We start from the raw sequence: 238,578 nt of genomic DNA, 5'->3' as shown, positions 1-238,578 counted from the left end.
CAATACAAAGCAAGTGAGGGTTAAGTAGGTGGAAATATATTTTTTAATAAAGATTGTAAATAATAAAGGATCAAGTATCGATCCTTGGTAAACCCTGGTAGGAATGATTACCAAGCTAGAGGTGTAATTACTGACCACAACAACTTGAGACCTACGGTCAGTATGAGATGCAATCCGAAGATATAAATCACCAAATACGCCAAAAAAGTTGAAACAGAATGCTCATACTTTTTTTCTATTGATTCTGATTTCTTATAATTTTATTTTGATATCAATATATTAAACTAGTTATTAGTTATTAATTAAAAATAGTTTTTTTTTTAAATTAGTGAGCAAATAAATGCATATATCGAAAATCTGTTAGGTTTTTTTAGTTGAGTTCCCGGGGCAGGACATGTCATCCATAGCACTCCTAGTGGCGGCGTCGTGGACACAACTTTCCTTAAGATACGTGCTAATGAAGGCTATGGGTGGTCCATGCGTCATGCTCGTTTTGTTTATTTTTTCACTTTTCTCATAATTGTGCATAAAAGTAAAAATACTCATCTTAACCACTTTATCTGTATTGAGACGTCTTCTGAAATACGGACGCCTCTATGCTTGTTAGCCTACTCGAAGTTGCAAGAGTTTATGGGTAGGAATTAAATTTCATCATGTGGGCCAATTTGCGGGGGTAAGGGGGAGTAATTACCTGCAGACTCACGCGACTCTAGCTGCGGCGGTAACTTCAGGTCTACCGCAGTCCCCCTGCTAGATAACGATCGAGGCACTGGTGACCGAACAGTGGCAGTACACCTGATTGGGTTACGGATCAGATGAGGCTTCAGCAGCCTTGGGGCTTAAATATATCTAGAACAGTCTGGTGCAGAAGGCAAGGGGAAATCACTGCTAGTACCCTTCCCAAGAGATTTGTCATGCAAGTAAATACAAAGGAACCTCTAACAGAGAGAGATGGCGAGAGACGCATTCTGCACCAATTTTAAAGTTTCAATTGACAATCGCGACCACTGTCAAGAGCGTATCGACCGAGAAAAGTGCCATTTGAGTGTTTTTATGAGTGTACCGTACCTATTCATCAGTGTTCGGCGCGCTCCGTCTGAATGCGTAGGTATATTTTATTAATGTAAGGTTTTCAATTCCGGTAGTGAATTTTATGGCGATCATGCAAATAGCTCATAACCAGCTGAAGAGGGAATAAAATTTTGTAATGTGAAAAAGAGTTGACAGGCATATCTACATGAAAGCTGTAATAATCTGAATAGTTAATAATTCCATATCAGCAGTTTGTATACGTGGCGAACGTAACGCAATAGAACAAAAAAAATGTAACATTATAACGTATTTCTATAGCACTTATTGATTGAAAAAAAATGTATTGTTATGGTTTACTATACAAATACAATTTGAAAACAAAATTTTATGAACGATGCGGGACTCGAACCCACGATCTCTCGCGTTCCTAGCTCTGCCAACGGAGCTAACCGTTCGAGTGACGTATCGTCATAAAATCTTATATGCTTTGTTCAACAGCTCTCAAGTTGTGGCTTCATCTACAAGATCTTCTTTACAGTTGATAACCTGCTCAAAACCAATATTTGCATATTAGGAAGTTGACTTGAGATGTCGCTCTTGCAAATCTAAACAATTTGTTATTTTATTAAAGACAACAAATTGTTTATATACGGTTTATTATTAAATTTGGATCGAATTGGGACACTTTTTCTAAAAAGGGAGTTAATAGGTACCGTAACCACCTATTAAATACATTTTTTAAAACAATACAATATACCTAAGTACCTATAGGTTAGATTATCAATGATGAAAAAAAAGCCCGCTGAGTTTGTTGCGCCCATTCTTCTCAGGTCTGAGGCATTCATTTTGGAATGGGTGGTAGTATTTTGACTTTCAATAAGTGATGTCACATCCTATTTTGAATAAAAATATTTGAATTTGAATTTGAATCAAGCCGATGTAATAAGTACATCAATTGTTGTTTCAATTACTTATTGCGTCTTCAAGGCACATTTCATCCATTCGGCGCAATCACAGCGAATGACTGTGGGCAATCAATTTAAATTTGTTACGAGGCTTTAACAACGTTTTGCGGAGTATGCTAAATAACTGGCGTCGTATTATTTGACATCAGTCGAGTGTGTTGCCTAGTGTTGGACTCTAGTGCTCGATTTTTGAATTTAAATTTAAGATTTATAAGTGCATGTTTGGTGCGGTATTTAAACGTCTATTTACAATGACGACTTTTGGAAGATGGACGATGTTTGACGTTGGAATGGAACATATTCAGGTAGGTTTGGATTTTTTTTAAAGACAGTAAGGCAAAGGAACGTGCGTGTTATTCCAGTAATTCTCATGGCATCAACATATTAATGAGAACAAGAGAATGCGTTACCCATGGTATATTAACGAAGAAAGGAGGATTGTCTCCAAGTTTAATTGTACGCTAAAGTTAGGACAAAAGATTTAAGAAATAACATTTTTATTGCTGCATCTTAATATATTCTTGTTAATGTTCTTTATTTGCTAGAAATCATAATGTTAACGCGAGGAACAAACATATACTTCTTATGCCTACTACTCGGTTAAGTCGAGTTAGTAAGTGTTTTATTGAGATAGATGTTTATGCTTTTACAACATGATCCCTTTATGATTACAGAATACAAAACAAATGTGTTACTTACCATTTCAAAAAGAATAGTTAAAAAAGTTGGTGTGGTAAAGGTTACTATAACATAAATGATTTTATTAATGATACTATAGACTCGAAATGGAGCGGGCGCTCTCAGGCTATTTGATAATAAATTTCATAGTAAGATACTATATATATTGTAACTAAATTAAAAAAAAACCTGCTGAGTGTCCTCCGTCCGTTCTTCTCATGTCTGTCGCATACTTTTTCGAATGGGTGGTAGCTTTAGAGGTGTATTAAGTTATTTTAAATCCTATTTTAATAAAAATAACAAGAAGTATTGTTAGATATCTGTCGAAACGATATACGAACATTGTATTTAGTTTGAATTTTTGAAGTTTCTAGAAAATGAATAGCAATTCTTTTTTCTTCAAATTCATGCATGTCAAAGATATAAATTACACTTACGAATTATTAAATCAGTTTTAAAGGCTTTACTCATCTGCAGTTAAGTGGAGTTAGTAAATATTTTGTTGCGATGTAGGTATTGCAACGCTTTTACAACCTGGTGCCGAAAAATGTTCAACAAAGAAAAACAAAGGTATTAAGAAATTTAAAATAATTGTTAAAAAACGTCTATACAATGTAACAAATTAAATTTGATGATTTATTCGCTTTATTAGGTCGCCCTGGCACCACAAGCAGTTCCCGTTCACGAGTTGACGCATGGAACAGCCATCGTTCCCCTCGCATATATTTGAGGGATCTCTTGGGTACCTCTTGGAGGGTTGTCCTCAAGATGCAGAGTTGTCAATTTTTAGGGACTTAATGTTGAGTTTAAAATATTTAATATTATTATTATCAAAGTAAGCCTGTTAAGGAAGACTAGATATACATGATTTCGTTGCTCAAGGCAAGATACATAAAAATGTCGTGTATACAGTTAGCCCAAAAAAAAAATAGGTTTATTTGGTACAATGAATATAGTAGTAATTTGAATAATTGGTATCTCGTATACCGATATTAAGTACACGTAACTAAACTCCCTAACAATCTTTGTTACCGGGTTATACTATCATTACGCACTAGTAGTAGTACACTTCATTCTAACACTAACGGGGCAGTACAGATTAAACAAACACCTTTTAATCTTAGGCCTCAGAGATTGTAGAGCGTGCAGATTCTGTAATAGTGCAGATGAAACCCCGTTACACATTCTCTCTGAATGTGGTCCTTTAATGCGTAAACGTAGCATCTCTGTGGGAAGCCAATTCTTCAACCACATGAGATACATCAGCTCACTGCAAAATATATAATAAGATTCATGAAAAGAATTAATCTCATTAGTGACCTATAGTTAACAGTGACTATCACAATAGATGACATATGGTCATGACATGACAATAGGTCGCAGTGAAACAGGGCTAACTATGGGCCTTATGAGAAAGCTCATGGTCGCTCAGAGCCCAGAGGGCAATGGAGAGGGCTATTCTCGGAGTTTCCCTGCGAGATCGAATCAGAAATGAAGAGATCCGTAATAGAACTAAAGTCACCGACATAGCCCAAACTCATGTGGCAGTTGGTAGGGCACATATTTCGACGGACAGATGGTCGATGAGGCACTAAGTCCTCGAATGGCGACCACGTACCGGAAGACGCAGTGTTGGTAGGCCCCCCACAAGATCGACCGACGATCAGGTCAAGATCTCCGTAGGCAATGGAATACGTTGAATGAGGGCGCAGGACCGATCGTCATGGAAATCTTTGAGGGAGGCTCTTGTCCAGCAGTGGACGTTTTCCGACTGATAAATCAAATCAAATGCCTTTATTCATGTAGGTCACGGAAATGACACTTATGAATGTCAAAAAACAATTTTTCTTATTGAATCTACCGCTATTTCGTAAAGGCTTGAGCTAATGAGAAGAAGTAGCAAGAAACTCATTGCGACTCTTAATAATAATAATGATGAGCACGAACTTGAAATAATTTAAGAAAATCTTTATTTTTACTACTTTTTTCTAACCTTCCTTCTTATAATAATATTTTTGAATAAACTTTTACGTCTTTCTTTCCATTTACTTCGTTACGTGTTCATACGTGCTCGATAAGTAAAGGGGTCAGTGAGACATGATTTTTATTACTAAATATATCTATTGTTTCGCAAACGCTTCACGACTTATGTATATTATTTTCCTTTGCTTATGAAATTAAATAATTATTTATACTATACTAGCTGTCCCAACGGACGTTGTTCTGTAGATAATAAAAAAATACTGTTATATAGGAAATTTTCAATAATATTTCAAAACATCAAGAATTATTTCTGTTGTTATAATGAAATTGTTTCACAGCGGAACTGTCAAACCGTGCGTCACTAAATTCTCTCATAGAAAATATGTCCATACAAAACAAATATTGAATTTAAAAATAATGATGGGTCCCAAATCGAAATAAAAACTATCCTATCTCTCTTGTTGGACCAAACTGCACTCCATGGAGTTATCCCCATTCAAATCCGTTCTTTGGTTTAGGAGTCCATCGAGGACAAACAACGTGTTACGTAATTTATATATATTAAGATTAGTAGGTACGTAAAGCGACAACTTTGTACCCCTTTTTAAAATACTAACGCGAACGGATGTACGTGAATTATATGTAGGAGAAGTGAGTTTTTTTATATATGAAATGCCTTATAATTATTATTATTATTATTTCTGTCGTGAAGCAGTAATGTGTAAGCATTATTGTGTTTCGGTGTGAAGGGCGCCGTAGCTAGTGAAATTACTGGGCAAATGAGACTTAAAATATTATGTCTCAAGGTGACGAGCGCAATTGTAGTGCCGCTCAGAATTTTTAGGTATATCATGAATCCAAAGCGACACTGCATTTTAATGGGCAGGGCGCATCAATTACCATCAGTTGAACATCCTGCTCGTCTTGTCCCTTATTCTCATAAAAAAATAATATATTGAATTAATTAAAATAAATATTACACACCTACTGCTTGGATGACACACAACATACATTATAGAGGTATTTGACAAGTAAACCCTTATGAAGTTCAAACTTAAATTAAATGAATCAAATTAAATTAAACGCAGATTTCCCACGGATAGCTTATATAAGGAAACTAAAATACCTACAATTAGAAAATTATATATTACAAACACTATTACAAGAAAGCATAAATTCATCGCTTATGACTCAAAAATCCTGCAAAAAAAGAAGAAAAGACATTGTGGCAATAGTTCCTAAGTGGGAGGCTCCTGCACAGGAAGCAGGCTAGATTATGGGTACCACAACGGCGCCTATTTCTGCCGTGAAGCAGTAATGTGTAAGCATTACTGTGTTTCGGTCTGAAGGGCGCCGTAGCTAGTGAAATTACTGGGCAAATGAGACTTAACATATTATGTCTCACGGTGACGAGCGCAGCTGTAGTGCCATTCAGAATTTTTGGGGTTTCAAGAATCCTGAGCGGCACTCCATTGTAATGGGCAGGGCGTATTAATTACCATCAGCTGAAAGTCCTGCTCGTCTTGTCCCTTATTTTCATAAAAAAAAAAGTCAAACTCAACTTTTGCTGATAGACAGTTCATTAAGCGCTGCCAAATTATATAATGTAATAAATAAAGAATTACATATCTGTTTAAAAAAACATCTTTTATTTATTATCTTCTTTTTTTATTATGAAAATAAGAGACGAGACGAGCAGGACCTTCAGCTGATGGTACCTAATTGATACAATAACAATGCAGTGCCGCTTAAGATTATAATAATAATAAATAAAACTTTTATATGGAACAATTTAACAAAGATAATACAAACAAGTAAAACGATGATAACTGCAAAAGTATAAACTGCAGCGCAGCTAACAACGACCTTCTTCGAATACAATAAGGAATGATGTTCCATGCACAAAGATCTAAATAGTAAACAGAGTACGGTAATTAATAAAAGATATTCAAAAATAGTACAGGACATGTGATTTGAAATATATACATCATTATTATTTCATTATGTGTTTAGTTTTGAGTGAAGTGTGTGGGTGAGTGTGAAAAAACAGATATGAATGTAAAAAACTTACATTTAACTGGCTAGAACCCAACTCCTATGACTGGGTAGAACAATTGCTGAGTAGATCGTGTATGCTATAAGTATATATATATACACACAAGAGCACACACAAAAATCACACATTTCCCTTCTTTTCCCTTTCTCTGATCATGTCTACTTTATAAATAGTAGTAACGTTAAGTATAATGGTAGAACTTTCATAAATAGCTTTAAAGTACATAATATTATTTCATTTGTGTAATTTTCCGTGTAGTAATTAAAGGTCAAAGTTATATTCTTATTAGTTAACTTTTACATGTATAAACACCTCTTTAAGTATACTATAATTTTGTTTGTTATAAATATAGGTTAAAGAGCGGTCACACTCAACACAGGCGATAAGTTTAACGGAAGACACCTGTACCTAGTGTTTACGTACTTTTTGTTAAAGAAATAAACAAATTTATTATTTAAATGCCTCGCCTAGTATCGGAATACTGGGTCTCGAAATCTCGAACGATTGCCAATTTCGTGGTCATCTGGAAGGCAAAGCCAAATTGGCTTCAAAGAAACTGGGCGTCATTAATAGAGCACGGCAATACTTCAAGCCGGACCACATACTAGCGCTCTACAAAGCGCAGGTCCGGCCACACATGGAGTATTGCTGTCATCTCTGGTCTGGCGCACCAGTATCTGCTCGATCCATTTGACCGCGTGCAACGCAGAGCAGCTCGAATTGTCGGGGACCCAGTGCTCTGTGAACGGCTGGATCACTTGGCGTTGCGTAGAGACGTCGCTTCTCGCGTCGCGTCGTGTCTTCTACCGCATTTATCACGGGGAGTGTTCCGAAGAGCTGTTTAACCTGATTCCTGCCGCCGAATTCCACCTTCGCACGACACGCCACAAGTTAGGATATCATCCTCACCATCTGTATGTGTGGCGGTCCTCCACAGTGCGGTTTTCAAGGAGCTTTCTTCCGCGTACTACAAAGCTATGGAATGAGCTTCCTTGTGCGGTGTTTCAGGGACGATACGACATGGGTGCCTTCAAAAAAAGCGCGTACACCTTCCTTAAAGGCCGGCAACGCTCCTGTGATTCCTCTGGTGTTGCAAGAGATTGTGGGCGGCGGTGATCACTTAACAATAGTACGTAGCACACAACCCGTACGCTCGTTTGTCCTCCTATTCCATAAAAAAAAATATATAATTTAAATGAACTATGGTTAGATTTCGAGGTCCGTGAAATCACTATTTAGTTATACTTCGCTCCTTGGGTTAAACTAAAATCTCAAGTATCCAAATGTTTTGAGTTTTATTTAGTGTTAATTCCGCCAATATTTGTCTTTAAACAGCCTCTACACGAGGCATCCTCAGGAGATGTTGACTCGCCAAACTCTGGCACAAGACTAGACAAATATTGGCGGTATTAACACTAAAGGAAACTCAAAACATTTGGGTAATTATGGATTTTCGCATAGTAACGCCTACTTCAATAAATTTTCTAAAATCTCAAGGGCTAAACTATAACTCAAAATATAGTAAAATGCTAATATAATGAACAGTATAACCTACATTACTAAATTATTTTTCCCGATACCTAAAAGGGGGTTTTTCTTGTAATCGAGTTAATTGGAAGACAAAATTTTATGAACGATGCGGGACTCGAACCCACAACCGCTTAGTTGGTTAGTGCACCGGCACGGGACGCCGGAGCTCGCCGGTATTAATCCTAGAAGTGAGGGTTATCACTTTAAAAACATAACATATTGTTTAATTGGAAGATGATTTAATTATCCTTCTTTGTATTATAGATTGATTTGACGGTCTCGTTGCCAATGAATTACTTAAATCAACAAAATAATACTAAAACTATGCTGCTTGGGTAAAACTTTTAAAAGGTTCTATGTGAGTAAGTAATAGAAAGCCTACGATTAAGACTGAATCTTTTTTTTTCTGGAATAGGAGGACAAACTAGCGTACGGGTCACCTGTTGTTAAGTGATCACCGCCACCCACAATCTCTTGCAACACCAGAGGTATCACAGGAGCGTTGCCGGCCTTTAAATCTGAAAAACTTCAATACTTACTAAATTACTAGTTGAAATTTTGACAGACTATCTATGTATTTCTAGGGCCGCTATAACAATAATATTACTCCGCGGTCTTCAGGAAGGAATTGCAATTTAGCATCCAAGAAGCTATGCGTCATAAATAGAGCACGGCAATACTTCAAGCCGGCCCACATTCTAGCGCTCTATAAAGCGCAGGCCCGGACATATGAAGTACTGCTGTCATCTCTGGTCTGGCGCACCCTAGTATCAACTAGAACCATTTGACCGCAGAGCTGCTCGAATTGTCGAGGATCTAATGTTCTGTGAACGGCTAGATTTGGATGTGTGGCGTTCCTCCACAGTGTGGTTTTCAAGGAACTTCTTACACGTACAACCAAGTGACAGTGGAATAAGCTTCCTTGTGCGGTGATTCCGGGACGATACGACATTGGTACCTTCAAATAAAGCCGCAAACCTTTCTAAAAGGCCGGCAACGCTCCTGTGATTCCTCTGGTGTTGCAAGAGAATGTGGGCGGCGGTGAAAACTAAACGTCCAGTGACCCGTAAGCTCGGTTGTCCTCCTCTCCCATAAAAACACGAATTAAAAAATCCACAATGGCCGCCATGCAAAAATAATTATTCTTTTTTGATTTAGGTATTTTATAGGACATAGTATTTAAATAAATTTAAATAAAACTTTCAACTTTTAAAGGATTAAAACGCGTGTAATTGTAACTGTTTTTAATACTTTAAACAGTCGCGTTAATCAAAGAAAATACTATGGACATAGTGTTGTATGTACCACGCTACGGATGACAACAACGTGATCGAGTCCGACATGCACTCGACCAGTACCACCAGACCAGACCAGACTCTTTAATAAGATGCGTATTTTTTTTATGAAATTAAAGGATGAGACGAGCAGGACGTTCAGTTGATGGTATTTGATACGCCCTGACTATTACAATGCAGTTCCGCTCAGGGTTCTTGAAAAACACAAAAATTCTGAGGAATACAATAGCGCTAGTTACCTTGAGAAATATGATGTAAAGTCTTATTTGCCCAGTAATTTCATTAGCTACGGCGCCCTTCAGAGCGAAACACAATGATGCTTACACATTACTGCATCACGGCAGAAATGGGCACCGTTGTGGTACCCATAATCTAGTTGGCATCGTGTGCTTAAGAGCCTCCAACTGGTAAAATAATGTAAGGTATTGAAACAGTAACATTAACAAAAGTAATATATTTAAAGTATGATATATGTATATGACATTACATCCCTTATTTGGAAGTGTTTTGTCATATTTTCGAATCCTTATAGCTTCGGGTCGGATTTATTTTGGGGGGAGGTGGACGAAAGAGCATACATACCGTGCCCGTACTCTCTCCAAATACCAAAGCAATCAAGAAATTGCCCAACATATAAATAAATATGTAAAGAAACTGTAGTTCTTTAAAGTACATTTTGTATAACGCTCTATGGCCGGTAAGTTGTGATTGTCTGTAATGTCGATACAGACAGATGACAGCCGCCATGTTCTGAGACATTTATTTGAAACTTCAATTCCTGATTAAAAAAAATAGAATAATCTTATAAATATAATTAGTCTGGCCATAAATACTATTACAATTAAAAATAAACAAAATATTACGTTTGAATTTTGAATCTGTCATTTTTATATGATTGTTCATTGAGTTTTCTCATTTTGGCGCCAATACATTGTACAATAATTTGCGATATTAAAATGGAGTGGGGTGAAAGAGAACCGAATCGCTGTGATTGCATTACACGAAGTAGGTATAGAGCCAAATACAAATTTAAGACTCTCCATACGCTTGGTATTAGTAATATGTGTGTGTACCGGGGTATTAATAGGTACAATCCTCTATTTGTGCCAGGAAAATATATGGCTGTCCACGTAGTGTACGTACGAAAAAGGTGGTGAAAGCGGTAAGGGAAAAATTAAAAAATACGCGATATGGTGCTAGGTGCTATCTTTATCCATTGAGATAAATTATTTTGCTTTCGGACAAGATTTCTTCGAATTCTTTCCCTTACTGCTTTGACCACCTTTTTCGTACGAACACTACGTGGATTGCCATATCTTTTTCTGTCACAAACAGAGGAATTCTCATTGCATCTATTAATAGCCCGGTACACAAAGATTTTACTAATACTAAGCGTATGGAGAGTTTTAAAAATTGCATTTAGCTCCATACCTTCTTTGTGTAATACAATCACAGCGATTCGGTTCTCTTTATCACCCCACTCCATTTTAATATCGCAAAATATTGTACAATGTATTGGCGCCAAAATGAGAAAACTCAATGAGCAATGACATAATAATTACAGATTCCAAATTCAAATATAATATTTTGTTTATTTTTATTTGTAACAGTATTTATGGCCAGACTAAGTATTTATTCGATGATAAACATAATCACATTATTAATGAACAAGTTTCGCAGCAGGTTTCCAAATTCCGATGTTTACTAGAACATTAGAAGTAAAGGGTGCATGGAGTGCGCGTGGGTTCATCCGAGGCTATACCCCACAGACCCGCAGGTTCGCCCACTTTTCCTTTCCACGTTCACTCCGAATTACGTCATCAGCCACTATCGCTGCACGAAACTGTTCTATTACTTGTCCTACTGCTACAGCGTGGGTGTGGGTGTTACCACAAACAATCAGATACAATCAAGTCAAATCTTCCATTCATAAAATTGCAAGTCAAACGTACTTACGCGATGTATTCGTTTTCAACATGTTACATGATCTCAGAAAATGTGTAAAAACAATTTTGTTAAAAACGTTTGTGTGGTTAAAATTGTAACTTTTATAATGATGACCGCCCTCAGGCTATTAAATAATACATTTTTTAACCCACTTGCCCGTAAAGTGAGCCCTTATTACATCGTTTTTAGGGCCATAAAGCGAACTATAACACACGCGTGCATTATTATATTAAACACTACTGCGAAAGCAGTGTTCCTGTGGGAGGCTCCTTTGCACAGGATGCCGGCTGGATTACGAGTACGACAACGGCGCCTATTTCTGCCATGAAGCAGTAATGTGTAAACATTACTGTGTGACTGAAGGGCGTCATAGCTAGTAAAATTACTGGGCAAATGAGACTTAACATCTTATGTCTCAAGGTGACGAGCGCAATTGTAGTGCCGCCCAGAATTTTTGGGTTTTTCAAGAATCCTGAGCGGCACTGCATTGTAATGGGCAGGGCGTATCAAATACCATCAGCTGAACGTCCTGCTCGTCTTGTCACTTATTTTCATAAAAAATTATAATTAATAAGAAATAAATAAAATGAAATATTCTAAGCTTATACTCAGCTAAGATTTACGTAAGTAAAGTCTGAGCTAAGTCTTAGTACGACATATAGATCTCAGCTTAAGAGATGCGTTGCCGGCCTTTATAGATATAGAGTATGATGTATTATTGAAGGTCCCTAAGTCGTATCGGTTCGCCAAAAAAGCAATCTAAGTTGTAGGAAATAATCATCCTTGCGAGATTTTTTTAAATGTAAACAAGAAACGAGATGAGCAGGACGTTCAGCTGATAGTAATTGATACGCCCTACACATTACAATGCAGTGTCACTCAGGATTATTGGAAAAACCAAAAAATTCTGATAGGCACTACAACTGCACTCGTCACCTTGAGACATAAGATGTCAAATCTCATTTGCCCAGTAATTTCACTAGCTACCACACCCTTCAGACCGAAACACAGTAATGTTTGTATATTACTGCTTCACGGTAGAAATAGGCGCCGTTGCCCATAATCTAGCTTACTTGATTCGGTGCAAAGGTAACTGGTTGTCACACTAAAAAAATCTCGAACCTTCAATTCGTCTTTCGTACCTAATTGCATAGAACAAGTCGAGCACGAAGAAAAGGACTAGTTAGTTGAAATGATTTTGTACATATTTTGAAGTATTCTTCTTTTGGCGCGCTAGTGGAAACTTATCAGAGTAAATTTTTATGATGCGCGCGCACACTCACAGGCAAATTCGACACCCTGACGTTAGCTGGTCAACTAGACCATTTGTATCATACTTCAGCTACCAGGCTTCTTGTAACTCATATGTCTACTGAACCACAACCAACGGACGAGAGTTAAAAAAATTTAATAAGTTTATGTTGTAGGTTAAATTTAATACAGAAAAATCATTTCTCTCTAATTGTATGAAAATAAATAAATAAACGTTATTTAACTCAATTATGCGGTCATAGGTGATAATATTTTCAAAGGTTGTATTTAATACCTTCTTTATTACAATATTGTTTTATTCTACGACCGCAAAATAGCACGAGGAATAGTTTTATTAAGGATTTTTGTTTTGTTACGCCAAAGAAGTATAACTTCTTGCGTGCGTACATAAGTACACACACGTACTTATTTTTCATATTTAAACGGAGCCTTAGTTACCAGTTTATACCTCATGTTTTTTTTAATTGTTATTTAGTTTTAAGTGTTTCTATTCTATTCTATTCTATTTATTTGAAGGGCACGCACGTTCTGTATCTTATAGAGCAATAATTTTCAATCTTATTTATTTCGCGACAATGGAAATTTACCGACCACCCCCTTGTTAGTAACAGAAATTGTACATAATTTAATTCTAAAAGACTGCCGTAATTATTTTATGCATAAAATGTCGACGTGTTTTGGGTTAAAATAAAACCAGAATATACAGAGCTGGCGAGGGAAACTCTAAAGTTATTAGTACCATTCGCCATTTCATACCTGTGTGAACTGATATTCTCTACAATGGTAGACATTCAAACTAAAAAGAGAAATAAATCAAATCAAAATCGCTTTATTCATGTAGGTCACGGAAATGACACTTATGAATGTCAAAAAAAAATATTTTAATGAATCTACTGCTAATTCGTAAAGGGTTGAGCTAATGAGAAGAGGTAGCAAGAAACTCATTGCCACTCTTCTAAATCAAGATTTACATTTCCATCGTTTTACAAATCATTTCAATTACAAAATAATATGTAAAGTGAAATATACTTTAAGTGAAATAGACTTTAATTAGGAATTAAATTGATTGTTAACATTTCAAAAATAGCACCATGATTGTTTGAAAATATATCAAGGCCATCCTTCTAACTAAAATTGTGAGTCTACCTTGACAGTTTTCTTCTGCCGGCGTCTCCCCAAATTTAGGTTCGCGAACACCCAGGTGTTAATAATAATATTAATAATTCTTTATTTGTATCATGTGTGTATACAATTTAACAAAAAAAATCGTATACGAATCAACACATAAGCCAAAAAGGGGCATGCAAATTACATTACCTCCACGTGATTATATAATAATAAATAATAAACAATGTGCGACCGACAGATTGAAAGACGCTATATAGAGCTAACAACGCGTTTAAAATGCAACTTTTATATTATTAAAAAATGTAGAGTTCTTTTGAGCAAATTGAAATTATTGGTATAAAATATTTAATTTATGAGTTCCTACTAAGTATCTATAAATTTACCAACGAAATGGTAGGTAAACTTGAAATTTATAATAGTACTAAATAGATTGATACTTATGAGTGCAGATTTGTTTAATTTTACGAAAACTTGAAACTTTTAGAGACTTTTGAATAATTTTCTGATAAGAAATTAACGTTCTTAACAGAGCGGAAACTCTTAAGAATGTTCAGGAATTCAGAGCGGTCGTGTTACCTCACAGTGAACGATGCACTAACAGTCTTATTGTGTAGTTTCAAAACAATGAGATTGTTGTCGGTCATATTATTTGTTCAGGTGTGTGTTATGATTTGAAATGAATGAGCCCGCTGGTTACGCTGAGAGTCATAGAGCGCATGTGTACGAGCGCTCGATAAGTGCGTAGCAAGTAACACGTGGTTTTGGTGATCTGTGGGTGAATTTGAGGCTGTATAATCTGCGTACAGTGCCACTACAGATGGAGGGAAAGAGAAGGGTGAAGTTGCGCGCGAACGGCGAACGCTAGAGAATACAATAAACGCGAGACCGCCTCGAGCGTTGCTGTCAAACGCACGTCGCGTGAGTTTGAGTCCACTCACGGCTGTCGATCGTGTAGCGTAGTGCACGCGCGCCAGATTATAGTGTTTCTAATTCTTACGCGTTGATTAGATCGCGTATTAGTGGTGCGTTGAATGAAATATTGTTGAATTATAATTCTATTGTTCGGTGATAGTGATTTTGTATTTGTGTTGTGAACCGCCCCCGGTCGAAGTTGGGGTTCTAGTGTTGGATGTTGCGACGACAGCGGGTGCCGGGGCGCGGCCGGCGCCGTCGCTAGGAAAATGTCGATACCCCTTGGCCGGGAGACACTGCTCCCCACGCAGGTAACTACGATTTTCTCGCTTTTCCGGACGTAGTAAGTCCTGCTGCGTCCTAGTAATCGTAACGTGACCATTATACCGGGAGTGTACGATTAATACGTTCCTAATTCGTTAAAGTGACGATACGATTGGTAAGAATAACTTAATATATACTTATGTAGTACTTAAGCTTATTACACTGAAAATTGTTGATATCAATAATTACGTAAATTTCGATTATATCGACAATCGACGCCTGAGAACAGAAAGTAGTCATAATGTCTGCTTTTTATATTAAAACATTATTAATAAAATAAACACGACATGATATTATAATGTTGGAAACTCTAAAAATCTTTTGTTAAATATTTTCTTGGATACCTTATCTCAAAATTACAACATATAAAACTCGATATAAAATGTTATATAGTTCCCAGTATAAAAGTGTTTGTTTATCATTATTAGATAATAAACTACATTAATTAATTAATTCTTAAGATTATTGATTGTCTTATGTAAGATTACTATAACAAATACAAAAACAGAAGGAGTATTAACATATAATCTATATTAATGTCGTTAATATTAACATAATATTATCAAAATAAAATTCGTTTTTATCAAAATATCAAGGCCAATATGATTAATAAGATAGCAAATAATAAAATCACATGCAGGTTAATGTTGCCAGCGTGATTAATTACAGTCCCCATTACTCACATGATTTTTAGGGAGAAATATATAAAGCCATCAACATTTCCGGGTAAGTGGAGCGTGGAGGAAGTGCGATTGATTGCGGCAATTATTTAAAACGTGCGATGTTTTTACGATACACAAAGTTCAGTTCTTTTCTTATTTACGGCTTATTGAAAACACCTAGCTTTGAATACTTTGGCGCTGTTTACGTGCCTTGTTTTAGGGTATTCTGGTTGCTTAGTTATTAAAGGGAGTTTAGTTTTAGGATTATTGAAAAACCCAAAAATTCTGAGCGGCACTACAGTTGCGCTCGTCACCTTGAGACATGTTAAGTCTCATTTGCCCAGTAATTTTTCTAGCTATGGCGCCCTTCAGACTGAAACCCAGAAATGTTTACACATGACTGCTTCACGGCAGAAATAGGCGCCGTTGTGGTGCTCATAATCTAGCCGGCTTCCAGTGCATAGGAGCCATCTTATTTTAGAAGCAAAACACAAAGATAGAAATTAGTTGGTAATAGTATAATCCGCTGGCAAAAGTACCGAAATAACCTTAGCTTATTACAGTCCAACCAACGGAGGATATTCCGTAAGTTTCTATTTCGGAGTATTATAGGCTGTGGTCGATTAACGGCCGTTCCCAATATTTAGTCTACCCCTTACTTGAGATCAAAATCGTAACTATTGTTGACTTTTCTGTCCCAATCGACGGCAACTCACCTTATCCGAACACGCTGTCTGCCAATGGGACGACGTATAGCTTACCAGCGATAGACGTTTGTATGGAAATTGCAAATCACGCGTCCCAATATAAGGCGATAAGAATGATTATGTATATTGGGATAGCTTCAGATTATTGACAGCTAATACCTGACAGTAGAAGGTAGTAATTTATCTCTATCTGTAGATGGTATATTGGGAACGGCCGTTAAAGAGCTTTTGTAGATAATTCATAACGCAAGCTTATATATTAACTTAAAGCGTTTACTTCTATAATGATGGTCTAATTTAATAACATTGATTTTGCAAGAGACTCCACATACCTTATATAGAACATATACCTTTTGACCAACAAAATTAAAACAAAGAACGCTTGTTATATAAAAGGCATTTAGAATTCATTTTGATGTCATTTCTAATATACTAGATACTACTACCGCTTCGGAAACAAATGGCGATATGAGAGAAGAAGCGGCACAAGAAACTCTCCCAGCATTCTTTTTTTGCGCTTTTTTTTAATAAAATATTCAATATTGTACTGTCATTGCTATTGCAATAACCATAATATAGTCCCAAGCTGTCCGATCACTTAGATATTCAGCAGTGGAGTAATAGGATATACGACAGAGCCATTTTTAAAATAACATTTAAATTTATTTATAGGTAATGCCTGAACAGTGGCCGGGACTTTATTATAAAAGTGTATACATTTACCCTTAAAGCTATTATGTATCCTATATATTGGTTCACAAATAATAAATATTTATATAGAGTCCACGTACACGAATATGGGGGTAAAAGCCAATATGTAATGGAGTGTAACGATATGATTATGATTATTTTATAGCTATAATAATGTAATTACATATAATAATGTATATTTTAATAAACAGAGCGACAAAAAAAGTATGCTGGGAGAGTTTCTTGCGCCGTTTCTTCTCTCTCAGAGCGCCATTTGTTTCCGAAGCCGTGGTAGTGTTTGAATGGTATCAAAAAGATATCTAAAGGAATAATTTTAAGAAAATAAACGCCTTTTAATGCCTATTATTGTGGTAGTTTATGCCTCGAAAAACTCCGTTTATCCGACAGCTTCAAGATTGCTCGAATTTAATTTATTCCAAGTTAAAGTTTTAGAAACTATGCCTATTAGAGATTTTCTGTGGTAATAAATATGAATGTAAATGATATTTTTGTTCCTTAAAGCATACATTTGTTATGTGTAACATTATGGGTACCACAACGGCGTCTATTTCTGCTGTGAAGTAGTAATGTGTAAGCATTACTGTGTTTCAGTCTGAAGGGCGCCGTAGCTAGTGAAATTACTGGGCAAATGAGACTTAACATCTTATGTCTCAAGGTGACGAGCGCAATTGTAGTGCCGCTCAGAATTTTTGGGTTTCTCAAGAATCCTGAGCGGCAGTGCATTGTAATGGGTAGGGCGTTTCAATTACCATCAGCTGAACGTCCTGCTCGTCTCGTCCCATATTTCCATACAAAAAAAAGTAATTTTCTTTATTAATTACAATATTAGTGAATAACATTTCTATCAATTCGTTGACGTTTCATTTACATTGTATTCTCAAGTTTCAAGTGATTTCTTAGTACATAATCGGTGTTATCAGTTACAATGAAACATATTGAATACATACATATTTATCGATTTGTTTTCGATAACAGAGAAGTTTTTAGAAATATAATATCTACTAGCTGACCAGACAGACGTTGTTCTGTACATAATAAATAAAATACCGTTTTTGATGAATGATTTGTCAATAATTTTTCATTGTAACATAATAATATGCTCCTTGTTGTTATAATGAAATTGTTTCACAGCAGAACTGTCAAACCGCGCGTCAAAAATACTCTCACAGAAAATATGTCCAAACAAAACAAATATTGGAAATAAAAATAATTATGGATCCCAAATCGAAATAAAAACTATCCTATCTCTTAAGTTGGACAAAACTGCACTCCATGAAGTAATCCCCATTGAAATCCGTTCATTAGTTTTGGAGTCCATTGAGGACAAACATTGTGACACGAGATTTATATATATTAAGATTTTCGTATATATATATATATCAACGTGTTTTATATTGTATTAATATTAAAGTCAAATATCTTGGTTTTTATTACTGAATGATGTCGAATTTATTTTAAGGCTTTCATATCGTTGGAGTAAGTATCAATAAATAAACGACATCGCCTTATCCAATAATGTTTTGTGCAATAAAATTAACTGTCAATACTGGGAATGATTTACTAACTTGAAAAAGAAAATAATAATATCATGTTCCAAATTTGAATTTCGAATTCCTATCTAAGTATCTTATGAGACAACGTTCGATGTGATACATCGATTGAAATCCTGCTATTTCATACAAAAAACGAACAATTCTACATGAAATTGTAAATATTGTACGTTTTGAATGCGATCTCGCGGTAGATTTGGAAGAGTAAAATATGAATTTTAATAAGCCAATTTTTAGCCTATTTCAGCTGTGAAGCAGTAATGTGTAAACATTGCTGTATTTTGGTCTGAAGGGCTCCGTAGCTAGTGAAATTATTGGGCAAATAAGACTTCATCTTACGTCTCAAGGTGACGAGAGCAATTGTTGTGCCGCTCAGAATTTTTGGGTTTTTCAAGAATGGCAGTAATGGGCAGGGCGCACCAATTACCATCAGCCGAACGTCCTACTCGTCTCGTCATTTATTTTCATAAAAAAAAAAGAAAAAGGAAAGAAATTTCTCGTGTAAAATTTTAGGAAAAGACCGCTTCTAATTAAAGAAACTTTGAAAAATATTAGCAGCTAGTTCACTAGTAATTCATTCCTAAATTGGGAATCGGAATTTCGAAGTAATTCGTTAGCGTCCGTTGCGAAAGACGGAAAACGCTACTGAGTTCAAGGCTCTATCGATCGAAAAAGGCGGGTGCAAGGTTGGCAGCCTTTTGTAACATTACTAGCTCTCTACTAATTCAAGATCTGAGGGATTTGAAAGAAATTGTGCGGTTGGGAATTGCCGTCAGGAATGAAATTCTTAATACCTTATCTTCAACTTCGAATGTGATTTAAAATATGTAGCTATTTTGATTGTTTATATCTATACATGTGTACGCAGACGTTGCCTCACCTATGGGCCTTATGAGGAAGCTCACTGTCGCTCAGAGGGCAATGGAGAAGGCTATGCTCAAAGTTTCCCTGCGAGATCGAATCAGAAATGAGGAGATCTGCAGGAGAACCCAAGTCTGACATAGCCCAAGTGATTGCGAAACTCAAGTGGCAGTGGGCAGGGCACATAGTCCAACGGATAGGTGGCCAAGGGGGCAGAAAGGTCCTCGAATGGCGACCACGTTAAGAAAGACGCAGTGTTGGTAGGCCCCCCACAAGATGGACCGATGATCTGGTCAAGGTCGCTGGAATACGTTGGACGAGGGCAGCGAAGGTTCGATCCTCGTGAAGATCTTTGGGGGAGGCCTTTGTCCAGCAGTGGACGTCTTCCGGCTGATGATCATGATCATATTAATACTTATAAATATTTATGACATAAAGAAACAGTCATACTCAAATAAACTTTATTCAATGATGCTTAAACTAAGCGCTTTTAAATCGTTATTATGTAAAATACTGAATCTACTAAAGAAAAAGTAGAGCTCGTTAGAAGAACATACGAGAAACTCAACTCACAGTATTTTATCCGTAGAGTATTATTACAATGGCTGTAATATTCAAACCAAATTAGTTTGTAAGGTGCTGCATCCATATGAGTCGTGTTCATAGTGTTTTAAAATAGCAAATATTTCATAAAAAGTAATAAAGAATAAATTGTATAAATATCATATATTGGATGCATCAACCTTTAGAGCTTGAATTTATTGTTTGTGATCATAATTACTGTGATAATTAGTAATTGCATGCAACAAATACAATGGTTTATTAACTATAACAGGTCGACATGGCACCACAAGCCGCACCCGTTCACGAGTTGACGCACGGACCAACCATCGTTCCAGCGTTATCAAATCTTTGCAACTTTATATATATCTCTCTCTCACTGTCTCTCTATGTAATCAGTATTTTGTTTTCAATTTCTTTAGTAGAAATATAGTTTGTCAAACCGAATTGAGATATTAAATGGATGAGAACCATCTTCATACCAGTTACTATGAATGACTCTTTTCCACTCCAATAAAAACAACCAAGTAATATATACATTATTTCCCTTCATGTCCCAAAGTTATGGGACATGAAGGGAAAGTACCTTAAATATCGAATTGGTATCATAAAAGTAGGGGTGTTTTTTTTTACATTTAAGTCGGTTCGATTCCCAGACGAGGCAAGTAATTTTTATTCAAACTATTGGATATTTTTTAATAATTATGTCTTCTAAGTTTTGTACCTTAGACACTTGGCCCTTATCTAGAAAATAAATATTGCCATATCTTCATTTAATACAAAATTAATAAAGTTTTAAGAAACAAAGATTTTTATAAGTAGGTACTACGTGCTTAGTCATGTGTATACGCGGACGAAGTCGCGGGTATCAGCTAGTATAGTATAAGATCAAAGAGTTTAATTTAATATTTTTTGTATACCTACAAAAAAATTGAGCTTTGACCACTACTCCTTACGAATAATTACTATGTTATATACTTTTATTTAATTCGAGAGTTCGATGATCCCAAATTCATTATTTTGTCACCCAGAGAACTTTGAAAACGACATCCTGTTGCAATGATAACTATAATCGGTGGCCATCTTGGATTTCAACAATATAATATAATCTATGCATCACTTAAAAAAAACTGTTTTACAATTGAGACACTCTTCCATTCAAAAAATTATTATTTTAATTAGTGATTAAATAGGTTTCTGAAACAGTTAAAATTTAGTAGTTTATTTAATTAACTCGTCTTTGCTTTGATCTTTACGATCTATGACATGACAAGAACGTAGGTATGACAAGAATCTTGTTATAAAATGGAAATATATTCTTAATTCAGATCTCTCGGTTGTTATTTAAAGATATTTATTTGAACATAAATTTAAATTTATATTATCTTTGCGCTTTTGAACTTTATATTCACATTTAAGTAGGTTGCAAATAGTCTGGGAATTTTAAATTTGAGTTATAGAAACGCACAGATAGAGTTCAAATTCCAGTCATCCAAATGTGCTGTTGCAATTAATTTAAGAACCGTCTAATCTTGATTCTTATTTTTCAAACATAAATTAAAATATTCTTTATTCAAATAATTCTTCATAATCTTTGAATCATATTTTTTTCAACTCTACCGCTGGCTGAAAGACGATATTACGGCGTTCCTTTTGTAAAACGTATTGGGTTGTTTTTGTTCTAATCTTTTTTGTTATGGGAGCACCGTGGTACAGTCTCTACCTATAGGGGGCACCGCTTTACAGCGCTTTAACATTTGTTGTGAGAAATTCAGTTTGAATTAGTGATAGAGCTGCAATATGTTATAACCAAAAAGCGCTACAATTGTTTTTTTTTTTGTAAGAAAATAAGGGACGAGACGAGAAGGAAATTCATCTGATGGCCTTGCCCATTACAATGCAGTGCCGCTCACGATTATTGAAAAACCCAAAAATTCTGAGCGGCATTACAACGGCGCTTGTCACTTTGAGTCATAAGATGTCAAGTCTCATTTGCCAAGTAATTTCACTAGTTACGCTTCCCTTCAGAATGAAACACAATAATGCTTTCACATTACTGCTTCACGGTAGAAATAGGCGCCGTTATGGTATCCGTAATATAACTGGCATCCGGTGCAAAGGAGCTTCTGGTAAATAATTGTGATTTTAAATTGACTTTATTCTTGAATTTTATCAAACAAAATCATTGGTTGTACAAATATGTTCTCGTCTTTATTGTCAAATTTCGCACATTGAATATCTAGTACACCTGTCAAACAAGTCTAGTGATATTCAGTAGATAATCCCACATTCTTATTTGTATGACCCGGTAAGATTAGAGACAAGTTAACTGTTTTGGTCCAGACGGTTGATGTGAGATATGTGCGTCATAGAGTATTGACTGACGTTAAGACTGGAGATGACGGCGTGAATCTCGATATGCGCGGGAGTTTTCTACCATTCTGTCGCTACTTAGATAATTTATACGTCTAGATAGAGTCTCTTGCTGTAAGACAACTGATAAAACAGGCCAGGAATATTAGTTTAGTATGTGTGACAAGCTACGTTTTACACTCGCGATTTGTGTGACACTTTGAGTTAGTGTGCGTGAATTGCTCAAAAAGAAAGTTAGTTCTAAAGTTTATTTTTTTCGACGTTTTCACAACTGTCATAGTCTATCTAGACGTATAAATGATCTAAGCCGTCGCTAAATGTGTTGAAAATTTATGGTTTTTTAAGTTTTGGATGTAACTGGAAAGAGTAGAGTTTTTCCCGCGCCAAATCGCATTTAGAACAATCTACCAATCAGTGGTCAGAATTCAAAATTAGCAAGCCAGTCAGGCACGTCGTGTTTTCGAGACTGAGATTAATAAAAATAATAATCATTTATTCAAGTCTAATAATATACGGTACAGAGAGTTTTGTGCCGTACCCTCTGCGGTAGGATACCCTGAGTTGCAGAGGATAGGTCCTTGCGAAAGCTTATAGGTACATAGTTATACATAATTAACAAACCCATTAAAAAAAGTTTGTGTGTGTGTGAATTATTTGTAAAATACAGTAAGCTGCTAAATGTCTAACTGTCGTTACACTTGCCGTCTCGGTGGGTCCAGTACTCTAAGGCACCCGCACATGAGTGTGTCCGGCCATTCGATGTGCCACTTGCATTGCTCCAGAATGAGTCATGTTTGTCGACGGCTGCATAAGGATGCTAAGTGTTCTCTTTTCAAACAAGTATAGCGTTCGAATTATTCCACATCTACCATCTTTATACCAATTCCCAAAGTTATTTTTAACACTATCTCGTGTCAATAGAAACTAAAATTCAATATCTGTATCGTCTACTAAATAGATCAGTAAGTCATTAACAGATACATCAGCTCAGTCCTCTTGAAAACGAGACCTGGAAAGGTCTTGAAACGTCGGGTTAACTAAAATAAAAATGTAACTTTTACGCATAAATCTAATGTAAAAACACAGTTACAATTACACGCGTTTTAATCCTTTTAAGTGTTTTATTTATATGTCTACAAACTTTATTTTAACAATTTTAAACTATTTCTTGCAGAATAACTTATATTCGCTATATTTGCCGAAACCCCATCTGCCGTACGTGAGATTGGGTGAGATTCGGCTTAACATCCTCGCCACCTGATCACTGAGAATAAAATTCTTTACGAAGCCGATTATTTTCTAGTTATCCCAAAGACGCATGGGTCTAATCTAGATAAATCTTTTTTCACCCCATTAAAATCGTCCGCTTAGTAAATTTCATCAAAATCGTTAGAGCGATTATTGAGATGTATAAATAATAGAGCCGAATACTAGAGTATGGAATATCTAGTCTTATAATCAATTTGTCAGCAATACAATGGTCTTAAAATCATATTAACCCCCATTTGTCTCAGTACTAAATAATATCCTGAGATAAGCATAAGTTTAAACTAAAGTTACACCAACTAGGTTATCCCGAAGCTAAATCCTTATCTTGGTAACGTTCTCTCTATCTGGTGACCTCAAAACCGTAATGGAAATACATAAGTATTAATAATCGTAGTAGTTATAAGCGATAGTTACTGTTTCTGTTATAGTTTACTTGAGAAAAGAGGTAAATAATAGCCTAACTAACCTCTTTTAACGCGTATGCTAATCTATACTCTATTATTATTATTGTCGACCCCTAAGGCTCAGTGGTTAGTGACTCTGCCTACTGAGCTAGAGGTCCCGCGCTCGAATCCCGGTAGGTGTTATTATTTATATGATGAATATGAATATTTGTTTCCGAATCATGGACGTTTATTTGTATTTATGTATGTTTAATTAAAAATCAAATTCAAAATCACTTTATTCTTGTAGGTCACGGAAATGACACTTATGAATGTCAAAAAAAAAAATATTTTCTTATTGAATCTACCGCTACTTCGTAAAGGATTGAGCTAATGAAAAGAAGTAGCAAGAAACTCAACTTTAAGTATCGTATTAAATATATCGTTGTCTTGCACCCATAGTACAGGTGCAGTTTGCCTAGTTTAGGGCAAGATAATTTGTTTTAGAGTGTGTCAATACTATTTCATTGATTTTCCGAATCAACTCAAAAATACATAGACTTATTAATGATTACATTATTATTATATATATTATTAACTATATCATATATTTTTATGTATCGTATTATTTCACGTATGATTTTCTGTATATTTTATAAATTATATTTTCAAATCGAAGTTAATAAGCAGATTAATATTATTTTAATTTTATGTAAACAACAGTTCTTATTAACAATGCTATGTAGGTATTTATTATTATTGTTTATTTATTTAACTTTCTACATATATTATCTACATCTATCGGACAGCCTGGGACTAGATTGTGATTATTTTATAGCGATAGAAATGACTGTACAATATTGTATATTTTTATTGAAAAGAGCGAAAAAAAAATAATGCTGTGAGTTTGATTGAGATTAATTGAGTTTCTTGCGCCGCTTCTTCTTTCTCAGAGCGACATTTGTTTCCGAAGCGGTAGTAGTATCTACTATATTAGAAATGACATCAAAAAGAATTCTAAAGGAATCAATTTTGAGAAAATAAATGCCTTTTATGCCTTTATGTCTTTTATTATTTCAATTTTATGCAACATTTTCTATATGGTAATTATTTTTACAAATCAAATAGATTATATTTACAAAAAATTTGGGATTCTTACTAAAACTACAAAAATGTAACCCAAGTTATAAAAAAAATACTTAAAATATTCTTAACATCGCGTGCGCTGCAAAAAGTATTGATGATAGAATAAATGCACTACGGCTATGCAGAACACATCATTATTTACAAAAAGAGCCCAAATGTTTTGAGTTTTTCTTAGTGTTAATTCCGCCAATAATTGTCTTAAAACGATTCGACACGTGTTCCGCCTCTACACGAGGAAACCTCAGGACATGTTGACTAGTCTCCTGCCAGAGTTTGGCGAGTCAACATGTCAACGTGTCGAATTGTTTTAAGACAAATATTGGCGGATTGAACACTAAAGAAAACTCAAATCATTTGGATAATTATGGATTTCCGCATAGTAACGCCTATTTCAATAATTTTTTTACAAAAAGAGTCGCAAAAGCATAATTTGTCTGTGTCAGGATATCTAGATGTGATACTTATCTAAGATCATCTTTAAATTATCCACAGACGTTATCAGTATAGAAATGTTTATATAGTGCTGTACGAAATTAACACTGAGTTAGTTGTGGGCAGATGTGGGATCCTTCGCCAGAGGAAGGCTCCTTTGCTCCGGATGCCGGCTAGATTATGGGTACCACAGCGGCGTCTATTTCTGCCGTGAAGTAGTAATGTTTAAGCATTACTGTGTTTCGGTCTGAAGGACGCCGTAGCTTGTGAAATTACTGGTCAAATTTGACTTGACAACTTATGTCTCAAGGTGACGAGCGCAGTTGTAGTACCGCTCAGAATTTTTGGGTTTTTCAAGAAACCTTCCTTAAAGGCCGGCAACGCTCTTGTGATTCCTCTGTTGTTGCAGGAGAATATGGGCGGCGGTGATCACATAACACCAGGTGACCCGTACGCTCGATTGTCCTCCTATTCCATAAAAAGAAACCTGAGTGGCACTGCAGAGTGTATCAATTACCAACCCTTATTTTCATAAAAAAAGATGATTGTATGTTTTAGTTTCAGATTTAATTATCATTTCTTGAAAAACATATCATCCTTGCGCGTACACCTTCCTTAAAGGCCGGCAACGCTCCTGTGATTCCTCTGGTGTTGCAAGAGAGTGTGAGCGGCGGTGATCACTTAACACCAGATGACCCGTACGCTCGTTTGTCCTCCTATTCCATAAAAAAAAAAAAAAAAAAACATATCATCCATAGCATTCCATTGAATTTCCGAGATGACTCCCTAACCCAATTGGCACACCATTTTCTCCCAAATTTCTAATATCTTCTTTCTCATAAAGTAAATAATCCTCTGACATAAATGATTAGTCATGTTAGACGCGCCTAATAAATAAATCCGCTTTCATTTCATTCATCAAAATGTCTATTAACCTCATTTATAATGTTTTTGTAGTTAATTAGACACTTTTAGTTAGTCACGACTTTTAAAGTGTTTTCTCGATGGCGGGTTGAAAACGGTCCGTTATACTTTGCTTCCACTTTGAAAGAAATTATTTCGTGTTTTTTAAATTGTGACCTAAAATATATTTTAAGTTTATTCAAAATTTCTATTTTGATATCAGTTAAAATGAAAGAAATAAAATAAGGTTTTAAAAATTATTTACATAAAAAAATATAGAGCAGAAACAAATCTTATTGGTAAATAAATCACACCATGAAATAGCAAGTTAAGCTGATGGTAATTGATACGCCCTACCCATTACAAATTACAATGCACTGCCGTTCAGGATTCTTGAAAAACCTTGAGACATAAGATGTTAAGTCTCATTTGCCCAGTAATTTCACTAGCTACGGCGCCCTTCAGACCGAAACACAGTAATGTTCACACATGACTGCTTCACGGTACAAATAGGCGCCGTTGTGGTACCCATAATCTAGCCGGCATCCTATGCAAAGGAGCCTGGAGCCTTATCTGTCGTAGAAAGCAAACGTTACAATGTTCCTAAAGCCACAAATACCATTAGTGGTATGTAATACTATTTTGTTTTGGCTAGGTATCGATTGCTAAGCTGATAAACGCGGCGAGTGTTATCGTTCACGTTGCGTCACTGATTAGAAAAGTACATACTATTATTATTCCTCCGTGTTTCTCACGTAGGCAACGATTTTTTTTTATTGAAGAGGAAGGCAAAGGCTTGATTTCCTTACAACATCAGACAATTCGCGTTGTTTTAAACCATCCATGGTTACAATTTGTTATATTTGTAAGATTACTTCAGGGATTTATTACACAAATTATATTTAAAAAATAACAAATAAAAACATTTTTTTTTAATGACAAATTGTTTAGATTTGAACGACCGATATCTTAAGTCAATTTCCTAATATTCAAATATTGGGGTTGAGCAGGTTATCAACTGTAAAGTAGATCCTGTAGATGAAGCCACAATCTCACTCGCTCAGCGGAACGACCGCTCGCAACACAACGACGGAACGCAAGAGGTCGCGAGTTCGAGTTCCGCGAGTTCCGCATCGTTCATAAATTTTGCATCCATCGTTAGATACAACGGGCCAAATTCGATTTTACTACAAACCAATTTTTCCTAGGCCATCCTTTAGGCGATAGGGTAAACCGGTACAAACTAGGTTAAACTAGTTTCTCCTATCGGTCTTTGAGCAAACACATTTAGCCTAAACTGAACTAGTTGAGCCTAATATGAGAAATACACCGCAGGATTATCTGGTTTGAGTCTAGTCTAGTCTATACACTTCCGCCTCGTGAAATATGAGATGTAAAATATAAATATGAGAAGATGTGTGTTTCATATTTTGTGTCTGGTCTGTTTTAAAAATATTATATTGACAATTTTACTCATAATAATGATTTACAATTTTTTTTATGAGAAAGGAGGACAAACGAGCGTACGGGTCGGTACCTGGTGCTTAATGATCACCGCCGCCCACATTCTTTTGCAACACCAGAGGAATGTACAAGAAAGTTCCTTGAAAACCGCACTGTGGAGGATCCCTACACATCCAGATGGTGGGGATGAAATCCTTATTTGTGGCGTGTCGTGCGAAGAAGGAATTCGACGGCAGAAATTAGGTGAAACAGCTCTTCGGAACACTCTCCGTGATAAATGCGGTAGAAGACACACAATGAAGCGACGTCTCTACGCAACGTAAAGTGATCCACCCGTTCAAAGAGCACTGGGTCGCAAACAATTCGAGCTGCTCTGCGTTGCACGCGGTCAAATGGATCGAGCTGATACTGGGGTGCGACAGACCAGAGATGACAGCAATACTCTATATTATGTGGTAGAGCGCTAGAGTGTGGGCCGGCTTGAAGTATTGTCGTGCTCTATTTATAACGCCCAGTTATTTGTCTATTTTACGATTTTTTATAGTGTGGTGTCTTCTAAAAAGTTGGTATGATAATTATTTTATCTTGTACCAAATTATTTATTGTAATCAAAATATTTCATCTCTTCGAATGATTGAAATATAACCTGATTGGTTTTTTGTTGATCGGTATTCGAGCTGGTAGTTTAAAGGCAGATTGAATTATTCCTGCGAGTTGCATTGAACAAATACTTCGAATTGCATTCTCACGACGTTGCCTGACCTTGCCGAAATATCTCAAACGTACCCCCAACTACGTGCAATTAATAAAAACCGGTGCGCATCCGAATTAAAATACGATCGCGCGTCGTTTCGTGGAACTATCAATTCCGTAAATAATCTCGTAAAGCGGTTTCTTGTTTCGTCCTCATCGGCGTCCTTTGGGCCGTTTTTGGAGTATCCCGACGTCCATATTTGGCTACATAATTATCAATAGCTCCCTTATCCTCGTAAGCTTTCGATTGTGTCGCCCAGTTTGGAAATTGACGGAATTTTTGCTCGCCTTCTAATATTTAGATATTTGTCCCCGAGTTTTGAGAATAGATTTTAAGAACAATGCTATATTAACTGTTTATTTCATAAAAATACGTCTGTCAAACTAATACATTCAGAAGCGATCTTCAAGATTTTGTTTCTCTATTTTTAACCGACTTCAAAAAAGGAGGAGGTCCTCAATTCGTTGGTATGTTTTTTTTATTTTTCATTTCGATCATCTGAGAGTTTAGCTTTTGTTGATTTATTATATTTAAGTTTTCTGCTTTTCGTTCAATCTTAGTTGATTTATAAACGAGTTTATATGTCTAGGCAACGCATGAAAACATACCAGGTTTTTTACTTGAATGTGCACGACAAGCTACGCCGTACACTACGCGATACGCCAGTTACTCTGTTTTAGTGTGCGTTCGTTGTTGAAAATAGAGGTTAACAACTGTTAACAGTTCATCTTTGTTTTTTCGATAAGTTCACAGCTGTCACAGTTTATCTAGACTATATATATTATATATAAATTATCTAAGCGTTCAATATATAAAATATATTTGATCGACACTTCTTCTTCTTCTTTGCATAGGATGTATACTAGGTAGGTACCCCAGCTTCGCCTCTTTCTGTCGTTACAGGTTTTCATTTCATAAAAAAATTTCCCAATTTTCGAAACATCAAAAACAATTTTACACAGTTTATTTACAAAATTAGATCATGTCACGTCTAGAATCTAAATAGACTATGACAGCTGTGAAAACATCGAAAAAAAAATAGTTAAGAAATAACCTCTACTTCAAGCAATTCACGCACACAACAGTTTGTGCTACAAAGTCTCATACAAATCGCGAGTGTACGACGTAGCTTATCACGCAAACTAAACTAATATTTTTCTGGCCTGTTTCCATCGGTTGTCTAACAGCAAGAGACTCTATCTAGACGTATAAATTATTTAAGCTGACAATAAATTATTATTACATACGCGGTCTGGCTTGATTTGATATTGTTTACTTCTTCGAACCGAAACAGAGCTTACAGCTTAAGTGGGGTTGTGTAAGTACATCCAGTTGCTGACCATCAAAGCCTTATACGGAGTCATCGAGGCCGGACTCCTCTAGGGTACCAGCTAATGTACACACGAACCAAGTTGGTTTTCAATATTATTGACTAGCTCGTACCCACGACTATGTCTATGCGGAATGGAAATTATTCATTTTGGCTTTTTATAACATGTAAATCAGCCCTTATACTACTTAATTTAGAATCTCTTATCTTCAATCCTATGGTTCTGACTAGTACCACTTTCGTGTTTTCACTAATCCTTTGGTACGATACAGGTCGGTCTGACAGCGTGATAGAGATGGCAGATAGGTGATGTTACATGTGCGAGTGAGAGCGAATCATTAGTGGCAGCCATTTTATGTACGCTTCTTTATTGGCACGTGTTATACCAGATATTCAGACCGGATACTTAATTAATTTTAAAATTTTGAAGTGATAACTTTTTATGGGAGGGTAAACCGCTTCGTAACGTAACGTGTTACGGCGCCAATCTGTGTGGCTTCCCATTCTCTCACACATACGGCAGCGGTAGGCAGGCTCCCCTCTCACTCTAACCAATAGTTACTTTTATAGGATTAAATAATGATAATATACAAAAGTCTAATGTACATATTCAAGAATTAACTAAGACTTACGAACTCGACTTAGCCGAGTAGTAGGCATTATAAGTTTATGTCTGTTCCTGCTGTTAACATAATGTTATGACAGTTTCTATCAAATTCACTTATGTCCCTATGAACATACATTACATTATTAAGAATATATTGAGATGCAACATACACGATGTTTATTTCTTTAAATTATTCTCTCAATGATCTGTCTTCGGAGATTTTTTTATTTCATTATTAATTTATTTTTAAATTTTCTTAGTTGTTAATAATTCAAATTTCATTTAAATATCACGGTCGTGTTTGGGTCACATACATTTACAAATGCACGAAATTTTGACATAATCTGTAATATCGTACAGACGTAGAGACACGAATGATTCTTAAAAGATTCTCTATTGTCGCTAAAATCAGTTGAAAATCAGAACATAGGAAGTTGTTGATCCAACAATATGGCCGTGTCGAGTCAAGAAGTCGCTGTCCCACTGCTTGTTAACCTTTCATGCGCACTTAATTATTCTTAAAGGCCGCCAGTTATCTGTCACGGATTACTGTTGCGACAGTCTCAATATTCACTTTCGACAAAATACCGCCATTGTTTTAAATGCAGACATTTTATATGGTTACATTTGTCATCAATATTGCTTGGTTAATTCATATTAATCGATTTTAAGTTACGAGTTAAAATCGGTCTGTATTTGCTGTGGCTCATCTACAAAGAGATTTTTAAGACCTTTATGTATTTAACTTTGTACAAAACAATCGGTAAAGAACTTTGCGAACTTTTGGAGATTTGAACAAACGAAAATTTAATTCGTATATATAATATTGGGATTAATAAAAACATTCTCCCATATGAATACTAAGTATGTTGTGTAAAGTTTCAAAACGATCGGTAAACAACTTTAGATTTGCGAAATTAGCGAAACATTATATAAATAATTCTATTCTATTCTATTCTATTCTTCCTACTGTGGCTTCTGTGGAAGATATACCACAGATTTGCCAGAATCACGTTAGATTAGACTACCAAGCTTTGAGTATGTGTCTTCTAAGTTTAACGGTAATAATCGGTGTTCAGATTACATAAAGTTTAATTTTCTAATAATATCTGAAACAAATAATATACATGCATATTTTTTTTTATATTGAATTCTGTCACAATGACACACATTTTAACCCAATTTCCCTTTGATTACCCAATGGGTTCGAAACAAAAAAACTGATCAACTTATACGAACTTTAATACCCATACATTGAAAATATCAATGAAATTAGGAATGCCTCCTCAGATTAAGGATTGGTCTCCGCTGCGCTCCAACTAGATACCGCACTACCCAAGAACAATAGCTTTTTTATTACGGCTTATTAGATGCTTGTGTGCGTTGCATCTTGACACTCAATGGCACCTTTTAAATTCTGTAACATACGCTTCGTGTTATTTTACATTGAAATAATTAAAAAATAAAATACTTACTGATGATATGGGATGATCCCTGTGACATTTTATATCTTAGTATTATTTTTACAAAATTTTGCTACGCAACCCGGCATTTTACTTTCAATTACTATAAAAGTATAACAGAACGCCCACTTGGGCGTACTATTAGTTGCCGTACTTTACGATAACGCCTGCGATATCTAGTTGGAGCGCAGCGGACACCAATCCTTAATTTAACAATGCGTCATTATATGCTTGTCATTATTTGCTCATCTGTCATTGAAAATTTCATGTTTCTAAATGTAAAAAAGACAAATACTTTATAAAGAATAATACTTAGAACAAATGATTTCTAAGCATGGCCTAGATATATTTCTTATTTAATTTCATTAGCACAATCGAATTGCTTAAGAAGCAGATTAACCGTCTCATATTTCTCACACGTTTAGTTTTCCAGTGTGTTTTTTTGAAGCTTAAACTTCCTAGAAATGCTTGTATGCAGAATATGATACAATAGTTTATTTAAAATGTTGTCAGTTTCAAATGACATTAACATCACCACATTCCAGTTATTGGGTGATATTATTGGGTGTTTTTTTTATGAAAACAAGTGACGAGATGAGCAGGATGTTTAGCTGATTGTAATTGATACGCCCTGCCCATTACAATGCAGTGTCACTCAGGATTCTTGAAAAACCTAAAACTTCTGAGCGGCACTAAACAAATACGATACGTCACTCGAACGGTTGGCTCAGTTGGGAGAGCGCTCGCACGGAACGCGAGAGGTCGCGGGTTCGAGTCCCGCATTGTTCAAAAAATTTTCTTTTCAAATTTTATTTGTGTAATATAATACAATTTTATGTGGTCTGCGCAGAACGATTCTCCCTTTTACAGAAGGATCTCAATATTATTACGTTATCCCTGATCAAGTGTATTGTTGTCTCTTTTATACACAATAATAAGGACGGACAATAAAGTATACTTGATCAGGCATTACATATTGAATCGCCGTCTATAATACAAACCTTAGAGTACTTGTATGAATTTATGATACCAGTATATTATGTATATACATATTATTATTATTAAAAGGATTTTAAGTTTCAGTTGTCACCTATTAGGAAATTATGTCTCGTTAGAATTCATTAGGGTGCTTGTACATCACACCCGCGCCGCACCGGTAACGCGAAAACGCCTAGTTAAAGAGTAATTCAATTATCATAGTTTGGTAAAGCATTGCCAACGAAACTAATCAGTCGTATGCTTATAATTTTAACATTGTATATTTATGATGTGAGCATTAAAACTAAAACAGTGTTTATTTAATATTTTTAGCGACTAGACGCCAAGACAGTGGTACCAATATTTCAAATACTCATCACAAATGACACATAAGAATCGCTTGTTAAAAGTATTGCCTTGACTGTTAACTTTATCGTTCAGTTAAGTTAATTAATTAAAAACCAATTTAAAGTTAAACCAATATTGTTACTAATTATGGCAGTAAGAATATCTCAAGTATTCTCTAACAGTCTAGGTAGTAAAAAAATGAAAACATGTTTATGTAAACAATTCTACAAATCAACTAGGTACGTCAAGGTCCCTTTGCGCCAATTCGTACCTATCGACTTCTTTAACCCTCGAGAACTCACAGTGTGTACTTCTTAACAGTATTAATTACTCATATAGCATCGTCTAATATACATAATAAAGCGGAACAAAAGCGTACGTTTTGGCGACGACGCGACTGTGCGGTTTTGAACGTACAACGACACCAATGCAATTCCGGTGTAATGTACAAGAAGCTTTACTAATCTTGACATAAATATAATATCAAAATGCACGCTCGCCTTATCGCACCAACTCACTCTAAAGATCATTTCAAAGGAATTATAAAAGCCAACTTAGGCTGCTTCAAGTCAAAGCTGGGATAAGCAGTAACTCAATTAGCTGAGTTCGTTCGCTGCGGAAATTCACTTATTATGAGCAATGTTTTGTGCTCGATCAATGAAAATGTATTTGCGATTTATTCCGATTTCGTTATTCATTATTCGCCTGTTTAACGTTGTGTATCCAAAGGGCTTGACAGAATTATTTTATAAAGACAGTAATGATTCATTTCTTCGTTGAGCCTCACGCTAGTAGTGATGGACATAGTGTGACTAAAATGGGGTTGTGATATGTTTAAGGTCCTTTTGTCGGTAGTATTTAGACCATAATGACCATAATAACTACTACGTCAATTCAAAATACTTACACGAAAGAATGACGTGAGAGAGAAGTATTGCCGATCTCGCGTCTCTCTCATCTCTAGCATTTGTTTCAGATACTTTTACGCATTGTTTTTATATCGTATTCATCCATAGCGATCGTTGATAATAGATAATGATGAGAAAGCGTTTCTTTTGCTGTAGCATGTACATACATTGTACAAAAGATACTCTAAAATGCTGAAACTGTAAATATATATTTAAAAGAGTGCCAATGCTTTTCGTACCATTATCAAAAAGTTCCACTTTTCAAAGTGATGGTAAATGGTAAAACAATCATAAGTTTATTTTTTAAGGTAAATAAGTAAATGATATTTGATTAACTTAACATCAAAATCAGCTCAGCAAGACGTTTTATTACATTTACACATATATTTAAGTAAAAATATAGCAGTGTCGTTTTAGCACTCATTAACTTTATCATAAAGGGGATTAATTTCAAACAATAAGCTTCGAAATGGATCTTTCCTTCCCTTATTAAAAAGATGAGCTTGCTTTATCATAGCGCTATTGTCGGTGAATAAAAGACTGAAAATATATTGAGCGTAAACCTTCCTGCGTTAAATTATTTTTTGCATTTTTTAATATTGTGCGCGAAGAGTATCGATTGTTATGCATTAAATGGGTTAAGAGCTATCAGCAGCCGAGATTTGTTGAAGGGTTTTGTTTTTATCGTGAAACTATTTTTATATCAACACTCGATACGAGAGATGAACATTTTTACTGACTTTTATAACATCTTATGAAGGATTATTTTATAACATCTTTTGTGGTGGCTTTTTCTGCAGTAGAAGGAGTAATAAAGTAAAATTATTATTGTGTTTCGGTTTAAAGGCATACATAAGTAATGCCATTGCGATGCCCCTTAAAATCAATTTTTATTCTTTTTGGAAATTTGGATTCTTCTTAAAGAATCAAATTTTCTTGAATCCTCAGAGGTAATGTAATGTAACATCTTACCATCCCAGTCTTCTTTTTTTTTAAATTTCGTTGCAATAATATTTATTTATTTTAAATTTAAGGATCTATAATAATGTATTAAAATAGACGTTAATATATTATATTTTATTGTTTTATTTTAAAACATTCAACCGATCGCGACGAAAATTGGTATTATGGCTGTAAAATGAAGTAATTTTTCTTGAAGAATAAAATTTTCTTGAATGTAACATCTAACTATCATGCAAATTGAGCACATATTGTTCATCTCGCGACAGGCCCTCTAGAGAATTGTACTGCTTTTCTGCACAAGCCCCTCAATATCCAGGGCGTTGCAAGCATACGTTACAATGTACTTAAAGTGACAGTCGTCCCACAAGCAATGAGTTTTTATAACATTTCTACTAAGGTTACGACCATCACATTTTCTATACTTGAAACTAAAACGAATGTTATACAAGTATTTTCTCGAATCGTGCGGAGATTGAAATCGCAGTCCGCAGTGCACAGGGTCCTTAACATGTAAATCGATATTTATATAAAATGCATTGAAAAACTAATTCCTACGTGTGCGATGACGTGTTTAGTATCGAGTCAACAACCTCAAGCCTCAAGCGATGTAAAAACTGGCAGTCACCCGACTTACTGCAAATTGATTCCATATAGGACGACCGCGACATTAAGGCGACTTACCTTATTCAACCGATTGCTTCTTGATAAACTCACTCATTACTATCGCAGACGTTCCGAATACCAATCCCATAGATTCCGTATTTAAATTACGAAAGCAGAGCCCAACAAACAAAAATAAACTTAATAGCGGCTGTAAAATGCCCAAGTAAGTTCCATACCACCCATGTGTGTATTTTTTTTAATGACATACTAGACATAGCGTAGGTAGCGACGATTTTTTATTCGACAAGTAACATTAAAAATACAATAATTTAAATTTAGAATACGTAATAGTTTTTTTTAATGAAATTTAGGGACAAGACGAGCAGGACGCTTAGGATTCTTGAAAAACCCAAAAATTCTGAGCGGCACGACAATTGCGCTCGTCACCGTGAGTCATAAGATGTCATAAGTCTTATTTGCCCAGTAATTTCACTAGCTTCGGCACCCTTCAGACCGAAATACAGTAATGTTTACACATTACTGCTTCACGGCAGAAATAGGCGCCGTTGTGGTACCCAAAATCTAGCCGGCTTCCTGTGCAAAGTAGCCACTGGTGGTGGTGACTAGTCTAAGATCCGAATAGGAAATGACCTACACTAATTTGCTTAATACATAAAAAGTGTTATTTTAATCAAATAAGCGTAATTCTTAAAAAATCATTCTTGATTTTATATTATAATATAGTCGAGACAGAACTTTTTCAGTAGCGATATAATTTCAGCAATTTAATTAATCTTAATATATATAAATTACGTGACACGTTGTTTGTCCGCGATGGACTCCTAAACTAATGAACGGATTTTAATGGGGATTACTTCATGGAGTGCAGTTTAGTCCAACTTGAGAGATAGGATACTTTTTATTTTGATTTAGGACCCATAATAAATTTATTTCCAATATGGAATGTTTTGTATGGAAATATTTTCTATGAGAGAATTTAGTGACGCACGATTTGACAGTTCCGCTGTGAAACAATTTCATTATAACAACAGGGAACATTTTTTACAATGTAATTCTTGATGTTTTGAAATATTATTGGCAAATTCCTATAAAACAGTATTTACGTCTTTAATCATCGAGATTCAATCTCGTGCCAGATTTTGGCGAGACAACACGTCCTGAGGATGCCTCGTGTAGAGGCGAAGCACGTGTCGAATTGTTTTGAAGACAAATATTGGCGGAATTAACACTAAAGAAAACTTAAATCATTTGTATAATTATGGATTTCCGCAAAGTAACGCCTAATTCAATACATTTTCTAGTATGATATAAAATACTTTTCATCTCTGTCACGGATGGGTGTACGTAGGTTTTTAAACTGAAACTTTTATTACATCGTCTCAAACTTTTTCGTCTGTGTGTTGCATGTCGCGTGACGGTCGGGCGGCGCCTATAGTTCCCAGCAGCTGACCGTGTAGTGTATAGACTATTACTCATTTGTGCCAGTGCTCCACGTTATTTTGTTTGTTTTTTAGTTAAATGTATATAATGTGAAAAAAAGTTTCACTTTTACCGTGGTTTCATAAAACCACATAATCCTTTTTATTCAGATCCTTTGCTATGAGGCATGATAGGTCATACCACTCTTTACTAGTATAATTTTAACATCATTTTCAAGTTCAGTTCGTAACACATTTACGTCTTAACTAATTTTGTTCACACATTGTTAGATATGTAAAAAGGTATATTTCATCCCAAAAGTTTTAAATCGGCGACAGTAATTTATGGAACGAAAGAGATATTCTCTTTCGTTGACAAAGAGAGAGAAGTTTATCTGGTTTAAGTTTTTCGGCAGGAAACCTAGTTTAAACCTATAAATGGAATAAAATTGAAAACAGAGTTAAATAACAAGGTTTATCAAAATGATTTGAGAACAATTCGACACGTGTTTCGCCTCTACACGAGGCATCCTCAGTCAGTCTCGTGCCAGATTTTGGCGAGTTAACACGTCCTGAGTATGCCTCGTGTAGAGGCGAAACACGTGTCGAATTGTTTGAAGAGAAGTATTGGCGGAATTAACACTAAAGAAAACTCAAATCATTTTGATAATTATCGAATTCCGCAAAGTAACGCCTACTTCAATAAATAAACTAGGTTTATGTCCAAAACAGCGTAATAAATCTCATATATTATCGCATTTAAAAACAATTAGCGTCACTATATCTGGACACGTAATTTATAAGCAGCAATTAAGTTATTATGAGGTTTATCATGTCGTTACTTGTAACAAATAATAACTATCGTATCTACGAGACACAACCCTGTTCTGTAGGTACCCTAGTTTCATACTGACCTTAATCCTACCCTTGGCGTTAAGGCGCGGTCATACCTCAATATCAACAAAAATTGGTTTCTTAGGAGCCGATTACAACATAACGCAATGAAAATATTCCGACGCAAAAAATTCAGTGCACAAAGAAGGATTTAATGATAATTTTTAACCGAATAGAATATTTATGTATAATTTGAAATATCCAATAAAAAATTTGGAAGTTGCTTCCCAAAAATAAACATTGGAGTCAAAAATCTCCGAATTTTAAGTGATAATAATATGCTTTTTTTAAATAATTGAATAGAATTAGTACTTTTCTAAAACTTAAACCGAACAATTTTAAATTTAATATGTAAATTTTGAAAAAACAAAAGAAAAACAGTAAAATAAATGCCCATTTGCAGCTTAGCCACATGATCAACACAAATATTGTAGGGTTGATTGTAGCGTTTACAATCCTAGTCAGTCCGCGCCTTAATACACTTTATTTATGACAATTAGGTACGAGACGAGCAGGACGTTCAGGTGATGGTGATTGATACCCTACACATTACAATGCCACTCAGGATTCTTGAAAAACCCAAAAAATTCTGAGTGGCGCTACAACTGCGCTCGTCGCCTTAAAAATAACATGTTAAGTCTCATTTGACCAGTAATTTCACTAACTACGGCGCCCTTCAGACCAAATCACAATAATGCGTACACCTTATTGCTTCACGGCAGAAAAAGGCGCCGTTGTGTTACCCATAATCTAGTCGGAATCCTGTACAAATGAGCCTCCCACTGGTAATGACTTTTCTCATATGGCGAGGACGGATGACCAGGGTGTATGTTATATTTAGTCGTATTAAGAAGTTAAAATAATTATTAATTAATAATAATTGATTACTAAAAAAAATAAGACAACCACCCAATCTAATTTTATTTTTCTGCATTTTAGGGAACAAAAATTAGGTTATTATATATATTACCTTATATTAACCGATCGTTTAGGTTTCAAATGAAAAATCCGAGGCCAATTCATCACGTCTTACCTGTTTAAAAAAACCGACATCATAAACTGAAAAGTAAATAAATAAAAATTTAATTTAATACACCTTTACCTTTAATATTAATAAAATACTATTATTTATATGTGCTACCTATTGATAGTTTTTAAGTCGGTGCCAAGACCATAACAAAATAAAACTTAATATTATAAACAGCTTACTTACTGTAATTATTAAGGTTGTCTTGCCACGCGTGTCTGTCCGCTTGGGCTAAACGAAGCTATCCCGCTCAAAGTCACTCGTGGCGAGTGTAGATACTTATTATTACATTTGGTTTGGCACCGACGTCAGAGCTATCAATATGTAGCACATACGAATAATAGTATTTTATTAATATTAAAGCCGTACACAAAAAACAATTATATCATCGAGGTAAAAAAATTATTTTATAAAAAATGTTCATAAAATAAAAACTACTGGGCCGAACTAGGTAAAATTTTTATGGGACCAAATTATATCAGATATGTATACCACTGTAATATTTGTTTTATTTCAGAACTGCTATTTGTATCCATTCAGAGAATTTTCGGTATTCAAAGTCAATTAAAAGGCCATAAGTTAGTAACAAACAGTAATTATGGTTTCTACGAGACACAGCCCTATTTGCAGCCGCCCTAGTTTCTTACTTGCCCTTAGTTCTAGCAAGTATTATTGACCTCTAGCTGTGTCAAGGCTATTCATAAGGGCTACCTGTTGAAGAATACACGAATGATAAAAGACATGGAAATACATATATACATAATGGCTTCCAGAAAAGAATATTATTAAACTATATCTACTTCTAAACATTAAACCATCCGCGTTTTTTATCCGTTTATCCGCGTAATTTCGGGGAAAAAATACAATTATTTTACGATTAATTATTATATAAAATGTCGGAAAACTACTTAACTTTACAGCTATCATTGATGGCTGCAGTGAAAAAATTTTCTATGCTCAAGATACCAAATTTTCGCCGCGATCAGTTGGGTGGTTTTGAAATGAAACGATAAATTATAATTAATATAGTAACGATATTTTTAACCGACTTATTATTAACCGAATTATTTTTTTGGAGTCGGTGTCATCCAAGATAGGCTTGTAACTACATACATAGTTATAGGTGAGATGTGCTTGACTCGTGAGGAGGCGATAGGCGAGAACGGGTCGCGGCGGAAGGACACCGATTCCAAAAATAACAACAATCGTAACTGGAATTAGATTAATTAATTAGATTGTTTAAAAATACTCAACTAGTTATTTTTTTTTTTTTTTTTAATTAAAACAATTAAGTATTATTGCAACGAAATTTTATTACAAAAAAAAAGAATATCGCCGTATTTCTTGCGCCCGTTTCTTGTCATCTCTGAGGCATGCATTTTCGAATAAGTGGTAGTTTTTGACGTTCAACAAGTGATTTTTAATTCTATTTAGAATTAAAATAGTTGTATATCAATTCCATTAAAATATTTGTTGAATTATTTTTAAAACATAATCTAAAAAGCATTTCCAAACAGTTATTTTAATTGACACCACTATTTAACTTGGACTAAAATCAAATTCGGTAAATTACTTCACATTTCATCGAACGAGGTATAATCAATTTATGCCCAGTTAACTATGGGTGGTCTAATTCCTTCCAAATGGTTAAACATAACGCATTTTACTACGTGGTTTTTTTACGAGCGTATTTATAACAAGTTTAATATTTCAAATGTCGATACATTTATCTTATCTACCTGTAGCAATACCTGGTGGGTACAGATAAACTTGTAATCTTTTGAATAGCGGTTTTATAGTAGCATATAAAACTTGTTTTTTATATGTTTGTTTCGTTTTTAATGAATTATGTCTGTATTATTATGCTCCTATCTTTATATCCCCTGTCAGCACTAACTATAGTCAAAATTCATTCATCGTACGTGTCAGCCACGGACAAGTAAAAAATAAGGACTCCGTGTCACCTTACATAACAGTGTAGCACCAAAACAAGCCGATTAACGTGTAAATACATAGCACCACGCACACACCTACACTACTACAGGCCGATAGGAACCATTATGAGAATTTTCATCGTCTGTGACAGATCAGTTTGCGTCTCAATAAAATATTTTAAAAATGCCGTCGTGCGTTGTGAAAAAGTGTAAAAACGATACTATATAAGTATTTGTGGCCATATATGATTATTTAAGGGAGATAAAATTGTGTAACCAGTATCCCCTATAACCGCACACACACTAGCATAACGGTGCTTCACTTGCTAATATCACGGCGCGGAGTCCTTCTTTTTTTACTCGTCCGTGGTGTCAGCAATAACTTTAACAAATTATCGAAACAGTTCGATCTTGACTTATTCTTTAGCAGCTCTGATTCCATTAAGCGTCAGTTAGGAAATGAGTTCTTTGGTCAATTTTGTGGTCGAGCTGATAATATGTAATTAGATAAGTTATACAATATTGTTAAGCATTTGATTCGTCTCACATTGTTTTTGTTTTATATTTTACCTAACTACTCGTAAGAATCTGTAAATGGCTTTCTATTATTTTATCATGTATCTATTGTAAAGTGTTCAGCTGTGGATTCTCCAATAACATAAGTAAATAAATCATGAACTCCTATGTAAAAGTATGAAAACAGTGGCGAAATACTTTGACGAGCGTTGATACAGCACCTTCAACTGAACTTCTATTCTTATAATTTTATTACAGTTAGTTTTTGAAGTTAATTGATTTTCTGTAATCAAATCATTAATGATCGGGTTAGTGCTAATAATCCTTCATAGTGCGGTCTTCAAGGAACTTTCTTCCACGTAAAACCTAGCTGTTACCTGTGGTACCTTATTGGGGTGCTGTACCTTCAAAAAAAGGCCAGCAACGCTCCTCTAATTCCTCCGGTGTTGCAAGATAGTTGTGGGCGGCGGTGATCACTTAATACCAGGTGACCCGTACGCTCATCTGTCCTCCTTTTCCATGAAAAAAATTCCCTGTAGTCGTGGAAATCGCTTGGTGTGGGATGAGACTTATGAGTCGCAAGCGCCCTCTCATGGGGAAAACACATCTAAGGTTGTAAGAAGAGCAACGGCTGGAACTGTCGAAAATGTCTAAAGCGTGGGAAATATGCATCACTCGGTGATGGATACATATTTATTCACTTTAGGAAGGAGACGATGGATCCTTGGGGTTCATCGGCACAAGAACTCATAACAGAGATATCCAGGTGTCTAACCGATTTGACAGGTGACCCAAGGTATGATATGTTTGACTTTTAGCTAGTCCAGTATTTTTCATTTCATTTTAAAGTCAAATTCAAATAAACTTTATTAAATAAGGCTTAAACTAAGCGCTTTTGAATCGTCTCTATAGATATTTATTTTAAATTACTGAATCTACCATATGTTCGGAAAAAGTAGAGCTCGTGAGAAGAACGAAAGAAAAAATCAACGGCCACTCTTTTCAATCTATGCAGTATTTTACAATGGCTGTAATATACATAACAAATTAGTTTGTAAGGTGCTACATCTAATATATGAACCGGGGTCATAGTTAAAAGCGTTTAAAACATCCTATATTTCATAAAGTAATAAATAATAAACGGTATTAATATAAATTATCGTATATTTGATGCATCGACCTTTAGAGCTTGAAACCATTGTTTGTGTAAGGATGCTTCGTGAACAACATGTACTCAGAATAAATCTAAAAAAAAATTTAACAAAAAAAAACAACGACTTCTAAAACACTTCCTAAACAATAGATATAATATGCACTTGAAAGTATAAGAATAATTGCGTATTTTTATACAATCTAATTAATTAATCTAATTCTAGTTACGATTATTGTTATTTTTGGAATCGGTGTCCTTCCGCTGCGACCCGCTCTCGCCTCCTCATTTTTTTTTATTTTTTGATTTTTAGTGAATTTGAAGTACACTTACCAACAATTTGTCTAAATATGTGTAGATATATTAATTTTATCAATACAGCAATGAAAAATCTAAAAATAAATGTAAATAATAAATTTACATACGTATAGTAAATTTAATTTAAGATTTTTATGGTTTTCTCATGGAAATCTGTGTCAGATCTGGACCAAATACAATGGGACCACACGGGAAGCCCCAGCTTTCAAATAAAAAAAAAGAATTATCAAAACCGGTTCACCCAGTCGAAAGTTTTGAGGTAACAAACATTAAAAAAAATACCGACGAATTGAGAACCTCGTCCTTTTTGAAGTCGGTTAAAAATACATTGATTATTAAGTTTTAGGAGAATACGTAATTGTGTTTTTAGTTCACTATAGTTTTTCTGAAGTCGGTTGTTTTTTTGTTATTTTAGATCTTATTATTAATAATTATTATTAAAAAAACATCGTGTTTCTTTGTCTAACAGGTGTGTTACACATACTTAAATAAAATACTTTTTAAAACATTAAAACGCGTGTAATTGTAGCTGTTTTTTTTTTTTAATTTTATTGAAGTAGGCGTTACTTTGCGGAAATCCATAATTATCGAAATGTTTTGAGTTTTCTTTAGTGTTAAGTCCTGAGGATGCCTCGTGTAGAGGCGAAACATGTGTCGAATTGTTTAAAGACAAATATTGGCGGAATTAACACTAAAGAAAACTTAAATAATTTGACTGTATTTTTACATTAAAGTTTTACTTATAACAGTAATGGTTTATATATTCACTATTTGTTTTGACTAATTTGAATTAATACCGAATTAATTTTAATCCTCACGAGTCTAAGTCACTCGGAGTTTACTTTCACTGATAACATTTTTGCTAAAAGCCGGTCCAGGCATGCGAAAGTGGTTGCTCTGGTGAAGGTTTAACGTTATAAATGCTTAGAGATAGTTGTGAATACAATTATATTTACTTTGAATATACAATCTAATATACCCGGAAGGTCTACGCCACATTAAAATATGTATTTTTTATGTTGTTTTTTAAAGTTATTCTTAAGAGATACGTATATCGCTCACTTATTCATTTACAAACGACGATGAGTTGTCTTCTTACCCCCTGGTGGAGGCGGAAGGTGGGTGTCAGTGCTTCTACCTTGGCACTTCTTCTCCCAATACGTTGGGAAAGATATTGGGTTTCGTTCTTAAGGCTTCGTCATTATTTCGCCGGGGTCACCTTTCGCCCGTCAGTCTGTCCTTTGTCGTTTACGGCTTGTTGTGGGTTTTGAGTAAGCCTTCATTTTACTTTTCCCTCCTGTCGCGTGTATTGGGGCGATACCCATCATATACCTACAAAGCAAAGATGGTTTTTGTATTCCTATTATCATCATGAATCATTTCAGCCGGAAGACGTCCACTGCTGGACAAAGGCCTCCCCCAAAGATCTCCATAACGATCGGTCCTGAGCTGTCCTCATCCAACGTATTCCGGCGATCTTGACCAGATCTTTACCAGTGGGAGGCTCATGGAGGAGGAGCATGAGTAACACAACGGCGCCTATTTCTGCTTTGAAGCACTAATGTGTTTCGGTCTGAAGGGCGCCGTAGCTAGTGAAATTACTGGGCAAATGAGACTTAACATCTTATATATCTCCAGGTGACGAGCGCGGTTGTAGTGCCGCTCAGAATTTTTAAGTTTTTCAATCATCTTGAGCGGCATTGTAATGGGCAGGACGTATCAATTTCCATCAGTTGAACGTCCTGCCGTCTCGTCCTTTCATAAAAAATGTCGGTCCATCTTGAGGTGGGCCTACCAACACTGCATCTTTTGGTACGTGGTTGCCATTCGAGGACTTTACCAACGGCCATCTGCCCGTGGAGCTATGTACCCTGCCCATTGCCACTTCAGTTTCGCAACCATCTAGGCTATGTCGGCATTGGTTCTCCTACGGATCTCCTCATTTCTGTTTCGATCTCGCAGGGAAACTCCGAGCATAGCCCTCTCCATCTTCTATTCTCAATAATATCCAATTACATAAAGTAACACTGCGGTTAATAATCCATTCTTAGCACGTCCGTATATATTGATGTTGGCGCACGAATTTTCCGAGCGACGCATACGATATAACATGTCGGTAATATTTATTAGGCCGATAACGTTGCTGAAATAATAATCAGTTTTATTGCTTATTATAACGCGTATTACAATAATATGGTAATAATAATAAAATATCTGTTTATATCTCCTCGTCAAAATAACTTAATAAATTTACCAGTGAGAGGCACCTATTTATGCCGTGAAGCAGTAGTGTGTAAACATTACTGTGTTTCGGTCTGAAGGTTGCCGTAGGTAGAGAAATCACTGGGCAAAAGAGACTTACCATCTCAAGGTGAAGAGCGCAATTGTAGAGCCGCCCAGAAATTTTTGATTTTTCAAGAATCCTGAGCGGCACTGCATTGTAATGGGCAGGGTGTATCAATTACCATCAGCTGAACGTCATGCTCGTCTCGTCCCATTAAAAAAACTTAATAAATAAAAAACAAAGTCGGACGCGTTTAAGTAAGGCTACGTGTTCGTTTCTCTTCCCTAAGCATATCGTCCTCGACATTATGAGCCCCCAGTACCAAACAGTAGCAATTATATATTAAAACTAATAATAATAATAATAATATTGACACACTTTTTACACAAATTATCTTGCCCCAAATTAAGCATATATAGCCTGTGTTTTGGGTTACAAGACAACGATATATTTAATACAATATACTTACTTAAACATACATACATACAAAGATACACATAAACGTACATAAATACATATAAACATCCATGACTCGGAAACAAACATCCATATTCATCATATAAATGCTTGCACCTACCGGGATTCGAACCCGGGACCTCTAGCATAGTAGGTAGGATCGCTAACCACTCGGCTATACAGGTCGTCTATACTAATAACTTTAAATTGTGTGTTTACAATAAAAAAAAATACCTCTTCAACTCTCACCCCTCGCACATATCTTAGGGAAGGTAACGACCCGCCTCACGACGCCGCCACCAGAAATACAAGCCCTTCCACGGGAACTCAATAAAAACACCTAACAGATGTATATTTTCTCACTATTATATGTTACAAAAAGCTAGGCTAAGTTTTGTCCTATTTTTTCATTTGCTTAAATAATAATAATATTGACACACTTTTTACACAAATTATCTTGCCCCAGGTTAAGCATATATAGCCTGTGTTATTTAATACAATATACTTACTTAAACATACATATGTTCATATAAACATACATAAATACATTTAAACATCCATGACTCGGAAACAAACATCTATATTCATCGTATAAATGCTTACACCTACCGGGATTTGAACCCAGGACTTCTAGCTTAGTAGGTAGGATCGCTGACCACTCGGCTATACAGGTTGTAAATATATCGCTTTCCCACTTCAATACTTTTAAGTAGTAGTTTTGTACCTACTATTTGTTTTCTATGTGTGAAGGTGCTTGAAATAGCTTGGTAGCGTGACAGACAGACAATCTGTGCAACAGTAAGCAGTCACGACAGCTCGTGAGCCTCCGTGAGATAAACTGATTGTATTACTTCACGAACTCTTATTGTCGGGTGTGCCGTTTACGGCTGCTGATAAACCGACATGTCACTGTAAGACTTTTAGAGATCCGTAGGTCAGGTTATCAAACGGATTTTTTTTATGACAATAAGGGACGAGACGAACAGGACGATCAGCTGTTGGTAATTGAAACCCTAGGCCGAAATATTTGAATGTTTAAATGTTTACTAGATTTTGTATTTTTTCAACACCAAATTCAGACATGTGTAGGTTTTTATGTTGAGAGTATGGTCCATGCTCGAAGGTCATGGTCAAGGTCAATGCATGTCTCAAGGTGACGAGAGCAGTTATAGTGCCGCTCGGGTTTTTGGGTTTTTCAAAAATTCTAAGCGGCACTGCATTGTAATGGGCAGGGCATATCGATTACAATCTGCTCGTCCCATACTGTCATAAAAAATATCAATATTTATACTTATTATTCATAATACATTTTTATATAGGCAAATGGCATGGCCCCCTTCGGTTCGGCCTCCAGTCGACTCCATTTTCCTGTATAATTTTAAATATTCATTCCTTTGTGTAGCGGACAAAGGAAAGTTAATCTCCTATAACATATATATTATGTAGGTGACAAACTATAGTCTCTAGAACAAGAGTCCGGGTGTGAATTCATAAGTTAATAGGAATAATGTAATACCAGGAAATACACAAAGCTAAGCGTGCACTGTTTCAAAATTAACTCTTGTTTTAGTTGCTTTCGAAAGGCGAAAGTTTATAATCTTGATAATTATGAGTTATGAGTGTTATACCATTTGATTACTAATGTTTTGTAAATATATAATGCTAGCTGTTACCCGATGCACTTCGCTTCATCGAAAAATACGACGCATACAAACTTTCATATCAATTCGACCTATGGTTCAAAATATAAAAATAATAATTAATGCACCTCTTCTGCAATCCTAATACCTGTAATATTAATGAAATACTATTATTTGCATGTGCTACCAATTGATAGGTTTTAAGTCGGTTTCAAGCCCTAAACAAAATAAAAATAAAAATTATAAGCAGCTTATTTACTGTAATTATCAACGACTTCTGCCCGCTTGGGTTGTCTTGTTTTAGACGAAGCTATCCCGCTCAAAGTCACGCGTGGCGAGTGTAGGTATCGTTATATTTGGGTAAAGAAGAATCACATAAGTCGGATCAAAAATCTCAGCGTAATCGGTGTATCGTTTTTTTTCATTCAATTGACCCTTTTGATTTATTTCACCCTTTCGCATTTTATATAAATATTTATTTTTCCCTATCTCAGAAAAATATGGTTCCTGTGACGTACCACAACCTACTAATATTGTACATATAGGAATGGGACAGCGACTATTCAATTAATTTGTTTAATGTTGTTGATTTAATTATTCTAGGATTCAGAAATATTAAATTTAAAAAAAATTCGTTAATTCTTATCTACCAGTGAGCTATTCGTTCGTCTTTGAATTCAAGCGCGGATTCTTAAAAATCACCCCTCTGATCTTGAGCGGTGTCATCCATCATCATCATCATCATCAGATGGAAGACGTCCACTGCTGGACAAAGGCCTCCCTCAAAGATTTCCATGACTTCTCATCCAATGTATTCCGGCGATCTAGACCAGATCGTCGGTCCATCTTGTGGGGGGCTACCAACACTGCGTCTTCCGGTACGTGGTCGCCATTCGAGGACTTTACTGCCCTAACGGCCATCTGTCCCTCGAACTATGTGCCCTGCTCACTGCCACTTCAGTTGTCATTCAAACATTTGGACTATGTTGTTAACTTTGCTTCTCCTACGGATCTCCTCTCATCTCTGATTCGATCTCGCAGGGAAACTCCGAGCCTAGCCCTCTCCATTACCCTCTGAGCGACCATGAGCTTTCTCATCAGGCCCATAGTTATCGACCACGTCTGCGTACCGTAAGGCAACACATAGGTGTCACCTGCTGTCGGGAAATGCATTCGCAGATTGCACTAAGCTTTTGTTTTTAACAACCATAACTAATTCTTAATCTGCATATTATTTCTGCTCACCACTAAAAATTCATTCTGGATCTGATAACACATGCTGTAAGAATGCCAAATGTCACGCTGTCCAACACTTAAACGATTATTTGTATAACTCTTACAACACAAATTTAATTAAAAATTACTCAATCTGGATCGTACAAGACGTTTTTATAAGAGTTAATGATTTAATAAACATTGTTGTTGATTGGATCTACTTAACATTCACTTGTGAAATATCTTATCTTAACGTTCCCGTTCTCTCGAGGTACCTGACACTTGCATCCTTTATTACTGTTTAATATAATTGGTTTTTATTCGTGCTGTACTCCACATTTAATAGTATTTTCTAATAAAATTATAACATATTAATAATTAAATAAAAAATTTATAATAAAATAAAAAATCAGGATGTGTGGCGGTTCTCCACTGTGCGCTTTTCAAGGAGCTTTCCATGAAAAGCTCCTTGAATTCATAAGCTCATTGAAAACCTTCCATCTACAAAGCTGTGAAATGAGCTTCCTTGTGCGGTGTTTCCGGGACGATAAGACATGGTTAAAAAAGAGCGTACACCTTCCTTAAAGGCCGGTAACGCTCCTGTGATTCCTCTGGTGTTGCAAGGGAAAGTGGGCAGCGGTGATCACTTAACACCAGGTGACCCGTACGCTCGTTTGTCCTCCTTCTACCTAAAAAAAAAACGTAAAAGAGAAAGAACAGGCTTTGCAGGTATTACATAGCATTGGTAAAGGCCTCCGCTAAAGTTTTTCACAACACTCTGTCCCTCGCCATTCTTCTACAACCTGGCCCAGCCGAGTCGCAACTTTCATCCTCCAATCCTTTTTGTTGCCTTCCTCTTCTCCTTTTCCGGAGTAACCACTCGACGTTTGGACGTTTGACCATTTGGCTTACTTTCTTTTTTTTTCTTTCTATATGACCACTTCCAGTTCAGTTTTGTGGAGTTAGAATTGCGATATTAAATGAACGTACGGATAGAACTAATCAACTATAATCATAAAAAACATGATCAACTTAAATAAATAAATTTTCCATAATATCATTTCGGAACAACCTGTAATATAGTAGCCGCGCGCTAGCGAAAGCACTGACACATACTTATCCCACGCTGCGCCGTTGTCATTTAGAACTCATAGATGAGTCCGCCCACAGTGGGGTGATCAAAATTTTGCCAACTGAGCCAACCGCCGGATTGGTAAGAGTCCATAAATTTTGGTAAGTGACGGATATCACTTAAAAATAATAAACTGTTTCAAAATTAAAGTAAGCTAAATGGTAATCACTGTGTGATAGGTTACTCGGAAAAAGTAGAAGAAAAAAGCGAAGAAAATGATTGGAGGATGAAACTTGTAACAAGGCTTGAACAGGTTGTAGAAAAATTGCGAGGGTCAGAGTGTTGTTTAGAAAGTTATTGCAGGCCTTTTACCAAAGGGCAGACTGACGTATTATTGGTTGCCTGTGCTGAATTAGACATTCAAACATATAAATAATTATAGTTAGATATGAAGTCTTAATTTATTCTATTTATATATCATACTAAATATAAACTTAAGCCCATTGCAAACTAGGCTCTTCCCTATTCAGGTAAAAAATAAATACGAAGAAGACTACTGAATAGATTTAATTATGATTTTGCATGAATCATGCAATGCAATTGCATGAAAGCAAGAGGTCAGGAAAATATATAGGCTGTCATATTATCACTAGCTAGGATGTAGGCATAGTATCCTTTCCGTTCCGGGAAACTCAGATCGGCGTCGTCATATTGGCGCTCGCGCAGCGTTCTGTCAATGTGTATTATTTTACGTGTAACAATAGATTGCTTATAATTATGATGTTTTGAGTGAATGTATCTGAAAGCTATTGAAACAAGCTATAAGACCATGCAAAATAAACTATCTTATAAACAATATAAGGGTCAGAACAGAATAAGAAAGGGAGTAGGGTGCCGTATGGCACTATCGATTAAGGTGTATCTGAAAAATCTAGTGCCCTGTGGCACTGCCGATTTCGGTAGGGTATTGTTGCTGCTAGAACATATTATAAAACCGTACCGAAGTATAAAATGTACATGGAAAATTGTGTTAAATGAATACTTGATTTTGGTTGTTGAAAAACAATACCGAAACTAAAAAAGTACTTTATAGAAACTTTGTCTGTTTGTCTGTGTGAAATTCAAAAAATAAATATTATCAAGAGGACGGGGCAATATAAAGGCTACATATTATTACGCTAGGATATAGGCAGTGTTGATACTGCTTTATAGCATCAACGCCGCAAGCAGCAGCTATTTATACATATTATACATATAAATAAAATTGGAGTGTCTGTTTGTAATATTGAAATAACGTTTTTTACTACATGTATATGAATATATTACGGTACATACACCAAAATAACTTTTTTCACAATTTTTCTGTCATGAAATGCCTGGACCGATTTTGACGGGACTTTTATTGGCAGGTAGCTGATTTAATAAGGAGTAACTTAGGCTTACGTTTGTTTTAGAAGAAACTTTAATTTTAGAAAAAAAGGTTAGTTGCAATGTGCATGAAACGGTTTAACTCTAAAAATAATTTATATGACAAAACAACGTTTGCCGGGTCAGCTAGTATCAAATAAAGTGTGCATCACATTTGTCTCCATCTCAAACTTGGCGATCGACGCACGAGTGTAAAAGTAATGAATTATTCATTGAATGTCAATCGAATTTAATTCTGTCTGTTTTGACAACGATCGCTGGCCATTTGCATAATATCAAACACATGCCCTTCGGTATCAGTTAATGTAGGTATTGTCGATCAAATGGCTGTAACAATCGCGCATATTTAAATGTATCTTTAGTATTTATTGTTTTGATTTTGGTACAAAGGTATGTTGTTTTACGTATTATATTAACTTCACTTGTATATATATATATATATATATATATATATATATATATATATGTGTAAAGATATTATTTATTCAAACAAAACAAATCTTATAACAATGTTAACAATACTATGACTACATAAAATTAAAACTATCATTACGTGGAAGCCTACCTAAAATATTGGCGGCATTTCCGCGTTGGATAGCTAGACTGATCCGTTGATCGAGATAGCTGCCAGCGCTTGGGTTTCCGGTAGCCTTATTGAGGCGCGAAGATAGTATTTTGAACATTCTCCGCGCCTCTGGGCGCACCAAAGGGCACAAACATGTATGACTCACTGAGACCAACATATGTGCGACGCTTGTCGTCTTCGGCAGTCGAAGCAGCAGCCCCATCTTGTGTAAAGATTGATTTTATTGTATGTGCTACCTATTGATAGGGTTTAAGTCGATGCCTGTCCGCTTGGTTTTTGTTTTGTTCTACACTAAGCCTTTCCGCTCAAAGTCACGCGTTGCGAGTGTAGGTACCTGTAATTGGCATTTGGCATGGCACCGACTTCAAACCTATCAATAGCGCATACAAATAACAGTATTTTATTCATATTAAAGGTATTATATTTGCATAAGAGGTGTATTAAGTTATTACATACATTTCAGTTTTTTAAATTTAGTTTTTTATTTTTTACTCTTTAGTTTCACTAATTAGGTAAACTATAAGATTTCATTGCTTTTTATTGTCATATATTAGATAGTACTTATTAAGTAGTTCTATGGGTAGCCCCACGAAAGGTTCCGCGTGCCTTAAACAATATAGATCCCCTATTTCAAGATGTTGAACTGAAAAAAAAATTAAATGAAATTAAGCAATGAATGACAGGTAGCCTAAGACCCAATTATCGGCAAACGGGTTAACAACAATCATATATAATCAATCTAAATAAAAACTCCTAAAAAGCCGTACACAAACTATAATAACATCATCCACGTAAACAAAAATATTCATAAAATGACAATGTATATATTCTCACTTGTGCATACTACCGATAGTCTGTGCCGTGTTTGACCATTGCAGTACTGCCACCACACCTCAGTATTTCTGCCACAAAACAGTAGAAACTTGTACCTACTGTTGGGGCTCCGTGGTAAGAGTCAACACAAATTCTGTTCAAAGAAGTCTCCACAGCTTCTTATATATTTACAGCAAACAGCGATTATTATTTTTAGCAGACATTTAGTAAAAACACAGACAGACAAACTGTGAACGATTTGTATCATTCTAATTCGGTGCAGCAAGGGTTAGGCGACCGTATGACCAGACGGATATTTTGTCATAACATTTAATACAACGACACCATATGGCGCCCCGATTTGTCTTCACACAGCTAAGTCAGTATAAATAGCGATTAATTTCACGAAGCTGTTAATAAATTTAGCTAATACTGATGCTCTAAATAATTTTACATATAAGGACTATAGGTTTCGATGACACCAGTAAGTATGGTTCCGCAAATAATTTATAACATGCTCAGTAACAAGTTAAAACTTAGTATCCCGTAGCACGAATTGTGAGGTAAAAATATTGTAGCTAATAGAGTTTTAGTCCACGATTATAATGATACCACTCTTATTACAAGGTAACGCACCGTTCCAGAAAAAAAAGCATTATAACCTAACCTAAAACTATGACATTTTAAAGGGTTGTTAAGGTTCTCCCTCCCCTCCCTAAATTATAAATGGGGAGGAAAGAAAGGGAAAAGAATAAAATTAGAATCTGGCAATCGCCGGCTGCTGCCGCGGCCCGCTACGCTGGGCTCGTGGGTTCGAGTCCCACATCGTTCTAAAAATTTTGTTTTCAAATTTTATTTGATATAAGATAAGATTTAGTGTATGGTGGCAACTCAAGTGACGATCAACTAAATCTATTAAAAGTAGGTTGCTTATGAACCTGTGAACTTTAGAGGAGTTTTTAAAATTACTTTTGAAGGCGACAAACTTTCGTATAACTTAATACTCCTTACTCTGTGGTATAACACAGCTCTTTGAAATTATTTATGGCACGTTTTGTGTGGCACTTTGTATTTTATAACAGGTGCTTAGAGGACAAAAGCCTGTTTAATATTATCGAATAAACCTCGCACGACACAGATAACTAGAGATTACTTTGTTATCTTTATTTCTTGAAGTTATAATTCTTTGGGCACGTTATGAAAAAATGATGAGAGTGAAATTTTAAGATGCGCGCGCATCTTTGTAACACAAAAGTAACAGGGTGAAGTTGGTTCCTAAAATTTTCTGACGTTTGCGACATACGTTATTTTTTTTTGGTTTCTTCGTACATTATTAGGATAGGCAAAGGGTTCAAGCTCATACAGCTGTATTTGTTATTTAATAATTAACTGTCAAAGTCATCTTTGCAAGATTTTTACAATATTGTTCTTTCTACAAACGTAGATTAGCACGAGGAATAAATAATTTTAAGGATTTTTGCTTTGTTAGGCCAAAAAAGTATAACTTCTTGCATACACACACACTTTTTTTTATATATTTATGTGACACTTCCACAGAATAGTACATATTAATAAATAAAGCTTATATTATGTACAGTTCGAATTTTAGCCGACATTAAGCCGACAAACAACGTCAAAAAAAATATTTTTTAACTACTAATTTGATTTAAATTTGTTCTTATATGTTTTTCTTTTTATTTGTGTGTAAAATATGTTTTAGATGTATATAATTTGTTATAACTTTATAGCCGACAAACGTCATAAAATTATTGTTCTTTTTTTTAATTCATTTATATTTTTTTTATTTTATGTACTGTAAACGCAATTATCATTTTTTTAATTATCTTGTAGTTATATTGGAACGTATGTTGTAGTTGCTATAGGTAATCTTAAATAAATAAATTGAAATTAAAATATCTTTATTACAAATAGCATTTTAAATCACTTATTTAACATCAAAAACAACCTGATTTTTTATAATTATTAAAATTAGTAAAATTTATTATTTAATTAGCCTGGGGTAGGTCTCCTTATTCCCAATATGTGGTATGATAAAGAAATTCATTTATGATCAAGCACATTTTGTATTTATGTTTAGAAATTCATGTTAGTTTGCATATTTTTTTTTTTAATTTTAGCATTAATTTAGATACTTACATAATATGTTCAAGATGTCATAGAAATTTAAAACAATGTAATTTGTCTTTATATGAAAATGCTTTGAATAGTTGTAATTGGCAGATATGTTTGTAATTGCTAAGTTACAATATTATATTATTTATGTTCTGATGTGCATTGCTTTAAGTGGACCCAAATAAATATATATATATTTTTTTATTATATTAACGTAATTTCACTTATTGTTTATACATGTGCTATCTGTCATTGAATTTCCCGGCACAGCCGTTTCGGAGTTATGCAAACCATACTGACATACGAAATTTAAAAAATTGGCGTTCCTATTATATATAGCCTGAAAACAGTTATATATGCATTTAGTAAAAGGGGTAATTTGATATTACAAACAAAAAATTCAAATTTATTAAAAATTATGTGTATATTAAAAAAATGTAATCTTTTGATTTTTAAATTCACAACAAGTTAAAATTAGACATTGCAACTCGTAATTAAGTTACATTTAAGCACGGGTTGCTTATGGAAGAATCATGTAGAAATGTTTTCTTAAGTGCCCCAGCATCTGTTGCGGACAGGATAATGTTTAAAGCCTGTGTTGAAGTATTTTAAAGGCACCGCCCCTAGGCCTCCCAAGTTGAAAATCTGATAAGGCAACAACCATTATAAGTCTAAATTTATCAATTCCATTCGCATTTTATGCTCTTACATATACTATGGAAAATGATCCAATACTGCGTTATATGTTTCGTACAAATATGTTAAAAAAAATATACCACTAATTACATACCATATCTTTAAATATTTTCTTTTTTACGATAATATTGTCTTTTATTTACATTACATTACATTTATTCACATACATTTCCTTGCACCGGATGCCAGCTAGATTATGGTAACCACAACGATGCCTTTTTCTGCAGTGAAGCAGTAATGTGTAAGCATTTTTGTGTTTCGTCGGCGCCGTAGCTAGTGAAATTACTGGGCAAATGAGACTTAACATCTTATGTCTCAAGGTGACGAGCGCAATTGTAGTGCCGCTCAGAATTTTTGGGTATTCAAGACTCCTGAGCGGCACTGCATTGTAATGGGCAAGGCGTATCAACAGGGGCGTATACGTAACTACTGGTATTTAGCGTAAGGAAAAATTTTATGAATGGGTGTTTAATAGAAGTTTGGTTATAAAATAACGGAACCAAATTAAACTAAATTAACTTTAACATTAATTATATTTATTTAGGTTTGTAACGAGGTACAGTGCCTACCTCATTGCCATCATGATATGCACACTTCATCAATTACCATCAGCTGAACGTCCTGCTCGTCTAGTACCTTATTTAAAAAAAAATAGTAGATTGTTATCAAGGGTCGAAATAATCAATTCCCGAGGTATTTAGACTATAGTCCGGGTAGGAATAGATTCTTTCGACCCGTGTTAAACACGCTACTTTTCATTTCGAATATGAGGAAAATAAAACTAGTTGTTTATCTAAACTATTTATTGATAATATATAATAATATTAGTAGTACCTATTTAAAATTAATTGTCAAAGTAGGACAATTTATGACGACTTTTTAATTTTTAAATATGGAACTCTCCGCGTAATTGTTGCGGTTTATTCCGCTCAAAGAAGTTTGCGCTAAGTTCACACTGGCTGTTTAGAAAGTCACATGGCCGCAGCTTTTTTTTAATTAGTTTTTTTTTTACATAAAACTCTTCACAGCTGACAGCAGTTCTATTTTTAAAGTTCATTCCGGCCTTTGGGTGGGAAGTAATTTGTATGAATTTTTCCCTCTCTACGGAGGGAAGCAGCATTTTCCACCCAATAATCAGATCAAAACGATATTACTTTCCGTGTATGAGAAATGAAAAAGATATTTTCATATCACGAATATCATATTTATTCGAAACGCGAACCAATTTTGAGGCCGCTTCGCACTCAAACCAGAAAGTTCTTGCGGTATTATTTTACAACACCAAATTCGTTGATATCCTTGTAGACATATCACTGCACGCCAACTAAATGACATGTTTATTTACAGCCGACAGCCTCTTCGGAACAAGTTACTTATTGCAATAATTACTTTGATGTATTACCGTTTCCCTGATTACAGAGTGCCTCTTAATAAATTACATGCAGTCATTTAAGCTGGACTCATAATTTTAAGTCAAAGTCAAATATTTTTATGCAAACCGGTTCGATGAAGTACACTTTTAGTGGCAAATATATTTTTTATTAGCTGATGTCTTTTTTTTTATGAAAATAAAGGACGAGACTAGTATGACGTTCAGCTGATGGTAATTGATATGATCTGCCCATTACAATGCAGTGCCGCTCAGGATTCTTAAAAAACCCCAAAAATTCTGAGCAGCACTACAACTGGGCTGGTTACCTTGATGCATAAGATGTTAAGTCTCATTTGCCCAGTAGCTTCCCTAGCTACGGCGCCGTTTAGACCTAAACACAGTAATGTTTACACATTACTGCTTCACGGCAGATAAAGGCACCGTTGGTGCCCATAATCTATCCGACATCCTGTGCAAAGGAGCCTCCCACTATTATATTGGCACGAATTTAGCCAAATGGTTTTTTATTAAGAAATTATTTCGAGAAATTGAAATTCTATCGCAAATTCAAAATAGCATATAATATCACTTACATATAGTCAAAAACTACCACCCATTCCAAAAAGTATGCCTCAGACCTGAGAAGAACGGGCGCAACAAACTCAGTGAGCTTCTTTTTTCCATAAAAATATGGTTAACAATGTAATATCGTACAATAAAATTTATCTTTAATAGCCTGAGAGTGGTCGCCCCATTTCGAAACTGTGGTATCATAATATATTTTAAGAATATTTAAAGCATCTTTCAATAAACTCATTTAATAACCCCAAAATAGCCATCTATTTTCTTTCTCATTTTACAAGTTAAAACTACTCGTCCATCATAAGTTTTTAATTATAATTTACAGACAGCTTTTCTTAAATCGCTTGTGTCCTATCATTACTAATTAGGTGGCAAGTTCTGTAAATATTATAATGTCATCGTACACTTCGAAAAATGTTGAGCTTTAATGAGAAGAAGTGGCAAGAAACTCATTGGCACTATTTTAAATCAACATTTACATTTTCATTGTTTTACAAATAATTTCAATTACAATATATGTAAAGTGATACAACAGAAAATACTCAAACGTCAAATACTCAACGTCTTACGGCCATTCCCAATATGCAGTCTATTTCTTACTTGAGATAAAAATCGTAACTATCGTTGACTTTTCTGTCCCAATAAACTTATAGATGGTAACTCACCTTATCCGTACACGCTGTCTGTCAATGGGACAACGTATAAGCTTACCAGCGATAAAATTTTGTACAGAAATTGCAATTCACGCGTACCAATAAAGGCGATAAGAATGACTTATTGGGTATCTTGGGACAGCTTCAGATTATTGACAGCTAAATACTGACAGTAGAAGGTAGTAATATATCTCTATCTGTATATAGTATATTGGAAACGCCCGTTATGAATGTTAAAAAAATAAAAATATTGTTTCTTATTGAATTTACCGCTACTTCGTAAAGGGTTGAGCTAATGAGAAGAAGTAGCAAGAAACTCATTGCCATTCTTTTAAGCCAAGACTTACATTTTAATTGTTTTACAAATCATTTCAATAACAATGTTTATACAAAGTGACGCAACAAAAATACTCAAATGTCAAAAACTGAAAGGCTTACACGAATAAGTCAAAAAGAATAAAAAAGTAAATTAATACTTATAATGAGTTATTGAGTATAGTAGATGCATCAATCCACACATACCGTAAATAAATAGAGGCATTATGTGAGCATTTCATAAAATAAAATATATAATTACTTTAACTTTAAAGGAAATAATAATAATAAAAAACACATCAAACAGACCTCCCGGTAACAAGATCATCCAGCCACCACGAGTAGCGTCTGTTCAAGAGCATGACGCATGGACCAGTCATCGCCTCCCTCGATCGTTACATATTAAAAATACAGATAAACCTTAATATAAAAAGAAAGCTTAATATAAAGAAAACATTACATATTTGTAGATAATGCTTTTATTACTGTAGAATAATTATAATTTAAAATACGTTTTTGACGTATTAATACCATAACATGACAAACTATCTTACAACAAAGCATATCGCTTTAAGGATTTAAATATTAGTAAGTTCAACGACCCCCGAATGTAACGTTTCATTTAACATTTTTAATATGATATTCTATACCTAAGTACCTTTACCAGTGGACATGATGCCGGCTAGATTATGGGTACCACAACGGCGCCTATTTCTGCCGCAAAGCAGTAATGTGTAAGCATTACTGTGTTTCGGCCTGAAGGGCGCCGTAGCTAGTGAAATTAGTGGGCAAATGAGACTTAACAACTTATGTCTCAAGAATCCTGAGCGGCACTGCATTTTAAGAGGCAGGGCGTATCAATTACCATCAGCTGAACGTCTGGCTCGTCTCGTCCCTTATTTTCATTAAAAAAAATACCTAAGTACGACTTACGACACATAGCTCAGTGGTTAGTGACTCTGCCAACTAAGCGAGGTTCTGGGCTCCAAACCCGGTAGGTGTACATTTATATGATTAATATGTTTGTTTCCGACTTGTGGATGTTTATGTATATTATGTATTTTTTATGGAAAAGGAGGACAAACGAGCGTAAGGGTGACTTGGTGTTAAGTGATCACCACCGCTCACATTCTCTGGCAACACCAGAGGAATCACAGGAGCATTGCCGGCCTTTGGTATGCGAATGTTTATTAATTAATTTTTGCTCAGATTCATGAGTTTCGTTGAAATCGGTCGAGCCGTTTTGGATATTGGATGGAACAGACAGAAAGACAAGTTTTTATAAAATTGAATTTCTCATCACAGACAGACACTTCACTTATATTTTAAAATTATTCTAACAGCTGTTCGCAACACTCCCCGTGATAAAACTTCATAAATGTTCTACCTTAGATTAAGGATTGGTCTCCGCTGCGCTTCAACTCCAGGAGCATTGCCGGCCTTTGGTACGCGAATATTTATTAATTAATTTGTGCTCAGATTCATGAGTTTCGTTGAAATCGGTCGAGCCGTTTTGGATATTGGATGGAACAGACAGAAAGACAAGTTTTTATAAAATTGAATTTCTCATCACAGACAGACACTTCACTTATATTTTAAAATTATTCTAACAGCTGTTCGCAACACTCCCCGTGATAAAACTTCATAAATGTTCTACCTTAGATTAAGGATTGGTCTCCGCTGCGCTCCAACTAGATACCGCACTACCTACGAACAATAGCTTTTTTATTGCGGCAAATATTAGATGCTTGTGTACGTGGCATCTTGACACTCAATGGCATCTTTCAAATTTTGTAACATACGCTTCGTGTCATTTTACATTGAAATTAATAAAAAGTTTAACAGAACATGCCATTGTGACACGTCAACGTCACACATTCCACACACGTCCTTTGATCGTGTATGGCACAAGGCGCTCCTCCCAAAACTTCCATCATTTGGGCTTCCCGAGAGCTTATGCATGTGGACCTCCAGCTTCCTCACTGGGCGCAGCATACAGGTCGTTGTCGACGGTTATTGCTCGAATCCCAAGCCCGTGAACGCTGGAGTGCCCCAAGGCTGTGTGCTATCTCCCACGATGTTTCTTCTGCATATCAATGATATGTTGGACACCGCTAACATACATTGCTATGCAGACGACAGCACTGGTGATGCCGTATACACGGGCCATGTAGGTCTCTCTCGGGAAAACGTCGACCAGTGCCGGGAGAAACTTGTGTCTTCTATCGAGTCCTCTCTCGAGAAGGTCGCGGAATGGGGTAAGTTGAACCTTGTCCAATTTAACCCCCAGAAGACTCAAGTTTGCGCGTTTACCACTAAAAAAACCCCATTAGCCGTATCACTGCTCTTCGAGAACACTTCCCTTAAAGCCTCGCCTAGTATCGGAATACTGGGTCTCGAGCGATTGCCAATTCCGTGGCCATCTGGAGGGCAAAGCCAAATTGGCTTCGAAGAAACTGGGCGTCATAAATAGAGCACGGCAATACCTCAAGCCGGCCCACATTCTAGCGCTCTATAAAGCGCAGGTCCGGCCTCACATGGAGTATTGCTGTCATCTCTGGTCTGGCGCACCCCAGTATCAGCTCGATCCATTTGACCGCATGCAACGCAGAGCAGCTCGAATTGTCGGGGACCTAGCACTCTGTGAACGGCTGGATCACTTGGCGTTGCGTAGAGACGTCGCTTCACTGTGTCTTCTACCGCATTTATCACGGGGAGTGTTCCGAAGAGCTGTTCAACCTGATTCCTGCCGCCGAATTTCACCTTCGCACGACACGCCACAAGTTACAATATCATCCCCACCATCTGGATGTGTGGCGGTCCTCCACAGTGCGGTTTTCAAGGAGCTTTCTTCCTCGTACTACGAAGCTGTGGAATGAGCTTTCTCGTGCGGTGTTTCCGGGATGAAACGACATGGGTACCTTCAAGAAAAGCGTGTACACCTTCCTTAAAAGCCGGCAACGCTCTTGTTCCTCATTCCTCTGGTGTTGAAGAGAGTGTGGGCGGCGGTGATCACTTAACACCAGGTGACCCGTACGCTCGTTTGTCCTCCTATTCCATAAAAAAATACATTGTTCGCCACTAGACCACACGAGACTGGCTCGAGTACGCCTACGTACGCGTAGTATTAGTTGCCGCACTATACGAATAGCACAGGCATAGGCCTGTGCTATCTAGTTGGAGCACAGTGGAGACCAAACATTAATCTTTGAAACAAAAAAAAAATTATAGCGCCTATTTCTGCCGTGAAGCAATAATGTGTACATTACTGTATTTCGGTCTGAAGGGCGCCGTAGCTAGTGAAATTAGCAAATGAGACTTAACATCTGAATATGTCTCAAGTTGACGAGTGACAATTGTCGTGCCGCTGAAACTTTTTGGGTTTCTCAAGAATCCTGAGTGGCACTGCATTGTAATGGGCAGGGCGTAACAATTACCATCAGCTGAACGACCTGCTCGTCCCGGTCCTTATTTTCATAAAAAAAACAGACATTTAAATTATATTTAAATTTTAAGATGATTGAAGTTCCAAATGCTGTTTTATTGAAGTCGCTTCACGTCCTTTGTCCCCAGTACAATGGTTCATTCACTTTTGGTCGTGTTGTTATATTTATAAGTATATTATTACAATACTTGTATGGCTTATATAAATTAAACAAACTTCTTTGTTTTTGTTTCAGGTGTGTTTTTAAGTTAAATCGTGAACGTGAGTATGAAAAGCTTAAGTTGGAGACGCAATATATATAAGATACATTTAAGGGATTTACGCATCTGCTCTGCAAAAGAGAGCTGTTCGTGCTATATATATAAGCTTGGTTATGGAGAGTCTCTCAAAGAAAAATTTAAAGAAATAAATATTATGACTGTTCATTGTCAGTACATTTATGAAAATTTAATATATTTTCAGAAAAATCGTCACCTTTTTGCTCTTAATAGTGATTTTCATTGGGGATTGATTGTAACTAATTCTAGTAGGCTTCATAAGATACATAATTGTTTTAAGGGTAAATGTATACACTTTTATAAGAAAGTCATAAATATTGTTACCTTTCAAGGTGACGAGCGCAATTGTAGTGTCGCTCAGAATTTTTGGGTTTTTCAATAATCCTGAGCGGCACTGCATTTTCAATAAATAAAATGTTCAAAATACTAAGGAGCACTGCCAGATGTGGCTGACTGGTTACGATTTGTCAATCAAAATCAATTACAGTAACAAAATATTGCCTCTATAACAATAAATATAATAATTACAAAAAAAATTCAAAATGGCCGCCGTAAATTGGAATTAACAAACTGAATGTAAACAAAAACGATTCTTTTACAAAAGTATACAACTACGTTTAATAATAATAATTAAAAATTATAAACATAACTTATCTTTATCTACGTTTCTTCGCCACGATTTCCAAGTTATGTCTTTATTGTCTTTAAGTTGAATGGAGGCGCTGGTAGCAACAGCAAACCGCTCGGTCACGACAGAAATATCTCCGTTAAGTAACAGACAAATTGTCTTTGGGCTGAGTAATGTGTATTAAGATCTGTCGTCGCCTGAGATTCATTTATCATTAAGTCTATTGTTTCTAGCCTTCGTTTTATATTTAACCGACGATTATCTACTTTAGTTTACTATTAGAAACGATTATTATTATTTAAGATTTGTAACTGAAGAGTATCGGGTAGTAGTAAATAAGACACGTCCTTCCGTAACGAGGCTTTTATTGTGACTAACCAAGAGAATACAATCACTACGTTCTGTGAGTAGCGTCAAGTGTGATCTACAATTCTATACATTATGATATACTACCTTTAAGTACATACATCACAGTAACGACTATTATTTTCAATATCTATAGAAAATACCAATGTGGATGTTCGCTATTTAGACTATTTAGATGATATTTTCAGGCATTCATTGAATTAACTTAGCGAGTGCTCCTGATAACTTTGGTGGAGATCTAAATGTGATTTTTAAATAATATTTTATAGAAAACATATTTGTATTAATGCATAGTTGTTTTACTTGCAAAAATATATATATGTAGTCTTAAAATCTGGTGACCGGTGCATTTGATATACAAAATTTCATATCAAAATTTTAAATCTTTCTTTTTTTATTTCACGGAATTTGTAGAGTTTCAATCATTACAGTACTTATTTGATATTTCCCTGTTCTTTTAATGAAATAATGTCTAAAAGTTTATCTCATATAATTAAGAATTAATACTTAATGTAATTTATTAATTAATATTTTATAGAGGTCAGATTTTTATTGATGCATGTAGATACTTAGTTGTATTAATAAGAAACTGACTACCTACTTACAACCAAGAACAAAAACCAACCGGCTAAAAACTATACTATACTACATATTTGCTTTTGACTGATCGCTCTTCCATAGTCTCTTACAACTATTCAATTAACATGGTAATGATAGAAATAGTTCTGCACGCTTGGTCCCTAAAACGCCACAAAGCAACGTACTTAGACTGATAAAACATTACCGTCTGTGGCGTTGCGTAGTCGGGTAAAAATAATATTATTATATCACAAATACATCATGGTACATTCCTTATTTAGTCCTCCATAATAGATCAATAGAAGGTGGTCGCATGATATGGACCATAAAAGCACACTTGACTGTCGAAGGCGAGCATGTGGCCTCGAATATTTGTCCGAACGTCACTCAATGGGGTCACGAGCATTATCCTATTGATTTCGAAAGGTCGCTTCACTGCATAGAGAGGCTACACCCGGATCAATAATCGAATTGGGTCGTGTTGCATGACGTCGGCTTTAAGTTAAAAGCAGGTACAACGTTCCCAGAAAACGAGGACTGGAAGTTATGAGGACGATTTAATGGGTTTATACAGAGAAGTGTATGGTGTGAGATATTTTTGCAAATGTCTTTACGAGTGACCGCCATGGAGCCTTTTTGTGGCACATGTGGATATTTTTGTCACAGTGCTGTTGCTTTAAAGACACCGCCGTTGGTTGGCTTGCAGATTGCAGACTTTACAATTCATTATATTTGAAGTTGTTTAAGAATATTGCTTAAGATAACAAAATGTTTTAAGGACGTATGGTTGTTTTAATTGCTAAAATATAAAGTTTTACTAGCCGGTGACCGGTGCGCTTCGAATAACTTAAACAAATACATATTATATATACAAAATATCATATCAAAATTCAAAATATTTTTGTTGAATACGAATTTTATTATTGCAATCATTGTTATTATAGCTAGGATTTTGGGCCCCTCTAGAAAATCAGATAAGTTTAAAATAGGTCAAAGGTGTGCGAAATTTTATGAAAATCGGTTCAGTAGTTTAGAGCTCATCTCAGACAAACGTGACACGAAATTTATATATTATATATAAAGATAATTACTAACATAATCAATATTGTTCTTTGCACAAGTGCTTTCCTGGAAATCTTAATGACTAAAACTCAGAATGATAGAATTATTTGTAGATCCATGACAAAAAAACGCATAAAATGTTTCCAATCTAATATTGCTCTAATTGCTCAAATTGTAAAACAATCTGACACAAATCAAATTTTCTATACTTTTTTAACTTATGGCATAAAGAATTTAATGATATTTAAAAAAAAAACTGTCATACAGACAGTAATCACGACCATCATGTTCACAAAGCATTCTTACACAAACAATGAATTCAAGCTCTAAAGATTGATGTACTCAATATACGTGAATTTATATTTATATACAGTTTATTCTTTGTTATTTTTTATGAAATAATTTGTATTATTTAAACACGACTCATATATTGGATGCAACACCTTACAAACTAATCTGTTATGTATATTACAGCCATTGTAAAATACTCTATTTGATTGAAAAGAGTAGCCGTTGAGTTTCTTGTATGTTCCTCTCACGAGCTCAACTTTTTACAAACCTATGGTAAATTTAGTAATTTAAAAGATAGAAGAATATTTGTATTTACTATTTAGAAGCGGAATAGTTTAAGCCTAATTGATTTTGAGTTTCATCTGAAAAACTTTGCGGCCATTGTAATACATACTATTCTACAGCGGTGTTTACAGGTGAAACAAAATATAAATAAAGCTCAATTTACTTTTAAGTTTGTTTAAGGTGTTGGGTCAGTTTATATTTTCGTTGTATCGACACACTCTGTGGTAACTGACAGGTTTTTTGTACGAGTTCCTGTGATCCGTGATCGGCTAAAAACGAAAAGTGACCGCCCATGTTCAATGCGCTGTTTTTGTCCAAGTTTTTATTGGACATTTGTCGCTCGAATATTGACATAAGTTAATTAAAACGTGTTGGGAGATTATACACGATTAAACTAATAATTAAGTTTATGTTTTTAATAAGATAACTGTAGTTTATTTAACGGTTAAGTGTAGGTAATGTTATAGTTATTATAAGTTAGGTTATAATACTCGTAATACTATTTTAGAACTTACTTCTAATAATGGATTTACAATATTTATAACGAGACGTGGTATTTGTGTGTGTGGAATGGTTTCATGAAATAGTTTCAAAGTTCCCTGTATCAAAATTATCGTTTTTTTTATACAGCACGTTACATCACTTAATAGCTAAATAATATACCTAATAGGTACTTACAGAACAACAAATAAATGATCCAAAAAGAGCCAAATGTTGGACGAATATGCATGTAATCTAGTAGCCATTGGCATTGACACCTATTTCGTGTTTACTTGCGCGACCACGTAAGGGTGATTATGATTTTGTTGATTGGGGAATGAAATAGGAGATTTAAGTTCGCAGGGAAATACTATTAACGAGACTGTCCACAGTGACAAGTGATATCCGCTGTATCATAGAAGAGCGCTGCCAGCAGCGGAAAGAGCAGTTTGTGAGTGTATTTGAAAAGTCTCCCAAAAAATAAAAACATCTGCCCAAAGTAACTATTCCATGCGCACAAAGTCGACGGTGAATGTTAGTTAATATATAATGTTGTTAGTTTATGTCAAAATTAAATCATTTACATAATTTTTTATCGTAGCTCCACTCTGTATATTTATAACCCATACATGCAATAAAAATACGATGACTTGTGTATCATCCGGCAAAAGGTCAATATTTTTTTTAATGAAAATAAGGGACGAGACGAGCAAGACGTTCAGCTTATGGTAATTGACACGCCCTGCCCAATACAGTGCCGCTCCAGATTCTTGAAAAATCCAAAAATTCACCTTGCGACATAAGATGTTAAGTCTTATTTGCCCAGTAATTTCACTAGCTACGGCGCCCTTCAGACCGAAACACAGTAATGCTTACACATTAATGCTTCACGGCAGAAATAGGCGCCGTTGTTGGTACCCATAATCTAGCCGGCATCCTGTGCAAAGAAGCATCCCACTCAATGAAAAAGTGTAGTTAATCTCAACTTAAGAAAATACGTGTGAATGAAGAAAGAAAAGCTGACGTAATATTTAATATCTGCAATTGTGAATCATTGGCGGCAATGATCAGCATTCGTCATGGAACGTGGAAAGTACTAGAATAAAGAAAGGTCATCCGAGTTACTGGTTGTGACGTTATGCAAGGGTAGCAAAAAGTACAATTATTATGTAACTCAGATCTTCAGATCAGTTTTACACTGCGAGTATTTAACCAATCTGAAATGGTATACGTGTGTAAACTCTTTATATATATATATATATATATCTAATATATAAAATTCTCGTGTCATGGTGTTAAACTTTGAACTCCTCCGAAACGGCTTGACCCGATTCTCATGAAATTTTGAGTGCATATTGGGTAGGTCTGAGAATCATCCCCGTAAATTTTAAGGGTTGTCCACACGATTTTTTTTTAACTTTTTTTTACATTTTTTTTTAATTTGTATCATTATGAGTCAGCATTAAAAAATACATACAACTTCAAATTTTGCACCCATCTACGATCAACAGTTACTTTTGTATCGCGATTTTAATATCGGCAAAACAACGTTTGCTGGGTCAGCTAGTATATATATATATATATATTTATTTATTTCATTTGTTAAGTGTTCATTGTACAAAGTATTGTTAAATAAGAGCGTTATCTCGCTATCAAACGTTAAAGTTTGGCGAGTACAATATGTTTTGTTCTAACTTTGTATACTGTTTTATAAATAAATTAATTAAAAAAAAATACAAAAGGAAAGTGAATTTATTGTTACTGTAACCGATTTTGGGGGCTTTGCTTGGAGTTTCCATGCGAGATCGAATCAGAAATAGGAGATCCGTAGAAGAACCAAAGTTACCGACATAGCTGGGCTATGCTTGCGAAACTGAAGTAGCAGTGGGCAGGGTACATAGTTCGACGGACTGATGTGCGTTGGGGCAGTAAAGTCCTCGAATGGCGACCACGTACCGGAAGACGCAGTGTTGGCAGACCCCCCACAAGATGGACCAACGATCTGGTCAAGATCGCCGGAATACGTTGGATGAGAGCAGCGCTGGATCGTCGTGGAAATCTTTGGGGGAGGCCTTTGTCCAACATTGGACGTCTTCGGGCTGAAAATGAATGAATGAATGAAAAACAATCACGCTTTGAATACAAAATTGGTAAATAGTTTTAAAAATAGACTTGATGGACATAAAAAAGTGTAAACATAAGTGCAGTGATATAAACGCATCAATGATCTGTTAGTACATTATAATATAAATAATAAATTCCCTTCTCTTGATTCATTCTCAAATTTTTTTAAGCTAACAAAATTAATAATAATTATAATATGTAATAATAATATTTTCTGTCTTACCAAATATAAATTCATCCAAAATGTAAAATATATAATATCAAACAATTACGATAGTTATTACATTTCCGTCTATAAAACTCTCATCATTAGAGACCGGATTATATGCAAATGCATATTGCATATGCTTTTGCATATTTTACAAGCAGATACATTTTTCAAGACGTCATTTTGAAACAAATGAGCTATCACTCAAATTTTTGGTCCTCTATTGGATATTTAAGGCGACACTAAATGCCAGCGACCTTGAGCGATATGAGTTCACGGCTGCCGGCCCGACATCTATGTAACAAAGCCAATATTTTCAAAATTCTTGCGTGGAAAACAGTTTATATGCTTACAATCCTCGTTATTCATTACTAATCTGAATAATATACCTACACAAAAAAGTAAAGCTATAAGAATAACTTTTCTGAGAGTTGTACTAAAAAAATGCGTCATATCATGCCAAAAAACTTGTTATACTGCAAGGAAAAGTGGTAGTTCAAAAAGGCTCTGGAGTGCAAACTATAACCAACAGCAAGCATTAGAAACCTACAAATAAGACTTAAGTATATGTGTAACAGTTCATAGCTCGAAATGCTATATTTTCACCAAAAAACATGTCTAAAAACACCTTGTTTGAACTTGTTACCTAGCCTTATTTTATTATTTGCAATTAGCACCCTACCCCTCTTTCGATAAAGACTTTCACTGGAACATTGTCCAGCTCTAATTAATCAATTGTTATAAGTTGTCTTTCCTATGCGATAAAATATAATAATTAATAACAAAGTCATGCTAATACATCACAGATTTACTTTCACTTCAACGAGTTCACAGGCCCGTTGGATTCTATTAGCTATTATTTATAATATACTTAATTAGTAGGCACGTGAAGCCAAGAGACGCAGTGAATGTACACGGTATGTACGAGACAGTTGATGGTATTTGATACTCCCTGCCAATTACAATTCAATGCCGCTCAGGATAAAAATCTAAGCGACAATACAGTTGCGCTCGTCACCTTGAGACATAAGATGTTACGTCTCATTTGCCCAGTAATTTCACTAGCTACGGCGCCCTTCAGACCGAAACACAGTAATGCTTACACATTACTGCTTCACGACAGAAATAGGCGCCGTTGTGGTTCCCATAATCTAGCCACTGGTAAAGTATTGTAACAATCTTCCAGTTTATTGATATGGCTATTGGACTTATCCATAGAATAGTGGTGAACTTAGTATTTTCTTTAATTAACGCGAGTGTTACATATTTAAATAAAAAAAATGCGTAAAAGATACATTTTTATTATTAGTTTAGTTAACCCTACGTTTCAAGACCTTTCCATATCTCGTCAGGTCTTCCAGGTTTAATCTTTTAAAAGTGTTTTATTTAAAATTGGTGAACCTTCAAATTCAAATATTTTTATTCAAAATCGGATGTGACATTACTTATTGAAAGTCAAAAAACTACCACCCATTCCAAAATGAATGCCTCAGACCTGAGAAGAATGGGCGCAACAAACTCAGCGGGCTTTTTTTTTCATCGAATAAATATGTTTACAAAGTAATATTGTACAATTAAACTTATTATATAATAGCCTGAGGGCGGTCACTCCATTCCCAATCTGTGGTATCATTAATCTTAAAATTGCAAGGTATATAACTATTTTATTATTCGAATTGCAAAAGCTCGTTTGGTGACTAAGAAAATAAAAAGTAAGTTGAATATTGTCTAGACGCTTAGATTAAAAGTTTATGTTGTCTGCTATTTAGTAGTGTACTAGACACTGATATAAAACTGAATAATATTATATATTTAGAAATACGTGACGTCTAGACTGGTTTTATGGCCGAAACAAAGAACTATTTATCTGTTTTGAAAACATAACTAAATGTCTAACAGCTCAGTGTCCTTTACGTAGAGGTTATATACATTATTGGCCTGTATAAAAACCACTGGACAGGCTTTTCCATATGTTTGACAGCAAAGTTTTTTGCGCCTATTTGAAGCGCCACTTGCGAGCGTCCAGAGAACTAATTTTGACATATAATACAAATGGCTGCCAACGTACAATAGCTAAAAGTACAAGGCCAACATTTCTTCTGAGATCCAGGTGATCACTTCATATCAAGTAACCTGAATGACCTTATTAAATAATTCTGTCAATATAAAAAAATTATGTATCTTAGTATTCAGGAATAATGTAGTCTAAAGCCATCGGAAATGAATGATTTTATAATATGTAGTAATAAAATTATAAGGATTAATATCGTTTTTGTGTAAACAGCTTTTACATTACCGCTTTATAATTTTCAAAGTATTAAAATGGATATAGTATGATTAATAGATAGACATATGCGATTGCGGACTTTTCTGTAGAACTATTTAAGATAAGATAGATATTTAAGATACATTATTGCGTATACATCTCAAAGAGCTTAGACATCGTTTCCATTGAAAGCTTCCAGACGGCTTATTTTTTCCGACACCTCCAACAAATATTGTTAATGTATAGAAAGTCTGTAAAAATTTGACAAATTATATACTTAAACCTCCCTCGAAAATCACGCTATCCATTGGTGAAAACAGAATGAAAATCGGTCCATTCGTTTTTGAGTTTATCGCGAACAGACAGACAGACGCGGTGGAGGACTTTGTTTTATTATATGTATGTAGTGATAAGATCCTTTAAATTCATACTACAGCAAATCAATTGAAAAAGCAGTCAATTTTTAATAACATTACTAAAGATAATAAAATATTCAAACTTACTCTTTATAAGCGTGTTTGTAATCTTCGCGAATCATGCCTCAATTCGTCGGGGTCGTTCCGGTTTCACACATACAAACTTGCAAAATCAATTTACTCCGGAGACTCTAAGAGAAATAACGGTTAATTGTGATTAAGATATAGAATGATAATTGAGGTTATGTGATATCTATCTATTGACGCCTTAAAGTATGGAACGAAAGGACACGGCTCTCTTGCGTGTGATTTGCAGAGTACAGATATTCTTGTGGATAGTTTTGAAGTTAAACTTCTTTAGAATCGTTGTGATTTCAAACCGGATGCAACGGAAAAAACGACAGGTAAGAGACACAAATACAATAATGTGTAGGATAAAGCCGGCACAGAATGAGACAGAAATATGCATACTATTTTATTTTTATGTGTGACGCGACTAGGTATACCTTAATATATTCTTATGTCATACGCACGACTTATAACTGCATAGACACCAGGAGAACATAAATATGGTAGCGGTGTTAGTAATGTCTTTCATAGCGGCTGAAATCATGTGTCATCCTAGCAACATGTACCAGGACTTCATATTCAGTTTAGAGGTTCATGCACAATGCAGGTTTCACTTCGGATATGTGTACTTTGTACACACGCAATTTTTTTTAAATTCAGAACACTTGATTATTTATAAATGATTAGCGCCGCTCAAAGTCTAGCACATAGTTTTACAAGACGGTTTTTAACGGTTTTTGTTCTTTCATTCCGAAGTTGGGTTGTACGTGGGAATGAGCTTTGAAAATTGCTCGCCGGAGGGATGCCAAACAAGAGGGAAGGGTGGCGTGACCGGGAAATAAATTATAGAATCTATAACTCAATTTGTATTGATATTGAATTCAATTTTTAAATCTCCTCCTTTAGGGCTTACAACTGATCAACTAAATGATACTTTCTGTTTTGCACACAAAAGTCAATGAAAATGAAATGGAAAAGAAACATGCAGGGCTTTTATAGTATAATCAGCCACCTATGGCTGACTTTATGCTCTAAACGCATTATAAATAACGTGTGCTACTGACGCCTATTACTACGCAGTCTGCGGCACACAAAAAATCTGCATTGCGAGCAAAATGTCTTTGGCAGATATTACACACACTCAACGCACACGACGTTCACTTTCGGTCATTTTGTCGGCAGAACTGTAGGGATGTACACGCAATGGAAGTACAGAGATTGCGGTGTCTCATTTCGTACTTGAGATATGAAAAAGAAGAAGACATAGAGAATATTGGGTTCATCCTATTACTTCAGAAAGATTATTAAAGGGACAGTTTCATATTAAACATTCAGTTTTAAAAGTATATCCAAAAAAAAATCATCCCACAATTTTCTATTTAAATTTCTGTCATGATACTCTGCCAAAGATGTATCATACAGTGCTGGTCTGTTTTCTATTTATTGTATCAACATCGATACTTTTATGCTTAGCGCTATGATGGTACACGTCAATCACTAACAAGTGCAGACTACAGACTAAAGTGAGCGTCGTCTGCGTTAGCGCGTGTAGAAGCGAACGGTATATTTTTCTCGCACTTTTTGTACGGCGCGGTGCGGCACGGTCTATCAGATCTACGAGGATATTTAGTGTGTAAGACGTTTTGCGCGTGGCTTGCGGTACTGCATATATTATCACATACTAAGAAGGGCGTCACGGATAGTCTGTCTTCTGAAAGCATATAAACTCTCGATAACTATTTTACAAAGATACCTTCTCTGTTGGGTAAATACTCGAAGATTAACACAAAAGCTTATGCCTCTAGGCGATTGCTCATTGCTAGATCATTTGCTTTGCTTACAAAATGATTATTGTTAAAAGCTAAAGGTTCTAATTGTTACTTGTATCTGCTAATAATTACGCAGCTTATTTCGAATTGCCAATTGTTTATGGCTATACCAGACTGGATATAATGTTTATATAATTATTTTATTGAATATTTTCACTGGCTTAAATATATTATGTTCAGAGAAATTAAAAGGTTTTCATACATCGAAATATAAAAGACATAAAAGGCATTTATTATCAAAAAAATTTATTCCTATAGAATTCTTTTTAATTTCTTTTCTAATGTACTAGATGCTACTACCGCTTTGGAAACAAATGGTGCTCTGCTCTTCTCTCCGAAGAAGCGGCGCAAGAAACTCTCCTAGCATTCTTTTTTGCGCTCTTTAATGAAATAAACAATATTGTACTGTCATTGCTATTGCTATAAAATAATCATAATCTAGACCCAGGCTGTCCAATCACTTAGATATTCAGCTGTGGAATAGCAGGATATACGATAGAGTCATTTCTTATAAAACATTTAAATTTATTTATACTGAACAGTAGCTGAGACTTTATTATAAAAGTGTATACATTTACCCTTAAAGCTATTATGTATCTTACCTTATAAAAAGATATCTCTTCGCGATAGATTTGATAAATAATTAAATATTATAAAATATCTCGGCATAGAGACTATCGCTTCGTTTTTGCAATCTGTATGACGGGAATCGATTATCGGCACGCTGAGTATTATGGTACTAGGGACTTAGCTGTTGACAAGCACGTTCTCATCGAATTTTTAATGCTAAAACATGTGCTTAAAAGCTATTAAAGCTATATTTATGCTGAAACTTTCTTTTCTGTTTTAATATTAAATTGGCATATATTAAAAATATAAATAAACTTACATTAATGAATACGCTTATGGAATATATCATTAATCTCCCACCATTCAAATCAAAGTGATTTCCAGACTTAATAAAAACTGTATTCATATCACAAATGGACAAGAAATCGGCCATTTCAAAAGCTTTCCATTGTTTGCCAAACTCTCCAATCCCTACAAGATTCAGTTATTTGCGAACCGTAAAACCCTTTTATTGCGAAGATTATTGCACAAATCCGGCTTCAGTAATACCGTGAAAGAACATTACCACGAGAAGATTGCTTATGACGTCAGACATATTCACGGATATGTTAATACACAGCTTCTTTTGTTTTTGTCAAATATAATCTTGATTACCAAATGTTTTGAGTGTTAATTAATTTTTTATTTAAATTTAAATTATTCCGCTTTAGAACAATTAGCAATAATAAAACACAAAAATAACATATTGTTTACATTGTTAAATGAACATACAAATTTGAATTCTTCACCATTGTAACGTATCTCTTTCGGGGGTAACACGTCACAACAGCCGACTAATCACAGCGCGCCAACTCATGCGACGAGGGTATCCAGCTCATTCAATTTCCCTCCCGTCGTTGTCCTGGAGGGTAGCCCTATCCCTTAGGTTGGGCGCAAAAAATAAAAAAACTCATTCAATTCAGGCTGGTGCCAGAGTTTGGCGAGTTACCATCTCCTGAGGATGCCTCGTTTAGAGTCGAAACATATGTTGAATAGTTTGAAGACGAAATTTTGGCGGAATTAACACTCAAGGAACTAAACATTTGGATGATTATTGCTTTCCGCAAAGTAACGCCTACTTCGATAAATGTAATACCGATGTTTATACTTAGAAACCTATTTTCGTAGTAGTGAAAGAATAATTTAATTCATAAGGCTTGCATGAATTGGTGTTACTTTGTTATTCTTTAGAATGCTTAATGTTGCCCTCTGTAAACAAGCCCGAATGAAGATATATTATTTTCATATTGACACACTTTTACACAAATAATCTAGCCCCCAATTAGGTATAGCCTGTTAGACAACGATATACTTAACCATATATAAATATAGCACCTACCGAGATAGCCACTGAACTACGGTATAAAGAGATGACTTTTACCTGCTCTGTGGCGATAGCTCATTGAGCAGGGTCACTAACCACTGGGCTACATGGTATATCTTCTTTAAAGGAGCAATTCTTGAATATAAATATATATATATATATATAATCTAAATCGGATACGGCTCCAAAGATGTTAATGAAGTTTAGTACACAGGTAGTTTCGGGGGCGAGAAATCGATCTAGCTAGGTTTCAATTTTAAAAATGTAGTTTTATCCTTGTTTTAATGAGAAACAGCTACAATAACATTAGAATACAAAGGTAAATTTCGCCACTATATACAAGACTATAATAGCACAGATGGGACATTGGGTGATCCGGAAAGCAGAAGAAATAAATACTAACCCCCGGTTCGAATCCAGATTGTCCTATTAGTTTTTTTTTCAAGCAAGGCTCGGTCTTCCAGGTACATATATACATAAATACAGTAATTACGTAATTTATATAAAGAAAACTGGAGTGTGCTTAACAGCATACGACAGTAAAAACAGTAGAGTTTCCTTCGTCAACTCGAGCGGAAGTATCATTAAATATCCACAAAAAAAGCGATCAGCTTCCTAAACAAGTTTTCAATTCAAAATTTGTTCATTACTAGAACTTCATTTAAATAATTATTATAGTCTCCTATTTAATGCCTATTTTGTTCCTCATGACACAATCACACCTATTTTTAACAGACTTCAAAAAAGGAGGAGGTTCTCAATTCGTCAGTATTTTTTTTATGTTTGTTACCTCAAAACTTTTAATTATTAGATTGGAACTTGAACAAGATTGTGGTTATGTTTGATCATGATAAGGAAGTATTGATTAAACAGTACAAGCCAGGGACTATGAAAGGAATTCCCCTTGACACGGGTGTGACATTACGCCACTGAACCCCACTATATACCACTGGACTGGCGGCTGTCAAAGTGCTTTTGTGCCTGTTTGATATTCGCCGTTTTGGCGCTGTTGGCCATGTAGAGAGAGTCTGCGGTAATAAAACTAGTGATGACAACCTCAACTAAACAAACATCGTTAGGAAAACTATTAAAAAAATTGTATACTTTATTACGTTGACTCTTGAAGCATAATAAACACGGAAAACGAACGAAATTAATTCAAAATTTAAAAATACTTCAGAGTTTTGTACGTTCCTTCCCAACCATTTGTGTTATAAGTCAAAATAAGTTCTCTAAGCACTCGCGAGTGGCGCTTCAAATAGGCACAAAAAAATTGCTATTAAACATATGGAACAGCCTGTCCAGTGGTATTTATGTGGTAATAATTTATGCTATTGTACTTTTGGCTATTCTACGTTCCTTCGCAGCCATTTGTATTATACGTCAAAATTAGTACTCTCGAATTAGGACGCTCGAAAGTGGCGCTTCAAATAGGCACAAAAAATTATATGTTTTATCTCTGGTATCGACTTAGATAAGCTTTGTGATAGAAAAAAAGCTTGGTGTACTCAAAGAGGATGTAAATACTACGTAATAAGAGGTGGGACCGCCTAAGTAAAAATTAACTATTAGTTTAGTATGAAGTGATTTGAAATAAGTTTGAAATAGTACCTAAATATAATACGGATTATTCTTCGTAGATAAAGCCACAACCAGAGAGTTGAACAAAGCATACAAGATTTTATGACGATACGTCACTCGAACGATTAGCTCAGTTGGGAGAGCACTGGCACTGAACGCCAGAGGTCGTGGGTTCGAGTCCCGAAGCGATCATAACATTATGTTTTCGAATTTTATTTGTGAATTGAATCAATAATCTACAATTAATAGATCAGAGTTAAGTTGCATCTTATCTTTGCACTTTGACTTGGAACGTGTAAATTCAAAAACTGAACTATTTAAGTGAATTACACGTAAATCCATGTACTTAAGTAAACACACTTCAAGTACAAGATGACTGACCCAGCTTATCTGTAGCTAAATAGAGACACGTTCGAGCATGTGTATTTAAATGTATTGCTTCTAGGAACATTCAACTGTCAATATTTAACTTCCGAAAGGAATTGAGGTGGTTAGGGCGGACTCACATGCTACGATTTTATTTAAACATATATTTATCTCAACAAAAATTTTGCAAAACATTTAAAGTCTATAAAACATTATCAGGCAAGAAGGCGGAAAGTGAAGAATTGTGAAAAATATTTTAATGTAAAAATTGTCGTAAAAAATGCGGGTAACTTAAACAAATAGAAAGAGTCGAATTTCATTAAATGTGTTTATTATTATTAATTCATTATTGAGGTCTCGGGTTCGAATCCCGGTAGGTACAAGCATTTATATGATGAATATGGATGTTTGTTTCCGAGTCATGGATGTTTATATGTATGTAATTTAAGTAAGTATATTGTATTAAATATATCGTTGTCCTGCCATAACACAGGCTATATATGCCTCATTTGGGGCAGGATAATATATATATATATAATAATATAATATATATATATAATTATTATTATTATGAAGCAGTAATGTGTAAGCAGTTTGTGTTTCGGTCTGATGGGCACCGTAGCTAGTGAAATTACTGGGCAAATGAGACTTAACATCTTATGTCTCAAGGTGACGAGCACAATTGTAGTGTCGCTAAGCATTTTTGGGTTTCTCAAGAATTCTGAGTGGCACTGCATTGTAATGAGCAGGCCGTATCAATTACGAGCGTCCTGCTCGTCTCGTCCCAAACTGTCAAAAACAAAAAAGAAAATTAATAAGCGGGAAAATCTAAAACATGTACTGAAATCTTTTATTGAATCGATTGTTATCTATTTGATTGGAAGTCTGTTCAGACAGTTCAAATTGCAAGCGATTTAGCAGTTGATCAATTGAAATTGAATAGTGCGAACCCATACTAAACGAAAGATGGCTATAGCTTCGAGCGATTCCATCTAGAATAATTGCTTTTATATCGGATAATATCATGAACTGGATATTGTTGGTTCTTGTTATATTAATAGTTATTATTGCTTGGAGGATATTAAGTTGCTTAGCGTATTTCGAGGATGTTAACACCAGGAACAGACATAAACTTATAATGCCTACTACTCGGCTAAGTCAAGTTAGTAAGTCTTTTTTGGGGTGATGTATATGCTTTTATAACAAGATCCCAGAAAATGTTTAAAACAAAAGTATTACGTTATTCAAAAGAAATGTTAAAAAACGTTTGTTTGGTAAAGGTTACTATAACATAAATGAATTTCTTAATGATACCACAGATTGGGAATGGAGTGACCGCCCTCATTCTATTAAATTATTAGTTTAATTGTTCAATATTACTTTGTAAACATATTTTTTCGATGCCCGTTCTTCTCAGGTCTGATGGCTGATTTACACGTATTAAGTTGCCAAGTCTTAACTAAATTTTAATAAATTTCAAGCAACTTAATTTTAAGTAACCATTTACACGTAAAAATACAAAATAACTAGTTAAACTCATTTATTCACTCAAGATATGTTGATCTAATACTCTTTATTTTTGTTTCAACTTCTTTAACACCAAAATTTGCAATAGCCATGGCTGACGTTATAGCGGCAAGACAATGTTGTTTTGTTTGCTTATTTCTGTAATTTAAGCTTTTAATATTCCATAAACAATCGTCCTTTATGTATTCTTCAATGAACTTTATTGTCGTGTCTTCCGTCCACTTCGACATTTTCGAAAGATTTTTATTTATAAATTAAGTAGGAACTACGTTGCAATCACTCCGCCAGCTTATGCTTTTCATTTAAATTTAACTAAATTTTGCCTGTCCGAACGTGTCAAGTGATTAGCCACGCCCACCAACTTAACCGAAAAATAGACAAAATTCTATTCTACTTTGTTTACTTGCAACTAAATTTTAACTTGCAACTTCTTACTAAATTCACTGTTTACACGGGTTAAGTCACTTAAAATTAAGTTAAAATTTAGTAAATTTTTAATCAATTTGATACGTGTAAATCAGCCTTGAGGCATTCATTTTGGAATGGGTGGTAGTTTTTTACTTAAAATAAGTGATCCAATCTGAATTTGAATTTGATGGAAATTTTCTTTGTACCTTTTCTTCGTCTTTTGTATACCACCATAGATTAGACCGTGATCTAGAATTTGACAGGTTAGTCAACTAAATATTTTTAAAGGTATCCTATGAATAAGATAATGTAATATCAATAAAATTTGAGATATGATTAACAATTTATACAGCCATGACGTGTTGATAAAACTATATTTGGTATTGTTAATTTATTTGTGCTAGTTTGGTTTTTTTTTATGACAATAAGGGACGAGACGATCAGGACGTTCAGCTGATGCTAATTGAAACGCCCTGCCCATTATAATGCTGTGCCGCTCTGGATGATTGAAAAACCCAAAAATTCTGATCAGCACCACATTTGCGCTCGTCACCTTGAGACATAAGATGCTAAGTCTCATTTGGCCAGTAATTTCTTCTACTTCACTAGCTACGGCGCCCTTCAGACCGAAACACAGTAATGCTTACACATTACTGCTTCACGGCAGAAATAGGCGCCGTTGTGGTACCCATAATCTAGCCGGCATCCTGTGTAAAGGAGCCTCCCACTGGTGCAAAGTAGCCTCCCACTGGTATGTATGCTAGTGGAGTGAAGTGTGGGTGAAGGCCTTCTCCATCTTCTTCAATAGTATACGGTTTTCCCCAACATAAGCCAGTCTATTCCAGCATGTTCCATAACACCACCCTTACCTTGGTCTTCCAACTTATTTTGTGCCTATTGGATCTCTCAATTTCATTGCCTGTATCACCTATCTCTGACTGTAATATATAAGTTTTATTCATTTTAATAAATGTTCACTTTATAGAAACGAATTATTTCTTATTGTATAAATGTATTGGAGTATTAGTTCTTATGTTGCACAATTAAAATTCAAAAATAATGTTTAGGTATGTTATAATTGGATGTGGTAACCACCACAGTGTAGTGCCTGTAAGTGCAATAACACACAGACTTATTCAGAAAAATATTTAATGTAATTAGTGACCCCCTTATTCATAATGGTCCGCTAACTTAAAACAGCCGCTAAGGAGTGTTTTTTCTCATTCTGACTTAGGTCAATAGAAGAAGACAGAGTGAGAGAAGATTAGCAATGCTTCAAGTTAGCAGACTATTATGAATAAGGGGGTATGTGATTATTGTGTTGACGGTGCTAATAAGTAAATAAATATATAAAAATTCAGTTAATAAGACATGAATACTATAAACACAATAGTTCAGCTCACGAGATAGCACTAGTTTTATCTATAGCAAATCAGCTTCGACATTCAAACAAAAAAAAAGAAAATCCTTTATCCATAGAGTAGTTAAATAGCAGCTTGCAGAATGCATTCTGTATTATCATGATTCTTTGTGTTGTCCGCGATCGAACATTTGTGAGCAAATAAAGTATTAGAATAGGCCGGCAACGATTGGACCCCAGTCAATATGCCTGATTGGAAACCAGTGGGCCGCCATTGTTGCGAAGCTTCGACCCTCTTTCATTCATTTTATTAACGCGCAGTCCGTAAAGTGATCTTTTTCATTTGGATGTTTTTGAATAACAAAATGATATAAATACTATGAAATGAAATTTAATCTTTACCTAATACCAATTTATATTCCAATATATTAGAAGTCTTTAGATGTTTGTTTTTTTTGTTTATGGAAAAGGAGGACAAACGAGCGTACGGTTCACCTAGTGTTAAGTGATCACCGGCGCCCACATTCTCTCGCAACACCAGAGGAATCACATGAGCGTTGTCGGCCTTTAAGGTGTACACGCTTTTTTTGAAGGTACCCATGTCGTATCGTCCCGGAAACACCGCACAAGGAAGTTCATTCCACAGCTTTGTAGTACGTGGAAGAAAGCTCCTTGAAAACCGCAATATGGAGGACCGCCACACATCCAGATGGTGGGGATGATATCATAATGTGTGGCGTGTCGTGCGACGGTGGAAACAGAGATAGGGGAAAGAAGTCATTGGGGGACCTTTGTCGAAAGAAAAGCTGTTGTTGGAAAACCAATTGTCTGTAATAAATGTATATTAAATTGTTAATTATTGCAAAACAGAAATATAATAAGTTATATTATTTCTCTATTTATTATCATCAAAATCTTCACTATCACTTGAAAATCGCAATTCATCGTAATCGCAAGAGATATTCCTCTGAAATAGGAACAGAAACCGTATTATAAGAGGAAACATTAGCTGAGGTATTTTTTAGATTTAATAATTATTCCAAAACAACAAAATATAATCGCGCTAACACGGGCGAGACAATCGTAAGTGCGATAAAGAGAACTGCGGCTCCAATTAAAAATTTCAGGGTTTCGTTCTTGGCAATTTCTATCTCTAAAAACTGCCAATAATGGTAGTGAAGTTTTTGGAAACTGAATGGGACAAAATATTCTATGTCAGACAGTTTTAAATTTCTTGTATTAATTAAAATTGTCAGATTTGTATGGTATAATAAATTTCAAAAAAACGATTACGGGCTTGAATCCTTTGCCTATCCTAATAATGGACGAAGAAACCAAAAAAAAATAACGAATGTCGCAAACGTCAGAACATTTTAGGAACCAACTTCACCCAGTTACTACAGTGATGCGCGCGCATCTTAAAATTTTACTCTCGTCATTTTTTCGTAGAGTATAGAACTATAGCAGGCATTACACAAAATAGTACTAATGTAGTAATTACACAAATAAAATTTTAAAACAAAATTTATGAACGATGCGGAACTCGAACCCGCGACCTCTCGCGTTCCGTGCGAAAGGCCTTCCAACTGAGCGAACCGTTGGAGTCCTCCATCCATCATAAATTTTGTTTCGTTCGAGAATATAGTTATTGATAATTAACTAAACGTTTTCTAATACAATATTTCACCTGTGTAAAGCTTCTTTGCACATGATAGATGGAAACAAAATGGCGCCTTTATTACTGTCAAGTTTTTGTGTGCAAGAGTTATTGTTTCGGTTTGAAGGGCGCTATAGCTAGTGACATATCTGGGCTAATGTGACTTAACATCTTGTCAGTGCAGTTGCGATGTCGCTGAGAATTTTGGTATGTTTTAGGATTGTATTTATTTTTTCTTTATTGATTTAGGGGCTTTAATACGTATGTATGTACATGTCAGTCCCATTATAATCTGAGTACATTAAAAAAACGAAAGAAAAACAAAATTCTTAACTTAACAAACTAAAAAAAAAGTTAATAAAAGGAAAAGCAAGTTATACCTACAGTATTCAACAAATAAGACTTTTGGATTCAAACAGACTTATGGCATCCTTAGATGCAGGGCGGGCAAGTATATTTACAAACATGCCCGTATCAAATCTGTTCAAACCCATAAGTCCTATAATTTTGTCTCTACTAGACTGAAATCGGACACATTCCTTTAACAAGTGCTCAACATGCTCAATTGTTCCACATGAATCACATAGAGGTGACTCCGCAATTTTCATCAAAAATTTTAACTTATTCAAATATGCCCGGTGTCCGGATCTCAGTCTGTGAGCAATAACAATCAATCTCCTTTTAATCTTTACATTATAAAACCACGGTATATGAGGAGGCTGAGACTGCAAAGTTCTAAACGCAATTCCTTTTTCTAAAGATCTACGATCAAAGTACTCTCCCCATAAATCCTGACATTTCCTTTTATATTTTGGTAAGAATTCAGTATTTGTTTTGGGCACGGACTAGTAAAAAACTAAAACTACTAAACTCCGTGTCACCTTACATAATAGTGTAGCACCAAAAAAAGCTGATTAACGTGTAAATACATAGCCCCACGCACACACTTACACTACTACAGGCCGATAGGCTGCCATTATAAGTATTGTCATCGTCTGTGACAGATCTGTTTGCGTCTCAATAAAATATTTTAAAAATGTCGTGCGTTGTGTAAAAATGTAAAAACGATATTATAAAAGTATTTGTGGCCATATATGTTTATTTAATGGTGAAAAAATTGTGTAACTAGTATCCCCCGTAACCGCACACACACTAGCATAACGGTGCTTCACTTGCTAATATCACGGCGCGGAGTCCTTCTTTTTTTACTCGTCCGTGGTTTTGGGAGACTTTTTTTGTACACTCATTACGGCTTTCCTCTTATTCATAATTTGATTAAAATTCATTAGTTACACGAAATATGATGAATCATTAACGCCATTCAAATAATATTGTAACGGAGCCAAGCCCACGCTTTCTGTGAATTGATAGAAAGTTAAGATCAGTTAAGTTAATATGATAGCGATCTTCAACGATATTATTATCGTATTGAATATAAATGTAAATTAACAATGAGTACATTTTCGCTTCCGTAACGTTGTCAAGAGAACTTTAATGAAGTGTTTGACTTTCAGTCCAAAGGTCCCATAAGTTTTGTTTCAATTTGCGTTTTAATCCCGGCTTCAACACTAGCTTAGGTGTAATAACATCTGTACTACAATTAAAACAAGTAGTTCTCTCAAAATTAAAACAAATACACAAAAAAATAAATTAAAGCGGTCACACATGACACGACTCACAGCGGCAGGCGACGGCCTAGTGCCTCTTGGGACACCGCGCAGTCTCCAAAATATGTTGTTACATAAACTGAGCAATCATTTTAAACTACAAGCCATTAAAGCTGAGATCTATAGATCGTACGTGTAGCTTAGACTTTGCTCAGACTTAACTTAGGTAAAAGTTAGCTCGGTTCTCTCTCTCTTTGATTTTACAGTCATTTATTTGACAGCTGAGAATATGCCGAGCAGCAGGGAGGGATTCTCCGACTCCAGCAGAGCCGGTACCCTATTGGGGTAAAATCTCTTTAAGCGCCACTGTCATATATATAAGAATTAAAAGCTAAAATAGCTTAGTGTAAGTAATTGTATGGTCACAATATTCCCTGACACGTATGTGCTGTTGAAACATTAGATTACACCTGTCCTGTTTGCCATTACAAAGAGTTATGGGACACAAGGAGGGTGGCAAACTGGCACCTACTACATACAACCTGCCTTATCTCGTTCGGACAGCTTCGTGCGCTCATTATACGTAAATGGAAACATCCCTTGCACCGACAATATACCTGACGCTATAATACAAGTGATTTTAAAACTTTTTAATATTGAGGAGTATGTCATAGAGCTGTTAAATAATTTTATCTACACCCATGCTTTAAATCCTCTATTACAGATTCTAAAACAGTTAGCTTATTGCCAACATTAAAACTCAAATAATGTCCTAATAACCATTATATCATCCAAACGAGTGTTGTAATTAAATTCAGTACAACATTATATCATCCGTTTTCATAATAACACTCCTTTGGATGATATTATAGTTTACTAGGACTGGCTTTTTTAATGTTAGCAGTAAGCTAACTGTTTCAGAATCTGTTATAAAGTATTCTTATTATTATGGGTGTAGATAAAGTCTTGTATGCAACTGTTGATAATTAGGTATTAAAACACTCATGTGATATATCTGAAACTCAGTTTATTATCTACAAAACGATGATGGAAATAACTATCTGTAAGTCTTTAGTATTTTTGATAATAAAACTTATTAAGGCGCCCAAAGCAAATAATTTTGTGGGGATTGATTGAATAAGACTGACTTGTGAGGCTCGTTTGCGTAAATTTAACTTAAGTCTAGTTCATACAACTTAATTATTTCGTTCAATTGCACTGTAAAAAACCTAGTCGCTTATTTTTTATTCTCATTAAATCAGAAGTATTTAGTATACTCAAATCTATACAATATTATTTATGCGCAAGCATTGTCAGATTTTACGATCGTCATTCGAAAGAGGAGAAACACTGAAAGTATTTAACACTAACGAGGAGACGGCATTTACGATTTTGTCAAAAAATATAGAAATGCACTAATGTTGTGTTTTACTCATTTATTTGTTGGAGTGTTTCTATCAGTTCATTTTCTATTTGCTTTTACAAGTTCAAAACAAATATTTATTCAAAAAGACACTTATTAGAAGTACTACGTCTTTGGAAATGAAATGCCTTAGATGTAAGAAGACTTTTTTAAGTAACTGTTTAGCCAAGAAATTTATTAAAATTTATTTTAAAATCCACACCACACCCTGCATACCGCGGTGCGCTGTGTGTCATAAAGTGCAATAGCTGAAACTGTCACAGAAAAACAAGATGGCGACTCATGAAAATAACAAATGGTTATAAATTGTGCAATGGTTATGAATTATTTTTCGTGGGTGAATGTGGCTCACACTTTACTTGCTTTTTTTACTTGATGTGTTTTGTATAATTATATCGCTGATATATTCGATTAATTATTATCTGTTTTTCCGATGAAATTGCTATATACCTATATATTGCTATATATATTGTTACAATTGGACGTAATTCCAGAAAAACGTTCCAAACCACAATCATGTCGCAATTGAGTTAACAACAGAAAACTGGTCACGTGACATCCATCTTAACGGACTGGCAAAAAATGTCAGCACTACTGTCACTCTTTAAATGACATAATGACTTCGTAGCCCGACCCACACGTATGGAATACACTAATATTTATACAACTTTAAACACGAATTTCTTAAAATGTGATCCAATTTAAAAAGGTGGTTTACACAGAAATACCTACTATAATTATATCACTATTGTAAATTTTAAACACACTTACTTTAAATTTTAATATTGCGAAATGCTGGCAATATTTTTACAATATTTACTTATTAACTTTCCATTATATTACTTTCGTATAAGGTGAAATCTCGTGTTAAATAAAATGGCGTCTCCCTTAGGTAATATCTCTAAGTTAATATAAACTTAACTCAAAATTATATTAGATATTTGATTGATAGAGTTCTGTTACCAAAAGTAATAAATCTGTCATCGCGAATGATACAGACGGTATATTTTAATGAAGTCTACAATATTAATTTGATGGTTATCATCAAAATTTGATAAACTTATCGAAACAGTAACCTTCAGAATGATAAAAGATATTCAGTGAAGGCACAATCCATCATTTAACTTATCTTAACATCTATATACTTAAAGGTCTAGTTCCAATATTACAAAAAAATAATAATTTACTCAATTTTTTTTCACGTATGAGTTTTGAAACGACGAACCAAGTATCTAGGAAAAATTCTACCACCTGCGAGCTAATATTTTAAAGAATAAAACAGCGCATTTGTCCATTTTTGTGATTTTTGTCCATGCTACACTTCGAGATCTCGCGTCAGACTGACAACGCAAGTTTGCTTACTGAGATTATTAGGCTCAGTAAGTAGCTAGAGGGATAAAGGCGAACATAGCCCCCGGCCAAGATGAAAGTAGACGATTGCATTGATTTATAGAGCGAATCTGGGGCTGAAGTGTCGGAAATGATATCTGCAACCAGTTATCAAAACAAACGACAATCAACACCAGAGCAAAGTACAAAGTACTTGCGCGCGGCCCCGAGGAACTCGTCTTCCCTATTATCGTTGATTCCCGCAGGTTTGCCGCGAGACGTATATAGAGATGTCAACGTCGCATCTACGAACGAATCTTCGATCGATAGTTTTTATTCGTAGATTCGCTATCATCAAAACTATAAGACACATGTAAACTTCTGTGACCTTTTTTCATTTCGACTTCATCATTACCATCATCATCATTTCAGCCGGAAAACGTCCACTGCTGGACAAAGGCCTCCCCCAAAGATCGCCACGACGATAGATCCTGAGCTGTTCTTTTCCAAACTACTCCGGCGCTCTTGAATCGATCGTCGGTCCATCTTGTGCGGGGTCTACCAAGACTACGTCTTCCGGTACGTGGTCGCCATTCGAGGACTTTACTGCCCCAGCGGCCATATGTCCGTTTTATTTACTATAATTAAAATAACAAGCGCATTAAAATATACCACTGCAAGAAAACATAGTTTTAGTGCAAACATATTTATTTCACAGTGAAAACTTAAGAGTCTAAAGTCTTAAGTGCTGAGACTTGGACAACGCCTCACAACGATTTAACTTAAACGAAGTTTATGTAGTGCTTAGAGTTTTAAAAAAGAATTAAAACACTTAACAACAGAAAGAAAAGTCTTCATGAGGCTGTGTGTGTAAGTGATATGCCCACGATTATTGAAAAACTTTAATGATAATAATATTCTTCCATTCTTCTCAGGTCTGAGGCAGTCTTTTTTGAATATGTGGTAGTTTTTGACGTTCAACAAGTGATTTTGAATCCTATTTTGAATAAATATATTTGAATTTGAAATAATAAATGTTTATTTCAGACACACATCCGTATTGCATAATTTTCCAAAGTCACAATTACAATCAGTCAAAATTACTTAAGGATTACAATTATTTATTAATATTAAGATATTAATTTGAATTTAAAAAAAAAACATTCGATATCTACTATTATTGTTTTCACATAACTGCTTGACGACAAAAAAGGCTCTACTGTGGTTGTTACCCACCCAGATGGGGCCTAGATGCACGTAATGCAGAGAAACCTCCCACTGAGTAACGTACCGCATAAACGTATCTTTATATTTTATTTATACATAATCCACAGTTTCTATAGAGATTTAAATAATATATATATGTAAAAGAAATTCTGACACCCAAAACGTATTAACATTTTAAAGTCCTAAATTTGTAGCAATCAACACAGTAAAACACCATGATTGTATTCGGACAGATGCTGGTCAGTATATATATATATATATATGTGTGTGTGTGTGTGTGTATGAGTGTGAATGTGGGTAAGTGCGTGTATGTGTATTCGTTTTAATGTGATAAAAGCACAGGATTTAAACTATGAAAAGATACCTAATTAACATGAAATGAACTATCTAAAAAATCATAAATTTATGTTTCAACTAATATTCTTAATATCTCATTTTTTAATTTGAATTTACTGAGGTTGAAAATATCAACCGAACAAAACTTATTAAATAAGTATGAGTTTTATTTTGGACAATTCACACAATATCTTTTTAAATAATGCCCGATGTGTAACTTTCGCATTTACAATATTAGAACTGCTCTATAAAAAAATAAAATAAAATAATATATTTTATACAGTAGTGCCACCAATCCAGCCTACCTTCGTATGATGAAGGCTGGCACATAAACACATAGATACTATATTTTGAGTTAATTACTTCATACAGTGACCTAATTAGTAATTTTAACATCTGGCGTGTTTGTAAAGGTTGTCTGAGCTTTATTATCGTTAAATTTCTGTTGTTTTTTTGTTTGCTGTTTTAAAATATGTATATGTTTATAGTACCGATGTTATAAGACAATCACTATATAAATAAAATGATAAGGGTTTTCATTAATGCGCGCAAGTTTAGTATGAAACGTGCAGTGAATTGAGTAATGTTTGAAATTGTAGTAATCACAGATAGCGATTGGCGACGAAGTATAATCCGGCTAAGTTTGAAAGCGAAAAATTGCTTAAAACTGTGTGGATCTCGGCTATCTCCGGTTTTTACAAGATTATAGCCGTCATCCGTCAATCTATCAATGACTGCACGTTTCATGCAATCAAGTGAATCGCTTTATTCTTAGAGTGTTTCGCTAGGCTGGATGCCTATGCGAAAGATTTAATTTTTGAATCATATTAATAGACTCTGAAAGTACGCCATGCTTAAAAATAATTTACGCAAGAGTACCCCAACACATATCATATGGATAGTGTCATTGTTTCCAAAGCAAAATGTGTATCTTCAGAACAAGTTTAAAAATAATCTCGGGTCTGAGCTTTACGACTCCAGGTGTGTTCGCTCCGAGACTCTAGTAAGCTCTGTATTAAACATGGACTTTATTACGATGTAACAAGGGTTGGAATAGCGTATTGTAAACTGATTCGATTTCTGTATTGTATGTGAAAGGGATTTGTGTCTGAAGTGTAATACCGTATTCGCGAAATTTACCGCGCTTTTATTTGGAAAATTGTGAATTTAAATCCAAAACTTATTTATTCAATAGGATCAATGTAATCTGTTTGGCTTGATAGGCTTGTATTTACGATGGCTTCACTCTTTTTAAGGTTTGATGCAAAGTTATCACCGTCGCTAACATTCTCTTGCAACACCAGATAAATCACAGGAGCGCCTTTTAAAAAGCTGTACGCACTCTTTTTGAAGATGCCCATGTCATATCACCACCGCTAATGACGTTGATTCCATAGTTTGATTGTACGTGGAAGAAAGTTCCTTGACAACCGCACTGTAGAGGAACTTCACACGTGCAGAGGGTAGGGATGATATGTTAATTTGTGGCGTGTCGTGCAATGTGGGATTTGGCAGAAGGAATCAGGTGAAATAGCTCTTCAGGTGCTGAGAAGCGATGTCTCTACGAAACGCAAACTAGGCGTTCACAGAGCACTGGATCACCGAAAACTTTAGCAGCTAGTTCTGTGTTGCACGCGGTCAAATGGCTCGAGCTGAATTTCAGTACACAAGACCAGAGATTACAGCAATACTACATACTATGTGGCCGGACCTGGAGGTCTACTCGCAAAATCGACAACGATATTCGGAACGATACGATAATAACCCGAATATATCGCACCTACCCTACTCATACAAATAAACAAAGAGTTGATTGATAGAATCCCACAAAGTTGTCAGTCGGCGGTCTCATCATAGCGTAAAATAAATATTTGTCAGAAAGTAACTATTAGGGCTTATGTTCAAGAAACAGGCATACTATTGCTATAGAGCTATATTTATTAAATTGTGGTACCCAGGAAACTGGACCTTATCTAACCCTTTCGTCTACCTACGTTTTTTGCAATAAAAACACAAATGACAGATTTTTTTGAAGTGAAAGCATCGTTATGCTTTGAAAGTCGATGAAACGAAAAAGCAAGACAGTAAAAAGAGAAAACGAGATTGGAAGCATTGTAGCAGTGTTTTGGTACCAGTAACCAAGCGATCATAGTTGAAGAGATTGTCTTATGCTTAACGCGAGCAGACTTTAAGATATTCTGCACATATAGATTTTTAAAGTCGGTAATTTTTTTGTTAATTTTTTTTTAAACTACTTTATTGCTATTTTTAAGTCAATTTATGTTTACGGTTCTTAATTTGTATTTATAGTTGAACACAATGCCCTAATAAATTCCCTTATCGGCACAGATACAGCGGAAGTTGGGTTCATCTGGTCAGTTTTGATGCAAGTGCAGTCTGCGCCGTGACGTCACAGATCGGCGCGACGATCGACGCATGCGCAAGGTCGTAGGTTGAGAGTATATCTCCAGTGGCGCCTTGATCCATACACGCGAATTTATATCATAACCATATGATTACAAAGTTCCAATTGCTATAATAGATGATTGCAGTGTTTGATTTCAAGCCATGTGCAAGCAATTTAAATAAATCAGCGTACTTGCGTTACATTCTATTAATGACATGTTTAGTATTGAATATATTAATATATTAAGATGTCTTAGATCCCAGAAAATGTTCAAAACAAAGGTGTTACGTTATTCAAAAGAATTGTTAAAAAACGTTTGTGTGGTAAATGTTACTATAACATAAATGACTTTCTTAATCATACCACAGATTGGGAATGGAGCGACGGCCCTCAGGCTATTAAATAATAAGTTTAATTGAACAATGTTACTTTGTAAATGTTACTTTAATTGTAAAACATATTTTTGATGAAAAAAAAAAGCCCGCTGAGTTTGTTGCGCCCATTCTTCTCAGGCCTGAGGCATTCACTTTGGAATGGGTGGTAGTTTTTTTTTTTTTTGACTTTCAATAAGTGATTTCACATCCTATTTTGAATAAAAATATTTGAATTTGAATTTGAATATAGCGAAAAAGCGAAATCTTAAACATATCGACCGACGATCGGTCCTGCGCTGCCCTCATCCAATGTTCTATACCAGATCGTCGGTCACCAACCAACCGACCAAATAACCACTGCGTCTTCCGGTATGTTTATTTATGCAAATAAGGGACGAGACGAGCAGGATGGTAATTGATACGCCCTGTCCATTACAATGCAGTGCCGCTCAGAATTTTTGGGTTTTTCAAGAATCCGACAACGCTGTAATTGCTCTGGTGTTGCAGAAGAATTAAGGAGGCGGTGATCACTTGAGGCGACACTAAATGCCGGCGACCTTGAGCGATATGAGTTCACGGCTCCTATGTAACAAAGCCAATATTTTCAAATTTCTTGCGTCGAAAATTTAACATTTTAACATGCGCAATCAGTTTAATTGCTTACAATCCTCATTATTGATTACTAATCTTAATAAATGTACCAACACAAAAAAGTAAAAGCTATAAGAACAACTTTTATGAGAGCTATACTAAACAAATGCATCATGCCGAGAAAAAACTTGTTTAACTGCAAACAAAACTGGTAGTTCATAATAGCTCTGGAGTGTTCAGTTTAACTAACAGCAAGCATTAGCAACCTACACGTAAGACTTAAGGGTATGTGTAACAGGATGAAGTAGTGTTCATAGCTCCAAATGTTATATTTACCTACCACAAAACTTGTCTAAAAACACCTTGTTTGCGTGTTTTCTGCTTACTCTTCGCCTTAACATCGGGTGACATATAAATAAAGCTTATACAAAAGAAGATTACAAGAACATAATTTTAATTATTAAAATATATTATATATACTTATTAGCTAGGATTAACACCTGTATTATCCATATCTAATTTCAGAGATTATATTCATTAGTGTTATAAAATGTTAACAACTGCATTCTACAGGGCAGATGTTTTATTATTTGACTTTATAGATTAGCTGTCATAAATTTATTATGGGTACCGAATACCATTCCCAGAGTTTTATAGGATTGTCCGATGCAGGGTTTTATTAAATCCATGTCTATATTTGAAAGAAGTTTTAAAAAAAATTGTGTGGTTTTATGAAACCACGGCAAAAGTAAAACTTTTTTTCACATTATAAACATTTAACTAAACATTTTTGGAATAATATTCAATTAAGGTTATAAAAATCGCTTTATCAATCTTAATTTTATACAAATTGGAAAATTGGAAAATTGGAATGATAATCGGAAATAATAAAAGTACACTAAGTTTCCAACTAATACTTTTATTAAGCTCTGTGTCTTAGCCCTGGTTAAATATATTGATTGAAAAGGATTAAGAATGATGAAATTTGAATACTTTCAATTCTCTTTGTATTTTGTGCCCTTCAGACCGAAAAACAATAATGCTTACACATTACTGCTTCACGGCAGAAATAGGTGCCGTCGTGGTACTCATAATCTAGCCGGCATGCTGTGCAAAGGAGCCTCCCACTATCTAACGTTATTGAATTAAGGATACGCCGCCAATCTTATGTGATATCTAACATGACAACTAAAACCAAGCAATAACATTTTTTAATAATATATCGCTTATGGGTAAAGACCAAATAAAATCCAAGGTTTTAGTTTACGAGGAAGATAAACTAGCGTAAGAGTGATCACCGCCACCTACATTCTCTTACAACACCAGAGGAATCACAGACGCGTTGCCGGACTTTTATAAAGATATTCGCGCTTTATTGAAGGTACATATCGTCAGAAAACACCGCACAATGAGCTCATTCCATAGTTTGATTGCACGTGGAATATCGATAGATCGTTGAAAACTCCACTGTAAAGGCACGGCACGCCACACATCTAAATGCCTTTAATATCCAAGTTTGCGACGTGTTGTGCGAAGGTGGAAACCGGCGTAAGGAATTAGGCCAAACACTCCCAGTGATAAATGCGGTAGAAGTCACACAATTTATCGTAGTCTCTTAGCAATGCCAAGTGGTCCAGCTTATCACAGTCTTCTTTGAAGCTAGTTGGGCCTTGCGTTCCAGATGAGCGCGGTATTGGCTCGAAATTTTGAGACCCAGTATTCCGATTCTACACGTAGGAGTGCTGTCTAACAGCTGTGATACGAAAAATTATTATTTGTTGGTAACGCGCAAACTTGTTATAGACATGCTATTTTAAATTCGCCGTTTGATACCCGTCGATCAGTCGAGATACCTCTGTCTCCGTAAGTAATGTCAAGGCAGGCTGCGCCGTCTCAAGGTGGCTGAAGTTAGATTCCTTAAATGTTGCAAATGTACATATTAAGGGTGGAGCGAGGTGTCGTGGTGTTGATGCCTTGTTTGTCCTCGGTGATAAGCAGTACTGTGCCTTCCCAAGAATACGAAGAGTGGCGATCGAGAATGCTCGGGAAAAGATTCACCAACATAAAACCACGTGAAGCAATTCTGTCGGTGGTGGAGCGATGAGGAGACATACGCCGGTTCTCGACACTAATGTGATCCGTGCGAGTATGATACTAATCCGTTTGAGTCTTGCCTGTAGCTGTCATAATATATAATATATGTCATAAGTCGCACACCCAAAAGCCCTTAATTGCCTCTTACGATACCCTTGGGCCCAGGACTCCCCTATTCTTTTAAACTCCCATGGGAGCACAAGTCAATACTTAGACACACATAAGTACACATATTTGATAACTGGTGTATTTTTATGTATCTATCAAACCTACCCCACTCTTGTTTCATATCATTTGAACCCCAAATATTACATGAATATGGCTTGATGTAATGAAGAAAATTACCACGCAGATGCATCAAATTTGTATAACATAGTGATTATCTTACTGTTATTAAAATTATAGAATCCGCTTAAAAGTATTAGAATACTTTTACGAAGCTTAAATACCACACATATTACTGTAAATAGTGAAGCTAACATACAAGTTACGGACGTAGGTCCTAACTCCTCCACATATTCATGTGAGACGGCTATTTACAAGCAGGCGCCGTATATATAATCACAATGATATTAAAACATCCAATTGCAGACACGGCTTGGGATTATTTACATAACTTAATGTTATCCTCGACTCTGCATTAGATTTACAACGTATATTATTTTACACGCGGCAGAACGTGTTGCATGCTTTGTAAGAAACTATACTTATACATGGAAAGCCGTTTTTTCTTCGGTTATACTGCGAAAACTACTGAACCGATCAGAATAATGCTTATACCATAAGATGCAGCGTGTTTCGGAGAAGGTTTTAGTATATGATATGTTGGTAATTACTTACCAGGAATCTATATTTTGTAATTAGTAATGCCTATATATTCGCAATACAATTAATAATTAAGTGAATGACATTTCATTACTATATGACAATTCATACAATGAGCAACGGCGGAGTACTTTATTTAAATGGCAAAATAACGTTATCCGGGTCAGCATTCGTATATAATATGCAATTTTTGAAGGGATAACTTCCTTAGGCGAGTTAAGCATATTATTTTGTCGGTATTGAATTAGAGAGCCGTCACGCTCGGATATGTAACGCTGGTTCTGGTAACGAATAGTTGTATTTCATATTATTAATCGTACCTTGATGAAGTTTTCACTTTCGGTGTGGTCTGTTGATACAGACTGATGTTCTTTTGTTCTTTACGCACTAATAATAACATTAATATCTATCGGTTAGATTTGAATAAGTATTTTTTTATATGATAGCCAGATTCATAGAAAAAGTAAAGGACATTTAATATTAGGTTACCACCTTTCGGCTATTCCTAAGCATACATATGTGTGAATTAAATCGGAAATAAATGGATTCCGGACTGCTATATCAGCTGACGTAGTGACTAGTTAATTTACTTGGCTCTATGGCGTTGCATAGAAATTTGGCATTAACTCTGATACTTCTACCGCATATATCACGGGATGTATTCAGAGGAATAAACTAAATCGGAAATAAAATGGCATCCGGACTGCTTTTTCAGCTGCCGTAATGGTTAGTGATACGTAAATACAGAGCTGTTCAAATTTACTTGACTCTATGGCGTTGCGTAGAAATGTGGCGTTTGCTCTGCTTCTTCTGCACGGGGAGTATTTGGATGTATTATTGAATTTTTCTCGACTTTGTGGTACACATACTAATATTCAGGCTTAGCAGATATTGTTACTTCAAAGGGCAAACACAATTCTATTGACTTCTTGATTACAGATGTTTAAGCGTGGCTGTTTTTCTACTTTCCATCAACTGTGAGCAACTTTCCTGTTAGTGGCCTTAATATAAAAGAAAGTATTTTTTTTATGAAAATAAGGAACGAGACGAGCAGAACATTCAGCTGATGGTAAGTGATACGCCACGCCCATTACAATGCATTGCCGCTCAGGATTCTTGAAAACCCCAAAAATTCTGAGCGGCACTACAATTCCGCTCGTTACTTTGATACATATGATGTTAGGTCTAATTGGCCCAGTATTTTCACTAGCTACGGCCCCCTTCAGATTGAAACACGGTAATGCATATACATTACTGCTCACGGCAGAAAAAGGCGCTGTTTTGGTACCCATAATCTAGCCGGCATCCGGTGCAAAGGAGCCTCCCACTGGTTATTAGTAGTTAATTGAAGCTGGTTGGAGTGTGAGCTTACCTCGTTTAGACTCAACATTAATCTTTCTACTACGTAATGTTCTTGTTGCCTTCCGGGTCACATGCCTTGATACTGTTTAATAGCTTCTTTAAATTAAAAACTGTTTTCAGTGTAAGACTTCCACTTTATTTTCTTTAATAAGAGGGGGAAGTATTGAGCCCATGGACATCTGCAATACCAGAGTCAAGAGCTTGAAGGTCTCTATGTCGTATCGGTTCGAGAAAACGCTCAACAAGTTTTTTGAAGTAATGCTTCATTAGGCGCGTTTTGAAAAAATTATGAGAGTGAAAGTATTAGGTGCGTGCGCATCACTGTAACACAAAAGTAACAGGGCGAAGTTGATTCCTAAAGTTTCTGACGTTTGCGACATTTGTTATTTTTTTTTTGGTTTCTTCGTCCATTATTATGATAGTTATTTTATAATTAATTGTCAAAGCCATCGTTGCAAGATTTTTACAATATTGTTCTTTCTACAAACGTAGAATAGCACGAGGAATAAATAATTTTAAGGATTTTTGCTTTGTTAGGTCAAAGAAGTATAACTTCTTGCGTGCATACATAAGTACACACACATTTTTTATTTTTAAATAAGAGGGGGCACACGGGCAAGAGGCTCACATGATGGGAAGAAGTGAGGCAACCGTCCATAGTCATTTGCAAAACCAAGGGTCAAAACCTTAATAAGTGCCAGACCTCAACATGATGTGGGTGGAATTCCGCTTTTAACGTAATGTAAGTTGTTCACTACATTGAAGGACTCTAATTGCTTAAAATTTAAATTATTATTATTGTATAAAAGAAAGTTTTGTCGATTACCCTGTGTTGCTCGAATCTTTCAATTTTAGAGTTCCTCGCCGATTACCATATAAACCCTGGGGTCTTTTGCGTTTGCCGTTAGCTCGTACTAATCTGAAAATACACTCACCTATATCTAGACTATGCCAAACATATAATTCTCTCGATGTATCTGTAGACATATTTAACACGTCACCCATTGCATTTAAGACTGCTGTTCGGAAATTTTTGAATAATGTTAAATAGTATTTAAGATAGTTTATTAATAAGCTATAATAGTTTTGACTGATATATTTTGTTACTTGGTTTGCATGTTGTGGCACCTATATTCAGTGCACTTACAATTTTATTTAGACATTTACTTATTTTAAGATTACTTTTAGTGTAACTGTAACTGGATGTACTTAAATAAATAAATAAAGTCGCCTCGCGCTGTCTGACCCTATGTATGCTTAGATCTTTAAAACTACGCAACGGATTTTGATGCGGTTTTTTTAATAGGTAGAGTAATTCAAGAGGTAGGTTTATATGTATAATACATGCATGATATAGTAGAGAAACACTTTCCATGGGAAAGTTCTTCACTGCCAATCGTACGGATTGTTTTATAGACTCCAAATTATCATGGCGTTTAGAGGAAGCCGTACTCTCTAAAATTTCATCTCCCGAGATAAAATATTTTGTTTTCGGGCAGGATTTCTTCGAATTCTTTCCCTTACTGCTTTGAACCCCTTTTTCGTACGAACACTACGTGGACGGCCAGATCTTTTTCTGTCACAAACAGAGGAGGTCTCATTGAACCTATTAAATAGCCCGGTACACAATCATTTTACTAATACCAAGCGTATGGAGAGTTATAAAAATTGCATTTAGCTCCATACCTGCTTTGTGTAATGCAATCACAGCGGTTCGGTTCTATTTATCACCCCACTCCATTTTAATATCGCAAAATGTATTTGCGCCAAAATGAGAAAACTCAATGAAAAATCATATAAAAATGACAGATTCCAAACTCAAATGTAACATTTTGTTTATTTTTAATTGTAACAGTACTTATGGCCAGACTAAGAATATTAATTTAATTTTTACTACTAACTTTTGACAGAACTAAGTCTGTCCGGGTAAATAAAATCAAAGAAATTTAAAAGGTTAGATAGCGAGGAATTTAACTACGAATAATAAGTACCTTACCCTTCCCTAACGTCAAATGAGTTATGGTGAGTTCTATCATCGGTACGGGCGAAGCGTGCGCCTACTCTCAGCGAGGGGATTATAATCTGTAAGTGACAGGGGATTTTATGGGGGAACCTAGGGATAAGTTTATAGCATTCGGCATGCTCAAAGCTTTATAACACAAATCATATGGACACGTGGTTTGTAATTGAAATTTTAATACATTTCTTATCGACATTATTAAAGCTTAGTACATCGTAGAGTTTGTTATGTCGCATAAATAAGCGCCTCTAACGGATCTTGTGGAAACTAAAATTCTGAATGTTTTATTTTTAAAGGTTTTTTTTTATACGCCCCAAACTAAGTAACAATAGAGTAGCGTATAGAAAACCTGACTGCCCTAAAATGCGTGACTTATTTTGTAGAACTAGTTAGTTGGGTAGTTATATATTTAAAACTAGCTGACCCGGTAAACGTTGTTTCGCCATATAAAGTATAATTCACGCGATAGTTTTATAAGTTATAAAATATTGCCTATATTATAGCCTGTACATCATTTTGTTCTATTGTCAATAGATTTTGCAGCGCACGCAAAAATAGGCTTTCGATTTTACACCTTGTGTTACAAAATAGCAATTTTATTACGGATCCCTAATTTTGAAAAATAATATATTATGAAATAATAATAACATAGCCTTCCTCGATAAATGGACTACCCAACACTGAAAGAATCATTCAAATCGGACCAGTAGTACCAGAGATTAGCGCGTTCAAACAAACAAACAAACAAACACTGCAGCTTTATATATTAGTATAGATACTGACGAGCTAATTTAAAAAAAACACTTTTTAAACTTTAAAGAATTAAAACGCGTGTAATTGTTAATCCAAGTGTTTTATTTAAAATTGTAACACTTGCGTTAATCAAAGAAAATACTAATTGTAACTGTGTTTTTAAATTAGATTTTGCGTAAAAGTTAATTTTTATTCTTATTATAGTTAACCCGACCTTTCCAGATCACGTTTTCAAGGGGACAAAAATGTAACTTTTACCCAAAATCGAATGTAAAAACACAGTTACACGCATTTTAATCCTTTAAAAAGTGTTTTATTTAAATGTGTAACACTCGCGTTAATCTAATACAAATGAGCTAATACTAGTGTGGCTGACTGTTTAAGACTTGTCAAACAAAATCGGTTCCAGTAACAATAGATTAAGCGATACCATCAACGGCTCTATCTATTTCGAGAATGATGATTATTTAGCCAGTAAAATAGTCGTTGTAAAATATAGGATAATATATTTATGAATGTTATAATATCTATATTCCAAACAATCTAATATTATAAATGTGAATGTATATTATAAATGTCATTAGAAGCTTGGGAAACTATATAGGGTACATTTTATCCCTAAAAAATTAAGCTTTAATGAGCTATAACTATACCAGTAGTATGTTTAGTTTGCCATAGCAATGTTCCTCGAAATAAGAAGCACATAATATGTTGGGAACGGGAGCGAAAACGGGAACCAAAACTGGAATAGGACATGAGATATTCTTCAATTCCAAACTTGCTTATTATTTTTAAAACCTCTATCAATAAATCGGCCAGTTTAAAAATAAAAGAGGCTGAGGCGCCATACAAGACAACTCCTACAAGTTAAATACTCAAAGGCTAAGAGATACATACTCTAGTTGCATCAGTTATATTTTATAGATATTAGCATGTTATTCCCATTCCGTTCACACGGCGTATAAACTTCGAAAGTAGGGATGGCGATCTTAGATCGATTAATCGTTGAATCGATTTTTACTTCGAATCATCGATTTTATTAAATCGATAAGCGGAATTGAATCGATCCAGTGAATCGATATGTCACCCTTGAATGTCGATTATTTTGTTTTGGCATAAACAAACAAATTTACTATTTGTTTGTACCCGTAATATTACGGTGATCCCGGTTACCTAAAACTTGCGAGATGACTGATGCTTTCCTTCGACTCATATTTACCGATAAGTAATCATTTGATCACATATTTTTCATAAAAATAGATTTATATTTAAAATATAAATGCAACATTGGAAAAATCGATTTCTTAGAAATCGATATTTTAATCTTTGTATTTTTGTGAATCGATTCATCGGATTACAATTCAAATCGATTTAAATATCGATCTTTATTCGAAAGAATCACCATCCCTATTCGAAAGTGTGTTTACGATCCTTTTATACGCGCTTACGTTTGCTTGGGCACATTTTATCCGGTTCATTTAATAAACCGTACAAACGAACTGTGCTCTATTGGATTGTTGCTATCTCACTCAGATCTAATGCTTTCTCATGCGCGTTGAACGAGACAAACATATCTCAACTGGTAGACGTTTGGAAAACATTGATAGATTAAATATTAACATTACAGAATTATTTTGATGTTTTAATAGGCGTAAGGCTTACTTATAAAGGGAATATTGTATTGTCTATGTTTTCAAATTTATTTAAAAAAAGAAGGAAGCACTAGTAGACGTATTGTATTTGTTGGATTCGATTACTAGTTATGACAGTAATCACGACCATCATGTGCACGAAGCATCCTTACATAAACAATGAATTCAAGCTCTAAAGGTTGATGTCACCAATATATGATAATTTATATTAATACAGTTTATTTTTATTACTTTTTATGTAATATTTGATATATTCGCTTTTAACTTTAAACATGATTCATATAGTTCTTACAAACGAAGTTGTTGTGTATTACAGCTATTGTATCAATGATTTAAAAAGAGTGGCGTTTGAGTTTCTTGTATGTTCTTCCCAAGAGCTCTACTTTTTCAGTAACTTTTATAATAAAATATTAAGAACTACGATTCGAAAGCGTTTGGTTTCAGCCTATTTGAATAAAGTTTGACTTTACAAGGTCTACTTCGCATCTAAAATACAGGATAGAATCAATTAATGAGTTATACAGTATCTTGTGTATGAAGTTCCAAATTGTACGTAGCGCAAATTTCTTTGTATGCAGCAGGAAAATAGAATTACTTAACTGCTTTTCGTGAATAATGCCACTGAAGGTAAGGTGAAATAATCGATTTTTTTAATGAGCCTTCTTGTGCGGTGTTTCCAGATCAATATTACATAGGTAACTGTTGCCTGTTAATATATTCTTGATAATGTGATGTACATAGACAAAACCCTCTAGCCCTCATTAAAGGAAATTATTATTATTATTATTATTATTATTTATAATAGACTAAGCAGCTTTCGCTGATGCGTCTATATCATTTGCCATATCTATCCAAATGTTTGTCCAGTCTATTCTTAAACTGATTAACAGATTTTGATTTAACCACATCCTTGGGCAATCTATTCCATATATGAACGACTCTGTTGGTCAGAAAGTGTTTCAATGGATTTGATGATGCTAATTGATATTCTAGCTTCATATCATGTCCCCTTAGTCTAGGATTTATGTGTAAATGTTTTACTATTTTTTAATTTTACTACAGAGAAATACGCCCTCTTAGTTTTATGCCATATTCGAATTATGATAGATTTTGACGATAAATAAGTGATATTAATATTCTATATTTTAAATGAAAAAATATTTCAATTTGGAAACCTACCTACACATACATAAAAAGTCCGAAACGCTTCTGTAAATCCTCCAGTATTGCACAAGAATAACTTAAAACTTCTTGCTTGCAAATAATAAAACAATACGTGTGTCGCGCTTACTCATGTCAAAGTTTCGCCACATGACATGTATGAAGCTTAGTCTCTGTACCTTTTTTTTACTCATGTGGCGATATAGTCTATAAAATACTATATTCAGTTTATTTGTAAGCATTTTGCATATTCTTGTTTTATTCTCAAGCATAACCACGTTTATCTGTAAGGCCACTTAAATTTAAAGAAAATATCGTGTGATTATTTAGTTACGGTTATTTCCAACATCTATTTTCGTCTAACCATTGCTCTTATAGTAGGAAACATAATGTATTAAATACGTTACACGGTAAGAACATATCGTAACTCGTCTTAACCTGGCTATAAAGGAAATGAAAATAAATAATTGTTACAAAGATGTAATTGCTATTGCTTTAACAACCAACCTATTCATACCTCAGATATGTTTCCTTAAAAGGCATTTATTTTCTTAAAATTGATTCCTTTAGAATTATTTTTGATGTCATTTCTAATACACTAGAACACTACTATTATATTTGTAATGCTTTGTATGGCAATAAAGAACTTATTATTATTATTATTATTACCGCTTCGGAAACAAATAGCGCTCTGAGAGAGAAGAAGCGGCGCAAGAATCTCTCCCAGCATTCTTTTTTGCGCTCTTTTTATTTAAATATACAATATGGTACTGTCATTGCTATTGCTATATAATAATCATCATCTAGTCCCGGGCTGTCCGATCACTTAGATATTCATCTGTGGAGTAGTAGGATTTATGACAGTCATTTTTAATAAAACTTTTTTTTTTATAGATAATGCCTGACAAGTGGCTGGGACTTTATTATTAAAGTGTATACATTTACCCTTAAAGCTATTATGTATCTTATGAAGCCTACTAGAATTGGTTACAAGCAATCCCTTATTCATTATATATTTAACCAAATAGATTCATATAATAAATAGTCTGTATACCTACTATAACACCTGGACAACTGCAATTATTAATCAGAATAATGATTCAATAATCTCCTATTTGAAGTCACCATAAACTATATTGTAGGTAGGGTAGTAGGGCGTAGTCACAATTTTTATAAAACAATAGTTTGACAAAATTGTGAGACATTATTTGTACGGACTTCCAATTCCATTGAGAGAAATCAATGGTTGGATTTATCAAATTTTCCACAGAATGTCACCAACAGTCGTCGATCTAATGCGTATCAAGTTAGTTCGAGTATAGACAAGGAGTTAGCGATTGTTTTTTAACTAATACTTAAACATAATTCATATACTAAAAAATATGTATAATGTCAAGCAATAATTAAATTAATAATAAGATATATTAATATTACTGGCATTTGATACTGCTGATAAAAATAAATGTTATGAATATAATTAATTAAATGCCAATGGCCTTCTAACTTTCCCGTGACATCATTTTTATCGTATCTTATGTTTTATCACATTTTATAAATCGTTGATAGCCATGATAATGGCTGAAAACCATCGGTGCAAGAAATTTTTACTAACTTAATTTTGTCCAAATATATGTGTTGATTTTTTATAATATGTAACTTTGTTTGAAGGCAATAAATATTTTATTATTATTATTAAATTTGTATATAATATTTAATGTAATATTAAGACGTGGTCGATAAATATGGGCCTTAGGAAGCTCATGGTCACTCAGAGGGCAATGGACAGAGCTATGCTCTGAGTCTCCCTGCGAGATCTTAGGAGATCCGTAGGAAAACCAAAGTTACCAACATAGCCCAGATGGTTCCGAAACTGAAGTGGCAGTGGGCAGAGCACATAGTTCAACGGACAGATGGCCGTTGGGGCAGTAAAGTCCTCGAATGGCAATCGTAGTGGCCAGTCGCCCCCCCAGAAGATGGACCGACGCTCTGATGAAGATTGCCGGAAAATCTTAGATGACGGCAGCGCAGGACCGATGGTCGTGGAGGCCTTAGGACTTTGTCCAGCATTGGATGTCTTCCGGCTCGGATGGAATGAATGGAGCTCTTGAAGAGTACTTCAGTATTGCGTACTTATAATCCAGAAACTTCAACTTCACATGTAAGCGTGCGTATACAGTAACGTTCATCTGTTGATATTATTCTTTGGTTTTGAAATATTATGTCCCAGAAAAATATATTCATACTATCAAATTAGGATGATATGTCTATAGTTACAAAAAAACTAATAGTGTAATGTTTTGTTGTATAACAGTGGTGAAATAATCCAAATCTAATCAATAGTTTTCAACATTTAAGAATAAAAATATCCGCACCCGCCGACTGTTCGTATAATTTGAATTTGATGAAAATAATAATAAAAATCAAAATTTATGTCGGTTTAGCTGAATAACGATCTTTATATAATTTATCTATTGTTTTTTTTATTACTGTATAAATTAATATTATTAACAAATTTATTAGTGAAAACATTTTTGAAAGCGGATGCAGTTTCGAAGATTGCCATCCGCCTTACAAAAAAACTTGGTATAAAATTATACACAAGAATAAACAAAGAATATGCAAAATGTTAACTATATCGTTGACAACATTGTTTATACAACGATAATTCTGAAGTTTTTCTAATTTCAAGCAGCGTTGCAAATAAACGCAGGAAAAGTTATACGTCCGAATAAACCAATCGTAAGCAAAAATGTCTATTTGTAAACATTTTGCATATTCTTGGCTTATTCTCAGGTATAATTTTATACCAAGTTTATATGTAAGGCCGTTTACCTTTTATAATTAAGTATATAGTTTTGTTATAGTTTGAGTAATATTCATGATATATAGCTTATAATTATTAAATCAATATTATTTTGTCAGCTGACTCTTAAGCTAGAACTATTGTAGTATGAAGCCATCGCGTCGGTTTGGGAGTAATGACATGGCAAGCCCATCATGTCTCCAAGCCATATCTACATTATCGCGTCAGGAACGAATGCATTCGTTATCGTTCTGAGGATATTTGTCACTCCATATAGGAGGGCTTTCAATAGAACATTTTGTCTTGTCCTTGCGAAACTTGTGTCTGTATGGAAAAGTCCATTATTTACATTCACTTCATTTGTATAACACAATGAAATAACTAAGGCTTATCTCGACATTATGTGGTCATAAAGAATGGCTTATTATAATAAATTAACTTTGTTTCTTTTAATCTTTTTATTCAGCCAACAATCTAATTCTTAGTACTATAATTTTCTGTGACTATAGTGACTATATTATCTCTTTTAACATTTTAATATATAAAAATAAAATCATATTGTCATTGTCTTTAACTTAGTTTCATATTGACATACTTTTACACAAATTATCTTGCTCCAAATTGGGCATAGCCTACTATGGGTACAAGACAACGATATATTTAATGCAATATACTTACTTAAACATACATAAATACATATTATGAACGTCCATGACTCGGAAACAAACATCTATATTCATTATTTAAATGTTTGCGCCTACCGGGATCCGAACCCGGGATCTCTAGATCAGTAGGCAGGGTCAGTAACTACCGGGCTATATGGTCGTCTATACATTCGATTAGAGGTTTAAGTATAAAATTAACGATTTGTACAGAAAACTTTATATTCATTAATTTTTTAATTTAACATTATTACCATTATTATCTATACATTGCTGCTATAGGAAGGTCATTTATGTCTTTGCAATAGATGGTGATCTTGATTCGACAAACTGTGTGAAAGCATTTTGCAAAGTTTTCTTCTCAGGAGGCAGTACCTCCAACACTTTTTATCACGCAGAAAATTGTACAAGTCACGAAAACAAAGGGAAGTCCGTTGGAGCAAGGTCTGGCGAATACGGAGGGTGACGAATGGTTTCTATTTGTAGTTCCTGTAGAGTTAAAACGGTTTCTCGTGCTGTATGAGGTCTTGAGTTATCATGGAGCAATAATGGTGAAGATCGATTCATGAGTCGGGGCTGTTTCACTGCTAGTTTTGCTATCATTGTACGGAGTTCGGCACAGTAGACATCTGCCGTTATTGCTTGACCAGATCGGAGAAAGCTATAGTGAATAACACCATACTGAGACCACCAAACAGTTACTATACCTTTTTATTGGTAAGCTTTGCTGTAGGACACTGTTGCGACGTTTGATCTGCAGTCAGTCATTGCATTTTTCGCATACGGTTATCGTAAATAATCCACTTCTCATAGCATGTCATAACTCGATCTAATATTCCCTCATTTCTGTGTCGATTCAACAAAGCACAACAAGTTTCAAGACGCGTTTCTTTCTGCAGATCAGTCAAATCATAAGGCACCCATTTTTCATATTTTTCTATTTAATTGATTTGACGCAAATGACTCAATATTCGTAAGGTAACGTTAAACCATGCCTCATATTCCTGGGTAGTTTGACTCGGATTGGCAACCATCTCTTTCAATTCATTGTTATTCACCTGTGTTGGCGGTCTTCCACATGGTTCGTTCTTCAAATCAAAGTTTCCATCACGAAAGTGCTTAAGCCGAAATCGCACGGTGCGTTCTAATGAACTATGCTAATGCAATCCCCTCTCAAAACGCAACATTGATATTGCGAACTGTTTCTGCCGAGTTAGTTCCGCGCCGAAACTCGTGTTCAAAAATCACTCGTATCTTCGAAGTATTCAATCATCTTGTCTAAGCTGGAAAAAAAACAATTGAGAGTCGATAATCAAATGTTTAAAAGTCCAAAATTTTTAAAAGAAGAACTACATAAGAAGCATTTGAAAAATTCAGTCATAAATCTCAAACCATGAAGGTTAGAACCTTCTTGGTTCTTCTGTCAATTCGATGTACCTATTACAATAAAACGGCAATTTCATACTTTAACCCCTATTCATAAACTGAAAATTTCAATGCAAGTTTTTTTCTTTTTTTTGTCTTTTACAATTTGACAACGATTGCCGATATCTATTTTGATTTTGATAAATTTAACATGGCAAGTATGAAGTACATATAATATTTAAAATAATCAATCATCCTGCTATAACTATATTTTAACTGATGACAAACGATGGCAATACATGCGAGTGACAAGCAGGAACTGTGCGTAGACAGACAATTTGTCAGTGTCAGAAACTATCTGAACACTGAGAATGGTATAGCTAGCACTAATAAGAATACTATTACACGGACTATAAACGTTCTGTATTCGAACTCAAGCACAATTGATTACCGTATTGGGATAGGACACGCCGGCATGTTAGTAACGTCAGATAAAGACATTTAAAAATCACCTGATGTTGATGAATTATGATGACTGGTGACATTATGATGACTGGTCACGCAAATGTTAATACGACAAGATTCCTCTTACAAGTATACATATTATGGTTATGTAACAGAATGAGCAGATAATCCACCATATGATGTCAAACGGCATTATCTACACATAATATGAACATCATTGTAGGACAACACAAAACAAATTAAGGTGCAGCGAAAACCACCTCGCATCAGTTTGCGCCCGTCATCTGGGTCTTGAAGATAAAATTCATTCATAACATTCTAATGATAATAAAGTCTTAAGGGGTTGAGATTTTAATTAACCTTAAGAAAATAATATTTATTATAATTTAAACAAAATGGTCAAATTGGGGCAAGCATCTACACACATTACAAGAAATAGGGTTAATTTGTGTTAGTTTATTTTAGGGGGGGCTTCATACCAAAATTCTAATTTTAAACACAATTTTTTTTACCTTCCCATTATCTATGGTTGTTATGCCAGGAACCATCGCCAACAAACTCATTTATAATCTTTCTACAAAATCACAGCTTTACATTTTTGATAAAATTTATGCAAATTATGAGTCGGATTCTCTATATTTTGGCATGGTGACAATAGAAGTCTTCAGAATTACCACATGAGTGGAACATTATACTATGATTTGTAAATTCGATATTTCTATTATCTATATTTCGATTATCTAAATAAAAGGTAATATAACTAGTTTTAACTATATTTAGTGTCAGGACATTGTCATTTAGCCATTCACTAACGGTATTTAAGCCATTCTGTGCACTCAAATACACTTCTTCCCAAGTGTCCCCTCTAAACAATATAATATCAGGTTAAAAATCATTAAACTGTTAATTACTATTACATTTATCAGAATATTGTACCAATCAGTTGTAAGTTATTGTTCATTATTTTCGGGTGTACGCGCGTGGCAAATCCAGTTTATGCTTTATCCTATTAAGAATACCTTACAAATAACAAATTTAATTAAGTATTCATTTGAGTCTGTGGGTGCCACTATTCTTGAAACAATTGTCCAGTCACTCAAACAACTTACACAACCCACCCACATACTCGGGACTAAACAACAGACAACTTCATTAAGCCTCATGACCGAGCAACTAATGTAATATGGAACCTTTTTGTTCATTTCGGGATACGAACGGTAATTACAATGATTCCGAACATAGAACAAAAGCATTTATAACTTAATTATCTACAAATTTGTAGAGATTTGTTTGAGTAAAACCTATATTAGATTTCAGTACATAAATATGTTTGCAAGAAAAATTCTGGTAGAGTTTCCTGTAGCGTTTCTCATGTCTCGGAGTGGCATTAAAAAAAAAACAAGTAAATAAATCTATGTGTACTTATTATACGCACGCAATAAATTATTCTTCTTTGGCGTAATAAAACAAAAATATTTCTCGTGCTATTTTATGTTTTTAGAAAAAACAATATTGTAATAAAGAAGGTATCAAATACAACCAATAAACATATTAATATACCGCATAATTTAGTTAAATTACGTGTAATTAAATATTATTTTTTTTATACAAATTGGAGCGAATTTTTTATTATTTTAAAACTTGTATATAAATTGAAATTATATATTGATTATTTAATTCTCGTTGACTGTGGTTCAGTAGACGTAGGAGTTATGTAATGTAAGTGTAAGTCGTAGCTTGTCACGCACACTAAACTAATATTCCTGGCCTGTTTTTATCGGTTGTCTAAAAGCAAGCAAGAGACTCTATCTAGACCTATAAATTTTCTAAGCATCAAAAATAAATCTGAGAGACCGACGCTCTGTACTGTATTATAAATATCATATATATATATATATATATATATATATATATATATATATAAGAGATTTCCACGTATATAGTCACTCATCACGATATCTCTGGAACCATTCGGCGTAGAGACTTGAAATTGGGTAGGAATATTCCTTTCGCCGAGTAGTGGTTAGCCAAGAACGGATTTTACGAAATTCCACCCTCAAAAGTTTTTTTAAATATGAACAGAACAACGTCTGTCGGGTCAGCTAGTTATGTATATTTAAATAATTAATAATAAATAATTAATTATTTAATTTTGAATTAATTTAACTTCAAAACGGTTTTTTTGATGAAAATAAAAGCTCGTCTCGTAAGACGATCTCGACGTTCAGCTGGTGGATATTGATACGCCCTGCCCATCACAATGCAGCACCGCTCAGGATTCTTGAAAGAGCCAACAATTCTGAGGGCCACTACAAGTGCGCTCGTCATTTGAGACATAAGATGTTAAATCTCATTTGCCCAGTAATTTCATTAGCTACGGCGCCCTTCAGACCGAAACACATTAATGCTTACATATAGTAATGTGTAAGCAGTAGCTTCACGGCCGAAATTGGCACCGTTGTAGTACCCATAATCTATCCGGCAACCTGCGCAAAGGAGCCTACCACTGGTAAACACATTAAGACATTACTCATTAGCTGTGTTAACACATAGGATATTTGGTAATAATTTAACTTCATACGGATGAAACCGCAGTAAACAATTAGTATTCTATATTTTTAATACCCACATAGCCATATGCCTTTAGATAATAGTTGCCTATTTTTTATAGCATTGTTCTTTCGTAATAGGGGAACTTCAGTAATGAGTTGGGTGCATATAGCTATGGGAAATGAAAAATGAGGGTTCGCTGGGTTTATCGTTGCCGGGAGACGCCGGGAAACGCGGGGAAGGAAGACAGAATACGGGGAGCATTGTCGCAAAAGTCATTTGTTAGATATTCGGCGCTGTGAGACTACGTATCTTGGCTTTGAATGTTGAGAAAACCTTCAGGATTCCAGTGCCGAATGTACATTGAATGTGAACTAAAAAGCGGGATTAGAGTCGGGAGTGAATGACGTCATCGTGAAAACTTTTAGTTCGGAATTACATCGTGTGTCGCTGTTACGCCGGCATTGAGCCCTTTGAAGGTAAAACTGTTCATTTTTGTAATTACTGCGCGAATATTTTTGTAAATGGGTTAAGTTTTAATGAGATTATGTTTTAATAAACGCAAGCATTCGGTTTTACGGATTAAATATACTTAAAATCCTTAAGAGGAAAGGCATTAAACGAAAATTGTTATATTTTTTTAAAACTTCAAACAAGAATTTATTTTTATGAAGTACATAATAGGTGTGATACATTTATATTTTTCTTAAAATTGATGAGGAATTTTTAAATTGACAGTATTTTATCATATTGAAAATATTTCTGAATGTGATTCTATTTTATTTATTTTGGATTAAAATTTACGGCATTGTATAGGACATTTAATTATCTAGACACAAATCCAAGTCAATTTGATAAAAAAAAACTTTTAATAAACCTGGCCGTTTTCATGCGTTGCCTAGCAGCAAGAGGCTCTGTCTAGACATATAAATTATCTAGGGTCGGGACAATATATATGCTACATATTATCCCATAGATGCAATCATAGTATTGTTATTAATACTATATCTCCGCTGCTTACGATGATATATGTATATATATATACTAGCTGACCCCAACGTTGTATTGCCGATATTAAAATCGCGATACAAAAGTAACTGTTGATCGTAGATGGGTGAAAATTTGAATTTGTATGTATTTTTTAATGCCACATTATAAAAAAATAAAAACAAAAAATTTCGTCCAAAAATTAAAAAAACATTTTAAGGGTGAACAACCTTTATTACTTAGGGGTATGAAAAATAGATGTTGGCCGATTCTCAGACCTACTCAATGTGCTCACAAAATTTCATGAGGATCGGTCAAGCCGTTTCGGAGGAGTACGGGAACGAACATTGTGAGAGAATTGACGAGAATTGTATATATAAGATATGTGATCCCAGTGTCTTTCTTATTTCTTGTATTATTTTTACAAAGTCTTACTACGCAATCCGGCATTTTAGTTTCAATTATAAGCAAAATTGAACAGAACATGTGGCACGTCAACGTCACACATTGTTCGAGACTGGCTCGAGTACGTCCCACTTGGGCGTAGTATTAGTTGGCGCACTTTGCGACTACGCCTGCGTATGTAGTTGGAGCGCAGCGGACACCAATTTTTAATGGCGTCTTTTGTTATGGCGTTTGAATAAATAATCCACGATAAATTATGTTGTTATCATCTTTGCACAATTATGAAGACAGAGACAACAATACCGAAAATCAGAACTATAAAGTTACAAGGTAATATGTAAATAAACAATTTTATTACAAAATTTTTGAACGATGCGGGACTCGAACCCGCGACCTCTCGCGTTCTTACTGAGCGTTCGAGTGACGTATCGTTTATAAAATCTTGTATGCCTAGTTCAACTCTCAGGTTGTGGCTTCATCTACAGGATCTACTTTACAGTTGATAACCTGATCAACCCCAATATTTGCATATTAGGAAATTGACTTGAGATGTCGCTCTTGCTAACCTAAACAATTTGTTATGTTTTTTTTAAGTGATAATCCTCACTTCTGGGATTAAAAACACAAATAAAATTTTGTTTTCAGTTTTATTTGTGAAGTTCCTAGAAGTGAGGGTTATCACTTTAAAAAATATAACAAATTGTTCAGAACTATAAATTTACAAGATGTAAGTAAATAAGCAATTTTATTACCGACCAAGTATCTCACTTGTCGGTAATTATTCCCCGAAAACTCGTTCAAAACCTCATGATATCCATATAATATGCATTAAGTGATACGCAATTAATAATAGGTTCCCATAAAGTCCCCGATCAAGTCCGGGATCTCGTTTTGAAGTTTGACGTGAGCTGTCAAACTTTCCCAATAAATCCTCTATAGTGATAAAGACTTTTAATATTGGTACTGGCGTAAACACATACCAGTCGGAGGCTCCTTTGCACAGGATGCCGGCTAGATTATAGGTATCCCAACGGCGCCTATTTCTGCCGTGAAGCAGTTATGGGTAAGCATTACTGTGTTTCCGTCTGAAGGGCGCCGTAGCTAGTGAAATTACTGGGCAAATGAGACATAACATCTTATCACTCCGTGAAAAATTTAAAGAGATAAGTATAATGACCGTCACTTGTCAATATATTTATGAAAATCTGATGTATGTGCACAGGAATATTAACTTTTTTAAGAAAAATAGCGATAGTCATAAGTTTAATACTAGGAATAAAGATAAGCTTGCTGTTACCACTACCAGGCTCCATAAAGTTGATAAATCATTTAAAGGGCAATGTATACGCTTTTATAACAAACTCCCAAGTGATATGCTTAATCTGACAATAAACAAATTTAAAAATTCAATTAAAGGGAAACTTTATAAAAAAGCTTACTATAAAATAACGGATTACTTAGATCATAAAAATGCTTGGGAATGAACATGCTCTAACTCTGTCTTAATAAAACAAAATATATATTATAATTTTCTAGAGTATAAGTATATGTATTATTTTTACAAACTACATTATGTAGCTCTTATTATTATAAGAAACCTTAAATTGACGATTCAAAATGATCAAATATGATTTCAATGAATAAAGTTATTTTGACTTATGTCTGAAGGTGACTAGCGCAGTTGTAGTGCCGCTCAGAATTTTTGGGTTATTCAAGAATCCTGAGCGGCATTGCATTGTAATGGACAGGGCGTATCAATTACCATCAGCTGAACGTTCCGCTCGTCCCGTCACTTATTTTCATTAAAAAAATATAACTATGTACGAGGGGAGGCTGATAAGTAATCTACCTAACTATGAAAGAAAAGACTGATGGCTAGTTTTTTTTTTTTTATTTTTCTATATAGTCTCCTGCAAGTGAAATACACTTATGACATTTCAAATAAGTGACATCATGCCGTTATAATAGTAATTTTTATTTTGCTCGTCAAAATGGTCAGTCACAGCCTCCTTCATTTCTTCGTCCGTCGAAAATCTGCGACCCCTCAATTTTTTCTTTAAATCTTTGAATAAGAAATAGTCACAGGGAGCCAGATCTGGACTATAAGGTGGGTGGTTAATTTCTGTGAAGCTGTTTTTGCTCAGGGCTGACCTCGCCGTTAAGGCTGTGTGTACAGGAGCATTGTCTTGTAAGATCAGAACACCTTTGCTGAGTTTGCCTATCCGCTTTTCTTTGATTTGTTCACGAAGCTGGTCAAGCAAGTTTGCATAATATTCAGCATTCATTGTTGTATTTTTAGGCAAATAATCTATCATCAAAATCCCTTCGACATCCCAAAATACGGTGGCCATTTGTTTTCCAGCCGACGGCCGAACCTTGAACTTCCTCGGCGGCTTTTCTCCTTTAAATTTCCATTGCATTGATTCTTGTTTTCTTTCCGGATCCCACTGGCGAATCCAAGTATCATCACAGGTCACAATTCGAGAGATAGTCTCTTCTTCTTTACCTTTGACCAGGTCTAGAAATGCCTGACAACATTCTACTCGCCTTTGTTTGTCAAAGGGGGTCAACATTCTAGGGACCCAACGCGCGCTCACCTTGGACATGCCCAAATGTTCGTGAATAATTTCATGAACTCGTTCCTTGCTAATGCCCACATCTCTATCTCCCACTGCTTGATTGGCCGATCTGCAAGAATCAGGTTCTTCACCTTTTCAACATTATCTGCGGTAACAGCAGAAATTGGCCTTCCACTACGTGGGTCGTCTTCCAGGCTCTCACGGCCATGTTTAAATTGCTTCGACCAAAACTTTATGACGAATTCAGAAGGACTTGAATCACCAAACACCTTTAACATGCGCTCTCTGATCTGCGTAGGCGTATTTCCTTCTTTACTTAGGAATTTAATCACTGCTCGATGCTCAAATTTCATTATTTTACAATTTTCATTCGACATGGTGAAATCAAAGCCGCGCCAAAAAAACAAAAGCAAGCGAAAAAAAATAAGCGTCATAATTTTGAAAAAGGAATAAATATAGAATATGATTTTGCAGTGGCCAGTTCGATTTTCAAAACTTTCTTTAACAAAGTAGATTTTATATCAGCCACCCCTCGTATTTCCTTAAATAGCCCTGACTTTTAAAATTTCCAGCTTTACGTTAAAATCGTGCCTAAAGAAGATTCTCCTCAAATCAGTTGTATAATCAAATTCGCTATCTCATTGTTAGCTATACAGACACATTACATCTGCAACGAGGGACTGATAAATGGAGCGGACATATTTATGTTTATAGCATCTGGTATAGATGGGGTTAAGGGTGGCATTTATGCATAATCTAGTAGCTATTTATCAAGAATCTGGCAAGCGGGTGGGAGCCTTAATGTCAAATTTATACTCAATCAAGCCTATCTGTACGTGTGGCGTTCCTCCACATTGCGGTTTTCAAGGAACTTTCTTCCACGTTCAAATAAACTATGGAATTAGCTTCCTTGTGCTATGTTTCCGGGACGATACGACATGGGTACCTTCAACAAAAGCGCGTACACTATTATATAAGGCCAGCAATGCTCCTGTGGTTCCTCTGATGTTGCAAGAGTTGTGACCGGCGGTGATCACTTAAAATCAGGTGACCCTGGTGATTCTCCTCCTGTTCCAAAAAAAAACCCTTATTGGCCACTGCGTGAAACTTGATATGCACAGTTTTAAGTTTAAATGCGTAATTCTCGACCAGGATCCTGTGATTCCTCTGGTGTTCCATGACAGGTGACATACCTATGTCCGTTTGTGTGTAGTTCTCTTCCTCTTCTATAAAAACAAGAATAATAGAACTTAAAAGTTGCGAGTGGAAAAAGTACAGCTACCAGGATCGCAAATAATGAAGTTATTAGTCTTTGTGAGAAATGAAATTTATCAAAACATTATCCCAGGCCGTTATCACCGAAAACAAATTTATTACGAATTTCAACCGAATTGTTAAAAGAAAGTGTGGTAAAGGTAGCATAAATGACTTTCTTAATAATACCACAGATTGGGAATAAAGCTACCGCCGTCAGGCTATTTAAGGTCCACATTTGATTGTATCGAAATTTTATGAAATTCTAACTTGTAACAAGTCAACAGCTCCTGAATATGTAGAGGCAAAACGCGCGCGTGAAACTTATCTGAATGAACACTTAAGACGATTGCTTTGCATAAGAAGAAAAAAATAAAGTATTCAATGATGAAATTTATTAAGATTTTAAGGGCACGTAACAGCGATTGCAATGGCTTATAATGTGTAACATCTTAAAATCGATTTCACACAACACGATGATACACGTGGCTACGAAAGTGCGGTGCGATAATACAAATTTATTGTTCTGGCTCTACCAATCGTTGTGCAATTGAATAATGGATGGCCAAATACATGGTATTGAGATGTTATCTTGTGTTGCAATTCAGATGAGATAATTTAATATTTTTTACATGAGTTTTGTAAGTTGAAAAACGTACGAAGCAGCATGCATCCTTACTTTGCACTGGAGGCCGGGTTGATGGAATCACAACGGCGCCTTTTCTGCCACTAAGCAGTACATTTATGAAAATTGTATATACGTTCACAAAGATCACCTTTTTGCTCTTAATAGTGATTTCCATTATTATAACACTAGAAATAAGGGATTGCTTGTAACTAATTCTAGTAGGCTTCATAAGATTCATAATAGTTAAGGGTAAATGTTTCACTTTTATAATAATTTCCCAGCAACTGTTCAGGCACTATCTATAAATAAATTTAAATGTTTTATTAAGCAATGGCTCTGTCGTAAATCCTACTGCTCCACAACTGAATATCTAAGTGATCGGACAGCCTGAGACTAGATTATGATTATTTTATAGCAATAGCAATGACAGTTCAATTTTGTATATTTCATTAAAAAGAGCTCTCAGAGCACTATTTGTTTCCGCAGCGGTAATAGTATCTGGTTTATTAAAAAGGCCATCAAAAAGAATTCTACATGAATCAATTTTGAGTAAATAAATGCCTTTTAAGCATTCAAATTAAAATATTTTATTAAATATTGCAAAAGTTATCAATTATTGAAAGTCAAAAACCACCACCACTTCGAATATTTATACCTCAAAGCAAAAGAGAAGAACGGACGCTAGAAACTCAACGGGCGTCTTTGTTTTTACTAAAATTTACTAATTAAATATTTAATTGCATTATTTATGCTATAGTTGCCTTTGGCGTATAAACGTTTTTCAACAATTATTTTGATTCAATTTTAAGATGAATTTGTACAAAGTCATCATCAAAGTCGGATCGTAAAAAAAAAAAATTACTAAAACTATCGTGAGACATTGTCAGAATCTAATCGGTACCAACATAGACGAATTGTGTGTAAAGCCGATTTAAATAAATAAAATAAAAAAAAATATCATAAGATTATATAATATTAATGAAATTCTAGATAATTCCAATTGCAATCTGAATATTACTTAAACAAACAATGGCTGAATGAAGGCGTCCTTTGCCAAACTAAATAAAGGCAGCTAAAATGAACTGGACGAGTTTTAATCAGGCACAGTGCACTCGAGGCTCGTGGAGAGAGCAATTGCGACAGCGAAATTGTTTCAGTCAAGAGCACGGAACAGCTGGCGTTCAACTCCGCTACTTGAGCGCCGCCTGGCGTCTGCCGACAAGAGCTACTACGTACTTACGTGTGTGTCGTGCTTTATCAATCGTAGACAGCGAATTTAGATTATTATGTCTATGGTAAATGTGAGACTCGCTCGCTATAGTTGCCGTTTTGAAATTATCATAGTAATAAATTAAAATTAAAATTTTCTATTCTGTTTAGTATAATAAGTAAGTTGAAATTATCATAGTAATAAATTAAAATTAAAATTTTCTATTCTGTTTAGTATAGTAATTAAAGTATTCTATTCTGTCCTTTCCTGGTCCTATACAAAATATCGATACGTTTTACAAAATTTTGATTGGCTTGAGAAAATAAGATACCTCGATTTTTTTTTTGAAAAATTGACACGAAAATTTGAAATTTTTGAACAAAAACTTGTCATTGGCTTAAACGCTCAGCCGAACCAATAAACCAAAAAGAAGAAGTACATTAAGTACTTTTGTTTTAAGGAATAAAAATGATTATTATTTTAGTTACCCTAATATTAACGACTACAATAAAAGCAATAAAATTGCTCCTGGTGTTTATAAAAATATGGTTTCATTTCCAGAGTTCTGCTAGTAAATGTTACTAGAGAGGGTTTTAGTTAAAATATTCAATTTAAGAATAACATGGATAAAAGTATTATTTAAATGATAAAATGAAATAATACCATGAAAGTATGATTTATGATTTCATATTATGATTTTTTAATATTATATTACATTATTATAGTTAATAATTCTTGTTATATTTAGAGCTTTTGATTTTAGAAGTTAGAACAGAGTTGTGGAGTAACGTAGACACTATTTATATGTAGCTTAAATTTTAAGCCCGAAATGTTATAAAATGTATTAACCTCATTCGATTTTCCGAAAATTTGAGCTCAAAACTAATAGATAATTATTTAATTGTTAAATGTTCTGCAAAGAGGTTGTATATAATATCTACGTAATAAGAGCGGGACTGGCTAAGTAAAAATTTTAATATAGTTTAGTATGAAACGTGCAGTCATTTGACATAAGTTTGAAATAGTAGTAATTACAGTATCGCGATTGGCCACGAAGTATAATCCGGCTAAGTTTGAAAGCGAACAGTTGCTTATAACGTAGTGGATCTCCTTTTTTTTACAAAATTATAGCCGTCATCTGTGAATATATCAATGGCTGCACGTTTTATACAATCGAGTGAATCGCTTTTTTCTAAGAGAGTGTCTCTAGCCTGTTTTTCTGAAAGATGTAGTAAGTCTGATTTAAGAAAGGGTTAATATTTTTATCTCCAACAACCCGTCACTATGTCTTTTTTTTTTAGTAATAAGAGTATTTTAGCATACTCTATATTAACTGTTATAGATACATACATATATGCTACAGCTATTTCAGTCAACAGATCAGCCAGTACACTTCCTAGTAATAATGGTATTTATATTATTGTTAAGTTATAAGTATTGTTTTCTTGTGAATAAATTATATAAAAGTTTTTTTTATGATGAATGAATGATGAATTGATTGAATGTATCATGAATTGTATTTCCTGACAGGAATTTAGACGTCTAAATACTGTCAGAGCTGTGAAAACGTTGAAAAAAATTGATGTCGACAGTTAACCTTTATTTTCGGCAATGCGCGCAGACTTACACAAATCGCGAGTGTAAGACGTAGCTTGACGCACACTAAAGTAATAAACCTGGCTGGTTTTCATTGGTTGTCTAGTGCCTCACCCACAGAAATACCCTTCATTGGTACACGTGTTAATATTGCAACTTAATTAAGCATCCAATTTGGGGTCCCCTCCGTTGACGTAAAGTTATTGACAATCTTATTAAATTGTTTAACTTAACTAACTCGGAAATTTCGTGTAACAAAATTTGGCTTTTGTAGCGATGGGAAGTTAGATCTCTTATTTTTGTGTAGATTTTTTAAAGAGCATTTATATATCAAAATATTTGCAATTTTAATAGTTTTGAACTTATTATAAAAAAATCTAAATCAAAAATAGCTTCCTTGTGCTGTGTTTCCGGGACGATACGACAAACATCATACCTTAAAAAAAGGCGCGTACATCTTCCTTAAAAGCCGGCAACACTCCTGTGATTCCTCTGGTGTTACAAGTGATAGTGGGCGGCGGTCATCACTTAACAGCAGATGACCAAACGCTCGATTATCCTCCTTTTCCATAAAAAAATAATATTAATGGATAGCTAGTAAAACTGATCACAACAAATGAATTTGTAATTGAAAACCTAATAAACAAAAAATAAAATATATTTTCCCACAAAAGGGCTCTGCAAAATAATGACTCTAAAAACTATTGATGAAAACCTAGAGTTGTCGTTAACCAGAGCACATTGAAGCTCAAAGGTTAAAAATCTCGATCATAAAGTATGAAAGTATTGGCGAGCGCCCAAGTCAGTCAGTTTCTATCTACAAGTGCCGATGCAGTTGAACACAGTATTGACACAGTTAAATAATTACATTTATAAATACACGTGAGTTTTTAATTACCAGTGGGAGGCTCCTTTGCACAGGATGCCGGCTAGATAATGGGTACCACAACGGCGCCTATTTCTGCCGTGAAGCAGTAGTGTGTAAGCATTACTGTGTTTCGGTCTGAAGGGCGCCGTAGCTAGTGAAATTACTGGGCAAATGAGACTAATCGTCTTATGTCCAATATAATATATTTTTTTATACTATTTTCAATTTAAATTTATTAAAATTTATTTTCTATATTTTAGTTGAATTTTAAATAAAGCGCGCTTTTTAGTTTTTTAAACTATTATTTTTCTATTTCTCACTCTTTGTTTGTATATGCGCAAGTGTATTGTAAGTATATTACCAAAACCATTTATTATTCTAGAGAAAACAATAAAATTTCATAATCTGTTTGAAAGTAATAGTATTAAAATAAAGCGTAATTTTATGCACTTCACCACAATAATAAACCCGCATATTCCCGTAGTCATCCAGAAAATTAACCATAGTTTTCAAATTAAATTGCTCTCAATTTATTCATTAAGGGAATTGAATAAAAACAGCGCACACGAGTACCTCTGGGGGAGAGGAGGTGGGGGGAGGGAGGCCTTCTCAGCCCTCTCATTGAGGGAGAGGTTGGGAACGCGGTGTAAAGAGTGAACAGTGATGTAATTTTCAATCGCTGTATATCTCTGAGTGTTAAGAGTACATTATTATATTCTAGTAGGTTTACAGAAATGCTTTTTCATTATTACCAGACGGTATGCTAGGAATCACTAAGCACAATATCAAGAAATATAAAAAGGCTTCTTTGTGTGGCGAAGGCTTACTATATTTGTATATATATTTATTTACTTTTTTGGAGACAAAAACAGAAACAAATGATTAAATACACATTCATATTATAATTTACTAAAATGATTACAATAATTGTTCCCTTGGAACGTCTCACTGAGGACATAGATGCTAAAGATAAAAGCGACATCTGTTAGGTGCAAGCGTGCACGTACAATTTACAATAAAATTTAATCGCAGCAAATGTAAGTAAAAGTTGGTAAAAAGTAAGCTATATATATAATTGTAAAACTAGAATATATAATATTAAACAAAAATAATAAGATTTAGATATAAGTTTGCTTAGAACTGATTTTTTTTTTGATTAGTTTAATAGCTAAAAAGGGAGCACGAAAACATATCAATGTTATTCAACGTGAGATTATGTGTAGTGTACATATTCTGTGAAGTGGCGTGACGTTTACCAATATAGTATAGTTATATAGAAGATAGTTATTATATTGTATATTATTTAATAAAGTAGGCTAAGTAATTTTGTTATTATATGATTTCATAGATGTCCTTGGAGTTACTTATCAGTTCGTCTCCCCATTCGAAGTCCCCATTTGATGTAGCATCAAGAAGTTTACCAAGTGTTGTGGCTATTGCCATGTTATGTTTTTTTTTATGGTAAAAGAGGACAAACGGGCGGTTTTTTTAAAGGTTCCCATGTCGTATTGTCCCGGGAACACCGCACAAGGAAGCTCATTCCACAGCTTAGTAGTACATGGAAGAAACATCCTTGAAAACCGCACTGTGGAGGAACGCCACACCTGATGATATCCTAATTTGTGACGTGTCGTGTGGCGGTGGAATTCGGCGGCAGAAATCAGGTGAAACAGCTCTTCGGAACACTCCCCGTGATAAATGCAGTGGAAGACATAGATCTTAAATTTATTGCATAGCAGAAATCGTCAATAAATGGGCAGAAAAATTGTCAGTATTAAATCTATTAAATAGTTTATTTTTCCGCTCAAAACACACATTAAGAAAAAAGGCTGTACGTACCACTTTAAAATAATAAATATTTTTCTTAAAATTCATATTAACATTTATTGCTTAAGAATTATTTTAAAATATAAAAGCATTATTCACGCTCCTACTAGGATTGAAAGCCTAAGTAAGGGACCAAGTTGAGTAGTCAGGGTCACTAACCTCTGGGCTATATCAAAAAACTCTACCTAACAGGTAAATAATAAAAGTATATATTTCATTGCCTGTGATTGCCTCCAAAATCAGTTAACAGCCGTTCTTAGATGTAAGTATGTAGAGAATACGTATTAAGATCAAATTAACATTAAAAGATAACTAAATATTCCAAAACACTTAACGTGTTAGATTACAATTAGGCACGTCTTAAAGCGATGTATCTTCAAGTTGTTTTACATATCTATTACTTTAAATCACCACGCGATCAAGTTACAGTGTTACAAACAGCATTTCTTGCTATCACCACAGATTAACTAAATAAACACGGACTAGTAAAAAAAGAAGGACTCCGCGCCGTGATATTAGCAGGTGAAGCATCGCTATGCTAGTGTGTGTGCGGTTACGGGGGATACTAGTTACACAAATACTTTGATGTTATTGTTTTTACACTTTTTCACAACGCACGACGCCATTTTTAACATATTTTATTGAGACGCAAACCGATCTGTTACAGACGATGACAATTCTCATAATGGCCGCCTATCGGCCTGTAGTAGTGTAAGTGTGTGTGTGGCGTCTATGTATTTACACGTTAATCGGCTTGTTTTGGTGCTACACTGTTATGTAAGGTGACACGGAGTCCTTATTTTTTTACTAGTCCGTGCTAAATAAATTGTACTACCGTACACTGCCGAAAAAGTCAAATTTAGGCACAGACAATTATTTGCCTACTCTTACAACCATCACACGAAAATAAATCTTATAGCGTGGTTATAGCGTTCACATTCTGTTGGACATAACTGATTCGAAACAGATTTGGAAGCATGATAGGGTTGCTACTCGCCGCCGATATTTAGGTAGGTATAAATATAAACTTAGCACATCTAGCTAATAATAGTAATCAGTATCCAGAATAATAAATATGTTAGTCCAATCTCTCACCAGAAATTAAATTAAATTTCTAAAATGAATTAAATAAAAATCAATATTTTGATTTGAGTATATGTTTAATTTATGATAATGATAATAACGAAGGTAATAACTAAAAGCCTCCTTCATCAGCCGGAAGACGTCCACTGCTGGACAGGCCTCCCCCAAAGATCCCCCACGACGATCGGTCCTGCACTGCCTTCATCCAACTTATTCCGGCAATCTTGACCAGATCATCGCGATCGGTCCATCTTGTGCGGGGTCTACCAACACTGCGTCTTCCGGTACGTGGTCACCATTCGAGGACTTTACTGCCCCAACGGCCATCTGTTCGTCGAACTATGTGCCCTGCCCACTGCCACTTCAGTTTCGCAATCATTTGGACTATGCCTGTAACTTTGGTTCTCCTACGAATCTCCTCATTTCTGATTCGATCTCGCAGGAAAACTCCGAGCATAGCCCTCTCCATTGCACTCTGAGCGACCATGAGCTTTCTCATAAGGCCCATAGCCCAGAAGTACAAGCCATTTAAACGCATTTTGATAAAATTTATCACACAGTTATAGTAAATTCGTATAGGACTTTTATCTCGTCTTAGACTAGAGTTATAAGTCCAGGCAGACAAAGACAGAATGCAGAAGCGCTATTTATCCTCCGTTACAGTTATTTGAATCTATTTTGAAATCACATTTGTAATAATATCATCTAATGGAATCTAAGAGCAAAAATGTTTTCGCGAATCTCTCAAAGCACTTACTAACTAAAGCGTTTCGCATATGTATGCACTTATTACGAGCAATTATCTAGTATAGCTTGAAGTGGTTGACGTTTTTATGACTCAAGTTGTCACTTTATCTGGTTATCTGATCGCTATACGGCTTCCATTATGAAAGCAAGATGGCATAATGCTGTATCGTTCTAATAGCTCGAATGGCGATGCAAAAAAAGAACTTCTATTAGTTCTAATGGACTTATTATCTACAGTGAGTTACCATTATCATATCAACAGTGAACTCCGCTTAAGTATAACGCCATTTGATAACGACGACGAGTAAAAGAAGGACTCCGCGCCGTGATATTAGCAAGTGAAGCACCGTTATGCTAGTGTGTGTGCGGTTACGGGGGATACTAGTTACACAATTTTTTTCACTTAAATAATCATATATGGCCACAAATATTTATATAGTATCGTTTTTACACTTTTTCACAACGCACAACGGCTTTTTTAAAATATTTTATTGAGACGCAAACCGATCTGTCACAGATGATGACAATTCTCATAATGACCGCCTATCAGCCTGTAGTAGTGTAAGTGCGTGCGTGGGGCAATGTTTTTACGAGTACACGTTAATCGGCATGTTTTGGTGCTTCACTGTTATGTAAGGTAACACGGGGTCCTTATTTTTTTACTAGTCCGTGCTCGTAAGAAGAATTTCGTAAAAAGTTCTTACTATAATCGCGTCGAAATATCTTTTGTACGTTAATGTTATCTTTATATATTTCTAGGTGTTTTTTCTTTGCTCGCTATAGCAGCCATAATTTTTTGTCAAATAAATAAATGTTTGGCGCTAAAGACAAATTTAATTATAGTGTAGGGTCAGATTTAAAAACGTTTAATTACGTTACTTAGATAGAAGTAACGTATAATAGAAAACTAAAGAATAATATTATATGAGTGAATTTTGTGCTATAAATGGATATTGTGGAGTATATTTTTTCAATTGATTCAGTAAACACAATGTAAATCAAAATTTAAAATAAAATCACAATATGATTTGAATCTTAAAAGCGCTGAGTATAATAGCTAATAATAATTATTATAATCACTTTTTTTCACAAAAATAGAGGTCCACTTAACTACACTTAAATATGCTTACGTATAAATATACTTACCACTTTCTTAAAAATATAAAGTGAAGTGTTGGATTGAAACATACCCATGAGATTCAGATCATATACATTCAGATCTAACTTGTGTTATGGGCACCAGCGTTCGCGTAGGAGGAACATGCATAAATTTATGGTATTTAACAACATTTTACAACAATTAAAAATACACGTAGAATGTTAAAATAGATAAATAATGTAAACAGTATGTACGCATACTAATTATTGTAAATAGTTTTTTTTGAAGTAAAACGTCTTTAGGCATGACTCAGAATATTTTTCTGACGGAAGTAACGTTAGTACTTCCGGCAGAAAAAAGTCGATTGAAACAATTTTTAACCATTTTAATTTAATAACACGGCTTTAATTAATGTAAGTATATATTTAATGGTATAAATTAAAGATTCTTGTCTTTAAACTTTTTAAGAATATTTGTTATATGCTGGATGTCCTACAATAGGTGGGACAAACAAGGGCAAACGAAAACAACATATTTTGTCCACGAGATTTCAGATCAACAAAAAAGTACATATATGTATCTGTTAATTAATAAATAATAATAATAATATTGACACACTTTTTACACAAATTATCTTGTCCCAAGTTAAGCATATATAGCCTGTGTTATGGGTTACAAGATTGGTTACAAGACAATGATATATTTAATACAATATACTTACTTAAACATACATAAATTTATATAAACATACATAAATATATTTAAACATCCATGACTCGGAAACAAACATCCACATTCGTCATATAAATGCTTGCACCTACCGGGATTCGAACCCGGGACCTATAATAATATACCTTAATTATAATTATTCCTAAAGTTAATTATAATTAAGTTTTACTTCAATCACGCGTCAAGATTACACTCACACCCTTTTTTATTACACGTTAGATATGTTCTTGTCTACTATCTTTAAGTTCCTTCAAGGCCCCTTTGAATTTTTTTTATTTGTGGCTGAGTTTTATTCAAAAAACTCAATATACAACAACCACATAAAATGGAATATTTTAATGAGAACTGCGGTTTGTCATGTGGCATATAAAGTGTCTCTGATGGTGAATCAGAAATGGCGCCAACGGTGCCGCGTGGCTGGTACATTGTCGCGACATCGACAGTTAACTATTTTAAGAGTTAACAATCGCTACCTGATTGTATGGCTTGGCTTATGTCACTATTAATTGTATTTAAATTAATAACAGTGATACCATTTTGACAAGTTAAGAAGTTGTTCTTACTATATGTTACATACATATAGTTGAAACAACAGTTATTTAAAAAATAATAGTTAAAATAAACTAAAAAACACGCTTTATATCAAATTCAACTAAAAAATAGAAAATAAATTTGAAATAAATTTTAACTGAAAATAGTGTAAAAAAATATATTTTTATTCTTCAAAACAAACCGCTCAAAATTCAAATTTAATTTTCAAAGCCTGTTTTTTAGTTTTTTTTAAACTATTATTTATTTTTCATTTTTTAGTTTGTGATCGGTCCTCGATAAATCTACAAAAATTGAACGAAATCTGGCCGTTTAAAGTGGGTCGGAATCGCGTCTAAAGGAACATAGCCCACGAACATACGTACAAACATACAAACAAACATCAAGTGAAGCTAATATAAAGCGTGAAAAATACTTCCGCCGCGACCCGCTCTCGCCTCTTGTCTCCTCACGACTCAACCACATCTCACCTATAACTACGAGTATGTATGTAGTGACAAACCTATCTTGGATGATATCGACTCCAAAAATAACAATAATCGTAACTAGATTGTATGAAAAAAATACGCAATTATTTTTATACTTTTTAGTGCACATTATACCTACTGTTTTGGAATAGTGTGTTTGAAGTCGGTTGTTTTTTTTTTATTTTTTTTTAAATAACAGCTTTTTCTAAATGCATGAAACATATAAATATAGTGAAAAGTCATATATATCTTACAAACAGGCCTATAAAAAATATAGAAGCAAAATCAGGCATAGACAAAACAGAATATACGTTGTTCTATTATACATAATCTGTGGTCGGTATGACGTTTTATCGTTTAATTACTGTTACACTATAAAATATGTCAGCTGTAAAAAGATAGAAATTTACTGCACAGTGTAGTAATTATCCGCCATTAGCTACGTATACAATAATGTTCGATTACCTTCATTGAGCACCGTTGATCGAGGGTCTATTTCTGCTGCGTTTAACGAGGGAACTGTTTCATCACGGTGCTAATTACGTCCAGCTGAGCAGTGACCTGGCTTTGTGGTGCGCCATATTTGCTGTCACTTCACAAATACAAATAGTTCTCGTTGTTTACTATACAGGATGCTTAATTTATGACCAAACACATGAATGATTTTGCTCTTATAATCGAAAGTGTGTGTGTACTTATGTATGCACGCAAGAAGTTAGATTTCTTTGGCCTAACGAAGCAAAAATAATTAAAATGATTTATTCCTCGTGCTATTCTATGTTAGTATGGTATGGTATAGGGGCTCCCGTTTCCGCAATTAAACCACTAGTACGGGTCCATTTTGCGTTCAGTATTGGCCAGTTACTCCAACCAGCCCAGCTCCTTCCAGAAGTTCAGAACATTCCTGACGTGTACGCAGACTTCCTGGAGCGACCTCGTTATTCTACGTTTTTAGTAAGAACAACTTTGTAAAAATCTTGCAAAGATGGTTTTGACAATTAATTATTAAATATTGATTACGGCTGTATGGCCTTGAACCCTTTGCCTGTCCTAATAATGGACGAAGAATCCAATAAAAATAACGAATGGCGTAAACGTCAGAAAATTTTAGGAACCAGCTTCAACCTGTTACTTTTGTGTTACAATGATGCGCGCGCATCTTAAAATTTCACTCTCATAATTTTTTCATAATAAATAAGTAGAACTTCAATAATTACATAATAATTTAAATTGTATTCTTTAGGAAGTTTCTGTTAGGAATGAAGGTGAGATAGATTATTAGTCTTTAAATGAGAATCCAAAATATTTTGGAGCCCATGCTATTTTTTCACGATTTTGGGATTCTCGCGACAGTCCTACCAATATTTTTCAAACTTCAGTCTGAAGGGTTCCGTAGCTATTGACATTGCTGGGCTAATGAGCCTTAAATCTATTGTTTCAAAATGACGAGTGTAATTGAATGGTGCTCAGAATTTTGGGATCAAACAAAGACACTGAGCGGAACTGCAATGTAATGGGCTGGGTAAAACCTAAGTAATAATATATTAGTTTAAATACCTATAAATAAAAATAAAAATACTAAATTATTACAATATTAATTGACGATTGAAAATTGTTTTTATAAAATGATAAAAATATTTGACTTTGACTTTTAAATTTCATAAATCGTTTCATTTTAACTTATGATTTTGTGTTTACTGATCATTGGTTCTAATCAGAATACGGCGTAGTAAGTACGCATGCGTAGGTACCCGTACTACTGGGCGCGACCTTCGTAGGTCACCGCACGCCATTCAAACCCCATTCCGCATTGATTTTTAAATTTCAACAGATTTGCACGGACGAGTAAAAAAAGAAAGACTCCGCGCCGTGATATTAGCAAGTGAAGCACCGTTATGCTAGTGTGTGTGCGGTTACGGGGGATACTAGTTACACAATTTTTTCTCCCTTAAATAATCATATTATATGGTCACAAACACTTACATAATATCGTTTTTACACTTTTTCACAACGCAGCGCGGCATTTTTAAAATATTTTATTGAGACCCAAACTGATCATATCACAGACGATGACAATTTTCATAATGGCCGCCTATCGGCCTGTAGTAGTGTGTGTGCGTGGGGCTATGTATTTACACGTTAATCGGCTTGTTTTGGTGCTACACTGTTATGTAAGGTGATACGGAGTCCTTATTTTTTTACTAGTCCATGGAGATTTGCAGCTCGCTAGGTAAATAAATCTTTATGTGTGACCATGTGATTAGTTCGTAACTATTACAGATATCATAAAACTTTAAACTAATATTTAAAGGTTAGGTTTACCTATTCAGTAAAATGACATCAATAACTTTATACAAATCAAACGAAAATTATCTATTATATTAAATACTCCCATATAAATAGGTACTAAATGCATTATTCAATTATTTACGTCTTATATTATAATATCTTTAAATTTTAATTTTTTTTACGAAATGTTTCAGTATAACAGTAGTGTGTTGGTATTTAGACAATTTTATAACATATTTTGCATGTCAATTGACGAAACATATTATTGGATAATCAATAATATTATGCTAACATCTTAAGTACAAAGTTTCTTGCAAATAAAATTTCATTTAATTTCATTTCCCATACATGAGTTGTATCCATACATCGTATCGTATGACGATGTCTTCGAACAGTCATACAGAAAAGTATATTATTAAATTAAATGATGGTTTTATTACTTTGTTTGGTTAATAAACAGTTTCTTTTAATAACAACTAAGCTAAAATAACCTTTTAAAATAAGGAAAGTAAAACATATAATGTTTATGCATTAGAGTTGTATGAAGTTTCAAGTCAATGATTAAAATAACTTGTAGACGAAGGGTTCTGCAACATCTTATAACATAAAACGGTATGTTCGTTTATACTTTTGTACAAGAAGTACTATTTTTATCTAATATGGCAGTTGAAATTTTGACACATTATGCATTAAAAACACTTATACCCGCTACTATACAAAAAATTACATTATTATGATACAGCGCCGTCTCTTGTTTACAAATTACAAACAAGTATTTAAAAGTACACTATGTTATATCATATCTCTTCATGTTCGATGCCAACTCGCACTTTACTGCTTTTTTATCTTAATTATAGAATTAAATATAATACATATAGGCTAAAAAAAACTTTGTTTTAAATAATTGGAGGTTGTTCCTGAAAAATGTTCCTGAAAAAAAAACATCACATTTTTAAGAAATTTGTGTTTAAAGTGTAATAAATATTAGTGTATTCCATACATGTGGGTTGGGCCACTAAGTCATGATATCATTTAAAGAGTAGTAGGGCTGCCATTTTTTGTCAGTTCATTAATATGAATCACGTGACCAGTTTTGTGTTCTTAACTCAATTTCGACATGATTTGGAACGTTTTTCTGGCATTACGTCCAATTGTAGATTTAAATAGCAGTAAAATAACAGCTCATTCAATAAATTTACTATTGCATTTATTTGGGTGCTGCAATAATTTAGCTAATCGCTCCAGAATCAGATAAAAAGAAACAAACTGATCAAGAGAAATCAATAATCCTAATAAGATTTTTACTTATATAACAAATAAACACTGCGTAAAGAGCTTACATTATTCGAACTACAAAAAATCTAAGTAGGAAATCGAAAGATGTAATCGAATTAGTTAGTGAGATTGGAAGGCCCTGAGAGTAATTTTTACTAAATTGTTCCCAAGCTAGGTATGTGTAATGGTATCGCTTCGATTATTAGTTGGGTTCCCCACTTACCAGTGGGAGGTTCCTTTGCACAGGATGCCGGCTAGATTATGGGTACCACAACGGCGCCTTTTTCTGCCGTGAAGCAGTAATGTGTAAGCATTACTGTGTTTCGGTCTGAAGGGCGCCGTAGATAGTGAAATTACTGGGCAAATGAGACTGAACATCTTATGTCTCAAGGTGACGAGCGCAATTGTAGTGCCGCTCAGAATTTTTGAGTTTTTCAAGAATCCTGGGCGGCACTGCATTGTAATGGGCAGGGCGTATCAATTAGCATCAGCTGAACGTCCTGCTCGTCTCGTCCCTTATTATCACAAAAAAAAACTTTGCTGAAGATGGACCTTTCGAACACGAAGTACGCCTTAATCAACATGACAATAATACTGTAGCAGCGGCTGTTAGGTCACTTAGCAAAAATAAGCCTGAAACAATCCAGACTATATAGATTTTGCCAAGAGGACTTTGAAGATGGGATGTGAAGCTATTGCCACAGTGAGGACGTGATTCCTCAAAGCTCTTTTTAGTCAGAACTGCAGTTGTCTTTATCACACTTATGAGTGTCTCGCTTGCGTTAGCGCAACGGTATGTTGAATTAGAATTCTTAAATCTAAAAATAATATCTTATAAAGCACCCCACGCTTTTTTTTACAATAAAATATATCTTTTTACACTATTTTCAATTTAAATTCATTAAAATTTATTTTCCATATTTTAGTTGAATTTTATATAAAGCGTGTTTTCTAGTTTTTTTTAAACTATTATTTATTTTTCATTTTTTAGTTAAATTTTCAATAAAAGCTTATTTTTAAAACTATTAAGTACTTTAACATGAATTCCTGCCTTATCGACTATAGATAAAAATTATATAAATTGACAAAAATTTTAGTTTTGCAAATTGAATAATGGGATAATCTTAGCAAATTAGTGTATTGTCATCAGTCCTCGATAAATCTAAAAGTTGGAATGAAATCAGGCCGTTTAAAGTGGGTTAAAATGGCGTCTAAAGGAGTCAGTTACAAACATACATATAAACATACAAGTGAAGCTAATATAAAGCGTATAAAAAGGTCACAGCTAATGTTTCCTCTAAAGTATTAAGTAAATTGAAATCGGATTAACCATTACGTACCCAGCACTTGTTTTTAACAATCAATTGCGATGGATTACGAATAGTTTCAGCCGCAAAAACAAAGTTGTGGTTTCACTCTGTTTGTTTCAGAGTCACTAACTATATTTACATTAAAGGAAACTTCTAGATTATTACTAAATCATAGTTGCTATTGTTGTATATTTACGGCCGTTCCTTATTTAGTCTATCTCTTACTTGGTGTAAAAATCATAACAATCGTTGACTTTTCTGTCCCAATAAAATTATCGACCGTAACTCACCGTATCCATGCACGCTGTCTGTCAATGGGACGACGTATAGCTTAGCAAAGATATAAACTTGGAAATTGCAATGGACTCGTCCCAATATAAGGTGATAAGAATGACTTATCGGGTATATTGGGACAGCTTCAGATTATTGACAGCTAATTACTGACAGTAGAGGCTAGTAATTTATCTCTATCTGAAGATAGTATATTGGGAACGGCCGTTATTCAACCCGACGTACAACTAGGTTATGTAAAATCGTTTTTTAACGTTCGATTTCTTATCGCTACGTGCTACGTATCATGTCATGCTGTTGTGTTGTACCATAGAATAGCTAATAGGAGTATAGAAGGAGCACTCCCGAATAAAAGTAAAGTTGTGGCATAGAAAATTGTCTACTCTTACAACCTTCACACGAAATTGAATCTAATCGCGTCATTTGAGCGTTCACATTTCGCTGGACATCACTGAATGGTAACGTTTGGAAGCGTGGCCATATGAATGCCATTCGCCCTGATATAGGTAGGTAAATACAACTTTTTATGTACTTATAGCAATAATGTTATTCTCGAGTACTTGCTACAGATACACAGCATTAATGTTATAAAAGTTACAATTAATACTTACCTTACCTTTTTGGAGTTTGCCCTCTTAAATTAGAAATATTCTACTTCTGGAAAAATTTAGTAACCCTAGTCAGATACCTTACAGAGTGTCCCCGAAACTTTAAGATAAACTCTAAGTTTACCTACAAATAAACAAAATTAAAGACGTGATAAAGAAACTATGTGAAGTACAGTTTTAAGTCTAAGAACTAAGAAGATTGTTTAAAATTATTAGTTTTTATATTATTTTACAATGTGACTTAACAATGCTAGTACCTATAGTTCCAGTGGGAGGCTTCTTTGCACAGGATGCCGGCTAGATTATGGGAACCACAACGGCGCCTATTTCTGCCGTGAAGCAGTAATGTGTAAAAATTACTGTGTTTCGGTCTGAAGGGCGCCGTAGCTGGTGAAATTACTGGGTAAATGAGACTTAACATCATATGTCCCAAGGTGACGAGCGTAATTGTAGTGCCGCTAAGAATTTTTGGGTTTTTCAAGAATCCTGAGCGGAACTGCATTGCAATGGGCAGGGCGTATCAATTACAATCACCTAAACGTCCTGCTTGTTCATTAATAATAAAAATCAATAAAAGTTGTTATCTTAATTAGAATTACTGGTGAGGAGATTAACGAACTAATACACTACACGACTAACTCTAAATTAGATAAAACTGAACAAAACCTTATACATCTCTAAAACAACTTTTTTATTTGAATCCATACGAGACATTTTCCTTAAGCATCGGTTTCTACGAAAGGTATAAGAAACAAGGACAACATTTATTCCTGGCAATGTCATGTCAGCCATATTGGGAAGTGTGTTGAACTTTCATTGGAATTTTGGTTCAGTTTACTTTTGTTTAGCGCCTGCGTGAGTAACTTTAAAAGTAACCGCATTATTAACAGCGAAACAACACAAAATGATGTAATGCGTATAGAGTAAGTAACAATATTATGCTCAGTTAATATGTTTTTATTTATTATTTAACACATGAACTGTAAAAGTAACCGCATTATTAACATTAAAACAACACGAAATGATGTAATGTCTATTATAAACTAAGTATCAAAATGCTTAGGAAATATATATATTTGTTCATTTCTGTGTAAAGTTTCACCAATGGGCGGCTTCTTTGCTAAAGAAAATGAGCACAGTGGCGCCTTTTTCAGTCGTCATGGAGTAATGTGTTATTATATTACTGAATTCAATAAAAACTGTGACTTGAATACATTTAATATAAAAAAAAATAACTGTACGTGCCGTTTAGCAAGTTAGCTAGAGTTAAGGACTCCTTTAAGTCTTGGTATTCAATTCTAAAATAAAATACCAGACAGTATATTAGGACTCACTGAGCAGAATTTAAGAAATATATTAAAGCTTCTTTGACAAAAATGACTTACTATAGTATAGCGTATATTATTGAGCGAAGCTGAGCGGAGCTCCTACCGGGTGACTCCTATTGTATTCTGTGTTAAATTGTTTCTCGGCCATTTCTGGACCGGCGGTGTCACCCAGAATTTTGGGTTCAATCAAGCGGCAATGCATTGTATTGGACAGAGCGTATCATTTATTTACCATTCTTCAACGTCAATCTCGTCTCATCGCTTTTTCTCAAAAAAAAAATACGGTTAGCACTCCGCGAGTGCCGGCAGAAGTGAAATCTTGAACATTAACGTTGTTTTGAATAATTTTTCAGTATTTTGAAATGGTAAGGGAATACTTTTGCACAAATTGCTTTAATTATCAGTTATTACATAAAAAATTTAACGCTTCAGAACTTTTACAATTATTTTACATTAAAAAGTTTATATCTCAGAAAAATCAACTTTTATCAATAATAACTGTAAAAATATTTCACGGCTGAGATTTGATCCCTTGACCTCGCCATGTTTCATCTTCGCAATCACAATGATTCAACCACATATAAATCTTCCATCCATAATTTCATCGACAGTCTTACGAATACTCGATCAGGCCACGTGTCATGACGCGAGTTTAACATTCTATACCCATCCAAAGAAAAGTGCTCAATGCCACTAACGAAGTTTTCACTTCAATAATAAAAAAATAAAGTTTGGTAAACAAATAAATTTGAAAAACCAAAGTTTATGAACGATGCGAGATTCGAACCCACGACCTCCGGCTTTCCGTGCCGGTGCTCTAACCAACTAACTCTAACCAACTAAACTCGAGCTAACCGTTCGAGTACCGCCTCGTTATAAAATTCTGTTTGCTTTGTTCAACTCTCAGGTTGTGGCTCGTGGGTTCGAATCTCACATCGTTCATATAATTTTGTTTTTCCAATTTTATTTGTGTATTAATCCTAGAAGTGAGGGTTATCACTTTAAAAACATAACATATTGTTAAGTTTGGTAAAGATATAATCTCATTAATTAAATTACTCGGAATCATGACCTAAGTGTTGACCTCCTATATAAACAAGGATATTGGGAGTAATATTTATATAAACAGATTCCACTTACAAGACAAGTTCATTCATAAGCCTTGTGTTCTTATCAGTAATGGCAGTCAGTGACCTCATCCACACAAGTTACCTACGTGTGCCCTGCGCCGGCGCAGCAAACCAATGGTTCCGAGGACAATAGCCCAATGTTGTTTGTGATTCATCTTAGCCGCTTCCCAGCATCCTTGTCTAACTACGATGATTATGGAGACCAATTTATGATATCTATATTGAAAACATTGATTTTATAGAGAATTCGTTGATTGATTGATTGATTGAACTATTGCTACATTACTGTCACATAAAAAGGGTTGTAGTTCCAAATGTTTGGCATATGGGGCGCTATAATGGTGGCATTAAATAAACACACGTGTAAAGCTATCTAACCTTAATCGTAAAAAATAATTCTCAAAATCTAAAGTAAATTATTGAAATTTTCAAACAAACAAATTATATAATACTAGCTGCCCCGACAAACGTTGTTCTGTAGATAATAAAAAAAAAATACTGTTTATAGGAATTTGCCAGTAATATTTCAAAACATCAAGAATTATTCCGTAAAAAATGCTCCCTGTTGTTATAATGAAATTGTTTCACAGCGGAACTGTCAAACCGTGCGTCACAAAATTTTCTCATTGAAAATATGTCCATACAAAACAATTATTGAATTAAAAATAATTATGGGTCGCAGATCGACATAAAAACTATTCAATCTCTCAAGTTGGACCAAACTGCACTCCATGAAGTAAGCCCCATTAAAATCCGTTCATTAGTTTAGGAGTCCATCGCGGACAAACAATGTGTCACCTAATTTATAGATTTAGGAAACAAAATTTTAATCAACTAAAATTACGTGGTAGCGGGCGGCTACTAGATTACTTACAGGATGTTCCGAAATGATATTAGGTATAGAAAATTTATTTAGGTGAATTATGTATTTTATTTTTGAATATTTTCTTTTGATTACTAGGCGTTTGTAGACCAAAACTAACATAGTGGTGCCAACCACTACTCTACTGTATACTGTACTGTGTACTCCGAGCGATGTTAAAAATACTAAAACTAAAACAATGAAAAGACGATTTTTAGATAATTAAGTCTTAAATATTTGGCCCAGTATAGATAAGAATATACAGACAAGCTAGACCAAAACACAGGTCGTCGATTAGATACGGTTTTTATACCAAAGCACAGCACTAAAGTTCATTTATAAATAACAATATATACACTTTCAAAAATACTAATTGCCTATAGACTATAGACAAGTAAGGGATGCGAGAGAGAAGAAAATCTCGAAAGGAGACACAGCAAAAGGATAGTGAATCTATTGTTACCATAACCAATTTAGATCGATAAGTGGTAAACAGTCAGCCACGCTTAGTTTTTTGAATAGCCACTAGCTAACGTACACATTCACAAATCGAAATTTTTTACGCACTATCGAGCTGTCAGTTCATCTATACGCCAATATATTCTAAGTCTATGGTTTCTATTAATACTAAAGTGTATCACTAATCGTTGTTACTATTCTCACGACTGATGACTTAATCCATTGATTGGACCGCGAGTCGTGACGTCACATAATTTTCGTCTACAATCTACATGCACGTTCGATATTCAAATCTGACTCATCGTGAATCGGCTAAACAATTCCATTGAAATATATTCTGCACGGCCAGAGTCTATTGATTAGTTCTCTGTGGTTATTCGTAGCAAACGTGTGTATTCATATAATTATTATTGTGATCAGTTTCGAGCATGGTTAAACTCGTGAAGTTTATAAAAGGACTGAGATGTAAACCATTTGATGAGAACAAACCTAAAATAGCAAAACAATGCAAAACAAATGGGGTTTGTTTTTTTTATTATTTATATTTAGCCATAAATTTACGCTTTACCCATATTAATTTACGCAGTGTTGTGATAAGTAGTTTTAGTAGATTTAAATACTATTTTTTTTATTCATTTCCAAAACGTTCCAAGCCACAAACATCAAATTTTTAAGGAATTCGTGTTTAAAGTTTAATAAATATTAGTGTATTTCATACATGTTTGTCGTTTGTACTCTATTCCATAAAAAAATGTGGGTTGGTCTACTAAGTCATGTTGTCATTTAAAGAGTGACAGTAGGGCTGCGATTTTTGTCAGTCCGTTAATATGAATCACGTGACCAGTTTCGTGGTCTTAACTCAATTTCGACATGATTGTGGTATGGTACGTTTTTCTGGAATTACCTACGTCCAATTGCAAAAATAATATGGCATTGTAAAGTAAAAATGATAATTAAATTATATATAAATTAAACCATAGTAAATCCATTTCGTCCATTTCTTGGGCACAAAGGCAACTGATAATGATTCGTAAGAATGTGTTTAAGATGATTTTATTGGAAAAATCTTTAAACAAATTAAAAATTCTAAGTTTTTTAAATTAATAATTGCAATTATTATAATATTAGATATAATTAGGAAGTAAGTCTTAAAATTCGTTATTATTACAAAATTATAGCTTCAAAATTAACTCCTTAGAACGGTGGCATCACTTAACAAATATAAAAATTCAATTTAATCATAACTAATTAACTAAAAAAGTGTGTGCGTACTTATGTATGCACGTAAGAAGTTATACTTCTTTGGCCTAATAAAGCAAAATTCATTAAAATTATTTATTCCTCGTGCTATTCTACGTTTGTAGAAAGAACAATATTGTAAAAATCTTGCAAAGATGACTTTTAGAATTACTTATTAAATAACAAATACGGCTGTATGGGCTTGAACCCTTTGCCTATCCTAATAATGGACGAAGAAAGCAAAAGTAGAAACTAAACGTGGAATATTCTAGAAATAGAATAATAGAATGGAATTGTTCTAGAAAAAATATCGAATCCAAAAAAGTACAATTTAGAATTTTTGTCAATTTGTCTGCATGTATGTCTGAACAAAATGCAAAGACTATTGAATAGATTTAATTTAAATAATGCATGAATATTAACAAGTGGACAGCATAATGCAATAATTTATAAACGGATTTATACAACATTTAAAAAACATTACATTAAATTACTATTTATTTCTACGAATCAGCGGAGAGTCACCCAACGGGACTCAATCGCGGACCGCTGTGGACTGAATCGGATAGAGAATAGTTTTATTGAAAAAACTAATTACAATAGAATAGAATATCTGTAACCCGTGTGTAATATTGTACTAATGCAATACCTGAGTTTTTTTTTATGCCAATACGGGACGAGACGAGCAGGACGTTCAACTGATGGTAATTAATACGCCCTGCCCATTACAATGCAGTCCCTTTCAGGATTCTTGAAAAACCCAAATCTCTGAGCGGCACTACAATTGCGCTCGTCACATTGAGACATAATATGTTAAGTCTCATTTGCCCAGTAATTTCACAAGCTACGACGCCCTTCAGACCGAAACACAATAATGCTAACACATTACTGCTTCACGGCAGAAATAGGTGCCGTTGTGGTACCCATAATCTAGCCGGCATCCTGTGCAAAGGAACCTCCCAAAAAGTATTACAAGTTGCATGCTTAGATGCTGTGGTAACTAGATAGGTTAGTAACAGATTGTCGCAAATAGCGGTATCAGTTGCATAAACGATTGTAAACCGGAAACGGACATGGACTGCCTCAACATCGCCCACTGCGCGCTCAAATCCGGTCCGACGTCAGTACTCAGCTGCAGTTGGTCGATACTCTGTGGCATAATCACGTAATCTATAGTCTATACACATAAAAAAAATTGTTGTCTGTTTGTAGTATCACAATAATTTATTAATTATTGCGTATTAATTACTAATTTGTTATATATATTGCAGCCATTATAAAATACTCTATTTCATTGAAAAGAGTGGCCGTTGAGTTTCTTGTATGTCCTTTTCATATTCTCACGAACATATTCAATTCAGTTATTAAAAAAAATATTTATAGTGACGATTAAAAAACGCTTAGTTTAAGCCTAATTGAATAAAGTTTAATTGACTTTGACTTTGACATAAGCCCTCTACCTCGAATTATTACTATGTCTACGAATTTTGTCATATTTTAATAATTTAGTTTGATTTCTTTGCATTCACCCGGACATTTTATTCGTTATGTTGATATTTAAAACTAAACTAATGATCTCAGTCATTTTAAATGTATGTAATTATTTAAACCATAATTCATATGTGCCACGTGCACAAATGTGCAGCTGTCAATTATTCGGGTTACAGCCATGCTAAGAATCGTGTTGCATTCTGTGACATCATGAATGAACTATTTATAGTACACCCTGTCACCCAACTTATAATAGTTCTGCAGCATATGTGGTTAAAAAAATTTGACAGTCAACTGACATAGAAACGGCGCGATTAGTATACTTTAGTTATTTCCATAGTATATGTCCTATGGTAGGTATATACATATTGTTATGGGGCAGTGCAGCCGATATTAATACCATCTAGATGCTGATAATTGTTTCAAATAAAATGCTTACTTTTACATTTTAAACATTTCTTCATGCAATCGAACCATTTTTTAAAACAGGAGGATCACAGATCTTAAGGTATGTTTTCTACTTTCTGATTGAACGCTATTACTGCCTCTTAGGAATTGGTAAAACCCCTCATAAAATCTTTGATTTTGGGGAAAATACAGAAATCACAGGGTGCTAGGTCGGGGCTATGTGCAGGATGGATGACGAGTTGTACTTTTTATTTAGACTTATTTTTTTAACACCCTGGGTAAACAAATGGCAGAATACCACTCGGCATTAACGCTCTGTTGATCTTTAAGTAGAATTGTGCGGATGGGACCCGTAGCTGAAAAAAAAGCGATAAATTTTTTACCAACGTTTCTCGCCTGCCTCACTTTTGTTGGCCTGTTCTCATTTTCAAACATCCATTCACAAGATTGCTGTTTTTTTTCGGATTCAAAACAATAAATCCACGTTTGGTCTCCTGTGACAATGTCATAAACAGCATTAGAATGTCCGTGGTCGTACTTCATAGTGAGCACCATTCAATCCTTCGTGTAAAATTTTCTGAATTTGGCTCATACCAATCCCCAATAGTCCTCGAATTCTCTCATATATAATCCGCGGGTTTTCTTCAATTAGCCGCTTAACAGTAGCCACATTATTTTCGTTGGCGGCAGTTGAAGGCCCTTCACGAAATTCGTCATATAAAGAAACCCGACCTCTCTCAAATTTAGCAAACCATCGCCTCACGTTGCTCAAGCAAGTTGCTTCTCTCCCAAAAGCATTTTGAAGACGAGCGCCACAGTCTTGCGGAGAGAGGGAACGTTTATAATCATAAAAAATCATCGCTCTAAAATCTTTTCGACTTAATTACATTTTCGTTGCGTACGTAGAACTTTGATGTGAAACAATTGACAAAATATTTCCCGCCAATTGTATTTTTTTTGTTAGTAAGAAGGTTGCAAAGTTTCAAAAAATATAACATTCAAAATTCAAATAGTTCCGATTAGCTAGAAGTGCAAAACTTTTAGTGTGGGCCATACCTACATGGACCTAGTATTTGTTATGGCCAAAATAATAAAATCTTATAAATAACTCGCTGTGTATCACTTTTAAGAGATTTCTGCAACTTATTTGCATTTTTCACTATGAAACAAAACGATGACAAAATTACTTTTTCAAATGGTACAGAGAATAAGCTTCCTAAGAGCGGGCATAATCGTTACCTATTTTGTTAGGGTTACCACAAAAAGGCAAGGTTTATTATTTTCGTGTGTGTGACAAGCTACGTTTTAAATTTTATTCTTACGTCTTGCGATTTTTACGTCACTTTGGATACGTATGCGTGAATTGCACAAAATAGAGGTTAACAGTCGATCTCAATTTTTTTTGGGGTTTTCACAGCTGTCACAGTCTACGGCAACATGTAAATGTGTCCCATATAATGCTCCCTAATAACGCTTACAAATTTACATTTGGTCTCGACTATACCGGGGCCCGGGGGTGTGAGGACTCGGGTGTCAAATTTTAATACCAAAACCATTAATTACTCTGTATTATAATAAGCATTATTCGCATAAACCGATGTCAGGAAGCTGGCATCCGCTCTAATGTCATATTTACGTAATTATTTCCATAGACTCTCAATGTACTAGGGTGTAGACATAAAGCGAACGACAGAGATGAACATGACAGCGAATCTATTGTGGCTGTAACCAATTTTGTTTTATAAGTCGGAAACAATCAGGTTACGCTTTCAATGATGATCTATGATTATTACTTACTCTAATTTTCTTATCTATGTTTAAACCTACCTATTACTTTCTTAAATATGAATAGATCCAACAAATATTCTCTTATTTATGTTTAGACCTACCTATTACTTTCTTATCTATGGTTCGACCTACCAATAATTATTCTCTTATCTATGTTTAAACCTACCTATTACTTTCTTGTCTATAGTTAGATCTACCAATTTTATTCTGATCTATGTTTAGACCTACCTATTACTTTCTTATTTATGGTTAGACCTACCTATTATTTTCTTATGTATGGTTAGACCTACCTATAATTTTCTTATCTATGTTTAGACCTACCTATTACTTTCTTGTCTATAGTTAGACCTACCAATTTTTTTATTATCTATGTGTGGAGTCTACAAATGGATATTTTTTTGATACAATTGTAGCTAAGGGTAACATTTAAATGTTTTTCTTTTGTTTTGTTATCGGCTGACAAATAAAATAGATAGGTACATAAAATTGAATTTATGAATTTATACTTCTTATGGCGCGTGGGGGAAAAATTATCAGAGTGACTTTATACACCGTCACACAAATTCGACACCCTGACGTAAGCTGGTCAATAAAACCATTTGTATGATACTTCAGCTGTCAAGCCTGTTGTAACTCATATGTCTACTGAACCACAGCCAATGGATGAGAATGAAATAAGTTTCAATATATAATTTCAATTTATATACCTACAAGTTTTAAAATAAAAAAAAAAATGTCTCCAATTGTATAAAAATAATTAATTGATATTTAATTACACGTTATTTAACTTAAATTATACGATATAATAATATTTTCATTGGTTGTATTTAATACCTTCTTTATTACGTATTTATCATTCAACGAATTTGTTAAGGTTGTACACACAAATTTACAGCCTTAAGCGCGTTTAATAATGCTTATAACAAAAGCCTACCAATGCTATGCAGGGCATGAAAAGTTTTCAAAGAGTTAATTTATCAAGCCGAGGAAACTGGCTAATTTTCATATTCACAACAGGAATTAATTGCTACCGGAACAAAGGGGATGGGAAACACTCCCATTAGCCTAGTTTTTAACAGAAAGACTCGCGAATTTTTAACATAAAACTATAATGTTTGTTTAATTAAAATCTTAAAGCAAATATGCTAAATAGCTCTTAATTAGCAACAACGTTGAGATTATAGTTTGAAATTCTATAGCTAATGCGAATTACTTTAGTGGGAGGCTCCTTTGCACGGGGTGCCGGCTAGATTATGGATACCACGACGGCGCCTTTTTCTGCCGTGGAGCAGTAATGTGTGAGCATTATTGTGATTCGGTCTGAAGGGCGCCGTAGCTAGTGAAATTACTGGGCAAATCAGACTTAACATTAGCTTTGCCAGATTTTTTTGCCAAGTCGGAATTAAGGAACATTTTCAGTGAAAAAAGCGGGATTCTTTCGTCGAAAGCATGACATAGTAAAAAACCGTACCTATACAATCAGAAGTTTTTAAATATTTATCTTATTATTTTAATTCAAATTACTTTTACATAGATAGGAAAAATAGCCTTAGAAAATTTAATATAATATGTCCTATGTCTGAAGGCGATAATTAGCGACGCAATAATTATAGTGCCACTCAGAATTTTTGGATTTTTCAGAAATCATGAGCGTCACTGCATTGTAATGAGTAGGGCGTATCAATAACCATTCGCTGAACGTCCTACTCGTCTCGTTCCTTAATGTCAAAAAAAATATATTAAAAAGTATGTTTGGGATTGATTTTTTTTTATTTTGCCAACAGTGCATGGCGCGGGCGTTGTACGACAACATAGCGGAGTCTCCAGACGAGCTGGCCTTCAGAAGGGGTGACCTCCTCACCGTGCTGGAGCAGAACACGGGAGGTAGCGAGGGCTGGTGGCTCTGCTCCCTCCGAGGTCGACAGGTATTGCATAATTCTATACCTCCACAGATTACCCTCGCTCTTTTCCGTTCCTTTTGCAGGTGGCCCTATGGACTTAACATTAATGTTAATGAATATAAAATGAAAGAAGAGTGCAGGAAAATCTTTTTCCTAGACTACCTAACACAAGAAACATATCTATCAATCAATAACCATAACAGATGTAGCATGCAGGGCCGACTGTATAATAGATTAGTATAATGAAAGGCCCTTAAGATACAATAAAATTTAAATATTTAGGAGACTCGTACTTGGAAACCCTGTGATATTTTCGTTTTTGGTTTGTTTGTTCGTTGAACAACCACAAGATGAATTATTTCTAAAATTTTTATATAAGAGGACACAAACGTGAAAAAGGCTCCCCTATGGGAGGAGACTCAGAGGAGAAGTGGTGAGGAACCGCTCATGGAAATACGCAACACCAGGGGTCCAGAGATGTGTTGCCGGCCTTTTAGTTGGGAGAATATGTTGGTTGACAGTGTCTATGTAAACAATTTGTTATGTTAAGTACACAAAAAAAATTGGAAAACAAATTTTATGAACGACGCGGTCTCGAGTTCGAGTCCCGCATCGTTATCGTTATAAAATTTTCGCGTTCCGTGCGAGCGCACTTCCAACTGTGCCAACCATTCGAGTGACGTATCGTTGATAAAAGATATGCTTTGTTAGAGTTACCCGGTAGGCACGGTCACAAACCACTGGGCGTCATACGGGTTGTCAATTTAAATTTGCAAATATGGTTATAAAACCCATACACTCACACACACACACACACACACACGCACACACAGATATCCTATTCTATAATATTTCTGTTTTGTTTTATATATTTTATGGATATCAATTGTGAACTTTAGATTAAAATTTATTGATATGGAAGAGCGTGGCTTCTGGCACAGATATTCCGCAGTTAATGAAACTCATACCCATTTCTTTGTTTGTACTATATTTATTACCTACTGAAATAAATTTCTCAAATTTTACACGCTTTTTATTAGCTTCACCTGTATGTATGTTTGTTTGTAACCGACTTTTTTCGGCGCGATTTTGACCCACTTTAAACGGCCAGATTTCGTTCAAGCTTCAAAGATTTATCGAGGACCGATGACAAAACATAAATTTGATAAAATTATTCCATATTTTCAATTTGAAAAATAATATTTTTGTTAATTTATATAATTTTCATCTATCGCTTATAGTTCTGTTTTCTATAAAAAGCGTTTTTTTAGTTTTCTAAACAATTTTTCAATATTTGTCAGTTAACATTTAATAGGAATTTAATAGCAGAGTCATTATATCGTTATTAATGTAAGAAATATAGTAATATTCTGAATGTTTTAATATTTTTTTATCATCTATAAAATCACCGCTTTTTTTTATTATTCTTTATTGTTCACAAATAAAAAAGTAGTAAACAGAAAATACATATAAAGTCCACAAGTAACCATGTAAGGTTTATCCGTGGGGACGAGATCGCTCTTAATTACTTACATTATTATATTGATATCTTATACTAATCATATTAACACGCCTAATAAAACTCATAATTACATTAAACATTGTCGGCCTTACAAATAAAATTGGCATAAAGCTATTTTTTTTTTGGGATTTTATGACCTGGTAACTAAGACCTTTAAGTAAAAGACATAAAGCTATAACGAAGCATAAACCAAGAACATGTAAAATGTTTACAAATAGACATTTTGCTTACGAATGGTTTGTTCGGATGTATAACGTTTCCCGCGTTTTTTTGCAAGGCAGCTTGTCATTCGGAAAACTTCAGAATTATCATTTTTTTTTAATTTATTTAGTGGCACGGGATGCAGAATTATCATTGTATTGACAGTGTTGTCAACGATATTGTAAACATTTTGCATTTTTTTTGTTCATCAGTTATAACTCTATACCAAGATTGGCTCTATGGGCTTTTGACCCCTTTGCCTGTCCAGATGGACGAACGGAACCAAAAAAAAAAAAAAAAAAAAACTCTATACCAAGTTTATTTGTAAGGCCGGGTTTGTTTAATATATACTTTGCCTTGTCCTTATATTTAAACCTGCAAATACTTCAAGAGCCTCTGTATACAAGCTACCTTAACTCATTTTAAACTGTTTCGCTTGTTGCGTTCACAAGTGGTGCTAATTACTTTTCGACTTTTTTGTTTCAAGAAACATGTTGAAATTGTCGTTTTTACAGTCTGAGTATTTTAATGGAATATAAAATGTACTGAAAATTCTATTGAATTTTGAAGAGTTGTGATTATCGCAATATAAACACAAGGGATGGAAATAGAGTTGCTGTTCTAACTTTCAGTCTTCATAAAACTGGTCACTCACCAAAAATGACCTGAATGAATAAAGAAACATTATTTCATTTTGACTATCACGTACGAAGAATGCTCGGTCTAAAATGAATATTTCGATTAAAAATTCTAAGACCAGGGATCCGATCATTTCTAAATTAAAACCCAAAACTACAAACACCAAAAAAGAAGAGAACACCATGAGTCAGTTCTGCCAAAATCCATATGTCTACATCAAATACCACCTCGCAAACTCAAACTTCACAGATTTATTAACTCGTTATTAACTTAAATAGAAGTTAAGTTGTGGTGTATGTAAAAGCGGCCTTATATGTTCCAGGGAATATGTCCAGGGAATCGGTTAAGGATCGTCGCGGGAGTGTTCGATGGGTCTTCATCACAACGGCGGAGAGCCCGCGTCCCAGCGCCTGTTGCTCATCAGCCCATGCCAACACAACAATCACCTGCTTTTACCAAAGTAAGTCAAGTGCGGTACTCGTTATTATTATTTACAGAGAGTGGCTATTCCTGATTGCGTCCTAGTAACACCGCGTCCAGAATTGAACTATTGTGTTCGCCACTCAAACTTAAAGCTCGTCGTCAAGCCCTGCCGCCTTTACGAACCGCAGTATATTCTTGACGCGAGTATTACAAACAGCATCTGGGAGTAGGGCATAGTCACCAAGGATGGTGTAACGCTAACGCATTAGTGGGCCGCAATCGCAGAGGAGATGAAGAGGCGTCTCATCGGCCTCAAGGCAAAATCTGCAACTTAAAAAAGAAAAAAAAAAAACAAATAATGTTTCAAAATCTTTACAACTTATTAACTATATTTCTTGCTACATTTACAATGTCACGTTTTGAGCTATCATATTTTTTTTTTTTATGGTATTCCACAAGGAGACACACGAGGACAAACGAGCGTACGGGTCACCTGTTGTTAAGTGATCACCGCCGCCCATACTCTCTTGCAACACCAGAGGAATCACAGGAGCGTTGCCGGCCTTTAAGGAAGGTGTACGCGCTTTTTTTGAAGGTACCCATGTCGTATCGTCCCGGAAACACCGCACAAGGAAGTTCATTCCACAGCTTTGTAGTACGTGGAAGAAAGCTCCTTGTAAACCGCACTGTGGAGGACCGCCACACATTCAGATGGTGAGGATGATATCCTAACTTGTGGCGTGTCGTGCGAAGGTGGAATTCGGCGGCAGGAATTAGGTAAATATTATTATGATATTAAGGTAATTATTATGATACTATTATTCAATTGTTTTTGCCTGATGGCCATTACGTTATTGTTTTGGTAATGACACTTAAAAACAGGAAAGTTGAGTTGAGGAAATTGTGCACAATTTCGATATACAACCTTAAGGATGATTAACATTAAGGATTGGTATTTGCTGCGCTCTAACTAGATACCGCAGGCGTAGGCGCAAAGTGCGGCAACTAATACGCCCAAGCGGGCGTACTCGAGCCGGTCTCGAACAATGTGTGACGTTGACGTGCCAAATGTTGTTAAACTTTGGTAATAATTGAAACTATAGTTAAATGTAACGGGTTGCATAGTAAATCTTTGTAAAAATAATACTACAAGAAATGAAAAAGATTTAAGTTAAAAGTCACTTTTCAATGTTCATTTTGATAAAGATGACGGATTACGGCTATTACAATTTTTGAAAGAAAAACTCAACTGAAATCTAGTTTCTGATACAACACTGGGGACAACTAGTTATGGTTACAAACATTGAAGCAATGTTTTCACTATTCGTAACTAACTTAACTTCTGATGTTCATGTACCTATCGTGTTTTACTTTTTATAAATCTATTGTCACAGTATTTGATTTTTGATTTGTGTGAATTAATCATTATTGGGATCATTCAAAAATGATCGAGACAAATAATTTTTGTGCGTGAGAATTATTCTCTACCATTCATCTACATTCGTGCGCTCGACAATTACTACTATATCTTTCACAATATCTACTAGTATAAACCCGGGAGTTGGAACAAGGACGGAACCTTGTCAAATTACGCTGTAGCGTGGAACAGTATGCAAACGCCAAACGGTACGGTTTACTAGTGTATCTGACGTCGCAAAGATGGCGGCCTGTCGCTATGTTATCGCGCGGCTATTAGAGCAATAATTATGCAATTTACCAGCAGATGTCGTATACAAATGGTTTTTTACTACATGTAAGAAAAATGTAATATAATTATGTATCTAGGTAAGTACTTTATATTATTTTTGTTATAATAATTTTATTAGATTTAAAAGGTTTGTGTATCATCCTCAGATCGAAGAGTGTTCACACTATGACGTACCAAGAACACCGATGCCGGTCCAGCGACTTGGCACCTACGACTGTCCCCGACCGGCTGCCGAGTGGTATGACGCTCCTCGCGCCCCGCGCCCTGCCAGCGCTGACAGCGCTTGCAGCGGCACAGGGTCTCTCACATCAGCGACTTCAAGCGCTTCAGCTCACTCGGGAAGCTCAGCGCATTCTGCTGCATCGGCGTCCAGTACATACGACGTACCCCGCTCTAGAGCACTACCGCTGCCTTGTGATGCAGCGCTGGAAGCGCTTGAAAGATTACAAGTAAGCATCTTATGTCAAAAGACACAATTCTACAATCGATAGTCACGTCAAGTGCCAATTTGATATCGGCTTTTGATAGAAGCTGTCACTTGTTGCCTTAGATCACTGACCTCTACTATATACCACTGGACTGGCGGCTGTCAAAGTGCTTTTGTGCCTGTTTGATATTCGCCATTTTGGCTGTTTCCTTCGCAGCCATTTGTACGTCAATATTATTTCTTTGGACGCTCGCGAGTGGCGCTTGAAATAGGAATAAAAATTTGCTGTCAAACATTGGGAACAACCTGTCCAGTGGTATTTATACAGGTCTACGGTGCCTTAGACGCTTAGAATCTCTTCGTTCATATATATATCTATCGGTCTGAAGGACGCCGTAGCTATTGCAATTACTCGGCAAATGAGACTTAACATCTTATGTCTCAAGGTGACGAGCGCAATTGTAGTGCCGCTCAGAATTTTTGAGGTTTTTCAATAATCCTGAGCGGCACTGCATTGTAATGGGCAGGGCGTATCACAGACCATCAGCTGAACGTCCTGCTCGTCTCGTCCCTTATTTTAATAAAAAAAAAGTTAATTTTTATGATGTTAATTCTAATCTGAAATTCCGCAGATAATATTATACTTTATTTATTAAAAAACTTTCTAAACCATTACAAGCGTCTTCTAATTTATTTTGAAACTTATTACTTATAGTGAAGTTATATAATAATTATATACTAATATGTTTATATTATACAAAAAGGCATAGTATCATGTTATTATTATGGCTTAAGAAACGTTCTACCCGTTTGAATTTCAAATGCGTGTGATTTGATCGTTATATTAATGTATGTTAATCCGTTGTATCAGGAGGAGGCATCGGCGGCGGTGTCTAGGCTGCTTTCATATGTGTCGCCTGGCTGGCGACGTCGCGGCGCGCTTCGACCGCGCGTCTTAGACGTCCGGGTGGCCGGTGCAAGGCTAAGGGCCGCTCTACACGATCTCGCAGTGTTCGCTGACGCTACGCTGGCTAATGCACACGATGCACAAGATAAAGGTTTGTAATTTTTAAATCACAATTAAATCATTTTATGTACCATAAATGAACTATTTTTTTTTGGTATAATTTATTTTTAATCATTAGGAAGACGCCACCGATCAAGTTTTTCATATAATTTTAAATCTCTAAGTCTTCCGATTATTTATAAAAAATAGGTTTATCATTAGTGAAATGAAAACATTTATTTAAAAAAATGAAAAATAATACATAAAACCCACAAATATTTACAAATTTCGTTAAAATCGCAATTTAATTCATAAACACTCGTTCCTCGCCCCGCGCTACCCTTTATTCCCGCTACACTGCAAGAATAATAATAATAATATTATGATTCACGAATAATTAATAAGTAGATATTATGTCCATAATTTCAGGCAGAATTTAGGTATGAAAGTTAAATATGTAATATTTCTACTATACAAAAAAACTGTCTTCATATTTTCTTATTTATTTTCATACCACAATATTTTTTTAAATTATTTATTCATAACACTTTGCTAGTTATTCTGGTTTAGCCTCAAAGCCTGGTTCCAACACAATATTATGTTAAAAATATTTCGTTGTAGGTATCGCAGTAAAGTTACGGCCACTAGTAAAAGCCTTAAAAGATGCCGAGCGTATCACGCATGAAGCGACGAGTGCATTGGACGCCGGAGATTGGGCACCTGAACGATTAGAAAGGGATAGAGAACCAACAGACGGCACGCAAGACGCGCTCGACCAACTCGTTGCGTGTGCCCGATCCTTAACTGAAGATGTTAGACGAGCTGCTTCATTTATCCATGGAAATGCGTCTCTTCTCTTCAGGTACTTACATAAATCAAATGTTTTCTAACTCTGGCGTTCTTTATACAAGCATCTATTATTTATTATTGATCTAGTAGATAAAGCGGCTCTTAGCAACTCATGGTGTTTTTTAGTTCTGGCCTTGAGTATCTTATTTTAGTAACCAAAATGAGTGTACGTCGTGACAGGCAATATTTCATTCATGTATCAGTAAACCTAGAGCTAACAGTATTTCTGGAAGGATCAGTCAGTAGTAATTATCTTTAGAATGCCGTGACTACTTGCAAGAAGATGAAAAAGCATTAAAGGCATTCATTTTCTCAAAACTGATTCCATTAGAATTCATTGATGTCATTTCTAATACTACTACGGCTTCGGAAATAAATGGTGCTCTGAGAGAGAAGAAGTGACGCAAGAAACCTTTCTCAGCATTCTTTTTTAGAGGTCTTCTTAATGAAATATACAACACTGTCATTGTTATTGCTATAAAATAATCATAATCTAGTCCCAGGCTGTCCGATCACTTAGATATTTAACTGTGGAGTAGTTAGATTTACGACAGAGCCACTTTGTAATAAAACGTTTAAATTTATTTATAGTTAATGCCTGAACAGTGGCTGGGATTATTAAAAAAGCGTGTACATTTACCCTTTAAGCTATTATGTATCTTATGAAGCCTACTAGAATTAAGACAATGTGACGATTTTTCTGAACGTTTATAAAATATTGATAAATGTACTACCAATGACCAGTCGTAATATTATTGTGATAAGACAGCATTTTTGCGTGCAATAGCATCCACATAAAGATCAGCAAACATTTCAGAAGCGCTGCAAGAACACGGCAGCTCTCTAAAGGCATTTTCATGAAGAGTAATAATCTTGGCCGCTGCACTTGCATGCGCTTTTATAACATAAAAATGTAAATATCTAACTCGTGGCCACCTCTTGCCCATTGTATGTCTCTTACGCACATAGTACTATTCCAAGGCAGTTACAAGTTAGTAACAGTTCATGTATGACTTCAGACGATCAGCAACAGTACCTGAACACGAATGGACGGAGGAGTATGATTACGTGCGGCTGGAGTCTCGGACAGCAGTTGGTCGGCGGAATGCGGAGATCAGAGCCGCTCTACCGGACAAGTTACGGGCTTCCTTTGACGCACTTGTCCGGGATGCAGATCATGCGGGAGAGGTAATTTCCACCAGCTTACACTTATCCTTTATTAGAGCATAGAAGAACCAATAGAAACCACCCATAGAAATCTATAGTTTTCTAATCACCCCTTTCTGTAATACAGTAAATTAAAGGCGTGAAGTGAAAAATGCTAAATGCATAGACTTTAAAAATACGAGTAGTAATAACCAATTGTGTATGTGCATTAGCTAGTTGTTCAATGTTCAGAATACTAAGAAGCGATTCAAGTCATTTAAAATCGGTTTGGCCCCGGTATCCACCAAAGCGGAGAGGAGGCGAGACGAGAGGAGATAAGCCGCGAGGCTGTCAGGCTATTTCCATCAAAGCGGAGATATGTGAGCTGTGCTTATAACAACGCTTTCGGGTGTGCGAGGCACGTGGAGAAGGCAGCGGAGAAAGGGGCGCGCGAACACGCGCCGAACATGGCCGCGACGCTTGATCGCTCGACCCGGCACAAATTTCTATAGACAAATGAGGCATCTCCTCTCCTCTCTCTCTCTGCTTGATCCATTTCTACCGAAGCTAGCGGAGAGGAGATGTGAAAATAACGAAATCTGATTCGTTGTCAAAATACATCTACTCTCCTCTCCACTTTGGTAGATAACGGGCCTTACAGTCACAGTATATTCGCTTTCCTTTGCGCTGCTGCATCTCCGTTAAAGTTATTCTTCTTTCTCGCACTCTTTGTTTATCTATACGTGAATACATTATAGTTCTATATGAGCATATATCGGCCGCGAATAATAGTATCTTCGCAAAATGTGCACTCAGGGGCTCAGTTATAATTGACATCTTTATACCACTAAAATTAGTGCAAATGCAAGCATTGATACATTTTTTATCAAGGTGACGAGCACAACGATTGGCTTGGTATTGCAAAGCACTACACCCTATTCCATTTAGTGATGCACCACGATTTAGATCATATTCATCATCATCCAAAAGACGTCCACTGCTAGGCAAAGGCCTCCCACAAATATATCCACGATGATCGGTCCTGCGCTGCCCATCCAACGTATTCTGGTGATCTTGACCAGATCGTCGGTAATCTTGTGGGGGCCTACCAACACTTCAACATTCAAGATCATATTGCCGCGTATTAATTACTTATAGCCATAACAAAAATAGCTAGGTTATTCGACTATATAGAATCTGTCTTTCAGGTCAGCGCTGTAGCGGCTGCGACGAGTCTGCCACCAGATGACAGACAGTTGGCAGCATTTTATGCAGCACAAACAGCTACATACGGTGCTCATTTATCCACTGCAGTTGAAGCATTCCTGAGGACCATAGAGATGGGACAACCCCCTGATGTCTTCCTAGCACATGGCAAATTTGTAGTTTTGAGCGCGCATAGAATAGTTCATGTTGGCGACACTGTACATAGGTAATTAAAAATTCAAGATTATGTTTATTTTAGACTATGTCTTTTTACAAACACAGGCATAAATTGTAACGTCATTTTTAATTGCTTTTATTAATCTTTCAGTAATCATTCCAAGCTGTTTTTATTATTTTGTTCCAATCATGACCCTTAATAAAACATCTTGTAACTTATAACACCTTATACCAAATTGTTTTTTCGAAAATACTTACCGAAATCCTATTTTTCTCAGGAGCGCGCAACACACTGGTCTAAAAGCAAAAATATTACGATGTTCGGATGCACTGTCCGACGCATTAGCAACAACAGTCGCAAAGACGAAAACGGCTGCCCAACAGTTCCCCTGTGCGAGTGCAGTTGCAGAAATGGCTGAATCGGCCCGAAATCTCGCAGCCAGAGCTCAAGAACTAAGACGAGCACTGGTACGAGCGGCTGAACCACCGCAAGATTGTACACCGGCGACTACAGTTCCACCATCTTCAACAACGACGCCCTTGACACCGCTCACGCCAATCGCGCCGCACAATATAGGAGCGCCAACTCTTCCAGTAATATAAAACGGTTCAGTTTCCAATTAAGCTTAGTACAAGATTTTGTAATAGCATTATTCATTCCAGTTCTTAATCGTCATTTAGGTATCTATTGAATTGGATTGAGGCCAATGTGTTTAAGACCAATTTTAAATTATTGTACTTAACGTGATTTATAGTCGATGTTTACATGTGATTGAAGGAATATTGTATTTTGTGCAAAGCACCAAACGAGGCTGGAGATCCTCCGTAAGCATTACATTAAAACGCCAATATTACCAAAGAAAGTCTGTTGTACTACACAATAAATACATCGATGTAGACTGCCTTAGTTAATGAAATAATTTTACAAGAAAGACATTTGTTTAATGAAAACATTGTAAGGCTGCTAATAATTATTAATGATGTGCGAATAATTGCTGGATGCTCATTTGCTTTTGAGTTGAGTTCTCCGTCCAGTTTTATACAATTTGGCATTGAAGTGCGATCGTAGTTTTACTATGTTATTTATTGAAATGGGCTATGCACGTTTAGTGGACGGGCATTCTGCCTTATGTTATTAAATGTGTCCTGCGTACATAATGACTACCTTATTATCTTTATTCATCTCTCCAAAGACTTGTCATTCAAAATTAGGTCTCTACCTATTTTTTACTGATATAATTCAGAGCAAACGGCATTTAATTTAGGCCTAATTTTAATTTAGGAAATTCGTTAGATATGAACGCTTATTACTTACCAAAAACATGAGTTCATACATATCATTTAAAATTGATGTTTATATCTAACGTTCCTTTGCTATTTCAAATGTAAGCAACCGCATATCTTCATCAGGCGAACTCAAAATCTAGGATTAAAAAAAAAAACAAAGAGGAATAAAAAATTAATCAAATGAGTACATAAAAGAATGATTTCTCCCATTACTATAAAATTAAGTAGGTAGGTTAAATCAAAATTGGTAAATGTATACCTGATATTAAATAGTGCGCGGGTAATGTCCGCCACGTGTGCATAGTGCCTAAGTGTTGTTTAACGTACAAATTTTGCTCATAGCGCATGTATTATTACAATGGCTATATTATTATGAAGTAGATTCGTGTGGTGTATCTAAAATAAAACGGCATAAGTGTGGCGATTTAAATTAAATTTTTAATGTTCCTCATATACAAATACTATTAATGTAGCAACAGGCTATAAACGATTCGAAATAGTTTTAATATCAGGATTATTTTAAATAATCTGTGTGTAACTAGTTCATCACTGCCATACGCTATAGTTGAGTAAGATTTTTTGATATCAATATTAAACGATTTTATCAAGAAGTTTATAAATATAACATTAAATTATTCAATAAAGAAACAATAATAATTGTAGGAAATATAAAATTTGAACAATAAAAGCAAATAGGTATATACCTAGGTTTTTATTCAGAGGCGTTTCAAGTTTGAGTTGTCAATTTTGACGTAAGTAGAATACATTTTTGACGTCTTAGAAAAATTGTGGATGAAGGGGGCAAGTGTTGGGCTAAATTAAAAAAAAACCATAGTTAAACTCGAAAAGCTTTTGAGTGAGCCTTAGACATCAATGCATATTTATAGTATTTTACAATTAGAAGTAGATAATAACTATTAAACTATAATTATTAATGTAAAAAGACCGCGTTGTATATTAGCTATGTGTAATATATTTCCTAGATGTTGTAGATTAGCTAGACTAGACAGAATTGTACATAACGCATCATAATTTTAATGTATGTACTTATAATTTAATCATCTTGTAAAACGCAATCATGTCAAATATATACAAATTTCGTATTTAGCATTTGGTTTTATTTAATGTTCGCTCCGATTGAATATAAAAATTAACAGTTATAGCTATGCATATTCGGTAGTTAATTAACACTGCTATAATATAGTTTGAAGGACGTACTTGAGAGGAGTGTATGATGTACCTACGTTCGTTTTTTTTATGGTAAAGAAGGACAAACGAGCGTACGGGTCACCTGGTTAAGTGATCACCGCCGCCCACATTCTCTTGCAACACCAGAGGCAGCTATGCGCGCTTTATTTGAAGGTACCCATGTCATCCCTGAAACACTGCACAAAGAATTTCATTCCACAGCTTTGTAGCACGTGGAAGAAAGCTCCTCGAAAACCACACTGTGGAGGCGCCACACATCCAGATGGTGGGGATGATATCCTAACTTGTGGTATGTCGTGCGAAGGTGGAATTCGGCGGCAGGATACAGGTAAAACAGCTCTTCGGAACACTCCCCGTGATAAATGCGGCAGAAGAAAAACAACGAAGCGACGTCTCTACGCAACGCCAAGTGATGAATTAAGTGTGAGCAGTAAATGAAGCAAAAAATTATTGTCTAGGTATTGCCGCTAAAAAGTTTTAATGCATAGAGACTAAATATTAATGGCAGCTGTCGCGGTTCCTCTCTCCCAGCGATTTAATGTTAAAAATCGTCTTGTGGGTTGAAGTTGCTCTATTTGGTAATCTCAATGGCTTATTGTTCCTATCTTGACATGTACTATTGGTCGATCAGGTGGAGCTACATAGCCCGCAAGTGTGTGTCAGCTCGGCGACACTACAGACGACGAGGAAAATCAATAACTCTCTCTAAACTCTCCACCACGGTGCCACCGGGTCTATCTTCACCCGCCACATTTCAATGTGTTTATGGTTTTCGATTTCAATAGTGGGAGGCTCCTTTGCACAGGATGCCGGCTAGATTATGGGTACCACAACTGAAGGGCGCCTTAGCTAGTGAAATTACTGGGCAAATGAGACTAAACATCCTATGTCTTAAGGTGACGAGCGTTATTGTAGTGCCGCTCAGAATTTTTGGGTTTTTCAAGAATCCTGAATAGCACTGCATTGTAACTTAACGTATCAATTAACATAAGCTGAACGTCCTGCTCGTCTCGTCCCTTATTTTCATCAAAAAAAAAACATGTGTACGTTTATCTGTGTAATGTGGGTCGGCAACGCTCCTCTAACGCTAAATCCACTGGTGTTACAAGAGAGCCACGGAGCTCATAACACATTATATGGCTCGCATGCTTGCTCGTTTGTTCTCTTCCATAAAAAATTAAAACCTACTAATTAAACGATAATAACTTCAGTCATCCGTCATAATCAAAGAGAACCGTTTGTTTTTTAAGTTGTTTAACTAACATATTGAGAAATATGAAATAAATACCAATATGGAATTTATCGAGACATGAATTAAGGTGGATAGATTACGCAACTTCACAGTATCGCTTCCAAACTTTGGATTCCAGTGGTTAGTATACATAACAGAACGCATTAGGGCATAAACTCACTCGCTCCAATAAATAACAATACTTACTCGAAAATTATATCTCCTTTAATACTCAAAGTCTCGAAAAACCACGTAAAATAAGTTTTCTGTGTTTAGAAAATAAAGAAATTTAAATGGCGCCATATTGTTTTAATTTTTTTTATGGGCTCATGGTCTCTTTAACTTAAAAAAACGCCGATGCTCTTTTGTTTTTAAATTCCTCGACAATGCCTCTTCGTTATTCAGCGGCCAGTTATAATCAGCCTAGCAAAACACTCAAAGAAAAAAACGCTTCACTTGATTGTATGAAACGTGCAGTCGTTGATAGATTGACAGATGACGGCTGTAATCTTGTAAAAAACAGAGATAGCAGAAATACACTACGTTTTAAGCAAATGTTCGCTTTCAAACTTAGCCGGATTATACGTCGTCACCCATCGCCATACTATAATTACTACTATTTCAAATTTATGTCAAACTAGCTGACCCGGCAAATGTTGTTTTGCCACATAAATTATTTTTAGAGTTAATGTTCCGTTTCTGGGACAAAGCAACAATACTTTATTTTTCTAAAATAAACGTAGCCTAAGTTACTCCTTATTACATCAGCTACCTGCCAATAAAAGTCCCGTCAAAATAGGTCCAGCCATTTCAGAGACAGACAAAAATTGTAAAAAATGTTATTTTGGTGTATGTACCTACCTATATATTCATATACATGTAGTAAAAAACGGTTATTTCAATATTACAGACACTCCAATTTTATTTATATGTATAGATGACTGCACGATTCATAGTAAACTAAACTAAATTTCAATTTTTACCTAGGCAGTCCCGCTGCTTATTACCTATTTACCATTCTCTTTGGTTATAATTAAAACGTTGAGTTTTGCTGTCAAGTTTTGTTCCGGTAATTGTTTAATTCGTCGTTATATAAAATAAGATATATATAATATAAAAACAAACGTACAGATATAAAAACAATTTATTTATTTATCTACTTATAAATAATTACAGTTAACTCGCTCGGAACGCGAGAGGTCGCGGGTTCGAGTCCCGCATCGTTCATAAATTTAATCTGTGTAATTTAACGATAACGATTGATTAAGGAACGTTTGCACTCGTACAGTACAGTACAGTACTCGTTCGATGCCTGATTTTATTTTTCCAATTAGGTACAATAACACATATGTAACAGGATAAAACAATATTCTTATAACAAGTACAGCTTAATTTAAACTGTACACAACATTCACCAAATACAGTAAAGAAATGAAATATTACATAATAATGAAGTATAACAAAAAATTGTTTAAAGAAATGTATATTTATCAATATTATTTCGATTATTAAAATCCAAATGGAGCAATAAATAAATAAAATGAACTCCCGACGAACAAACGAAGTTCTATTGGCCCGCACTCACCGCAATATTACACCTTATTCTGTGTTTTATTTCAGTATAAAAATAGACACACACATAAAACGTTATGTCTAGGTATTATCCAACTTCTGTATATACTCTCTCGCTGTTGTCTCTCGCTCTGTGTATTTGAGCGCTGGATGTGACTGCGGTAGTTTCGCCTCCGCGGCCACTACTTCCAGCCTCGCAGCACGAAGGCGCAGTGCCGCTTCTAGTGATCTTTGTTCTCTGTCCGCCATATCTGCTTTTAATGCCTCTTCTATTCTTTGTCTCTTGAGCTTTACATAGAAAATATACACATTAGAAGGCACATCAACTTACAATATACTAGCGTATAGACAAACAAATCATACTAAAGAGAAAAACATCTCTAATGGAGACACAGCAAGATAAAAAAGGATTCTATTATTACTGTATCCGATTTGATTGACAAATCGAAAACAGTCAGCCACACTTGGCATTAGCTCCTTAGAATTTTAAATTTTAAAACACTATCTAACGCACACGGGCTGTCAGGTCGTCCTGGGTAAATCATATATATACAAATAAACGACTAGAATCACCTATTAAAAGGTCGTCAAAAAATGTCTGAACGGCGTAACATTAAAACATTCATTGAAATGAACACCTTATTTCGTGGTAGTAACGTTCAAAGTCTATTGAATATACTCCTAAAGGTTATTAATTATGGTGCGCATTTGTTTTTGAAATTCATCGAAGAAATAATACTAAATTATCAAACAAATTCAATTATTTTTTTATTCAAAATCTATTTTTCACATCTATTTTTCATCCTCCTAAATGTTAAGGGTGGTGGCTAAATTTTTTTAATTTAATATTTTTTGACATCTTTTTTTAAATTTGTTTGATTATGAAGCAGCATTAATGAATTAATTAATACATACAACTTCAAATTATCACCCACTTACGATCAACAGTTACTTTTGTATCGCGATTTTAATATCGGCAATACAACGTTTGCTGTGTCAGCTAGTTGTACAATAAAATTTATAATTTTAATAGCCTGAGGGCGGTCGCTCCATTCCCAATCTGTGGCATCATTACAAATATATCTACCTCACCTTTGCAGTTTCCATTTCATATTTTAGCAGATCCAATTTCATTTTAACTATATCCTTGGTATCACCATCATGCCACACATCTGTGAAACCTACAAGTAGTTAAATAAATTCTATTAATAAGGCCAAAGTGAAATAATCGTTACTTAACACCATAAAAGGCATTTATTTTCTCAAAATTGATTCCTTTAGAATTCTTTTTGGTGTCATTTCTTATACTACTAGATACTACTACTACTACCGCTTCGGAAACAAATGGCGCTCTGAGAGAGAAGAAGCGGCGCAAGAGACTCTCCCAGCATTCTTTTTTTTGCGCTCTTTTCAATAAAAATATACAATATTGTACAGTCGCTATAAAATAATCACAATCTAGTCCCAGGCTGTCCGATCATTTAGATATTCAGCAGTGGAGTAATAGGATTTACGACAGAGCCATTTTTTTATAAAACATTTAAATTTATTTATAGATAATGCCTGAACAGTGGCTGGGACTTTATTGTAGAAGTGTATACATTTACCCTTAAAGCTATTATGTATCTTATGATCCCATTGAATCATAAATCAAATCAGTTCTATTCAATTGGTTAAAAAATTACACTTATGAATGTCAAAAGTTAGATTTAACGTTACACCTTATTACATTTAACCATTTAGCACCACTTCGGAAAAGATTTTATTTTTTTATTATATTTAGATTACCAAAAATCCCCCTTAAATATATCATATTCTTACAAAAATTCACAACTTGAAACAACTTGACACAGCTACACTAACTACTTCAATTTACATCCTAGAAGCATGTAAATTTGTTAAAAAACATTCGGACTTATACTCAACACTACCAAATAACAAGCGAAATAATAGAAATTTAAACAAATTAAAAATTCCCCAAACAAGTATGTCATTAGTGTCATCGAGCCCTCACCACATGGCAATAAAAATTTATAATCACATCCCAAACAATATTAAAAATAAAGAGAAGCCTTCTCTATTTAAAAGACATCTTAAAAAATTTTTAGTTTCAAAATGCTTCTACGACTTACCCGAATTTTTTAATTACACTAAGTGTGCGAATTAGTTACAATATAGTATAAGAATGTATAAAATATATAAGTCTTATTTATTTTATGTATAGCATTGCTGTGCCCTTGCAGGGCGTCACATATTGTCTACCCATTAATGTACCACCCTACTGTAAAATGTGACTCGCAATAAAATATTTTGATTTGATTTGATTGAGCAGCAATGAGAAGAAGTAGCAAGAAACTTATTGCCACTCTTCAAAATTAATATTTAGAGCTTCATCGTTTGACAATTTTCTTTAATTACAATCACGGACTAGTAAAAAAATAAGGTCACGTCTTCGTGTCACCTTACATAACAGTGTAGCACCAAAACAAGCCGATTAACGTGTAAATATATAGCCCCACGTACGCACTTACACTACTACAGGCCGATAGGCGGCCATTATGAGAATTGTCATCATCTGTGACAGATCAGTTTGCGTCTCAATAAAATATTTAAAAAATGCCGTCGTGCGTTGTGAAAAAGTGTGAAAACGATACTTTATAAGTATTTGTGGCCATATATGATTATTTAAGGGAGAAAAAGTTGTGTAACTAGTATCTTCCGTAACCGCACACACACTAGCATAAAGGTGCTTCACTTGCTAATATCACGGCGCGGAGTCCTTCCGTTTTTACTCGTCCGTGATTACAACCTATGGTGACTTAGCCGAGTAAGTGAAAAATAAAAAAAATTAAATAAAGAAAATACACTTTGGTTAGAGTAGAGTATAAGTTATGCATCAATCCACACACACTAAACAAATCACATTATGAAAATACATATTATCTATAAGGCTGTTTGTCCGTCTATTGTTGTATGTATGTTTTTTATGACAATAAGGGATTTTACGAGTAGGACGTTCAGCTGATGGTAATTGATACGCCCTGCCCATTACAATGCACTGCCGCTCAGGATTCTTGAAAACTCTGAGCGGCACTTCAATTGCGCTCGTCACCTTGGGAGATATAAGATGTTAAGTCTCATTTGCCCAGTAATTTCACAAGCTAGGGCGCCCTTCAGACCTAAACACAGTAGTTTTCACATTACTGCTTCACGGCAGCTAGCCGGCATCCTGTGCAAAGGAGCCTCCCACTGGTATGAACTCGGTAAAGCCGTTCTCAAGATATGGCGTGACCAGTAGAAATAGTGGTTCATTTTTATATAGATAGATAATTACCTGATCCCGAGTCTCCATTTATCACCATGTTCAACGGATCCAGGTCTTCATACGAGTCATGTGGAGGCGGACTCTTCCGTAGAATCTCTGTCTCTTCTCTATCTAAGCAGTAGTCTGCACTCCCAATATGTCCCACGTCTAATGGTTCCGCTTTTATATGAACTTCCTCATCTATATCTCTTGCAATTGGAGTATTCTTGATATGAAATAAGAAAAAAAAATACATTTTCAATTATATGTATATATACATACAAGTAAATTACTTTTGAGACGTTTTTGCATTTTTGTGTGTACGTGTACGGTCAGCACATAAATAAACAAAAACTTTTATATTTTGTTATAATTTTTATGCACACGGTACTGATAATATGAAACTAAATTAAAATAGTGAATATTAATATTAAACACAATTTTTAATTCTAAATTTATTCGACATTTCGCACTCATCCTCTTCATCCGTTGAATTATTTGTATTAACTGTAATTTGTTCTTATATTCTTTAGATATGACTATTAGCCTTTGCTTATCCGTGCCTAGAAATTTCTAATAACTTACCAATAATAACACCGAACAATAAATATTATAAACAATCTTAAAAACCATAAAAATAAACCACAAATAATATCAATTCATTGATTTATTAACTGAAACCAAATCGTCAGTTCTCAACCAATCCCCTCCGTCTGTTAGTTGTATGAACTATGGCGTCATTGTAACGCGCCAAAACAGTATTTAGAGCGTCCGCGTTGTATAGCTATATTGAAAACCTGCGCAGGCGGTTAGCTAATGACAACCAAGTACATTACCTACGCAATCAGCTCGGGCATACAACACGCCCGTAGGTATGTTTTCATACCTATAGCGCAGACTAAAACATTTTTAAATATAAACTAAAAAGACCGACGCGCGCGTGAGTCAATGACGACCGACTACATTACCTAGGTAATTAGCTCGGGAATACCGCGCACGTTTTCATACCTATAGCAGACTGAAGCCAGCCTGTCTAAATAGGTTATAGATATAACTGAAGAAAACATGCGAATTAGCTCGGGCATACCACACGCCCGTAGGTATGCTTTCATACCTATAGCACAGCCAGTCTTACTATGATACAAACAGATTAGGGAGTACGCGCACTTATTCAGCTGCATTCGCGTTTTGCTGAACGATTTTGGTCACACTTATACAGCTCTGCTTCTATCAGCCGCGTACGGGCGTGCATAATGATTACGTCAAATCAATGCAGGAACAATACAGGTCGCAACTTGTCGACAAGGAGTCGCGAACCATCCCTGTAAAGAGCTGTTCCGCCGCATTCGACGGCGAACAGCGCTGTACGCGGCGGAACAGCGCCGAACGCTCTCTATAGCATTCGCATAATAAAAACACATTTATCCTCATTTTATACTGGTTTGCCGCGAAAGCAGAATGGACGCAGAAGCTGAATCGACGCGTACACGTCTCCATACAAAATTGTTGTTTTCTATGGACAAAAGCTGAAAAGAGCTGAATAAGTGCGCGTAGTCCCTTAAGGACCAATACATTTTTGTAAGATTTCAATTTCAACTAAACCAAAGCATAACATGTATTAGTTATAATATTCTCTGCTCTCTCTTATAAAACCGTCCGATTGACGCATTGACTGTAAATCTTGTGAAATCAAGTCAATTCAAATAAACTTTATTCAATTAGGCTTAAACTAAACGCTTTTCAATCGTCACTTTATATATTTCTTTTAAATTACTATTTTAATCTATATGTATACTGGAGAAACTTGTGTCTTCTATCGAGTCCTCTCTCGAGAAGGTCGCGGAAGGGGGTAAATTGGACCTTGTCCAATTTAACCCCTAGAAGACTCAAGTTTGCACGTTTACCACTAAAAAACCCCATTTACCGTATCACGGCTCTTCGACAACACTTCCCTTAAAGCCTCACCTAGTATCGGAATACTGGGTCTCGAAATCTCGAGCGATTGCCAATTTCGTGGCCATTTGGAGGGCAAAGCCAAATTGCCTTCGAAGAAGCTGGGATCATTAATAGAGCACGGCAATACTTCAAGCCGGCCCACATTTTAGCGCTCTACAAAGCGCAGGTCCGGCCACACATGGTGTTTTGCTGTCATCTGTGGTCTGGCGCACCCCAGTATCAGCTCGATCCATTTGTCCGCGTGCAACGCAGAGCAGCTCGAATTGTCGGGGACCCAGTGCTCTGTGAACGGCTGGATACTTGGCGTTGCGTAAAGACGTCGCTTCGTTGTGTGTCTTTTACCGCATTTATCACGGGGAGTGTTCCGAAGAGATGTTTAACCTGATTCCTGCCGCCGAATTTCACCTTCGCAGGACACGCCACAAGTTAGGATATCATCCCCACCATCTGGATGTGTGGCGATCATCCACAGTGCGGTTTTTAAGGAGCTTTCTTCCTCGTACTACAAAGCTGTGGAATGAGCTTCCTTGTGCGGTGTTTCCGGGACGATACGACATGGGTACCTTCAAAAAAAGCGCGTACACCTTCCTTAAAGGCCGGCAACGCTCTTTTGATTCCTCTGGTGTTGCAATGTGGGCGGCGGTGATCACTTAACACCAGGTGACCCGTACGCTCGTTACTCCTCCTATTCAAAAAAAAAATATGTTCGAAAAAAGTAGACCTCGTGAGAAGAACATACAAGAATCTCAACGGCCACTCTTTCCAATTAAATAGAGTATTTTAAAATGGATGTAATAAACAAATATATATAAATGTACTAAAGAATAAACTGTATAATTATAAATTATCGTATACTGGATGCACCAACCTTTAGATGTTTAGAGTATGAATTCATTGTATGTGTAAAGATGCTTCGTGAACATGATGGTCGTGATTACTGTCATAATTAGTATTTAGTAATCGCATCCAACAAATACAATGATTTACTAACTTGTTCAAAGTAAATTTGTATGTGTCCGCGCCATACCTATACCTTACTCCTTATATATCCATTCTTCTCTCACCATCCTTACCCTACACGACCTAGTTCATCTAGTGGAAGGTGGCCATAGCCTCAGATCCAAGGACACGAACAGTTCAGACGAACAGATTTAATAAAAAAAAAACACACACACGCGCGCAAACTCACACACACACACACCCACACGCACACACACCTCTATTTAGTGACTTTGCTAATTATGTATAATAATGCCTTTCGGAAGGACCTAGTCTCTGCAATTCAGGGTATCCTACCGCAGAGGGTAGGGCACAAAACATTCTGTCCTACATATTATTAGTGTTGAATAAATGATTAATATTATTATATAATTGTATCAAGACCGCTTGCAAGAGGAGACCAGAGGAATACCAGGTAGGTCGTTCCTTACATTTGCCTGTCCTTGATTCCGTTCTTAGCACAAAACCGCTCCGCCATCACGTGGTGATTGCCACAACCCTAAGCACGTGCGAACATTTTTGTGGTACACATAAAATACCACACAGTATGTTATAGAAAATTCAATGAGCTCACCTTAATTTGATCAATAGCATTCTCGACTTTCGCATATCGGTTGATATAATTTTTCAAACCAATTCTCTTCACAATTTTCTTCATATTATTTAATTTATTTTTTAATACTTGTTCACTTCGCTTCGTAGGACTAAGTTTGTTAAAATTTTCAGTCACCTGAAATTATTAGAAAATCAGTTGGATTAAAACAGTTTATTTCTACCTAATGTTTATAAGAACAAAAAATCGTGTCTCGTTATTTGTTCGCGATAAACTCCTATTCCAACTATTGAACGGTTTTTATTCGTAAAACAACTCTTCGGAAAACTTCCCGTGATAAAGGCGGTACAAGACACACAATGAAGCGAGGTCTCTAGGCAATGCCAAGTGATCTGGCTGTTCGTAGTGCACTGAATCCTCGACCATCTAGCAGCTCTGCGTTGCTCGCGGTCAAATGGTTCGAGCTTATACTTGGGTGCGCCAGACCAGAGATGACAGCAATACTCCATGTGTGGTCGGACCTGCGCTTTGTTCAGCGCTTAAGTGTGGGCCTGCTTGAAGTATTACAACAGTTTATTTATGACGCCAAGCTTCTTCGAAGCCAATTTGGCTATGTCTTCCAAATGATCGCGGAATTGGCAATCGAAACCCTGCAGTAATCCAATAGTTACCTGTATGCCAAACCCAAGAAGAACCCTAAATGATGAAAGTTTTGAAAGAAGTGCCTTGTACCTTGTAAGACAAGATCAAAAGCCTTCGCCATGTCCAAAGTAACTGCCAGGCCTTTCCCCTTGCTTTCGAAAGTCGCCGCCCATCTATGTGTTAGATATACTAGAATATCGCCCTCTGAGCGATCTGTCGGTTTTTGACCAACTGGTGACCCTCTATACCAAGAGCTGGCGGTTAATGATGCCTTCCATTTGGAGAATAGGAATAGGTAATAGGGCTATCTGAGCACTATAGAAAAAATTCAATCCGGCCCGCTCGACTTATTTACGTCCAGCGAAAACAGATCTCGACAAACAGTTTTCTGTCTGAACTAGACTTCAGGCTTAGAGCTCTGACAACACGGGATGGCTGGTGGTGTTTTTCCGTCGTCGTCACGAGACGAGTTCGAGGCAAAATACGACGATTTGTCGTCAATACAATGCACTCGAAATCAGTGAAGTACCTGACATCCACAGTTCATCTGTTTGTAAATGGAAATCTAGGTTATATAAATTCCTTAATTAGTTTAAATTATTTAAAAAACATCTTAATATTATTACCATAATTATTCACTTCTATTTGTCCAAATATATATTTTCTCTGTCTTTTTCTTTTATAAAACTACATTACCTACAGCTAGTTTTAAAATCGCTATTATTGTTGTATTTTCATAGTTATTAATTTATGCTAAACATGCTGAGTACACACCCTCGTGGAGTTGCAGCCTATCTTGTATTTGGCTGATAGTTTTTTTTGTTTATTATTTATTTGTTGTAATTCTGTTGTGTGTAGCTATTAAATAAAAAAAAAAGAGTGCACAGAATATCAGATTTCTCTTTTGCTGTATGGGCCAGGGTGTCATTCCTCATGTGCAGCGGCGGCAGGGACGGCTGGTTGGAGTACCCAGAGCAGCTTCTGACAACGCCCACAAGTTGCGTGTACCAGACTGGTAACTAGAAAGTTCCTCGCCGATTTTGACGACGTGCTTCATATTCACACGGGCGATATGCCGCTTAAATAATCTGGAAGCACGGTTGTGTTGAAAGGTAGACCTGATACGAATTAAAAGTTAAAGAATCTGGAAGCACGGTTGTGTTAAAAGGTAGACCTGATACGAAAAAGTTGTCTATGCCCTAAAAACCTTCACTAGTAAATTTTTTTGTCGGTTTTTAAGACTTTGACGAGGGTAGAATCCGCTATAATCAGTTAGCATTAGGTGATCGATACGTAAAATCAAAAATAAAAACCAATAAATGCGCAATGTAGATGATACTGATGATGCTGTTATCAAGTGAACCCTGGACTCGTCTATTGATGAAAGTAAAAAAAGTTCCATACTCTTGACCACGCCATTTTCTTCTGTTGATTAGCCTCCTTTTTAATATCCTTGCACATCAATACATTCAACTCCTCCTTAACACATTTGAAGAGTAGACAACATTCGTTTGGGCTAAAATTAGCATCCCTATGCCTCCTGAAATAGAAATGTATTATTTCTAAATCTGACAGTAATACATACTTGCAAGTTGTAATATGGTTGTCACGGGCAATGCTTTTTACAAGCATTTGTTTAAAATAGGTGTCACCAATAGTCCTCTGTGCAGGGCTTTTTTTATATATAAGAGGGGGCACTCTGGCATGCCTCACTCATTGGGGAGGCAACCACCGATGGACATCCGCAACACCAGATTGTTCTGTAGTGTTGTCTTTATGTATGTAACCACAGGAGAAGCTAATGAAATTGTTATGACTCCGTTGTAGTAAATTAAAATTTTCTAAATATAAGACGAAAAATATAAAACTTACCTTTCTTTTTCTGTTTCACTTGTATCTGCAAAAATATGAACATTATTTTATGACTATGATAAATACAAGAAGATACATTAAACCCAATCACATGAAAATATTATGTCAAACAAATAATCCAAAAATTAACGCTGAAATTTTTTAGAATACCCCTGAAACAAACAGATTACCTTACGGCCGTTTTCAATAATGTATCTCTAGTTACGTATATATTGCTATCACCGTTTAATGACAAATCTGTTTAATGACAAAATGACTAATCTATCTATAGATATATCATGTCCAATATAGTTATTAGTTATATTAAAATTCTATCTGTCAATAGTTTATTGAAATGTAAGAAAGGGTAAAATGATAGATTTGCCTACGTCTAGTAAGTTAAACTAAAGATAGATAAGTTATTGAAAACAGCCGTTGGTGAGCACCACACCAAGATTTATTTTTAAGTTTAATACATTTGCAGCTGCAGTTAATTATACATTATATAAGTTTTCATACCAAATATAATATTATTACTTACCAGATTGTGAATCGGACATCATCGAACTATCACCAAGATGATTCTCAACATCACCATTCTCTGGAATTTTATAATAATAAAATTAAAACAGTATCAAGGTAGGAATGTAGGTGTCACTACCCTGTTAATAGCATCAACTTTACACAACGTTCACAAATAAAATTTGAAAAACAAAATTTTATGAATGATGCGGGATTCAAACCCACGTCCGGCGTTCAGTGCTGGTGCTCTAACCATTCGAGTACTGCCTCGTTATAAAATTCTGTTTAAGTTTGTTCAACTCTCAGGTTGTGGCTTCATCTACAGGATCCACTTAACAGTTGATAACCTGCTCAACCGCAATATTTGCATATTAGGAAATTGACTTGAGATGTCACTCTTGTAAATCTAAACAATACGTTATGTTTTTAAATTTTTTCAAAATTTGAAAATTTTATTTGTGTATTAATCCTAGAAGTGAGGGTTATCACTTTAAAAACATAACATATTGTTTAGCATCAACTTTATAATTATTCTGACTCCTAATACATTTATATTATATGGCTAATGTCTAATAAGCTGCAAATGCAAGCATATCTATACTATTACTATATTATAAGAAAGTCTCCCGCCGAGTTTGTCTTTTTGCTATTAACTCAAAAAGATGGTGATTCATGAGTAAAGTTAAGATGACAATGACTGTTGAAGATGCTGGAAAATTCAAGGCAGCAGCTTTCATCAAAAACACTTTAATACTTTTGAAATATGTATGCTTTATGCTAAGGAATGTACAGTAATTTAGAAAAATAGTCATATGAAATGTGCTTATTGTAAAGGTATTACGGATTTAGTTAATAAATTAAAGCCTTAAGTATTTCATTCATCATTGTAGAAAAAAAGAACACAAGGTAGTATTGTTTATGGTCAATATTTCACTCTTATTCAAAATGCAAAGAAGCCAAGTTTTATATTACAAAGTAAATCAATGTTCTATGGAACATTGTGGGTACTGGTTTAGCATCAAGAACATATTGTTAAATAGTGAGAAAATTAAATATATAAAAATAACCATGCCAATAAATTTATTTTTGAATGGGTAGTTTTTGACAATAAGTGAATTTAAATAATAATTTGCATTTATAGTATGTGGTGAAATGGATGGTGACTTAGGTTAAAAGATGCAATTAATATTTTAAAACTTTTATAATATGCTTGCATTTAAAACTTTGTCAATAACATACATTATACATAAGATACATTCACTTAAATCATCCTAATTGTTAGCAATCTATTAACACACATAAAATAATATGCATTGACAGAACACTGCACCAAAATCCCACCGATCTAAGGCATACTGCGCGCGAACAGAGTTTCTCAGAACAGAAAGGTTAAAAATGTTATATGAAAGGGGCTGAGCCAGCTAATATGGCATAGAGGCATACACAATATCCTTCAAGAAAAAAAACCGAGTCAGGTTAGAAGACATCAGGAAAAGAGAAGAAACTATGCCAATGGCAATCACCAGAAGACAACCTAGATTTAATATAACCTAGACATAAAAAATTGTAATCTTTATAGATGAATAAAAACGTTTTATTATTTTTATTATACCTGATTCTTCACTCAAGATTACAGAAGCATCTAGAGGTTCAGTATTATTCTCAGCTTCATTTACAAGGGCAGAGACTTTTTTTGATATAATATCCATTTCTGCGTCTTCCGTAACATTTAGTGATACTCTCCTTGCATTTCTTTTTAGGTTTGCCCACTTCATTTGAAGAGTTTCAGCAGGCCTTTCATATCCCAAGTTTGCTGAATTGAATATTTTAGCAAGTCTGCCCCAAGTAGCTTCTTTAACTTGTAATGACGTCGACACTGTGCTTCTATTTAATATTATAGACTTATACTTTTCAACAAGGCTTAGTAAAAGCTCGACTTCTTGAATTGTGAAAACTGGGCTTCTGTGACTAAACAAATGAATATGATTGTAATTTAAATAACACATGATTCCCTATTTTTATAACAAAGTATACTTACTGTGTCAACTCTTTTGAATTCATTATCAATTATCATTTAATTTATTTCACCAAAACAGGTAGTATATTAAATTCAACTGAGTGAATTATAAAGGGATGTTGTGGATATGACTAGTGATTAGGTTTCCGAATATAAAAATATTTATATATTAAAACTCATTGCATTAAAGCTTTAAAACAAACGAATAAACTTCACGCAACATTTACAATTTTAAAGATAACAAGAGTCACCAAAATCATAACATTCTAATTAAAAATAAATAGTAAAGAATTAAGTTTCAACTTTCAAGTAGAAACTGCCAAGTGCCAACTGGTAGTCTGTGTCATAAGAGTTGTACTCGTAGATAGAAGATATTCTGTCTACGGAGAGTCGAGACTCCGCGAACCAAAGAAGCAGAAGAACATAGAGGCAGTAAAACCACATTGGTCATTACTCATTGTCCATTGACATTTGACATTTTAAAATTTTAATCACAGAGTATTGAGTACCTTAAAAAGCTTCTTGGCGAAGTGTGAACTGTGAAGTGTGAACGCAGAATATTTATTTCTTTTTCTGTACAAAACACTGGATTTTTCTATTGTTTAAATTAATCTTATTTTTGGCACAAGTGGTATCATACAAGATAATTTATCTAAAAAATATTTGTTGTTGTACCAGAATATTAATATTTGGTCCATTTAGTAAGTTCTAATTTAAATAAGTTTGGTTATGAATAACAATGATTTTTTAGTGTACTTTGTAAGTTTGCTTAATGAAATGAAAGAAGTGATTCTTGCAGTTATAACATTTCTTTGTAGTGTGTTTCTAGTTTTCGTATTTGTATTGTTTTGTAAGTAGACCCATTTTTGTTAATCTGTATTCTTGAGGTTATTCTTTCTAATACTTCTTTTTCTATTGCAGGCTGGTATATTGTATGGAAGTGTTGTCTATCTAAATTTAGATTTGTCAGAGAGCTGATAGGGGGAATGTCAGAAACACCCCCTTCATCCGAAGCACGACAACCGAAATTGAAGAAAACCCGAAAAGAATAATATTTAACACATCTTATTTCTTTCGTTAAAAATCAAAATGAATATTCGATGTGCCCGCCCAAGTGACTTGATGAATATGCAACATTGCAATCTTTTGTGCTTACCTGAGAACTATCAAATGAAATATTACTTTTATCATGGCTTATCCTGGCCCCAACTCAGTTATGTTGCTGAAGATGAAAAAGGCCACATTGTGGGTTAGTATAATTAAAATTAATTAATTTAAATACTAGAAAACCTTAAACTAATTTGGTGCTTCTACAGGATATGTTCTTGCCAAAATGGAAGAAGATGGTGAGGATAACAGACATGGCCACATTACATCTTTGGCTGTAAAGAGATCCCACCGACGTCTTGGCTTAGCACAAAAATTGATGAATCAAGCATCTCTTGCAATGGTGGAGTGTTTCCAGGTATAATGTCATATCTTGAATTAGGAGAGATAATTGTTGCCAATGAAGAGTGTTCTTAAAAGCTGTTTGACCTGATTCCACATGCCACAATATTAGAATATCATCTCTTCCCAACTTTATTCCTCTACAGTGTGGTTTTCAGCTTTCTCCCACACACAACCGAGCTGTGACATAATCAATCCTTCTTGTGCAGTGTTTACAGGACAATAAGATATGGGTACCTTAAAAAAAGGGTTTACACCATTCTAAAAGGCCAGCAACACACCTGTAATTCCTCGGCTTTTGCAAGATAATGTGGGTGGCACGCTTGTTTGTCCTTCTCTTCCATAAAAAAAATCAAGTCAAAATCTACAAATAAGGTCAATTGTTTTGGTATTTCATGTTCAAGTTGTCAGTCCAAATAACAAACTAAATGACTAGAAATGAGTGCAACAATAAGGGATGAGATGAGCTGGACGCTCAGCTGATGGCAATTGATACACCCTGCCCATTACAATGTTATGCAGCTCAGGATTTTTGAAAAACCCAAATATTCTTAGTGGACCAACAATTGCGCTTGTCACCTTGAGACATAAGATGTTAATTAAGTCACATTTGCCCAGTAATTTCACTAGCTATGGTGCCCTTTAGAACAAAACACAATGCTTATACATTTCTCATAAATATTAGTGGACCATTACCCATGAATTTTTAAGGATATTCTGTTATGAGGGTGGGATCATATACTTCTTTTTGTCTGATTTTAATAGATTTCGTGTTAGATTTGATGAGTATATAATATTTGGTGCTGATAATTAATTTTCTTTTAATTTATGGTTTGGCAAATCATTATAATGTTTTTTTAATCATAAGATCAATTATTTATTAATTCTTATATTTACAGGCAAAATATGTGTCATTACATGTGAGGAAAAGCAATAGAGCTGCCCTTAATCTGTACACCAATTCTCTTGGATTCAAAATTCTTGAAATTGAACCAAAATATTATGCTGATGGTGAAGATGCATACTCCATGATGAGAGATCTCAGTGCTTTTGCAACTGATACCAAAACGGACACCGAACAATCTGAAAACTTGGAAATAAAATCAGAGTCAGCTGTTGTTTCACAGTGTTAATAATGATTATTATAATATATGAAAAGGGAAAAAAATGTGTTTTATTTTTATACCAGCTGGTAGTAGTCCCCATTACATTAAACATATCTTATGTGAACATCCAGCTTTAAATTTCATTGAGATCCATTCAACTGTTTTGGTATGATAGATGTTAGTCCAACAAACTTTCACTTTTATAATGTTAGTGTAGATATTCGAGTTATATTTTGTAGCTTTTGCCAAATCTACAAGTAATGTAAAAATAGGATGTTTAATATTATTGACACTGTTATCTAAGCTAACCTTGCTGTGTGATATTATAATATAATGTATAATGATTTCTAGATAAGCTTGCTTGCCAGATGGTTATTGCTAGTACATTAAAGATTCTTATAACCAGACAGATTTTTAAAGGTTTTTTTATGATTTATTTATATTTAGGGCTCTGTATGTTAAGATAGTGCTGTCCATCTATCTGTCAGAAGTCCCTATCCTGTAAGTGTAAACCAACATGCAAGCCCCTTCCAAGCAAATAAAAAATAGATGCTTACAAAAGTATTTAAAAAGCTAGCTTTTTACATCTTTTAGATAGAACCCTTTGTTTGTGAATCAAAACATTAATATATTTTATATTGCTTTTATAAATAGAGCAATTTTTTTAAATTAACTTACTAAAGTTAATAGATATATTATAAAAGTATTTGTAAAATAATGAATGTTGATTTGAAAGAGTGGGGGTGTGATTCTTATTTCTTCTCATTTAAGTTCCAAATGTGGTGTAAATGGTGAAAAGTATATTATATATCTTGTCATGTCATTTTTTAAGTGTAATTTTATAACCTATATATAATTTAATTGAGGTATCGACAGTATGATAGAGGAGCATAACTTGGTACTCTGATATGAGGACTATGATTGTCAAGGAATATTTTCAATAAATGAACAAATTGAAATGGATTTTCAGGTGTATTTCATCATATAAAAGTTCTAGTATAGTATATTATATGATGAAATAGTATAATAGTAGCGCATTGTGTCAAGGCTCATCATAGGCATTGTGGATGTAACTAGTCGTAGTTGAGCTTTGGAATAAGCAAAGATTGCATACCGTAGCATATCTAGCGTAAGAAAAAAAATTTTTGAGTACCCACTCAAAAATACAACCGTTCAATAGAAGTTTGGTAATAAAATGACGGAACCAAATTAAACTAAATTAACTTTAACAATAGTGATTTATTTATTTATGTTCATAACGAGGCACGGCCTATATCATATGCACGCCCCTAGCTGTCTGATATAATCAGAAAAAAAACTTATACAATATGCCAAATAACATTTTCCTAATAATATACTATTAATTATTATGATAATGAACTTTAACCAATTTCTTTTTTTTCCATTAAGCTAAACCACTGAAGTGTAAATATTCAACTAATATTTGATATTTAAATAAATGAGCATATCATGGTTCTTGACACATGGTAGAGTTGAGTGCTTCTTTATTAATTATATTTGTAGTACCTTTGCCTGGAAAACATATAGGACAGTTAATTAAGGAGAAATGAACAAGACAATAATAAAATGGCAACCCACAAGACAGGTATGGCATTAGAGGCAGATAGACTATGAAATAGGAATCAACAATGTCAACAAAATGAGAATTTTTAGAGGCTTCAAGGTATACAAGCATGTAACTAAGTATATAAAGGGTTTTTATTTATAAATTAGGTGAATTTGGAGTTTTGTGAAGAAAGGTACTATTAACCCCCCAAATTCATGTGTGAACAGTATAAAATAATAATATTAAACATCAAAGTACAGTAGTAAAGATACTTTATTCATTTTCATTATCTTCTTCATTGTCATCATAAAGGTGATTTAATTTAAGTTCAGATTTCTTCTCCAATTCCTCATCAATAGCATTATCTTTTACTTTCAATAATTTAGCAGCTTTTTTATCCTTTTTCTTTTGACTCACACCTACAACATATTCTGGCATAATTACTTTACTGCTTTTAAATATTATCTTTTCCTCATCTTGACTATTCTTTTTTATTGTTTTTGATATCTGAAATATTGGCTTCTTAAAAACTGCCCCAGTTTCATCTGTAACGGTCATTTGTTTATTTTTTGCCTCTCTTTCTTCCATCTCTTTAATAAATGCAAGGGCTGTTGCAGTGTTAGTTGCCTCTGACATTTGCTCTGGAGTTACATCTGATAATGTATAATAGTCCCACTTGTGTGGGTTTTTGATAAATTCAGGTTTGCTTCTGCGCCTCAAACATTGTTGAATCTTAGCTTCTGACCTCTTAAATATACTTTCCTTTCCCCTAAACTGTTTCATAACATATTTCTGTTTTCTGTATGTTCGCTTATCTATGACACATTCTTGGGGTTCTATTGTCTCATTACATTTGGCGAAACCGTACTGCTCTTCAGCTTCTTTTAGAGTATTAAACAGGCTTTTTTGCCTTTCGTAATATGAGGACATTTTTATTTTTTTCGAAAATGTAAAAAATACACTAGGAAAATATTTCCCAAAAAAGTCACTTTACGTTTGACATTGAGTTAATAAAGTAGTAATTGTATAAAGGTGTTAGTACCCATTGACGCATCGGTAACCAAAAATTAATAGCAGTAATAATATAATTCGTAAATATTTACGAACATCAACAAAATAAGATAGTTGAAGAATTTTTTTTTTTTTTTTTGGATTTTATGGCCGTTACCAACGAGATTGAAGAAATAAGAATACCTACCAAAGAGAATTTAAACACTACGTTCAATACCTACTACCTAGTAGGTACGTATGTCCTATTCAACAAAAGGCATTTTGCAACAAAGAGAATTTAAAATAAGGGTTATGGCACTTTTCTCAGGACTCCTGCGGTCTTGACACTTGACAGATTTTAGTTTTATTTATTTATACTTATAATGGACTTTATTATGTGAGTGTAACAAATCTTATTGTCCACAAATTGCAGGATTCAAATTATTTTAATATTTCTACTACATGATATAGGTTAAAGAAAAATAACAGTGCCATGTAGAGACGAGCCCGAAAAAAGCCAAGCATTATAGTTTTACGTAGGAACTAAGGTTTAAAAAAATAATGAAAAAAAATATGAGGGAAATAAAAAAAACCTTGAGAAATTAAATATAAATACATTAAAATTAAATATACGCCTAAAAATGCAAAGCTACAGCTATTTAATAAAATAATACCAACTCTTTATATTACAAAACTGCTTCTTTCGAGCGTCCCTACTTCCCCAGATGGCACTATTTTTTGTGAATGAAAGTATTTATGACTTTGATAAACTGAGGATAGTATTGATTTCGATTCGTGTAGGTACTTAGGGTCAACTTTATTGATAATCTCTAAATAAAAAGTCGCTCGTAAATACCCACTGTATCATCTGAAACTAAGGCTATTTTATTTCATTCACTGGATGCGAAATTTCTTCATCGTAAACGGAAGAACATAAACACTTCAAGCCCTAGGTTATTGTGATATTAAGTTTATAATCCAAGTCGAAATTGTTAATCAGTGAATAATAATTAATTTAATGAGATAGAATATAATATAATTCTTACTTTTTTTTATGGAATAGGAGGACAAACGACCGTACGGGTCACCTGGTGTTAAGTGATCACCGCCGCCCACATTCTCTTGCAACACCAGAGGAATCACAAGAGCATTGCCGGCCTTTAAGGAAGGTGTACGTGCTTTTTTTGAAGGTACCCATGTCGTATCGTCCCGGAAACACCGCACAAGGAAGCTCATTCCACAGCGTTGTAGTACGCGGAAGAAAGCTCCTTGAAAACCGCACCGTGGAGGACCGCCACACATCCAGATGGTGGGGGTGATATCTTAACTTGTGGCGAGTCGTGCGAAGGTGGAATTCGGCGGCGGGAATCAGGTTAAACAGCTCTTCGGAATACTCCCCGTGATAAATGCGGTAGAAGATACACAATGAAGCGACGTCTCTACGCAACGCCAAGTGATCCAGCCGTTCGCAGAGCACTGGGTCTCCGACAATTCGAGCTGCTCTGCCAGACCAGAGATGACAGCAATACTCCATGTGTGGCCGGACCTGCGCTTTGTAGAGCGCTAGAATGTGGGCCGGCTTGAAGTATTGCCGTGCTCTATTGTTGACGCCCAGCTTCTTCCAAGCCAATTTGGCTTTGCCCTCCAGATGGCCACGAAATTGGCAATCGTTCGAGATTTCGAGACCCAGTATATACTAGACGAGGCTTTAAGGGAAGTGTTGTCGAAGAGCGGTGATACGACAAATGGGGTTTTTTTAGTGGTAAACGCGCAAACTTGAGTCTTCTGGGGGTTAAATTGGACAAGGTTCAATTTACCCCATTCCGCGACCTTCTCGAGAGAGGACTCGATAGAAGACACAAGTTTCTCCCGGCACTGGTCGACGTTTTCCCGAGAGAGACCTGCATGGCCCGTGTATACGGCATCACCAGTGCTGTCGTCTGCATAGCAATGTATGTTGGAGGTGTCCAACATATCATTGATATGCAGAAAAAACAGCGTGGGAGATAGCACACAGCCTTGGGGTACTCCAGCGTTCACGGGCTTGGGATTCGAGCAAAAACCGTCGACAACGACTTGTATGCTACGCCCAGTGAGCAAGCAGGAAGTCCACTTGCATAAGCTCTCGGGATGCCCAAATGATGGAAGTTTTGAGAGGAGCGCCTAGTGCCATACACGATCAAAGGCCTTCGCTATATCCAGGCTAACTGCCAAGCCTTCCCCCTTGCTTTCAATAGCCGCCGCCCATCTATGTGTTAGGTATATCAGAAGATCTCCTGCCGACCGACCATGGCGAAAGCCGTACTGTCGGTCGTTGGCCAACTGGTGACCCTCTAGATATACCAAGAGCTGGCGGCTGATTATGCTCTCCATGATTTTGGAGATCAGGGAGGTAATAGCAATAGGCCTGTAGTTTGCCGGATCCGAACTGTCTTCTTTTTTTTGGATCGGATGGACAAGGGCTGACTTCCATGAGTCAGGGACTACGCCTTTGGAATAAGAGTGCCGGAATAAACGCGTTAGCACACTCAGGGGCACACGTTCTAAGCACGATTGGAGAAATGCCATCCAACCCGCTTGACTTCCTGACGTCCAACGAAAACAGAGCTCGCCTAACAGTTTTCTGACTGAACTGTACATCAGGCATAGAGCTCTGACACGGCGGGATGGTCGGCGGTGTTTTTCCGCTGTGGTCAAGAGTCGAGTTGGAGGCAAAAAGAGCGCAAAGGAGATCAGCTTTCTCTTTTGCCGTATGGGCCAGGGTGTCATTTCTCATGTGCAACGGCGGCAGGGACGGCTGGTTGAAGTTACCAAGAGCAGCTTTCGACAACGACCAGAACTTGCGTGTTCCAGTCGGGTAACTGGAAAGCTGCTCGCCGATTTTGACGACGTGCTTCGATTTGCCGCTTAAAAAATCTGGAGGCACGGTTATATTTCCTCTTAAGAACTTTGCAGTTCGTTCCTTTGTACCCAGCGCCAAGTTCGATACGCCTGTTTTTTGCAGTCAGATGCTGCTTTAACTGACGCATCGAACCAGGGCTGTGATCTGCCACCGGTCGGTACTACAGAGCTTGGTATAAAAATATCCATGCAATGTAGTATCACATCGGCTACTGCACCGGCGCAGGTACTAGGATCGTCAGAAGGGAAACAAACCTTGCCCCAAGTGTAGGATGCAAAAATGGAACGCATCCTATCCCAATCTTGTAGACTTGTAGACTTGTAGTGCCAAACGCGGCGGGTCGCTGGTGGTCTGCGACGTTGGCGTCGGATAGGCACTACACTCCTGACCAGGCAATGGTCGGACGTTCCGAGAGGGGCTTCGACAAAGACCTGATAACCATCGGGATGTGTAGTCAGCAGATCCGGGAGCCGCGTTGGCGACTCAACCAATTGAGACAGACCATACGCACAGAACGCCCTGCGTAGTCTGTGGTGCGTGATCCAAGCCATTCGGCATTGTGCCCGTTGAAATCACCCAAGACAACGATTTCATCGGAGGGGATCTGTGCAAGCACGTCGTCAATTGCCGCTTGAACGCAGCCCATGAGATAATCGGTTTCTGCGTTACCACTATGGGACCTGGAGACACACGCATAGATGCGGACGCGGTCCTCTAAATCTACGCGGAGCCAGAGAGTAGAAGATAGACCCTCAAAATTGCCGTGACGGCGACAGCAGATATCCTCCCTAACGTACACTCATGCTGGGGATGAGGCAAAAAATGCTCAATTTTGTACCCGGGGTACGTTAAATATGACGTATCGCTAGGACGAGATATCTGCGTCTCCGTAAGGAAACACAAGGCCGGCTGCGCCGTCTCAAGGTGGCGGTGGACGGCGTTTAAGTTGGAGTGAATTCCCCTGATATTGCAAAAGTCCACGTTGAGCGTGGAGCGGGGTGCCGTGGTGTTACTGCCTCGTTTGTCCTCGGTCATGCGCGGTTCTTACTTTACACTTTTGACAAATTTACTTATAATATGTATATCTTTTGTTAAATGTCTATTATATCAATATCTAAATATTGTATATCTCTTGTGTTCGTGCGTAACTTATTAGTTAGCACATTTACAGTAAGTATTTTTTTTTGTACAGAAATGTTACTGCAATAAATAATTTTTTAGTTAGACTGTGACAGCTGTGAAAACGTCGAAAAAATATAATTTAGATCTAACCTCTGTTTTGAACAAAACACGCACACTAACATAAAGTGTCATACAAATCGCGAGTGTAAGACGTAGCTTGTCACGCACACTAAACTAATACACCTTTTTATCGGTTGTCTAACAGCAAAAGACTCTATCTAGACGTATAAATTATCTAAGCAATTTTCATCAATTGAACAAACTTAAGGAATGGGTAAAATAGTTATACTGATTTATTCACTACTGCCGTTTTCAATAACCTGTCTACCCTTAGTTTAACTTACGGATACATTACTGTCACCGTTTAATGACCAGATCTTATCTATCCATAGTTATGTCCAATATAGTTATGGTCCAATGCTATCTGTCAATAGGTTATTGAAATGTAAGTAAGCGTAAATAGGATAGATTTGTCTGAGTCTAGTAAGTTAAACTAGGGATAGATAGGTTATTAAAAACGGCCGTAAATTAGCTGTGTAAGTAAGTAGTACCAGGGGACACGGCCGTATCTGTCGTATCAATTATATCGGGCCCCCGGGATACGGGGCCCCCGACGTGGGTAAGCAAAACTTAATAAAAACCTCCCAATTACTTTTTTATTTCAGAAATGAAAAAAAAGCGCCTGTTGAAAACCTAAAGTCATCATCAGCTATAAACGATTCAATAAATCATTTTGCCGAAAAAAAGGGAAGGAGAGTGTATATTTAGTTTGAATTGTTTGTAAAAATTTTGTAAAAATTGACAGATAAATATGATAGTAAATATATTAGTCATAATTTAGTGTACATTTGTGTAGATAATTATTTCTATTGTTTTCTTTTTCGTGTTTATTAATCGTTATAAATTTAATTCACTCTAACTAGCCATAATTTAGAACATTATTTATTTCTCTTTAGTTTAAATTAGTATTGCATATAAACACTTTTTCTATGTACCTACCTAGAATTTTTACGTAGTAAGATGTGAATAGCGTATCTGACTACAATTTTTATAGACTTTTAAGTTATTTCTTTATGTACCTACTTTGTAAGTTGTAGTTGTTTTTCTTTTCCTAATAAAAAAAAATATGGATAAATAATTCTATTAATTTTATGCAAACATTTTTTTTCTTTTGTGAGAAATATTAACCCTTCATAAGGGTTGATTAATACTAGAGGTTCCGGGTTCGAATCCCGGTAGGTGCAAGCATTTATATGATGAATATGGATGTTTGTTTCCGAGTCATGGATGTTTAAATGTATTTATGTATGTTTATATGTATTTATGTATGTTTAAGTAAGTATATTGTATTAATATATATCGTTGTCTTGCAACCCATAACACAGGCTATATATGCTTAATTTGGGGCAAGATAATTTGTGTAAAAAAAGTGTGTCAATATTATTATTATTATAAGGGCCCCCACACAAATTTTTATACGGGGCCCCGCCAAGGCACGCTAAGCCACTGAGGAGTATCGAGTACCGAGTATTATTAATAAGTATTTTGGCTAACACCAGCTCATGGATATTAGCTCGTGTCGGCGATGCAACGGCCTAAGCATATATACCTAATCGTAATACAATGCTAATACTGGATAAGATAGTAAAAGAGAACATGTCTATATTTACTTTGTGTGCTCTACGATCGTTGCTTTAATCGTTTTATGGTCAGCGAGTATAGAAAAATATCTAATAATTAAGGACGTAGTAGGTAACTAATATTATTTTTTGATAATAAGTAATTAATACGCCCTACCCTTTACAATGCAGTGCCGCTCAGGATTATTGAAAAACCCAAAAATTCTGAGTGGCACTGCAATTGCGCTCGTCACCTTGAGACATAAGATGTTAAGTCTCATTTGCCCAGTAATTTCACTAGCTACGGCGCCCTTCAGACTGAAACAAAGTAATGTCAACACATTACTGCTTCACGGCAGAAATAGGCGCCATTGTGGTACCCATAATCTAGCCGGCTTCCTGTGCAAAGGAGCCTCCCACTGATAAAATTAAATAACATTTCATAAAATTATTATTATCGTACACACAACCGAATTATTTTTATTATATTTATTTTTTCTAAATAATTTGTGTATTTTCAACTTTTTGAATAACCCCCTTATTCATAATAGTCTGCTAACTTAAGCATTGCTAATTCGCACTCTGTCTTCTTCTATTGACCTAAGTCAGAATGAGATAAAACACTCCTTAGCGGCTGTTTAAAGTTAGCGGACCATTATGAATAAGGGGGTAAGTCTTTATTTAATTAATTTATTTGTTTTGATCTTTGCATTTATAGTAATAATCATTATTGTAAGATATTATTTCTGTTAATTTCGTACTACTTATGTAATTAATTTCTAACGAACTGCAGAGGTCCTTTGATCACCTTTCGTCGTAAGGCGTATCAAACGTGCCCTAAAACGGTAGGGTTGCATCGTTTTATTACAAGGTACACAAGACTACCGTCCAGCTTCATCATCAGATCCTGAAAATCATCCCGCACCAGAGTGCTGCAAAGATATATCAAATGAGCAAAACCTTTTTTTTTATGGAAAAGGAGGACAAAGAGCGTACGCGTCACCTGGTGTTAAGTGATCACCGTCGCCCACATTCTCTTGCAACACCAGAGGAATCACAGGAGCATTACCGGCCTTTAAGGAAGGTGTACGCGCTTTTTTTGAAGGTACCCAAGTCGTATCGTCCCGGAAATACCGCACCAGGAGGTTCATTCCACAGCTTTGTAGTACGTGGAAGAAAACTCCTTGAAAACCGCACTGTGGAGGACCGCCACTCGAACCCGCGCCTCTCGGGTTTCGTCCGAGCGCTCTTACCAACTGAGCTAACCGTTCGATTGACACATCGATTGTCAATCTTGGAATGTCTGGTTCAACTCGTTGTGGTCAACTTTTATACATTTATTTTCGGTAACGATACAGTGATTTGGTGTCGAAGAACTGGTCTAATGATGGTTCCGGAAGGCGGCCACGGAATCTCGTAAAGTACTTAATATATAAATAAAACATTTAATTTTATTATAAAATATTGTATAACTCTGTGAACTGCTGGAGCACTTGGCGTTGCGTAGAGGCATCGCTTCATTGTGTGTCTTCTACCACATTTATCATGGGCAGTGTTCCGAAGAGCTGTTTCACCTGATTCCTGCCGCTGAATTCCGCCTTCGCACGACCCGCCACAAATTAGGATATCATCGCCATCATCTGGATGTGTGGCGGTCCTCCACAGTGCGGTTTTCAAGGAGCTTTCTTCCACATACTACAAAGCTGTGGAATGAGCTTCCTTGTGCGGCGTTTACATTACATACCGGATACCACATGGGTACCTTCAAAAAAAGCGCGTATACCTATCTAAAACGACTGCAACGCTCCTGTGATTCCTCTGGTGTTACACGAGAATGTGGGCGGCGGTGATTACTTAACATCAGGTGACCCGCTCGATTTTTCTCCTCTTACATAAAAGAGAGAAAAATCTCACAAAATGAAAACTAGAACCGACCAACCAGCTGTGGAGTAGTAGAATTTACGACAGAGCCATTTTTTAGTAAAACATTTAAATTTATTTATAGTTAATACCTGAATAGTGGCTAATATGCGACTGGGACTTTATTGTAAAAGTGTATACATTTACCCTTAAAGCTTTTATGTATCTTATGACGCCTACTAGACTTAATTACAAGCAATCCCTTATTTCTTGTGTTATAATAAAAGTCTCAGCTATAAATGTTTCCTTTTAACGTGCCTGATTGCAGCCCGCTCGTTGTGCGCAGCGAGTGTGGCAAGTGTAGGCGATCAATGACTGCCGGCAATCTCCGAGCACTCGTTAAAGCAGCTATACGTAATTTGTGTTCACTTCTGATTCTAATTCGCTTGAATTAAACGTCAATATTAATCTTGCCGACTGAACTGGGCTTACCTACGCAGAAGTACCAGTAGGAGGCTCATTTGCACCGGATGCCGGCTAGATTATGGGTACCACAACGGCGCGTGTTTCTGTTGTGGTGCAGTAATCTGCAAGCATTACTTATTTTCAGTCTGAAGGGGACCGTAGCTAGTGAAATTACTGGGCATAACTACATGAGACTTATGTCTCACGGTGACGAGCGCAATTATTGTAGAGCCGCTCAGAATTTTTGGGTTTTTCAAGAATCCTGAGCGGCACTGCATTATAATGGGTAGGGCGTCTCTTTTCCTTTCTACACGATATATGTCCACAGTTTCATGAATCCTTAAGGAGAGCGGTAAGGAGAAAACACGTAAACAAGGTGTTTTTAGAGAAGTTTTGTGAAGTAAATATAGCATTTGGAGATATGAATAGACTTTTTCCTGTAATACATAGAGACAGAGTTAAAGACAGAAAGAGTACGATTTAAAAAAAAATGTATATATTATTTTCGAATACCCCTAAAAAGTTCTCTCTGATCAAAAATATTAATTCTGTGACGAAAATGAACTATAGACTACTTCGTTACATAGATGGCGGGTGGGCGGCCGTTAATATATGAACTAAATTAAAGAATAAACTATGTGTACATCGTGGTCGAAGTAAATCCCTCGAACAGCATTATATTACAAATATTGATTAGTACATAAAATTAATAACTTATAACCATATTGTTGCCTTCGGTAAGGCAGTACTCGTTTAACTATTGATCAGGCCGGTCAGTTACCATAAACCATTCGTCTATATCTATAACCATTATAGGGCTGGTCCGAGTAACCATTATAACCAATAAATAGTAGACATCCGCGTATTCACCATTAAAACCATAAGATTAGTAATTTTAATGAGTGTAGTTTAGTTTAATGCCTTAAATAAATAAATATGATTATTACCATAAAAACCACTATATATCTACTCCTAAAGGCCGTTTTCAATAACGTATCTATCCTTAGTTTAACTTACTAGAGGTAGACAAATCTATCCTTTTACGCTTACTTACATTTCAATAACCTATCCACATAAAGCATTGGACTATAATTATATTGTACATAACTATGGATAGATAAGATCTTGTCATTAAACGGTGATAGCAATGTATCCGTAACTAGAGATACGTTATTGAAAACGGCCGTAAGTGCACCCCTTTTCACGTGGGATACTAAAAAATTTTTACAAAAATATAAATATTCTTTTTAAATATAATTTTAAATCTAATCAAAGTCTCATACGTCCGATATTATTGCATTGACACCGTCCCCGTCGCCAAAGGCTGAAACAAGACCTATTTATTTTCTTAATTTTGATTTTGCTTTATAATTTATGTTAACAGATGTTTATAATGTTAATGCGGACACTTTTAACCAGCCGTTACGTTGGCATGAAATCTTGTATCTAGGGTTATTTAATATCGCTGATCAAAGCCAATAAAAAGTTAATAAAAAATGTTCCACTTAACTTTTTGTGGTAACCCTACCAAAATAGGAAACAATTTTGCCCGCTCTTAAGAAGCTTAGCCTGTGTACCGTTTATTTACTCATGTGGACTGACGCTGTAACGCGTTACTATACGTAGCGGTTTACTCTTCCATAAGAAGCTATCATTTCAAAAAATCCAAAATGGCCACCGATGAAATAATACTACATTCATTTCTTTCATAATGCTTTACGGATACATGTATATGGCAGTGTATAACACGGAAAAACTCCCCTTGAGATTCATCGGGCGCAAATCTATTAGATTGTATTTATCTGAAATGTCTAGACTTCTCAAAGTCTGGAGTCTAGACGGACCCAGATAGGTCGTTGCATTCCGAGGTATGCCTATATAGGTCTATTGTATATGTAAACTACGTTTAATAAAAAGATGGACTCAATTGTTCATCACAAAAAAATATTTAATTTTTACCAATGATTAACTAATGGTGTTTCTTTATTGATTAATATCTGGACGACCGAGCCCCTCTCGGATTTTTAATGTACAAAACATTAAGAAAAAAAACTCATAGGACATCTGGATTCGAACCGGGACCGGGTCTTCTGCTTTCCGGATTACCTAATGTCCAATCTGAGCTATTATAGTCTTATATATAGTGGCGAAAGTAACTTTGTATTCTAATGTTATTGTAGCTGTTTCTCATTAAAACACGGATATAAACACATTTTTTTAAATTGCTCGTTTAAACAACTTTGTTTTTTTAATTTTTCACATAAATTTTAAGGTTATGTGAAAAAAATGAGAAAACAATAGTTGTAGATCTTTTTAATTTCCTACAACTTTGCCATTTGACTTCCATAGCACCTGTAGTTTTGTATTTTATTTATTTTCTATTATTTTTTTTGGTTTTTAAAATTATCGACCCTAGTCTAACAGCGCCCTTCAGAACGAAACACAGTAATGCTAACACATTACTTTTTTCAGCTCTTCGGAACTATCCCCTTGATAAATGCGGTAGAGGACACACAATGAAGTTATGTCTCTACGCAATGCCAAGTGATCCAGCCGTTCACAGAGCACTGGGATAGACTAGATAAAGCTGATTGAAGTGCTTTTTGAAGTACTCTTATCACTTACAAAACGCAAAAAGAAAACAGAGAGACGTAGATCATGAGAACATTGATCTTATTTGATTTTTTTTCTAGGCTTAGAAACCAAGGAGAAAAGAGTTGAGACTGTTTGTATGGAAAAATGGCCTCTTATGTTTCCTCTTGATGGCTTCCGCAGCCAGTAATTGAGGCTACTTTTTGCGCGGGGGCTCTAAGGCTAATCTGTAGAGTGTACTACGACTTTGCTCAGTCTTTACTTACGTAAAATTTAGCTTAGTGTAAGCTTAGCATAATCTTTGATTTAGTTTTTATAGTAATTTAACAGCTGATATTATGCTGAACTTTAGCTAATGCAGCCTAATTTTAAGTCAAGTTCGCTTTTCATCACACTCAGCTAAGTTTTACTTAAGTAAAGTTTAAGTACAATCTATAAATCTCAGCCTCACAGTCATGATTTCCGTACCATTGAAAAACACGGGCTTAACGCAGCGCCCTGCTATAAACATATGATTATTATCTAATTAACACTTAATTAAATTAGAGTTAAACACAGCACTTACATGTATTGATAAAGTCAATTGGTCGTTGCAGATAATAATAGTTATAACTCAAGATAAATATGATAAACTTTTATAGTGCTTACTAGCTGACTCGACAGACGTTGTTCTGTGCATAAAAAATAAAATAATGTTTTTTATGAATTTGTCAGTAATCTTTCATAACACGAATAATTATTTTGTAAAATATGCTCCCTGTCAATGACATTCTATATTATGTATGAACCTACAATGAAATTGTTTCACAGCAGAACTGTCAAACCGTGCGTCAATAAATTCTCTCATAGAAAATATGTCCATACAAAAGAAATATTGAAAATAAAAATAATTATGGGTCCCAAATTGAAATAAAAACTATTCTATCTCTCAAGTTGGATCAAACTGCACTCCATAAAGAAATCCCCATTACAATCCGATCATTAGTTTAGGAGTCCATTGAGGATAAACATTGTGACACGAGATTTATATATATTAAGAATGAGTTTTTGAAATGAAACTTCTTTGCGGGCAAGAGTGTAAAATTTTGACGGATACAACGTATTCCGAGGTGAAGTGAGGGAAGGAAAGCCAAGTCAGACAAGGATGCTGACTTTCCCCTGGTGGGCACTTATTATAAATGTGTTTGACTCATGATGCCATAGCTGTGACCTTTCGAAGCCCTTTGATAACGCGGATTTTAGTACCTTTTTACTTAAGCTGAAGATTTATGGTTTTGCAAAAATTCTTTAAAATTCATGTTTCCGTACATAAAGAGTTGTTAACAGTTTGTAGGCTCCGATGTACAGATAGGATGCTACAGGGCTAGAACCTTTGATCGTTTCTCTTTTTAGGGTTCCATAGCCAAATGGTATAAAACGGAACCCTTATAGATTCGTAATCTCTGTCTGTACGTGCATGTTACAGCCATTTTTTCCAAAACTATAAGAACTATACTGTTGAAACTTTTTTAAGTCGATGTATTCTGTGAACCGCATTAACATTTTTACACAAAAATATAAAAAAAAAATTTGGGGGTTTCCCATACGTAGAACTGAAACTCAATTTTTTTTTTATTAAACCCATACGTGTAGGGTCCTATGGAAATTGATATGGATATTCAAAAATTATATTGAGGTTTCTAATATCATTACCGTAGAATGTATATACTCGTAGTAAGTAACTTACAGTGGGGCCCACATATCAGTAACTTATCAAAAAGATTGAGTTCTGTAGCTTTTGCCGTTAAAAAGATCAGACAGTTGACTGATGTGATACTTCCATAGCATTTTGTCATACGGTTTATTATTGTGGGGAAATGCTGCAGGATACAAATCCTAACCCCTCTCTTACCACTCACATATATGAATTTAATGAAGTTAGAAAAAATATTACTGAAATCAAGAAAATTTTTGATTTGATTTCATTCAATTCAAGATGAAAAAATAAACGTGCGTGCCTTTTAAATAACATAATCATAAAATTAAATAAGAATTAACATCCTGATAAAAGTATACATTAGGTACATATTAACAATTAGAACAATAGCAAAAAATATGTAATAGTTAACAATAGTGACAAATGATCTTACAATGTACAACTGTAAGTACATCTCTTACTCGTATTTAAGATACATTGCTAAACTTATCAAACGCATAACTAAATAACATCCCTTTTTTTCAATTGCATGATACTAAGATTTCTTAGGATTGATAAATCACTTTCCTAATGATACCACAGATTGGGAAAGGAGCGACTGCCCGCGGGCTATTTTATAATAAACTAGCTGACCCGGCAAACGTTGTTTTGCCATATAAAGTATAATTCACGCGATAGTTTTATAAGTAGTAAAATATTGCCTATATTATAGCCTGTACATCATTTTGTTCTATTGTCAATAGTTTTTGGTTTAAAAATAGGTTTTCGATTTTACACCTTGTGTTACAAAATAGCAATTTTATTACGGATCCCTAATTTTGAAAATAAAACATAGCCTATATATAGCCTTCCTCGATAAATGGACTACCCAACACTGAAAGAATCATTCAAATCGGACCAGTAGTACCAGAGATTAGCGCGTTCAAACAAACAAACAAACAAACAAACACTGCAGCTTTATAATATTAGTATAGATTTTATCGTACAATATTATATTGTTACAAAATTTTATTTAAAAAAAGCCAGCTGACTTTCGAATATCTGGTAGTTTTTGACGAATATGTGATTTTAAGTCCTATTTTGAATAAAAGTATTTGAATTTGAATTGGCAAGCAAAGCAACGTACGATGCATGTACCACGCTATAGCAATAAAAGAAAACCGCATTAAAATATATTTTAATGTACTAAAAGTAGTATTAAATCAAATATTCGTATCCATATTTTATTTATTGTAAGGAGTACCTAAGCCTATTAGAGTTGTTGTGCCCTTGCATGACGTCACAATATACACTCTTCTTCTTAACTGTAAATACCTTTTCATTATGACTCGCAATAAATGATACCGTAATCAAAAATTCAAGGATGTCAGCCAGCGTTGTTCAAAATAGTGAAAAACGATGTAATTTATTAAAATGGGAATGAAATTTGTATATATTACTAGCTGACCCAGCAAACGTTGTATTGCCATATAGAGTAATAAAAAGAATTCAATAATTAAAATTTTTGGGGTAAAATAGGTGACGATCGATTCTCAGACCTATCAAATATATCGTACATAAAATTTATCGTACTATAATAATCATTATATTCGATTGCCATTTTGGAACTCTATTGCGTATCTGTGGATGGAATAAAATTATATTAAAATCGCGATATAAAAATAAGTGTTTATCGTAGAAGGGTGAAAATATTGAAAAAATTATATTGAGGTTTCTAATATCTATATAATTTGAGGTTGGGTGTATTTTTTAATGCTGAATCATAATAAAAAATATTGTCAAAAAATATATTTAGGGGTGGGTAGCCCCTATCATTTAGGGGTATGAAAAATAGATGTTGGCAGATTCTCAGACCTACCCGATATACACACAATTTGGTTCAACCGTTTCGGAGGAGTTTGGTAGCAAACATCGGGACACGAGAATTTTATATATAAAATAATAAGTACATAAAGACTTCATTATAATAAGTAGTTAACTACAAAATATTATAGAAAATATTTCAACATTGTTGTTGCTTTAAATTCCACGGCATGCGAATTCGCTGAAGACTGAAGGGTATTTGTCAATAACCTTTGCTTACGAAGCTGGTACCTGGTTTGTTATTTGTGAAGCGCGCATGCGTTACTTGCCCAGACAACATTAGCTCACAGAATTCTGAGTCGAGTTCACGCGAAAGCCGCTGCGTTCTGGCCGCGGGAAAGCGTGGGTTTTCAGTTCGGTTAGGCGGGCGGCGCACGCATATAGAAAACAGTGACCAACGCAAATAGTAATAACATTAAATTGATATCTGTGAGTGCTGTGCAAGTGAATATGTTTGTTTGGCTGTAGAGATAACTAAGGTAATATTTTGCTTGTACACATAAATATTAAAGGACAATACTGACCCAATTCAACAACTATGTAAATATATAAGCAAGGATTCTGATTGGTCAGATCTGAGAATTTATACGTAATTGGTCTTTAAATGTCAAATCAATAACGTAAGTAAACATTGTATTATAACAAAGGAGGTTTTAATGCGACCTTTCAGTAACATATAACCTTTTTGCTTTAATAGTGATTTTCATTATTATGACACTAGAAATAAGGGATTGCTTGTAACGAATTCTAGTAGGCTTCATAAGATACATAAAAGCTTTAAGGGTAACTATTTTATACTAAAGTCCCAGCCACTGTTCAGGCATTATCTATAGATAAATTCAAATGTTTTATTAAAGAATGGCTCTGTCGTAAATCCTATTACTCCACAGCTGAATATCTAAGTGATCGGACAGCCTGGAATTAGATTATGAATTTTTTATAGCAATATCAATGACAGTACAATATTGTATATTTGATTAAAATGAGCGCAAAAACAAAGTATGCTGGGAGAGTTTCTTCAGAGCGACATTTGTTTCCGAAGCGGTAGTAGTATCTAGTATATTAGAAATGACATCAAAAAGAATTCTAAAGGAATCAATTTTGAGAAAATAAATGCCTTTTATGCCTTTATTATCACATTCATTAATTTATTACTTAATAAGTAATAACGTGGCTGATTGTGGTATTTTATATTTAAATTTTTCAGGTTCTTATCAAATTATACAATTTAATGTTTCGAATAATGTAAGGGAGCATATTGTAATAACAATATTTTATTAAATTACTAGCTGTTTTTTTTTATGAAAATAAGGGACCAGACGAGCATACAATGGAGTGCCGTTCAAGATGTTTGAAAAACCCAAAAATCCTGAGCGGCACTACAACTGCGCTCGTCACCTTGCGACATAAGATGTAAGTCTCATTTGCCCAGTAATTTCAATAGCTACGGCGCCCTTCAGACCGAAATACAATAATGTTTACACATTAATGCTTCACAGCAGAAATAGGCGCCGTTGTGTTACCCATAATCTAGACGGCGTCCTGTGCCAAGGAGTCTCCCAATGGTGCTTCCCTTGGACTAAACAAAATTTCATCTTTTTTGTAATTACGAAATTTGTAGAAGTTCAACCGTTACAATAAATATTTTTCATTTTCCCAGTTCTTGTAATGATAAGATAAATAAATAACGGCCTTAGATTAAGGATTGGTCTCCGTTGCGCTCCAACTAGATACCGCAGGCGTATTCGCAAAGTGCGTCAACTAATACTTAGCCCAAGTGGGCCTACTCGAGCCAGTCTTGAACAACGTGTGACGTTGACGTGCCACATGTTCTGTTGAACAATGCTAATATTTGAAACTAAAATGTCGGGTTGCGTAGTAAGACTATGTAAAAATAATACCACAAGAAATAAGAAAGACACTGGGATCACATATCATGTGTAAGTAGTTACTATAATATTATAGTGATGTTCTTAATATAAAAGTACAGTATACCAGTCATTGTTTTAAAAAGGAACTGACTCAGCATCATGCTGCATTGGTTTAATACCAACATAGCGCTGATTTTCAGCAGCCCCCTGGTGATCCATGGAGTGTCTACTATTATTAAATATATTTTTTAAAATCATTATTATTATTTAACAAAATATGATAATTTTAATTTTAGTACTACTGATACTGCTGAATTCTCTAGTCAAATGTATGATTGTTTGATCACACAGAGCATTTCATTCATTTTGTCCTCATTCAAAGTTCTTTATTTGCCAGAAACATTCACAAGTAAAGTTGATACAAATTTAAGAGTAGGCACATTATTAGTCTTGACAGACATGCATATATTTCAGTGGTTTCGTTTTGTAATATTATAACCTAACAAAATTAATAATGACAGCTACATTTAATTTGACCAACGTAAAGCTATACCTAAAAGATCCAATATACAATAATTAATAAAATGTTAAGAGATATTGTACCTAGTAAAAACATCACAAAAAATTTGGTGCCAGTTACCACTTCGTTTGATAATATTCGTTTATTGAGTAAAAACAATATTTTTTCAATAGCGTTATTAATTTAAATCTACTAATACATCTAACACTGTCCCCTCTGTTATTTACAATACTTTTGGTAATTTATTAATTATTTTTACACACACAGCATGACATTGAAGTGTGGCGCCACGAATATAGTTGACATTTGAGAATACGAATTTGATAATCGCAGCGCTGAATCCACTTTCGAGACTCAAATGGTCTTACTGAACTTGAATGGTCTTACTAAACTCGAACGGTCTTTACGCCGACTGCTCCGAAACTTTTGGGTTGTCAAAAATACTTGTGATTCCACACACATCTGGCTATAATAACGCAATATCGTGATGAAGAAGTATTAATCATACATATATTTTGAGGTGTGTATGAATATTGGCGTACGGCCAACCTGTATGTTTGGTAGTTTTTCAAGAAGTGATTAAATAAGATATTTCTTAGGATTCTTGTATTGACATTTTACCAGGCTAATTATTAATATGAATATTCTTCGAAAAGAAAGTTGCCTAACGACTATCTATTGTATTTTTGTTTGTGTGATAAAGTTAAAAGCTTGGACATGAAAAAAAGGGACCAAAATGATGTATTTATTAGAATAGGCCTGGCCTTTTCTTATTTATTCATCAATTAATTAATAACAAAAAAATATTCAATGATTGCTAGTGCATAGTTAAGCCAATGAATGGGGAGTGCAATTTTTAGCTTTTTTTTATGAAATTAAGAGACGAGACGAGCAGGACGTTCAGTTGATGGTATTCAATACACTGTGCTCTGCTTCAGGATTGTTGAAAAACACAAAAATTCTGAGCAGCACTACAACTGCGCTCGTTAGCTTAATAAGACGTCAAGTCTCATTTGCCCGGTAATTTCATTAGCTACGGCGCCCTTCAGACCGAAACACAGTAATGCTTTCACATTACTGCTTCACGGCAGAAATAGGCGCCATTGTGGTATCCATAATCTAGTCGGCGTCCTGTGCAAAGGAGCCTCCCACTGGTGTCTTCAGGCTTCACCTATAAACACGTCTTGAAGTGATAATCGTGGTGTTATCTATATTTAAAATGTTTTTTTTTTTCAATAAATCAAATAATACACAATGTATTTATGTAGCCGAGGTGCAAAAAATATTTTTAAAATTAACGTCTGTGATTTCAAATTAATGTTTTCCCTGACGTCTTTTGGCAAGCTTTCTTCGTAAAATTCATGCATTTGTTTCAAAAAACGAAATTTTTGTAAAACTTAAAATTTTAAAAAGCGGCCAAGCGCGAGTTGTACCCGCTCATTAAGGGCCATTAAAAAGTTATTTAATAATAATAATAATATTTGAGTTGATTGAATGAAAGGTAAATAGTGGTTTACGATTTATAACGTATTAAAAAAAACTACTTACTAGATCTCGTTCAAACCAATTTTCAGTGGAAGTTTGCATGGTAATGTAAATCATTTTTTTTTTAGTTTTATCATTCTTGTATTTTAGAAGTTACAGGGGAGGACACGCATATTACCACTTTGGAAGTGTCTCTCGCGCAAACTATTCAGTTTAGAAAAAAATTATATTAGAAACCTCAACAGCATTTTTGATGACCTATCCATTTTGACGAATTCGTAAATTCACGTATTGGGTTTGATGAAAAAAAGTTTTTGAGTAAGTATGGGGTTCCCCCAACATTTTATTTTTTATTTTTGTGTGAAAATGTTAAAGCGGTTCACAGAATTCATCTACTTACCAAGTTTCAACTGTATAATTCTTAAACTTTCGGAAAAAAAAAGTGGCTGCGACATACGGACAGACAGACAGACACACATGACGAATCTAAAAAGGTTCCTTTTTTTTCCATTTGGCTACGGAACCCTAAAATCCTTAAAAATTCCACTTGCATCATGTTGATGTCTGACATTATATAACCGTGCGTCTTGCGAGACATTTCTTGTCCTATACAGGCACTCTGTGGAATCATTTACCGTCTGCAGGAGGTATTCCCGAATCGATAATACTTAGGGTCCTACAACCTTCAGAACAGCGGCTAAAATTGAGTCCCATGCTTACCTATGAGTTCTATCTTTCACTCCAGTTCAAAGTTCTTCCTTTGCACAATTCCATTTGCCAACACTCTTGAACCTAGTTCCCTGGTTTCCAACATCGTGACCCCATTTTACCACATTCGGCGATCTTCTCAAGGGAGGATTCTTTATAAGATTTTCAGACTATTTATTCCGGCACTGAGCGAAGACTTCCCAAGAGAGACCTGCATACCAAGGTATATACGCACTACACGCGTACATTTCCAGTACTGCGTTCCGCGTAACAATGAATGTTGGAGACACCCAACATTTTATTGATATACAGAAGAAACAGTGTAGGGGATAGCACACAACCTTGTGGAACTCCAGCGTTTAATCCGCGTCCCTGAAAATTATATAATTTAAGATTTAAAAAATACTTTTTTATTGTGTTTTCAAAAAGACATAGTTCGACGGACAGATGGCCGGTGGGACAGAAAAATCCTCGAATAACGACCACGTACCTCCGAAGACGTAGTGTTTGTAGGCCCCAAGATGGATCGACGATCTGGTCAAGATCGCCGGAATACGTTGGATGAGGACATCTTTGGGGGATTCCTTTGTCCAGTTCTTGAACTAAACTTTGTCATTGTGGAAAAATCACATAAATTTTAGACCAAATTACATACATACACTCACGCGTTTTTTCTTCGGGGTAGTCAGAGACAACAGAACGCCACTTGCTTCTATCCTTATAAACCTCACGCGCTTTCACTACATTAATTAATCTTTTCATACATGCTCGCCGGGTGCTTCGGAGATTTCCTTTTGTCAAATGTCCCCAATTTGGTGGATGAATGTCCTACGAGGTCTTCCGCGACCAACTTGCTTCAAGAAAAAAACGTCAACTTGCTATTTTAATCGGTCATAATTATTAAAGATCATTAATGTCACAATCTATATATAGAGGTCAAGGTTAATTAAATCGTTAAATGAGTAGGTACAGCCTACAAACTCAAAACAAGTAATCTAGTAACACAAAATATTGATAATCATTAAAACTCTATTAATAGGTCGGGGAAAGAGTCTTTTCGCAAATAGTATGTATGTATAAACTGTAATAAAGTCTCTTTGGTTGTACTAATTGTATCTGGCTGGTTTTAATACATTAAGAAGGTTATATTTCAAATAGAGCAATAAATTTATTCATGTTCCTATCATGACTGAATCTAATAAAAATAAAAAGGAAAAAATGCAACCGCAGTTGAGAAAAGTATGACGTTTATGGACCTGATCAAGTGTCAGTAAGAGTGGCACAAAGCATTTTCAATCCGGGAATTTTGATGTCAGAAATGCACATCGCTCTTGTCACAGTGTAAAGGATAAATTGGACGCCATTCTTGATAAAGGGGAGCAAGATCGGTTATAAATATATTATATAAATCATACTTTCTCCTCTATGTATTAAAGTATTGTATCAATAAAATCAATGTAAGCTTTAATTATATGAAAGAGAGTGAAAATTTAAGATGCGCGCGCATCACTGCAACACAAAAGTAACAGGTTGATGTTGGTTCATAAAATTTTCTGACGTTTGCGTCATTCGTTATTTTTTTTGGTTTCTTCTTTATAAGGATAGGCAAAGGGCTCAAGCCCGTACAGCCGTATTCGTTATTTAATAAATAATTGTCAAACCCATCGTTGCAAGATTTTTACAATATTGTTCTTTCTACTAACGTAGAATAGCACGAGGAATAAATAATTTTAAGGATTTTTGCTTTGTTAGGCCAGAGAAATATAACTTCTTGGATGCATACATTAGTAAACACACACTTTTTTACTAACTATATTTTATAATTGTGAACTTCTTGATGGTATCTTGGTATTCTTGAACCACATGGAAAATACTAACTAAAATGTAGTTATTATATAGTACTAATTCTATACTTAGAACTAATGTAATTGGTTATAAAATATCATAACTCGATAGTCATTTTTTAATCTAATTAGAATCATGTATGTGAAAACTAGTAAATGGCTTTTGGTTATACAAATAGATGTCAACAGAATAAATGGCTGTAAGTTTTCTTAATAAATAAATAAATAAGATACTGATATTAGTAGTTACGACATTGTTGAAGAAGTGGGAATTGACTACAACACAATCTGGGTTCCGACAATTGAATATCTAGGTACCTACCACGGACAAGTAAACGCATACACTTACGCTAATACAAGCAGATCGGCCGCCAGATCAGTTTGCGTCTCAATAAAATATTTTAAAAGCCGTCGTGCGTTGTGAAAAAGTGTAAAAACAATAGTATAAAAGTATTTGTACATATAATATGATTATTTAAGGGAGAAAAAATTGTGTATCTGGTATACCCCGTAACCGCACACACACTAGCATAAAGGTGCTTCACTTGCTAATATCAGAATCAGAATATCTTTATTCAATAAAATCTCGAGGATCACATTGAATCGTCACAAAATAAATTATTCTAATATACAAAAATACAAAGTTGTATCCATAATTATACTATTGCACTATATTATACAAAAACTAGTCATAACTCTACACCGGTTTACAAGAACCTAAGGTATTGTCAAGCTGTCATTGCGAGATGGAGCGACATCTGGCCAAGCTATCTTGGCATTTATAAAATCATCTATTCTATAATAGGCTTCCTTAATTAATTGTTTTTTAATATAAGATTTGAAATGACGAATTGATAGCTCTGTCACTTTTGATGGGAGTTTGTTATAGAAACGCACAGAATTTCCCATGAACGGCGCGGAGTCCTACTTTTTTTACTAGTCCGTGGTTCCTACACAAATAAGCTCAATATTTGCTTTCTACACGAGCTCACTCAAAGAAACCCGTAATGAAATATGTACTTGCGATTGTTTATTGATACGCAATGAAAGCGAGCCCTCTTTGTAGAGATTGAAAAAAGTCGGTCGGGCTTCACAATCTATGGCGAAACCCGGGTTAACTCGCAAGAATATGGTAGGTTTGAAGTACATTAGGAGATTTTGCAGCCGGGCGGAACATCAGATCGGATCTCTACTGCCAACTGCCAGGCCGGAATTGATGAATAGAACGGTAGTGGACTTTCACGCTAACGCTAGACTACAAATATTTTTAGACACTTAGCAAAAATTTAGAGTTTGGCTGGAAGTTAATGCATCCAAATAGCCATATAGCTCTGACCTTGCACCTTCAGAATTCCAGCTGTTTCGGCCTCTTCAGAACTCTTTAGGCAGTTCCTAGTTTTTAGTTCTACTTTTATATGTGTGTGTATTATTGTATGTGATTGTAAATAAACCTATAAAATAAATAAATAATAAACTTTGTAAAATGGCACTGTGCACTGCATGATTCATATTTTGCAGTGTTAAATTTAAAACGTTAAAAATAACGGCAGTTAAAAATAGGTCTATCAAATGATTAAAAGTTAATTAACTCATTGATTGTTAAATGAGCTCAACAAAATTAGAATACTAAATTTAGAACATGTATCCAATTGTAATGAAACTCTTAGCGATCGTATTTGAGGTAAATAATAAAATTAATTGATGTTTCCGGATGAGTAGTAGTCATTCGCGTTACTCATAGAACTTGTCACTGTTTGAGATTAAAATATTTCCAACAGTGGAAATGTTTTTGGGGAGTTTCCTAGGGTTTTCGTATTAGTAATACACCCTTGTATATTGACTTTAAATTGTTATTATTTAGTACAACTACAACAGAATATGAGTACAGTGTTAGTACTTAAGTAGTGAGTATTAACATAAATTTTATTACAATTTTATTTAATATTAAAGCATTTTCCAATTCTTGTTTATAATAATTGTGTGATTTAAACTTATCTGTAGTATTTGCTCATATAAAACTGTCAGGGATGAAGTGCTCACCTGCCGAACGTAACAGGTACTTTCAAAGTAAATTAAAAATATTTCTTGCATTTTATTATCCTGAAAATTGGCGGCCATTTTAATTCTATAGATGTATTGCAATTTGCATAATCTATCCGCCATTGCAAGTAACAAATGGCCAATGTCCTTTGTGATTTGTTGTTTTTCGCTGTGTTAGTTATTACTGAAGACTATCCTTACCATAGAGTTAGAATGTACTAGCGAATACATGACTGACAGCCCGATAATGCATGTGCATTAATTTAAGCCTGTTTATATATATACTGTTTATGTATACTGTTTACGACTTTTCATTCGGTCGCAGTAACATTTGACTCGCTTTCCTTTTCTCAACATCATAAGCCGGAAAACGTCTACTGCTGGACAAAGGCCTCCCCCAAAGATTTCCATGACGATCGGTCCTGCGCTGCCCTCATCCAACATACTCCGGCGATCTTGATCGTCGGTCTATCTTGTGGCCTACCAACACTGCGTCTTCCGGTCACGGACTACTAAAAAAAGAAGGACTCCGCGCCGTGATATTAGGAAGTGAAGCACCTTTATGCTAGTGTGTGTGCGGTTACGGGGTATACCAGTTACACAATTTTTTCTCTCCTAAATAATCATATATGGCCACAAATACTTTTATAGTATTTACACTTATTGTATTACACTTTTTCACAACGCACGATTTTTAAAATATTTTATTGCGATGGCAAATCTCATAATGGCGGCCGATCGGCTTGTATTGTTGTAAGTGTAGGTATGCATGGGGCTATGTATTTACACGTTTACCGGCTTGTTATGGTGCCTCACTGTTATGTAAGGTGACACAGAGTCCATTTTTTACTCGTCCGTGCTTCCGGCACGTGGTCGCCATTTCCTTTTCTATCTTCCTGTATCTCTGTTAGGGATGTTCTTGTCTCTCGCATGCTTTTATTATCTACTCTGATACAGATACAAGGAAATACACAAACAAATAAATTGTTATTCAATTTTGCAATTGCCATAAAACTTTTAAACGTTTTCAATTCGTGACTGTTTCTCACAATTGTTTTTTTATGATGTGATAGTTACAGATAAGTTGTACGTTACAACTATAAACATTTACGTGGTTATCATTAAAAAATATGAGCTAAAATTTTAACGGCCTTACAAATAAACTTGGTATAAAGATTTACATGAGAATAAACCAAGAATATGCAAAATGTTGAATATATCGCTGATAGTAATGTAACGATGATAATTTTGAATTCCGATGAAGACGATTGAAGCAAATAAACGCGGGAAATGTTATACGTCCAAATAAACCAATCATAAGTAAAATGTCTATTTGTAAACATTTTGCATATTCTTGGTTTATTCTCAGGTATAACTTTATACCAAGTTTGTTTGTTAGTTTTATTTGTTACTAGCTGACCCAGCAACGTTGTATTGCCTGTTGTATTATATACAGTAATAAAAAAAAAAAAAAATTATTTTCTAATAATAAAAATTATTGGGGTATAAAAAATAGATGACGATCGATTCTCAGACATACCAATTATATCCTACATAAAATGTATTGTACTACAATGATCATTATATTCGATTGCCATCTTGCAACTCTATTGCGTTTCTGTGACGAGAGACTAGAATTTTATATATGAGACTAGCTGACCCGACAGACGTTGCTCTGTTCATAATAAAATAAAAAATCTGCGGATGGAATTTTGGAAAATCCGTTCTTAGCTAACCTGTACTCGGTGAAAAGAATATTCCTACCAAATTTCAAGTCTTTAGCTCTAATGGTTCCAGAGATATCGTGATGAGTGATTATATACGTGGAAATCTCTTATATATATATATATATATATATATAGTTAAAAGCGTCTGCCGTGCAATAGGTGGACCGTTGACACAAAAATGTGTTTTCGGTTTTCGAATTTAGATATGTAGGAGTATGTATATTTAACGCTTTAACCAGCAAAGCTATTGTGATTCCTCTGGTGCTACATGATAGTATGGGTCGCGGTGATTACATACCATTAGGTGACCCTTAAGCTCGCTTTTACTTGAATGAAACAATATTGTACAAATTGCTCTATTAAGTATGATTTACAATTTCCTTTTATACTCTTCTTTTCACTGTGTCGCTTGACACTATCCTTTTTCTGATATACGGCTGTTAAGGTTAGCCCTCGAGTGATCAAACAGAAAAAAAAATTAAAATTGTAACAAATTAAAAACTGTATATTGAATGTGTTTAAAGAATACTTGTTGCCATTAATTATTGTTTTACTCCAAAAATGTTATTTAAAGAATTTTTGTCAGTTCGTCCGAGCAAAGCGCTAAAACTACTGAATAGATTTTATTAAAATTTTGCATGAAGAGGTCGGGACAGCATAATTACACCCTCAGCAACCACTACAGGTACAGACCCCCATAATATATCGTGTAAAACGTCTTGACGAGAAGAATTGGGTACATGGTGAGGCTGAAATGCTATTCAGTTTCATACATTTCCTATAGTTATATTGAAAATGAGGTTTGTTCGCCAGAACGTGCCCATAATGGCCATTTTGAACGAATTGGTTTGTTTACATTGTAAGTCAGAGTTTTTTCTAAGTTTGCACTACCATTGCATATACCAGGCGTGCATACACGGGCAAGAGATACGCGAGGCACTAGGTCGTTACTAGTAATATATACATCTCTAGCGAACGCATAAATTATTATTTAAATAATGCTTCTCAAAGCAAGCTAATTATTCGTATGATTTTTGGTTGCCTTGAGAAAACATTACTTGACAGACGTGAAAGAAGAAAAATATATCGAAAACAATATGGTGACAGCCGTAGCAAAATAATAGATAATTAGAACTCGACGTATCTCAGAACAGTTACCAGAATGAAACATAACATTACAATAATTTACAATACAAATATGGAAGCATAAATGTACAATATTCAGAACATATTTGGCAAACTAACACAACAAAAACTTTTGCCTATCACAAAAATGAAAAAAAAAAACTAGTTGGTTCCCTGTAAACAGTGACTAGAATAACTTTTTTATTACTAGGGTTTAAAAGTGAATGGAATTTGGAATGTGATATGAATCACCACAGAGATCAATCGGACATTGATTGAACAAGTAACAGGCTGAATGCTAAACATACCGAGTGCGAGGCAAAATAAAAAAAAAATTGTGAAAGATCGAAACACATTAATGCTTACACATTACTTCTTCACGGCAGAAATAGGCACCGTGCAAAGCTCCTCCCACTGGTAATGTGACAATCGAAGGCTCTCCTAGCGCTCTAGCAAATAAGCCAACCGTCCGCATTCCGCATAATCTGTCAACTGTCAACTCTTAGGTTGTGGTTATTTAACTCCTATAATATACTAGGAGCTAATGACAAGCCGAGCTTACTGTTTAGGACATGTTAATCAATATCGGTTTCAATAACAATAGATTCGCTACGTTTTCTATCTTGCTGCATCTACGATCGAAATGTTCGTTTCTCTCGCACGATTTGTTTGCGTATACGATAGTATATTGTAAGTCTGTGGTATTATGTGTATCATAGTATGCGATTTGTATTTGATTTGTATGCGATGATTCACATTGTACTAAAACTTGTTTGTGTGTGAATCAATTTGTGGTCAAGAACATTAATATGAACAATAAAGATTGCTAATATGTTTAGGGAGCAATTTAAAGTGGAGCCTCTTAAAATACCCTTTACGAACAACGATGCTGAGGACATCGTGGTTAACAGGGAAGTCTTGGTGCGTTTTACGCTTACTGAAGTCAAGGGAGCACTAAAGAGTATGAAACATGGAAAGTCACCGGGACACGATGGCCTGAGCATCGAGCACTTAAGGTATGCGGGTTCGCACCTTCCCAGAGTCCTCAAATTGCTCTACAACCTATGTATTAACCACAGTTACCTGCCAGAAGCCATGATGAAGACAGTAGTAGTGCCCATTATCAAAAACAGAACAGGTGATGCGGCGGATGGATCCAACTACAGGCCGATATCGCTGGCGACGATAGTGGCTAAGGTGCTGGACAGTTTGATGGATGCACAGCTAAGTAAATCAATTAAAATACACGACGCTCAGTTCGGCTTTCAGCCTGAACTCTCTACGGAAAGCGCAATCCTGTGCCTCAAGCAAACTGTGCGGTACTATACCGACAGGAAAACTCCTGTTTATGCCTGTTTTTTGGATCTATCCAAAGCTTTTGACCTAGTAGCTTACGACGTCTTGTGGCATAAGCTCGAAAAGGAATCAGCTTTGAGACCCGAACTGATTTCATTGTTTAAATACTGGTATGGTAACCAAACTAATGTGGTTAGGTGGGGTAATGAACTTAGTGACCCATATAAAATGGAGTGTGGAGTGAGACAGGGAGGGCTGACGTCCCCTGGGCTGTTTAATTTGTATGTGAACCAGCTGATTGAGGGGCTCGGTGGAGCTGGTGTCGGGTGTTCAATAGATGGCATACGCATGAATAACCTTAGCTACGCCGACGACATGGTTCTACTGAGCCCCTCAGTTGGGGGTCTTAAAAGGTTGCTGCAACTCTGTGAGGAGTATGCCGGGATGAATGGACTCAGTTACAACGCCAAAAAAAGCGAGTTCCTTATTTTCAGGGGAAAGAACAAACTATCCAGCTTTAAACCAAAGATACAATTATGTGGTAATCCCCTGAAGCAAGTGACTGAGTTCAAGTATCTCGGTCATGTAGTAACCGACAGCCTGAGGGATGATAGTGACATGGAACGAGAGCGCCGGGCTCTGTCGGTCCGAGGCAATATGTTAGCCCGCAGATTTGCGCGCTGTACTGGGCAAGTAAAGCTGACCTTATTCAGGGCTTACTGCCAGTCATTTTACACGTGCAGTCTGTGGATGGACTACAGGCAGCGGACCTATGGTGCCTTGCGTGTTCAATATAACAATGTGCTGAGAGCGGTGTTGAGGAAGCCTCGACACTGCAGTGCGTCGGCAATGTTTGCGGATGCTCGCGTGGATGATTTCTACGCGATCATGCGCAAGCGTGCCGCGTCCATGATGCGCAGGCTAATGAGTAGTACCAACACTCTTCTCAGCGCATTGGCCAGGAAACTAGATAGTCCTCTCTGGAGGTGCTGGGGGGGTGCGCACATAGGCGCCAAGAGGCTCCCTCGGGTTTTTTAGTTATAGTTTTTAGTTATAGAATTAGTTGTTAAGCTAGAAATAAGTACCTACTAACATAGTTTTAAGTTATTTGTCATACTAACACAGTTATGGGTCTAATGGCCTGAAATAAAAGTTTATTATTATTATTATTATTATTATTAAGCTATATCGAAATATTACTCATCCAAGATGATATGAATCTTGAATGATTTATGGATCTTCTTCTTTCGTACTGTGCCACTAAATAAATTTTGCAGATAATTAATTTACAATCATAACTACCCCTTGCAAATAGGATTACTGTTTATGCAAACTTATTTAAAACAAAATGAATAAACACGAAAAAGTACAAACCATTTTTTTTTAAATAACATTATGAAACAGATTTAGTGAGAGACAGATAGAGATAGAGAGACAGTTAAAATTCACTATGGTTTACCTAACGTGCCAAAAGGAGTATACTATCAAACGAGATTAGCAATGAAATGTAATGGAAGTAATGCTATTGAAGATTTTCAGCAATTAGATATGCTGAAATTTACAATTACGTGTTTTTTCATGTCGGTTTTGGTCTATCGTTATCTGTGAGCTACCATGATAAACGCGGCTAATTCACTTCTAGTACGTTCTTATTTAGATTTCTATTATTCGCCCCAGTATCGCACGATCTATATGACCGCGTGCAACGTAGAGCATCTCGAATTGTCATGAAACCACCACCAGTGGGAAGCTCCTCTCCAAATGATGCCGGGTAGATTATGGGTACAGATTGTTAATCGTAGGTTTAGTTTATCCGACAACACAGACTCAGACTAGTATGGCGATTCAAAGACAATCTGACATCCTCCTCTTCCACAAAGGCACAGGATGTCAGCTAGATTATGGGTACCACAACGGCGCCTATTTCTGCCGTGAAGCAGTAATGTGTACGCATTACTGTGTTTCGGTGTGAAGGGTGCCGTAGCTAGTGAAATTACTGGCCAAATGAGACTTGACATCCTATGTCTCAAGGCGACGAGCCCAATTTGGTGCCGATCAGAATTTTTGGGAGTTTCAAGAATCCTGAGTGGCCCATCATTGTATTGGCCATGCGTATCAATTACCATCAGCTGAATGTCCTGCTCGTCCCTTATTGTCATAAAAAAAACATGTTAAAGATCTATTACTTTTAAAAGGTGTTGGATCCTTATAGGGCTCAGGCAGGGCACGTCCTTTGCCTTAAGTAATGGTTCTTTAATGCACCCCAACCTGATCATGGCAATGGCCTCGCATTCCAGTAGGATGTCTTTGGGGACTTCAGTGGCGTCACAGCAGAATCTGCACCGGTTTTCTTAAAAATATACTAGGTTACATTACCCTAAGCGAAACGATGCACTCTGATCCGTTGCGTGGTACGGCTTAGATTGGCGCGATTTTGGCGCTCGCGCAGCTTTCTGTCAATGTGTATTATTTTACGTGTATTAATAGATTGCTTATAATTATGATGATTTGAGTGAATGTATCAGAAAGCTATTGAAACAAGCTAAAAGACCATGCCGACCAAATTAACCATCTTATAAACAAAATAAGGGGCAGAACTTGGTAAGGGAGTAGGGTGGCTTACGGCACACTTGGTGTATTTGAATAATCTAGTGCCCTGGGGCACTGCCGATTAGGGAAGGATACAAAAGGCGATATCGCCTTATTGAACAGACAATATATTGTAATGGGACATGTCCCCCAAATCAACGTAAAACACTGTAATAATCTAACCAAGCCTCAATTATACTAAACTGTTAAAATTAACAAAATGCAGGCTTTGTTCTTTAGAACTTTATTTTTTTTTGCGGGGCAGTGAACCCCTTCTATTTATAACGAACGCTGTAAAGTGCTGACGTCACGTGTACCCAAACGTTTACGAATCTTGAAGTGAAAATAAATGTATAAGTGATTGTAAGCCTTCCTTGAAAAAGTGGTTACAAAAATTGAAATTTACTTCCACTGAACAATTGCTACACCCAGAGAAGCACACCAAAACCCAGAGAAGGTATTGTTCGCGCCAATTAACTAATATTCATAATCCTCATTCATCTTCTCTTCCCCGCACTATTATATACGAGTATAATCGACTTAAATCGAACCCGATGGAAGGTGGCGTGACTAAATACGAATTAGTCACCTTTCATATACACATACGCCAACACTCACACAAACGCGTGCGCGCGTGTGTGTGCGCACATTGTTATATTCTAACACTTGCTGAAATTTAGGGGTGTGGTCCAGGTGATCTGATGATGCACAACCTACTTTAGACACCAGTGGGAGGCTCCTTTGCACAGGTTGCCGGCTAGTTTATGGGTACCACAACGGCCCTTATTTCTGCGGTGAAGCAGTAATGTGAAAACATTACTGTGTTTCGGTCTGAAGGGCGCCGTAGCTTGTGAAATTACTGGGCAATTGAGACTTAACATCTTATGCCTCAAGGTGACGAGCTAAATTGTAGTGCTAATCAGAATTTTGGATTTTTCAAGAATCCTGAGCTGTTCTGCATTGTAATGTGCAAGGCGTATCAGTCACCAATCAAATCAGCAATAAAATCAGGTTCCTGCTCGTCTAGTCCCCTATTTTCATATAAAAAAAGATACCAGCAGTTACTCACAAATACCAGCTGTTAAAAATGTAACACTTATGTATCTATTTCGAATATGTGGAGTTTTTAGACGTTCAAAAAGGGATTTTAAAAACTTCCTATTTTGAATAAAAATATTTTAATTTTAATTTGATACATAACGTGAATGAAATGCATTGTTTTTCATATCCTTCAATTTAGTGGGTGTTCGAAATTACTACAATATTTTTCAGTTGATTACTGAACTCGTTAATCAGCCTAGCAAAACTCTCTAAGAAAAAAGCGATTCACGATAGATTGGCAGAACACGGCTATAATCTTTTAAAAAACAGAGATGGCCGGTATCCACTACATTTTAAGCAACTGTTAGCTTTCAAACTTAGCCGGATTATACTTCGTCGCCATAGCATTGAAATTACTATTTCATACTTATCTCAAATCATTGCATGTTTCACTCTAAACTAAATTTCAATTTTTACTTATTTTATTTTCCCGCCTCTTATTTTGTAGTCCTTGTAGTTGTATCCTCTTTGCCGTTAATGTGCGTAAAATTGTTCTTATGCAGCTTTTGTATTTTTCATGCTATTCCGGAAGTCTTGTTATCTGCGATAATATTATCTATCTATGATTGTAATTACTAACTTATCTATTAATCATAGTTATAAACTAGCAATCATTTGAAAAGCCTACTTAGAATAAGTATGTAGATACAGAGACGCGATGGAACACATTTGAAAATGGAACGAATAAAAATAAAATGTTGTTTTTATGGAATAGGAGGACAAACGAGCGTACAGTCACCTGGTGTTAAGTGATGACCGCCGCCCACAATCTCTTGCAACACCAGAGTAATGTCGTATGGTCCCGGGAACACCGCACAAGGAAGCTCATTCCACAGCTTTGTAGTACGTGGAAGAAAGCTCCTTGAAAACCGCACTGTGGAGGACACACCGCCACACATCCAGATGGTGGGGATGATATCCTAACTTGTGGCGTGTCGTGCGAAGGTGGAATTCGGCGGCAGGAATCAGGTTAAACAGCTCTTCGGAGCACTCCCTGTGATAAATGCGGTTGAAGACACACAATGAAGCGACATGTCTACGCAACGCCAAGTGATCCAGCCGTTCACAGACCACTGGGTCACCTACGATTCGAGCTGCTCTACGTTGCGCGCGGTCGAATGGATCGAGCTGATACTGGGGTGAGCCAGACCAGACAGAGATGACAGCAATACTCGATGTGTGGCCGGACTGGCTTTGCCCTCCAGATGGCCACGGAATTGGCAATCGCTCGAGATTTCGAGACCCAGTATTCCGATACTAGGCGAGGCTTTGTGTGGAAGGAAGTGTTGTCGAAGAGCGGTGATACGACAAATGGGGTGTATTTAGTTTTTTTTTAGTATATTTTTGGCGGGAACTTAAAATTTTGTTTGAGAACTATTTTTGTGTTAGTGTAGTTGGTACAATGCGTTTTACAAATCATATGCAGTTAGACCTAAGTATTGGAAGTTTACTTTGAAAATGTCCGAAATAGGTTAATTTGACGATTTGAACCATACGCAAATTTTCATTAAAATCAGTCCAATAAAGTTCAGTGAAATACAACCGTAGACAGAAAAAATGTTACACATTTGCACAATTAATCGTTGACAGCTATAATCTTGTAAAAAACGGTTATAGCCGATATCCACTACGTTTTAAGCAACTGTGAGAGTGAAATTACTGGGCAAATGCGACCTAACATCTTATGTCTCAAGGTGACGAGCGCAGTTGTAGTGCCGCTCAGAATTTTTGGGTTTTTCAATAATTATGAGCGGCACTGCATTGTAATGGACAGGGTGTATCAGTTATCATCAGCTGAATGTCCTGCTCATCTCGTCCCTTATTTACATAAAAACTGTTCGCTTTCAAACTTAGCCGGAATAAACTCTGTCGCCAACCGCCATACTGTAATTACTACTACTTCAAACTTATTTAGATTGACTGCACGTTTCTATTTCGTATTAAATTTCAAACTTTACTTATGGCCTCTAGTTACGGATACATTGCTAGCACCGTTTAATAAAGAGATCTTATTTATCCATAGTTATGTCCAATATAGTTACAGTCCAATGCATTATATCGATAGGTTATTGAAATGTAACTAAGCGTAAAAAGATAGATTTGTCTATCTCTAGTAAGTTAAACTAAGGATAGTTAGGTTATTGAAGACGGCCGTAAGGCAGTTCCGCCTCTTATTACGTAGTATTTATATCCTCTTTGATATTGCTACTATCACAATATCACAGCAGCACTTTCGATTAAAGCATATATCCAGAAACACGAGCTACTCTTGACCTAGTTACTGAAAGTAGGGCGGCATTCCCGGAGCTCCGGCGCCCTATCGAAAGTATTTTGGCAATGGCGCTGACTTATATTACGAAGCCATTTACTTTCATTCAGTTCTCCTAAAATCTTTACAATGTAGGAAAACTGAATGGAATAAAATAAAATAAGGGTGTGTGTCATTATTGTGATAAAAAACTATTTGGTATATGTTAATATAATTAGTATAAGACATTAATATAATTTATAAGTTACTAGCTGACCCGACAGACGTTGTTCTGTAGATAATTAAAAAAAATACTGTTTTATAGGAATTTGCCAATAATATTTTAAAACATCAAGAATTATTTCGTAAAAAATGCTCCCTGTTGTTTTAATGAAATTGTTTCACTGTGGAACTGTCAAACCGTGCGTCAGTAAGAGTATGTTCCGATATGCACTGCAACCACTGTACAGTGTGACGTCAATTTAGTATACTGTGAATGCACTCCCGTATACTGCCGCATTTTTTGACGCAGTATTCAAATGAGTATATTAAAGTTTTCTAGTTCATTAAAAAAACTGTTGTTGGAGTACTGTCAAACTAAAAATATTAAGCATAAAAGTTAGTCACTCGAGTGGTTTTGGCTGATCACGTGATCAAAGTACTGCGAGTACCTTACCTCGATAACGCCAGTGCTCACAGTATAATATGGCGGCGATTTATGACGTCATATATTTCCCTAGGGTACTGCGGCAGTATACTGGCAGTCCATAACTGAACGAATTTTTCTACAGTGATAGCACTGTGCAGTGCCCGCAGTGCATATCGGAACATACCCTAAATTCTTTGATAGAAAATATGTCCTGTATGGACAAATATTGAAAATCGGAGTCCATCGAGGACAAACAACGTGTCACGTAATTTATATATATTAAGATTAAGAGCGATCTCGTCCCCACGTATAAATATTACATGGTTTCTTGTGGGTTTTGTGGACTTTATATGTGTTATATCTGTTAATATTTTTTTAGAGCTTGAATTCATTGTTGAACACGATGGTCATTATTAGAGTCTGTCACAATTAGTAATCATCCAACAAATACAATGAATTATTAACTATAACAGATTGAACTGGCACCACAAGCAGCACCCGTTGATGATGATGATGACCGAGTTGATGCATGGAGCCATCGTTCCCTTCTCAAATATTTGAGGGAAGGAGACGACCTGGCACACGATGCTGCCGCAAGCAAAGCCATTTAAGTGAGCATGACCAACCGTATTATAGCATAACACATGACAACTACAGAATTACTAAAATATTGCTCACAAAGCAAGCCCACTAAACGACTGTATAATGCAATTACAGTGCTAGAGTTCTTCAAGAAGCACTTCAAATGGCTTAATCATATAGGAAATAAACAGAAAAATATAAACATAATATTTTTTTGCCATTCAGTTTCTGTAATGTCGTTACAATTGGTAAAGCTTTGTAGGTGGAAATAGTCGAGAACTAAATCCTGATTTTAGAGTTTTCCCTCACTGCTGCAATCACAATACAGTTATAGAATAGTAACTTAACTTCAAACCAGAGCGTTCAAATCGACGCACGCACACATATACACGATTTATGCGACCGCTAAGGAATCTTGGGAAGACAAAACTATTGAGTGCCATGCCGTACGCCGCCGCCGAGACTGATTGGTGTCCAAGTTAAGGGGAGGTATTCCCAACACTATAGGCAAAAATCGCTCGAACGTATATCAATAAGATTCGATGGGTACGCATAGACACGGGCATGGCTGAGAACGAACCGAACGATGCGGGTCAACGACCCCCGACCCGGAAGGACCTCGTAATATTTTTTAAAACTTACAGTTGCGCAAGAGTACGAAATACTGTGATATTTTTTATACATTTTTGAAGTGTAACTTTTTATCGATGTAAGAGTGAAATGTTATATTACGCGCAAAATTATGATTTCAACATTATGGATATTGTATCCGAGGTTCTCGAGGCTGCAGAGAACGAATTTGGGATCATTTTTTAAATCCAAGATGGCCGCCGCGCAAAATTATGATTTCAACAATATGGGTATCGTATCCGAGGTTCTCGAGGGTGCAGAGAACGAATTTGGGATCATTTTTGTAATCCAAGATGGCCGCTGCGCAAAATTATGATTTCAACTTGCAGCGATTTCGATTAGCAGCTCTGCGCCATCCGCGTCGTCTTCTAGGTATCTTAATCTTAATAATCTTTTTGTAGGTATGTACAGTCAGCGTCAAAAAGATATTGTATTCAAAACCATGGCAATTACCAGTTACCATATATCGATTCACCGAAAGTGACCCAATAGATAGATAGCGTCATCAAAAGTAGTCAAATATATCGGGACACGATCCACCCCACCCATATGCCATATATATGCCACCACCACGTCCTAAACATAGCTTCATTCAAAGCACCAAATGTATGGATACATTTTGTAGAAAATGAACTATCGGTGAAAGGTTTATAGGATTCAAATTAGATTTTTTTATGGATTCAAATTAGATTGTCAACAAACTTTAACTTCAGTTGACATATTAATATCAACATTGACTATATACATGCAAAATAAATAAAAAAATTAAATTCTAAATTATTTAAGAATAAGCTATATTGTTGGCTAAATGCTAATAATTTTTATAGTGTTAAGGAATTAATGGATACGAAATTCTGATATTAATTGTATTAACTTAAATATTTGCATGATAGGAATAGTGCTAGCAAAACATATAAGTTCATTATTATAATATTTTAACACCATTGTATACTATGTTTTTTTGCAAAAAATATATTATTATTATTATTAAAGACGGCGCTCTGTACTTACTCTGGTTTTAGAAGCTAGGGTTATAATGTAATCCATATTTAATTGATTTTTTTTATATATGTAACCTATGTTTATGACGTTTATGGTGTCCAGATGTGTTTGACTACTTTAGATGATGCTAGCTATTTGATCACTTTCGGTGAATCGTTCTCGTTGATGTATATAATTAGGGAATGGTATCTTGCTATGGGGTAACTCCACAAACATAAACAAAATATTACTGGCTAAAAAGAGATGTATAAGAGCTGTGGCTGGTATAGGGCCCTTCGATAGCTGCAGACCTCTATTTATAAATTTAAACATACTGACTGTTACCGAAATTTATGTACTAGAGGCTAGTTTATTTGTTAAGAAAAAATCAAATTTATTCACTCGGCTGGGCGACTGTTCTTTGTTTCCATCGCGTGATCCTACTAGACTTCGAGTACATTAGAACCACTTTGTACCAAAAAATCTGTCATGTTATGTGTGTAAAAATATTTAATAAATTACCAAAAGAAATAAGAGAGGAGACAGTGTTCAATAGATTTAAATTATTAACACTATTAAAAATATTGTTTTTACTCAATAAACGAATATTATCAAACGAAGTGGTAACTGTCACCAATACTATTTTTACCAATAATATTATGTTTTGTTGTGATTATTTTTATTACATTATCTCTTAGCATTTCATTTATTATTGTAAATGTGTATTGCAGGGTCTTTTAGTAGGATTTACGTTGGTCAAATTAAATGTAGCAGTAATTATTGATTGTGTTAGGTTTATAATATTGTGAAGTGAAACCACAAAAATATTTGCATGTCTGTCAAGACGAAACATGTGCCTGCTCTTAAATTTGTAACAACTTTACTTGTGAATGTTTTTGGAAAATAAAGAACTTTGACTTTGGTATGGTAACGATGGGTCTTGCAATATTTTTACTACAATACAATGGGTTATATCTTTTTGACGCTGACCGTACCAACCCTAGCGTTCCGCCCAGACGTAGGTATAAATTACAAGGAGACCACTTCTGTTCTATTACTTGTCTTGTGCTACAGTTGCCTTACCCCATTGGTTCTTGTCTCGCCCGGGTTTGCGCGACAAATTGTTGATTTATAATTCTTTAAACTGAGAAGGCCTCGTCTATTGTCACCTCTTAAGGTAACCCACAGTTGCATCACAGTTTACCAATACTCACGGCAATCCCATATTTATAAATATAATTAATATATAATACGATACAAGCAACTCCAAATTTGATATGTGTTTGTACAATTACAGCATTGCCCCGTTCTAATGATTACGTCAAATAAATGTGGGCCAGTATTTGCTGTTTCATTGTGCATGTGTTTGACCTGTACAAATCAATCTTATCCATCTTTCAGACAAAGCATTGAATCAATGTTTGATACTCAAGTTGAAGTCAATGTCGAAGCATCTGTACTTAATTTTATACTTGATGGCATAATATCAGGGTCATACGTTTATAAATTTGTCGCAAGCTTGATGGCCCATATAGCTAGGGTTGCCACCCGTACTCTAAACTAGAATTTTGTACTCTATTTTCGAGGAACAAACAAACTTGTTCTCCCTACAACTCGCTAAGTCGAGTTAGTAAGTCTTTTGTGGGGCGATGTTTATACTTTTACAACAAGATCGCAGAAAATGTTCAAAACAAAAGTATTTCGATATTCAAACATAACTGACTTTCTTAATGATACCAAAGATTGTGAATGGAGCGACCGCCCTCAGGCTATTAAATAATAAGTTTAATTGTACAATATTATTATTTTATTTTTTGATGAAAAAAAAGCCCGCTGTGTTTGTTGCGCTCATTCTTCTCAGGTCTGAGGCATTCATTTTGTAATGGGTGGTAGTTTTTGACTTTCAATAAGTGATGTCACATCCTATTTTGAATAACAATATTTGAATTTGAATTTCAGGAATGTCTAGTCTATAACATAATATAACACTTATACAGTACACTTAAGATTCTCTTTTTACAAATGCCAGCCATACATAATCAGTAACATAACATATAGTATAAATAGTATCTATTTAATGTATAACCTACTTATCATACAGGACTGGACAATGAGTCAGGTTAAAATATAGTAATTAAGAAAATGACTAATTGTTTGAGGAAAAAATCGATTTAAAAACATATATGTATACCTGACACTGTTTAATTAATTAAGAGAAGCTTTCAATTTTCAGCTACTAAGCGCTAGAACTATCTACCACCGCCGCTAAAATCGTCAATTTCTCTTTGAACTTTTAAAACTTAATTATTTATTTATTTATTTATTTATTTATTTATTTATTGAAAAGACCAACAGCATAAATATTACAAATTAGTCTTAAAAATTAGTGTACATATAATAGCCAATTACAGGTCTCTCTATATAAACAAAAATCAACTAATGAGTTTTCAACTTAAATTACTTTAACTTATAAACAAAAAAATCGACTTAAATGAATTTCAACTTAATTTACTTTAACATAATAATATGTATAGTTTAAACATTAAAAGAATAATATTATGCGTATGAATGCGAATTTAATATATATATATATATATCTATTATTATATTATGTTATTATCGGTTATAGTGTTTATTTTATGTTTGGATGTGTATGTGTGCGTGTAGTGTGGTTTGTGTATATGTGCGTGTGTTAATGTACCTATTTGTTCGGTTTATATTGCTCCAGTAACATTTTTTGTATCTAGTCTATTCATTAATATTTTAATAATTTCTGTTTTGAAGCTATTTTTACTGCGATTATGAATGTCGACATTCGAAAAAACTTCGTTGTAATGCTTACAAATTCTGTTAATGGGAGAATTTTTACCATAGTTCGTAGTGTAAAATGATAATGAAAAAAGAGGCGTATTTCTCGTTCGTTTTAGTGGTACATTGAAGTTAATACTAGCAAGTAATGTTGGGGAGTCCAGAAGATTAGTTATTATATTAAATAAGAACATTGTATCTAATAACGTTCGTCTGTCTACTAGTGAAATTATATTATGATGCAATTAAAAACATATCTTCTTATACAAAAAAGAGATTACAAGTTAAATTAGTTAATCATTTTATACTATTCGGATCAGCAACTATCGTTGCAGCACTTCTGCCGTGTATTATTTTGCACTTATTATTTTTTACAATGATTATGTATTAATAAAATCAAATTCAAATATTTTTATTCAAAATAGGATTCAAAATCACTTATAACGTCAAAAACTACCACCCATTCAAAAGAGACCGCCTCAGAGCTGAGAATTATGGGCGCAAGAAACTCAGCGGGCTTTTTTATATAAAAATATGGATTACAACGTGATATCGTATAATAAACATTTATAATTAAAGAGCCTGAGGGTGTTCGCTTCATTCCCAGTCCGCGGTGTCATTAAGAAAATCATTTATGCTATAGTAACCGAAAGGTTACTATAGCATAAATGATTTTCATTTTGATTTTGTGGGAAACCACACAAACGTTTTTTAACAATTCTTTTAAATTTCGTATCACATATTTTGTTTTGTACATTTTCTGGGATCATATTGTAGAAGCGTATACATCGCCCAACAAAAGACTTACTAACTCGACCCAACCGAGTAGTAGGCATAACAAGTTTATGTTTGTTCTTCGTGTTAACATTATGAATGTCACAGTTTCTAGAAAATTCCTCAATGTGCTTATGATCATACAGATTTCGCAAATAATTCCGTTATACCTTTTCTCATGTTTTTTATTTTATTTTATGTACAGTCTAAGTTTTCTTATATTGTAATTTGTTAGTCTTTTTGTAACTATTTTTTTAATCCTTATCTTTTTTTATGACAATAAGGGACGAGACGAGCAGGACATTCAGCTGATGGTAATTGATACGCCATGTCCATTACAATACAGTGTCGCTCAGGAATCTTGAAAAATCAAAAAATTCTGAGCGTCAGAACAAATGCGCTCGTCACCTTGAGACATAAGATGTTAAGTCTCGTTTTCCCAGTAACTTAACAACAGAATAATAACAACATTAAGTTGTACAATGATATCTAATATAAACCCAGAAGTAATGTTAACGAAATTAAAATGTTTTCACTTGACTGACTGATTCTTTCTTTTGTGATTCTTGCGTTGATACAAACTTAAAAAGATTTCCGCAACTCGTAGGCAAGTTTTGTTACCAACCGCAATTTTTTTTATCATGTGTAGGTATGCTATAACAGGGTTCGTCATGCTCACTGAATGGCATTGATTGCAGCGGCGTCGTGTGCCGGGTCTCCTTCTATGAAATATGTGCGAAGGGAACTCTGGCTGGTCCATGCGTCAACTCGTGAATGGGTGCTGCTTGTGGTGCCAGGTCGACCTGTTATAGTTAATACATCATTGTATTTGTTGGATGCAATTACTAATTGTGACAGTAATCACGACCATAATGTTCACGAAGCATCCTTACACCAACAATGAATTCAAGCTCTAAAGGTTGATGCATCCAATATACGATAATTTATGTTTGTACAGTTAATTCTTTATAACTTCTTATGAAATAATTTATATCATTGAAAGAGGACTCATATATACAAACAAATTTGTTGTATATATTACAGACATTGTAAAATACTGTATTTGATTGAAAAGGGTAGCTGTTTAGTTTGTTGTATGTTTTTCTCCCGAGCTCAACTTTTTACGAACAAATGGTAAACTCAATAATTTAATAAAAATATTTGTAGTGACGATTCAAAAGTGCTAAGTTTAAGCCTAATTAAATAATGTTTATTTGACTTTGACTTTCTTTCGAAGTGGTCACACACACATCTTACAGGTTTCCTACGGAGATGTTAAGTGCAATTTAATCAGCGAATTGAGGGCGATGTTCAATCAACATTTATTTAGTATAGTAATATGATAAAACTCTGATTGGTGTCTGTACGTGAAAGATACTTCGCAATAGATCACTTTAAGTTCTTAAGAGGTGTATGGGCATACATTTTTTTTTTGGAATAGATGGACGAGAGTTCCTTGATGTTAAGTGATCACCGCCCACATTCTCCTGCAACACCAGAGGGATCGCAGGAGCTTTGTTAGACTAGAATACTTAAGTTATTTCCATAGCATAAGTCCTATTTTTTTATTATTATTTTAGTGCAGGTCAGGGACCCATATAAAACATGTTTACATATAAGTAGCTAGTCAAAATATTTTAAAATTATAAAAAAAATATGTACAATGATTATTAATTAATTAATATAAAATTAAAGTCACTTAAAAAAATAGTAATTTTACGTTAGGGATCTGGTTTGTAAGACACATTGTCAAGAGATGCCTCAGGTTTCCCAGAAACCAGCTATTCTATTCCGTATAACAGCGTAGTAGTCCGGGACTCCAGCGTCGGCGAACATGCCCGACACGCTACAATACCTCGGCATTTTTAATAAAATGCGAAGGGCTTCATTATATTGAACCCTGAGGATGTTAAAGGATCTTTTGGTGTAGTTGATCCATAATTGTGATGTATAAAGACTCATACATTACGCTTTAAACAACGTAACTTTAAGATCCCCAGTGCACCGAGAAAATTGGCGAGCGAGCATGTTGCACCGTATTGCCAGTGACATTCGCTCTCGTTCTATGTCAAGGTCGTCGCTCTGGGACCCCGTCAACATGTGTCCGAGATACCTACACAACACAACCCGAACTGGTGTCCCATCTAATAAAACTGGTGGTATCCTCTCCGGATCTTTACTAGCTCTAAAGATCAACATTTCTGATTTGCATACATTGTTTTTTAACCCATGTCTTGAGGCGTAACTCTGCCGATATTAATACAATATTTGTGCTGCAGAAGAGGGCTATTCGCGCTATTTATAACCTAGGTCCTAAAGAATCATTGAGAGCAAAATTCAAAGAAATTAACATCTTGAATGTTCTTTCTCAATATATTATTGATAACGTAATGTATGTTCATAGGCACATAAGTGAATTTGCTTGAAATTTTCATAATAACTATGTAAACATATTTTTTGATGAAAAAAAGCCCGCTGAGTTTGTTGCGCCGATTCTTCTCAGGTCTGAGGCATTCGTTTTGGAATGGGTGGTAGTTTTTTTTGACTTTCAATAAGCTATGTCACATCCTGTTTTGAATAAAAATATTTGAATTTGATTTTATCGGCCTTTTAGGAAGGTGTACGCGTTTTTGGAAGTTCATTCTATAGTTTGGCTGTGTGTCAGAAAGTTTCTTGAACGCACTGTAGAGGAACACTTCTAGGTAGTGAGGATAGAAATTATGCCAAACATTTCTTCGGAACACTCCCAGTGATAAATGTAGCTAAGACGCCGACGCCTTAGCAAAGCCAAGAAAAGCATTGGCGGTTCTCACAGTCAAAGTCAGTTTTATTTGCATAAACATGTTAGATTGATGTTACATAAGCACTGTAAAGTACATGTTTGCCACATTTATGACGTGCAACTTTTACAAAATACATTTCTAAGTCTACGCAGTAGTATTTCTCAGAACACTGATACCAATACAATATATTATGTGGCTAAACCTGAGCTTTGTAGAGCGCTAGAATTTGAGCAGGTTTAAAGTATTGCCATTGTCTATTAATAAGCCCCTTGTCTTCTAAGACAATTTGGCTTTGCCAGCCAGGCGGTCGCGGAATTCAAACTTTCGGAAAGGAATTCGCTCAAGATTTCAAGACCCAATATTCCGATACTAGGCGTGTCAATAAAGGGAGTGTTCTCGAAGAGCGTTGATACTGCAAATGTCTTTTTTTTTGTGACTTACGCGAAAACTTCAGTTTTCTGGGGGTTAAATTGAACAAGGATCATTTTACCCTTATCCGCGACTGTCTCAGGAGAGGACTCGATAGAAGATACAAGTGTTTTCCAGATGGTCTACGATTTCCTGAGATATGCATAGCCCGTGTATACCACGTCTCCAGTACAGTTGTCTACTCAACAATGCGTGACGAAACAAACCCTGCACTTATTGGTAACTGTTATAAGAAGCAGTCTGGCTATCCACGTCTGAGAGCCACGTTGGTTACTTAAGCAAATGGGATAGACCACACGATAGTGCGAAAATTTTGCGCAGATCGCCCCTGCGTAGTCTGTGGTTAGTGACCCAAGCTACGAGTATTTGGCATTATGTTTGTTAAAGTCAGCCAATACTACGATTTCAGCGGAGGCGATCTATGCAAGCACGTCATCCATTGCCGTTTGAAAGCAGCCCATGAGATGATTTTAAGGAGATCAACATATTAACAGTACCATGTCAATACATATTTGAAAACCTGATATTTGTGCATAAAAATATAGATCGTTTTTAAAAAACAGTGACATTCATAACTGCAACACTAGAAATAAACATTATCTTGCTCTGATTCACACAAGGCTAACGAAAATAGACAAATCCTTCAGGGGACAATGTCTCTGTTTTTATAATAAACTCCCTGAAGATTTTTGCAATCTACAATTTTAAAAGTTTAAATATTTGCTAAACAGAAACTTTAAAAAAAAGCTTATTATACGACTAAAGATTATATAACAAAAGTGTATGGGATTAAAGTAAAATAATAAAATAATTTTAAGGTCTGCATACTATTTTAATTAACAAGCAGTAGTGTATTATTCAATTATTTGTATATTTTCTTGTGACTTCAAAAAGTGATGCAGTTATCCTATTTTGAGAAATAAACTATGTGATTTTGAATTTTGAATTTGAATTTGATCTGTTTCTGCGTTACATGTACGAGACCTGCAGACACATGCGTAGATGCGGACGTGTTCCTGAAAATCTACGAGCAGCCAGATAATATTCAAATTAAAAAAAGAGACGATGACAGCAGCAGAACGACCCATTAAAACACCTGCACGAGATAAAAAAAAATATGGTCAATTTCATACCCAGGGTGTGTTTGTGTCGCTCGGTCCAAATGCGTCTTCGTAAGGAATAACAAGGTTGGCTGCGCAGTCTCAAGGTGGTGGTGGACTGCGATTAAGTTTGAGTGCATTCCACTAATATTGCAAAAGTCCACACTAAGGAAGTAGCCTGATGCTGTTGCCTCGGGGATAAGGGGTACAGAGCTCTTCCCAGAATGCGACGGCGCCCGAGTGGGAATGCCCGGGGATGGATTTCACGACTCTGCCAGAGCCGGTACCCTTCTCTAGGTAATCTCATGAAGGACCGCTGTCATATTAGTATTAGATGCCTGCTCTATCCCTTTCACCCCAGTACCAGATTCCAATGCACAACACTATTCAAGGGCACTGTAGGCAAATCCATAAATTTAAATCAATGGCACAATCATAGCACCATTTCAAGTTGTAACTGAAAATAACTTTATATACACTTTGCCAAAATAATTTTAATTTCGAACTTATTGCTTCGTAATAAAATTTTAAAAAATATCGCGGAGTAGTCTACTATACGTTACTAATAAGTAGTACGCTGTTTTGTATCTGGTCCTATTTGATATATATTTTTGGAGTTCTTAGTTCGTGAGTTTTACATAATTACATTGATATTAAAAGAATATATTCTTATTAATAAATAAATAAATAACAATCAATGAATCTATTCATTGCTGGAGTAACGTACGCTAAATCTTTCAAATAGATGCTCATATAAAAAGATAAAAATCGCAATTATTTATTATAATTGTTTGCTCTACTTGCTGTACTAAAATAGAGCAACCTTAACACAATTCTATCCCTTATGGAAAACAGGAATTTTGACTTAGAGAGTTATGAAAATCTAAAATGTGTCACAAAGGCTATTTTCTAGAAACTCTTGAACAAATATTTGGGGCTGCGCGTTTTTATAATGAAACGCCAATTGAACAGAAGATCAATCTACACACACTAAACCGTCGCATAGTCAAGAGATTTTTATTTATTGTTACACAGTTGTTAAACAGAATAAGAACAAATACATTAATTACATACAGGAAAACTATAAGATAAATGCAAAATAGACTGCAACGATTTAAATAATAAAAAACGATCCTAAAACTAACTTTAGGTTAGTAATGTAACATATATATTATGTAAGAATAAAGAGTAGTTAAAAAAAACTAAAAAACACGCTTTTGTAGAAACCCGAACAAAATTTTTTTTTCTTTATAAAAGTGTTTTTTTTTAAACTATTATTTGCATTGTTGAATAAAAATTCTCTTAAGTATTCGAAAATTTCCTAATATAAGATAAATCGGTTATAGATAATTGTTCAAATTTAAAATTAAACTCAATTCCTGCCTAGATCATCGATAAAATTATATAAATTAAGAAAAACCCTAGTTTTTTTTTCCAATTGAAAAACGTCTATACACACAAATACACACTTAATATATAATACAAATAAACACTTAATTTCCGCGGAACGAAATTCTGTTATACAATAAAACTGATTGTCTGACTTGGACAGAATAGTTCGTTTCCTCAAGTAAAATTATTAAAATTGCATTCGGATTCAATCAACATTGTTAAGCTTTTCTAATGAATATAGAGGTCCTTGAACCAAACCTCACGTTTCCATCAATACGATCACGTCACACGGGCTATGTAATTTCCGCACTTAAAGAAATAGTAATTACATCAAGTACTGAACATGATCTAATTAATAATCGCCTTGGTCTTACAAGGTTGCAGGTATTATCAGTATTAAGCCTTGCGCAATTAGGATATACGCTCTAACTTCAGAGTTGAACGTGGCCATTTTTTATATTTATTTGCACTTATCAATACCGAGACGCCTCTCTCATGTTTTATTGGCATATTAACCCAGTTTTTACAGTGCCCACAACGCTATTTACTAAGGATTAATGCGCGTGATTTTGTAGAATACTTTTTGGCCTTTCAAATAAACTTGGTATTAAGTTATACCTGAGGATAAACCAAAAATATGCTTAATGTAGACTTTATCGCTGACAACACTAGTTATATCATAATTCATGTTATAATTAATGAGAATCCAAATACAAAGTGTCTACTCATTCTCATCAGCTGTCCTCTGCTGGACAAAGGCCTCCCCCAAGGATGTCCATGACGATCGGTCCTGCGCTGCCTTGACCAGATCTTTGGTCCATCTTATAGGGGGCCTACCAACACTGCGTCTTTCGGTACGTGGTCGCCATTCGAGGACTTTACTGCACCAACGGCCATCTGTCCGTCGAACTATGTGCCCTGCCAATATGTCAATACTATATTAAGATATCGACAAAAATAACAAAAAAAAGTGTGTGTGTCAGCTCCGACGCACGACTGGAGTTTACTGCTCAAGAACGATTGTCTTTGAACAGGTCCTAAACAAAATCAAGTCAAATAGAATCGGTTACAAACATACATACAGCAGAAGCTAATAAAAGCGTATTAATTTAAAAAAATATATAGATATTAAAAAAATAAAATAATATGTTAGGTTAAAAATTGTCTATTTGGCGTGAAATGCGCTATATATACTCTCCATATTAAATTGAACATCATTATGTGCATAGCTCATATAAATTTGTATCAACTATATTGATAATTCAATATTAAATAAATACAAAGCAGACATGTTTATATATACAATACATGTCATATTAATTTATGAATTGTAACTTACTTAGTACCCACGTGCTTATCAGATTTTCCGGCACTATTATTTACACCACTTTCTTACATAATTTATAGAATTTTCACTTAACTTTATGAAAGTATAATAATAAATCAATTTCAATAATATAATAAAGCTTCAAAATACAAGAAAGTGAAAGGTTTGCGAGAAATGATGCGGACCAAAAACGTTACTATGCCATTTGATGAGCAGATTTTACTCTCCATATTTTTCCCATACCGGGCGCCTCATATGAAAATCGATTCTTAAGGAGTAAACTCCAAAAAACAATACAAAACAAATTTCTTCTGTATATATTTTTTGCAATAGGTGTCTAATATATAAAACACTTTGGGACAAACCTAACATAGATACCAAATCAAATATAATAAAATAAAATAAAATTCATTTAATTCAGACCATTATAAATCCATATATTGTTAGTAGAGTAATTAAAAAAATTAAAAATTAGCAGAATTATTAAAACATTTGAACATTATACTTGATTTAAATTAATTCATAAATCTGCGTTGTTTTGAGGCACCAGGTATACAGTACAGGCACCATACATGGGTATGTATATGAACCCAGTGTCTCTGAACAGCATATTCGGGATTATTACCTATAACCAACAGGATATTGTTAGTACTCGCACGAACCCAACGTATCAGTGAGGCTGTCCGTTTGCGGATTATTGATGAAAAGACATCCACGTGTGCATCCGTAAACATACCTGATGCCCTACACTACCGCGGAAGCCCCAACAACATCCTAAAAGCATTTTAATCATATAATCTAATGAAGTATCTAATGATATTCTATACTAAAACACATGGTGCATTGGTTCAAAGCATTCCAAATAAACTGTATAGAGTTTGGTTTCGCAACGAGCACTCGCTAAATATAGTCTGAAACAAGTCAACACCATAACTATGCAAATAGTATATATATAGGTCACACAACAGCAATTCAGGAGCGACTATAGTCAATATAACTGCCGTTTCGTAACACATAATTTAAAAATATAACCGGATATTAAGTATTTGACTTATAATTAGGTGAAGGTAGAATTTATTGGAGAAAATATATTTTTACGAAATGTTTCGGTGCTCATTCTATAAAGGAAATCGCTGTTACCAGAGTATATTGAATTTTGGTCATAAAAATTTGACTATAGTATGTATTTACCAGTATTTGCCATCTAGATTATGGGTACCATAACGGAGCCTATTTCTGCCGTAAAGCAGTAATGTGTAAACTGTGTTTCGGTCCGAAGGGCGCCGAAGCTAGTGAGATTACTGGACAAATGAGACTTAACATCTTATGTCTCAAGGTGACGAGCGCAATTGTAGTGCCGCTCAGAATTTTTGGGTTTATCAAGAATCCTGAGCGGCACTGCATTGTAATGCAGGCCGTATCAATTACCATCAGTTGAACATTGTCCTGCTCGTCTCGTCCTTTATTTTCATTTAAAAAAAACCTGGTACCTATACAAATATATTTTTTGTTATAGCGGTCAGGCAAGGTCAACCAAAAGCAGTTTAGATGCGCATAGTAATAAGACATAAATGACAATATTTAACTACTTATGGCCTCTTAACTATTATCATAGGCTTACGTTATGATAGATAACGTTTTGGTCTATAACGAACGCCATAAATCTGGCTGTCATATACAAAAATAATTTATTGGATCCGATTGGTAAATCAACATTATAGTACGTTTAAACAACAAGAAAATATACAAGCAAAAAATATATTTTAGACTTTAAATTTAAAGCGTGCACATATTTTTCCGAATATTTAAGTCATAATTTCCATTTTTTTTTTTAAATTGATTCTACCACGGCTCGGAAGAAACGGCGCAAGGGACTCTCACAGTACTCTCCCCCTTTTTTTATGAAAAAGAAGGACAAACGAGCGTACGGGTCACGTGATGTTAAGTGATCACCGCCGCCCACACTCTCTTGCAACACCAGAGGAGTCACAGGAGTGTTGCTGGCCTTTTAGGAAATTTTACGCGCTTTTTTTTATGGCACCCACGTCGTATCGTCTCGGAAACACCGCAATAGGAAGCTCATTTCACAGCTTAGTTGTACGTGGAAGAGAGTTCCTTGAAAACCGCACTGTGGAGGGACACAACCAGATGTTGTAGATGATATTCAAATTAGTGGCTCATCTTATACCCCTCTACTTAAAGAAAGTGAGTTGGAGGAAAGGTAAGACGTAAATAATCTCGGCTTAGATGGACTAGTAATTTCTTTCTCGCATATCGTACTGAAAGAGATGTATCTATTGAATTTAATATATATTCTATGTATATTTATATATATTGAGGAGAACGGCTGGACCGATTTGGCAAATTTTGGTCTTAAATTAATTTTTTAATTGGTTTAAAGGGTGAATAAATATGAAAATGCTCGGAATTACATAAAAATAACGATTTTGATCTTCGTTAGATGTGTCCCACGTCGTTCAGAAACCAAATTAAAATAATAGTTTAAAATGAATAACTAATTAGAATTTTTATATCCTTCTAACTTTCTCAGGTAAAAAATAAACTTAATTTTAGGTAACTATAGTAAGTAGATTTATACATTTGTTAAGTATCTATCAGATTATTTTTATATAGTTTGATAAATCTTAAATTTTGTCAAAGAATAAAATTTCTGAATCTAAACGCACCACAAAATAAAACAAACCAATATAGAATATCAGAAATCTTTAAATTAATTAACAGACTGTATCATAACTGTTTGTGGCTGTCAATATCAAATTGAAACCCTAGTCTTAAATAAATGTTTTGTTTTTGCGAGCTTCTATTACATAAAAGCATATGATACCTTAAATGCCTCAGAGAATACATAAATTATAGTGATTGTTAATACAAATGATTTAAGTCTTCTTTAGTGTTAATTCCGCCAATATTTGTCTTTAAAACAATTCGACACGTGTTTCGCCTCTACACGAGGCATCCTCAGGACGTGTTGTCTCGCCAAAATCTGGCACGAGACTTTGAGTCTCGAGAGAGGCGAAACACGTGTCGAATTGTTTTAAAGACAAATATTGGCGGAATTAACACTAAAGAAGACTTAAATCATTTGTATAATTATGGATTTCCGCAAAGTAACGCCTAATTCAAAAAATTTTCAGTGATTGTTAAGTTTACCTTACAAACTGCAAATTTGTCATTGAATAATAACAATAATATTGACACACTTTAATTATCTTGCCCCAAACTAGGCATACCCTGTACTATGAGTACAGGCGTGACGAGTGACGTTTCTATCTCGCTTTCGTTCGCTGTCGCTCTTTGGGGACAAGGCCGTAAGGGATGTCTGGAATATATTTTATGTGAGACAATTTCAGTTTACCTTTTACCCTTATATCAATTATTTGTACTGCATTTGAAATGATGATGTCACTAGGTATTATTATGAATATATACCGCCAATTAAAACGGTCAAAATTTCTAAAATAAATTCACGGACTACGAATAATATAATAATTTGTATATATACATATACATCTAATCTAGATATTTACTGATATTACCAAAACTATCTATTATCAATTTTGAATTATTATTCACTAGGGCTTAGGTTCTTATTTTTGTTTAATTTATATACTTATATACATACGTCGTCAACTTAAATCCAAGTTTTCACAATGATTATTGAAAAGAACGGAAATAGGAACAAATTAGGAACATTGTGTTATATGACCTGCTCGAACAGATAGCTAGCTGCCCTTGGGAATTTATTTAACACCTGAACCGATTTGTATGACTTACAAGTTAATAATGACTCTTTATATGGTCTTTGCTCTTCATAGGGGCTAATTGATTTGATTACAGTCCTGGTTATCAACTAGTATTGAAGAGCATATACACTACAGAAATGTTGCATAAACATTATAGATCTTACAACGTTTAACTAAGGCAAGAAGACATTAATAAATTTGAAAGCTCTTTTTATGTTTCGATGTCTGAAGTCACATGAATAGAAAATAGTGGTATAATTTGAGAGTAGAAAATTTAATATTAAGAAGTAAGTTTTCCAAAGAATATACAAACTTTGATTACCTTAAAAATATTATAAGCGCGAAAGTTTGTATGGATGTTTGTTACTCTTGCAGACAAAATGTATCAACACTTATCCTTATATTTTAGACACGGAAATGTTTATCTTAAATAGCCCTACAAAAAAGCCTGAGACTACATTAATCTATATTTTATGTGTAAGCCCTTATCGCCAAAATAGTGAACCATAAATACAATTTTACCAGTGGGAGGCTCCTTTGCACAGGCTGCCGGCTAGATTATGGGTACCACAACGGCGCCTATTTGCCCTCAAGCAGTAATGTGTAAGCATTACTGTTTTTCGGTCTAAGGCGCCGTAGCTAGTGAAATTACTGGGCAAATGAGACTTAACATCTTATGTCTCAAGGTGACATTGTAGTGCCGCTTAGAATTTTTGGGTTTTTCAAGAATCCTGAGCGGCACTGCATTGTAATGGGCAGGGCGTATAAATTACCATCAGCTGAACGTCCTGCACGACTATATTATCATAAATAGACGATATTATCATAAAAAAAATATTTTAATTGATAATTTATTTCTAATGCACATTTTTAGTAACACATTGATCATTGATGAGATACATCAAAAGAAATATCTTTGATCGCATCTGGTATATAAATCAGATAATCTTTGTCTTTTTCGCTGCATCGTTTGGATAAATATTTTAATAGTTCTGATGAAGACCAACCGAGTGCGCGATACTATGGTGCGGTCCGGCGGCGGGCGAACTACTAAATAGATTTAATTAATGTAATTTTATGAAGACGTTTGGACAACATATAAGCTACATATTGTGACGCTAAATGCAGACGTATACATTTTTGCCTCTTTATAGCGTCCAAGTGGCAACGTCGCGAGTAGCTAGTACCTACATAAATAAAGATTCAGAAATATTTGAATAACCACTTTGAATATAAACAATTTGTTATGTTTTTAAAGTGACAGCCCTCACTGCTAGGATTAATACACAAATAAAATTTTATGAACGATGTGGGACTCGAACCCACGACCTCTGGCGTTCCGTGCCCGTGCTCTACCAACTGAACTATCCGTTCGAGTGATGATGGATCGTCATAAAATCTTGTATGCTTTGTTCAACTCATAGGTTGTAGCTTCAACTACAAGATCTACTTTACAGTTGATAACCTGCTCAACCCCAATATTTGCTCTTGTAAATCTAAACAATTGATAGATAGCTCAGTTGGTAGACCCACTGGCACGGAACGCCAGAGATCGTGGGTTCGAGTCCAGCACCGTTCATAAAATTTTGTTTTCAAATTTTATTTGTGCACTTTGAATATAGCTACTATAGATTCTATATCCTCCATAATACTGAATAGTATCTGTAATAGTTACCAAGATTATTTAAGAGACATTTGGAAACCATCTTCATATCATTATTAATTGATGTGAGTGTGCGAACCTAAGAGTTCATTCTCACAATTTTTCCAAATACGTCAAAAGAAGCATTACTTCAATTTTTTTTTACAAAATTAGGTATTAAAAGTACCTTTACTAAGAATAAAATCAGAATCACTTTGTTCATGTAGGTCAAGGAAATGACCCTTATGAATGTCGTAAGTTTTCTTTTTACATTTAGCACAACTTCGGAAATGGTTTAGCTTTAATGTGAAGAAATGGCAAGAAACTCATTGCCACTCTTTTATGTCAACATTTACAGCTTACAACATCCTGCCACCACAAGTAGCGCCAGTCACGAGCATAACGCCAGCCGTCGCCTCCCTTAACGGGAAGGGAACGACCCGTCCCACGTCGCCGCGACAAGCAGTGACATTTAAGCGAGCATTAAGAAAGAAAGAAAATTGTTTTATTTGATCACACAGCTTAAAACACTAAAATAAAATTGACAAAAAATATATACAATAAAACAATACTAAATCTAAAATAATGGCAACCATAATTGTTGTATATGATCAAATACGGGTCTCTCACTCAGCATTGTGCTGCAGCAAGCTGCAGCGCTGGTTTTCAGTGGGAGCCTTACTTGGGCGTCATCACGGATACAGCCTGGTCAAGTTATCAATCGATTTACTTAAATAAACAAGAAAACAGTAAGACAACAAATCAAAAGCAATATTGCAACCACACAACCGCTGCCTGTAGGCAGCAAGGACGTACGGTCTAAAAGCTGGAATTATTAATTTAATTTTTTTGTGTTGTTAAAAGATAAGTCTAAGATTATGAAGTCTGTAACGAGAACTCAACCAAATAACAAGAAAGAATGTTCATCTACATATTATGCAATACTAACTAAATACTTAAAATTTTACCATTTCGGTTAATTATTTTGCGTAATGTAATTTATATTTATATTAATATTAATGTTATCTTTTTATTAAGAGTAATTAAAAGCTCAAATCCTTTAAATCAGTTATGTTTAACGTAGTCTAAGAACTTGTTTTTCATTATCTCTCAGCTTACTCCTTTTACTTTTATCATCATCATCAGCCGGAAGACGTCCACTGCTGGACAAAGGTCTCCCCCAAAGATTTCCACGACGAACGGTCCTGCGATGCCCTCATCCAACGTATTCCGGCGATCATGACCAGATCGTCGGTCCATCGAGGACTTTATTGCCCCAACGGCTATGTCTCCGTCGAACTATGTGCCCTGCCGACTGCCACTTCAGTTCCGCAATCATTTGGGCTATGTCGGTTACTTTGGTTCTCCTACGAATCTCCCCATTTCTGATTCGATCTCGTAGGGAAACTCCGAACATAGCCCTCTCTATTGCCCTCTGAGCGACCATGAGCTTTCTCATAAGGCCCATAGTTAGCGACCACGTCTGCGAAGGTACCTATTACTTTATTTTAATTCAATATTTTATTAATTTCAGGTGTCACCAGAATTCAACATGACTGTCGTGGTGAACCCCGCACGTACAGATTCTGTCGAAGCACTTTCATCACCACTTTTCCATTTTATTCCTCTCGAGCTGCCGGTAGAGATACCTGCGGCACCTGCGACACCAGCAGTACCAGCGACACTAGCAGTACCAGCGACACCAGCGACACCAGCGACACCAGTGACACCAGCGACACCAGCGACACCAGCGACACCAGCAGCACCAGCTACACCAGCGACACCAGCGACACCAGTAATACCAACGACTCCAACAGTACCAGCGACACCCACCGACACCGACGACTACCAGCAACCTTCTGAAGAACCAACCCCCAGCGACGAGCATATTCAAAATAGCCAAAATAGCCAGAACGAAGTTAGCCCAGAAGCTGAAATAGTCAACGAGAATGCCAGCTCTGGTAGCGACAGCTCCGGTATTCGCATCTACCCAAACGCTAATCTTTACGATGACGAATTACAAAGCGACCTAGTCATCGTAGCTGGGATAAACGGGGACACATATCGATACCCTGGACATCGCCGCGTACTCGAATCCACTAGTCCAGTCTTCGCAGCTATCCTTGCCGCCACCAAATCTGACCTGATTCTCATCGACTACATCGACCATCGGGGCTTCGAGAACCTGCTCCGTTATTATTACTGCGAACCAACACAACTCAACTCAGTGCAGACTGCAAGATCATCTCTCGACGCTGGCTATAAATTCCTCTGCCCCCAGCTGACACAGCGCTGCGCTCGAAAACTAGACGAGATGTTAGACGCAGGGGTCGCTTTAGAAATAATGCGTGATCTACGATATTTATGTGCCAAACTACCTGGAGCAGCTTCCGCCCCACCTTTACCAGCGCTTACAAATAATCGTGCTGCCGAATTACTCGCCCAATGTTCAAGTTGGTGTGATATGTTGGCTCACAACGCCCTTTTAGTAATTGACGAAAATGCGGATGAAGCTCTCCAGCATGAAAAGCTTGAAGACCTCACCTACGAAGACTTGTCGTTGATTGTGAGGCGAGATACACTTCGTGTTAGTAGCGAACTTGTGCTCATTGAAGCCCTATCGCGCTGGAGCACGGCCGTTTGTAAGCGGTACAAACGTGAACTAACGTCGAGTAACAAGCGCGCTGCTCTGGGTGAACTATCCTACTCTCCACGCTATTTGCTTTTAGAGGGTGAAGAGCTTGATCGCGCTCTAGCATTTGAGTTATTACAGCCGATTGAAAGAAGATTAGTTATAGCACGAGCGCGGAAACTATCAGCTCCAATACCAGTAGGAGCCCACCAAGAGAATTTGCTGCGTCGTTGGGCGAAACCACGTCCGACAGAGCCGGCGGCGGCGCCAGTACACCTGAGTCCACGTTCAGAGCCTGAGCCCGAAGAACCTCAACCAAGCAAGCTGTGCGCCCGAAAACCGAAACGATTGAAGACACCAAAGTATCAGGTAATTGACCGCAACTCTTACGCTTATTACTCAAGGAAAAGGACCTGCTGTCAAAAATTCGGAGATGGATTACTAAGAGCATTTATTTGTCTGTTTGATTGAATACGATAAAGAGAGTATATTATATTATTATGACAGTAGAGAAATATAATTATATAAATTAGATATAAATGTATCATTATTACATCTTTATAATGATATATCTTTGTAATGATTATCACATAATGTATGCCGATAGAGGAACAGTAAATTGGACGAAGTTCCTGAAAAACGTAAAAAAGGCTACTAAGTCATGATGTCATAAAGAAAGAGTGACAGTAGGGCTGCCATTTTTTTGTAATATGAATCACGTGACTAGTTTTGTGTTCATAACTCAATTTCGACATGATTGTGGTTTGGAACGTTTTTCTGGAATTGCGTCAAATTACAGAATTTTATAATCCCTGTTCGATGCAATGCAATTTAACCCTTCTTAAATAGTTTTTTTAATGTCATTTGAGTCTTAATTTAAGTTTTCTTTACTTCTGTGAAGCAAGGAAGGAGGTATTGAAACCATAGACTATTATACTATATTATTACTTATAGACAACCTGATAATTTGTGACTGATTATATAAATAAATGTGTTACCTAGCGGTTTAACATTCAAAATACTATTATGGAGCTAATATCAAGCGTGGCTGACTGTTTACGACTTGTCAATCAACAATGGATTCGCTTACCTTTTCTATCTTGCTGTTTTTCAATATATTCTATGTCTGTGGTTGAGACCTTACATTAGACGTCTTTATCATCGAGTATTTACCCAAAAAATTTAACAGGCGCTAACTAGCATTTATTTAAAAAAATATATGTAATATATCAATCACTTCAGGAGATATAGATAAATTGTGTATAAAGTGTGTAAAATCTATAATATTTTCTAAAATGTTATAAACAGAAAAACGTAATGAACGTAGCTGAGCTACCATTGATTTTGTGTAATGATATTTGTTTTAACAAATTGTAGGACAATTTGGCTGAAGAAATTTTGGTGCACAAAATGTTTTTTTTCTAGTTGTATATTATGTTTATTGTTACAGTCTTGATTTTGTTGCATTTATCGATGTTTGTTAATTCATATTTGTTGCATAGTAATACAAAAAATGTCTTTAATTCTTGCTTGGCAAAATCCAAAGTCAACAGGACAAATTTTAGCTTAAATTTTTAGTAACTAAGTCTATTTGCTAGTCGTATTTTAAGTACATTACAATTATAATTTAATGCAGTTTTTAGGATCACAGGAATGCTGCTCTAACATTTAAATAGATTTATTTTAAAGAATATTCTAGAAATATTTCTTGGGTTAATTGAATGAATTTGTTTGTTTGGACTAAAAATGAATTGAATTGAATTGGCTTCGGTCCTCGCCTGTCTTTTTGGGTAGTCCTACTAATCAGGCGTTGTCCCGAAATAATTATTGTGTGCGGCTTTAGTGCACTCTATCCCTAATAAGGGTGTATGCTTACAGTTATACGGTATCGGTCAGTTTCGCTCAGCTCAGATCTTGTTGCATATCTCACCCATAAATGGGCTCGAGCGCTTATGTCGAAGGGGTGTTGGCATTGACTTAGGACATAGCAAAGGCCTTCGATAGGGGGTGGCACATAGCACTTATTGCGACAACATATGGGCTTCCCGAGAGGTTGTACAAATGGGTAACTAGCCTTTGGCCGATCGGAGCGCCAAGCAATCAACGGTGTAGCTCCGACTTAAAACTCATAAGCACTGGTGTCCCGCAAGGCTGCATGCTATGCCCTATATGTTTCTTCTGCATATCAATGATATGCTGCAAATTATAATTATTGATTGCAATGCAAACTTCAGCACGGCATATGCTTCCAACACCGGCCGTGCCATCATCTCCCGGGATAGAATCGATGAGAACCAGAACAAGCTTGAAATCGAGACTACGCTTTGCATAGTCTCGGAAAGGGGTCGATAAAATTTAGTCCCCTACAACCTCACAAACTTAGAAACCTTATCTTTATAATTTTAGTGTAGATGGGTCATAACCTAACCCAACCTAAGGGCAAACACATTTTCAAGCTGTTCTTATAAGATCGTGCGACATCTGGCCGAGCTAATTTCTCATTTATAAAATCATCTATTATAATAGGTTTCCCTTATTGAATTTCTTTTAATATAAGATTTAAATTGATGTATTGATAGCTCTGTAGCTTTTGATGGGTGTTTATTGTAGAATAGTACTTATCTAATGTGGTAGGTATCTAATGAGCTATTTATCTTTTATATTCTCAACAATACTTATAATATTCTATATTTTATACCTTGTTTTATTACAATGCAATTGTATACCAAGCTTCTTAGACAATTTTAAATAATGTTTTTTGAACATTTAGATTTAAATGAAATGTTAAAATTTTGTTGTTACCAAATAATGTAGTGAACGGCAAGGCTCGTCCCAGCTAAAAGCTGATTATGTGTCTCAAACATTATATTCGATTTATTATGTAAGTAAATGTGATAAATCTTAATTGGTTTTTTATTTACTTCTACAATTTCGATTATTTCTCAAAGGCGCTTATTATCATGATATACAACAATTAGTTACTGATCGTTTATTGTTTCACACACCCACAATAGAAACTTCCACTTGCACTGGAAGCACTCGTTAACAAAAATAAATAAAGTTTACAGACAAAACCGTTTATCAAAGCCTTCTCTGCTGAGTATCGAAAGTGATTTACTTCGGGAACTGGATTTCAGCAAAATCATCTATGTTATTTTATCGAAAAAAGCTTAGATGGTTCCGTTCGTTAACGCTAAAATTTAATTTTAGGTAATTCTTGTTTATTGTGTTGAGAAATAAATTATATTTATAGATGATAGAGATTGGATCTCCCTTTTTTTATAAAAAATATAGCCCTGCGAAGAGGGGCTTATTACTTGACTTTTTAAGCAACTTTATCTGTTTTAAGGTAAGGTTACATTAATTGATTACAATAAAATGGTACCTTTTGATGAGAGTGGTTTCAGGGGAGAAAGAAATTCTCCCTCCCTCCACTCTTACACTGCCACATGATACAAAATTTTTACCAATTTCTAGACTAATGAGGCTTAACACCGTGTCTTAAAATGACGAGCGTTTATTACGATGCCGCTCAGAGTTTTAGGTTTGGTTGGGTCACTATCTGTAATGAAATAATATCGAAAAGTAAAACAAAGTAATCAACGCGACTAATGACAATTTTCTTTTAAATAGATAACAAAAAGTTACGTTTTAATAAGGCATTTTACGTGTTATGAACGAGCCTCGGCGAGATTGGACACTGGAGACCTCGCTGACACCAACGATACTTTCCAATCTTTCAACTGTCTCCACCATTGTTTCGAGAGCGATTTCGGCAGACTGCAAGTCCTTCTTCAACATAGCGACTGCCTCTTTTAATTCAAGCATCGAAGTTATTTTCGCGTCAATTTTGTCAATTTTTACTTTGATAGACTCTCTGGCTGACTTCGTATCTGTTACCTGTTTGTTTATCCGTGATGTGATAGCCGTTCTCAACTCCTTAAATTTACGATCAAATATGTTGTCCTCTTTGCTGTCTCGTGATGTCTTTTCGCCGGTGTTCGTTGATAGTGTACGATATTTATATCCGGCGCAACGGGATGTGTAGCAGCTTTTATGAAAATTTTCAGACATAGTAAATTGTTAATTAAACGAAATTTGTGCTTATATCATAAAGCACGCATAAAATAAGTGTCGCTGTGAATTTGTTTTGCATTTTTTCTCATATAAAAATGTTACACAAGCAAATTTACATTTCCGTTTCTGACGTATATTTTGTCATATTTTAACGCAGATAAAGTTCTTTTGTTGTTTTTTTTTCTAGGCCTTTAAGCCTTAGTCGAAGTTCTTGGAACGCGCGGCCCTGGGCTTTCTTAAATGTTTCATTTTAGAAACACCTTCCCTGCATGCGTTGATTCAAGGATGTGGACATCGCATCTTCGATATTTTTGATCCAACCTTATTATTTATGGAATAGAGACCAAGCCTGCGTACGGGTCACCTGGTGCTAAGTGATTTAGAAAAGTGTACGCGCTTCTTTTGAAGGTAGCTAATCGTCCTGAAAACAATGCATAAGAAAGCTCATTACATAGCTTAGTTACACGTGGAAGAAAGTTCCCGACAATTTCTACTTCTCTGTGGTGCATGCGGTCAAATCACTGACCTCTACTATATATACCACTGGACTGACGGCTGTCAAAGTTTGTGCCGGTTTGATATTTGCCATTTTGGCGCTGTTGGAAATGTAGCGTGAGTCTGTGGAACTAAAACTAGTGGTGACAACCGCAGCTAAACAAATCGATAAACTGTTTATAAAAAAAATGTGTACTTTATAGTTTATTACGTTGATTCCTGAAGTATAAATAACACAGAGAACTACTGAAATTAATTCAAAATGCAAAAATACTTCAGAATACTATACGTTTCTCTCGCAGCTATTTGTATTGTACGTCAAAAATTAGTTCTCGAGAAGCTCGCGAGTGGCGCTTCAAATAGGCACAAAAAATTAGCTGTCAAACATATGGAACAGCCTGTCCAGTGGTCAAATGGTTGAGTTGATACTGGGGTGCGCCAGACCAACCAACCAACCAAGCTAAGCCAACATCAAATCTATAAAACGTCCACTTCTTCTTGATTGCTCTACCGGCACTCACGTAGAGATCGCCGGCAAGAATCTGCCCCCACCACACCTCTTTCCATTTAATTCGCCTATTCATCACGAATATATTCTACTTTCTTTCGTATTTTATCTTAGTTAAAATATGATTAATAAAGTTTGAATTTAAATTGACTTTCTTACAGGTTTCTTGTCACAGATTCCAACTGTAAGCACTTGAAGTTTTACGTGTAGGTATATGCGACTATGTACTTTTCTAATAAACTCCGGTTCCCGCATCTGTTATGGAGAACCAGCTTGCTGCAGCGCAGTGGAAATACGCGCTTTTTAAAGTACCCATTATAACCTCACAAGGAATATTATTTTAATATATTATGAAAATAAGCGGCAAGACAAGCAGGACGTTCAGCTGATGGTAATTGATGCGCCGTACCCATTACAATGCAGTGCCGTTCAGGATTCTTGAAAAATCAGAGCGGCACGATAACTGCACTCATCTCCTTGTGACATAAGATGTTAAGCCTCATTTGCCCAGTAATTTCACTAGCTTCGACGCCCTTCAGACCGAAACACAGTTGTCGTTGTACCTCGACTTGAGAACCATGAAGACGGCATCGCATCAACTGACCCTGGTATTTCAAATGTCCAAAAGCAGCGGTCTTCATTTCCCCCAATAAAAAAGAAGACCACAAATCCGATTGGTGAGGATTGTATTTTTTTTGGTGGATGGTTGGATGCTGGAGCAAGACGGGAGTAATAATAATAAAGTCGTCAAATACATCTTCGAAACACTCTAACCAAAGGAACAGTATAGACTGTATTACTATACAGAGGACTTATTACTGGACATACAAAAGTACTGCTGGTTTAAAAAAAATATTATGCATGAATTGTCACAGTTTTGATATAAATTTAATCCATTAGTAAGATAGTAATAATTCGTCGGATTGCCCAAGCGGATAATAGAAAGTCGGTTAGTATGACAACTAAGATCACATATAATGCAAATATCCCTTGTATTCAAACACCAGCCTAGCGAGACTCTAAGAAAAAGCGATCGTATGAAAAGGTATGAAACGTGCAGTCATTGATAGATTGACAGATGACGGCTATAATCTTGTAAAAAACGGAGAGAGTCGAATACACTACGTTTTTAAGCAGTCTTCGCTTTCAAACTTAGCTGGACTATACTTCGTCGCCATAGTATTGTAATTACTATTTCAAACTTATGTATTTGACATAAGCATGGCACGGCACGTTTCATACTTAATTTCAATTTCTACTTTATTATATTAATATACCTAAATATAAAATCAATTGTTTGAAATAACGTTAAATCGTTTAAATAATAATGTCAGTTTCAGATTCAATTCCTATTTCTCAAGCGCATAAATTGGATCTGTGGCGATTCGGGATAATCACCTACCATCAAACGAATTATAATATCTAGTAGTGATAAAACTGATAAGGTAAAATAATTCATCCTTTTTGTATGAGGAGTTTAATAGTTATGACTGTGATGTTATAATGTGTTTCGTTGATTTTCTACAATTTGTGTCGTTGGATTGCTTTACCCAATGCTTTACTATCAAATTTTGTATGAATCTTGAATAGGAGGGATAAATCAATATTCCTTAGCATTACTATTGATATTAGCGCCATCTATTACGAGCAAGCTGATTCGACTGCTATAGCTCAAAGAACAAACGAATTCCAAGTTCTGTATGACTGAAGATGTTCAAATAGTCTCAAATGTTGTCAACAGATGGCAGCTTACAACTTCTTCAAAAATTTTTATGTTAAATTTTTAAACTAAATTCTACCTTATATTTATGGTCGTCGGTGTTATTTTGAAATTATTTAATTTCAACTTTTTTACGATGCTTAAAAAATTTTATTGCTATTTACAAAGATATAGTAGTGTGAATTAATCAAAACATAACGATAAGTGTCAAGTAAGTAGGAAAAAATCGGTCATCTGCGAACTATTCTACCGTGCACCGCAAAAACCTTTGGAGTTACACGTATATTACTTATAAATTTTAATAGAAATATTTATCTTATAGGCTACATCTTGTCACGCTAAATATATAGCTAAATATATATATATTATACATATACATATATATATATATATATACAGGATTACTTTCTGGACTATTTCTTCCTCCAAGGCCATACCAATCTTTGTCATCTTTTTTAAGTTTGTGTGTTGGACTGTTTTAACTTTGCCGCTTATTGTTGTAAGATTTGTATATTAAGGCTGTTGTTTTCGGTATGGGTACTTAAGTAAAGCCGTTCTGAGAACTGTTGGAAGTGCTTACAAAAACAAAACTATCAAAAAAATCAAACAAGGACAGTTAAATGATAATGTTGATTATTAATTTTATTTGAAAATATTATTGTTCGAGGGTTAAAGCTAAGGAGAAACAGTCGTGAACGCTTATATGCAATGTTTTTTTCGTAGGGCGAATTCTAAAAGGAAATAAATTAATGAAGGGACATTGGAATTCGAAAAATAAGTAGCCAGCAATTTCGCATCGGATGGTGATACTTTCATGTCGATACGATAAGTGGGTTAGGCGTGAAAGAGCCTCAAACAAAGACCATTTTCATTATATATATATATAGAAGAATTGCTCGTTTAAAGATATAAGATTTCACTTCGATGTCATTCGAAGTGACTCGACAATTATTTGCAGTAAAGAGCCTTCAACTTATCTGTTCAGGTTGCAGTATCCTGTGTCGCATTTTTTTATGACAAAAAGGGACGAGACAAACAGGACGTTCAGCTGAAGGTAATTGATACGGCCTGCCCATTACAATGCACTGCAAATCAGGATTCTTGAAAAACCACAAACATACTGAGCGGCACTACAACTGCGCTCGTCACCTTGAGATGTCAAGTCTCATTTGCCCAGTTATTTCACTAGCTACGGCGCCCTTCAGACCGAAACACAGTAATGCACATTACTGCTTCACCGCAGATAGAGGCGCAGTTGTGGTACCCATAATCTAGCCGGCATCCTGTGCAAAGGAGCCTCCCACTGGTAATATCTTGACAGCACGATAATGCGTGAACTATTTTGATTTGTTAATGTGTGTGTTAGCCAGTTACCAGCTAGATTATTATTCAAAATACTAAGGACTTAGGAGCAAATACCAGTGTTGTTGACTGTTTACGAATTGTCAATTAAAATCATTTACAGTTTTTTCAAATTCAAATATTTTTATTCAAATAGGATGTGACATCACTTATTGAAAGTCAAAAACTACCACCCATTCTAAAAACGAATGCCTCACAGGTGTGAGGCATTCGGTTCTCAGGTGAGAAGAATGGGCGCAACAAACTCGTGGGCTTTTTTTTTTCACAAAATATGTTATAAAGTAATATTATATAATTTTATTAATCAATTTAAAGATGGCTTTATTTCTTAATTATTAGGTCACGGACTAGTAAAAAAAGGACTCCGCGTCGTGATATTAGCAAGTGAAGCACCGTTATGCTAGTGTGTGTGCGGTTACGGGGGATACCAGTTACACAATTTTTTCTCCCTTAAATATTCATATATCCACAAATACTTTTATAGAATTGTTTTTACACTTTTTCACGGCATTTTTAAATTATTTTAATGCGACGCAAACTGATCTGCCACAAATACTTTTATAGAATTGTTTTTACACATTTTCACGGCATTTTTAAATTATTTTAATGCGACGCAAACTGATCTATCACAGATGTTGGCAAATCTCGTAATGGCGGCCGAGTATTAGTGTAAGTGTATGCGTGGGGCATGGTATTTACACGTTTACCGGCTTGTCTTGGTGCTTCACTGTTATGTAAGATGACACGGAGTCCTTCTTTTTTTACTCGTCCGTGTATTAGGTTCATAAAATTAAACTTATTGCTTAATAGGCTGGAGGCGGTCGCTTCATTCCCAACCTGTATTATCATTAAGAAAGTCGTTTATGTTATAGTAACCTTTACCACACAAACGTTTTTTAACAATTCTTTTGAACGGAGATACAGACAGTAATATCTCGTTGTGTCTCCGTTAGAGTTGTTCTTCTCTTTTGCACGCTACGTTTGTATATACGCTAGTATTTTGTAAGTCTTTGAACAGATAAGTTGGTGGCACTCTAATCTTCTAAAAGTCCAATTCACTCTTTGCCTTGCGGTATGAAAGATAATTATGAGGAAGCTCATTGTCGCTCAGATGGCAATGGAGAGGGCTATGCTCGGAGTTTCCCTGCGAGATCGAATCAGAAATGAGGTGATCCGTAGGAGAATCAAAGTCACTGACATAGCCCAAACGATTGCGAAACTGAAGTGGCAGTGGGCAGAGCACATAGTTCGACGGACAGATGGCCGGTGGGGCAGTTAAGTTCTGGAATGGCGACCACGTACCGGAAAGACGTAGTGTTGGTAGGCCCCCCACTAGATCAACCGACGATCTGGTCAAGATCGCCGGAATACGTTGGATGAAGGCAGCGCAGGACCGTCGTGGAGATCTTTGGGGGAGGCCTTTGTCCAGCAGTGGACGTCTACCGGCTGATGATGACGAAGATGAAAGAGAATCAACCGAAACATGATTTAACTCGAACAGACACTCGACTCAAAATAACGGTTCTAAAAAAACCACGTAACTATAGAAGATATATCGAAAAACAATAATTTAGAATCGTATTTGTAGTAACAACAAAAGAAGGTTCAAACTTTTTTGGTGTCTATTGTGTCTCGGACCCTTGTCTGAGCGGCAGGTTAATACATTATCTTTTGGGTAAATTTATATTTGATGAAGTGCCAAAGTCGAACTGAGTCTATTGACAATTTTTTGTACAAATTGGGACAGCGTTTTGCACACATGCGTTCAATATGTCGATAGTATAGCTCCTAATGACTTGGTGTATGATTCTGGTTTTTTTGTTAGTTGAAGGATAGTGTGGAGAATTCACTCAGAGTAATTCCCACGAAAAATGTGTGGTTTGTGTTATAATAAATTAATACCAAGTAATTCTTATTTTATTTTACCAGTGGGTGCCAGCCTCCTTTGCACAGGATGCCGGCTAGATTATGGGTAACACAACGGCGCCTATTTCTGCCGGGAAGCAGTAATGTGTAAGCTTTACTGTGTTTTGGTCTGAAGGGCACTGAAGCTAGTGAAATTACTGGGCAAATGACACTTGACGAATTCAAGAATTCTGAGCGGCACTGCATTGTAATGGGCAGGGAGTATCAATTACCATCAGCTGAACGTCCTGCTCGTCTCGTCCCTTACTTTAATAAAAAAATCTTTTATTTGGAATAGTACGAAGCTTACTATATTTGGATTTTCATATAACTTAAAATTTAAGGAGATCCAAACATTAAAGTAAAGTTGTGCATCTTGCCTTTATTAAAAATAAAAAAAAAGATAGAGGAGCATACAACGTTGGCAAGCATGCTGGAGTACCTCAAAGAAAAGCTTAGGAACGTGTAAATATGTGTTAATATTTGCTCTATCACCAAAATAGTATGTATATCGGTACTTATTCATATCCCAAAACCTTAAAAATAAGCCTCTTATCAATGAAAAGATATTTACGTCTATAAAAACATTTGTAACTTAGTCCAACTAGATACCGCACTACCCAAGAACAATAGCTTTTTTATTGGGGCAACTATTAGATGCTTGTGTGAGTGGCATCTTGAATTTTGTAACATACGCTTCGTGTTATTTTACATTGAAATTAATAAAATACTTACTGGTGATATGTGATCCCAGTGTCTTTCTTATTTCTTGTAGTTATTATTATTATTAAGTTTAACTACGCAACCCGGCATTTTACTTTCAACTACTTATAAACAAAGTTTAACACAACATGTGGCACGTCAACGTCACACATTGTTCGAGGCTGGCTCGAGTACGCCCACTTGGGCATAGTATTAGTTGCCCCACTTTGTGACTACGCCTACGGTATCTAGTTGGAGTACAGCGGAGACCAATACTTAATTTAAGATTTCTAAATAGTTCGCGTCAAAAAGTATATGACGTACTTAAGTAGTGGATGCTACGGGGGTCGCAGAGATTCGCGTAGTGCAAGGAACTGCACGCCAAACTTCTTTTTTTAACAGATATATTAGATCGTTAGTAATCTTCTCTCCATCCAGCCTAGTGAGCAGGCGGTCCGAGGTTCGAGTCTCCTTCCGAGACGCCCCGCGCCTGTGAGCTACATTTTCGGCCTCCAAGGCCCCCTCCCGGCTTCGCTGTAAAAGCCTTCAGTGCTATCAGCACAGAGGAGGTTTTTAGTCGGTAGGGGGTGTTTACACCCGAGCCCGACATATGGGCCCCGTTTCGGGGTCTTCAATGCGTAAATGTATTTTACTCCTCTCGAAAAAAAAAGCCAAACTTCTTCATCCTCAATATACTCTTTAATATTATAATAAAGCCTTGTCATTAAGGCCGCTATTTCAGGAAATCGCCAAAATAGCGCATAATTGAAACCATTTTACCAAAAATTCATTTTTCTTTATATTTCTATCTATAATAGACAGTGCGAACAAA

General features: G+C 35.3%; 5 protein-coding genes across 9 annotated transcripts; 3 read left to right on the top strand and 2 right to left on the bottom strand.

The window, feature by feature from the left end:
* The first annotated feature begins 2,272 nt into the window (after positions 1-2,272).
* On the top strand, positions 2,273-152,890 carry LOC126972446 (breast cancer anti-estrogen resistance protein 1). Of its 4 annotated transcripts, none has more exons than XM_050819218.1 (9): positions 2,273-2,302; positions 141,076-141,216; positions 143,877-144,014; positions 145,832-146,134; positions 146,984-147,170; positions 147,740-147,980; positions 148,987-149,155; positions 150,322-150,545; positions 150,775-152,890. In XM_050819218.1, exons 1-9 carry the CDS (start codon positions 2,273-2,275, stop codon positions 151,097-151,099), a joined length of 1,758 nt encoding a protein of 585 aa, XP_050675175.1. In that variant the 3' UTR covers positions 151,100-152,890. The 4 variants fall into 4 exon arrangements, with proteins under 4 accessions (XP_050675175.1, XP_050675176.1, XP_050675177.1 ...); XM_050819219.1 differs by lacking the exon at positions 2,273-2,302 and adding an exon at positions 14,781-15,109; XM_050819220.1 differs by lacking the exon at positions 2,273-2,302 and adding an exon at positions 15,126-15,237.
* A 2,459-nt stretch (positions 152,891-155,349) lies between these two features.
* On the bottom strand, positions 155,350-168,035 carry LOC126972467 (uncharacterized). Its single transcript, XM_050819260.1, has 9 exons — positions 167,661-168,035; positions 167,235-167,590; positions 165,642-165,701; positions 165,122-165,146; positions 164,654-164,789; positions 162,629-162,784; positions 159,130-159,325; positions 156,888-156,976; positions 155,350-156,083 (listed from the first exon to the last, which is right to left on the bottom strand). Exons 1-9 carry the CDS (start codon positions 167,681-167,683, stop codon positions 155,877-155,879), a joined length of 1,248 nt encoding a protein of 415 aa, XP_050675217.1. The 5' UTR covers positions 167,684-168,035; the 3' UTR covers positions 155,350-155,876.
* A 139-nt stretch (positions 168,036-168,174) lies between these two features.
* Positions 168,175-170,256, top strand: LOC126972506 (N-alpha-acetyltransferase 10). Of its 2 annotated transcripts, none has more exons than XM_050819325.1 (4): positions 168,175-168,340; positions 168,561-168,888; positions 168,956-169,104; positions 169,988-170,256. In XM_050819325.1, the coding sequence occupies exons 2-4, from the start codon at positions 168,729-168,731 to the stop codon at positions 170,219-170,221; spliced, it is 543 nt and encodes a 180-aa protein (XP_050675282.1). In that variant the 5' UTR covers positions 168,175-168,340; positions 168,561-168,728; the 3' UTR covers positions 170,222-170,256. The 2 variants fall into 2 exon arrangements, with proteins under 2 accessions (XP_050675282.1, XP_050675283.1); XM_050819326.1 differs by lacking the exon at positions 168,175-168,340 and adding an exon at positions 168,341-168,489.
* A 1,157-nt stretch (positions 170,257-171,413) lies between these two features.
* On the bottom strand, positions 171,414-172,916 carry LOC126972501 (uncharacterized). Its single transcript, XM_050819316.1, has 2 exons — positions 172,034-172,916; positions 171,414-171,727 (listed from the first exon to the last, which is right to left on the bottom strand). The coding sequence occupies exon 1, from the start codon at positions 172,689-172,691 to the stop codon at positions 172,035-172,037; it is 657 nt and encodes a 218-aa protein (XP_050675273.1). The 5' UTR covers positions 172,692-172,916; the 3' UTR covers positions 171,414-171,727; position 172,034.
* A 14,304-nt stretch (positions 172,917-187,220) lies between these two features.
* LOC126972455 (BTB/POZ domain-containing protein 6-B-like) lies at positions 187,221-229,882 on the top strand. The gene is made up of 2 exons (XM_050819234.1): positions 187,221-187,409; positions 225,880-229,882. The coding sequence occupies exon 2, from the start codon at positions 225,898-225,900 to the stop codon at positions 227,446-227,448; it is 1,551 nt and encodes a 516-aa protein (XP_050675191.1). The 5' UTR covers positions 187,221-187,409; positions 225,880-225,897; the 3' UTR covers positions 227,449-229,882.
* Positions 229,883-238,578: the final 8,696 nt, after the last annotated feature.

This window comes from Leptidea sinapis, chromosome 26, assembly GCF_905404315.1.
Source record: "Leptidea sinapis chromosome 26, ilLepSina1.1, whole genome shotgun sequence".
In the NCBI taxonomy this organism is placed as follows: domain Eukaryota; kingdom Metazoa; phylum Arthropoda; class Insecta; order Lepidoptera; family Pieridae; genus Leptidea; species Leptidea sinapis.
This window is presented reverse-complemented; position numbering and strand designations above follow the sequence as displayed.

Bases quoted from the DNA above. Each gene is read 5' to 3' on its own strand.
- LOC126972446 (XM_050819217.1), top strand. From the start codon at position 134,794: ATGGTTAAACTCGTGAAGTTTATAAAAGGACTGAGATGTAAACCATTT. The intron at 134,887-141,075 runs GTTTGTTTTTTT...TTTTGCCAACAG, and splicing joins AACAATGCAAAACAAATGGG to TGCATGGCGCGGGCGTTGTA. The intron at 149,156-150,321 runs GTAATTTCCACC...TCTGTCTTTCAG, and splicing joins ATGCAGATCATGCGGGAGAG to GTCAGCGCTGTAGCGGCTGC.
- LOC126972455 (XM_050819234.1), top strand. From the start codon at position 225,898: ATGACTGTCGTGGTGAACCCCGCACGTACAGATTCTGTCGAAGCACTT.
- LOC126972467 (XM_050819260.1), bottom strand. From the start codon at position 167,683: ATGAATTCAAAAGAGTTGACACA. The intron at 164,790-165,121 runs GTAAGTTTTATA...TTTCTATTTCAG, and splicing joins AGTGAAACAGAAAAAGAAAG to GAGGCATAGGGATGCTAATT. The intron at 156,977-159,129 runs GTAATTATCTAT...AACTACTTGTAG, and splicing joins AAATGGAGACTCGGGATCAG to GTTTCACAGATGTGTGGCAT.
- LOC126972506 (XM_050819325.1), top strand. From the start codon at position 168,729: ATGAATATTCGATGTGCCCGCCCAAGTGACTTGATGAATATGCAACAT. The intron at 168,889-168,955 runs GTTAGTATAATT...GTGCTTCTACAG, and splicing joins TGAAAAAGGCCACATTGTGG to GATATGTTCTTGCCAAAATG. The intron at 169,105-169,987 runs GTATAATGTCAT...TTATATTTACAG, and splicing joins CAATGGTGGAGTGTTTCCAG to GCAAAATATGTGTCATTACA.
- LOC126972501 (XM_050819316.1), bottom strand. From the start codon at position 172,691: ATGTCCTCATATTACGAAAGGCAAAAAAGCCTGTTTAATACTCTAAAA.